The sequence below is a fragment of the Canis lupus genome, chromosome 1 (assembly GCF_048164855.1).
Source record: "Canis lupus baileyi chromosome 1, mCanLup2.hap1, whole genome shotgun sequence".
Taxonomy (NCBI): Eukaryota; Metazoa; Chordata; class Mammalia; order Carnivora; family Canidae; genus Canis; species Canis lupus.
The window spans coordinates 119,130,681-119,398,297 of record NC_132838.1 but is presented as its reverse complement, the minus strand read 5'-3'; the positions used below and the strand labels follow the sequence as shown (position 1 = coordinate 119,398,297).

Genomic DNA, 267,617 nt, shown 5'->3' with positions numbered 1-267,617 from the left:
AGTAGCTGGGCCCTCCAGACCCCTCAAATCCTGCCCCCCCCCCGCCCCCAGCGCGCGCCTGCGGGAGGAGCGGGGAGGAGGCTGGAGGCTGGAGGCTGGGTCCATTCTACAGGTGCAAGTTGAGGCCCAGAGGTACGTGAGGAGGATCCCAGAGCAAGTGGCGGGGTCCAGACGGAAACCCCAAGGATGCCTCCTTGGCTTCCGACGGTGGGGGTGGGGGTGGGGGTGGGGTGAGATACAGCCCCAGGAGGGGTGCGTCCCGGGAGCCCTCGGCGGAGCAGGGGACCGACGCGCCCATCACCAGAAGCCTGGCCTCTACCCCCCCCCACCCCCGCAGCCCTTAAGGGAGCCCCGGGTTCTGCGCCCTCTGCCCGCCCCGCCGCGCTCGCTCGGGGTCTGGCAGGCTCCACCTGCAGGTAGATGCCCGGTCACAGGTGAGGGGGCGCGCTCCGTGGACGAGAACCCGCGCGTTGCGCGAAGGCCCCGCGCGTCCGGGGCGGCCCGGAGGCCCGGAGAAGGGGCCTGTGGCCCCGGAGGTCGCGGAGGAGGCCGGGAGCTGGGGGAGGGGGGTCCCGGCGAAGCCGCCTCCTCCCGGAAGCCCTCCGGACTGGGCGGCCCCAGCCGGCGGAGCAGACGCAAGGGGGGCGGCGGGCGGGGCGAGCCTGGCACGGTGCGGCCGGCGGCGGAACAGCCTTTGTCCCTTCCTGGCGGCCGCCGCGCCGCGCCGTCCCCTGCATGTGGATGAGGCCCTCGGCCCGGCCCCGGGGCTGGGGGGGGGGGGGCGGGGGGCGGGGGGGCCGGGCCCGACGGCCACCGTGGGCTGCGGGCGGAGCATCCCGCTGCGAGCCGGGCGGTGCCGGGAGGTTGGCGGCCGAGGGGCCTTGGCAGCGGGGGGCGGGGACCCGGGGGTGCAGGGCGACCCCGGGAAGTGCTGGGGGGACGCGCGGGGGAGGCCACCCGCGAAGCCTCGTCGGAGTCCCGCATTCTTGGCGCCCTCTGCCTCCCGCCCCAGAGACGCGTTCAGCAGCCGCTTTCTTAAAGGAGCCCCGCGCGGGCCCGGGGTGGGGGCGGCGCTGGCTGCCGAGGCTCCCCGGGGACTTGGGGGTGGGGGTGGGGGGCTGGGGGGTCGACCTGCTGGCTGGCTTGACTCTGCCCGCTTAGTTGCCTTTGCAACAATGGGGTCCGCTGGGAGAGGGTCCAGTGCGCTCAGCAGGTGGCCGAGCCTCAAGCACCTGCCAGGAGCCTGTGGGTTTCGAGCAACGCTCCTTGTATGTGGAATATGCCTTTGAAGGGAAGGAGTGACTCCAGGGCACTGGTGGGATGGAATTTGCATGATACTGTCCAGATCTATAGCTCAAGAGGATATTTTAGTGGAGTGGAACTAGAATCTGCAAAGCCCAGTGGGAATCAAAAGTTGGCCAGACTGGTTTGCCATCCCAGAGTCCAGAAGTACAATTCCCCACATTTACAGAAAAAAAGCAAGGAAAACCGTAAGATCTTCTCAATAGATTCAGAAAACAGTCGTCTGTGATTTAAACCAACAAAAAAACTCCTTTGCAAATTAGAGACAGAAGAGAAGTTCTTCGGTCTAATAAAGGTTTCCGTCCAATCCCCAAGCCCGCCAAGAAACAGATATACGAACCCGGCGCACCCCCCCCCAAACCTTACGGCTAATATCACGTTTAATGCTGAAATGTTGAATGCTTTTCCACTGAGGCTGGAAACCAGGAGGAACGTCAGCACTCATCAACACTGTGCTGGAGGCCCCTGCCAGTGCAATAAGGCAAGAAAAAGAAGTAAAAGGGCTCACCTTTTAGTCACCCAAATTTAGGACAATGACCACACTAAATGCTTGCGAGGACGTGGAGCAACAGTAACACTTATTCATTGCTTGTGGGAAGGAAAATGGTATAGCCACCTCGGAGGACAGTTTGGCAGGTTTTTTTGTTTTTGTTTTTGTTTTTGTTTTGTTTTGTTTTTAGTTTGGCAGTTTTTTACAAAACATATTCGTAGCATTCAATCAGCAGCCCTACTTCTTGGTATTTACCCAAAGGAATTGAATACTTATGTCCACGCAAAAGCCTGTGCATGGATGTTTATAACAGCTATGTTCCTAAGTGCCAAAACTTGGAAGTAACCGAGATACCCTTTGGTAGATGAGCGGAGAAATTGTGGTACATCCACAGAGCAGAATAATATTCAGTGCTAGAAAGAAATGAGCTGTTCAGCTATGAAAAGACAGAGGAGAAAGCATAAATGCATGTTACTGAGTGAAAGAAGCTAATCTGAAAAGAAATAGAGAGGTGTGGAAATAGGAAAGAGACATAAAACTGTCTTGTGGCTCAGTTAATTGTCTGAGTCTTGATTTTGGCTCAGGTCATGATTTCAGGGTCGTGAGATCGAGCCCTGCATTGGTCCCCATGCTCAGTGGGGAGTCGGCTTTCCATTCTCTCTCTCCCTCTCCCCCTCTTCCCCATGCACTCTTTCTCTCTCAAAAATAAATAAATAAATCTTTAAGAAAAAGACATAAAATTGTCTTACATATGACACTATTGGGTAAAAACAATTAAAAAATATATACAAGTAAATTTAAGGTTAAGTAGTTAATTTAGCAAAGTCATTGGATACTAGTTCAATATACAAAAACTAACTGTATTTCTTTTTAAAATAAGATGTTATCTATTTATCTGAGAGAGGGAGACCGCACGAGAGAGAGAGCACAAGCAGGAGAGGGGCAGAGAGAGAGAGAGAGAGAGAGGAGGGAGAGAATCCCAAGCAGACTCCCTGCCAAGCATGGAGCTCAATGCAGGGCTTGAGGGAGGCTTGATCCCATCACCCATGAGGTGGAATCACGAGTTTGATGCTCAACTGACTGAGGCACCCAGGTGCCCCACTAATTGTACTTCTATGTACCAGAAACAATTAGAAAATAAAACTCATAACAGCATAAAAAAATCAAATACGTAAAAACAAATCTAGTGAATTATGTACACGATTTCTATACGGAAAACTATAAAACATCATTTTGAGAAATTGTAGAACATATAAATTTAGCTGAGGCGTATACTCTGTTCATGAATTAGAATGGAAGATGTTGGTTTTCGTCGAGCTGACCTGCAGAATTGATCTAGAGATCCAAAGCATTAACATTAGTCCCAAAGGGTTTCGTTGTTATTTGCCTGGATTTTGGGAAGGGGAGAAGGGATGGCGAAATCCGACAAGCTGATTCTAAAATACATGTGAAGAAGAGCAAAGTTGGAGGACTTGCTGCAGCTAACAGCAGTGCAGAAACAGTGCGATGGTAAACGGATCGACCAGTGGCACAAAGCAGACACGGTTGAAATAAACCCAACCGTCTACAGGCTCCCGGTGTCCCACCCCAAGCTGACATCGTGGGGCAGTAGAGAAAGCCCAGCCTTTTCGATAAAGGGTGCTGGGCCAATTAAGTATCCATATTGAAAAAAAAAATACCCTTCATCTCTACTTTATACCACATCCTAAAACCGAGTCCATGGCTGTGCGTGCGAAATGTGCATGTGAAAGGTAAAATAACAAAGCAGCCGGAAGAAGACTTAGGGGAGAGGATAGATTCATTTTCTTAAACAGAACACAGAAAGCACTATTGGTTTAAAAAAAAAAAAGAAAGAAAGAAAGAAAGAAAGAAAGAAAGATAAAGAAAAGTGATGAATCGGACTCCGGTAGAATTAGAAATTTCTCTCAATCAAAAGGCATGATTAAGAGAGGGAAAAGTAAGCCACATGTGAGAGGAGTTGCTTCAATACGTATTATCAGATAAAGAGCTTGTATCTAAAAAATGTGAGGGGGCCGCTACAAAGCAGTAGGAAGAGAACTTAAAATAGGTGCTTCACGAAACAGGCTGGTAAACTCCTCAACAGGTGTGCAACCTTATTAGTCATCAGGGAACTGCCACTTAAAACCAGAATGAGAGGCTTCTGCACGTTCCCCAGAACGTTGAGAATTGAGCCCCAGTGCTGGCGAGGGCGTGGAGCAGCATGGGACTCCTGCACAGTGCGCGACGGTGGACGCCGCCCGACGCCCACCGGCCACGTCTCCCAGCGCCCATGGCCTAGCACCTCCATTCTGTATCAGTTGCCTGTTGGGTACCACCTCAGATCCCCTAGCCTCACCTTGTTCCTTTTTTTTTTTTTTTTTTAAGATTTTTAAATTTGTTTATTCATGAGAGACAGAGAGAGAGAGAAGCAGAGACACAGGCAGAGGGAGAAGCAGGCCCCATGCAGGGAGCCGGACGAGGGACTCGATCCAGGGTCTCCAGGATCACGCCCTGGGCTGAAGGTGGCACTAAACTGCTGAGCCACCTAGGCTGCCCCCCCCTTTTTTTTCCGCATTTCAAGTCCAACCTCCAGGCTCCTCCCATTACGCCCTGGGGCTGCTCTGCTACCCTTGGCGTGGGAGATAGTGAAGGACCAACCTGGTGCGCACAAACCTGGAACCAAAGTGCAGGGGAGTGAACGCACTTGGGCTTATTCTTTGGTGATGACAGATGGGAGCCGGTGGATAAACTCTTCCCAGTCCTCGTCCCCGGGGGACGGTCCCAAATCACAGTCATTATAAAGTCGCTTGTGAGAGGGTCCCACAGGCCCAGCAGTCAGAGGTGCTTTTGGTGGCAAGTGGTGGCCGGCTCAGAACCTCATCTCTGTATATATTCGCTCCCTTGTCTTCCTCGCTTCCTTTCCCCTCCCTCTCCACTGCCTGCGATCGCACCCCCTAATTAAGGAGTATCTCCTAAGCTTGGGCATCACGCTCTGTTTCTGGAGGACCCAGGCTAAGATGCACTCCCAGGTATAAACCCAAGAGAAATAATGTATAAATGCACTAAAAGGCATCCACAGTATCACTTAGAGCCGTGCTCTTCATAGTAGCCCCAGGCTGGCAACCCGTAGAACCCCAACCATAGAACGGATAAATACACCAGAGTACATTCAAATTCTGGGGGAAACGAACACAGGAAATGGGCCCTGAGCAGATGAACAGATAAACAAATTACTGCCAGGGCACCACGTACATAAATCTCATAATGCTGAGCTAAAGAAGCTGAACGTGATATTAGATTTTGGGGTGATTCCGTGTCCACGAAGTTCTAAAACAGGCAAAAATCCATGTATGATGCTGGAAGCTAAGATAGAGGTTACTTTTGGAGGTAAGGACTGAGGAGGGGCATGAGGGGGCTGCTGGGGGTGCTGGCCGCCTTCTGTGTCTTTTTCTGGACCCTGGTTATAAAAGTGTGCTCAGTTAATGAAAACCCGTTGAGCAGACCACTTAGGATTTGTGCAATGTTTTTTTTGTTTTGTTTTGTTTTTGGTATGGAGGTTCCAGGCATTTTCACAAGAAAACATTAAATGTGTCCTAAGCATGGTGGTCCTGGGCCCTAGGTCCCTGGGTGGGCCCAGATCTGCTTGGCGGTGGTTGGGGTGGGGAGTGTCTCTGAGCCTGCTCTTTCTCCGCCAGCTCCTCGTGGGCACCGAAGCCACTCAGTGCTCCCACACCTGCCCTGGCCTCAGCCCCTCTCTCCTTACTCCTTCCAGCCCAGGATCCTCTCAGGCAGCCTCGGCTTCTCCTTGATTGCCACCCTGGTCCTGATCCAAGACTTATTTTAAAAAAGAGAGAGAGAGAGAGAGAGAATGAGCAGGAGGGGCAGAGGAAGAGAATCCCTAGTGGACTCCACACTGAACATGAAGGCCACAGTGGGGCTGGATCCCGGGACCCATGAGATCACACCCTGGGCCGAAACCAAGAGTCGAATGCTCAGTCTGAGCCACCCAGGCGCCCCTTCACATGGCTAAATGTTTACAAGTTATCGATGAAACTGCTGCGGCCCAGCCCTCATGCACACCCCTGGCCGGTCCCAAAGGCCACGATCAACCCAGGGAGGGGCAGGTTGGAGCTGGGACAGCACCCGAGACCGCTGCTGGGCGTGAGCACATACCTGCGATGGGGGTGAGCCTGGTCGCCCCCTCCCTCCCACCTCATTTTCCAACCTGGGATTTCTGGACCCCCCATTCCTGTTCCCTCTCCAGAGGTCACCAGGGGGCGGAGAGTGGGGGAAGCACAGTCATGGGGAGGTGGGCCCGCCTGGTTGCTCTTCTTACGGATCAGGGCAGCCGGCTTGGTGAAAGCATCATCTCTTTTTCCGGTTTCCCAGGGTGGAGGGGGTGCCTGCCCCCTACACACACGCCTGTGTACACACACGCCCACACACATGCCCACACTCACAACTCTTAGGCCAGCATCTCCCGGTCTCGGGGCCCTCGTATCACACCTTTTCGGCTCCCACAATTCACCTTTGTTCAGTTAGTTATCAAACTTTAAAATGTTCTTTGAGACTGAACTTAAAAACAACAAAAAACCCCACTTCATGTTTGGCACTGGTGACATTGTGGCCATGGTGGTGGGGAGGGTCTATGACGGGGACCCCCCCCCCCCAGGATTAAGGGGCCGACCTGCACATTTGGTGCTTCCAGAAAGAGCGAGTGAAGAGTGTGTTTGTTGCCGCATAGGGTCCTAAGCCACTCCCTCCTGTCTCCGCTCCCAGGGCTCAGACTGCCCTCAGCTTGGCCTGCGCCCCTCTGTGCACCACGCACCCCAGGCACCTGACACTCCCCGCCGCCCCCCCCACCCCAGGGCTGACGACAGCTTCTCTGCCACCCACGCCAGGACTGCCCCAGAGTGCAAACCTAATCGCCCTCCCCCATCCTCAAGGGTCCTGGCCCAGCCCCGGGGGTGAGGGCCAACCCTTCACCGCAACCATTTAACTTATGGTCCAAACTGGGATGCACTTGAACCATGAAAGGGGTTCTGTGAGGATACCCCGGAGTAACAGGTGTCGGCCCGGATGTCCGAGCAAACCAGAACGTGTGGTCACACCCTTGAAAGCCACTGACCCCAGTCCCGCATGCTGGGGTGTTGGTCCCGCTTGGCCTGCCGTGCGTCTCCTGCACCTGCTCCTCCCTCGCGCCTTTATGCTCACAGGTGTCCGAGTCAGCCCTGCTGCCGCCTTCTTCAGGAAGCCATCCCGGATGACATGCCCCTTCTGCGCCCGCCGGGCCACCTCCGCTTGCTGCTTCTCTTCCCGCTGGGCCCGATGCTCCTCAGATGCGGAGGCCTGGCCTTACTCCCAGCCCAGAGAGTAGGGCCTCGATGACGATTCCCGGGTGTCAGACCTGGGGACCGAGACATACAGATTCTGGTCCCTGCCCTGCCACACTGGCTTCTAAATCAAATGAGTCATTTAGCATCTGTGAGGTCGAGGGGTGGAGGTGGCACATGAACATTTAGGGCCCACAGCTCTCCTGGGGCGGGGTGGGGGGTATCACTGGTCCAGACCCTGGCGTTCCTGGGCCCACCATGGGTCAGCAGAGGGAAATGGAGGGGGAGTCTGGGACTCTGCTCTTCCTGATTGTTCTTCTTGGTGATCAGGGGCAGCCAAGTTGATGAAGGCATCATCTCTTCTTCTGGTTATGCCATCTGTGTCCTCCCCCGAGGCCCCTACAAGCGTGACCCTGGGCAGCTCCTTTGGGTGGTGAGGGGGCGCTGTGGGGACAGGGACCAGCTGGAAACATGAAAAGTTGGGGTTTGGGCCTCTGCGGGTGGAAGTGGGCTGAGCCCTCCCTCCTGGTTGACCCAGGCGGCACCTCCTGGCTGCCCCCCCTTCGCTCAGGGACACCTGCGGTTCCAAAAGGTGCCACCAGAGGGCAGCTTCCGTGCCCCCGGGATGAAGGCGGTGGCCTGCCTTTCTCTGATGTCGGGACAGTCCCGCCCGCGCTGGACCCTGTCCTAGGGGGCTGGGCAGGGCAGGACGGGCCTCCTGGGCCTGGGACCCAGCTCTTCCTGGGAGCGCTGCAGTCATCCGGGAGACCGGGAAGTCCTTCCCAAGTCTGCCCAGGCTCCCCCCTGCTGCTGCCTGAGGGGGGAAGCTTGCCTCCTGGCCCGAGGTGCAGGGGAGGCCCCCGGGACTGTGGGTGCTGGCCTGGGTCACGATACTCATAGCGAAACCAGAGAGATCTCGTAGTGAAATTCATTCCGCGCAGCACACCTGCCGGGGGCAGGGCTGGGGGGGCTGGAAGGCAGGAGAGCTGCCTGCGGTGGCGGTGGCGTGGGGAGGGCCCAGGGCCTTATCTGATGGGCCCCGGCCTTTCTCACAGCTCAGTGGAGCCGCCCCGACAGGCCGACCACGGCCCGGTGGGCAGGGGCTCCCAGGCCCCGACGGCCCGGCCTCCCCACCTGCCCAACACACAGGGAGGCCGCGAGCCTGGGAAAGGCGCGGGCGGTGGAGCGGGTGCCACCGGAGGGGAGCGGGTGCCCAGGCAGGCCCCTCCGAGGCTCCGGCGTCTCAAAACACCAAGAAATGTCAAAACCAGCTGCAGAAACATTGAGGCCACCTAAGCGTGTAGTTGGAACAAACTGACGCTCTGAATGCAAAGACGAGAGTGCGCATCACCAGATACGGGTCGCATCCGGGACCCACCAGGTCCCGGGACGCTGCGGGGGGTCGTGCCACGGGCGTGGACTGTCCGTAGTCCTGTGGTGGCTTGGGGACCGCGTGCGGAACGTCTGTCCCCGGGGAGCCACACAGAGGGTCTGAGCTTGATGCCCTGGACAGGACGGCCCTGTGGCTGCCCCCCACGCCCACCCTGCACACCTAGGTCCCCCTCCTGTGGGGAAGGCGGTGGGGGGTGTCTGGCTGCCTTGGGTGGCGGAGGTGAGCCACCCTGGAGAAATAGAATCCCTCTTCTCCAAGGGATCCTGTCTGGTTGGAGCCCGCAGGGTCCTGGGTGCTTCCAGAAGGGTCTGCAGAAGGGGGAGTCTCGATGTCAGGAGGGTCTCCCTACCCTGGGCCCCTGGCCGCTCTGCTAGGACCTCCTCTCCGGGCACAAGGCACCAGCCACTCTGGGTGCTGGGCTGAGATCTCTGCCCGAGGAGGGTCTGAATGTGTCCTGCTGTCACTGTCGTGACACGAGTCACCAGTGGGGCTGGGAGCCTCCGGCCCACCCAGCACCCTTTCCCAAACGGAGATGGCATGTTTTCCTGGGACTCCTCTTACAGGGAGAGAGGGGTGTGGAGTGAGGGTCCTCAGAGCCTCAGGTGGCTCCAGCCTGCCCCTGGGGGGGTTCCCGGGGAGCCTAGCGAGGCTGGGCCAGGCCAGGGCAGAGAAACAGGGCATTGTCTGGGCGAGATGGGGCAGGCCTGAGGGTACCCCCCGCCGGAGAACTTCCAAGCGTGGATCTTCCTTCAAGGCCGGGCCTCCCTTCCCTTCCCCCGTCCAGGGGACACCCTCTCTCCACGCTGCTCAGGCAAGACGCCAGGGCGCTCCTCGTCTCCTCGTCTCCCTGCCCCCCACCTGCCCCGAGTACCTAAATCCCGTCAACCCGATCAGACTCATTGCCCTTCTATAAAAACCCTTATAATGTCTTCTTGGAAAATAGAAGCCATAGCTAGTGTAACTTATCTTCATAATTAAAAATAAAAATCCATACAACGTCCCAACTCCAAAACAAGGGAGAGATAAAAGCCGCCGGGCTGTGGCCTCTGCGGACACGGACACCTACGCGTGCCCGCCGAGGCCACCGTGTCATCCTAGGGTCGTGACTCTTCCAAACGGCCAACAGCTCTCGGTAAATTTCCAGATGAAGCAAGGTTCCGTCTGCACGAGATGTTCATGTTTGTTGCGTCCCTAGGAAACTCTGTGTTGGGAAACGGAAGAAGCTTCCAGACTCTGATTGCTCCTAACAGGGCTTTCACCCACACCAGCATTCCTTGGCCACCGCATCCGGGACGTGCTGCTGCGCCCTGCGCGGGCCTTGGCAGAACCCGGGGCCTCCGCCCGCGATGCCAGGCACCCCTGCCCCAGGTCGCGATCCTCAGAAACGTCTCCAGGCATTGCCGGGGGTCCCCCAAAGTGGCAAAATCACCCCCAGTTGGGCACGTCTGACCTACCTGAGTGTCGTATGGAAATAAATATTCACTGTGTGGGACGCAGGAGATCTCGCTGCTCTCATCCCGGGCCCCACCCGCAATGCCGATAACACCCCGTTTCCATGGCAATGTGTCCCCCCAGCCTCCCCGGTTCTGAAATGCCTGTGGGGGCAGCAAGCCACTGCTGCAGGCTTCTTGCCTGCCGGCTTCTCCAATCCAGGGCTGGGGCGCCGTGTCCAGAGGCCCCTTCCTGGGGGACCAAGACCTGCTGTCCTGGTTTGTCCCCGGGGCCCTGTCACCGCCTCCTCAAGGGCTGATCCCCCCACAGCCCCCTCATCCCGCCTCGCAGCCTCCCGCTGCTGCTCCCTAAGTCGGGCCGCCCCCTCCAGCCGCGTGGGATCCTATCTTTTCGCAAGTGTCTTTTGCTCTGGGTTACCCCGCAATCCACCTTCCTCTTCCAGAAGGAGGGGTCCTTCTCCAGGGAACCCTCCCTGAGCCGCCCCCTCCCCTGCACGGCCTGGGTCAGCCCTTCCAGCCTTTCCCCCACCCCATCCCCCGCCCCCCACCTCATCATCAGAGTCTGTCTCCAAGAAGCTGGGGTGGCTCCGTTCACTGACGACCCCCTGCCCCCCACCCAGTGGGAAGGGGGGTCCTGCAATGGGCAGGTCTTAGGGGGCAGGGGGTTACTGCGCCAGAGCGGAGCAGCTCGGGAGGGACCTGGAATCTGGAACCTGGTCTCCTTCTCCTACGGAGATGACAAGGGGGCTTTAGGGGAACATTGGAATTTCTGCAGCTGGAAGCGCCCACCTGGGGACCTGCCCCAATCCAGGTGGAAAGCAAGGGGGAGGCAGAGGGGCACCCCGATTCCTACCCGGGACCCCTTAGGGCTGGGGGCTGCTTCCAGTCTGGTCTCTGGCATCCTCCCCTGCCCCTGCCCATGGAGGCTGAACTCCCAGCAATTCAGGTATCCCCGGGGCATAGAGCACTGGGCGCGGGCGGTGACCAGAGGCACCCGGGCTGACGTTCACCTCATTTGTCACCCACACACCACCCAGGCTCAGGACACTCCTCAGCCCTGGGCAGAGACTCCATCGTGTCCTGCGGGCTCCCTGGCTGCTGGGGCACCTCAGTGAGGTGCAGGGACTGGAGGCCGGGGTGGGGTGTGGGGGTGGTCAGGGAGGGGTGCACCTGTACACAAGGCCGTGTCCAAGCCGGCAGGGCCGGGTGCTCGGCGCTGAGGGACACCTGGACCCTGGCAGGACATCCGAGGTGGACACCCTGATGCCCTGCAGCCCGAGAAGTGATCCCGACTCTGAGGGTGTTTGCCGGGACCCAGTGCCCCGCAGCTGGGAGATGGGGAGAGTGACCTCTGTCCTCCCATCCGGAGAAGGCCCATGAGGTCTGGGGGCCCGGGTCCCTGGCGCCGCCCTGTGTGCCCCATGCCTCAGTTGGTTGGGTCCGGGCACCCCGCCTACCGTGCCTTTCTCCCAGTTCCTCAGGCTCCTCTTGGTGACGCAGGCGGCCCGGCCCTGGCTCAGCTGAGGTTGTTCTTGGCCCACGGGGACATGCCCGTTCCGGGGCCGGGCCTGGCTCCCGGACGTTTTCCCCCGCCCCACTGTCCTGGAGGGTCACCTCCCTCGTGCACGGGGACTGTGCCTGTGACCTGGTGGTCCCTAGGCTGCTGGTCGGGGCGCCAGGCTCCGGGGGCCCCGCTGGCTCTCGCCCTTGGTCCTGTGCCTCTGCCCCAGAGGAGGCCCAGCCGGGAGAGAGGCCAGGGGCCAGGGGTCCTCGCACCCCGCCCTGCAGGCCCCCCTCCAGGGTAGACACCTGGGCGGGGGGGGCTGGAGGCCCCTAGCTGGCCCTGGCGGGCACCGCGAATGCATCCTCTGCCGAGAGGTGCTCAGGGACACCCCTGTGGGCCCCACGTGGCTTTGTCACGCTGTGTGGGAGGGATGAGCCCTGAGAGAGGGTGTGAGAGTGAGCGTGTGGGTGGGAGCCCCGGAGAGGAGCCGGCACAGGAGACGGGGACCGTGAGAATGTGAGTAGGTGGAGGCCCCGGGCAGGGGTGTCCTTGCTTTGGGGGGGTCCTGGTGGAGGAGGGGGACAGATCCTGGGAAGGCGGTCGGGGATCAGGACACTGCACCGGGCACACTGGCCACTAGGTGTCACCAGGCGCTCACGGGATGGAAGAGGGGCTCCAGGTGAGTGGCCCAAGCCTCTGGTCCCCCAGGACGTCCCCTCCCAAGGCCGGGGGGGGGGCACCCCCTGGGCTGTCCGAGCACCTGCTGGGGAGTGGGGCTTGTGGGTGCGATGCCCCGCGGGGAAGGGACACTCCGTGGAGGCTGCCCTGCCTCTGACTCCTGCCCACATGACACAGGCCAAGGACCCAGCTGAGGGGGTGGGAAGTAGCTCTGGCTCCCTCGCCCGCCCCGACCTGGCCCTGCTGGATCCCCCAAACCCCGCTCAGCCTTCCTCGGCCTTCCGGAGCCCCCTCAGACCCAGGCCCCAGCCGATGATGCCTTCGCCCCTTGGCCCTTGCAGGGCGCAGCAAGGACCTCCTGTGTGCCGGGCACTGGGCATCCACCTGGGCTCCACCCCACGGAGCTTTGCAGCTACAGAATGTTCAAGTCACCAAATAACCTAACCAGAGAATTTGCGATGGAGACACTCACATAGGACATAAATCATGAAGTAACCGGGAGGGCTGTGGGATTGGCAATGAGCAGGTAAAGACGGGAACAGGCAAGGGAACACCAGACGGAAGAAGATTCAGAGCGGCTGGAACAGTATGTGCAAAGGCCCTGAGGCCGGAAGAAGCCAAACCTGTTATTAGTGAAACACGGAGGCCTGTGTGGATAGGGTGCAGGGCTAGAGGTTGGGGGTGGGAGGAAACAGACCGGAAGGGGCTCTAGGCCACGTCACCTTCCTCCCCCCAAGGACACTGGGTGGGAAGAGATGCTCAGGGGCCACCCCGAGGGCAGGGTGGTGAAGCCTTCCTGCTGTGATGTGACTCAAGGGCCTGTTCCATCTGGAGCCGCTCCCGGCTGGCGAAGAGCAGGTGCCACAGCCCGTGGGGGATCTGATAGGATCCTGCCTCACATCCCAGTGGGCTGAGGAGCACATAAAACCCCAAGAGGGCCTTTCCCCACTTGGCCGAGGGCTCCCCAGAGCAGATCAGGGCAGGGCTGGTCTGTCTCAGTTCCTGGGCTCCGGGATTGTCTTTTTGGCTGGGAGCAAAGGGGTGGGGTCGGGCAGAGGGAGGGGCGCCCGAGGTGTCGTCCTGAGTCGCCCCACTGCTCCACGCCCCGCCGTGTCTCTGCACCCTTCAGGGTAAATCCAAAGACCTTCCCATGGCCGTGACCTTATACGCAGCCCCCTAACCTTGCTCCCCTGTACACCGTTCTCCGCGCCACCTGCTTGGCTCCAGACACGCGGTTCCTCAAGCAGGCGCGGTCCTGCCTCAGGGCCCCCGTACCTGTCGTTCCCTCTGCTTCGAATGCTCTTCCCGGGCATCCTTGGGCTCATGTCCTCCCCTCCCTAGAGCTGCTCAGATACCCCCTTCCCGGGAAGTTCTCTCTGTCCCTTCCTTTGCAAACCACATCCCCTACCCCACTGTGTCCCGCTTTTCTCCCGACCACCACCTGCAAGTCTGTATATGGGATTTATTTAGTTTAACAGACCCTGCGCTCGACCAGAAGCCAGTCGATCTGTCTTGTTCACTGGGGCCACACCACCTGCCATTTGTTGCACGTAGCAACAAATCCTTGCCGAACGAGTGAATGAATGAACGAATGCACGGGCACGCGTGGGGACAAACCTATCCCCAGGCCTCCAGACCTTGTCTGGCCCCGTGGGACATCCTTGGGCCTTAGCATCCGCCCACCTGGAGCAGAGCCCCCGAGGTCCCCAGGCTTCGTGATGCTCTGTGTGTCCCTGGGGGTCCCGCCACAGTCCCTGGGGGGAATTACAGGGGAGGGGTGAGGTGACCCGCGTCAGGAGCTTCCTAGGACCCACCTATGCTGGACGTGGAGGGCCAGACCGGGGCCAGGGTGGCGGAGCTGAGGCCATGGCCCTGCTTTGTGCTCCTGTGAACTGCAAATTGCAGGTGGTGGTTTCAGGCGCCCCCGCAAGTTGGGGAACGTGGGCGCCGTGATGTGCTTGACGTGTTACAGGGGGGCACCGGGGGCACCGGGGAGGATGCAGGAGGTCGTGCAGACACACACAGGCCATAGCTGTCCTGCCGTCTCTGGGGCTGGGCTGTTGGGGGGACGAGCCCTGATATTGGGGTCTCTCTCCAGGTCAAGGCCCGAGTGGTGAGGCAGCAGCTCCCTGGGGGGGGGGTGTGAAGTCAGCGCCCCGTCCCCCTAGGACACCCCGAGGCTGCCCAGCGCTGAGGGGGACCCTGCCTCTCCTTATCGCCTCTTCTGGTTTCCAAGAGGTATTTAAACCAGAACCCCCCCCCCAGGTAATACTGACCACCTAGCAGGAGGTGATGGGTTAAAGCTCGATGAGTCGTGTAAGAGAAGATCCGACTCCAGAACCCGCATAGACAGACTCCTAGGGCGGAGAGGGCACATTCGGCCTAGGGATTTAAAAACGTTTTTGGAGAAATGTCTTCAAAAGCCCAATACTTAGAAACAATCCTCTTTTGAGGAGGAGGATGAGGCAGCAGCAACTTCCTGGAGTCCCTGGAGAGACCTGAAGGGATCCCGGCGGTTCCGTGGAGCGTGGTTTGAAAACCACAGATGTCGACCTACTGCTCATTTGCAGGGGGCAACGCACTGCCGCGAGGGGTGCTGTACCCGATATTCCCGGTGAGGGTTGCTGTGGGGGGTGGGGGTGTCTCGACGAGGGTCACCGTGGGAGGGGGTTCTGGTGAAGGTCACTGCTGCGGGAGGGGGTCCCGGTGAGGGTCACTGCAGGAGGGGGTCCCAGTTAGGGTTGGTGCCGTGGGAGGGGTCCCGGTGAGGGTCAGTGTCGTGGGATGGGGTCCCAGTGAGGGTCACTGTGGGAGGGGATCCGGTGAGGGTCACTGCAGGAGGGGGTCCCAGTTAGGGTTGGTGCCGTGGAAGGGGTCCCGGTGAGGGTCAGTGTCGTGGGATGGGGTCCCAGTGAGGGTCACTGTGGGAGGGGATCCCAGTGAGGGTCGCTGTCGCGGGAGGGGGGTCCCGGTGAGGGTCACTGCTGTGGGAGGGGGTCCTGGTGGGGGTCCCGGTGGGGGTCGCCGCGGGAGGGTGTCCTGGCCACCCGGTGGCAGCAAGGACAGCTCCAGACCCCAGTGGGCCGCGGGCCTCCGCCTCAGTGCCCGCGACCTCTGGCCTAGGTCTGCTGTGAGCCAGGGGCCACCGCGTGCCTTCCCAGTGGACAGAGCTGCCCTCTGGCCATGCAGCCAGCTCGGCCAGGGCTGATGAGGAGCCCTGAGCGCTAGGCCAGCTGCCAGGCCCGGGCCACGGGGACTGGTGAGGGTTTCTGGCTAAGCCCGGCTCAAGCCATTCCAGGGACAGCTGGAGCGTCTCTCAGTCAGCGCCTGGAAGGGGGCCAGCCCCGCCTCGGGCTCGGGCCAAGCACATGTGAGTGCACTCACACTCACATACACACACACGGAGTGTGCACACGTGCACGGTCGTACCGTTCACACTGCACGGCCACACGTGGACTTGACGCATGTGAACACACGCACACGTCACACGCAGCAGCACACGCAGGGGCGAGGGTGTGGGTGTAACCACTCCGCACGCGGCCTCCTGGGCTGGGTCGGAGGAACACACCTTTGGGTCCAGTCTGTGCAGGGTAAGTTCAGTGCGGGGAAGTGGCCTTTCCCCCTCTAAGTCGTGGTGGCTCCAGCCTTGTCCCAGCCTGGCCCCGTGGGAGGCTGTGTGTGGGAGGACTAAGGGGCTGCTGCAGTGTCCGGGCCCCTCGGGGGCATCTCTCTGGGGCAGAAGAGACCTGGAATTGTGCCTGCGTCCCGTGGAAGTGGGGCGGGCGTGGGGCCTGCCTGGCTCTGGAGGTGCCATGGTCACTGTGGTGTTGGAACCATCCAGGCCCAATCCCGAGGGCAGGTAGGACGGGGGAGGCTTCGAGGTTTCCTGCAGCTGTGACCCCCGCCCTCAGGAAGTCAGCCCGGCCCTCAGCCTGCCGTCCAAGGGGGACTGTCCTCTCAAACCTCGGAGGGCTAGAGACCTTCTGGTCCCTTCTGTCCCCTGGCCACACAGGCCCAGCCACGCTGGACCATCAGCCTAAGAGTGGTAACGGATGTCACTGTGGTATGACCACTGGCCCCTGCCTGTCGAGGGACCCAGAGCCACGAGTGGGGCTCTGGAGCCCCCAGCCCCTCGTCCCAAGGAGCCTGCTCCGGGGTGGGCTCTCCTGAGTCCGGCTCTGGTGCCCCCAGCCTGTGGCCACAGCCCATGGAAGGTTTCTATCACCTCCCCCACCAGATCAATACCCGGAGCCTGCTGTCAGCAAATCTCTGACCTCTGACCCGGCCACACACCGTGACCCCTGAACCCATCTGCCTTTCCACCAATCTTTGCCCTGGTCTCTGGGGTGGCTGAGGCGAGGTGACCCTCCGCTGCAGCCCGGGCTGTGACGGGAAGGGAGTGTGGCTGTCGGCCTCCACGGCCCAGCCTCTTCTCTTCACTCCACACTCAGGGCCGGAGTCAGCGGCGGCCCCTGGGGCCTCCCTGGCAGGACCTCCCTGGCAGGGGAACAGGCTGGGCCCTGGAGCTGAGTATGCCAAACAGCCAAGGGCTGTGCATGAAGGATTTGGAGTCCCTTCTGGGGCCCAGTGGCCTTGGGAGGTCAGGGAAGGGACTTGGGGGGTCCTAGTGGCTCTATCTGAGGCTGGCCGAGGTGTCCCTCCTTATGCTCCACAAGCTGCTCTGCACCAGGCCAGGGGCCTGAGGCTCAGAACCCCCGCCCTTAGCATGGTCCTGGCTGAGAAGAGCCCCCAGGACAGGGAGGGTGAGCTGGGGATGGTGTGTAGCCCCCACTGGCCCCACAGCCAGGGCACAAGCCCGTAAGCCTCTGGGGGGACGGGAGGGACCCTGTGCTCCTATCCAAGGGGCTCCCTCCCTGACCAGTCACAGTCTCAGCAGCCCTGACCCAAGAATGAGGAAGAGGCTGCTCAGAGGCCCCCAAAGTGCCCCCTAACCTCCCGGAGGGTCACTGCCCTGGCCTCCCGGGCCTGCCCTGCCAGCCTGCTCTAGCCCCTTGTCCTGCTGAAATCCCCTGAGCCACCCGGGAATGCAATCTGGGGAGTCCTGGGCTCCTGGGCAGACACCAGTGTCCTGAGACTCAGGCCCCAAAGGGTCTGGCCAGGACAATAGGACCTGCCGGTCATGCACCATGTCACCCTTACCTGGGTGCTTCTCTTTGTACCTGGAGTGTGTCCACACTGGCTCCTGCTTCTAAGAGGAGCCCCCTCCCCGACTCACGTGTTCTGAGACCACGGGGCCCAGCAGCCCTCTGTCCTGGGTCCATCCGGGTCTGTGGTAGGGGGACAGGCAATGGCCCAGAAGCTCCAGTGATGAGACCCACCCACACACGCACCAAGGTGAGGAAGAAGGTGGGTGAGGGGAGAAGAACAGAGAAGCAGGATGGACTGGAGGACTTGGAGGTGTGAGAACACAGTGCAGAGAGGAGCCCAAGGCCCCGAGAGGCAGGTGGGTGGGCTCAGGGGTGCCTGATGCCGGGTCCTGGAAGCCTCACTTCTCCCCTGGACCTCCAGCAGGTGCCTCCCCCACCTCAGGGACCCCTCGAGCCCTGCCCGTCGGCCTCCCTGGGCCATGCTCAGGAGCCCCGGACGGAAGGCTGGTCGCTCTGCCCAGGCCGGTGGGTGCGTGGGTGGCAAGCCCTGAGGTCAGCGGGCGGGGCGGGGACATCCAGAAGGCCCAGCACAGCATGCCGAGGCCCTAGGCCACCCGCCGCTGCCACCCGCAGGCCGCCCCCTGGGCCCCCTGGGGACCCGGCCGGGCAGGTGGGGAAGCCAGGGTGCTGGCGTCGGGCCGGGGAAACAGCAGCAGAGGTGCCGGGTGCTGAGCAGCGCCTCCCCGCCTGCCGTGGGCGAAGCCCGCTGCCCGGTGACCGCGGCCAGGCCCGGGGAACTAAGCCTCGAGGAGGGAGCGACGGTTCCCTCCCGGAGAGGACGTGAACCCGAGGCTGGGAGTTGGCGGCCCCCGAGGGGGAAGAGCAGGAGCGTCACGGCCGCGACGTGGGTCTGTGCCAGGCTCTTCTCTGCTGGGAGCCCGGGGCCCGGCCGGCAGAGAGGGGGCGCGTGTGGCTCGCCGGGCCCCTGGGGCTTTGGGCCGCGGGGGGAAGGACGAGGGCTGGCCCCCCACGTGTGCCCGTCCTGCCCTGCGCCCCCGTGAGGACGTAGGGACGGGGGACTCGGTGGCCGCACAGGGGGCCTCGGCCCCTCCTCCTACCGCCCACCCCGGGGGCCCCCGGAGGCGTCCCTGCGCTCTGGCAGGGGCACACAGACCCCCACACCTCACACTGACCCACACACCACTGACAGGCCCCCCACACCCTGACACACACGCCGCATTCCGCAGGCGCCCCACGGGGCCCACATCACACACACCACGTCGGCACAGACCACAGGCACATGTACCACATGTACGGACGCGTGCCACACATCAGAGCACACACACACCCACAGACGCACGCACGCGCCACAGTGACGTGGCCCCCAGACGCCACCGTGGACCATCACACACTCCCACACGCACACGGACGCGGCCCACGGACACACGCGGCCCGAGCTCTGGCTGCCCACGTGGGTCAGGCACACACAGCCTCGCCACTCGCACACGCTCAGAGCCAGCAAGTCGCCCCGGGAGCCCTGGCGCCACACGGGCCACCCCCATCCCAGAGGCAGAACCTGGATGGAGACCACGGAGGACAGGGCGTCCCGAGCTGAGCGCCTGACAGGAGGAACTCAGAGGGGAAGGGGGTGCTTCCGGGGTGGGGGGCACGTCACGGGCTCAGGGTGCCCTTGGGGGCGGACGGCTAGATGCCGAGGCCTGGGGCTCGAGGGGATCGCCGTGTCCCCTGCATTCCTCAGGGTGGGGGCCGTCACCTCCTTGGGACTATCTCCAGGGGCCTCTTGCCTCCTCCAGGGCCGAGGACTTCCCACCCCGCCGAGGGACCGGCGGGCACAGAAACGGTCCTGGTCTTTGATTCCCCACGTGGCGGACCGGAGGCGGTCTGTGGGCCCCCCACCCCGCTGACCTGGCCTGGAACATGGGGGTTCGGATGCAGGAGTCCCCGAGAGGAAGGGGCTGGGCCGAGACACGGGCCATCTGCTCCAGGACGGGAGGAGGGCCTTTCCCAGAGCCCGCGGCCAGGCGCGCTTGGGTCCCGGAGCCCCTCGGCCCCTCTTGGAGAGCAGGGCCCCGAGGCCTCCGACCCGCTGCCTCTGCCTGACGTGCCACCCCCGGAGCCAGACTCCTCTGCCGTAAGTGACCCGAGGCTCCGTTACAGTGCGGGGGGCCCTGGCGTGGGCAGGTTCCCAGGAGGAGCTGGGGTCTTCCCAGGGCTCAGGCACGCCGGGCAGTGGTGCTGAGGCATCAAGCCTGCCACCCGGTCCTTGCCTGGGGCCCAGAACGGCGGCGGCGGGTTTGCTGGGCTTCAGCTGATGCGGTGTTTCTGGGGCGGCCTCCCTGCCCCCCGCCTCCGGCAGAGCAGGGCGGTCACTGCCCACGGGCGTCCCTGCCGGCAGAGGCTCAGCGGTGGCAGGGGTGGCAGCTGCTAGGCCTCTGGAGCAAGGAGCTGGATGCACAAAGATGGATAGGCCTTCAGGGCTCCCGAGGGGGGCCCCCTGCCAGGTACAGGGTCGGCGGGGGACGCAGCCCCAAGGGGTGTGGAGGGTGAGGGTCCCTTCTCTTAGGAGGCCCCGGTGCCTGGGTCCGATGGGCCCCCCGCCCTCCTCCAGGTCAGCGGCGCACCCCGGGCTCTGGCCCTGCTGGAGGCCAGCCTGTCTGCACGGGAGCTGCGATCACAGCCAGGATGGGATGAAAATAGGAAGTGGTCTCCTGCGCCAGGCGGTGCCGCCTGCCGTTCTTCCCGGGCGTGGGGGTGGCCGCTCCTGAAGCGCCTGAGTCACCCGCCAACGGCTGCTGGGAACCCAGCATCCAGCCTCTGGGAAACACTGTGGCCTCTCTGGCTGGACGTCCAAGGCCCATGCACAGGTCCCGCTCCAGCCCGGGCTCCCAGCCGGGCTGCGGCAGCCTCCTGACCCTTCCCTCTGACCGGGGACCCGTCAGGGCCCTGACTCCGCTGAAGGGGTCTGCTCCTTGTTCCAATTCATCCCCGCAGGACCCCTGCCAGGCCGGCCTAGGTTACAGATGAGGAAGCCAAGGCCCGGAGAGCTGCTCAGGGCCCCACAGCCAATAACTGGCAGTGCCAGGGCTGGAGCTTAGGACGGTTTCAGCCAAGGATCCAACGCTGAGGAGGGTGAGGCCCGGCCCCGAGAGGCCATCCTGGAGCCAAGACTCAAATGACGGGAAGGAGCCTACCAAGGCAATATGGGGTGCGGGTGTGTGTGTGCCAGGAGGGGGAATAGCCAGTGCAGAGGCCCTGTGGCGGGGACAGGTTTGGAGCGTCTGAGGAACAGACCAGAGCCAGGGAACAGTGGTTCCAAGGTGTGGGCAGCAGCAACCAGATGATCTGAGTCATCCGAGTCCTCAGATCTACGTGGGGTGGGTGTCTGTCCTTAGGCCCATGTTGCCCCTCCCAGCTGCCGTCTGGGAGGATGTGCTGGACCTTAGCATGCCCTAGGCCTGGGACCTCCCCCCACGTCTTCCCAGAGGACAGGCTGGGGACAAGAGGAAGTGCTGACAGCTGGGCTAGGCCATCATGGGTGGCTGACCCATGACCTCTGTGCCCCAGGCCGACCCGTGGCTCAGGCACCGAGGTGGGAGCGCCCCAGGGCGGTCCTGGGGCAGTGGCGCTGGCGCTCTGGCTCCACGAGGCCTTTCTCCGCAGGGGCTGCCGCAGTGTGGGTGCTCCCCGCCCCGCCCGCGGTGCCGAGCCCTGCACACTTCCTGCCGGCCCACCGGGGAGAGCGAGCCGCAGCAGCTTGCGTGGGAAGCACAGGCAAGTTTCCACGGATCCCGGGTGGGTGTCTCATTGCCAAAGGGAACGTGGAAGTCCAGATAGAAATCATCCAAGACGGCCCGTCGGGGAGTTCACAGGGAGAGGAGTCATCTCTGGTGAGGGGTTGGGACAAACACCAAAGAGTGGAGTCTAAAGAATGCGTCACTCGAGAAGGGAGAAGGTGTGGCTCTCCCCAGAAGACAGCTCGGCTCCAGGGTTGAGAGGGGTCAGGGCTATCTGTTGACCCCATCCTCATGACCTCGTCAGATCCCAGACACACAGCTGCCTTCTCCCGGGGCTGCTCTGGCCGCTCGATGGTGTTCTCTGGACTGTCCCTCAGTCTCTGACCTTGGCTTTCACCACTTTCCTGTCTGAGGAAGTTGAAGCCGCCCTCCAAAAAAAAAAAAAAAAAAAAAAAAAACCAGACCCTCCTCCCCACTCTGCACCACCACCCGTGGCTTGGCATGAAGACCGTCGGTTCTACGCAACCTGATGGACGCAACCTTCTCACCCCGGATCCTGCGTCGAGCCCACTTCTTTCTACCCGATTCTTTATTGCTGCTCTAGTTTAGTGGAGTAGCGGGGTTCTTGGTGGAAAGTCATTTCCCCGAGCAACTGGAAGACGTAGTTCTCTAGGTTTCTGGCATCCATCGCTGCCGATGAGAAGTCTGTTGTCGGTCTACATGTCACTCCTTTGGCCTAATCCCGCATTTCTTCCTCATCCATAAGCATAGCTCATTTTATCGTGCATTTACTGCACTTTGAAGATAACCGTGGGTTTTTGTTTGTTTTGTTTTTTAGATTTATTTATTTATTTATTTATTTATTTATTTATTTATTTATATTTATTTTTTTTATTTTGTTTTTTAATACATCGAAGGTTTGTAGCAACCCTGCATGGAGCGAGTCTGTTGCTGCGTTTTTTTCCAACAACAGCATTTGCTCAACTTTTTTTTGTTTTGTTTTGTTTTTTAAATATTTTATTTATTTATTCATGAGAGACACAGAGAGAGGAGCAGAGACAGGCAGAGGGAGAAGCAGGCTCCATGCAGGGAGCCCAAGGCGGGACTCGATCCCGGATCCAGGGGTCACGCCCTGAGCCCAAAGCAGATGCTCACCCCCTGAGCCACCCAGGCCTCCCGCATTTGCTCACCGTGTATCTTCATGTCACATTCTGGTAATTGCTGCTATGTTTCAAGCTTTTTCATTATTATATTTGTTACGGTGATCAACGATTACGACTTGCTGAAAGTTCCGATGATGGTACCTGTTTTTTAGCAATAAAGTATTTTCATAATTAAGATATGTGCATTTGTAAAGACACAATATTATTGCACACTTAACAGGGCGTGCGATAGTATAAACATACATTTACATGCACTGGGAAACCCAAAAAATTTCATTTGACTCCCTTCATCACGATATTTGCTTTATTGCATTATACCGCAAGATCTCTGAGGTATGGCCTGTACTTTTAAGGTTGCTTTTTTTTGTTTTTAGCGTTCTGTAGTTTCACTCTGGTGTGAATTTATTTTTACTTCTCCTTCTTGGGGTCCAATGTGAAGGCTCATTCCTTTGTTCTGGAAATTTCTCAATCATTACATCTTGAATTTTCCCTGTTTTCACCCTCTAGAATCCCTATTATAAGCATGTTGAACCTTTTGGACCATTTGACTTTTTCCTCCCAGAGCCTTACAGTCTCACTTTTTTTTTTTGGCTTTTATGTCTGCGTGCTGCATTTCATGAAATTTCCTCAGATGTGTTGTCCAGTTTTCCAGTCCCCTTGCCCTCCACCACGAATTTGCAAGGAGTCCATCCACCAAGTTTTTATTTTACGCTTCGACGACTATTTAATTTCCTTGGAAATCTAGCTGTCCTTTATTTCTAGGAAATATTTCTTATTATGCTTCCTACTCCGTCTTCTCTCTCCTTGATAATTTAAGGTATATATGTATCATGCAGTCTTTTTCAAATTGTACAAAATAGCTCTAGATTGAAGATCTCCTGCAATTTGCCTTTTTTTGGGTCATGCGAGGCTTCTTTGTATTGTGAGCTCATCTTTATCAGGAATCATTTTTCACCTCCTGCTGTGGTAATTGTCCTGGGCTGTGGAAGTGCCCGTATAAGGTCAGTGGAGTAAGTTTCTTTTATAGCCCTATATCAGTTTTTATGCGCTTTTCTAGATTTGAAGTTCTAGAAGTCCTGGATTGCATAATTTGAATCCCACGTTTATTCTTGGCTCTGGTTAGGGTTTTGGTTTGTCAAAGGTGACTGTTTTTTTCCCACACCAGAGGATGGAAAGCTTCATCGCACTTTCTCGGGTCAGCTTTGCATGTCCCCTTTGTATGGGTCAGTCTTTTCAGCCCTGGGCCTTATGGAAGGGGGTCAGTTCCAGCTCACGACCTCAGGGAGCTCAGGACGCATATCCTATCCTCATCTCCTGCCCTAATTCTGAAGTCTTCCCCAGTCTTTCTGTCCTGTACCCTAACCGAGTGCCTCATGGCCCTCAGGTGACTCAGTTCATACCCTGAAGTAGTGCATCCTGACCTTCCCCTTCACTGAAACTACCCAGCTTCACCATCTCCCTTTCAGTCTCAGGGCCTCCCCCTCTCCGGCCCCCGTTTCTGTGGCACAGGTTTGCCCAGAACCCCCAGAGGAAGCCCTGCAGCACAGATTCCTCAGATATACCCTCCAACTTCCAAGAACCCCAGACTCTGACCAGTTACTGTCCCTTTGATCCATGACCTTCTAGAAGAAAACTGTAAAACAGGCCAATCGAGCCCTGACACTCTCTAGCCACGGCAGCCAGGGCCTTCTGTTGTACCTCGATCCGTGCTTCTTGACGGCAGACGGTTTTGTCCTCCTCCCAGGGAATATCTGGCAATATCTGAAGGCGATTTCGATGGTTGTGACTGGTGACGGTGGTGGAGATAGGGAAATGTCCCCGGCATTTAGGGAATAGAGAGCAAGGTTGCTGCTAAAGGGTCTACGATGCCCGGAACAGCCCTAACCACACCGGATCAGTTATCCAGCCTAGAATGTCAATAGTACTGCTGTTGAGGAAACTGGGAAGCTCCGCCTGCCCTTTGTCACAGTGGGTCCTGGATCCTCTGGGGACGAGCCCTATGTTCACTCTGGGATGAAGGGGCAGGGAGGCAGCCTGAGACCCGGGCCCCAAGGTATTCCCAGCTGGGCGGACAGAGGAGCCCTCAGGACCTGGCTCAGGCTGAGAGTGCATCTGTGGGGGGGTGACTCTGATGGGTCCCAAAGGACACAGGCAGCCTCCTGCGGGCCTGGAGCTGGGGTCGATCACCCTCTGCTCTACCTGCCCACCGGGCCTCCCGCCCGGCTCCCTCCCCAGTGCAGCCTGCACGCGCTGGCCACACTTCCCCGTGTGATGTGGGGAGCAGCATGCGGTCGTTGGAGCAGGCCAGGCCCTCCTGGGGTGGGTAAGGATATATCTCTGGTGCCATCTTTCCTGTTCTGATAAATAACTGATCTGTGGTTGAGGCAAGAAGGTCACCTCTGCCCAGGGAAGCTCAGGGACAAACCACTTGTGACTGGTGGGAAGAGCCCAGGGGTGGGGGCAGCGGGAAGTCTGTCTTCCCTGGCCACCGGGCTGCTGGGGGCAGATTTCAGAAAAGGGAAGTGCTGAGCTGGGGCAGCGCTTCCTGTGGTCGCGGCAGTCAGGGCATCGGGGCGGGCATGGCAAATCAGAGGGGCGGCTGCCCTGCCCCAGGAGGAGGCGAGGTGAGCCTGCCCTGGTCAGCAGGCCCTGGGCTGGGAGGACGCCGGCGGGGCACAGTCCGCTGCTGTCCTGCACCAGTCGGGGCTGGGGGTCCTGGAGGAAGGAGACACTCACTGGAACACAGTGGGGCCGCGGGTCCCCTGTCGGGGAGCCTCCCGGAGCTCCTTTCTCCCCCCAGGGCTTGGTGATTTGCCCCCTGCCTCTCGTTGCCTCTAGACGTCCTGTCCTGTTCACACACCTCTTCTTTGTGCCTGCCTGTAGACCCCGAGGGGAGGCCCGCTGCCCCTTCTGCTCTGGGGGACCCCCAGAGGGAAGGCTTGAGCCCAGGAACCTGCTCTGTGCCCCTCGTGCCCCTCAAGGGGGCAGCTAGCTGTCTGTTCCTTGTGTCCCGAGTCAGGGACGGGACGGGAGCAGGGGCCTAGTTGTGAGGACGTGGCCAGGCTCCGCGGTTCCTGGAGTCCACCTTCCTTCCTCTGAGCATCGCAGAGCATGAGCCCAGGTGCCGAGCCCGGAGGGGTGCCCGCTCTGGGAGGGGGGATACAGGGGACACTGGCTCCCCTCGGGGCTCAGCAAGGAGGGCTGCTGGCTCCCTGCTGGCTAGGCCCTGCCACCCTCCTCTGGGCTGAGTCCCACCCACCCCATCTTGACTTTCCAGCCTCATTCTGGCCCCACCGGACCCCATCAGGATACAAATAAACCCGGGGGTCCCTTTTGGCCTGGCCGAGCCCTGTGGACGGGAGCAGAGCTCCATCAAGCCCCTGGACTGTGCAGCCCACGGGGGACAGGGCTCCCTGCAAGGTGAGGATGGGGTGTGGTGGGTGCAGCCTCTGCTCCTGCCTCCCGGGGAGCCTGCGCCTGGAGGGTCAGGGGGGCAAGCCCAGCACCCTGCCCTGCCCCGCCGTCCTCATGCCGCACGGGCTGTGCTCTGGGAGGGCCAGGCCAGCCCAGCCCCCCTCACCCACATTCTCGCTCTACCTCTGCTCTCTCCTTTTACTTCCCCAGCTCTCTTGACCTTGGGTCACCTCGTCTCTCTTTCTCTGTCTCTCCCACTGTCTCTTCTGTTTTTCTTTCTCTTCGGTGAGTTCCCCCAGCCCCGGGACCCCCAGCCTCTCTCTGCCTATATTTGTCCATCTGTCCACCTGTTTGCTGCTGTCCGTGTTTCTCTCCCTCCTTATCTCTCTTCCCCATCACCCTGGCCTGACCCCGGCTCTAGTGCGTCTGCGTGTGTCTCCCTGTCTCCCTGTGTCTCTGGCTCTCCTGTCCCCGTGCCCTGTCTGCCCCCACGCTCACCCCGTCCCTGATCGTCCCACGGGCCACTCGGCTCCTCGCTTGGCAGGACCCGCTGGGGGCATTTCTTAGTAGGCCCACGGGCCCTCATCTCGTTATCAGTTGGAAATGAATCAGAGATTAGGAAACGGGGGAGTGGGGGTGTTATCGCCCCGCGCACACGGGGCTCTCGGCTAATCTCTGGCGGCCCTGGGTTCGAGAGGAAATGCAATTGCAACACTGGGCCCTTCTTACCGTCACTGTCATGTCCGCTGCAGGGCTGTGGGGACCCGGGCCGTGAGGTTGGAGAGGAGAGAGGGAAAGGGCTGAGGGCCCGGCCCAAGCCCTCTGCAGGCATGTGCACGTTCACAGTTGTGCACGTGTGCACACACCCGGGAGCCTGTTGGACGCTCACATACCTCACCCGTCACCAGGCCTTGTACCTCTTCCTCGACTTGCCTTTGCAGGCCTATCCCTGTGCCCTGGCCACTGTCACTCCTCTGGGGTGGCTGCTGGGCCTTGTGTCGGGCGCCCCGCAGCCCCGTGCTCTGAGCAGACCCAGTGGCCCCGTGAAACAGCCACAGGACTGGCCCGTTTCCTAACCAAGCCCGCCGTTGTCACTGTGGCCTCCGGGCCTGGTGTCTAGCTCTCTGTCCTAGACAGAGGACACTCTGTCCTCTGTCCTCCCCCTGCCACCGCCCCTTGGCGGTCATTGTCCTGCCCCCATGGTCTCCTTACCACCCTTTAGTGCCCTTACTTTTGCACATGCCGTTCCCTCTGTCTGAAAAACTTTCTTCCGCCACTACCTGGTGTGTCTCTCACACATACACACACACACACACACACACTTCGGCTGGCTCAGCTTTCATGTTACTTCATCAGTGCATCAAGGGTCCCCATCAGGTCCCTTGTCTCTGGGGCTCTGACCCCTCGTGCCCTGGACCCTCATGGAGACAGACTACGCTTTACGGGGAGGGATCCCTCGTTCACTGGCCAACTTGCTACAGACCCAATGAGGCAGAGACCACGGCCTCCAACACCTGTCCAGTATCAGGCCGGGACCTGGGCACACTGGATGGGAGTGTGGACAGGTGCATAAACACGCTCAGAGACATGGACACCCAGGTGCACACACAAACACACAAACCCATCCACAGGCAATGCCAGAAACTCCCACGTCGACGCTCAAGCCGACTCCAGACAGAAAGACAAACATGCATATGCACACACGCACTCACGCACACACTCAGAAGCCTGCTGTCTTCTGGGGGCTCAGTGCACCTCACTAGCTGGTGGGCCCCTGGGACATGGCTCGTGTGTGCCCCCACCCCTGCCCCTGTCAGTGCAGGCCTCCTGGACTCCGTAGCCCTGGCCTTGGCTTCCGAGAGCTGTTTCCAAGTCACAGCCTCCCCAGGCACGATTCCCTAGCACTGCACCTACTCACAGTAAGTGGCTTTCAGGCCCCACACCTGACTTCACGGCCCGCAGTAGCTCACACCTTGTTAGCACAGCAGCGCCACCCAAAACACTTCTTTTTTTCTTAAAAAAAAAAGATTTTATTGATTTATTCATGAGAGACAGAGAGAGAGAGAAAAAGAGAGACACAGGCAGAGGGAGAAGCAGGCTCCAGGCAGGGAGCCCGATGTGGGACTCGATCCCGGGACCCCAGGATCACGCCCTGGGCTGAAGGCAGGGGCTAAACCTCTGAGCCACCCAGGGATCCCCCCAAAGCACCTCTTGTGTGGCATTTTGGAGAAAAGTTATAGGGAAAGGACTGGGTGGGCTTGCATGAAGCGCAGGCCTCTGCTTCTCCCAGCCGCGTTTTGCTTGTGGAATCAGCGCCCAAGTTCCTGTGAGCCGGGGTTTTGGTCTCAGCCACGATGGGGTTCCAGCAGGAGACAGGCAGCCCTGGTGGCGGCCGAGGGTGAGGGACAGGCCCGGGACAGAGCAGCTGGGGAGGACAGAGGCCGGGGGAGCCCTGCGTTTCTCACGGCGGGAACGGGCCCTGAGGCTCCAGGGCAGCTTGTCACCCCAAGACCTAGGAACAGCTTCTCTTTTTCTAAGGTGGCTTTTACTGTCATCATCACCACCCAGCTGGGAAAGGCAGTGAGTCCCTCTTGGGGTTCTGCTCATCGCTGAGGGTCCCCTGACCAGTCCTCGCTCGGCGAGAGCCCGATGTTCCCGCGTTGTCGGCCCCCGAACAAGGAGTCGGGGGGCCAGGTGGGCTGCCCACCTGGTGGGGCCAGCTCCGGGGGGGCGCCTCTGTGAGGTCTTTTTTGAAACTGGAAGGCATTTGCCCAGTTACTTGGCTTCTGAACCCTCCACCAGCCACGTACCGTCTTCCCCTGGGAAGGGTGCTCTCGAATATTCCTTCTGGGGCAGCCCTAGCAGCCCCTAGGGCCCTCTGGGGCTTCTCCATCGGGCCCCCGCCTGGCCCGTTTCCCGCCCCCACGGTTGGGGGCGCATGGTGGGCGCCGTGTGCTGCGGGTGATCGCGGGAGGGGTGTCCACAGCACACAGCGTCCTTGCACCATTTCTTGGACCCCCGACCCGGGGTGGGGTGGGGAGGGCTGGCGGCGGGCCTGGCGTCTCGTGGATGGAAAGGCTGAAGAGTCCTCGGCTGATCTGAGAAACGTGAGAACAGGGCTGGGAAAATCGGCCGTTTTTGTGGTTTGGGGGTTTGAAGCAAGTTTCACAACTGATCTCCCAAGAACACGGTCCAGGGAGATGCGCTCCCCGCCCGGGGGCCCGTTCCCCTGCCGGCTCCGGTGCTGACCGCCCGCCGGGCCCGGGGCCGCGGCCAAGGGGCTTCCCCGCCTGCCCCACCTGCTCCCCGCTTTCCTCCTCGGGGGCATGAGCTCGAGGAGCTAGAAGAAGCCATTTTGGGGGGGTTCTTGTGGTTTCTGCCTCAAGCTTCGGCTTCCCACGAGGTATCCACTTGGCACCTCTCACTCCCATTCTGGAAATGTTCCTCAGATGCCCCGGGGGGCGGCTGTACCCTCAAGGCCTTCCTTTTTGGGGGCAAAAAGGCGGAGACATTCTTCTGTGGCCATGCCCGGGGCTGCAGCTGGCTAGCAGCGGCTCGGGAGGGACGGACTATGGGGGTTCAGGGAGAGGGGAGGGACCCGAGGGGGCGTTCCGGGCCCACCACGGACCCCCAGGACTTCCGATGCCTTCCCGGCAGAGAGCAGCACCCCGCTGGGGCCTGGAAGGGGTCCTCGGGCCCAGCCTGCCTCCGAGTGGCCTGGCCCCCCAGCATGTCCTTCCACCCTGGGAAGTCCCAAGCTCCCTCAGGCCAGCTGGGGCAGAACTGAAATTGGTGACATCTGCCTCTCCGGCCCCTGGGCTCCAGCACCCACCCACTCACCCCAGAGTCTTCCTGCGGGAGCCTCCAGACCCGGGAGGAACAACATGCCGGGTCCTCTGGGGGCGGGGGGTTGGGGACACACTGCTGTCTTGCCCCTGCGTGGGCAGGGCCCTCTGCACTCGTGGGGGTTGGCTGTGACTCTGCAGCCCGCCGTCCTGCTCAGGAGCACGGTGGGCTGGGGCCCCTGCACGTCGTGCAGACACTCCGTTTCCCGCCCTGCGGAGCAGAGGGGAGCCGAAGGCACCGGATGGGGACATTCCTGCTCCAGGATGCAGTGCGAGGCAGTGGTGTGCATGGGACGGAGCCCCAGCTTCCTGCCTCTGCGGAGGGGGGCTGGGACAGCCCTGCGTGCAGTTACCAAGTGAGGGTGGGGTTGGGGACAGGGCAGCTGGGAAAACAGAGCCGGGGCTGGGAGTCACCAGACTCACGGCCCAGGGGAGACAGGCAGTCGCGTGCTCGGTCAGGGGAGGGCTGGGGGGTCACAGGGTCGTGGTGGGTGCGGGAGGGTCAGGCCAGCCCTACAGGGAGTCCTACAGCCAACACTCGGGGCCCAGGGAGAGGGGCACGGCTGGATACCAATGCCGGGATGGATAAGGAAGGTTCCAGAGGGTGCGTGGAGCCCTCTCAACAGAACCAGATACGTGCAGACGAGTGAACACCCCCAGGTGGACAGTTGGCCAGCATCTGAGAAAGCCCCAGTGAGTCTGGCCCTGGGGTGGGCGTAGCTGTGGCAGGCCAGGACCACGGTGCCGGGGTTGGGCACAGGTGCCCAGACACGGCCGCGTGGGCCAGGGCCCAGGAAGGCAGGGGCGTTCTGGGTACATCTGCTGGGTGCCTGTGTCCCCCTTCCCGTTCCCTATCCATATACCCCCTCCCAGCTTCCTGTTTCTGTTTTGGGGCCACAGGAACTTCCTCTTCTCATCATGGTTCAAAATGGCTTGCTGGTCTCAGTTGGAGGCCCAGTGGGTGGGGGGGGCGGTCACCCCGGCCCAAGAGATAGCTGCAGAGGGAGGGAGGGAGGGGCCCTGCGCCCCTGGGTGTGGCGAGGCCCCTGCGGCGTGGACTGGCCCTTCCCACAGCTCTCCCCGAGCCTCTGGTGCGGGCGCTGCTCAAGGCCAAGGTGGGGTGGGCCTGCGGGCTGACCTTGAGCGGCCACGGTACCGCCTTCCTGCCTCAGACAGGGGACCAGGAGGGTCTCTTGCCCTCTCCTGCTTCCTGCTTCCTCCCGGGCTTACTGGAACTTGACACAGGCCCTTGTGGGCAGCACCACATTGGTCCGTGCCACACCTGCACACACGTACACACCCACGGCCCCACCAGGAGCAGAGCCACCGTGGGGGCCTGGCCTGGGGAGGGCCCGCGTGTGCACATACTTTGGCAAGTGTGTGTGGGATCCTGTGGAATGTGCACATGTGCACCATGTGCGTGTGTGTGCGCACGTGCGCGCTCGCATGCACCCATGGGTCTTCCTGGGTGAGTGTGCTTTTGTGCGTGTCTAGAAGGCACCATCTCTTTCCTCCCAACCAGTACCCTGAGCAGAGTTTGTCCCCTAAATGATGCTAAGCTGTGTCTTGCCAAGTCCCTGAGCCCACCCTTGGGGCGCCCAGGGTGAGGAAGTGAGCTGACCTGACCCTGGTGACTCCCTAAAGGGTGCCTGAGGTGAGTGTGGGGCCCAGTCTTGCACAGGGCCCGGGGCGAGGGAGGCGGCCTGGAGGTGAGCCATGGGCAGGATGTGCTGGGATGTGCCGGGGAGGGTACACAGGGCAGTCCTCAGACTGCCACCTTGGAACCACCTGGATCCCCCGGGGGCGTACGGCCTGGAAAAGGGGCAGCTCCTTGCAGGCCTGGGCACCTCCTGAAACACCCCTGGGTGGTCGGGGGATGGGCCGCGGTGGGGGTGGGGTGCAAATGTGGGGCAGGGCTGCTGAGAAGCCACACTCACACGCACCTCCCCGCTCATGCAGCTGGCCTGGGATGGACCTGAGGATCCAGATGCTTCCTCCCGGGGGCTGGGGCCAGGGTCAAGGTTGGGACAGTGCCACCTCCCCGGCCCTGCTGTCCAGCGTTTCCTGAGCACTTGCTACGTGCCAGACTTCTCCTTTAACGCCGGATGGCCACCATTGTCCCTGACAGGTGAGCGGCCTGCTGTCAGGAGCCTCTGCGCCGGGCTCCTGGGGCTGCACACCCACCTCTGGGCCGGGCTGCCTTCCTCCACAGGGAGACAGCTTAGGGAACCCGAGAATCCGGGGTCACCGAGTCCCCCGGCTCGGCACCTGGTTTGTGCTCCCCATTAGCACGGAGGGAAGACGGTAGAAGAAACACTCGCCGATTGTTTACATAGAGGGCTTGGGGCCATAATTAAGTCTCCACCAATCAGCCCTTTATCAGCCAGGTATCTCCAGCAGCCTCCAGAGGGGAAACATCCCCGAGCATCTAACAAAAGAAAGTTGGACGGGTTTTAAGACTTTTTTAAACTCCGAAGAATAGGCCTTTGTTGCCAGCGGCCCTCCTGTGGCAGCCTGCCTGGTCCCTGGACTCCCCTGGGCCGGGGGCAGCCCCCACCCCTCCTGGGCTGAGCCCCCAGACCTCACCCGCCAGCTGTTGCCTCCAATCGCAGCAGTCCCCCCCCACCCCCCAACCCGGCCGCTGCGGGCAGGGCGCCAGGACCGAGGCCCTAAGGATGTGCCCTCCTCTGCCTCAGTGCCCTCCCCACCCTGCCGGATCCTGACCTTCCCGAGGCGGGCACCCTTGCCGGCCTGGAGCCAAACCCAGGCTGCGGTGGGGCGGGGCTGCTGAGGAAGGCTGACCCCCGATGGCCCCAACCCCCGCATGACCGGGCTCCCCTCTAGCCCCACCGCGCCTGAGCCCGTCATTCTCACCTTTGCTCAAGTTGCTCCCTCCACCTACCGTGCGTCTCCCGGCTTGTCTCCTCTTGGAAAATTTCTACCGAACATTTAAGATGTTGCTGGGGCTTCGCTCCTCGCAGGGAGGCCTCGATGCGCCCCAGGCCAGGTGTCCTGTCCCTTGGCTATGCTCCCTTCACCCTCAAATGCTCTCCATGCCTCTGGATGTGTGTCCCTTGAGGGTCAGGGCAGCCCTTCGCCTGGCACAGAATAAGCGCTCGGTTCCTATTTATTGGAACAAAGGAGGACTGGGTGAGAAGGGGACAGCCACGTGGCCCAGTGACAGACTAACCCCCCAGCATCCTCACCACCGGCCTCTGAGCACAGGGCTCTTCACCCCATTTTACAGACAAAGAAACTGAGCTCTGGGAGCGGAGATGAACTGCCCGCGGCCGGTTGGGTGGTGGGTGCAGGGCCTAGGCAGTGAGCAGCAAACCTTTGGCCTGAACGCTTTCGGCTGCTCTTGTGACTGTCACCTGCCATGGCAGAGCACAAGCAGCCACGACGGGACATAAGCCACCAGGCATGGCTGTGCTCCGGTCAAACTTTATTGATGAATTTCACATCATTTTCACGTGTCATGACATAAGATCCTTCTTTTGATCTTTTCTAACAGTTAAACGAAATGATAAAAAATCAACCTGATGTCTCCAGCTGTATGAACGCAACCTGGCGGCAGGCCTGATTCCGTCCGGGACCTGTGGTTGGCTAATAACCTCTGGTGCAGGGTGGGCCTGGTCAGCCCTCTTTGGGGCCCCCCGGCTCAAACGAGGTGTGATCCCCACAAATGAAAGGAGCCAACTGAACGAGGGTGCTAACTCACCTGCTATCTATCTAACCAGCTAACCTGTTAACTAAGCCTTTATCTCTTGGGTTCAGAGTTACCCCTGCCCATCTCTGGGTTTCTTTGTTTTTTAGTTTTATTTTATTTATTTATTTATTAAAGATTTTATTTATTTATTCATTAAAGATTTTATTTATTTATTCATGAGAGACACAGAGAGAGAGAGGCAGAGACAGAGGCAGAGGGAGAAGCAGGCTCCATGCAGGGAGCCCGATGCCGGACTCGATCCCAGGTCTCCAGGATCACGCCCTGGGCCAAAGGGAGGCACTAAACTGCGGAGCCACCCAGGGATCTCCTATTTTTTTTATTTTAAAAGACTTTATTTACCTGTTTATTTGGCAGAGAGAGCACAAGTAGGCAGAGTGGCAGGCAGACGGAGAGGGAGAAGCAGGCTCTGAGCAGAGAGCCTAATGCAGGGCTTGATCCAGGATCCCAGGGTCATGACCCGAGCCCAAGGCAGGTGCTTAACTGACTGAGCCACCCAGGCGCCCCTCTGGGTTCCTTTAGACCCGCTTGACTCTTTGTCCCCTGACCTGTCTCGTTGACCTCTTGCCCGACCCTCACCGTGCCGACCTCTGGCCGGGCCCTCATCCACCCTCAAGCGGCCTGCGGTGGTGGACCCTCCAGAGAAGCTCGTGAAGTGCCTGGAGGCTGCTCGCGGTGTGGCTGGCAGCAGGGCCGGGTGGGGCCTCGGGGTTGTGGGTGCTGTGGGGGCTTTGAGGCTGCGGTGAGGGGGCCGGGCTGCACCGTAGGGCAGCGGAAAGATGGTCGGGGCGGCCAGAGGACACATTCCAGGGGCCAGAATGTTCTAGATAAAGGTGCAGAGGTAGGAGCTGCCAGGACAAGGGACCACAGTAAATCCAGTGGCAGAGAGGGTGAGTCCGCGTGCTAACCCACTCAGTGGGCCCCGGGAGGCCCCACAGGCCTCGTGTGGGCCTGTCCCCACCCCGTGTGCCACGTGGCCCTCCCGCTAAGTCTGACGCGTACCCAGAGCATCGCTGGGCCCCTCCGGGTGGCGGCCACAGACTCGGGTCTCGCGTCCTGGAACTAACAGGGGAGATGTGTGCAAGGCCAGGAGCGTGCAAGGGCGAGAGCACCGGCCGGTCACGCAGCGCAGGGCGGTGGCCGGGGGGGCCGCGGGCTGCTCCAGGAGAGCCCCCCGGGACGGCGCAGCAGAGCGCAAAGCTGAGTGAGGAGCAGAGATCCCGAGGGAAGCCGGTGCCGGGCCGGGCCGGAGCAGGTTCCTGGAGGCGGCCACCGTTCCGGGAGGGGCTGAGGATGGGGCGCGGGGCGAGGCTCCAGGCCCCCAAGGCCCAGGCGGCGGCTGCGGCCCGCGGGGGAGTCAGGGCGCAGGGGGCCGGGCGGCCGTGGGCGGCGGGCAGGCCCCGAGACTGCCGCCCTTGGCCTGACTCTGGCGCTGGCGCGGCGGCCGCGGGAGCCCTGTGTGGGCACGTCCTGGGGCCGCCCGTCGCGCCGCACACAGCAGCCACGGGCGGGCTCAGCCGGGCCGGCCCCTCGCGGCCAGAAGGGAGGCGGGCGGCGGGGTGGCAGGCCCCGAGGACAGAGCGCTCCTGCGCCCTCACCCGCTCCGTGTCGAGCCACCCCCCCCTTGCACACCTGGGACCCGGGCATCCGCATCGGGTGCAGGGCGCCCCGTCCCACCGCAGCGCCACGGGCACCTCCCACCCCAGCCCCCGGCCCGTTCTCCAGCATCGGCCCCAGGGACAGAGCCTGTGTGAGGTGTGAGTGCTCGGTCCTGGTCTCGGGCTCCTGGGCGTCGTGGGGGAGGGGGGCGCCAAGCCGCGTGAAGGCCACGGGGGCAGCGCAGAGTGGGCCCGTGGGGGCGGGTGTGGATCCTGCGGGACTGGGCTTCAGGGCGGTTCCTGGGGCAGGACGGCCTGTGTGTGCACCTGTCTGTGTGGACATGTGTGACTCGGAAAACCGACGTGTGTGTGTGAGCGTGCACCGTGACAGGGCGTGTGCATGTGTGTGCGCGTATCTGCGCCTGAATGTGAGTGGGGGGGGGCATGAGCATGCATGTGTGCCTGTGTCCACGTGTGCGTGCGTGGGGAGTGGGTGCACACCTGCGCACATCTGTGCGTGTGAGTGTGCGTGCGTGTGTGGCCTGCGCCGGAGCTGGGGTGGCCCCTGCGCTCCCGGAGCAGAGTCCCGGGGCCTGTTTTCCTGCTCGCCTCGCCTGCCCTCCTTCTCCGCAAGTGTTGACTCAGGGAGGGCCGGGCAGCCTTCTTTCAGGATTTCCTGGTTGTGTACAAGTGGTGCCCTGCAAAGGGAACAATTGTGTCCTGAAGTGGATGCTGAAGGGCCTGGGTTGGACGGGGCTCTGCGGGCTCGGGGACAACCGGGCCAAGTGCCCGCCTCGCCTGGGCTTCCAGAGGCACCGCAGAAAGGCTTTCGGGGAGCGGGGAGTGGGCCCACAGACCGTGTGCTGGAGCCCCCTCCCCGCTGCTCCCCTTTCAGGGCCCTGGAGCCCCCTTTACAGCTGTGAGGGGGAGGCCCGCAGGCCCGCGGGGCAGGAGGGGGAGGCAAAGGGGCTTCTGCAACCTCCCCGGGCACCGGCTGCCCCAGGGCGGCCCAGGTTATCAGGTCCTTCCTGCCCTTTCCCCCTCACTGGCCCCATCCCCCCAAAGCCTCAGAGATAACACGGAAATCTCCCAGGGGACTCGTCAATCTGAGGGGGTGGGATGGGAGGAGAGCTCTGCGGAGGCCAGCTCTGCCGGGGCCTGGCCAGGTGCCTGTGGGGGATGCAGGGTCCCCGGCGGCGTGGACCCGGGAGTCAGCACCTGGCCTTCAACACCGTCCCCTGGGGGAGCTGCGGAGCCCAACACCCCCAGCCTCTGCTCCCACCCCTTCCCCACGCCCAGGCTCCTGGGCTCGGGTCAGGCTGAGGGCGAGGCTGCCCGGGAGGGGGAGGCCCAGGGAGGCCGACGGGCGGGGCTCAGGAGGCTGAGGCCCTGGGGAGGCGCAGCCACCCGCCTGCGGTCAGGGCCTAATCTGCAGGACAAAGTGAGGATTTGCAGCCCAAAGGCTGCTAATGCGCTACAGCCGTCCGTCAGCACCTGCTCCGGGAGAGGGGGAGAGGGACGTTCCCGGGGGCTGGGGAGGCGGGCGCCCGTCCCACCCTTCAGGGAGGTGGTGGGAGCAAGGCACCCACGGGGGTCCCCAGGGGACCTCCAGTCCAGGCCCCCATGAGCTCAAGCCTGGGGTGCCCGTCCCCAACAGCACTGCCACCAAGTCTGTCCCCTGCCAGAGAAACGGGCTTCCCCCGGACCCCCCCCCCATTTCGATCCTCCTTCGGGAAGAAGTTTCCCCTGCCTTCTCCCACCCCCGCTGCTGTGTGCAGGAGCCGGGCTGTGGGAGGTGAACAGGAACCCCGGGGACAGGGGGCTCCCCTTTGCCCACCTCGGTACCCCAGGATTCGGGCTCAGGGTGCCAGAGTCCCCGGGGGCTGCAGAGAGTCAGTGCCTGGGAGTGCTCCGGGCTCCCTGGAGGAGGTGGTGTGGGGTGGGGAGGGTGAGGGGAGTGGGGGGGTGGGGTGCTGGCGCCGGGCCGCCACGAGTCTGGAGGCCGTTAATAATTAACCCTGGGCCTGAGCCTTGACCTCGTGGGCCTCTGAGTAAACAGGCCGCTCTGGCCAAGCGGCTGCAGCCTGCTGGAGCCCGCTGGGCCCCTCATGGCCTCTCTGCCCCTTGACCTTTCCTGGCCTTGTGGTCCAGGCCTCCTGCCCCCTCCTCTGTGGCGGAATTGGGGCAACGACCAGTGGTCTGGACGCTTGGGCCTCTCTGAGCCCTGCCCCGGGTCAGCCTGTGCCCCCTGCCCCCCACCGCCGGGTCCCACCCCCTGCACCCTTGGATGGGGGTTTACCGATGGCGCAGCCCCGTCAGCGTCAGCGCTGAACCTCCATGGCCTGAGTGGGACCTGACGTCACTCTGGTGGACTCTGACGTCCGGGATACGTGTGATGGGTCAGACTCTGGGGGGCAGGCCGGGTAAGTGGTTCCAGTGAGCAGCTCGGCCTCGTGGAGCACCCCGGGTGACAATCAGGATCACCTGTCAAAGCTCCGTGTCCTAGCTCCACCTCTGACCTAACTGGCCGTGTGACCCTGGGCCAGTGCCCTCTCTGGGCCTTAGTTTCCCCATTTGTACAATAAAAAACAAAGGGGGCACACTTACCCTATCCTTGCCAGCTCCAGGATTCTGGACCCCCCTGGGGCTTTGAGTGAGTAAGGACAGGAACAGCCCACGTCGCACCCCACCCCGGGGACTAATGGACCGTCCTCTGGTGGGCCCCTGCATTCCCGGCTGCCTGCGTCCACTTCCTTCCTCTAAGGCCACCCTGGTGTTCCTTTGGGGAACCAGCCCTCTCCCTCTCTCAGGTCACACGGTGTTTGCAGGCAGGGCTGCTGGGCCCGGGCCTCCAGAGGTGGGTCACGGGCCCGGCCATGGCCAATGGGTGTCAGCCCTGAGACTTTTGCTGGAAATACTGGGAAAAACGGTTTTCTTTTTCCTAAGCGGCACAGCAGGGGCATGTGAGCCTCGTGGCTACCTGGCTGGGAGGCTGCCGACAGGCGAAGGGTCAGAGGGAAAAGCAGATCTGATACATGAGCATGGGTTTGCACAGCTGGGACCCAGCAGGACATCTGCAGAGAAATGGTGAAGGGAGAGCAGGGCCGGGGGCCGCCGGCCTGGCTGCGGTGAGGAAGGAGCTCGAGGCGGGAATGAGTGAGCGTGAGGAAGGCCTGGGCAGGCCAGGTGGCGTCAGGCAGAGAGCTCGGGCCCTTGGGAGCCACGGAGGGTCTTGGAGGAGGAGATGGTGGGTAAGCGGGTGAAGCTGACAGGTCAGAGCTCACCAGCAAGGGGGTGAATGTGGATGTTTGGGCTTGCACGCACGCGCACGCACACACACTGTTTTGCAAGCAAGAAACACTCTGTGGTCCACTGTGGGAGCCCTTTGAGTGGCTGCCCCTGGAGAGGGAGGGGTGGGAGTCAGGAGTCTCTGGTCCGTTGGGCCCTCCGTCTACCTGGGGCTGCCTTGGGATGACCCGAGAAGGGGTCGCCTCCTCTGCTCCACCGTAGGGAAGCCAGGACATCCGGGCCTCTGGACGAGCCTCGGAGCCTCAGCCCCCTGGAGCTCCCCAGGGCCCCCTCATGGGCCTCATGGGGCCGGGCTCAGGGAGGGGCCTGTCATGGTGTCCAGGCTGCCTCTCCAGCTGTCTGGTTGCAAGTCCCCGAGACAGAGAGCCTGAGACACGCGTACATACCATGCTTACACGAGGACACACACGCACGTGTGCACACACGCGGCACAAGCATGACACACTCTCAGATCTCTGTCTGCTGTGAGCTCTGGGGCCGGGAAGGGGGGGGCCTTCTGTGTGGGCAGGGAGTAGGGGATAAGTAGGGAACCCCCACTTCCAAGGGCCCGCCCGACCCCGGGGGCCTGGCTTGGGGGAGGCTTCCCACCCGCAGGGAGGACGCGGGCTCTGGCCCGGCTGCTCTCCGGCGCTGCCTTTCTCTGTTCCTCTTCCTTTCCCTGCCTTGGCCCTGGACCATTTCGGCCCCTTCCCCATTCTGCCTCCCGGCCCCTCCTCTCCCCGACGCTTTCATTTTGTCTCCTGGAAGGAGCACCCGAGAGGCGGGCCGGGCCCAGAGCTGAGCCCCGCGGTCGTCCACCCAGCCCTCATCCAGAGCAGCTCCCTGCCCTGCTTCCCCACTCTGGCCACAGCCCTCTCGCCCTTTGCCCTGGAACCGCCAGCAACCCAGAGGGGCTGCAGGCCCTGCCTCCTCCCCTGGAGGCTGGCCGGAGGCCTGGGCCGCGGGGAGGCCGCGGAGCCAGGGCGCGTGTCCTGGCCCCAGGGAGAACCCTTGCCCCGGCCGCAGAGCCACACTCGTCAGGCCCAACTGTGTCCCCCGAAACCCCTGGAGACCTGGGCCAGGCTCCTCCCCTTGGGCAGCTGTGGAACTCCTCCCCCCCAACCCCCAGGTTGGGAACCTGAGCTCAGCTCAGGACAGGAGTCGGGGTGAAGTGGGCTGTGGAGGCGACCCCAGGACCACCGCTGAGGTCCAGCCAGCGGTGAAGTGGGAAGAAGAACCCCACGCCCTGTCATCCCCTCGGCGAGACCTCAGGGGAGAGCCTGCCCCATAAGGGGGAGCCAGAAACGGGCACCATTTCGTAGCTGCGGATCTTGCCAGAGTGGAGGCAGACCCAAGGGCCTCCATCAGGTGGGATGGGAGGAGCGCCTTGCAGCCCGGGCGGTCAGGGGTGCCCTCACGGGTGCCCACTGAGGCCATCTTGGCCACGGCCTGCTGGCGCCTGCCTCCAGGAAGCTCTCCTGGGCTGGACCAGGAGCAAGGAGAGACCAGAGCAGTTGGCCTTCAGCCTCCTTAGGTTGGAAATGGTAGGGACAGGGCTGGGCCCTCTACCACCCAACCAGCCTTGGCCAGTCCACATGGTAGAAGCCAGGGCTGCAGTGCAGACGCCCCCACTTCACTTCTCAGAATCCAGAGCCAGGCCCAAGTTTTTCTTTTTTTATTTTTAAGATTTTATTTATTTATTCACAAGAGACACACAGAGGCAGAGACACAGGCAGAGGGAGAAGCAGGCTCCCTGCAGGGGGAGCGGGACTCGATCCCAGGACCCCAGGATCATGACCTGAGCCAAAGGCAGACACTCAACCATGGAGCCACCCAGGCGCCCAGGCCCAGGCCCAGCTTCTGATTGCCGAATGGCTGGCGTTTGAGCAAGGCCCCTAGAGAGAAGCCTGTGGCCCTCGCTGAGTCCAGGGGTGCCAGCTGCTACAGCAGGGGACTCTGGGTAGTGTTAGGAGGTGGGAGCAGCTGGAGAAAGGGCAAGTGGGGGCAGCGATTGGTGTGCAGCGGTGTCAGCCTGCCTGGGTTCACATCTGGCCGTGTGTCCGATGGGTGCTTTTCCCTCTCGGAGTCCCAGCTGGTATCTGGAGTGGGACTCACCTCCCGAAGCTGTGGGGTGATGTGGGTGAGCGCCCAGCCTCCCGCCTGGCACATACTCAGCCTCAACCAGTGAAGCCCCAGCCCCGTTCGGGCCAACAGGCTCAGAGGGCTGGAGAATCCAGGACATTTCTGCAGACCTGGGCAGGGCTTGCCAACAGGCCAAGGAAAATGCTCCTGTCAATCTCCCTGTTCCTGGGCCCCAGCGTCCTCAAAGCACAAATATGCACTTGCTTGCACACATGCACACGCACACACTCACACTGGCTTGGCTCCCCAGGACCCAGCCACCTGCTGGAAAACCAAGAGCTGCCTTTTCAAAATAATGATTAAGAATCAGCATTGACTATTCAAATCGAAACTCCCCAAACCCTTCTCTGGGGTACCCAGCTCCTCTGGAGCTTGTGGGTAAAAGCTCTTACCGTAGTGGAAAAAGTACTCTGCCGAAACGGAAATCTTCCTCAATTTAGCTGAGTCATGTTTCTCGTGGTTAAGGAAGTCCAGATCACCTCTGGCGGTTCCCCTGATGCCCATGGCCCAGCCACGGAGACCCCAATCCGCACCGGCCCCCAGTGTTTGTCCCAGCAACCCCCCTGGGGTCCTCCTGGCAGAGGCCCCGACGGTAAGATACCCCAGCCCACCTGCTGCTTCCTGCAGCTACTTCCTGCTTCTAGGGGGGAGTCAGGAGCCCCGGGGGAGCCGGGAACCAGGGGTGCACCCCAGAGCAGACTGTGGGCAGACCTCTGGCCTGGGGAGCTCTCAGAGGCCCAAGCTCTGGGTGCCCACAGGCCTGTCGTCTTCGGCCTCAGTGGGACTCACTACAGGACACTCCTCTGTGTCATCCCGGATCTGAGGAGCCTGAGTCGATGGGTGGGGGTGCCTGGCGCATGAGTGACAGGTCCCTGCCCAGCTGGGGTTCCCAGTTCAGTGGAGGCTGGCGTGGTCCCTGCCTGGCTGCAGGCCGTCGGTCCTCCTTTGACGCCCCTTAGGAAGCTTCCAGAGCCTGTCCTCTGGGAAGATGGGGGGTGATATGTGGGCCACCCGGGTGCAGTGTGGAGGGCCTCGAAGGCACCCAGCTGCAGCAGTGTGGGAGCGGGAGGCCGGCTCTGTGGGCAGCGTGTCCTCCAGGTGGGTCTAGGACCCACCGGACCTCCTGGGACGGCCCTGCCACCCAGCCGCGGGCTTCCGACCTGGGCCCTCATCCCGGGCTGGGGAGTCAGCAGGAAGCGTGAGGCTGCCCACTAGCCCACGCTCAGGCTTCCCTCAGCTGACACGGGTCATGTGCTGTCCGGTGCTCTGCTTCCCGCCTGAGAAATGGGGATGCCACTACCCGTGGCCCGGGACTGCTGGGAAATTAAAGGAATGGAAGAGTTGGGGGGAGCTAGGAGGGCAAGCCCCAGAATGTGGCAGGCAATCGAAAATCCCGATGTGTCGGGGGGCCCGGGGACCCCTATGCTTCACTGTGGGGCTCCAGGGGTAGTGGGACTCGGTGCTACTCCTCACCAACCTGGGGAGACCACTGTAGCAGCAGGCCTGGGGGTGCAGCCCAGCTGGGTGTCCGAGGTCACCGGTGGAGCTCCCCTTGGCCTAGAGCATCCGGTGGCGACCCCCGCAGGCATTACCTGCGTCCTGGAAGCCATGACAGGGGACCCAGGCCTGGAGAGGCTACAAGGCTAGGAGTGGGTCCCACAGGGGACCCCAGAACCGAAGAGTCAGGGGCCCTGCAGCAGATGCCTGGAGGCCCACCTCCCCGGAGGGCCCCTCGGCCACCTCGGTGTCCAGCGTCCATCTGCTGGCCTGGCCCCCGGGGGGCTGTGTTGCCCAGAGTCATCTCACACCCACTTGGACCGGGTCCCCCTCAAGGCTCCGGCAGCCAGTGTTTGGGAAATTAGGTGAGGGGGGCCTGGGACTAGGGTGAGGAAGGGAACTATTTATGGCTAAAAGTCATCTTGAAATTTTCAACATATTTTTTATTTTTCAAAACAAAAGCTCTACACGTGGGGTGGGGTGGGGGGGTGAACCTAGCTTTGTGGGAAATGAGTCAGACAGCCATAAAATGGTGTTTTTCTGAGCCGAGGGGATTATTTTACATCTCGTGGCATGAAGACACTGAGAGAGAGCCCCCCTCCTGGTCCCTGGCGGGGCTCCCTGCCTGCCGGCCCGGGGCCGCCACAGCCCCCTCCTTCCCTGAGCTGGGGGCTGTCACCCTCCCACCAGAGGTGACTGCTGTGCCTGCTTCCGAGGCCTTGCTTCTCACCTCCGGGGCCTCTCCCTTCTCTCTGCCTAACCCCACCTCCCAACCTTTGGGGCAGGAGTGAGGCTGTGAAGGGTGGTGGCCGCATGGTGGGCCCTCCCCTCACCGTTCACAGTCTGAAAATCTGGGTAAGGTCCAGAGGTCCTCGGGGAGCCTCCCACCCCACATTCGATGGGACCGGCTGGTGCAGGACCCCCCCTGGAGCCGCTGACGGGAGGCAAGGAGAGACTTAGGAGAGCACCTGTGTGCCATTGGTGCCCAGTGGCACCTACCATCAAGCAGCATCCTTGGGTACAGGCGCTGAGGGCCACAGGGGGCAACCGGTTCCCTTGGAAGCCTTCCCCAAGGCCAGAAGGGCAGGGGGCCCTCCCCTAAGCTCCCCGTGGCCAGCGAGCCCCCCCACCCAGACTCACTCCCCTCCACCATCTCTGAAGGGCTAGGGCCATGGAGCTCCAGGGGCTCACGGGGGACAGGACGCTGGCTTCCGAGGCCTCAGGTTACAGCTCTCGCCCCTCCTCTCCTCCCAGGCAGGTGTTCGGTGGGACCAATAGGGGAGAGGCTGTGCCTAGAGCCCCTCTGGAGTCTTTTCCTGGTCCCCTGCAACCCGGCCTCGGTGGGCTGGGGTCACAGATCCAGGGACAGCCTGGGGCCCAGGGGACGGATGCCACCCGCGGGGAGAGACCGCTGGCAGCCCGAGGCAGGGCAGACGTCCGAACCAATGTGGGATCTGAAGCACATTGGCCCATCCCAGAAACCGAGCACGTTCCTCCACCGGCATCGGGAACTTGCTTTCTCCTTTGGGAGCGACGGTAAAGAAGGCTCACCCTGCACAGGTTCCGCTTCTCCCCAGGGCCGGTGGCCGGTACATTGGACACAGCTCTGCCGCCTGCCTCGTTCTCTCTCATTCCAGCCACAGCACCCCGATTTCCCTCGGAGAACCTCCCCTCCCCGGCTCCCATTCCATGCAGTGCGGGTGGGGTCCACCCTCTTCCAAACTGTGTGCTGGGAGTGGGGGGCAGGAAGGACATGACTCAGGATTGGCCGTTTGGCCTCCTCCATCCTCCTGGGTCCAGTGGCTGGTCCAGGGATGAGCCTATGGTCCAACAGAACCCAATTCTAGGACTTCAGATGAAACGGCTCAGAAGCTGGAGCTCTGTTCTGGGTTGCTGGGTGTCAGCTGGGAGGCCTTGTGTTACTGGAAACTTCCAAAAGGAGACCGAGCTGGCACAAAGGATGGCAAAACCAGGAGCCAGAGTGACAGAGGACTCTCGATGACATTGTCTGGCTGATGGATCCAGCCATGCCTGAAGCCACACCCCTCACGGTTTGTTTTCCTGGTTGCACTCAGCTCTATGCCTGGGCCCCGGCCACAGAGGCAGGAATTTTGATGAGATGTGCCAGGATCACGTGCTCCTGGCTGCTTAGGCCATGCGGGCTGGGACTCTACAAGCGTGGGTGACCGGTTACCTAGAGCTGAGGCCTGGCCCGGCAGGAGGGCCCAGGACACAGCTGGGCTCACTGACCACAGAAGCCTGGATGTGTGGGTGAGAGGGGGTCAGGGGAGACCCACCCTGGGTGTGGCTCCCTGAGGAGACCACCCTCAAGGGTGAATTTGGGAGCAGACTTCATGGGAAGCAGCTTATGGTTTTCCAATGATTAAATTTAGAAAAAGAACCCGCCTGGCCGTCCTTCGCCTTCTTCTTTCTGTCTGTCTAACGGGCACCTGGACCTGTCCAGGGCGCTAAGAATGGTGGGGAATCGGCTGATTTTGTCTGGTGTTCGTCAGCATTCCTAGCACTGGAATGTAAGCTCCAGGAGGGCAGAAGTTGTGCGGGGGGCGGCTCGTCGCTGTGGCCCTGAGCGAAGGAGGCCCCAGCACTCAGTCACTATCTGGTGATTGAAGGAAAAGTCTGGTATTCTCATTCCCCTGCTTGGAACCCTCCTATGGCCTCCCATTGCAGTTAAGACACATGAAACCTAGATTTCTCCTTCAGTGCCCTAGAAGTAGGGTAACTGTGTCATTTATTAAACCATCAGGGACACTTTCTGTGAGTCAAAAGGGATGCTGTAGACGATTATGCTGGAACAGTGGGAGCAAAGGAGGACAGTCTCCAAGCAACCCAGGCAGGGGGCCCGCCCCACTCCAAGGCCCCCAGGAGCTGGTCTCTGGCCTTCCCCTGGGACTTTGCTCTGTTCCTTTACCTAGAGAGAAGCCCTTTGAGTGCCTGGATCTTTCTCATCACCTTGGTCTCTACTGAGCACTGGCTCCTCGGGGACCTTCCCTGACCACCCACCTACCCAGGCAACCTCTGCCATCGGGTCAAGTTTCATTTTCCTCCTGGAGCTCAGCTCGGTGCCTGAGGTCCCAGCCTGGAGGCAGGCGGGGAGTGAGAGGGAACGAGCCCACAGGCCTTGGGAACACGGATCTCTGGCGTCTGTCAACCCCCGAGTAGACGCTTGTGCTCTCAGCTCCCATCTCCAAAGTGAAAGTGAAGGGAAGCACACTTCCCCTCAGGAGGTGGGGACGCAAAAGGCAGCAAAAGGCGGAGGGGAGGGAAAGAATGGAGCTTGGCAGGCAAGCGAGTCGGGGTCCTTCCCGGAACCACGCACAGCACCGGGCACCCCAGAAATCAGATGCCCTTGACCTGAATCGCTCGGACATGTCTTTTAAGATGTGTTTGGAACCAGAACTCAAATGCAGATGCCAAACAGCACCCCAGCAGACGCACACCCGGATTGTGTGGCCAGATAGAAGACACCAGCTATGTTTATAATTTGCCTAATTACCTCTGTCCTCTCTGATACTGGGGCTCTATAAAATTGTCACAGCCGTGTTTGTCATTTGGCTCTGGCTCACTGTGCACACACGCGGGTGTTTGTTTACGGAACACAGACAGCAGCGGGCCTTCATGTGGGCTCTGACACCACCCCTTTGGCTGCCACAAGGGACTGGCCCCCCTCCAGGGTTCCCAGACAGATTGGCCTCCCAGATTCTTTAAAGTAAAAAAAAAAAAAAAATCCCTCCTGAGTTTGGTGATCATTCAGGGTCCTGGCAGAAAACCAAGCTCACTCCTGACGGTTCCAGTGAAGGGGTGTTAACAAAGGAGCCATTTGTAGGGGTGTGATGAGGGTTGAGGGAATCAGGAAGGGATGTCGAGGTCCCCAGAGATGAGCCACAGCAGCAGCTGTCACCATCATGGGGCTCAAGGGGCAGAGCAAGGCACCAGGGCTGCCAGAGCCCTGTGAGAACTGGGCCCATGGAGGGCAGAGGACAAGCTGCCCAACAGGGACCATAGCCTTGGGGGTGTGCAGGTGGGGCTCTGGAGTAAGCAGAGAGCAGTGAAGAAATGCCCAGCCTCTCTCTTCTCCTCCCCCCGATCTACTGGTGCCTACCACTGGCCAAACCCAATAGGGAGCCAGAGGCACAGAGGCCCTTGGTGTGGCCTACACAAGCCAGACTCCCAGGGCAGAGAATAGGTATGGTGTTGATCCAGGAGTAATAATCCACATGGGTGGGTAAGGTACTCTGGGACAATTCTGTGGTCAAGCTTGGTGGAAAGTCTTCTCATCCTATAAGCAATCTCTTGAATCCATTCATCTCTGTGCCACTAAGTTCCCTCACTGGCCTCACAAGTACCCGTCACCCACTATAACCCACCTGCCACACTTTAGTGCAGTGATCCTGTTGCTCTTGGGATGTTGACCAAAGTTTGAAACCTTGCTCGTGAGAGCCTGCTAGTCAAACCCAACTGACCTCCAGCCTCACCTCTACTCCTCCACCTCCTACCCTGTGCCACGCACTGTGGCCACACTGGACACTTTCCAATACCTAGAATGCCATGTTCCTTCCCACTTCTGAGGTTTGTGTTTGCCACTCCCTCTGACTGGATTTCTCTCTCTTTTTTTTTTTTTTTTTAAAGATTTTATTTATTTATTCATGATAGTCACACAGAGAGAGAGAGAGAGGCAGAGACATAGGCAGAGGGAGAAGCAGGCTCCATGCAGGGAGCCCGATGTGGGATTCGATCCCAGGTCTCCAGGATCGCGCCCTGGGCCAAAGGCAGGCGCCAAACCACTGCGCCACCCAAGGATCCCATGGATTTCTCTTGATCCAACACCCAATGCCTTGCAAATCCCTTCAAGTCCTTCAGATCTCAGCTTAAAAGTCACGTTCCCAAGAACAACTTTCTCGAGCCCACAAAGCAGGCAAAGTCTCCTTCTCATCACTCCTGAACTTCCTTACTCCACAATATGTGTCACAACTGGAATTAACTAATCAATTGAGTAACTGTATGTTTATTGTCTGTCTCCCTAGAGAGTCTGTGAGCGCCCCAAGAGCCTGCTTTGTCTATCTGGTTTCCTTCTTTGCCTCAACACAGTGCCTGGCACATAGTAGGCACTCCAAAATACTCACTGAGTGACTAAAGGGAGAACATCTAGCTCCCAGTATGGCAGGCTAGGTTATTTAGGTCTACTTTGCAGTAAAATCAGCTAAAGATGCAACACTATTAAAAAAAAAAAAAGTATTCTAAGCACTGAAGGCTTGGCAGTATAATTGCCAGGCCAAAATAGAAGAGGAAGAGGAATCCAGACAGGTAGGTGAGAGGAAGAGCCACTTTTTTTTTTTTTTTTTATTGAGGTGTTTTCTGATACCAGTGAAACTGAGTTCTATTTTGACAGCCTCGTGGAATGAAAGAGATAGCTATCAAACCCCAGGGCACACACAGGTGGGGCATATAATAAGATACCATCTCCCATGAATGTGGGACTCCAAAGGGCTACACCCTCAGGATAAGGGTGAACCAGAAGTAGACCAGCCCTCATGCGATCTTGCAATCTTTTTTTTTTAATGCAATTTTTAAAAATTTTTATTTATTTATGATAGTCACAGAGAGAGAGAGAGGCAAAGACACAGGCAGAGAGAGAAGCAGGCTCCATGCACCGGGAGCCTGACATGGGACTCGATCCCGGGTCTCCAGGATCACGCCCTGGGCCAAAGGCAGGCACCAAACCGCTGCACCACCCAGGGATCCCACGATCTTGCAATCTAAGTTCTCACCTGGATGGGCTGGGGAAACTCAAGCCTTAAGGTTGATTAAAGTGGTCCTGGATTAGCAGTATTCCTCAATGTGCTCTCTGGTGGAAGGTGCTTTTGTCCTAAATCTCACATTTTTCTTTCCAAAATTTTTTCTTTCTAAACGATGACCAGCACACAGTCAAAGATGACCAGACACACAAGAAAAAGAACACACTGTGAGATAAAACCAGAAGAATCAACAGGAAACAGAAACAGACCCTTCAGACTGCAAATTACTGACTATAGAGGAACGATGCAAGTCACGTTTCCAGAAATAAGACACGCTTAAAAATAACTTCAGGGAATGGGAATCTGTTAGAAAGTGACATTGCAGGTCTGAAAAAAGATTCATTCATCTTCATTTCATTTCATCTCTAGAAATGAAAACAACAATAACCAAAATAAAAACCCGATAGGTGGATTTAACAGCAGAGTTAACACAGCTGAGAAGGGAATTAGAGAAGTCAGAAAAATGATCACAAATGTAGCAGGTAGAGACAAAAGGAGCATGTGAAAGAGACGACATGAGATAAGGAGGAAGAGAGGGTCTAACATAGGTTTAATGTTATCCCTGAGGGAGGAGAGAGGAAGTGGAGTAGAGGCAGTGTTTTAAGCAAAAACAGGTAAGAATTTTCTGGCACTGATGAACGAATGAATACATGAAGGGGTGCACGGAACCATTTAATGGTCTGTTATGCTAGAACTCCATATTTCAGACAACCTAGAGTTCAAAAGATCCAGATGGGAGATTCTGAACCCAGTCCGTTCTTGGCAGAGGGCCACGAAGTCATATAATACCAAGTTCAATGTAACAAAGGACACAAGAAAAGGTGAAAAACCAACTCTTGCCTGTCTCTGCCTCTGCGGCTCATCCCCAGGCACATCCTCTTGTTCCTTCTTTCTCCCACAGCCCTTACTGCCCAGTTACTGGGAGAGAGCAGAATGCCATTCCCCAGGGTCCCTCCACAGTCAACTGGGAGAGCAGTGGCATGGCTGGGTGCGGTGAGGAAGGCCTCTGTCCCGCCCTGATTCAGTGGATGTGGACATCCTCCTCCTCGATATTGTCTCTCTTCTCTCCTCTGATCCCAGTCTCCTTGTTCTGCGGCTGGTCTCCAGCCTGGGCCCTCAGGACTACTTGGGGGAGTCTTACTGACCAGCTGGCTGAAACAGTCTAGTCCTGGCTGGGCTGGAAGGATTAGAGAGGAGGGGATGCGAGAATGTCCCTTTGCCATAACTGAAGAAGGCTCGATGATGCCGGCACCACCTTAGGGGCCTCCAACATGGGCCAAGGAACACTAATAGCCCTCGTTGTCCAGCCCACCAGCACCACCTGTGACCTGGATGGCAAACATCTAAAACGCAAGATAGGAGAAGAATCACCCAAGCCTGGGTCCTACATCCTGCCTCCCACCCCTGAGCATCTCTCGGGCAGGAGAGTGACTTGGCTGGCAGGCAGGTAGTTTGTTTCTGACTCATGCTCCCCTCCTGGCTTCCAGGAGGCCTGGTCCTGGTCCTCCTCAGTGTGACTCGTCCTGGGATCAGGTTCTTGTGGTTGCTCTGTTCTGGAGGGACACACATTCATCATCTCGCCTCTGGGAATCCCGACACACCTCTCAAACATGCTCAAACAGAGAGGTTGCCAAACCTGCGCCGGGTCACACAGCAGGTGTGCGGTGAGGCCAGGACACACGCGGTCTCACGCCCCCGGTGGGTGGGAATGCAGACCGAGCCCTTGTGTAACTAGCATCGGGACCTGACTTCTGTGAGCAGCTCCACAGCGGAGCCTCACTGAGGCCCTGGTCCCACCCTGGCCCTCTGGCATGTGCCAGATTCCAACCCCTCCCCCCGCAGCAGCAGGTGCCTCCAAACCACTGTGCTGCAGGGGTACTGGTCACAAAGGCTTGTCCCCCCCAGGGAAAGCAAAAAGAGCATGGCAACTGCAGCCACCTCCCAGCCCATGATGAGTGAAGATGGAGTCAGGGGGGGTCATGTGGGCCCCCAAACCTGGCTCTGCAATGTTTCTGACATGCCATTCCAATTTTTGAAAATCTCTAAGATGTTCCAAACAATATGCAGTTGATTTTATTTAAAAAATTAAAAACTAAAGTAAATTAAGTTGAGGAATGTTGGGTGGAGGCGGGTGGGGGGGGGCACGGAGGGTGTCGTGGAATAAAGCCAGAGAAGAGAGTCTGAGGAAAGCATGAGCATTTCACTCCCCTGGGTGGATTGGTGGGTGGAGAGGGTCAGGCTGTCCCCGCTGGTCCTCACGTGTAGGAGCCCAGGTGCCGACGGCGGCCCCGCCCTGGTCTGGTCACGGGTCCTGAGAGATGGGACTCCTCTGCGAGCCTGGGGTGCAGCCAGGGAGCTAGAAGACCCGAGCACGCTGCTCCCCTTTCCAGTTTGGCTCGCACACACCCCGGGCAGCCCTGTCCCGCATAATTACATAAACTGTGCATCACTCAAGATGCTCATCGCGCTTCTGACACATCTCGGGCCGGGAGCCACCATCGCCACCTCCCCTGGGCTCGGGGGCCTGGCCCATGACTCACACGCCGCCACCGCTCCCAGGTGAGACCGCTCCTCAAATAGAGGTCCAGCCTTGGCGAGCTTGGGGGTTGCTCTCGGGGGGCCCCTTCGCCCCTCCTGGGCCTGAACGCGCCTCCAGCCCGAGGCTCGGCGTCCGCTCCAAGTTCAGATGCACCCACGCCGGCACCCACAAGGCCCCACTCTCCCCCGGGAGCCGTTGGCGGCCCGGAGCTGCCCTCTCTCCCGCTGCTGCCCTGTGCCAGCCCCGGCGGCCGATGGCCCAAGGCCTCCTGGCCTCTCAACACCCGCCGCCCTCCTCGTTGGGCAAGTGGCATCCGACTGCTTCCTCCCCCGAGGAGTTTGCTCATTAACTTGAGTTACCCCAAGGCTGGTGCTCCTGGCAGCGCCCGGGCGTCCAGGGCTCTTTCCTGGGTGGCCAGCTCGGAGGAAGCGGCCGGGGCCAGGCCGGCCTCCCACCTGCGTCTGTGGCCCCGTCTCCCCTCCAGGGTCTCACTTCCCGGGCCCAGTAGGTCGGGAGATGGGGACCAGCTGTTCGGCCAAGTGCTGAGTCACCCTGCGGGGGATGGCGTTGTCTCCCCAACGTGCACAGTCCCCACTCTCTGGCCACTGGCAAGGGGAAGGCAGGGCCACCTCCCTCGCCGAGGTCCCAGCTTCCCAAATAGAAGGGGGTTAATGGGAGGCCTGGGGGGTTGGCGGGGGAGGGGGTGCCCCAGTGAGAATGTTCTCATTGACCAGAAGTCAACCCTGCGGATTCTGCACTTGTATCAGGAGCCCCTTCCGGTGACAAGCACACGGGCACCCTTGCTGGCTCCAGTGCTTTCCGTGGACGCGAGTGTGAACACCGGGCCCCACCTTCAGGGTCACGGGCACGTGACTCGTGACTCGGGGAGATGGGCTCTCCCCCCATGAGAATCTCATTAAATGCTTTCTAAGCAAATAAAAGGCATCCCTGAAAAAAAAAAAAAACATTGAAGCAACATCAAAATGACTTAGTAACTTGGTTGCTCCGGGTGCAAGGATTTTGCCCTAATTATTCTGACCTCTGTCTCCTTTCCCGGGACTTTTCAGGGACGGAGGTGTGCCCCCCACCCCCACCCCCCGCCCTCACACAGAGTAATCTCCTTACCTGGAGCCCAGTGTTGCACCAGCTTTGCCTGTTTACCTTTCACAACCAGTGGGTGATGACGGGGGTCGGTTTTGCATACGTTTTGCATAAAAGGAGACGGAAGCTCAGAGAAAGCAAGAGCCAGCAGCATGGCCCGTCACGGGATGGGGGAAAGAGCAAACCTCTGTTCATCCCCGGTGAGCCCGACTCTGCCTCCGCGGGCAGGGACGGCGCCAGGGCCCGTGCTAGGCGAGGACTGTCGGCCTGCTGTGTGCGGGGTCCTGCAGGAGCCCCCCGAGGCCCACCACTCGCGGTTAGCCGCCCCAGGCCAGTGGCACCTGCGAGGCTGAATTAGACGCACGTTTGAGCATCACGGACACCAGTGTCTTCAAATTCTGGGTTAAGGCCAATGAAACGGCTGCCAGGTAGGGCTTATTCCCTATAAATCAGTGGGAATGTGGTCACACGAATTTTAAATATCAGATTAAAATCAAATTAGTGGGAAAATTTGGAACAAATTGCCTTCAAGTACAGTGAATGAGTCTATTTTTAAAATGTTGCCGCACCAGGCAAAAGAGTGAAGCAAACACATTTCCTAACAGCGAGGAGACACCGTGATGGGAGTGATTTGTCATGCTTAGTCACTGTAATTGCTCTAGCAAAACTGAGGAATCAAATAAAACGTGTTTGCAAATTGTAAATCACTCCGGGAGGCTACTCCAGACGGGTCCGAACCTGATGCTCAAGGTCACAGCACCTCCCTCTGGGGCAGGCGGACACCCTGACACCACCTTGCCCCGACTCTCCGGCCAGGGGTCGTGCCCCACGTCCAGCGGAGACCACTGCCCAACGGCCTGGAGAGAAGGGATTCCATAATCAGCCTGGTTTCCTCCCCAGCACGGATTCCGGGGAGGGGGCTGCCCAGAGAGCGCTCGGGTTGGCTGGGGGGTAGGGAGAGGTGGGGGGCTCCCTGCGGCCTCCATGGCTGGGTGGGGAAGGGGCAAGGCTGCTCGGGGAGGAGAGGCTTTCTTTCTGGTGAGAGGTTGGCAGCTACTTGCCAAGAAGCAGAAAGATCATCAGATCTAGAAGGCTTGGGACAGGCTGTGATGGCTCCCTTGAGGCCCTGTCTGGGTCACTGGGTGACACGCCTTGGCCCGGGCCCACCGTGTTTGGCCACTGGTGTTCCCGTCCTCAGGCTGTGGCCCCTCAGTATTGACTCTGCCAGTGGGGACAAGAGGAGAGATGGAAAGAGACCGTCCTTGAGACCAGAAACGTCCAGAAACGCTGTGATCCCAGGTGCCCGTGCGTCTGAGCAGTTCTGGCAAGCTTGGGGCATGTTGCACTGCCCGTCCCCAACCCGTCCTCTCTACCGGGCAGCCCGCCTCCTCCTGCGCGCCCTCCCTATAGAGCTGGCCGTCTCTGGGGGCCTGGCTAGCCCCTGCTTCCCAGAGGTGCTGAGAATTATCTAGAACCAGATAGGTTACCTTTCTTAGACCTTTCATCGCCTCCCATAATGGTGAACCCCGGTCCCTTGAGCTCCTCGGGTGGACCTCAGGCCAACCCAGTGGACCCTTGAGTGGCAGGGAGAGGATGAGGATGTTTAAGGAAGGAGAGAGAGGAGTGGCAGAGAGATCCACGCATTCAGACACACGTGTTGAGGACCTGCCGCAGGCCAGACGCAGGCCAGACTCAGCAGGAAGCCAAGAAAGGCAGGATCCCAGGCAAGTTCACGTAATTTGGCTCCAGGAGTTCATGGTGACCTTAGAGAGAACAGTTTCCCAGGTGCAGGGTGGCGACAGGGAAGATGAAGGTCAGAAAGTGGCTCTCTGGGAACATAAAACCCACAGGGGATTTTTTTTTTAACGAACAAACAAACAAACAAACAAACCACTTTCTATCCCGACTTGATGGATCTAAGAAAACTGTAACTTTCAGCGGGCCTCAGGTGCGCCTCCAACCTTGGTCTGGAGAATAGGGTCAAGGAAAGGTCCTACTTCTCGGCTTCACAGCAGCAGATCCTTTTCCTGTGGGCCCCTCAAGGCACCCAGGAAGCATGAACCCCTGTGCCCCGCTCCCCTGGCCATCATGCCTGCTTTTGAGAGCCCAGCTGGCCTTCTTGCCCTAAGTGCCCACCCACTGTGCAATCAACGGGGAACCTCTGGGGTTCAGGCCCCACGGGGTGCCCGACACCATCTTCTGTGGCTGCCGGGCATGGGCAGTGGGCTTGGGCAGAGCGGATGAACAGAAAGGGGATCTTTGGGAGCTGTCGCACGGGGTGTCCTGTTCCTCATGGGTGGGGCCAGAAGGCTAGAAAAATAATAAATAAAAACAAAAGTGAAGGGAAGCAAGGCTCTTGGGTGCCAGAATGGGGCTGGCTGAGGCTGTGGCTGCCTGAGTAATGGGTTCCACATTTGTCTGGCTCAGTCTGCAGCGACCGGGAGTCAGGACGCACAGTGGGCCTTGCAGGGGGCTGGAGGGGAGAGCCCAGCTGTGGCCAGATCCTGGAGTACCCCTGCGATGGCCCCATCCCCGGCTGGCCACAACGGGGCTGGAGCCCTGCTGCAAGCTCGCGCTCGGCACCCCAGCTCCCCCCTGCCCCCGCCCACAGCTCCTGGGTCCCTGCCGGCCTGCACAGATTGTTCGCGTTATTAATGCCGTTTTCCCAGAGATTCCATCTGGCTTTTTAATTGCTCTGGGATGGGGCTAGGATGCTTTGATAGTGAATTGGTATCTTTCCTATGTCTCTGCTTACGTCAAATGATCCACGCACAGGGAGGGGGTGGGGGAGGGGAGAAGCGGGGGAGGGGGGCGTCAGGGGAAGGGAGATAGTATAATCTTTCACAGAGACAAGAGAGATCTTCCAAAGGTGCTGGTGGTTTAGTTCTATTTAAGGAAAAGAAGAGAAAGGCCTCCCCCTCCCCCCCCAGCATAGGAGATAAACAGATGGGATAGAGCCACGTTCCATGCAAGGACCCTACCCCATGTCTGCAGAAGGCCTCCTGGATGAGCAAGGTCAGGGGTTCTGCTCTCCCTCCAACGGCCTCCCTTTCTCTCCCCGCTGCCCCCTCTCCTCCCATGAAATCAGCAGCTGCTGGAGGAGGCCTGGCAGGTTCCTGCCTGGGAAGGAGGGGGCGGGAGACCTGGGAGGGGCAGGCACTCCTCACCAGTCCCAGTGGCTCATCACAGGTGTCAGGGCCAAACCCCACGTTCACAAATTCCCAGGAGATCCAGGAGATAAGGGTGACATCCATGACAGTGCTAAGCCATCGGGAGGCTTCTGGCAGCAAAGGAGCACCTCCCTCGTTACCTTTGCTTCTTCCCTGGAGACTGGTTCCTCTGAGCAGCGCTCTCGGGGCGGTGGTGGTGGGGAGGCTCAGGTGGCCCACTGAGGGGTGAGGTCCCCCCCGCTACCTCTCCAGAGAGAGGACAAGGGAGACGCATCCAGGTGGGCTGGACGGGGTCCATGACCAGGGTCTTGGATCAGACCCCTGCCTCCGGGAAGCCTTCCCTGGTGGCGTCTATTCACACTTTGAGCTTCCCTTTATTGCACTTGTCACCCTTAAAACCCATCTTGGGACCGCAAGACTGTAAGCTCCAGGTCTGCTGTTTGTTTGCTGCTGAGTGACCCATCCTTGGCACAGTCCCTGCACACAGTAGGCATCCAATAAATTTTTGGGGTGTGTTCAGTGCCAGGCTCTTGGAGCAGTTCTTCACAAAAGCTGCAGTCAGGAGGGGAACCATGGGGGCCCTGCAGGAAGCAGTGGGTGGCAAAGAACAGCTCTACCCCAGGGGCCCCTCTGGCCGGGCACAGAGCACATGCCGGGCAGGTTCGCCCCACACTGCCCCCTCTCCTTGGCAGGCTGCTCTGTCTCCCGGGGGGCCCACCGGCCCCATTCCTTCCCTGGGGTTGGCTTTGGTTGGCTGTGTCTTGTCCCCAGCAAAGTCTGCCCTGGACCTCAGGACCTACAGTAGGAGGGGTGCCCCTTAGTAGGCCGACAGCTCTGCAAGAGGAAACCCCAGGAGAGGAGGCAGTGGGAGGGGAGAGGGAGGAGGGCGGGCAGGAAGGGTGTCCCTCCCCCTGCTCATCCTGGGATCTGTTCTGGGGGCAAAGGGGGAGGCTGAGGTTTGGCCCCCTCAAACAAGAAAAACTGGAATTAGCACTGAACTCAGAGAGGGTTTGCTGGGGCCTAGCAAGCCGTGGCCTGCCCTGGGCCTCTAGGCAGACGGTGGGGCTCTGCCTCCTTGGTTCCCAGGGCGGTGGGGCAGGCAGCCGCCTCCACACTGGGCCCGTGGCCTTTCCTCTGCCAAGGGCGGCCCTGGGCGAGGAGGCGGCCAGACACAGGACGGAGAGGGCGGGGGCCGGGGCGGGAAGGGGGCAAGTCACCCCTGTTAACCACACGGGGCAGGTAAAGCTAAAGCTTTCAGAATTGAAAAAGAGTGTGTAATTTCTTGAAACTGTCCCAGCCCACATGGGCATACACGGTAAGCTGCTCAAGTGAGTCCTCTGGGGGTGACAATGGAAGGTAAGGAGTGTCTGCCTTTTACCCTCAGCGAGAGTCAACTCTGAAAGCCCAGCCAGCTTCCTGCGCTATTTCCTGCCAGGCCTCCTTCTATCAGGCGTGAGGGTGGCCCCCCCCCACTTTGGTTGGCTCTCACTGCCGCCAAGGGGGTGCCAGGGTGCCTGAGTGGGGGGACTCGGTCCAGGGTGGGCGAAGTGCGGGATGGGGTGGGGGGGGTGGATGCTGGCGGTGGCTCCTTGCCAGGCGGAATGCGTGGAAGACCACGTACCCACTGCAGGCGTGCCGAGGGTCCCCTTCCCTGGCTTGGCTGGGGCAGGGCAGCTACGGAAGGTGGGGCACAGGGGTGCTCGGCTTTCAGGCTGCCCTTCCGGGCCCTGCTGGGTAGGTTACAGCCCCACAGCGTAGAGCAAGTGGGGGAAAGGCAGAAGGTCCTCCCGCTTGAGGCCTCTCCCCGCCCTCCCAGGGTCCTGCGGGTGGGTAAGGCACGACCCGTATGAGCAAGGCGGCCACACAGCTAGAGCCGTGAGCGATCTAGAAGCAAATGTGGCCAAAGGGCCTCTGGAGCCTGGAGCCTGGAGCCACTGGGCCGGGCCTGTTCAAGCCCCAGACAGCCCGTGACAACTTCAGGCCAAGGGATCCTTCTCTCTGAGCCCCTCTGCTCCTCCCAGGGGCTCCGGAGAGGCCACACCAAGGCCCTGTGACCTCCCTCCCCTCCAACTCTCGCCCATCCAGGAGACTCTCTCTTCAGGATTTGGGCTTTCTCAGCTTGGAGCATGCCTTCCTTCTGCCATTTGTTTGCCTCGGTTGGGAGAAGTCGCCCCCTTCATGTAAAGAGGGGCTTGGGATGGGAGAGCTAATGAAAGTCAGGATCTCGGCCAGAAAATACGCTGTGATTATTTACAAATGTGACCTGGCCCACAGAAAACTTTGGAAGTAGCTTTTCTGGTTTTAAAAAGACACCAAAATTTACTTTGATATGTTTATATTATAGATATAATACATAAAACATCTAGCATGAAACTCTACGTTCTCCCCAAAGAAGAGAACCAAGCTGTCCTTCCCTGCTCCCAGCCCCAGCGATCTGCGCTTGCTGGCTGGAGGCCACCTCCCTTCCAGACCAGGAGCCAGGGCCTCTGGGGGGGCGGGCAGGACAAGCCTGTGGGCGGCCCAGGCCGGAGGGCACCGAGGCCCACGGCCCCCCAACCCCCCAGGGAAAGAGGAAGCCCACCTCACCTCTTTGGTTCCCCTGGGAGCAAAAGCGATCCCCCAAAACCAAAAGGAAAGAGAGCCGCAGACCCTCCCTGCAGCTGCTGACAAAGAGTCTCATTTTGGCAAGTATCTGAGCAAAACCAAAACAAAACAAAAACCAAATAAAATGGTGGTTTAGCATAGACGTGCACATTCACATTGCACAAGGCACCGCTGGGACACAGAGAGGCCAGATACAAGTGTTGATATCGGCTGATAAAGCAAAATATTTGGAAAGCTTCTCATAACTTCGGTCCCTCTGGGATGGACAGATTGTGCTTCATGTTTGTATGGCAATGCTGGCAACATACAGTACAAGGCTGATGGTCCCAGTGTCCCTTCACCCCACCTCCCCGCCCCACTCCCACCCCCACCCCGGGGCCAGATCTCTAGGTTTCCCTCTGCCACCAGGCTACCACTCCCACGAACACGTGTCCAGATAGCTTTGGCCTGCCCTGGCCTGACCGGGGGTGGGGGTGGAGGGGCTCCCGCCGGTCACCCGGTGACCCCCATCTCAGTGAGTTCTGCCCAGGGAAGCCCAGCCCGTGACAGGCTGGGAGACTGGAGGGCAGGGAGCTAGGGACCCGCCACCTTCATGTAGAACTAGGGTAACGACCTTCCAAGTCCCTGTATGTCCTCCCTTCCGAGGACGGGCGCCGAGAGATCCTGACCCTTGGAGCAGCCGCGGGCCTGCACGCTGCCCTCTCTCCCCGGGGGTGGGGGTGGGGGTGGGGGGCCTGCACCTCGGGGTGCGGCAGGAACCCTCCGAATAAAATGACAAGGCACCTATCGGCTCCCCCTACTCGGTAGGAATCGGAGCGGCGAGTTTGCGTTTCCAAGGCACGAGGGTATCCTTAATACTAGAGTTGCCAGGCTCGGGCTCGGGCTCGGGCTCGGCTCGGCCCCACGGCGCTTCCCTCCTTCGGGGAGAAGGCCCGGCCTGACCCCCGTCCTGGGCGCACCGAATCGGCGGGCCGGGGCCTCCCAGGCCGGGCCTGCGCCGCGGGGGGCAGCCTGGAGATCCCGAGCCGAGCCCGACTCCACGAATCCACGCCCGGGGTCCCAGCGGGCGGCCGCCCCGCGCCTCACGGGCAGTTGCCCATGGCCTTGACCAGGGAGCTCTCGGGCAGCTGGCGGAAGATGCCCCGCAGCGTGTCCAGCTCGCGGCTCAGCTGTTCCACCCGCTTGCGCAGGCGGTCATTGTCACTGGTGAGCTCCAGCACCTTCTGCTGCGTCTCCACGTTGCGCTGCTTGGCCTTGTCCCGGCTCTTGCGCACGGCGATGTTGTTGCGCTCGCGCCGCACCCGGTACTCGTTGCTGTTCTTGTCCACCGACTTCTTGACTTTGCCCGCGCCGCCGCCTCCGCCTCCTCCGCCTCCGCCGCCTCCTCCGCCGCCTCCTCCGCCTCCGCCGCCGCCCGCCGCGCGGAGGTCGGGGTGCGCGGCGGCCAGCGCCTTGAGCGCGCCGCCGGGGCCCGGCAAGCCCGCGGGGCCGAGGGCGGGCGCCGGGTGAGGGCTGGGCACGGGCGTGGGCGGCGGCGTGGGGTGGCCGGGCTGCAGGTGCATGGTGGTCTGGCCGCAGTGCGCGATCTGGAACTGCAGGTGCGGGGCGGCCAGGTGCGCGGGCGGCGCGTGCGCGTGCGGGTGCGGGTGCGGGTGCGGGTGCGGCGGCGGCGGCGGCGGCGGCTGGTAGGGGAAGAGGCCGGCCAGCGCCAGCTGCTTCGCCTCGTCGTCCTCGCGCGGCTCCTGCTTGATCACCAGCGGCCGCAGCGCCGGCGCCCCGACGCGCTCGTACAGCGGCTCCAGCCTGCCGTCCAGGTAGCCGGCCGCCGCGCAGCCGTAGCCGGGAGCCGGGCCGTGCGCGCCGCCGGGCATCGCCGCGCCGCCGGGGCCCCCGGGGGCGCCCGCGTAGTCGAAGTCGCCGCCGCCGCCGCCGCCGCCGCCGCCGCCGCCGCCCGCGGGGGCCGCGGCCGCCTTGGCCTTCTCCTGCTGCCGGCTGTGCTGGAACAGGTCGGCCAGGAACTCGTCGTTGAAGGCGGCCGGGTCGATGTAGGCGCTGATGTCGATGGACGTCTCGTGTTCGCAGATGCCGCCCAGCGGCTCCGGGGCGGCAGGTGGGGCGGGGGCCTGCGCGGAGCCCGCGCCCCGGGGGAAGCCGAAGGCGGCGCTGCTGGGCGCGTGCGGGGGGCTCTGGAGGTGGCTGCTCATCGGGGGCCGCGGCTCCGCCTCGTAGAAGTCGGCCGACTCCATGGGGGAGCTACAGCCCTCCCGGCATGGCGCGCCTCGGCGGCCTCCAGCCCGCGCGGGGCGCCAACGCCGCCGCCGCCCCCGAGCCCCGGGCCCCGCCGCCTCGCGCCCGCGCAGCTCCGGTCGCGAATGGCCAGGCCCGCGCGGGGCCCGCGTTTATACCGGGGGCGGCGCCCTGCGGAGCCCGACGGAGCGGCGGCGCCTCCTGGGTCCTAGCGCCGGGCCGCCGGCGGGGGAGGCGAGCGGGGCCGCAGCGCGGCGCGGGCGGGAGGGGCCCCGGCGCGGCGCCCCCTGCCCCGGCCCCGCCGGCCCGACCCGGACGCGCGCGCGCCCCGCCCTGGGCCGAGCCGTCGCCCCCGCACGCACGTGGCCGGGGACCGGGCCCCCTCCTCGGGCTGCCCCGGGGCTCCACTTCCAGCCGGCGGCCGGGGAGTCCGGGAGCGCCCAGGCGCGGCGCGCGGTGGGGGCGGGGGGGCGGGGGGGCCGGGGGCCGGGCTTGCGGCCTGAGCCACCGCCGCGGGACTCGCTCTCAGAGCTCCCAGTGGCCCCGCCGGGGCCCCGGTGTCGGCTGGGCGGCGGCGCGGGGAGGGGGCCGGAGCCGGCCGGGAGGCCGAGGGGAGCGCCCGGCGCGCGGCGGCTCCGCGTCCCCCTCCCTGACCTCGGGCCGCCCCGCCGAGGCCGCGCAGGAGCCGGTCCCCGCCCGCCGCGTCCTGCGGGGTCCCCGGGCTGGCGGCGCCGGGCGCTAGGACCGCGCGGGGCGCGGAGGCGAGGCAGGCGGCGGCCGCGGGGAGCGGGAGGACGCGGCCGGCGGGTCCGCGGGGCAGGACAACTTTTTCTTTTCCAGGACTTGCCCCGGCCCGAGGCGCGGGAGGCTGGGCGCGCGGGGCTGGCGCCGTGCCTGGAGCTGGAGCCCAGGGCCGGGGTTCCGCGGCCAGGCGGGGCGCGCAGACGGAGGACGCCGAGCTGAGCCGGGACGGGGACCCCGGGCTCGGGAGCCTCTGCCCCCGCGCCCCGCACCTCCGCCCCAGTTCCGGTGGGCTCCGGGGCGGGAGCCGGGGCTCGGGGACCTCGGGGACCTCGGGGACCTCGGGAGGGCCCTGCCCGCGGCTCGCAGGGCGCTGGGTCCCGGGATCCTGGGGAACGAGGTGGCCAGGCCGGGTCCCCTTGGCCGCCGCCTCCGCATTCGCTGCTGGAGCTGGGGGTTAAGGCAGCGCGTCTCCCCAGCCACGTGGCGCCTCGCGGCTCTATCCCGGGACCGCGGGCGGCGGCGGGGGGGCGGGGGCGCACCCCGGGGCCCGCAGGTCGCCGCTGCCTCTACCTCCCCCGCAGCGCCCCTTAAGACTTAGTGCGCCGAAGCCCGACACCGCCCGGGCGCCGGTTGGAGGTGTGCCCGTTTGGGGAGAGCCGGGCTGCGCAGGCCAGGACCCCCCCCCCCCCAAGGTGGCCTTCCAGAGCCTGGCAAGGCGCCAGAGCCCGCCCGGGAGCCCCGGAGGAGGCGCCCCGCAAAAGCACAGCCGGCCGGGGAGGCCGAGCTTCCACTGCGGTCACTGTGAAGCAGCAGCTCCGTCTGCGGAACACATACTGTGCTTTAATCAAGTTCCTATTCAACATATTCCCAATGATTAATGGCCCAACTGCTTCAATTTTTTTTTTTTTTTGGTCCAAAGCTCATACACGAGATATTTTAAGCTTTTGGCCTGAGCGTAAAAGCAAATATATTAAATAAATAACCTTTGTGAGCCCGGAGCCACTCTCTGGGCCAGAGGCAGCACCCATTTCTGCACCTTGCCCGTGTGGACATCTGGTCGGGAACCCGAAAACGCTCAGTGGGATTTTCAGGGTTTTTTTCTGCGGTGCTAAAAATCACAGCCTGCTAAAATCGCAGGGTAGTAAGAAAGCACAGGCTCTTGAAGGCGTCCTGCGCTGAGAATGCACACCAGGTGTGCTGCCCGGGGTTGCTGTTGCCAGTACAGGCAGCAGGACCCTCTCCTCTCAGGATGGGAAGACACCCGGGCTGGGGAGGAATAAGAGGATGGGGCAGGGTGACAGAGACACCAAGTGGGGACCTCACCCAGCATGGCACCAGTGGAACCACAGTGGAACCAGAATTCTCCTCATGAGGCCTGCTGGGTGCCTAGAGATGAGTGAGAGGCAGGCCCCTGCCGCCTCAGAGCCCTGGGCACAGTTGGGAAGACAGGTCAGCACCCAAGGTCTGCTGGGAGACAGTGTCCTTCCACAGAGGGGGTGGCCCCAAAAGAGCAGGGGATGGGATTGGGCAGGAGCACTTGGTCCGTTAAACCAGGAAACACAAATGGGGATGAGGGATGGTGGTGCTCCAAGAAAGGGACACCCTCCCCTGGTGAATATGGGGCTCCTAGGGAGGCAGCAACCCCCTTTGTCTGGGGAAGTACGTTGGGGTAAATTGTACCCCCACCTCCGCCAAATTCATAGTTTGAAGCCCTAACCCCCAGTATGACTGTATTCTGAGATGCGGTTTTTAGAAGGTCATAAGGTTAAACAAAGTCCTAAGGTCGGGGTTCTAATCTGATAGGAGTAGTGGCCTTATAAGAAGAAGAAAGGAGATATTTCTCTCTCTCTCTTTCTGTCCCTCTCTGCCTCCCTTCCTCCCTCTACCACGTGAGGACACGGGGAGAAGGCAGCGTGCAAGCCAGGAAGAGAGCTCTCACCAGAACCTGACCGTGCTGGCACCCTGATCCCAGGCTTCCAGCCTCCAGAACTGTGAGAAAGTTAGTGTGTGTTGTGTAAGCCCCCCCTGCCCTCCCTGTGGTATTTGGTGATGGCAGCCCAAGCTAAGATAGGTGGTTAGAGAGGGCTTCAGGCAGGAGTAGACCTTTGAGCTGCACCTTTAAAGATGAGCAGGAATTTGCTGGAAGGATGGGCAGACGGAACGGCAGGTGCAAAGGTGGAGAGCCTGCCAGTGCATGGCATGTTCTGGTAACAAAGGACAAGATGAGTGGCGGGCTGGAGCGCACAGATTGCTGGGGAGGGGCCTAGATAAGGCTGGATCCACAGACTGGGCTGGGTGCACGGCCAAGGCCGCTCCTGGTAAAGAGAGAGCCTATCCCAAAGGCTTCCGCTGTCCAGCTCTTAGCAGGTGGGCACTGTAATCCAGTCCGGGTCGCTGAAAGGTCACTGTGGTAGCGGCTAGAGAGGGGAGGGCGGACCACGAAAAACAGTGGAGCCCCGAGACCCCCAGTGATGGGAGGGGACAGGGATGGATTTGAATGTCAGGACTTAGAGTCTAGGTGGGGGCTGAATGCATTCCTTCTGGCTGGGGGTATCATCCTCCAACATATGTCACGCAGGTAAAATAGAGGGTCCCCTCCAAGCCCCTCGGGGTCACAAGATCTCACCACCTGCAGGACCCCTGCATGTTTTGTGGCTCTGGAGAGAGGACAGTTGCCCAGGAACAGCCTCCAGGATCTACCTGCCGTATTCTAGTTTTTCCCTTTGAGGTCGAAGAGAACACCTGGGGATAGGAGGAAGCCATCTGAGGGCAAATAGTGGTCTGTGGGTGGGTGTGTGGGTTTGAGGTGAAGGAGCACCCAGGCATCTGGAGCAGGAGTCTTGGAGCTCTCCAAGCCCTGACGCAAGAATTGGCTGCGGGTCCTCGGTGAGACCCCAGGGTTGGTGGTTCCACCACTTTCCATGGGAGGTGCCCACGGCTGGCAGGGGCCTGTGTCCTGACGGGACTCCTAGGCAGTCAGCGTTTGGCTGGAACCACGTGGGAGGGAGATGGCTGCGTGGCTCTGCTGAATGGAGACAGAGCCAGTACGAAGAGCGGCGAATATATCGCCTGACCACCTTTACTATCCTTTTTTGCCTTTTTTTTGGTGATGACACTTGGCAGTTGCTGAGGACAGAACTCTCCAGGGTGCTTTGGCAGGCCAGGGCTGTGGGACAGGGGCCCATCCCAAATCTGACAGGCTGCAGGCTCACCAGGCCTGATTTCTGGCTCTGGATCTACTTTTTACAAAAGAGAAAATGAGCAACAGAGGTGAAAATGCATTTCGTAGGTGTCAACTGTGCTCCAGCCAGCTCGGAAGAGGAGGCTGCTTCTGAGCTGGGGGAGGTAGGGGCCAGATGGGGAGAGGGGAGCCCTCCCCTGCATGCGTTGTGGGTGCTGAGTTTTGGGTGCTCTCGGATGGAGCCTGAGTCCAGGGTCGTTCACAACACTAACCACTCTGAGAAGACAAACGGAAGCCTGGGAAGTTTTTTACTCGAAGTCAACCTTCCTTAACGCAGCGCACACAAAAGAATTCACGTATAAGTTTGAAACTTAATCAGATTCTGAAGAGTGAGACTGGCACCAACCCCGCTGACTACTTTTATCGAAAGCTTAATGGATATAAGATTGGCCACTCCAAAGCAGGACTAATTAAGATAATAAATGAGGACTGGCTAAGATAACACCCAAGACAAGAACTGCACTTTCCAGGCACAGTTTGTGCTCTGACTAGGGGACGTGAATATATCTAACAACAGTGACTCAGGAAAATACTCTCAGAGAGCTTCCCAGAACATAGACACACAAAACAAAACGCAAGTCACTCCTTATGCTAAATGCAGTGCTTACTGAGGTTTATACTCATTCGTTTGATGTTTTAAATATTGGGAGGTTCAGTGTATGGACTCAGTGGACAGTCGACCAAGAGCCCTAGAGTTTCTTACCAACCGCCTCTGGGCATTTGGAGAAACCATTTTTATACCTCATTAGATCATACATCCTGTCCCCCCAGGAGGCCTGGTGATACGGGGGATCCTTCAGACCTGTTCAAACGCCTCCTTCATCCTTTCCCAGCTGGGTGACCTTGGGCCAGTTGAATATGCTGCGCCTCTGTCTTCTTTCCTGGAAACCGGTGACAATAATTCATCGTAGCACATTCTCACTTGTTCTAGGGGAAGGTACGCAGGAGTCACACGAAGCATAATTAAGTGCATCATCATGAGCTAGAAATGATTGAAACTGTTAGGAAATGCAGCTATGTTAAATGTATATACCACATGAAATCACGACCACGAGGATTCAGATGCGTGAAAGAGCCACACTGTCAGGTTCATGAGAGTCAACATGTTTCAAGTTTTCTCTTGATTTTCATCGACCACGATGTGTGTATGGGTTTTCTTCATCTGCTTGTTGGTTTATCTCATTTGCTTGCCACTGCTGGCAGATAAGCAATAACAGGCACCAAAAAATTTTAGAAAAAGAACACTGAGTTGAAATTTAAAATTCCGAGAATTCTATCCATTATCTCAATTTTGTTTGGCAAATCGGGGGGAAAGAAAGCCTCCTATTCTGTTCTGTTAGAGAACTCTCTTGGTAGATGATGGACCCCAGGACTCCCCACCCAGCATTTGGAGAACACTGCAGAAAGCAAGCAGTGGATGATGTGGGCAGCCCCACCCCATTTTTGTGGGATCCGGGACAAGACTACGAATGGTAGCCCACATACCATCTGTTTAAACACTGAAAGTTACCGGCCAGATGAACAAACTGTTAGATCAAATGCTTCTACCTTTCTGCCTTGACAAGTATATCCTTGTCATGTCCTAGAAGGCCAAGTTAAATTTAGCATCTGACTCTGGAACATGGTGGTGCCTGGAGAGCCAACCACCCCCTTCTGTTCCCCGCCCCCTTGAGGGACCCCTGGAAGGGTCCTGAGTTGGGTGGGAGTAGTTTCCCAGCACAGGGTTCCAGCACTGCCCGGACCCCCCCTGAAGATTGCTGCCCCCGGTCACCCCTTGGATGCCCAAGTGGGCCCGGGCAGCTGGCTCTCGGCTGTGTGGGCAGGCCATTTCTTGGCCTAGGAGGCTTCTCACCCTGAGGGAAGGGAGCAGCAAGAGGAGGGCATGAGTGGGGCCTTCTCTCCTGGGGGTCTGCTGGGCAGGGTCTCAGCACGTTGGTGGGGCATCACTCATTCCACGTGAGCAGGAAGGCAGTGACCCCAGTGCTTCTGGCCTCGTCTGGGGGCTCCTGGCCCTGCTTCTGCTGGAAGACCCGTCCGTTGGCAATAGTGCCAAACCCGTGGCCCCAGGTCACCCCTTCTCTCCACCTTCCCTTGGATTCTCCTGGTTTCCAGCCTCTATACTCCTCCATCGCGGCAGCCTCCAACTGGTCTCCCTGCTGCTCTCCCTGCCTCCTTGACCCTCAACTCTTTCCCACAAAGCAGCCCGAGTTACCCATGAGACAGGCACTCAATTCACGTCACTCACCTTGGTCAACCCCTGGGCCTGCCCATTGCATGTGGGAGAAGAGGGCACAATGAATGCCTCAACCTGGCGAGGCCCTGCAGAAATTGGCTCTCCGCTCTCCTCATGCCTCCGACTCCTGGCTCCCCGCTCCGCTGTTGGCCCAGCCGAGCATCTCCCAGCCTGCAGGCATTGCACTTTGCTCTGCTGGCTCCCTGGAAGCTTCTTCCCGATGAGAGAGCAACTCCTTTCCCGTCATCTGCGGCTCACCTTCTCCAAGAGATTCCTATGAGGTCCGAGTGGAGCGCCAGCCAACCCTCCACCCCCCATCACTCCTAAGGCCCCTGTGCATTTTTGCTTCCTCCTAGCACTCTCTGGAAAACGGTCTTGTTTACTTATTTTGCTTGTTCCCTGTCTGGCTTCCCCCCACTAGAATGCCAGCTCCACAAAGACAGGACCTTGTCTGTCCTGTTCTGCCTATTTCCAGAGCTAGAACAGGCCTTGGCATATGGGAGAGCCTCAAATATTTGTCGAATGAACACAGAATGGATTCTATTCAAGAAAACTGCTACCCGGCCACCCTCCCAGAGCTCAATTCATTCCCAAGCCTTGCAGGGCAGCTCAAGGGTGGCCCCAAAAGATGCTTGGGAAGCCCCGACCCCCTATGTCAGGGCTCCCCCTGGGTAGAACCATCCAGAGCCTTCTGAAGCTGTGCCAGGTGAGACTGCCAGGGCCTGGAGAGTCTGCACAGTGCCTCTGGGCTAACTCAAAAGAAGCCCCCTCGGGGAAGATGTGGCCTCCAGGGGCTTGGCTGAGCAGAGAGTACCTTTGCCAGGAGGAAAAAGGGCCCCTTTCTCTGGAGAGATACAGCCCAGCCAGGACACAAGGCTTGGTGCGTGGGGGCCTCCTGAATTGGGCTCTTTGGTGTAGCACAGACCCTCAGCCCTGCAAGACAGCCCTGAAGCACCCCTCCACCTCGGCTCCAGAGCACCCTCTGCCTGTAGGGCACCGCTGGGAGGGTGCCCCAGGAGAGCAAGACTCCGTCCTCGGGCATGACTGGACATCAGATCCACCTGGGGAAACGTGGGATCAGCTGCCTTCCTCACATGGAAGGCGGGAGACCTGGCCAAACCCTACCGCTCAAGAGATGGGGTGCACTTCCCGTGCACATCCGCACACCCCCTTCTTTGGCCCCACTCCTTCTGCTGGCCCATTCCAAGGATTGATGCCTTGAGGCGCATCTTTAAACACAAACAAGCCAACACTTAAACGAGGTGAGAAACCAAATCTTTTGAAAATCAAAACCAGAGCTTTTGAGGTGCTGGCTCATGAAGGATTCAACTCTAGTCCTCTTTCCTTGTGGTTATGACCCTGCTTCCCCCAAGTCTAAGCCTCTCTGTGCTCTGTGTAAAGCTGACACCGAATTAACAGGAAAAGCGAGCTGCCTACCCGAGGTGTCCAAAAGCCCCATCACCCTCGCCCAATAGATTGTTCCCCAAGGAAGCCATTAGCAGGTCCTGCTTGGTCTACTGCAATGTACTGTCAGCTACTGGAGTTAAAAACATTTTTTTTTGCAAAAGTTACCTTTTTCGACACCCAGGGTTAATCCTTACCTAAAACAGCAAGATGGAAAAAAAAAAAAAAAAGGAAAAAAAAAAAAGCAAGATGGAGAACAGTGTGTAGCTTCCACTTCTCAGGGGAAAAATTATTTAAACATATATATATGCATATACATAGTCAGTGTATAGAAAGAGGACAGAAGTTAGGAGAAATACACACCGAGCTGTTAACAGTGGTGCTGCCTTTGTGGGACAGGAGAGGACTTGTTCTTTTTTGTTTATACCCTTGTGTATATGGGGCTTTTGAAACAGAGGAGTATGTATTTATTACTTTTATAGTTTTATAAACTATAAAAATATTTTAAGTCTCCTTAATTTTACAGTTTTATAATTTTTATAGTTTTATAAACTATAAAATGCTTTAAAGTCACCTTAATTTAGTCCGCAAATGTATAATGCCACAATGGATTGCACAGTTTTATAAATAACTTCAAAATGCTATTTAATGGCCCTATTTTCGAAAATGAAAAATCAGGAGATGTACTCTAGGAATAAACGGTGGCGTGATCTGTGAATTTGCTCATACGGAGACCCATACCTAGTCACAGACACCGAATCACATTTAGTTCTATGTTTCACAAGCCAGCCTTATTTTAAATGAGAAGAGCACATCCATTTGTACATAAAGAACTTCTACAAATTCGTGTGACAAAGAATCCCAATCCAAAAGGAAATGGGTATATAAAGAGAGTCTATTAATAAAAAACAATAAATGCAAATGCATTTTAAGTGTGTTTGGAAATACTAATTCTCTGAATAAAAGATAAACAAAGTAAAGCTCCATGAGTCAAGGGGGTAAAGAGAAAAACGTTTGATAATGTGCTGTGCAGACTAATGGATAGAGCAAACAGGTAGGATTATATATTGATCCAACCTCTTTGGAAGACAATTTAAAAATGCCTGTCTAACTTGAAAGTGTCATTTCCTTTCACTTAACAATTCCTCTTAAAGAAATTTAATCCCATAAACTCTCATATGTACATACATGCTGCAAACACAGATATTGACCCAAACACGGTTTATAACTGCAAAAGCTGGAAACAGAGGCATGTCTATTAATAAGAGACTGGTTGGGGGCCTGGTTATTGAGCTTGGGTGGCTCAATCCGCTAAACGTCTGACTCTTGATTTTAGCTCAGGTTATGACCTCAGGGTCTTGGGATTGAGCCCCAGGACAGGCCCTGCACTCAGTGGGGAGTCTGCGTGAGGATTTCTCTCCCTCTGCCCCTCCCCCTGCTTGTGCTTGTGCTCTCTCCCTTCCAGTCTCTAAAATAAATAAATACATCTTAAAAAAAATAATAGGAGACTGGTTAAGTAACCAAGACAGTTGGTTAATTATCCTCTGTGTCTCTGTTAAAAAAGACAAAACTCTATATGAACATATACAGGAAAAGCTCTGATACATTCATGTATACATACATATAATAATATATGCATATACACAATACATCTATATAATATACAAATGCACATATAGGGATATGAATATATATATATATTTATATATACAGTGCGGAAAATGTGTATACTACATCCCCATGCATGTGAAAAGAAGGGGGAGGGTCTACATATATGCTTATCTTGCCCTAGAACATCTTAGGAACGACATGTAAGCCGGGAAACCAGAGAAGGACTTGCAAGTGGGTGAGAGATTTTTATTATACATTAAGATATATAAAATAGTTAAATAATAATTACACAATAAGGAATTGGGATGACTCCCAAAATTGCAAACACGATTGCTGAATAGTCCCCGAAAACACTTTTGGGATAATAAGAAAAGGAGTTCAATTTAGCTTTTACATAATTGCACAGAACTAAATGACCATAAAAGCTCAAAAAGTCCTTTATTTTCATTGCTGCCCCCAAGAAAATCTATAAAACAATCAGTTACAGTAAGGTTCTTTCATACAACATGAATTCATTTACCCCGAATATGGAATCAAGCTTCCCGTCCATATTGATTTAAGCAGTTCAGGGACTGCAGGCGGGGTAGGGTTATCCCTTCCCATCTCTCCAATTGGTTCTGTCTCTGCCATTTTTCAGTCAAAATTCCAAAGGTCACTTGGAAAGCACATAACCCACTAAGCTGTCCAGACACTCCCTTTTGGCTAGATAACCCCCCACGGTCCAGATCCCAGAGCAGAGTCTTGGGAACCGGGGAAATGCTATTACAAAGCCTTGTCTGCTTGGTCAGTATTTGGGGGTGACCCTGAACACATTGAAAGTTTCAGCAACTATATCTTTAGAATCTGATTTTTCTTATAATTGATTAGAAAAAATCCAGCTTACATTCCAAATGCGGTCATTTTATCATAGACAAGGTGCAATAACAGTTAAACAAAAACCAGCATGAGTCATGCTCCTATAAAACTGTCTACTTACAGAGTTTGGCTTTTCTCTAAACGAGGGAAACTCAAAGTCAGGCAGCACAGAAAAAGGGGTTGTTCTGGCCTCGTACTGGGAGAAATTATTATAAGAAAAGCAGGTCACACGGGATCTGCCCAATGGCTCACTGACATGGAATGTGCACATTGATTGAATTCTTTGGTTGCCCAGCACCACTTGAACATCCTTCCAACATCCGGGGATGTCCCACCTCCCCACGCAGAAGCCAGAACCGCCCTCTCATGGCTGGGATGAGGTGCTTGAAGAAGAGCTGACGACGTACACACTGATGTGAGCCATGGGCTCCACTGACAGATGTAAAGGAACAGGTGCTGGTGGACTTCACTCCGGGAGGGAGACCAAGAGTGTCTGGGGGGCCATGGGCATTGAAGCTGGCCACACAGCCTCTATTCTGGATCCTCTGGTCCTAGAGATGTGGCCAACTTCCTAACATTTTCTTGAATTGTTCTTTAACTTCATTCTCTAGCGAGTTAGCATGGATTCTGTTGGTTATGCCCAGCTGGGAAAAGTCTCGGCCTTGAATGATTAATGAGAACTGGGCCAAGATCAAAGTCACAGATGGTGCTTTCCAACCTTCTCTCTCCAACCATGGCTTGGTCCTGGTACCTTAGTCTTTTTCCAAGCCACGTCTCAGAGCCAGATGAAGAAAGACAACGTGGAATGAGTGACTGGTTTAAATGTCACTCATGCACAGTGACTTTGACAAGCAGCCTAACCTTTCTTGCTCAGTTTTACCATCTCTACAATGGGACAATGAAGCCTTCTGTGCCCAGCAGGAGAGTTGTGAGGATTAAATACAACAAGCAATTAAAGCCACTTAAATTTGAGGGTTAGTCTTCCCAGTAAGGGTACAAAATTAGACTAATGTGGGGTGTTAGAAAATTCCTTATTATAAGGACTAAAAATCAAAATCCCTTTTACAATGAGATCAGGGATTCCTAGCTCTTTTTTTTCTTTTCTTTTTTTCTTTTCTTTTTTCTTTTTTCTGGCCATAGACTTCTTTAGAATTGGTCAAGAAAAATAAAATGATATATCCAAAATCTAAAAAAATAAACTACCTGAAGATTCTGGAGGATGAAAAAAGCAAGCAGATGCTGGAGGAAAGTTGACACTTAAAAGAACATCACAGAGTTTCTTTCTTTTAAAGAAACATTTAGCCTGAAGGCAGGCCCCAGTCTGTGCATGCAGGGCAGCTAAAATTCTGGTAGGAAACCTGCAAAATTATTGGCTTGATGAACCTGAAGACACAGTTTAGAGTGACAGTCACTGGAAAGTGGGGAAAGGGATCCAAGAAAGGAGAGGTTGTGCCCAAATTCTGTGCATAAACTCTACCCGAATCCCTGGTTGGCTCCTAAGCTGCACATGCATGGGACAAACACCACAGCCAGCTACGGCCACTTACCACAGTGGAGACAAAATTTATAGTGTGAATTTAGTCAAATTTACCACAAGTTACAATATAAATCAAAAAAATTTTTTTCAGAGAAACATAAGAATCTGGAGATTCTACAATATATCATTCACAATGTCTAGGATATAATCAAAATTCTCTTAACATACCATAAAACAAGAAAACATCACTCATTCAAAAAAAAAAAAAAAAAGACAACCAAAGGAGACCAACTCTGACATGATTCAGATACTAGAATAGCAGACAAGGATTTTGTTTACTTATTATTTATATATTTACTTTTTAAAAGTAGGCTCTACTCCCAGTATGAGGCTTAAACTCATGACCCTGAGATCAGGACCTGAGCTGAGATCAAGATTGGACACTTAACTGTCTGAACCACCCAGTCACCCCTAGAATAGCAGAAAAGGATGTTAAAGTAGCTATTATGACTATGCCCAAGAATATATAGGAAACATGTTTGCCCATAGAGAGAATAATAGAAAATCTCAATAGAATATAAATTGTAAAGAAGAACCAAATAGAAATTTTGGAAATAAAAAAGTCAGTATTAGAAATTTTAAAATTCACTTGATGGCTTTAGAGAAGAAAAGAAACAACAAAAGAAAGAATCAATGAAATTAAAGAAAAAATCAAGACGTTATCCATCCTGAAGATAACATTTTTTAAAAAGACTGGAAAAAAAATGAGCAGGGCCTCAAAAACTTGTGGGACACCAGAAGAATTAACTTACATATTGTAATGGAGTCCTAGTAGGAGAGGAGAGAAAAAATGAGACAGAAAATGTTTGAAGAAACAGTTTAAAGAAATGGCTGGAGTTGATAAAGGCATAAGTTAACAGGTTCAAAAAGCTCAGGAAACTACAAAGCAGGATCTTGAAAACAACAACATACCTAGGACATTGTAGTCAAATTGTTGAGAACGGAATGAAAACAAAATCTTGAAAGTAATCAGATAAGATGACATATTTCGTACAGAGGAACAAACATTCAAATAGTGTGGGACTTCTGTCAGAAACAAAGGAGGCTGGAAGGCAGAGGAACGGTATCTTTAAAGTACTGGTAGGCAAAAAAAAAAAAAAAAGAAAGAAAGAAAGAAAGAAAAGAAAAGTACTGGTAGGCAAAAAAAAAAAAAAAAAAAAAAAAAGTCAACCCAGAAATCTGTATCTAGTGAATATATCCTTTGAGAATAAAGGTGAAATAAAGATATTTTTAGATTAAAGAAAAGCTAAGAGAACTTGTCAGCAGCAGACCCACACTACAAGAAATGCTAAAGAAAGTTTTCACACTAAAGTAAAGTGAAATCAGATGGAAACCCAGGTCTGTAACATGAAATGAACATCACTGGAAATGGTAAATATGTGGATAATTATAAAGTATAGTTTTTGCCCTCAGTTTCTTTAAAATATAAATAATTGTTTAAAGCAAAAAAATATAACATGGTATTATGGGGTTTATAATGTATGTGGATGTAATAATTATAACAATTACAGCATAAAGTTTAGAGGCTACAAATGGACCTATATGATTGCAAGCTTTTTACATTTTATGTGAAGTGGTGCAATATAACTCTTAGCAGACTATGAAAAATTAAGGATGTATATTGTAATCCTACAGCAATAACTAAAAAACAAAGAGATATAGCTACAAAACAAGTTGAAATGGAATTCTAAAACAATATGCAGTTACTCAAAAGGAAAGAACAGAAACAGAAGAAGAAACAGAAGGGGTGAACAGAAAACAAATAGTAAAATTACAAGCTTAATAATAACTACATAAATAATTATATTAAATAAAAAGGACTAGTATTCTAATTAAAAGGCAGAGACTGTCAGAATGAATAAAAGTGCAAGGCCCAATTATATGCTGTCTAGAAGCAATGCACTTTAAATATAAAGACTCAAACAGGTTGAAAAACCAGTGGATGGGAAAAGATATATCATGTAAACCTTAACCATAAGAAAGTTAGAGTGATTATAAAAGCAACAATAAAATAGTATTAAAGGCAAAGAATATTATCAGAACAGGGAATGTTCCATAATGATATAAGGGTCAATACACTAAGAAGATTAACATAAATGTGTACGCACCTGAAAACAGAGTCTGAGAATACATAGAGTAAAAATTGCTAGAACAAAAGGATGTGACTGGAGGTTGAGAGTAGATTTTTAAATTTCAATTTTATATGCTTCTTATTATTTATGCTTTAATACCAAATACATGCTTGTTCTACCATCATCATCATCTTCTTCATCTTCATCATCATCATCACCATCATCATCGATTTCCAGAGAGATGAGAAGGAAAGGCATTCCGGACAAAGGTCACATGTGTGCCAGGGTAGGGAGGCATAAAAGGACCCGGTGTACTCCGCGACCATAGATTTTTGGCATGCCTGGAATATAGAGTGGGTTGGTACTACTGAGAAGGAGGGATAAAAGATAAGCAGCAGATGATTAGAGGCCAGACTTAGAAGAGCCTCATGTCAAGGAATTTGAGCTTTATCTTGATGGCCGTGGATAGTCACTAAAGTGTTTTTCAAAAGGAAGAGAGAGGGGGGAAAAAAGGAGGTGAGAGCATCATGTTTGAGTTTCAGACAGATGATCCTGACTTCAAGTTGGAAGATGGGTTAGAGAGAGGAGACCAGAGTAAAGGCAGAGTGACTTCTGGAAGATGCTTCAGTGATGCAAACTAGAAATGCTAGAGGCCTAAACTGGGAGAGGAAAACATAGATGGAGAAGGAAGTATTGTTTTGAAAGGTTCCTTCAGAAGCAATATAGTGAGAGTTTGGCAATTCTGGATCCGGATGATGACACACGCTGACATCTATTAACTCCTGTAGTCGTGTTATAAAGCCACTTGGTGAATGTTAGTTTATTCCCACTTCCCATAAAACAATAATAACAACAACACAGTAATTAATATACCATTTAAAAGTTTGTTTTATTCACGAGAACCCCCATCAGAATCTCAGCTGGGCTTCTTTGTAGAAGTTGATGCACTGGTCCTAAAATTTATATGCGACTCAAGGAACCTAGAGTAGCCAAAACAATCTTGAAAAGAAGAGTGATATTTGAAGGACTTACACTGTGATTTCAAAACTTAATAAAGCAAAAGTAATTGAGACAGTGTGGTCCTGGCATGAGGGTAAATAGATCAATAGAATAAAATTGAGAGCCCAGAAATAAACCCATGTATCTATGGTGAATTGATTTTTTGACAAGGGTGGCAAGACTATTCAGTGGGGGAAAGAATAGTCTTTTCAACAAATGCTGGTGGGACAGCTGGATATCTATATTCAAAAGAATGAGGTTGTACCCCTACCTCATACCATATGCAAATATTAACTCAGAACAGATCAAATACCTAAATGAAAGAGCAAAAACTGTAAAAAAGGAAAACAAAGCACAGGGGTAAATCTTCATGACCTTGGATTAGGCAATGATTTCTCAGATATAACACTAAAAGCACAAGCAACAGAAGATAAAATTGATAAATTTGGCTTCATCAAAATTCTTAAAGTTGTGCTTCAAATGACACTGTTAAGAAAGTGAAAAGACAGCTTACACGATGGAGAAAACAGGTGCAAACCATCTATCTGATAAGGGACTTGTGTCTAGAACACATAAAAAACCCTTAGAACTCAGCAATAAAATTAATTCATTAAAAATGGGCCAGCGATCTGAACCAATGTTTCTCTAAAGAAGGTATACAAATGGCCAAAGTGTACCTGAAAAGATGTTCAACATTATTAATCACCAGAGAAATGCAAATAAAAACCTCGATGAGAAACCAGATGGCAAAAACATTAGGATTGCCATCATCAAAAAAGGGGGGGGGTGAAGCAGATAATAAGTGTTAGTGAGAATGTTGAGGAGTTGGAACACTCATACGCTGCTGGGGGGTGACATAAAATGATGCAGCCACGTGAGAAAAGCCTGGCAGTTCCTCATCAAGGTAAACGTTGGTCTGCCATTTGGCCCAGCAGGCCCACACTTTGGTGTACACTTGCGAGAAATAGAAACCTGTGTCCACGCAAGAGCTTGTACACGGATGCTTACAGTAGTGTTATCTGCAATGGCCTGAAGATGGAACCAACCGAGATGCCCACCACCTGCCTAATAGATGAGCAAAATGGGGTCTATCCATCGGATGGAATATTATTTGGCCATAAGAAGGAATGAGGCATCACTACAGGCTACAACACAGATGAGCTTTGAAAATCTTATGCTAAGGGCAAGAAGCCAGTTAGTTACGAGAGGCCACGTATTATCAGATTCCGTTTATAGGAAGTGTGTGTAGTAGGCAAACCTATGGAGACGCAGAACAGATTAGTGGGTACCTAGGACTGGGAAGCAGGGAGGCTGGGGGTGGGGGTGAGGGTGGGGTAGCTAAAGGGCCCATCGCTTTTTCTGAGGCTGAAGAAAATGTTCTTTTTTTTTTTTTTTTGAAGAAAATGTTCTATAATCGCGAGGATAGTTGTACAACTCTGACTCTACTAAGTTGTCAAATTATACATTTTAAATGGGTGCATCGTGTGATGGGGGAATTACATATCAATAGAGCCAACAGGATTACAAAACAAGGAGGGAGCTTGTGTCATTCTCCATTTTTATTTATTATTTATTTATTTATTTATTTATTTATTTTATTTTTTTCATTCTCCATTTTTAAAATTACCACAGCGAACAGATGTATATTTCGCCCTAAACAGAGTGGGACCTGAAGGCACAAAATACTAAATTGCCATCTATCCCCAAATTCTAATCCTACTGCAGTCCTCAGGGGAAGTCACTGTCCTTCACATTTTTCTTTGTGTTTGCGTATGTATGGACTTAAACAAGATGTAGATTCATAATTTAGTCCTGGAATTTAGAAAATAAGAGTATTAAAAAAAATAAGAGGATTCATGCTAGTGTGGATTGTTCTGCTGCTTGCTTTTTTTTTCACGTGACACTGTGTTTTGGAAATTCTTCTGTGTCATTAGGTAGAGATCTTCCTTTCTAGAATTACTGCATAGTGTTTGCAAGTAGTCCATCAGTAAAGATGCAGGCAGGTGGCATACTTAATAGGGGAATTGTTGGGTTGAGGGCTATGGGGTCTAATATTTGACAGATACTGCAAATTGTCCTCTAAAAAAAGTTGTAAAGGCTCTCCCCGGGGAGCCTGCTTCTCCCTCTGCCTATGTCTCTGCCTCTCTCTGTGTCTCTCATCTCTCATGCATAAATAAATAAAATCTTAAAAAAAAAAAAAGACTATTTAAAAAAATAAAAAAATAAAAAAAGTTGTAAAATTTCACCTTCCCATCGGTAGTGAATATACGTACCCTTCTCTACGCAAACCATGGACATTGTTAGTAGTAGTTTTATTTATTTATTTATTTATTTATTTATTTATTTATTTATTTATTGTTAGTAGTTTTAAATCTTATTTCTTTGATATCTTGTTGTTTTAACTTCTATTTTCCTGATTACTTGTAAGGTTAATGAATTCCCGGAATATTTTCACCCTGAGGTCGTTTTGTTGAGATATCTGCTATACTTTTTTTTTACGACCCTTAAAAGTTTTGTTACCCTTTTTATTTATCTTGGGATCTCATTTCGTCTCTATCTCTTGTAAATAGCAAAGAGCTAGACTTTCTCGATTGCAGTTCTTACCAGATTTGCCTGATCTGAGAGCCCGGGAAAAGGAAGCTGGCAAAATTTCACAATGAGTGTATTAATGACAAATCACCAAGACTAATGTTTAAATGTCTGTCTGCAGGGCTAGCTGTGTGTTATCTTTATTTTTCTGCGACATTAAAGTTTGTTTATACAGAGCCCCTAAAATGTTACCACAGAGGACTCCACTTCTAAAGACACGTCCCCAAATTCTTTGACCCATGTTTCACAAAAGGTGGAGTCTAATTTTTCTCCCCTGGAATATGAGCTGGCCTCAGGGCCTCACCTGTCACAGACGGATCGAAGTGATGCTTTGTCACTTCCAGCTTCCACTTGGCTGTTTTTTGTTTTTCTGTTGGGATGCTGCTCCTGGAACTCAGCCCCCCAGTGTCGTGGGGAAGCCCAGGCCACACGGAGAGGCCCACCTGGGGGGGGATGAGGGCCCCAGAACACAGCCAGCACCAACCCCCACCCAGCTTTTTGAGTCTTCAAACCAAGGCCCAAACATTAGTAGCAAAGACGGGCCATCTCTGCTATATCCTGTCCTAGGGCCTGCTTCACAGGATCTATGAGCAAAATAAAGGGTTGTTTCATGCCACTAAGTTTTGGGGTAACTTATTATGCAGCCATAGTGACTATATTAATATAGTTTTAGAGGTATTCCTCAACATCACCCAATTGGGATGGAAAAGAGAAGACAACCTGGCTCAGAAATTTTGTTTTTCTAGTAACTCGCTCATCCTCTTTCCTCAATGAGCTACGTTTAGAACTGTTCATACCATCTTCTCCTGGGTTTTTTCTTTCTCTTTCTGAATAGAAATATATTTTTATATATATATATTTTTTAAAGATTGTATTTATTTATTCATGAGAGACACAGAGAGAGAGAGAGAGGCAGAGACATAGGCAGAGGGAGAAGCAGGCTCCCTACAGGGAGCCCGATGTGGGATTCGATCCCAGGACCCCAGGTCACCACCTGAGCCAAAGGCAGAGGCTCAACTGCTGAGCCACCCAGGTGCCCCCTCCCCCCCACCGTCTTTTTTTTTTTTTTTTCCACTTAAAAAAGTCTTTTACTTGCTTTGACTTAATAGAATTTTCTTTGTCTCATTCTTTTTCCTCTGGAAATTAGAAATAGAATGTATACATCATTTCTTCTTCTAGGATTAGGATTACATTTTTTAAAACTCACATTCTCTACATCCTCTCCTGAACAAGATGAAGAACTTACTGGGCTTTCACTTCCTTCCTTTCTCTCTTCCTCACCGTCTGTCATGTTTACAGGATCTGAGCCTGAGTTTCAGACTGTCTTAAAAAAAATAGCCAGCAATTATTTATATTTAATTATAAGCACACCCTCTACTCCCGATTCTTTGTCAGTGGTTTTAGTGCTGCGTATTTTCCTTGTGGACTCATTTTCTGGCTTGCTGGAACTCACCTTCCAACAAATTTCAGGACCGTATGGGTGTATGAACTTTATGAATCTTTGGATGACTGAAAGGTGTCTTTATATTGTGTCTTTCATTTGAGTGCTACTCAGATTTGGTATAGAATTCTGGGTTTGAAAAGCCAATTTTTTTTTTCTAGAACTATCTATGTGGTTGGTGTTCCGTTGTTTCCTAGCGACCAGTGTTGCCAATAAGACACAAGGCTGACACGATGGTCACTCCTCTGCGGGGACTCTGGTAATCCCTCTCCCCCCATCTCTGTTTGGAGGATTTTCTCTTTATTTTTGGTGTCCTGAATTTTATGAGATGGGCTCTTTCTTCACTCTTCTCAGCGACGTAAGGACCGTGTCCTTTCTTCCACTCTGTAAATGCTTCTCTCTGAAGCCCCCCTCCATTCCTTTCCTGCTTCCCTTCCTGGGTCTTAATTGTCCCAGCACCCCACTCTAGTCCCACTGACCAGGACCCCCTCCTCCCCTCCATTGCCACCAGGCAGGGGGCCTCCTCCTGCCCAGGTCAAGGCCTTTCCTCTTGCTCTGTACTCACTGCTCTCTCCACCTTAGGAGCCGGTCCATGAGCATGCAGCCACGTGCTCCTGCCCCCACTTAAGGAAGCCAAGCACCTCTCTCTGTCTTTCTCTCTCTCTCTTTCTCCTCCACACCCTCTCCACCCACCTCCCTATTTCTCAACTCTTTATCCACAACTGTGTTTCTTGACAGAGCTGTCTGCACGCGCCAACTCTACTCCCTCACCTTCCATCAATTTGCCCACGCAGTCCAGCATCCTCCCCACAGCGCAGGTGTGATCCTGACACTGCTCTGGGCAGGTGCCTTCCGGCCCGGACTCTGCCGCCAGCCCTCCTCTCACCTGCTTTCCCTTCCAGGAGGCATCTCCACCCTCTCTTGTTGAACACTTTCTTCTTTCCACTTCAGTCTGCTGTTTTTCCATCTCCTTTATTGGCTCCTCCTCCTGAGATTCAGGCCTCAGCCACCCCCTCTTCTCCCTCTGCTCTCTTTTCCTGGGGAGGGGGGGGCTCATCCTCTCCCCTGGTGTTGAATACCATCTACGTGTTTAGTTGCAGATCTGTGTCTCCAGCCGGATATCAAGTCCCAGCTCCGTCTTCTAACATCTCACTTGTCCATTGGTTGTTTCGCAGGATCTCAGAGTTGACAGGTGCAAGACTGGACCTTGTTTTCTCTCTGAACGCCCCTCCCAATCTGCTCCTTCTCTCCACTTATTTCAGCCCAAATCCCAGGGGTCAATCCCTACGTCTCCTTTTCTCTTACTGCTCCATGTCTGATCTCTTAGCATAATCTATTGACCATATTACCCTTCATTATGACTCAACATGTGTGTATCAAGCTCTCCTTATGCCCAGGGCCACTACCCTAGTCCAAACCACTGACTCTAGCCCGGACCACAACATCCCCCCAGCTGGGCTCCTTGCTTCCGGTCCTGCTTCCTTACAATGCATCTTCCATCCAGCAGCTACCGACATCCTCCCCAAAACACAATCCAGCTCATAGCTTCCCCTTACACCTAAAATAAATCCTACAAGTTCCTGCCTGATCCGGCTCCTCTCCAACCCTCTAATGACATGCTATGCCATTCTGCAGCCCCACCTCCACCCTTTCATTCATTCAGGGACTCTGGCTTTTTCCCCTCCAGTCTTTCACACCAGCACAGGTACTTTACGCATCACTCCCATTTTGCAGGGAATTTACGGGTTGAGGTGGAGATGGGGCCAGGTGCCCAAGGATGCAGCAAATTGGATGCGTTCTCCCATGAGATGGAAGGGCATTTAGCTTCCTGACTTAGGTCTAAAAGGAGTCTGAGAGATCTATGCTGGAAAAACCCTTGCAATACACATGGCGGATGAAAGGTTAAGATCCACTGCCTGCAAAGATGGTCAACGTGGGAGGAAAAACACGAACAATCCAAGAGAAAAAGCAGGCAAGGGATTTAAAGGTTTTCATAGGAAGAGAAATTCAAAGAGCCAATAAGCACGTGAAGAAACTGAGGTACCCTCTTTTCTCTAAGCTCATGAGGTTGGCACAAATAAAAGAGTGGCTGGTGAGAATGTATGAAACCAGACACTCTTGCGCATTGTTGGTAGAAACATGAAGTGCAGCAATGCTCCAGGGAAAAAATCTGGCAATGTCTATTAAAATTAACATGCATGTCCCTCTTGACCCAGAAATGACACTATTTAAGAATCTTATAGGTACAAAATTACCAGCCTGGAAGTATATTTACCCCAAGATGGCATTTTAGCAACTGTTTCTAATGTCAGATATCAAAGAGGAGATTAGAAAGAGATTGTCACAAAATGGAAAATTGTTCACAATGTCATGTCAAGTAAAATAAGAAGATATAAAATTCTATCGACATTACAACAAATCTGCCAACATGGATTGAGCATATGGGCGAGAATGTGCAGAAATATTGATTTAGATAGCTGATGGGATTGTGGGAGATATTTGCCTTCAGTGTCTTTTGCTATTAGAATGTTGTTTTGCCAATAATGTAACTTTTTAAAAACAGGCATGTTGGGTCCTGGAATTGGGGTTGGTTGAGAGGGTAAAGGTTAATTTGCCTTGAAGGCCATTTTAAGCTTTTTGAGTTATTCTTTGGGAAGCCCTGAGTGGTGGATGGGTTTGGGGCTTGGGAGTGCTGGAGGTGGGCTCAGAGGTGGAGGGGTGAGGGTGGAGACTAGAGGGTAGTTCTCGTGGGAGGGGAAGTCACTGCCACTCTATATAGATCAGGCTGGATGAGGATTAGATCGGAGGCAGCAGGGAAGGAAGTCAGGAGGCAGATTCAGAAAGTCAGTCATTGGGAAGAAACCACCCAACTGTGTAAGCAAAGAGGAGGAGCAGCGGGAAGATTCCACTGGCCTCACCTGGGCAGGGAAGGCCAGGCCCCCGGAGGAAGTTTTTAAAGAGGTAGGGTGGGAGGGGAGCAAACGTAAGAGTTCGATTTCAGACATGCTGAATCTGAAATTTGAGAGTTTTCTGAACTCAATTTGGAACAGGGAAATATTTGCTTTGAATGACAAAGTTAAAAAAATACGTATCCAAGAAGCCAGAGACTGAACAGTCTTCAGTGATTTGACTGACCTGTAGGAAGACTGAACTTTCCCTCCAATAAGACAAACTACTTTGAGCAGAGGGATTTCCAAAAATAGCACTTCCTCACTTTCTGGTATAGCTTTATCTTAGTATTTTTGCCTAATATTGAACCCAGATTCTTCTTTTTAAGTCTTTGTGATCCTCCTAGTCTACTTTCCCTACTTAATGCGATTCTTTTCTTCGAAGAAGAATTCCCTTGCTGCTTTTGCCCATTGTGTATTTGTAAACAGTGGACACCAATGACCCAAACTACCCCTTGGAGCTTTTGTCATTGCGATGGACCAAGTCCTCCATTCTTTTAATAACTTTGGTTCCTCTTTACGCTCTGTCAGGCTTTTCCCTACATACTTGTGGTAGAAAGCAGCCCTAGCTAAGCAGAGTTTTCAGGGTGTGGCTCTACTGCACTTCCCTCATCTGGGCAGCCATGGTCTTGCCGGCTCTTTCGGGTTCTCTGGCACTAGCTGGTCTGTGACCTTCTCCTGCAGGGACCTGTCCCATTCTGACCACCAACTGTGGCTAATTTCAGGACCCTGTGCCACAGGTTGTAGATTTACACCTTCCAAATCAGATGCGAGTGTTAAAACATCCCAGCTTGCCTACTAGGATGGCTGCGGTGATTTTAAAAAGGAAAACAGCAAGTGTCATCAAGGATGTAGTGAAATTGGGACGCTAACACATCGCTGGTGGGAATACAAGGTGGTGCAGCTGCTGTGAAAAACAATACGATGGTTCCTCAAAAAATTAAAAATAGAATTACCACATGATCCAGCAATTCTACTTCCGGGTAGAGCATCGAAAGACTTGAAAGCAAGCCTCAAAGAGATATTTCGCCATCTGTATTCACAGCAACATTATTCACAATAAGCCAACAGGTAGGGGCAACCCATGCAACTGTTGATGGATAAATGGGTGTACAGAGTGTGGTCTAACCACGCAATGGAATATCACTCAGCCTTAAAAGGAAGGAAATTCTGACACAGGTCACCTGAATGAGCCTTGAGGCCATCGTGATAAGTGAAATAAGCCAGTCACAAAGAGACAAACCATCTATGAGGGACCTAGAATAGTCAAATTTAGAGAGAGAGAAAGTAGAACGGTGGTTGTCAGGGGCTACAGGGAGGCAGGAGTGGAGAGTTGTTGTTTAATGGGTACTGAGTTTCCGTCTTGCAAGATGAAAAGACTTCTGGAGATTGGTTGCACAACGATGTGAATGTGCTTCACACTACTGAATAACACGCCTACAAATGGCAAAAAAAAAAAAAAAGGTAAATTTTATGTCTATGTTACCACAATCAAAATTTTTTTGCAAAATTAAAAAAAAAAAAAAAAAAAAAAAGAAGAGTGGAGCCAGGATCCAAATTCATGTCATCCAATGACAATGCCTATTCTTAACACTAGGCTATGCTAGCCCTACAGGTAATAGGGCCTATGCACCTCAGAAGGCAGATTATCTGTCACCCACTCTTGCCACAGCGTGTCCTTGGGTATGTCATTCCCCAACCCAAGCTGCTTATTGATGGATGCCTTATGTGTACACTCAGAGTGCCTTCCCCTGCACCACCCCTGCCCAGAGAGGTTTTGGTAAATCATATCTGTAACTCCCTTTGTCCACTCAAGATCAGAGCCCCAGCTGGCTGGGCCACTGCTGTCAATTGTTTAACATCAGTAGCACATCCTCTAACATTAAAGTTGAAGTTTGGGGGTGCCTGGGTGGCCCAGTTGGTTGAGTGTCAGACTCTTGATTTTGGCTCAGGTCATGATCTCAGAGCCCTGCGTTGGGTTCTGCACTCAGCGCAGAGTCTCCTTGAGATTCTCTCTCCCTTTGCCCCAGCCCTGCTCTCAAGCACTCTTTTTCTTTTCCTCTTTCTCTCTCAAAAAATAAAAATAAATAAAAATAGAGTCACAGCCCTGATACCCACCTCACGGAATTCACTGATCTTTGTTATTTGTGCGCCTGCTTGGCTCCCTCATGCCAGTGTAAGTTCCTCCACGATATTCATCTGTATCGGAGGGACCCTTAGTCCAGGCCTTGTGTTCATGAATACTTTTCTGTATGGGCCACGAATGTTCAGTTTATTCTTTTTTTTTTTTTTAATTTGTATTTATTTATGATAGTCACACAGAGAGAGAGAGAGGCAGAGACATAGGCAGAGGGAGAAGCAGGCTCCATGCACCGGGAGCCTGATGTGGGATTCGATTCCGGGTCTCCAGGATCGCGCCCTGGGCCAAAGGCAGGCGCTAAACCGCTGCGCCACCCAGGGATCCCTGTTCAGTTTATTCTTTTACCTTATGCATTCTTTGAAGATAGGACCTTGTCTTGGACTTCCCACAATATTACTGCTATGTTTACACACATAATAGGCATTTTAAAAAGAACAACTTCTAGAGATTTTCAAACTTGACAAAAGTAGAGAGAATAGTATAATGAACACTCGTGTGCTCACCACTCTGTGTCAATATTTTACCATTCTTGCTATCTAACAAGTATTTAATATGTCATGAGATGATAGCACTGAATGAATTTAGTTCAAAAATTAAGAATTTAAATTAGATGCAAGAACTTCTTGGTAGGTGTATTCAGTTTTTTTTTTTTTTTTTTTTTTAGCAGGTTCCAATGTGAGATCTTGATCTCACAACCCTGAGATCAAGACCTGAGCTGAGATCAAGATTCAGATGCTCAACTGAGCCACCCAGGCACCCCTAACATTCAGTTTCTTAGTAGATGACAGTGTGGAATACACTATTTCTACATAGGTAGGTCCGATTCCACCTGTCTGAGATCATTTATATCTAATTCCACCTAATGATAATCTGGAGATGGGCTAAGTTACCTCTTAATGTATTTTCCCATCGTGTAAGTTCAGAATGCCACAGGCTCTTTGCTTACAAGTGACAGAAATGCAGTCTGGGTGACTTAAGCCAAACAATCTATTGAATAGATTGGGAGATGCTCATAGAATCCAAGGAAAAAATTAATTTATCTTGTGTGGCTTCAGATGTGGCTTTCATTTTTAAAATGTTAAGTAGTTTTTAACTAATCCCTAAGATACCACCATCTTCTATGATGTTGCCTTCCTGTCCTCTCTGAACTTTTGGAGAATAGATAGCCTCCAGCAGAAAAAAATCCACACCATCCATTTTAATCCCAATTTCAGTTTATTTTATGTCATCAATAAATGCTTGGACTCTACATACAAGTAAAGTAACTTTCTTTTGGCAAATTGAGTTATACTTTCCTATTAATTTATTTTTAATCTCTAACTTGTCTTCCTTACGTTCGACTCTTCTTCCGTAAGTGGTGGTCATGACATGAGTTAAGTGATGCTCTGTCCAAAGACTACTTCATGTGAGGTCCTGATTTGAATACTTAGTGAGGGGATCCCTGGGTGGCGCAGCGGTTTAGCGCCTGCCTTTGGCCCAGGGCGCGATCCCGGAGACCCGGGATCGAATCCCACGTCGGGCTCCTGGTGTATGGAGCCTGCTTCTCCCTCTGCCTATGTCTCTGCCTCTCTCTCTCTCTGTGTGTGACTATCATAAAAAAAAAAAGAATACTTAGTGAGGAAAAGTTCTATGAAGTGAAGCATTTTTCTCATTCTTCTTTTCAAAAGGATTTATTTGCACTCCATGCACTTTTAAAAGGAATACATAAATAGACATTTTAGAGAAAGGAGGGGAAAGGAACTGAATCAGTAGAAAAACTATAAAAAAATTCTGTTTCCTTTCTCTGCATCATTGCTACATTTTATTCTAGTCCTTCGGGTTTCAGGACTTAGCTGGTCTTTGAGTCAAACACTTGTGGAATCAGTTGAATACACACCTTCAATTACGATAAGCATGTGTTTACCCCATCAGTTGAAATTAAGATCGTCCCAAAGAAGATTCCAGGTTGCTGGTAGGATCTGTCCTTCAGAATCCCTTCCTGTTGTTTTGATTCTTTTCTATCCCTTTTCTCTTTGCTTATAGATATTGACTTCCAATGTTTTTTCAAATCTTCTGGTTATAGAAATTCGTAGGACACATTTGCTGTATTTTCCTGGCTTTGAGCAAGGCACCTAAACTCACTCCGATCTTTCATTGCACCTGCTATGCTCACTATTTTCAGGATGATCTAGAGTTCATCCATCGTTCAAAGGAGAATACACGGAAATGCACAGCATTCAAGTGTCGGTTCCACGAGTATACCATGCCATCGGAGAGAAAGATGGATTCTTTCAGAGTTCCTTTTTTACCTGAGAATCTCTAGACAAACGGATAATTTTCATCTACAAATTATTTTTTTCTGTACATTTTCCATGAGCTACCTTCTCCCATTAGGCCACCCCCCTTGGGTGATAGAACCCTGTTCTTTGGCTGATGGGTGCATTTGGGAACACAGACCTGGGCCACTTTAGACCAGTGCTGTCTTATAGAGATAGACAATGAGCCATATATGGAATTTAAAATTTTCTGATAGCTATATTTAAAAACGAAAAGGAAATAATTGAAATTAATTTTACCTAGACAAATACATAAAAAATATTTCAACATGAAATCAGTGTAACAATTATTATGGAGAGAGTTTACAGTCTCCTCCACCCTCGTCAGTCTTTTTGGGATATGATTGCCATATGATATTCTCTAAGGTGTACAAGATAGTGATTTGATATATAATTATGCATATGAATATATTGAAATTTCAGGCTTTTTGGTACAAAGTATTCAAAATCTTGGTTGCATTTTATATTTAGAACACATTTCAATTTGGACACTAAACTTTTATTGTGAGTAATTGATCTGTATTTAAAGTTCATAAAATTGACAGTTGAAAAATTGTTTTACATACCAACATTTTAAAAATGTTTCCAATCACTGAATCATGTATTGGTTCTAAATTTTAAATACAAATTAATTAAAATGAAATAAAATTAAAAATGTAGTTCCTTAGTTGCAGTAGCCACATTCCAGGTGCTAGCTTTTTGGACATTATAGCTCTAGACTCTTATGACTCAAAGTATGGTCCGGGGACCAGAAGAAGTGATATCACACCCAGGACCTTGTTAGAGATGTAGTGTCTACTCTATCTCAGAAGCTGGTTTTCTAGCATTCAAAAGCACATTATAACTCAAAAAGGATACTCTGGACCAGTGGTCAATAAACTTTTCCTATAATGGGCCATATATTTGGGCTTCGTGTGCCACAGACAGTCTCTGTTGCATATTATTCTTATTTATTTTTTTACTAAAATTTAAAATGTAAAAACTATGCTGAGCTCGTTGGCCTGTAAAATAGGCTACAGGACACCCTGGCAAAAACAGGCTGTAGGCCACATTTGACCCACAGGCCATAGTTTGCTAATCCTTGTCTAGACCAAAACTGATAAAAGAACAAAACTGCAGTCCTTTCTGGTGACCCAGTTACCTGGTATATTCTCATTATAACAAATGTGATTAAAAAGGTGTCTTGAATTTCGTAGGGCAAATTTGCCATTACCTCTCCAAATATAACTATGTACCCCTTGACCCATACATACCACTTCTAATCCTCTATTCTGCAGAAAAAATACAATTACACACACACACACACGTGCTTGCACACACAATGTAGCAATTATAAACATTCAAGGATATTCATTGCAGCATTGTTGCTAGAAGCAAGATATCAGAAATATTGTAAATATCCATCAATAAATGTTCTAATAAGTTATGATACCTTCATTACCACAGAACACTGAATAGTTGTCAAAAGAAATGAAGTAGATCTATATACAAGACCATGAAAGTATGTCCAGGTCATATTGAAAATAAAGTTACAGGGGCACCTGGGTGGCTCAGTGACTGAGCATCTGCCTTTGGCTCAAGTCGTGATCCTGGGGTCCTGGGATCGAGTCCCACATTAGGCTCCTTGCACGGAGCTTACTTCTCTCTCTGCCTGTGTCTCTGCCTCTCTGTGTGTGTCTCTCATGAATAGATTTTTTTAAAATTTAAAAAAGAAAATAAAGTTACAGAATGGTATATTCTCATTTTAAAGATTGAGAACACACATGGGCAAACATGCACTCACACAACCCAGATTAGTTCAGTGATCACCCCTCTGAAGTAAGAGCTGGGGGTAAAGGGGCAGAAGGGACAGTGAACTTAACACTCTTTGCTTTATTCATTTCTGTATTACGTTAATATCTTAATAGGGGTGCATCATTTCTGTAATAAAAGTAATTTAAAAGGTGATTTTGATTTTTGGGTGTAGGACCACCATCTTACTCTATATTCTTTGCTGCTCTCCCTATAGAAATGTGGTAAGCATACTGAGCATACATCTAAAAAATTAATCACATCAGTCATTTTCCATTTCTGATAATGTGAGTCAGAGTCCTAGAGAGGAGGAAGGAAGTTGAGATGAGCCCAACATTCTGCAGTTCTTTTCTCCTAATTCAAAAGTATTTCCTAATTATTTCCTAATTCAAAATGGTATGAAGGTGGGATAACCAACAGAAATCAGTGACTAGGAATCTGGGCAACCAAAAATTTAAACTTTCACTTAAAATCCAGGAGGGGCTACACTTAAAAAGGGTAAACTGGAAACAAACACTCCTCTAAAAAAACTGAACACAAATTTATACATCTTTCAATACCAAGTGGATTAAGGTGATTACCTCTTCTCTACTTGCCTGCCAGGAGGAAAAGTTAAGTCCTCTTTGTTTTGTTTGCTTATTTCTAAAGATTTTATTTATTTATTTGAAAGAGGGAGAGAGAGCTAGAGAGAGAGCACAAGCAGGGGGAGCAGCAGAGGGAGAGGGAGAAGCAGGCTCCCTAGCCCTGGGATCACGACCTGAGCCGAAGGCAGATGCTTTAATCGACTGAGTCATCCAGATGCCCCAAATTAAGTCCTCTTGGGAGGATGGTAACATTCACCAGGGTGCCAAATTATTTACATAATTTGTCATACATGATAACTTGTGTTCAATCTAATATTACCAGGATGTCAGGAGACAGTATGAAATAACCAAAACCAAGAGAAAATAGATAGCATATAGAGATATAGACAACGATAAATAAAATTTAAAAACGAAAGAAAAAAAATAAAAATAAAAATAAAAAATAAAAACGAAAGAAAAAATAGATAGGAAGTAGTGTAAGCAGATCCTCAAGTGATCCATATATTATGGATTATCAGAAATGGACTTTAAAAAAAACTGATTGAGGTCCTAGCTAGAATAGTAAAGGAAGAAAAGGAAATTAAACTTATAACTATAGGGGAAAAAACCCCATAAAACTCTTATTACTTATAGACAACATGATGGTGTATGTAGGAAATTCAAAAGAATCTATAAACAAATTATTACAATTCATACGCGACTTTAAGGAAAGTTATAAAGTTGAGTTCAATATAAAACATTTTTGTATGTGTATATTACCAACAAATAAAAAGTCACATGCAATAGCATAAAAACATCAAACTACCTAGAAACAAATCTAATGAAAGATTCCAAGTGTTATAATTTTACCCTCACAACTACAAAACAGTATTGAGAAAAAAATTTAAAAGATCTAAATATATGAGAAGCTATGAGACACTCATGGGTTAGAAAACATAGGGGCACCTGGATGGCCAAACTCTTGGTTTCGTCTCCGAGCATGATCTCAGGGTCGTGAGATTGAGCCCCATGTCAGGCTCTGCACTCAGCATGAAGTCTGCTTGAGTTTCTCTCCCTCGCCCGCTGCCCCTCCCTCATGCTCTCTCTGTCTTTCTAAAATAAGTACATCTTTAAAAAAGAAAACTCAGGGGATCCCTGGGTGGCGCAGTGGTTTGGCGCCTGCCTTTGGCCCAGGGCGCGATCCTGGAGACCCGGGATCGAATCCCACGTCGGGCTCCCGGTGCATGGAGCCTGCTTCTCCCTCTGCCTGTGTCTCTGCCTCTCTCTCTCTCTCTCTCTCTCTCCCTCCCTCTCTGTCGATCATAAATAAATAAAACAAAAAAAACAAACAAACAAACAAAAAAATAAATAAATAAAAAATAAAAAAGAAAACTCAGTATAATAAATATTTAATTCTATCCTGTAGTAATCTGTAAGTTCAGTGTCATCCCAGTTAAAATTCCAGATTTGTATGTGTGAGTGTGTTTACTAAAATTGGTAGGCGTGTTCTAAAATTATGTGGAAATGTAAAGGGCCACAAATAGTCAAGGTAATTTTAAGAATGAACAAAGCTAAGGACTTACATTATTAAATATCAAAACCTATTTAAAGCTATAGTAATTAAGGCAGTATGGTATTGGCACAAGGACAAATGAACCAATGGAAAAGCATGTAGAATCCAGAGACAGCCACACATACCATCAACTGTTTTATGACAAAGGCTGTGGAGTATTGCAGTGGGGAAAGAAGGATTATATTTTCTTTCTTTTTTTTTATTTTAAAGATTTTATTTATCTATTTGAGACAGAGATAGAACAAACAAGAGAGAACACAAGTGGTGGAGAAAGGCAGCGGGAGAGGGAGAAGCAGACTTCTCGCGGAGCAGGGGCCTGATACAGGGCTCGATCCCAGGACCTTAGGATCATGACCTGAGCCGAAGGCAGACACTTAACTGACTGAGCCACCCGGGCTCCTCAGGAAGAATTATCTTTTCAACAAGTGATATTGGTCCAATCAGCTATCTATACAGAAAAAAAAACCCCACAATTTTATTTCTATCTCACCAACATGAAAGTCAAGTTCAGATGAATTGGAGATCTAAATGCAAATGTAAAACAATGAAGCTCTTAAAGGAAAATATAAGAGAATATCTTTATGACTTCAAAGTAGGCATGGATATAAAAAGGACTAACCATAAGAGAAAATAATTGAGAAATTTGACTATATTAAAATTTGAAATAAAGACAGTATTATAAGAGTGGCAACACAGAAAAATGGAGAAAGACATATGCTATATATCTCTGTAGTGAACAAACTCATATCCAGACTATGTGAAGATCTCAAAACCAGTAAGAAAAACCCAAACAATTTAACAGAAAAGTGGGTAAAAATACTTGAAAAGAGAATCATGAAAGATGAAATCCAACTGGTCAATAAAGATATGAAAAGATGCCCAAGATCATTCAATATCAGATATGCAAGGACTTTGGGAGAATGGTCTAGCAATATCTGCTATAGCCAAACGTGTGTATACCTATGGCCCAGCAATTCTCCTCCTAGGTACATATGCATCAGAAATGCATGCAAATGTTCGCCTGAAGGTATGTACTAAAATATTTCCTAACAGCCTTATTTATAATAGTGCCAAGCTGCAAACTACTAAATGCCCCTCAACCAATGAGTGGATAAATCAGTGAAATAATATACAGCGATAAGAATGAATTATCCATAACCAGACAAACATTATGAACAAACTTCGCAAAAGAAGCCATACACAAAAGAGGACACACATAGTACGGAGAAACAAAGATGGTCCTCAATCATGTTTGCTCTCTGGTATTCATGCCCTTGGTTAGTCACCTCCCCACTTCTGAAGTATGGACTGGACCTTGTGACTCACTTCTAATGAATAAAATGTGACAAAAATGATAATGTCAGGGGTGCCTGGGTTGGTGCTTAGTTGGTCAAGTGTCTGCTTTCAGCTCAGGTCATGATTCCAGGGTCCTGGGATGGAGCCTCTCGTTGGGCTCCCTGCTCAGCTGAGTCTGCCTTTCCCTTTCCATCTGCCTCTCCCCCCACTCAAGCTCTCTCTCGTGGTCTCTTTCTCTTTCTCTCTCTCCCTTAAATAAGTAAAATCTTTAAAAAAAAAACAAAAGAGGGATCCCTGGGTGGCGCAGCAGTTTAGCGTCTGCCTTTGGCCCAGGGTGCGATCCTGGAGACCCAGGATCGAATCCCACATCGGGCTCCTGCATGGAGCCTGCTTCTCCCTCTGCCTGTGTCTCTGCCTCTCTCTCTCTCTCTCTGTGACTATCATGAATAAATAAATAAAATCTTAAAAAAAAAAGAAATTTAAACAATGACAAAAATGTCATTTCTGATATTAGGTTGCAAAAGACTGGCTTTCATCTCAAGTTCTCTCTCTCTCTCTCTCATTTTCTCACCATGAGGGAGGATATTGCCATATTGTGAGCTGCCCAGTGCGGCAAAGAACTGAGAGAGGATTTAGTCCAACAACAACTCAAAGATCTGAATTCTGTTAACAATTTGCCCCTGGACTTTGATCTTCCCCCAGTTGAGCCTCCAGATGAGACCACAGCCATAGCTGACAGTCTGAATTCAGGAGATAACCCAGATAAGCCATGTGTGGATTCCTGACCCACAGAAACTGGGAAATCATAAGTGTTTCTTGTTTTAAGCTGCAGAACTTTGGGTTAATTTGTTATTCATGGACTCAGAAACATGGGTTCCCACTCACCAAGGCCAAACTGGCTATGGGCATCACTGAGTGGCCAATCTGCCAGCAGCAGAGACAAACATGCTATAACACTATCCTCCAGGGTCGTCAGCCAGCTACCTGATGGCAGGTTGATTTCATTGAACTACTTCCAAAGTGGAAGAGGCAGTGTTTTGTTCTTACTGGAGGAGGGGTGCCTGGGTGGCTCAGTCAGTTAAGTGCCAGACTCTTGATTTCAGCTCAGGTCATGATCTCAGCATCATGAGATCAAGCCCACATGGAGCCCTGCATTGGCATCCAGGCTCAGCATGGAGTCTGATTGTCCCTTTTCCTCTTTTCCTCCTCTTGTTCATGTTATTTATAAATTAATTAATTAATTGATTAATTAATTAATTAAAATCTTACTAGAGTAGACATTTTCTCTGGGAATATGGCTTTCCTTTCCCAGCACACAATGCTCCCACCAAACCTACCATCTGTGGACTAACAGACTGCCTTCTTCACCATCATGGTATTCCACATAGCATTGCTTCTGATCTAGGAACTCACTTCATAGCAACATAAGTGCAGTAATGGGCCTATGCTCATGGGTTTCACTGGTCTTGCCATGCTTCCCACCATCTTGAAGTAGCTGGTTTGATAGAATGGTGGAATGGTCTTTTGAAGACTCAATCACAACACCAGCTAGGTGGCAAATCTTGCAGGGTGAGGCAGGGTTCTCAAGAAGGGCGTAAATACTCTGAATCAGTAACCTATATATGGTGCTGTTTCTTCCACAGCTCAGATTCACAGGTCCAAGGAATCAATTCCTTGCTTTCTTTGTGGGAGCAAGGAAATGGGAGTGACATCACTTACTATTACCCCCGGTGACCCACTAGCAAAATGTTTGTTTCCTTGCTCCCACAAAGGTATGCGCTGCTGGCCCAGAGGCCTTAGTTCCAAAAGGAGGAAGGCTTCCACCAAGACACACAATGATTCCATTGAGCTGGATGTTAAGACTGCCACCTGGCCGCTTTGGCCTCCTTGTTCCTCTGAATCAACAGGCAAAGGAGTTACTATGTTGGTTGGGGTGATTGATCCTGGTCACCAAGGGGAAGTTGGACTGTATTCCACCAGGGAGGTAAGGAAGAGTATGTCTGGAATAAAGGAGATCCTTTAGGGCGTCTCTTAGTATTACCATGCCCTGTGATTAAGGTCAATGGAAAACTACAACCCAATCCAGGGCTACTGATGGCCCAGACCCTCCAGAAGGGCCCAGAAGTGAAGGTTTGGGTCACTGTACCAGGTGAAGAACCATGACCAGTTGACATGCTTGCTGAAAGCAAAGTCAACACAGAAAGAGTAGCAGAAGAAGGTAGTTCTAAACACCAGCCATGACCATCGAGCTGATTACAGAAATGACTGTCATCGTCATGAGAATTTCCGCCTTATTTGGTTATGAATAGGTGTGTGCATGCGTGTGTGTATGTGCATGTAGCAAAGATCTTTGTTTTCCTATTATTCTTTTTTTAAATATTTATTTATTGAGAGAGTGACAGAGCAAGCATGAACAAGGTGTTGGGGGGATGGTCAGAGGGAGAGGGAGAAGCAGACTCCTCTCTGAGCAGGGAGCTGATGCGGGGCTTGATCCCAGGACCCTGGGATCATGACTTCAGCCAAAGGCAGATGCTTAACCACCTGAGCCACCCAGCTGCCCCTATTATTCTCTTTAATGTAACGTCAGGTGTATTAACTTTGTACCATTTAAATACTGTTCATTTTAAGTCATAGTTTTTAAGTTATAGGATATCAAGGAGAAGAGTAAACATCACTTTACCTCCCCTTCTGGGAAGGGGATTCACATGTTTCTGTTGTATGTAGAATAGTTGTATCGTGTTAGATGGAATTATGATTGTCTTATGTTGAAGATTCACTATGGTTTTAGAGATGCCGTGGGTGCCAAGTTGACAAGGGGTGGACCTGTGATGGTTAATTTTATGGAGAGAGAGGGAAAACATAGAAAGCAACAAAAAAGACATGTTGAAAAACGTTTAACATCATATAGTTGGGGTCCCAGAACAAATGGAAAGAGAGAATGGATTTCAAGCCGGCTATACGCAAAAATAATAATGATAATAATAATAATAATAATTACATAAAATAAAAAAGCCACACCTAGGCACATCATAGTGAAGATGCTAAAATTTAAGATGATGAGAAATCTGAAAAAGTAGCTAGAGAAAAAAAGACCTATTATCCTCAACCAGAACCATTAAGTTGATGGCTTATTTTGTTTTGTTTTTCCTTTTGGTTGGGGGCAGTGGGAAAGAGAGAATCATAAACAGGCTCCATCCCCAGGACAGAGCCCAACACAGGGGTTGATCTCACCACTCTGAGATCACGATCTCAGCTGAAGTGTCAGACCCTTAACCACCTGTGCCACTCAGGCGCCCCAACAACTTAGTTTTTGATAGAATAAAAGTCAGGGGGGAAAACCCAAAATAATATCTTTAATGTGCTGAAAGAAAATAATTGCCTACTTAGAATTCCACATCTCATGAACATATGCTTCTGAAATAAAGGTAAAGTGAAGAAATGTTTAGACAAACAACAATAAAAACTGTTTAGACAAATGTTTAGAGAGAATTAGTCACCTGTCTACTCACTGTAGTAGAAATGGTAAAGGGCGAATTCAAGCATGAGAAAAATAGTCCCAAAGTTAAGGGTGGAAATTCAGGAAGGATTAAAGGGTGGCAAAGAGAGAAAGTGTGCGTGTACGTCTAAGTGAATGCTGGCTGCGTGAAACAAAATAATAATGATCGATGGGTTTCATATACACATAGAATAAAAACATATGGCCATAATACCGTGAAAAGTGGGAGGGGAATTCATCAGAGCACATGGGAAACACAGATCTGAGTTCAAATATTGATTTGAAAAGTTTACCCAGATAATATCATTGCGGGACGGAGGAAGTGATGTGGGGAAGGGAAAGAAAAAATGAAGTGTGCATAATCCAGCCATTTATCACTATGTGTAATTGGAGCTTAATCCTGCCTGGAAACTCCAGGACCAGAGGGGAACAGGTACCTCCGAGTTAATCCCACCTGAGGGGCAAAGATACAGGATATTTGCCTATTACCTCTGGTCAGTAATCGGTTGAGGATTACTTCGGAGAGTTTTAAATTTCCTGGCACTTTTAGCCTACTCTGTACCCAGCATCCAAAAAAGCCTCAGGCCAGGTTAAGTCGCAGATGCTGGAAGTTGTACATTGAGCCAATAGGCTTGGAACTGGTAAATGCCAAGGGGGGTTAGGTGGGACAAAAAAGTACTACAGAGAAAAGGTGAGTTCAAAAATTCAAAATTTATTTTTAATCATCCAGGAAAAAAACCCCAAATGAACCAATTTATATTAGACTCTAATCAACAGAAGGTGCATAATATTATCTTCAGATGTTAAAGAGTAAAAATTATATGCATTTTACAGGTTAGTAGTAGAAAGGAAAAAGGATTGGTAAAAATGTCTGGATTAATCAAAAGGAAGATTTAAAAAAAAAAGTTGAAAAGATGAGCGAAGAAGAATGGAATGAATGCAGGACAATACCAAGATGGTAGATTTTAACCTTGATGTATCATTAATTTCAAACAATGTAAAAGATTTAAGTATTCCAGTTGAAAGAGGAAGATGATCAGATTGAACAATAGAGCACAATACAACTAAATGCTGCTTAAAAGAGACACACTTTCAGTATAGGATCCAGAAAAACTGAAAATAAAAAGACGGGAAATATAGACACTGTAAACAACAACCAGAACAAATTGGGTGTGGTTCTATTAATATCTGACAAAATATATGTTAAGATAGAATGCATAACTAGGGCAAAAGAGGATTAATGAGAAAAGGGTCAGTCACCAAGGAGATAGGACAATTTCAATTTGTAGGTATCGTAATCACATCGCCTCAGCATGCATAAAGCAAATGAATGGAACTAAAAGGTGATTAACATTCATAGTGAGAGATTTTTAGCACATGTCTCATTAACTGAGAGGACATACAGAACCAATAAGGATATAAAACATGTAAACAAGATTAACAAACTTAATCTAATTAACATATATAAAATATTGCTCCTGACATCTGAAGAATACATATTCTTTTCAAGAATGCTGTAACATTTACCAAAATTGGCCATTTCTTGGGCCAAATTTTAAAGGACTGAAATCATACAGGATATGTTTTCTTGCTATAATGGAATTAAACTAGAAATCAATAATAATAATAAAAAAAGCCAAATCCCCCAAATATCGGAAATGTGAAACACTCTTAGAAACCTAATGAGTCAAAGAAGAAGTTGCAACAAAAATTGAAAAATATTTTGAATCGAATGATAAAAATATGAGATGATAATAATATGACTGGATGGTGATAAAACTGTGCCTTCTATATATAGCCTTACATGTTAATATTAGAAAAGAAGGCTGAAAATCAATGAAATAAGTATTCATTTCAAATCCTAGAAAACGAACAAGTAAACCCAAAAAGAGAAGGAAGGAAATAATAAAGATTAGACTAGAAACAATGAAATTAAAAACAAATGTATATTAAAGAAAGATAAAAATAAATTCTTTGAGGGATCCCTGGGTGGTGCAGCGGTTTGGCGCCTGCCTTTGGCCCAGGGCGCGATCCTGGAGACCCGGGATCGAATCCCACGTCAGGCTCCTGGTGCATGGAGCCTGCTTCTCCCTCTGCCTGTGTCTCTGCCTCTCTCTCTCTCTCTCTCTCTCTCTGTGACTATCATAAATAAATAAAAATTTAAAAAAATATACAAATCTTTAAAAAAAAATAAATAAATTCTTTGAAAAGAATTTTAAAATCTATAAACTCTTGGCACAATTGATCGAGAAGAAAGAAAAATCACAAATTACCATTGTGAGACTGACCAAGAGGATATCACACCCAATCTTCAGACATTAAAAGATAAGACAATTAATTTTTTGTAACAATGAATTTGGAAATTTAGATGAAATTTAGAAAAAAAAAACAGAAAACAAAAAACAACCTACCAAGAGTGACAAAGAGGGAAATAGAAAAAATTTGAATAACCTTGTATCTGTTTTATATCAAATTCATGATTAAAAACCTTCCTACAAAGAAAACTCCCAAGTCCAGGAGGCTTTACTAGTGAATTCTATTAAACATTCAAGGAGAATAAATATTTATTTTCCAGAGACTCTTTAGAGAGAAAGCACTTCCCAGCTTGTTTTATGAGGACAGAATAACCTTGATTCTAAAACTCACAAGGATAGTACAAGAAAAGTATAATCCAATCTCTCCTATAAATTTAGATGTAAAAATCCTGAAGAAAATAATATTAGACTAAATCCAGCAATATAGAAAAAGATAATATATGATGACCAAGATCTAAATAAGTGTAGGGATATACCATGTTTATGAACTGGAAAATTCAATTTTGTAAATGTCAATTCTCCAATTCAATACAATCCAAATAAAAATCCCAATAGGTGTTTAGGGAAGTTGGTAAGCTGATTCTAAATTTATATAATACAAAGTGGTACAAATTGCCGAGACAGCCTTGAAGAAGAGTGAATTTGGAGGATTTATATTGCCAGGTATGAAGACTTATTATAATGATACCGGCACAAAGATAGACCGATGAACAGGATATTGGCACAAAGATAGACTAATGAACAGGATAGATAGTCTGGAAATCCAACACACATGGGTATCTAATTTATGATAAACATGACAAATGCAGAGCTGTAAGCAAAGAATGGCTTTTTCAACACATGGTACTAGATCAATTGGACATCTTCATAGGAAAAACAATGAATCTTGACCTCGGATCATATATGAAAATGAATTCTTGTCATATCGGTGATCTAAATGTACAAGTTAGAACAATGCTTTCTGGAAGAAAATGTAGGAGAAGGCCTACATTACCACGAGGTAGGCAAAGCTTTCCCAAACAGAGCACAAACCATAAAGAAGAAGGTCGATAAATTGGATTATATTAAAATTAGGAATTTCTGCTCATCAAAAGACGCTCTTGTAAGACTATTAAGGCAAGCCACAGAATGGGAGAAGATATTTGCTGACTTATGTCTGACAAAGGACTTATAAGTAGAACATAAAAAGAACTCTTACAGAAAAGAAAGAAAGAAAGAAAAAAAGACATCCTAATGGAAAACGATTTGAACTGGCGGTTGACCAGAGGGTCTCCAAATGGTCGGTAAACATGGAAAAGGTTGCTCTGTTTCATCAGGTATCAGGGAAATGCAAACCAACAGGATAACGAATTCTCACTGTACTTTCCCCCACTGCCACTGAACGGCTAAAATAAAAATGACTGCAATACCACGTGTTAGTGAAGATGTAGAGCGGAGTACATTCTTCTAGTAGGGCTGCGGTAACCAGGCACCTCACACTGGGTGGTTTCAACAACAGACATTTATTTCCTCACGATTCCAGAGGCTGGAAGTCCAAGTGTGAGCTGCGTTGGCTTCTCATGAAGTCCTCTCTGCTTGGCGTATAGAGGCCCTGCGTCTTCACGTGCCCTTCCTCTGTGTACATCTGTGTCCTAATTCCTCTTCTTATAAGGACAGTCCTATCGGACCCCAGGCAACTCTGATGACAATTTAATTATCTCTTTAAGGACTGTTTCTAGGGGACACCTGGGTGGCTCAGTGGTTGAGCATCTGCCTTTGGCTCAGGGTGTGACCCCGGGGTCCTGGGATCGAGTCCCAGGAGAGCCTGCTTCTCCTTCTGCCTATGTCTCTGCCTCTTTCTGTGTTTCTCATGAATAAATAAATAAAATCTTAAAAAAAAAAAAAAAGACTCTGTCTCCAAATCTGGTCACATTCGAGGTACTGGGGGTTATGACCTGGAGCAGCTGAACCTCTCACATACTGGGAGTGTGAACTGATGTAGCTCCTTTGGAAAATGGCTGGGCACCATCTGCTAAATTTGAACGGACACACATCCTGTGGCCCAGGGACGTTTCCATTTCTAGGTGTACACACGACAGAAATGCAGACACGGGCACTTCAAAAGACATATTCGAGAATGGTCATGGAGGTATTCCTAATTGCCCCCAACTGGAGACAAACCAAATACCCAGTGGATAAGTGGATCGATACATTTGGGGGTATTCATATGATAGACTTCTATCTATTCTGCCAGGAATACTAAAAATGAGCTATCTGTTGGCACTCCCACTGTAGGGGAATCTCACGAGCGTAATGCTGAGTTGAAGGAGCCAGATACAAAAGCGTCCATTCAGCACACTGCATTTACCCTACATTCAAAAATAAGCAAAACTACTCCACGGTGTTCCAGGAGGAAGAAGGACAGCAACTGGGCATCAGGAAAGACGAGGGGGTCTTGGTTCCCCCCCCCCCAGATCCCTTGATCTGGGTGCCCACCTGGTGCAATTTCATCGAGTCGGCACTTAGGTTTGTACAATTGTCCTCGGTGTATCAGTTCATTAACAAAGATAAAGCCCCTAACGCAACCCGATTCTGATCAGCCACAGGTTTTATTTATTTTTATTTATTTTAAACAATTTTATTTATTTATTCATGAGACACACACAGAGAGAGAGAGGCAGAGACACAGGTAGAGGGAGAAGCAGGCTTCCTTCAGGGAGCCCCATGTGGCACTCGATCCAGGGTCCCCAGGATCACGACCTGAGCCGAAGGCAGATGCTCAACCACTGAGCCACCAGGTGTCCCTACAATGGATTTTAAAAAGCCACCTTAAAAAAAAAAAAAAAAAAAAAAGCCACCTTTTGTCAGGCCAAGGACAAGGTCCCTGTTCTGTCCATGTCAGGTGGGAGCCCGCGAGGACAAATCGGCCTTATTCTCTCCTAGCTGCTGACGACACTTGTAGTTCAGTTCCCCAGCAAGTTTGGGAAATTTCTCCCCCAAGACTGCACCTCTCAGGGACAAAGGAACATTACGTTGACTATTCTTGGAACGAGGAGCTTAGAGAAGGGGACTACTTTTCACCATGGCCTTGAGAAGGGATTCGGGAGAGAAAAGAGCTGGGGTAAACAAGACAAGAATAGAGTCCAACAAATTTACCCAGGCTGCGTCTTCGTCCCCGGAGGATCTCAAACTAATTTTCGGCACAGATCCCTCTAAGGACTTGGATTCTTTGTTCCCAACTGATTATTCAGCCGAATCTGGGCCTTAGCTCCCAGTCCCCTTCCCAAAGCCCTCCCCTCCGCGCCTCTTCCTGACCCTGCAGGGCCCAGCCCAGCGCTGGGAGCTGCGGCTTTGGACATCTACGGTTTTGATGTAACAGGAAAAAAAGATTGAGCTAACTGGAGAGTTCCTCAGGCGACTCCGGGAGAATTCTGTACCAAAACTAGGATTATTTTCATGTCAATCTCGGTTTTACGAGAACCCTAGGAATTGCAGGTGGAGATTTCCACCTACACAGGTGCCTCTTTGGCCCAAGGCCACAACTTTTCTGCTTTTCCAGGTTCAGGAGAGCGAAATCCTGGCAGGGATCGGGGGCATTTTGGGAAATAGATACGGTGGTTCCTAAACCCATAGGAGGGAACACACTCCATTCCCAGGTGTATCCCCCTCACTCTTGCTTGGACACATTTTGGAACCATGGGCCCCTTTTAAAATGTAATTCACTGAGTACATAATTTGGGTGGGTTTTACTTACATTTCAAATTTTTAGAAAATCTCCCCGAAGGGACACATTTCGGGATTTAGCTTTTTCCCTTAGTACACGTGGGACTGGGTCTCTGAGCACGGAGCCGGTATAATCCGCACAAAGCAGGGCTGCGAGGAAGGGAGAAGCCACCTCCCCCAAGACGGCTGCGATCACACGGCGGGGGGGGGGGGGGGGGGGGGGGGGGGGGCATGGCCTGAGGGGAGAAAGGAGGCTGGCAGCTCGCAGAGTAGGGCGACACCTGCAGAAAGCCGTTCTGGGCAGTTGTCTTGTCCTGGCACATTTGGGGGGGAGGGTGGGGTTGATTTTCTTGATTACAGATCTGCTCCCACACAGCCGAGTCACCGAGGCGTCCCCTGACCATCCTACTTAAATGCGCTCGGTGCCACAGCCTGTCTTCTACTTACCCTTCCACTGCGCTCCCCCCTCCACTGACCACCTTTATTTACGGCGACGAATGTGACCCCAGGGAGGCAAGGAGCTGCTTCTGCCTTGTTCCCTGGTACATGCCAGGGACATGCCAGGAGCCCGGGACGCGATGCCTGCTACATGCCAGGTGCCCGGTACATGTTTCCTGCTCTATGCCAGGTGCCCGGTACGCATCCTTGCTACATGCCAGGTGCCCGGTACGTGTTTCCTGCTACATGCCAGGTGCCCGGTACATGTTCCCTGCTACATGCCAGGTGCCCGGTATCTGTTTCCTGGTATATGCCAGGTGCTCAGTACGCATCCCTGCTACATGCCAGGTGCCCGGTACACATTCCCTGGTACATGCCAGGTGCCCGGTACACATTCCCTGCTACATGCCAGGCACCCGGTACATGATCCCTGGTACATGCCAGGTGCCTGGGACGTGCTCCCTGCTACATGCCAGGTGCCCGGTATGTGTTTCCTGCTACATGCCAGGTGCCCAGTACGCGATCCCTGGTATATGCCAGGTGCCCGGTATGTGTTTCCTGGTATATGCCAGGTGCCCAGTACACGTCCCTACTACATGCCAGGTGCCTGATACGTGTTTCCTGCTACATGCCAGATGCCCAGTACATGTTCCCTGGTACATGCCAGGTGCCCAGTACATGTTCCCTGGACATGCCAGGTGCCTAGTACGTGTCCCTGCTACATGCCAAATGCCTAGGATTGAGCCTTGCCCATAATGAACACTCAATAAAAGTTGCAGACAATTTGAAAATCCAATACCTTCATTAATGAAATGCCAAGCCTCCTAATCTTGCCTCATCTCCAACTGAAAACTTTGACTAAAAAGTCTCTGCCGAGAAGCAGAAATTGGCGCCCAGGTGCAGAGACCAGGCCGATGGAGGCCAGAGGGAAGCAGGTGGGGGATGGGCCAGGGGGGCCAAGGGGCAGGTACGGGCCTCCTGTTAGGGGACGCATCAGTCACAGGGACAAAGGTAGAGCGTGTTGTGGTGGGGTTGTGCGGTGACAGAGGGTAGCTGCACTTGGGGCGAGCAAAGTGTGAGGTCGAGACTCGCCCAATCGCTGTGTTGCACCCCTGAACCGAGCGTGTGTGTCAACTACTTCAAGGAAAAAATATCCATCTTTGCCGTTGCCCAGAGGCTATGATAACATAGTTTCCAGAGGCAGGATCGGGCCGCACTACCCCCCCTCAACCTCCCAACACCGCCCCCCCCACCGCCGTCTATATTGCCACTTGAAATAAATCATTAACAAATGTTAATCCAACAGGAAGGCACAACAATTCTGGAAATCAAAACGACTTATGTGTGTAAACACACATCCTCAGTGATGTAAAGCAAATTTGGGGTTAAAGATCCTCCAAAGACAAACTCAAAGACGCAACACATTTGTCTTTAATCACGGCGTGAAGTGTCTGAGAAACACCATGTGAAAAAGTCCGTGTCCAAGTATAATTGGTAAAACCGTGTACCGGACGCCTGCGACGTGCCAGGCCTCTCATTTCCCCCCAACAACCCCAAGGCAGGTATCATCATCCACACTGGACATGCGGAGACTGAGGGCCCAGAGGGAGAGCTACCCGGGCCAGGGTCACACGGATTTCGGGCGGCCTTGGGGGTTCGCTCAGCAGCGGGGCTCGCCCCCGGACGCTGGCTGGCTCTCCAGAACAGCGCTCCACGCCGTTGCACACGATACTCACATATGTCATTGGTTTCATATTCTTAGTCAACACATATGTTTTGAGTAATTGTTATGTTCTTCGTCCTGTGCCGGCGTCCTCGGAGATCGCTGCGAGAAGCCTGCCATCTCACTGGGAGGCACTCGGGAACCCCAGGGACACCATGTGCACGGACGAGTGGGACCCACATGGATGCTCTGGGAGTTCTGAAGAGGGAGGGGCCCTCATGGGCCGGGCTCCTGGCCCTAATCATGGGGTGGCCCTTCGCCTTCTCGGCCACGCGGGGCCAGTGGTTGAGTCTGGAGCTCAGTGTCCATCTCCACTCACGGTGGCACCTGTCTTCATGGGAAGTGACCTTTCCCTGCTGTGTGGTCTCAGCACAGGGGTGACTGTAGGTAGCCGCCTCCTGCTGCTCCCCAGCCTTTGTGCAAGCTGAAGAGACAAACCCTTCCTCTCTGGGATGCTGGTGGGGTGTGAGGAGACACGGGACAGCCAAGTGTGGGGCCTGTGGCCCGCAACTTGGGTCTTGTGTGAGTGACACAAGGATGGCAGGCCACCTGCAGGCAGCCGCGGATAGAGGTCAGACCGAAGAAGCAGCAGCCACATCTCGACTGGCTGTTCCTGGGGTGAGGCAGTGACATGGGCCCCTGCGAACCGGTTCATCTCCTACCAAACCTGGGAGCCGATGAGATCTTCCCAGAAACCCCTTTGCAGTTGACACGGTCCTGAATTTATTGTCCGGTCTTTCCTGGAAAGGTGTGTTCTTTACCTTTTATCCTGAGCTACACATGGACGGTATAGCTCCTGAGAAGAAACATTGTAGGGATGCCCATCGCTGAATCAGAGGCGGAAGGCTGCTTCTAGGAAATGGTTGTGCACTTACTCAGTTGCTTTCTCCATCAGCTGAAGTGGTCTGATTCTCACTCGATAATTCTTTATTCCTCTGAAGTTCCCTGAAGCTTGGTAACCACACAAGAAGCCACCAGGAGTCACGGAGTCATGAGAGACCTCAGGCTGTGCAGGCTGAGCAGGGCTGTGGCCAGGGTGGCAAGGAGGGCAAGGCCAGGGCCCTGGGTGCCCTGCCGGTCTCGCTCTGTGGGATGATGCAGGGAGAGGCTTTCCTATATTTTGGCCCAGAGCACAGATCTTATCTACAAAAACCACATCACTCTGCCCGGTCCTGAAACCAGCAAAGAATTAAGCCTGGGATGACCCATTTATTGGGTGAACGAAGGCCGCGCACCCCAGCACTGTTCATTACACTGTTCTACAGTGTTATGTGTTAATTCAGAGTATATTTTCAGGGCACATCTGCCCCTTTAAACCCTCTGCACCCATAACTACACTGTGCAACTGTAATTTGAATTCATCAAAGCCAATTATTCCAGTTCCTTTTTTTTTTCAACTCAGAGTTTTTTATTTTAAGTTGTCATGGGAAAATAATTCTTAATAAATCCCTTTAAGCACAGGGAACTAGAGCAATTACTGACATTTTAAGAATTATTGAAACATTTTAAAGTTTTTTGATTTATGTTCCAAAGGACATAAGTAATCCTTTCTTCTTCTTCTTCTTCTTCTTCTTCTTTCTTCTTTTTGGAAGAGCTTCAGTTAATTTCAAGGACAGACACTGGGCACACAGACTGTTCAAATCTAATTAATTATCTGGCTTTGCCCACAACAGTCACACCTTCAAAACATTGAGGTTGTAGCTAATCATCTGAAATTCTCCCACACTGAAATAATTGCACACACCCTTTTGGGTCATGACAGATATATGTACTGGGTGAATTACAAGAAGGGAAGCCACACCCCCAGAGGGAAATCAAGTTTTGTTTGTTGGTGACTCATCAATGTAGTCATGTATTAAATATTCAATATCTGATGTAAAACATTTAAAATTCTGAGGTAGTACCTTGAAGCAAAAATATACACGTCGGGTTATCCAATTGCATTTGTGCTTTTTTGTACCCCAAATTAGATTAGAGAATCCCACAGCTGGGAAAAGTTGTGCTGGAAAGGTCCCAGGGACGGTGTGGCTCAGAAATCCATGGGTGACTAAACCTGATGAGGCTGGACGGTGGGTTCCTTTCCAGTTTATGAAGGCCGGTGACCGTTGGCCATTGGTAGAGATCTACCCATGCCCAGTGGCGTTCACTTGGATTTAATTTACTGCATGAGAGTGTGTATTGAGAAATGAACACAGAGTTTATGACTCCTCCTTGCAGTTCACCTAAAAAAATTAAAAAAAAAAACCTTGATTTTTCCAGGCATCGATAAGCTTTAAAAAAATAGAATAAAAGAAAAAAAATCGACCTTGAAATCGAAAAGCTAGAACGTGGCAGCCACGCGTCAATCCCCGTTGAGAACCAAACCCTTCCGCTCTGCCCCATAAAAAGACATAGGACACCCGGTTAAAAAATAAAACCAACTCTCTCAGAGCCACAGTGGAGTAGTGGAATGTAGGTCTGGAGTACAGATACCGAAAGAAGTGTTAGCACAGGCCGTGACACGCCACGTGCACTATCAGATGCATCTTTTCTTTGGCACAGAAGTTTGGAATTCACCGCTCCGAGGAGAAAAACTGCTTGTCAATCCAAACCGTGGATACCGAGACTGGCAGCCAGCAAAGCGAGATCCTCGTGTGTGAATCAAGTGGCCTCCGAAAGGCCAGAGAGCTGCCCTCTGGGGCTCAGGCACTGTTGCCAACCACGCATCTGCCCGCCGCGGTTCCTACCATCAGCTGGAATCAAGAGAAGCCCGGGGGGCTGGAGGACGGTGCCCCGTGCAAGGTGGGAGAGAAGCATGAGCAGCTGAAGTAAGGCATGTGAGACCAAAGCTGGCAGAGCAGGCCAAAAGGTGGCCTTCCCCGTGGCCACCACTGATGATTCGAGAGACATCGATGTTTGGACCTGCATGGCTGAGAATAAGCGCGGTACTGCCAGCAGCGCCTGGCACATTCCAGGGCTGATCTTCTGTTTTCCAGCGCACCGTGGGCCACGAGGCCCACCCTGCACCCCCACCCCAGCACCAGGCCCTTCTGATGCGGGGGCCAGGGCGGCAGCCGGCTCCACCCCTGAATTGCCTCGCCAGTCTCAAAGCACCCCCAGCCTCTTGCTTTCGCCTTCCTAGCAATCTGAAAAAGGAATTCACACTGAGCGACCAACTGCTAACAAAAGGTTCATTGGCGGGGGGGTCCTCATTATCCCAGGGTAAAGGGGATCGCCCACACGCACAGTCACACACACAGAAGGTTGGAGTGAGTCTACTTAAAACAGGAACCAGAATTTCATAATATAGTGGAAAAAAGATAGGATCGGGGCTTTGCCTCGAATATTAAACAAGCGTTTTTTTTTTTTTATAGTTTGTTTTATATTTCAGGAAAGTCCATTTTGTTTTAAATTTCAGAAAACTTGGGGTGGAATGCGATCACACACAGTTCTTCAAACGAACAAAGGATGCGTCAGGTGCTGATGGGCGAGGTTCTGTTTATGGCGCCTGACGATACTCTATGGATTTCCCCTTGGACTGTGGCAGTGTGATGACACAGAGGGTCACTTGATTCATTTTCTCAAGAGTTTCCCCTTTGCTTTCAACTCATCCTGTTCCAGGCCAGCATCCTATATTCCTCGATTTCTCGTCCTTGGTTGGTAACCTGTCTGAATCTTGTGCCATCCACCTCTTCCAAGGACTTAGCTTGTGATACAAGCAATCAATATGACTTTCACAGGCTCTTTTTTTTTTTCTTCTTTTTTTTGCAATCTCACATCAGGTTAGATTTTTTTCTTTTTTTAGGTTAGATTTATTGTATGTGTAGGGCTAGTTTGTTGCCACAAAGAGACTGACCCCTCGGAAGGGTCACACGAAAGGCAAAATCGCTCCCCTGTTGGGTCAGGAGATATGTCAGGGAGAATTAGTTTTGACCATGGCAAATTCGTCATCCGTGGCCATTCACATTTTCATGTTATGATTATCTTGGATTCTCTGAGCAACTTTGTAAATATCAGGCTTTGGATAAAGAAATCCCCTTCCTACTTCCCAGAACTGAATGATGGTCCATTTTTTCTTTTCCAATAATACAAGCCTAATCTTGAACTGAAGCCTAAAACTATAAATTTTCTTGAGTAACTAAAGCTTTGGCTATATCCTCAAAATTTATTGTATGTTGTTCTCATAATTATTTTCTGAGCATAACTGAAATTGCCATTTTTATTATATCTAACAGATTTATTATACCCAAAAGATTTTTTAAAGACAATTTTTCTTTTGATTTGTAAGTTATTCAATTATTTTGTTGATCCTTTTAGTTAACATCTAGCTTTACTGCATTGTAGACAATAGAAGTCCTACTTTTTTGGAATATATTCACATTTCCTTTATTGCCTAATGTACATTTTTGTGGGTATGAATGCTTCATGGATATTTGAAAAGAATGCATGTTCTTTGACTAACACAGCACTGATCTATTTTATGTATTAAATCACAATTATATGTTATTCAAATCTTCCATGTCTTTTTAAAATAAAAGGCATAAATAAATAAATTAATTAATTAATTAAAAGGCACAATTTTCATACCATACAATTCACTGATCTGGGGTATGCAAGTCCAAGTTTTCTGGTATATTCACAAGGTTGTACAGCAACCACCATAGTCTAATTTTAACCCAACATTGAAATCTACTTCAGATTTATAATGACTGAGTCCCAGGTTTATAATGACTTAGACTTAGTTTTAATCCTAAAAGTCTCCATTCCTCCCCCTCTTTATGCTATTATTGTTATAAATATTACACCCCATGTGTAAAAAACTCAATTATACGTCACTATGATTAATGCATTACGTAGTCTCATGTATTTTGAAGAAAGAGAGAAGAAAGGAAGGCAAGTGCAGTTGACCCTTGAACAACACAGGTTTCAATTGCACGGTCCCCTTATATGTTGAGTTTTTATGGTACGGTCCTGCAAATGGATTTTTCTCTTCCTTCTGATTTTCTGAATCACATTTTCTTTTCTCCAGCTTACTTTATTACAAGAATATAGTATATAATACATACGACATACAAAATATGTGTTAATCGATGGTTTATGTTATCAGTGAAGCTTCCGGTCAACAGTAGACTATTAGTAGTTAAGTTTGGGGGAGCCAATAGTTATATGCAGATTGTCAACTGCATGGGGGGTTGGTGCCCCCTAACCCCTGCATTGTCCAAAGATCAACTGTGTATTTTTCTGGAGTTGTTATGGGACATTCCTAGTGACCCTTTCTGGTTCTCTTCATTTATTGCTGTAGAGTCAGATCTTGTGTCCTTGTGTCCTTTCCTTGTGTCCTTGTGTCCTTGTGTCCTTTCCTTACCCCCAAATAGCTTTGCTCCCACATTCCTTCTATGTAAAGTTGTCAAATATATTATATTTCTACATATTATAGACCCAGCCATACAATTATATACACACTGTTTTATAAATCAGTTTAGAGAAAACAGAAGAAATATGTAATTATGTGCTGTCTTTTGCAATTACTACCTAATTACCTTTACCAAAGCTCAACTCTGTGTGTGTGTGTACACGCGCATGTGTGCACACTCAAATTACTATCTGAGGTCACTTACTTTCTGCCTGAATGGTTTTTGTTAGGCAGGTGGGCTTATCAACAACTTGTCTCAGGTTTTGTTTATCTCAGAACGTCTTTATTTTGCTTCCAGTTTTAAAAGATAATTTTACAGGATATGAGATTCTTGGTTTGACAATATTTCACTTTCAGTACGTGGAATATATCATCCCATGTATCTCTGGCTTCCATTCTTTCTGATTAAAAGTCAGCTGTTAATCTTCCTGGGGAATCCTTGGATGTGATGAGTCGTTTTCTTTTGCTGCTTTAATGATTTTATCTTTGTCTTGCAACATTTTACCATGATGTGTCTGGGTGTGGATCTCTTTGTTTATCGTACTTGAAGTTTTGTTGAGCTTCTTGGATACATGGATTAATGTTTCTCCTCAAATTTGGGAAGCTTTACCATTGTTTTTTCAAGTACTCTTACTGTTCCTTTCTTCTATTTCAGCTAATTCCTTTATGTGTATTTGGGTGCATAGAGTGGCATCTCACATTTTCCCAAGGCCCTGTTAATTTTTTGTTTTCTTCTTTATTATTATTAATTTTTTACTCTCGGTAGATAGATATTAATCTATAATTTCACTATTTTGCTTCTGCCAACTTAATCTTCTGTTGAGCCTGCCTTTCTAGTGAAGGTTTTATTTTGATTATTGTATTTTTTCCACTCCAGAATTCTCCAGAATTGCTGTTTAAGTAATTTTGTCTCTTTATTGCTGTTCTCTATGTGATGAGATATTACTGTCATCCTCTCCTTTAATTCTTTAAGTATGATTTCCTTTAGTTCTTTGAACATATTTGTAATAGTTACTTCGAAGTTTTTCATTTCACCACCTTGATCCCTTCAATTCCATGCCTTTAAAATATTTATCTGCTTGACCTGTCAAAAAAAAATAAAGGTATGTTAAAAATATCCCGCTAAAAATGTGGTTTTGTGCTTTCTTCCCCTTATATTTCTAATATTTAGCTTTCCAAATTTCAATGCTGTTACTAGGCACGTAAAAGCTTTTTCTATTCTGGTGGTTTTTTTTAAAACACTGAGCAGCTACAAATTAATATTTGTAGCTACAATTAATATTTGGCATAACACATCTCAGAATACGTACCCAACAAATTTATGCAAAAGAACATTCTCATTAGTTTTTTCACTTTTTATTTTGAAGGATGAATTTGGAGGATTTGTAGTACCAGATATAAACTATGTTACTGTCATATGTCGTTTTGCTATTAGCACAAGGGAAGACAAACAGACCAATGGCACAGAACAGAGAGTCTGGGAATAAATCCACACCTATCTGAACCTTTAATTTATAACAAAGATGACAAATGCAGAGTAGTAAATTTGGTTTGTAGAAGCTCATATATTAAGTCTCCCAGGTGAGTTATATATGTTATAAATATTTTGTCCCAGTTTGCAGCTTATTCTTTAGCCCTTTAGCTTAACCTTTTTCTTTTCTTTTTTTAAATTTATTTTATTATTTTATTTTTTTTAAGATTTTATTTATTTATTCATGACAGACTCAGAGAGAGAGAAAGAGAGAGAGGCAGAGGGAGAAGCAGGCTCCATGCAGGGAGCCTGACGTGGGACTCTATCCCGGGTCTCCAGGATCACACCCCGGGCTGAAGGGGAAGGCGGCACTAAACTGCTGGGCCACCCAGGCTGCCCACCTTTTTCTTTTCTTGGTTATGTGTATATATATATATATATATACACATAACCAAGAAAAGGTATATATTTAATATATTAAATATATGTATATATATTAATTTGTACATGGTCAAATCTGTCACTGTTTTCTTTTTGGAATTCTAGGTCTCATGAATTCTTTAGGAGAAACTTCCCTGATGCATGTATATAGAAAAATGTTTTACTCTAATGATTTAGCAAGTTTTTTTTTCTACTACTTAGATCTTTAACTTACCCCGAGCTTCTTCCATGAGTAGCGTGTGAGGAGCGTGTGGTTGGCATCTAATAAACAGCCTCTCCTCCCTTTCCCGTCTGTTGACTGATCCTTTCTTTCCCCCAGCAACTTAAAGGGTGAGATTTTTTATCTTCTAAATTCCCACCTATAACTGCTGCTTTGGGATTTTCTATTCTGTTCCACTGGTCTACTTGTCTAATCTTGGGCCAGCATCACGCTGTTTTAATAGCTGTGACATAAGGGTGTATTTTGATTTTTTGGTAGGATAAGTATCTCTTCAGTATTTTTTCCTAAGCCTGTAGTGAATTCAGAGGGTGCCTTCTAAGGTCTTCTGCATCTAGGAATGCTGAGGCCAGGAAGAGCATGTAGATTAGACTCTAGAGAAATATCTTTGGTGCTTGCCTGCATAGCGATGACCCTAAAAATACACTGGACAGAATGATAGCCTCCAGCCCCCTCTAGGCCCCATGATGCTCACTTTTCCAGAGCCGGTTCTCTCCTATTCTTACTAGCTCCAATTTCACACTTAGACCTCTCTGCAAACCACAGTCTCTCCATTTACTCCTCCGGGATGAACTTTCCTTCCAACTTACAGAGTAAAAGCAAACCGTAATATGAGAACTTCTCAACTTTCTAGTGGCAAACTTACAGACTTGCACCTAAATTTATTCTTTCCTCGTCTCCTCTTGTTTGAATGGAAAGACAGCCTTGCCCTCTCCCTCCTGGGCTCTATTAAGCGAGATGCGGTCCCATGCCCGCCCTCCCACCCCTTTCGGGAATAGGTCCTGTCCGTCCTCCCTACCTGTGTTCAAACATGCCCGTCCCTCTCACCCTTACACACATACACCCCCCCTTTCTCACTAGACTTCCCTGCGGCTGTCCTGCTATCTCCTCTCGCTCACAGCCACACTTGTAGGAAAAGTTGTCTAAACTCATCATTTCTTCTCCTCCCACTCATTTCTCAGTCTACTGCAAAGGTCACCTGTCACCTGCTAAATCTTTACTAATAGTCTTGCCTCTGATCCTGCCCTCCTTCAATCTGTTTCTCACTGCAGCAGCCAGAATAATCCTTTCAAGATGCAAATTTGGACACATTCTTCCTCTCCTTTAAAAGCTTTCATGACTTCTTATTGATCCCCAGATAAGATCCAAACTCCTTGGCAAGGCCTCTACTGTCAACCTCCTTAATCTCGTCAGTCCTGTCCAACCCCAGGCTCTGGTCACACCTTGCTTCTCACTGTCCCTAACTTGTTCTCTCTGCCTCACCTGGGCTGCATTCTGCGCCTTCCCAGCCTAACTCATACTTCCCTCCTGCGCTCCAGCAAGAAGATGGGAAGCCTTTCCGGGCCTCCACCACTCCAAGACCAGAGGAGGCACCCTTCTTTGTGCTTTCCTGGCACCTGGTGCTTTATCCCCACTACGTGGTACTTACCATATCACACTGTCCGTTTCCCTCTGTCTCCAACTAGACCCAAGACTCTTGAGAGCAGGGATCATTTCCCAATCACCATCTAACAGCCCAGTATTTAGTGAAGTGCCTAGCAAACAGCAGAGGGCCTATAGATTTTAAAATAAATGAATAGTTCCTGTAATAGCCTAGAAGGTCAGAACCATCTGTACTTTTTTTTTTTAACTAAACAAGGCTGTTTATTATTTTTGTGTGTGTGATGTAAAAACACAAACCATAAAACGTACCATCTTGACCATTTTTAAATGTGCAGTTTAGTTGAGTTGAAGTGTATTTACATTGTTGTGAAACAGATCTCCAGAACGTTTTCTCTTGTAGAGCCGGAACCCGTACCCATTACACAATAATTACTCTTTCTCCTCTTTCCCCATCCTGTGTCCTAACAATGAGTTCGGCTCCTTTAGATACCTCATGTAGTGGAATTGTTTCAGTATTCGTCATTTTGTGACTGGCTTGTCTCACTTAGCGTCATAACTCCGAGTTTCATCCATGTAGCATGTTTATAGAATTTCCTTTCTTTTTATTTCTTTAATTTAAATTTAATTAATTAACATATAATGTATTATTAGTTTCAGAGGTAGAGGTCAGTGATTCATCAGTCTTCTATAACACTGGGTGCTCATTATATCCGGTGCCCTCCTTAATGCCCATCACCCAGTTACCTACCCGCCCCCCCAGCAACTTTCGTTTGTTTCCTTTTATTTTTTTTTAGATTTTTTTTTTTTTTTTTTTTTTTTATTCATAGAGACAGAGAGGGGCAGAGATACAGGCAGAGGGAGAAGCAGACTCCATACAGGAAGCCTGACGTGGGACTCGATCCCGGGTCTCCAGGATCACGCCCCAGGCTGCAGGCGGCGCTAAACTGCTGCACCACAGGGGCTGCCCCTTTCGTTTGTTTCCTATGATTAAAGGTCTCTTATGGTTTATCTCCCTGATTTCATCTTGTTTTATTTTTCCCTCTCTTCTCCTATGATCCTCTGTTTTGTTAAATTCCACATATGAGTGAAATCATATGATAATTGTCTTTCTCTGATTGACTGCATAGTACTCTGTTGTATAGTTATCACACATTTTAGATTAGATATAGCCCATTTGTCTCCTGATGGACATTCTGGTTGTTTCCACCCATTGGTGACTTTTTTCATTCTCCATAGCATTTATAATTATTTTTTTTATAAAGATCTGATCTTACAACATTTAAATACAGTACTTCAGATAATATAAGCAAAACATATGCTTTCCAGAAATACAAAAAGGCTTTATTAAATACAATGTTTTATTATTATAAAGTGATTCAATTCTTTCTAATAAAACATTTTATCATTAGAATGCATATATTTTCACATATATATCCTTGTTAAAACCAAAAGCACTTATATAAGACTAGGTATCAATCAGTTTACTACAGAAGAATGAATCTAATAAGATTTATCTTATAAGGTCAAACTAAAAGTATAAACTTCTTAATTGAGAGTCCGCAACTATATATATAACTGTATTATAAACTATATATAACATATGTGTATAAAAACCAGTCAATAAATAGGAACATAGTATTATGTATTTTACAACATATGTATCTCTTCCAAAGCTAAGTGTGTATCTCTTTTTGAAAGAAGGAACACAAGTAATTAATTTTGATTTTGTTCAAACAACAGACAGCCCAGAGGAGAACATTTTTAATCCACACCTGAGATCAGGTGGGGATGGATAGAGTTCTGTGCACTAATGGTCAAATTACATACAAATAGGCATTCAGTTCCTCAAGGGATAAAAAGACAAAAGAAAGAAAGGCAACTAAAGAAAACATCAATCCAGTAATAGTCCGAGTCGTCATCCTGTTCCTTTAAGCAATTACCCATGTTAGGCATATCTTTTCTTGCAAGCATAACCTTCATTTCTTCTTGTTGAGTTTTGAGAATTTGGTCACCACCAGTTGGGGCCAATTCAGATGGACATTTAGATCAATTCTTTATCTGCTATTTTTAACACTGATATAATGTGCTTCCTTGTATCTTTGCCTGCGTACGTGACAGTTTTCTTAGAATAAATGACTGAATTGAAATGATCTGGTCAAAGGGTATGCACGCTTCTAGGGTTTTTATTGCAAATTGCCGAATGGCCTTCCAGAAAGATTTTTCAAAAATTACTTTCTCACTGACCATATTTGAAATGCCAACTTACCTTCTCCTTAATGCCATTTATTAACATATTTTTGATTATTTATCATCATGAATAGAACATGGTATCTCATTGATTTAATTTGCATTTAATACAAGATATTTTTTCATGTCTCAGGCCATCATTATTTCTTCTGAAATGCTTGCTCATGTCCCCTACCTTTGTTAATGTAGCATTCATCTTCTGATTATGGATTTTCTTTTTTTAAAAGTAGGCTCCATGCCCGGCATGGAGCCCAATGTGAGGCTTGAACTGAAGACCCTGAGGTCAAGACCTGAGCTGAGATCAAGAGTCAGATGCCTAGCCACCTGAGCCACCCAGACACTCCTGATTATTGATTTTTAAGAGTTTCTTGTATGGTAAGGAAATTTATACCTTGTTATATGTTTTGTGAATATTTCTCCAGTTTCTCGTTTGTTACTAATTTTATTTATAGTATATTTTTACATCCAGAAGCTTTAAATATTTATGTGATCAATTTTGTCAATTGTCTCCTTTGTCTTTTTTTGACCTGGGAGTCAGAGTTAAGTAACTTCCACGTGGCAGGTTCCTATCCCATAGGGAAGCAACTTGCTAACTTCTACGAGAGCCATGGGGCAGGAGTTGGGTGCTAATCAGGGAAATTTCTCTCGCTTTCTTTTGTGCTTGGGAAATCTTACTTCTTGTTGGCTCCTCTCTGGCCATGATAACCAGTGATATCTGCCTAGCAATGCAGTGGGTGGTACAGAGGGTGAGGGAGGGGTGCCTATCTCTTTAGCACAACAGCTGCTTCTATTCCCAAAACCCCAGCAAAAGCTGATCTGACCATGGAACAGTGATCAAAATTAGAAAATTAACATTGACACGGTGCTCATAACAAATCTATAGACTCAATTTGATTTTCAGTGACCCCACTAATATCCTTTTTCTGGTCTAGAATTTAATCTAGCATTCCATGTTGCCTTTAGCAGTCATGCTCCTCACTCAGCTTCTTCTAACCTGGGCCTTTTTTTTTGGTTTTTCTTTGTCTTTTGTGACCTTAACATTTTTTTTTTTTTAAGTTGGCTCCTCGCCTAGCACAGAGCCCAAAGCAGAGCAACACCAGGTTTGAACTCATGACTGAAATCAAGACCTGAGCTGAGGTCCAGAGTCAGCTACTTAACCAACTAAGCCACCCAGACGCCCCTGACTTTAACATTTTTTAAGAGTACCAGGCAGTTGGGGCACCTGGGTGGCTCAGTAGTTGAGTGGCTACCTTTGGCTCCGGGCATGATCCCGGGGTCCTGGGATCAAGTCCCCCTTGGGCTCCCTGCATGGAGCCTGCTTCTCCCTCTGTCTGTGTCTCTGCCTCTCTCTGTGTCTCTCATGGATAAATAAATAAAATCTAAAAAAAAAAAAAAAAAGAGTACTGGGCAGTTATGTTATAGAATGTCACTCAATTTGAGTTTTTCTGACATTTTCTCATGATCAGATCAAAATCACGCATTTTGGAGAGAATGCCACAGAGTCATGTGCCTTCCTCAGTGAGTGCATTGTACCAGGGGCTGTGTGATGTCAACACATCTCAGTACCGCTGACCGTAACTGAGCCCTGGCTTAAGTCAGCATCAGCCAGGTTTCTCCAATGCAAGCTCATTATTTTTCCCATAGTAATTCGTAACTATCTTGGGGGGAGATACTTTAAGAATATGCAAACAGCCTGTTTCTTGTTATACTTTCACCCATTGATTTTAACATTCATTGATGATTTATTTCCGCCGCAGTTACTACCGTGGTGTTTGTCTAAAGGTGATTTGCTGCTTCAATAATCCTTCCCACGTTTAGTAACTGGAATTTACTATAAGGAAGAGCTGCTTCTTTTCTGTGATTTATGCAGTTATTCAATTATTTATTTATGCCAGTACGAATTCAGAGCTATTTATTTTCTTCTGCAACTTTTAATTCATTACTATTATTGATTGGGTTACGCAGTGGTCTCTAATTTAGCCTTTGGGAACTCCTTCAGATGAACTCCTAAGTTCTTGCAATACGTCTCCATCAGTTTTTTGAGACTTTCTCTGCCCCTGGCACCACGAGATGTGCCAGATTCATTCTGTGTTTTCCCTGCCCAGTTCTGGAATCAACCGCTTAACCAGTGAACCCTAGCTCCTCTCACTGAAGGAAGGTGCTTAGAAGCCACGATTCGGTCTCCAGGTGGGATCATCACTACTGGGGTGTTTCTGCTTTTAGGTCCCCTCAGTGGGCAGGGCTAGCGAACATGCATAACTGCATCCTCACACACACCGACACACATCGTGTTTATTTCTGCATGGATCAACCTGTGAACATACTACAAATCATGAGTTCGGCCCGATAACCTCAGATTCCAAGCCAGCATCTCAGGATTCATTCCAGCCTTCCTTTCCCCTTATTTGTAACTCCTTTCTCCAGCAGTGAGAAACTCCAGCTTATCACCCGAAAGCACTTACTCGTTGGCTCAGTCCCAGCGTGTACGTAAAATAGTTTCACAAATTGCTACCGTAGCCCTTTGAAAAATGTAGTAAAACTAGTGCGTGTTATCTGCGTACGGCTATTTTTGTAGTTAGTCTCGTCCAACCAAGATACGATTTTCTCAAGTTGTTCGGGTTCCTTCCCTTCTTCGCCACACTGTGGTCCTGTTGTTCACTTGTAGGGCCGTTAGGTTCATTGGTTACTATTTGTATGCTGCTTTGGGTTCCTCCCACATCCTGGTTGGTGTTAACTCTATTTATTTCTGGGGTGTGCGGAACTTTACCGCGGTTCTCAGAGTCAGAGCTAAACAAAAAGGCACGCTTACTCCCCCCTCCTCTGTTCCACCCTCTTTCCAATTCCCATCCGCCCTTGTAGATAGCCAATCTCTGTAGTTTCTGGATTACCGTGTCCTATATTTCTTTTGCATTAGTGATCTCTGATAAATCTTGATACAAATGGACAAATACAGTAGCCAAGGCTGAAAGGGACATGGTGATGAAGAGTACAGATTTCTTAAGGTGGAAGGTGTGGGTCAGTTCAACAGGTGAGCTGCTTAGACCAGAAGAGGTGCTAGCCAGGGGTGAGGAAACCCTAGAATGGGGAGTAGGGGGGGGCGGGTGATGAATATCCATGTAGCCTTGAGGTCAGCTGCAGCCGTAGGCACTGTGGCTCATCTATTAACTATCTTCTGGCAAATCTTTCCAGGGAATGAGGCCTTCCAAAATCCTAGAGAAGCTCTCTTCACAGGTGGCGTTAATTCATTTTAAGTAATAAGTAGATTCAAGCCGTGGAAGAGGTGGACTGTAGTAGATATCACGGTGCACCCAACTTCCTGGTTCCACATTCAGGACACAGGCATTAATTCCCCTCCTCTCCCCTGTTGTGTTTTCTAAAGCCTCTTAAGTAACTGTTGCAGCATTATGTGCATATAACAGACCCTTATTTTTCTATAAGAACAGAGTATAACAGGGACACCTTGGTGGCTCAGTGGTTGGACGCCTGCCTTTGGCCCAGGACATGACCCGGGTTCCCGGGATCGAGTCCCGCATTGGGCTCCCTGCAGGGAGCCTGCTTCTCCCTCTGCCTGTGTCCCTGCCTCTCTCTCTCTGTGTCTCTCATGAATAAATAAATAAAATCTTAAAAAAAAAAGAGAACAGAGTATAATGGAACAATAGCAAAAAGCACAACAGGGTGCATTTTAATGTTAAATCATATGCCACCGAGAAAGAGGAGGGCCAGCAGGAACTGGAACAGTCAGCCCAGTTGAGATGTGGCCTGGGGCTTGAGGGGTGGGGAGAACTGGACGGGAGTGGCCTTCGGAGCCACAAGCAGGATTAGTGGGCATTTCTAGCTTTTCTCCATCATTTTCCACTTCCTTTCCCCATTCCTCTCTGCCCTAGGCACACTCTGACCTCACAAGCTGTTCTGGCTGTTGCACCTTTCGTTTCACCGATAGTTAGTCAAGACAAAGTTAGACTTTTTTAAAAAAGATTTTATTTATTTATTCATGAGAGACACAGGCAGAGGGAGAAGCAGGCTCCCCGCAGGAAGCCCGATGTGGGACTCGATCCCAGGCCCCCGGGGTCATCCCCTGAGCCAAAGGCAGATTTAATCACTGAGCCACCCAGGCACCCGAAGCTAGAATTTTTTGGAAGGAAATGTACTATTTTGGCTCTCCAGTTTCCCCAAGCCTTGCCCCCTGTAGGTTCATTTGGGTCTCTTTAACAGTAAGAGCGTCTCCAGCCTCCGTCACCAAGTGTTTCTTAGCTCCCGGAGCCCCACCGTGATGTACTGTACCATTAACATGTCCTATCGTCAAAGGCCCGTGAGGACAGGCCTTTCAGCACAACCCCTACTTTGGCTGCTTCTTTGCTCAGTTGATCCCAGAGGCCAACGGGGCTGATTCCTGATGTTTACAAAGCACAAATCCTAGAAGCATCAAAGCAGCTCCAGTGGGCTGAAGAAATGGGGTCATTCACAGACCTGGGGGGGGGGGGGAGGAATGTCTCTGTCTTCAGAAAGAAAGACTCCTAAAAAGTGCTTGCCTCTTCAAATCCCAGATGTTTCCCCAGAAACCTTTGCAAAGAGAAAGAAAACAACAGGGCTCCCAGGTGGCTCAGTCGATTAAATGTCTGGCTCTTGATTTCGGCTCAGGTCCTGATCTCAGGGTCGTGGGATCAGTCCTGCATGGGGCTCAGCGCTGAGCATGGAGCCGGCTTGGGATTCTCTTTCTCTCTCTCCTCTTGCCCAGCATGTGCATGCACATGTTCTCTCTTAAACACACACGCACACACACACACACACACACACACAACACACACGAATTGGGTCCTAGATACCCAATGCTTTTGGGATGGACAAATTCTTTTTGTGCTCCCATGTGCCAAGCACTATGCGCGCTTCTTTTCACGTCCGTTTACTTGATCCTCATAACAGCTCTGTGAGGTATGGACTCTCCGCCTTCACTACAGATGAGGAACAGAGCTTTAGCGACGTTCAGTACTAGCCAGCATCACTCTTCTGTCTCCAAAGCCCATCACACTGCCGTGATGTAGACGGCTGTCATATACATCACACAAGCCAAAAACAAAAGACTAAAAGCAAATACCCGTTTATCTTCAGTTTTGTGGTTCCCAGCCACTGGAATCATTTGCATTACAATTATTACATAGCGGGTAATTGGTGCTTATTCGGTGAAGATATAAGAATAAGACTGTGATTACCTCTCCCGATATGCATGACATCACAGCCTTCTCTTCTGCCCATAGATGGCACATGCCTATCTTTACATGCATGGATGGCGGGTCCCTAGCCTCATGCACGCAGCTGCACGCAGCTCTCCTCACCTGTGTGTGGATGATCTGGATCTCCCTTCATGTGCTCACATGGTACACGCCTACCCTTGTGCACACCGAGGACATGTACTATTCTTAAGTGCACAAGTGACATGTCCTAACTCACGGGAAAATGACATCTGACGTGTGATAAAGTGCTTTATAAGGGACATTCACAGTACCCTCCAACTGTTCAAGTTTGAACCACGTCAGACTTTTCTGTTTCATGCATCAGACCCGCTTGCAAAAGTCGGGGTGCCCTAAGACAACCGCTCAGCATCTTCTTAGCTGTGGTGATTCCAAACAGTGCTTCCAAAGGTAAAATCAGAGGTGTAAATTTTGCCTTCGGGGATAGGGAGCACGTCACATGGGAAGGCACAGACCCGTCAGCCGACGCGACGCCTCCATCAGAGTGACCACGGTGTGATCTGCTGTGTGCAGTGGATATTCACGGATTTGTCTGCTCAGGACTCCTTTTCCCTTTGGCACAGTACCTCTGTCACTCTCTCCAGACCTGCCCTGTCAGTGCCTTGTGACCTGTTCCCGGCCACTTGATTATTCCAGGGATGAGCACTTGACCCACCTGGGCCAATCTGAGTCCTTGCCTAAGACTTTGGTAACAGGGACTTATAAAGACAGTTGACTTTTCTTTAGTGACCAAAACTGAACATTGAGGCTGTCAGTGACCAAGCAAAAAAAGTCGGTGTGCAAGCAAACGATCAATGAAACCAATAGGCACACACACACACACACACACACACACACACAGAGAGAAAGGCAGAGGTAGACGTGAAGACATTTGAGCATTTGAGTTCTTGGTTCTGATGTGGCACAGGTATTTCATGAAGAGGGCCCTGAGATCTTTGACCAAGTCCTTCTTTATGCAGAGGCTAGTCAGGGGCGGTTTTCAGTTACTTCCAATCAAAAGAGCCCTTACCAATACGGAATGATTGACAATCCCTGTCACGTTAGTGCTAATATACCACAGCAAGTATCTACAGAGAGGCAGACCCGTGGCATTGTCTCAACACTCAAAACACAGATCTGGCCCAGAGCTCCTGCCACAGATGGTTCATATGGTGTATTAACTTTTCAGAAACTTTCCAAATATAAATTTATGATAAGTACTTAAATAGTATCACAAGTACTTCAGATATATTTAAGATACCCGCCTAAGTTTGCGTAGTAAACTTCTATGGATCCGGCTTTCTAAACAATAAGAGGTTCAAAATTATCAAATTTTTCCTTATTCTATGGAAACACATGATATAAGGGAACCTAAGGGAACCATGGGTAGCTAAGGGAACCATTCTATAAAAACACCTTTTGGGGCACGCCAGGGTGGCTCAGTGGTTGAGTGTCTGCCTTCAGCTCGGGCCTGGATCCTGGAGTATCAGGATCGAGTCCCGTGTCGGGCTCCCTGCATGGAGCCTGCTTCTCTCTCTGCCTGTGTCTCTGCCCCCCTCTCTCTGTGTGTCTCTCGTGAATAAATAAAATCTTCAAACAAACAAACAAAAACATCTTTTGGGATATACTATGAGGTCAACATGAACACCTTCAATATTCTGTTGTATTTCAGTGCCTGAATCATCAAAGCTATATGAAGCCCAGCTTGACCTTGTTTGGAAGTGTATTTTGGTCTCCTATAATTCTATGACGTAACTTGCTTATAATTGGTGCATGAGCCTCATGGTAATAACAGTTACTACGTTGGACTTCCTACCACGTAGCAGGCAGCCACTGTTCTGGGAGCCAAACATACACTCCTTTAACCCCCACAGCAATCCTCTTGGGTAGATACTGTTCCCTCCATTCACAGATGACGGAGAGGTTACATGATTTGCCCAATGTCACACAACCACGAAGAGGTTAAGCCGTGGAGAGAACAGCCTGACACTACAGTCCACACCTGTTAGGTAACTAGGAGAGTTCACCATAGTAGCTCTCAGGTTAAGCGGCATCATCAAGTAACAAGACATCCTACTTCCCCATAGAGGGGATTTTAATGTACTATTTGTTTACAAACTCTTTGGATTTGTAGAATATGGGTTGGGTATCAGTGAGGCGGAGGCCTATCAGGAAATCTTTTATGATGAGGGCTTATGAGGTGACTTGGAAGAAAGCCACGTGGTGGATCCCCTCAACCCAGAGGCAGCCTCCATCCACCAGGCTCTCCTCATTTCTTTATGGTGACAGCAAATCTTTCCAAGTCTTCCCATCTCCCTTCCAGTAAAAATCAGAAGCCTTCCTGGGCCACGGGCCTTGTAAATCTTCCCAGTCTCCTCTGGGACACTGAGCTTCAGCCACTCTGGCTTTACATTTCTCCCATCATAAAACCTTTAGATAAGCCATTCCCTCTGACCGGTACACCATCTGTGCCACCTAGGCAAATCCTCCTCATCTGTTAGGCCTTCCCTGAACCACAGACCACATCTGTGGTCCCTTCTTATAATCTCACAGCATCTTGTACTTCTTTCTTGTCATATGTATGAAAGTGGTCACAGAAAGATTGTGTAATTACCGAATGTATCTCTTCCTGGCTCTAATTGTGGGCAGGGGCTGTGTTTGCCTTGTTTGCTGCTGAATCCCCAGCACTTAGCTCACAGTTTAGCAGGTAGTTGGCACCAAATAAATACTTGGAAACTAAGTAGAAGGATTACCAGCCACCAGCTGAAGAGGAAATAAATACTCGAGACTCCTTGGCATTGACAGACCTGCTGAGTGTGGAAGGAGACCTGCCCAGACACGGGCCATGCTAGAGCAGCCTGGCAGAGTGGTTAGCAAGCCAGAGGATAATAACTGAGTCGACCTCGAATTTTTTTTCCCCCTTTACAACTTTTAAGTGATTAGCAAGCGGTGAGGGCAAAACCATGATTTTGTGAGCAATAAAATACAATCCAATTTTAATAGTGCTAACGTCTCGATGGAAAAAATTTCAGATCAGAACGCTGAGGCCCAAAGTCAAAGACACATAGTGTTTTTCTTGATGCTATTACGTCTTGCCACCAACAATGTTCTATGATTACCACTGTTCGCTTTTAGCTGGCAGCTCCTTTTATGCTTTATTATTATTTAATTTTGCAAAGTTTTTTTTTTTTTTTTTTTTTTTGATCTCTTTACTGATTCCTCGAAACAATCTTATGCGGAGAGCTGGTGCCATGGCCTGGGCGATGAAGAAATGTTTCCTCTTTCAAAGACTCTTTATTTTTTTGGACGATAAGCATTACTAAAGAGGAAGCAATCAAACCTATCTTGCTGGCTGCGCCCTCCACCCAGCGCGCGGCTTCCCGGTTGCAGACGCTTTCGGATCCTCCTGTGCAAGGGTCTTGGATTCAAAACACAGGACTGGCACGCGTGGGTTTTTTTTTTTTTTTTTTTTTTTTTGTATTCTTGAGATCCCATCTCTCAAGTCTGATGGCCTGGAAGGCATCGCCCGGGAACCGACCGCGCCAACCCGGTGGGGCACCCTTTGCAGCCTCCACCCACGTGACATCAGCCCCGCGGCCGGGAAGCCGCTCGGGGGGGGGGGGGGAGGGGGCGCCCGGGGGCGAACCCCAGAGGGACGGACGGCGGGATGCAGAAAAAAAAAAAGCGGAGAAAAGCAGCGCAGGAAGCTGTGCCTCCCGAGGCAGGTGCTGCCCCGCGGGGAGGCCGCTCCGCAGCGCCCCGGCCCCACGCGCGTCTGGCCCCGGGGCCCCCACGGCCCGGCCCCGCGCGGAGGATGCGCGATGCGCGCGGCGCCGGGAGCGGCCAACGCCTCCGCCACGTGCCCGCCTCCCGCGGCCAGGCCGCTCGCGATTGGCTGGCGGCGCCGTCCGTCACGGGGGGCGGGCGCGGCGCCCGCAGGCGGGCGCTCCTATTGGTCGCGGCGGCGGCGGCGGCGGCGGCGGCGGCGGCGCGCGCGCGGCCCGGGCGAGCAGGGGAAGCCGGCGGCGGCGGCGGCGGCGGCGGCGCGGGCGGAGGCTGCGGGTTTCGTAACCGTCGCTCCTCGTCGCTGAGTCGCGGGGCTGCGAGGCCTGGGTGCGTCGGGCCGCGGCGCGCGGGGCCGCTCGGAGCGGAGGCCGCCTGGGGGCGGGCGGGCCGGAGGCGCAGGTGAGGAGGCCGCGGGCGGCGGGGGGGGGGGGAGGCCGCGGCGGAGCCGGCCGCTCGCGTGGGTGCGACGCCCAGCCCGGCCCGGCCCGTCCCGGGGCGCCGGCTCTCCGCGAGGGCCCCGCGCGGCGTCTGATGCAACCTGCCGGCAACACCCGGCGCGGCGGCTGAGCTCATCCCTGGCGGCGGCCCAGCGCCCCCCGCGCCGCGGGCGCCTCCCTCCGGAACCGGGCCGGGCGCGCGGGCCGCGGGGTCGGGGCCGCCTCGGGGCGCGGGCGGGGGCTCGGCGGTTGGCGCCCGGGCCTGCCCCCAGCCGCGGGGGAGCGGCCCCGCCCGCCTTGCTGCAGGGCGTGCGCGGAGCAGGCCCCTCGGCCCGCCGGCCGGCCAGGTGTGGGGGAGGCCGGTGCGCGTGCGCGCTGCGGGGGGCGGGGGGGCCCGGGGGGCCCGGGGAGCGCGGGTCGGGCCTCCGGGAGTGGGTTCCGCCCCCAGCCTGCGCGCTCGGGACCCTGCGGGAACGGATTGCGCTCACACGGCCTGTGCGACGCCCAAGGACAGCTTGGAGGGAAGGTGCTGCTCTAACCGAGGAGTCGTGCATCTTGGAGCCAAGCCTCTGGCCGGCCCCCAGCACCTGGCGTGTGCGTGCCGCGGGTGAGCCGGACGCCAGTGGGCTCTCTCCCCGCCTGTGCGAGAACGTCCTAGGAGCAAGGCCAAGTCGTCACAGGAGGCCGGCGAGCTGGAGGACCTTGCCATTCCTTGATCGCTCTTCTGGTGGGTGGGTGCGCGTGGCCGATTCATTTTTAAGAATTTTTGTCTTTTAAGATTTTATTTTATTTATTCGTGAGACACACACACACAGAGGCAGAGACAGAGACACAGGCAGAGGGAGGAGCAGGCTCCATGCAGGGAGCAACCCCCCCGCCCCCCCATGCAGGACTCGATCCCGCAGCCTGGGATGACGCCCTGGGCCGGGGGAAGATGCTCAACCGCTGAGCCACCCAGGCGCCCCGATTCGGTCATCTTTAATACCTGCCTGGAAAACAGGAGGAAACAAAATTTCACGTTTTTTAAATACCCAAGAGCGCGCCATGACTGTCAGCGGTGTGTGTGATCTTGGAGAGATGGTTTCATCCGTAGGGATTCCGACAGCCCATGGGGAGTCCCTGGTGAAGACAGGACCTCATGGGGCTGAATCTGGCCTTCTAGTCTAGATTGCCTCACCTGATCACAGTGATGGTAAATGTGAGTAGCCACGATGTCAGGTGTATTGTGTGTTCTTGGGGACGAGTGCCTCCGTGGATTCTTGGAGGTGCGTTGGTCTCCTACCTTTTAGGTTTTCCAGCTCTGTTGGGTAAAAAAAAGTTTTTTTGAGTATGATTTCCTGCTAGAGATGTATTTATAAACAATGCATGTAGTATTTTGTATGTGGTAAGTCATACCAAAAGTAGAGTAGAAAGATGGTGTTTAAAAAAAAAAAATGAAAATATATTTTCTCCGTACTCCTGGATCACTTAAGTACTCCCTGAAGGGATGTATGCTCCTTCATGGACCCCCACGCTGGGTCATGAAGCAGGCCGTGGCAGCTAAAGGGAAATCCTGCTCTTCTGGGTATGTACCGACTTTGCTTACCTGGACACCACTTAAGAGTACAGACTTGTCACACCCCGGCAACACACACCTAAGACCTTGAAGTTATTCACTGGAACACATAGCTGGGCTACATCTTTATTTTCTAATAAAGATTCTCAACTGAAATCAAGCAAAGAGCAGACAAGAAATGTTGATTGTATAGACTGGGCACTCGAAGTAGCAAGTGGAATTGTATTTTTATTTTCCTGGACACCTTTAAGAAGGACTAAGAAATTGGGGTAGGAAGACCATAGTATCTTAAGAATGCTCTTGATTTAATTATGGTTGTTCTAAGAGATTTCAATGCTAGAGGCTCTCATTTTTATAGAAGACATTTATAAAAATACATTTTTTTTTCTCTTAGCCCCTGAGCCAGTATGGGACAAATACTTCTCGAGCACCACTGTATGGCCAGCCCTGCGCTAGATGCTGGGCACACGGATATGAAGGCAGTCCTGCCTCTAGCTTAGTCTGCAGGGAGCCACCGTACAGAGCTGGCATTGACAGAAACTGGGGGAACAAACTGAACAGCCACACAAGGAAAAGAAAAAGTGTGACCATTTAGGTCATCGGTAGTGGTTTGGTGTTGCTGAGCTGTGAGGTGTGAGGGAGCAAGGGCTGGAGACAGAGTAATACCTTCAGTTTAATCCTGGACACTGGAGCAGGTTGGTGTGCTAGGTTGCTCCGGAGACAGCGTTTGGAGGGTGCCCCTGGGAGATGATGTCAGCCTGACGTAATCCTGTGGTGTTAGGATGGACAGGGATGGTGGTTGTAAAGTTCTTTTGGGAGGGGGGTGAGTGGGACTGTCAGATACTGATGATGGTACAGACTGGGAGTAAGGGAGAAACATCTACAGATATTTTGTGGTCACTCACTGAGGAAATTTGAGTTACGAATATTTGGGGGAGCGTGGGAAGGAATATCTGGTTGTACATAAGGTGGAAAAAAGATGACAGGAGGGTTAGGAAAATTCTTGACAAGTTTACTTTCCAAATGAAACTTGAGAGAAATTTGTTGTACTCATTCTAACTTTTCTGAGTTTTCAGTGTGTTACTGATTTGAATGAATGTTATTTGAATTAAGAAATTCGATTTTATTTTATTTTTAAGAAACTCGATTTAAAAAAAAAAAACAACAAACTGGCCCACTCAGATCCATTGTTAATCTGCAGCAGTGGGTCTCAAACCTCAGTGTCAGCAGAATCACTTGGAGGTTCCTTTGAAAGAAGATTGCTCAGCCTTCTTCCTAGAACTCGTGATTCTTGTGTCGGGAGCAGCCTGAGAATTTGCATTTCTGACAAGTTCCCGAATGATGCTGCTGGTCCAGGGACGAGCTCTGAGAACTACTGCTCTTCGGTTTCCTGAGCTCTGAGAACTACTGCTCTTCAGTTTCCGTCCTGCTCCCTGCTTGAATGATTCACAGGCAAGGAAACAAGGCGTCACCCTGTTTCCTGTAGAATGAACTTTGGAATAGTATTTGTCCACGTAGGAGCCAGACTTTCATTTAGGATTGAATATGCAGATTTGAAATAAACTAGTTTTTTTTTTTTCTCCATTGTAGGTGCTCAGTAAATATTTGTGGAAGGAACAAAAGCATAGATGACAGTGCAAACTGAAATGTGTCACTTTGGAGGCAGCTATTTTGTTTATGTAAAAAAGAACTGATAATCTGGAATTAACTCTTCTGGACCACTTGGCCCTTTGACCTCTTACTTGGTTCACTTTCCTTAATGGGTAATTATTTACATAAAACTTACTTCCTTGGTTTTAGTCGAGGAACTTAAAAAAAAGCAACAGTTTTGAATTTTTTATTATTTCTGAGTTTCCTTGCTTATATTTTTACCAATTTGATAATTACTCTTTGTTTTTCAAGCCAGAGGGCACATTTTCAGAGCCCCCCATCCCCTCCCCCATTCAGCCTATTACCTTAGCAGGATGAGTCACACTGAGGTAAAAGCTCTTCCTCATTCCTGTATCTTTGGGTACAAAAACGAGCATGCTCATCACTGAATTTGGAGCCTGTATTCGAAGTTTTTAGTGACTTGGGAATAAAAAGAGCATAAGGGGGAAGAAAAGAGTTTTTAGTGACTGATGTTTGTGGTATATTTTCAGAGTCAGAAGGCATCTTACCATTGTGCATCCCTCATTTGCAAAACTGGCGGAACCAGAGTTGCCCTGGTTCCTGCTCTGTGCTTTCTAGATCATGGTTATCTTTGAGCTGTCTATATAAATTGGCTCTAAAGATTAAAAACATAATTGCTGTATGAAAAGTAAAAAAGTTATATGACCATGATCATGATAGTTAAGACAATTCTAGGAGAAGAATACAACAAGTCTTTTTTTTTTTTTTTTTAAAGATTTTATTTATTTATTTATGAGCGAGAGCGAGAGAGAGAGACACACACACACAGGCAGAGGGAGAAGCAGGCTCCATGCAGGGAGCCTGACGTGGGACTCGATCCTGGGTCTCCGGGATCATGGCCTGAGCCAAAGGCAGGCGCTCAACCACTGAGCCACCCAGGAATCCCAGAATACAACAAGTCTTAAAAAATCGACTAAAATTCTTATGGTCACTTTACACCAAATAAGCAATAATGCAGATGGCCACTAACACTAATTAGTGGTAAGGTGGCCCCAATTAATGCTGAGCTGCCACTGTTTTAACTGGAAGAAAAATAGGAAACATAATAAATTATCCCGGCAAATTATGAAATGTCCATTACTGAAGATAGACTTGGGAGTAGATATCCATCCATGGTTTGGAAGGAATCTTTCTCTTTTGCCTTCGTTTTGGAGTGAGAATAGATGACCCACAGACTCAGGGCTGCGTGCATGGCTTTGAAAACAATTGAAAGTAATGATATATGGAGTTTTTAAAAGGAAAGATATTTTTTAAAGAATTTATTCATGAGAGATACAGAGAGAGAGGCAGAGGGAGAAGCAGGCTCCATGCAGGGAGCCTGACGTGGGACTCGATCCCGAGACTCCAGGATCACGCCTTGGGCAGAAGGCAGGCACCAAACCACAGAGCCACCCAGGCGCCCCCCCCCCCCTTTTTTTAAGATTATATTTATTTATTCATGAGATAGAAGCAGAGACGCAGGTAGAGACAGAGGGGCGGAGAAAAGGAAAGATTTTTTAAAAAGCAGGCCAGTGAACAGTGTTTACACAAGAAATGCCCGGCTAAAGGTTTGGGTGAAGCTACTGGTGTCTACTAACAGAGTTTTTCCTAAGAACTGAGATGATGTACCCATTTGACGCATTTCATAATTTTGGCTCCAGGTTTTTTCCACTCATGTTGGTTTAGCAGTTTTGTGAGAAGAGGATAGTTGTGTGGTTTGTAACACTGCTTTCTGAATTTTCAGGAGTGTTGTGATTTCTTGGGCGACATCGCTCATCCACTGAGTCAGTTTGTCTCGAAGTGGCCTCATGATCGGATAGGTATGCTTTTGACACATCTTGAGGCAATTGTAGTGACCTAGTTGGATTGATAGTAATCCAAGGATGACTGGTTTCTGAAACTGTGGCTTCGTTTCTGTGGGCAGCAGTGCAGGACACTTGAGAGTTGGCATGCCCTCTGAGTTGCTTGGGCCGTGTAGAGCGGGTGCCGACTCCGTCTCTGGCCTCAATTCCATACTTGGTCTTCCTTGGGTGCATCATTAGGGCTTTTGTTTCTTTCTTTGTGGTTTCAGGTTGCCTGTGTTGAGATGTGTTTATAAATTATGTCAAGAGGGAAAAAAAACCCTGTTAGAAGCAGCCTGCTGGGATGGGCCAGCACGCTGAAGGTCCCAGGGCTCCTGAATCTCTGATCCAAGAAGCTGGCTTCAGAAATCTGTGTAAAGCACTCTCTGTGAGGTCATTAAAAACAAAACAAAAAACGAGCCTCCCCTCCAAAAAAAAAAAAAAAAAAAGGGCTTTTCAGAATATCGCGGAAAGACGTACTCTGGGAGAAAAGTCAAGTTCTCAGTGACTCAGTCTCTGCATATCGGCCTAAGGAGCGAGCAGTGATCCTCGAGTTGTCGTGGAGAGCGGGCACTCTGGCACACTGTTCTGTTTTGAAGTGAGCCAACAATTGAAACTTTGTCCCCCTTTCTTTGCAGGTGTCTTCTTCTATCATAATTGAACTCAAGTTTTCCGCGTTTAACCCAAACATCTCAGGTTTCTCCCTGGCAGATTGCCAAGTGCTATTAGTACCTGTGTGCTACCTAATTAGCAGTATTCTTTTGTTTTTCCTTCCATTTTTGATAACAATCACGGACAGGCCGTACCCCCCAGGGATTCAGGTGGGCTGGATTTGGCCTTACGGTGCTCCTGTACGAACTTATCTTTCTAAATTAAGTGATTTAGACTTCTGAAACATTGGAACGGTTGGCAGCTGCTGTAGACTGTTCCCAGCATAATCAATTAATGTTGGCCTGCTGTGCGGTACACGCACGTTTAATCTCATTTGATCTTGTCATTTCAAACATTTTAATGCAATTTATTTTTTAACTAGGTACATGCGAAGATTTCTTGCCAGCTTAGTGTGGAAACCATTGATCACCTTGCCCTCGTTTCTGCCTGTTTTGTGTCAGCGTGAGAGAGTGCCCAAATGAGCAAGATAGCACAGCAGAGCAGTACTCCGGGGATACGCGTTATTCATACTCAGGCTCATGCCAGCGGCTTACAGCAGGTTCCTCAGCTGGTGCCTGCTGGCCCGGGGGGAGGAGGCAAAGCCGTGCCCCCAAGCAAGCAGAGCAAAAAGAGTTCGCCCATGGATCGCAACAGTGATGAGTATCGTCAGCGCAGAGAGAGGAACAACATGGCTGTGAAAAAGAGCCGCTTGAAAAGCAAGCAGAAAGCACAGGATACGCTGCAGAGAGTGAATCAGCTCAAAGAAGAGAATGAACGGTTGGAGGCAAAAATTAAATTGCTGACTAAGGAGTTAAGCGTACTGAAAGATTTGTTTCTTGAGCATGCACACAACCTTGCAGACAACGTGCAACCCACTAGCACTGAAAATACAACAGCAACTTCTGATAGTGTGGGACAGTAGACCTCACTCACCCCTTCCCGACTTCACGACTTGTGGCTTGAACGCTAAAGGTGTGACTACCTGCACCGCTCGCATCAGTGGCCGAACATTGTCTTGTTCATCATTCAGAGATCCACTGAAGGTTGTTTTCTAGGATCAGCACTGAAGAGTTGATTAGCTAAAAATGTTAGCCATGTAATTTGGATATCTAGTTTTAAATGATACGATTTTTTTTGTGGGGATAAAGCAAATTTTTAAGGTATATGGTAAAAAGAAAACCAAAAAACCAAGAGCCCTAGACCTTGATGTTCTTAATAAACCCTCACTTCCCAAGAAATGCTTCTTTTTTAGGTTGATAAAAGGAATGGGGAACTAGCAGGTCCTGCAGGAGGGTCTTGGTTTTATTGGAGATGATTAATTAGGCTAAGAAAAGTTGAATGCCATCTATGTTAATGTATTTGTGATTTTTTTTCTAAATTATGTATTAAAAATCCTTAGGGCTCTAGAAATCAATCACTTTGTAATTTGGAGTGATTTTATGTATGACGTGAACCTTGTTTTAGCCTAATTTGTTTTCCCCCAACAAGTGTAGTTTTTGAGTAGCAGTGCCAGGTTAAGTAAATTCCATTGTGTTTTAAGGCAGTATATATCCAGTTGGCTTAAAAATACAAATAATTAGGAGGCAAATAGGTTTCCTAAAAATAAAGGTAAAGCATATTAGAATTATGCTTTCAGGATACCTTTGGGTTATTAGATTCGCATTATTTTGTTTTATAACAACAAAAAACCCCCAAGAGTTTAGAGATAAACTTGTGTACCAAAATTTTTGTTTCCAGTAAGTGAATATTTTTAAAATACCATTTTGACAGCTAAGTTAGTAGACAGATGCCTTAACAGTTTAGTAATTGGGATTTAGGTAGTTTCTCCTGTGTCTAAATATCTGCAATGGGGCCATGATTTTTAAAGGCAAAAATTTCTTTGAAGGATCATTTGGCATTTGATCTTAACCAAGTGATTATTAGAACAATATATCATCGACTGTATGCCGTCTCCCAAGATAATAGTCTAAGAAAACTTGAAAGCGTAAGGTCTAACCTTTAATTTATTTCATTTAAATACATCTTTTTATATTGTTCTTGTGACGCTTCTTTTTCTAGTTAGTGGGCTCTTCTAGACTTTTTGTACCACTGCTTCTGTTTGTTCATTTTTATGCTTTTGTGTCCCATAAATTATTTTAGAAAGAAAATACTGATAAAACTCAGGATAATGACATTTTTGTTGAGACTAAAAAAATGGCAATCACAAGTCGGGGATCGCTAGGGTCTGGTTCATAGCAGTGTTGGTGGTTTTGATTGTTCTTGTAGATTTCTTTTTTTCTTTTTTTTTTTTAAAGCACAATTCTAGCTCAGATTTGTTGGCATTTGTGTGTGTGTGTGTGTGTGTGTGTGTGTGGCTGGGCTGGTGACAAGAGGCTGAGTCCCATCTGAGTAAAAAAGTGTGTGTTACCAGGTATCTAATTTGAACATGGCCACTTATTTTTTGACCATATGGTTTCATACTAGGGCCTGGAACAGTGTAACCAGGATGTAACCCGAGTTGCACGTTGGGCTGGTGCAAGAGTGCTGTCTGTACCCCTGGGGCAGGCGAAAATACCACCGTGACCTGCAACTCAGCAAAGCCATTATTGCGGCCATGAGCCTCTGCCGCATGTGACTGGAACCCAGTGTTGTTCCGTGAGAGCTACTGTCCCAGGAGGGGTGACTCCCTGGAGTGCCAGGAGGCAGGATGGAGGTTTCTGTTAGGGTCCAACACCAGTTTACTTCGGCTGGAGTATCAGTCTACTTCTGGGTTGACAGATATTTTGACTAGGAGGTAACCCACAGAATCCTACTGAATCTTTAATAGCTGATTGATGTTATATAATTAACCTAATTAGAGGTGCAGTTAGGTCCCCCGAATTTTTAGGCTCCACATTGTAGTCCCTTGTTCACTAAAAAAATGTCTTTCAGAAATTGTCCCTATGGAATTTATGGTCACCAGTTAGGTGAACTGACTTAACTGTCTTGGAAAAGCAGCTTCAGGGAAATCGTCAGGGGTGTGCACTTGAGATTTCAAATCAGAACATTGAATTGAAACTTCTGGAACAAATGGTTCACGCTTTCCGGTTACCGTGCACATCAGAACTTGAGCACAAGCGGTCACGTGTGCATCGGACAGAAGGGTTAACCGTCGTCTTGATTCTCACTGAAGTGTCTGGGAATGAAAGTTTTCAGTTTGATAGATGTAGGAGTATCACTGAGGGAAACCAGGTGTGGGGGATGGGAAGTCTAGAGCTTTGGGATTTGTAAAATGGCTTTTGTAAGTCCTGTAGGTCACACATATGACCCATTAGGCTTTGATCTGCCTTTGCCGGCAGGTCCAGTGGTTTAGGAATTAGGCTTTTAGGGTCAATGTCTGGCTGCATCTGAGTCCGCGATGGAGGCGGGTGCTTTCCGGCTGGTGTTGGCAGCAGGTGGTGAGGTGGGAGCGGCTCCTCTGCTGTCTGGCCCCTTTCGGTGGCTGGAATGGGAGCTCAGAGACTTTGGACAGTCTTACTAAGTAGTAGTAAGATCCTAATAAAATATGACCGGATTTTTGAAATTTAGGGCCACAAGTGTGACACTCTGCAGTTCACGATGAAAAGTAGTATGTGCAGTTTAATATTTGGTATTAAATCAGCCTCCGAGGTTTCTCAGTCCCCATGACAGGGCCTGACACTTTGTACCTGAACAACCCAGTTAGCACTCAGCGTGCTTTTTTCGATGCCTTAGAGATAGGAAGCAACTTTTCTGTTTGACAAAAGCTCGGGAGGGGAAAGTCCATTCTATAGCTGTTAGACCTCCTCTCAGGAAAAAGTCCTCAACTTGTTCCTTTTTTTTTTTTTTGTTCCTGGCTTTCCTCGGTTTGTGAGATTACTCTATTTTTTTAAATATAATTTTATTTCTTTCAATGAATTTGAAATAAAAAAAACTTTGGAATAATGACTATCTCACTGTGGGTTTCTTCGTGTTGGCATCCCCTGCAAGCAGTCCAGGGGTCCCGTAGCTCGGAAAGGCGGGCGGTGCTCGGCCGTCTCCTGGCCCCGGCCCGGGGCAGGGCGGCAAGAGGTGCGTTTGAGCCTAGATTTCCCCGTACGTTCAGGGACATCATCTCTGAGGAGAGAGTGAGAGTGCCTCTTCGGCCCGACCTTCGTCACGTGGCCTCGCCCAGCAGGGCCGGGCAGGCGGGGAGGGCGGTAGCGGCCCGGCTCCGGCTCCGGCGCACGCACGCACGCGGTGGGCGGCTGTCTCGAGGCCTCGGGGTGGGCCTTGCCCCTCGCAGGGTGTGTCCCGGTGAAGCGGGGGCTGATCCGTGCTGCTTGGAGGGTTTCGAGGGCAGAGGTCGTCGGGAGACTCCTGCGGTCCCTGCGCGCTTGTCCCGGCGGGGGAGCAGGTTTCCGAGCCGTCGCCGTTCTGGGGGTAGCGCGTCCCGTTCGTTTTTACAAAGTAGCTGCAACCTGGAGCCCGGCCGGAGCCCGCGGGCGGCTGTGACGGTGCCGGCCTCGCCCCGAGAGCACCTGTGGGCCCGCGGCCGTGAGCGTGGCCGGGGGGCGCCGGGGCTCGGAAGCCAGCGGGCCTGCTGCACCTCCCGGCCACCCCGTTAGGAGCAGCTGTCGGAGCCCGGGCCTTCCCGCCAACCCCCCCACCCCCCCGGGCTCTAGTCTCCTGGGACCACCGCCTGCTCTCCGGAACCTTCTGTCCTTCCCCACTGCGTGCAGAGTGACACCCACTTGTGGGCTCGCCTTCCCCCCATGCTCTGCTGTGGCCGCAGGGCTCCCGTGGGCTCCTGGGCCCCGGCTGCTCTCCTCGCGCCTGTCATCTGCCACCCTCGCGCCACCGCACGTTGGGGCCGAGACGACGTCTGTGCACCTGCCACGGCCAAGCCTCGGAACCGGCCTCAGGGCCCGTGCATGGCTCCCTCGGCCTGTAGCAGATGTTCAGTCGTTTGTTGAATGAGACTCTTCCAGAGCTTCCGAAGGGCTTTGCGGTGCTGCTCAGCTTTCTGGAAGGGTCTCCGAGGAACTTCTGAAGCTGTGAATTTGCGCAGAGGCTTGGAGGCAGGAGGAGGTGGTGCATCCCCCGGGACGTGGGCCACCGTGTGTCCCGCCGGCTGCCGGAGCCCGCGCTGTGCTCGCCGGGCAGGACCAGCCGCACTCGCGCTGCCGCGTCCCTCGGGGACAAAGACGTTCAGTTCCTGGGATTCCCCGTAGTCTTGCTTGGTGACCAGAAAATGTGTGAAACGGGCAGTTTTGGTGTGAGGCGTCCGCAGCGCACAAGGGAGACACATGCATGACACACCCAGCTGCGTGTGGCACACACGACACCGTCCGCCTCCAGGGTCGGCCTGACCCGGGCCAGTTCTACCTGGGGGCGGGGGCAGCGGAATCCCGGTGGCCCGGGACGGCTCAGGCAGAGACATTTGATGACCTCGGGGTCACAAACGACAGGGACAGCCTGTGCACACGCAGGAAGCCTGCACGCGCGTGTGACAAATCTGAGCAGCACACCGGGTAGGGGGTGACGTGGAACCCTGGGATGGAGGGTGTGGTCGAGGGGCAGACCTGGAGCGTTGGTGCAGGGATGGGGCCCGGGCCGCAGAGGTGACCATAGGGTCCCGCCCCTGTCGCGCAGCTGCGCCAGGTGGCAGGGTCTCTGGCGGTCGCGGCTCCACTAGCTCGTACCCAGGACAAGGAGAGCACAGACGAGACCTCGGGTGTGCGACAGCTGCCCCCACGTGCCACGTGGAAATGCCGCGGCCTTCGGAGATGTAGCTTTGAGGCCGGAGCCACTCAGATCAGGCTTCTTCCTCTGCTGGTTCACCTGCTAACATGCCCAGGTGCCGCGTGGGGGGCCCCACCCCTGGGCCCCAGCACCCCAGCACCCGCCTGGCCACGTCTAGGTCCTTGGGAGCTGCGCGCACCTGCAGGGCGGAGGGCGTGGGGGTGAAGAACAGAGAAAGTTGCACACCAAGGACCGTTTCTGGAAACTTTTTATTGCAAATGCTACTGTGTGTATTGATTTGAGAGAAAACGCTGGAAATGGATCTTTCTTCCCTGAGCAGAAGGATACAGATGACAGCAAGACGCATTTTAGTTGCTGCTAAAGAGCAGAATTATTTTCCATTAGCATTTTTGAAAGCCACCGTTTGTCATTCAAGCAAAGTAGCATCAGTATCAGATTAAGGTGTGATCCCGCAGAAGGTTAAGAGCGAGCCCGCCACCCCACACGCGCCCCAGGAACAGCGTGATCAATCGGGGACACGGCCGTGTGATCTCTGAGCACCCGTCTCTGGCCGCTGGAGGGCCGTCAGGAGGCTGCCCGTCGTGAGGACAGGTGCCGGGCTGGGTCCCCCGTCCCACTGGGCACCCCCAGCTGGCTCTACTTTGGGCCGGAGAAGGGGGTAAAGGCCTTGTCGCGGCCTGCCATGCACGCCTCAATCTCCTCCACCGTGCGGGGCACACAGGTCAGCAGTTCCATGCCACTGTCTGTCACCACGACGTCCTCCTCGATGCGGACCTGGGTCAGAACGACAGGCACTCGTGGGGCGTCCGGGGGGCTCGCTCGGTTGAGCGTCTGTTGGTTTCGGCTCAGGTCATGGTCTCAGGGTCCCGGGACAGAGCCCCAGTGGGGGGTCCACTGGCCTTCGCTCTCCCTCTGCACCCCCCGCCCCTCCCACCACTCACTCTCTACAATAAATCCAAAAAAGAACGAGCCACTCTATTCCTGAGCTGGCCTCATGCACGAGATTAGAGGGGCAGACCAGCTGCGGGGCAGGAGCCCCGGCTAAGAGCCGTCTGTCCGCCCCCCAGGAAGGGGCAGGCCTCCAGGCCTCCGGGCCTCCAGGCCTCCGTGGGAGGCTGCGGCCAAGGTGGCTCCTCCACAGGGAGCGGTGGGGGCCTGGGTGGGCAGGGGTCTTGTAGAATCTGCATCTCCCAGTTGCGGAGTGAGGCACCTGACGGACCCCGAGAAAGCAGGGGGGGTCCCCCTCAAGTGGGGAAGTGAGGACCAGCCCCTCCCGCAGGGCTCCTGTCCGGGGACCCGTGGCACGCGGCTGTGTGTGAGCGCGGGGGTCTGGGCGCCGGGACGCAGGGCCCGTCGGCACTCACCCCCCCAAACCCACGGAAGCGCTGCAGGACCTCGCGGTTGAAGAAGCAGGCGCGGGCCGGGTCGGCCAAGGCCTCGTCCAGCAGGTGGTCGATGAAGTAAAGGCCCGGCTCCACCGTGAGCACCATGCGCGGCTCCAGGTGTCGCGCCGTGCGCAGGCTCCGCAGGCCGGGCTCGTCGATGCGCTCCACGCCCTGCGAGGAGGGGACGGGCACGGAGGACCCCGCCGCCCCGCACGCCGCTGCCCCGCACCCCACCGTCCTGCGCCCCGCCGCCCCCCGCCCCGCAGCCCCTGCTCCCGCCCGAGCTGCCGGAGCCCTCGGGGCCCCCCTGCGGGAAGGCCACCCCCCAGGCCCCCCCAGGAGCCCCGTGGACGCCAGGCCGGCTGCTGGGCCGCACAGGCCGCGCTCGGAGGCCTAGAAAGCTCTGCAGAGGCCCGGGGCGTCCCGTGCCCCGTCCTCGGGCAGCTCAGCGCTCCCGCGGCCCGACCAGCCTTCCCGAGGGGCCCCCAGGAGGGGCAGGTGCCCCCCGCTGCGCGTGTGGGGGAGCGCCCAGGGCACCCGGCGGGTGGGAGCTCCCAGGCGGCCCCGCGGAGGCACCCTCCCCAACAAATGCAGGGGTCTGGGCCCACCCCGTCCCCCCGCGGGCCCCCCCAAGCCTGTCGGTTGCGCTCGGCCCCGGGAGCCCCGCTGCGGAGCCGGAGCTGTCACCTCTGGGGCCCGCGAACATGAGACTTCAATTAGCGGTTCCCGTCAGGGAAGGGGACGCAGGCTGTCGGGCCTGCACAGCTGGGCACCGCAGGGAAGCCTGAGGCCCGGATTCCACGGGGGCGGGGACAGCAGGGCACAGCCACCCGGGAGGAGAGGGGAGGGGACACCGAGGCACGGGCACAGAGGCCCGGGGGGGGGGCGGGGGTGTGTGTGGCCCCTGACCCTGCTGGGGCCGCATCCCCGGCTCCACGGGGAGTGCGTGTGGGACAGGCAGGCCCTTCTGCCCTGTGAGGCCTGTGCCCGCCCCGGGCACCCCGTCCCTGTCCCTCACCTCCCTGCCACCCCTTAGGAGCCTGTCCCTTTCCCTCAGCCCCAAGGCGGGGAAAGCCGGGTGCCTGGCAGATGCAGTAAACCAGAAAGGTCATCTCTGCTGGTCCCCCCGAGTCCCTGTGGCCACGCCGAGCTGCTCGCTGGGTGTGCCCGGGGGACAGTGGACGCTTCAGGCCCTCACCCCGAGGTGTGGGTGAGGGGAGAGAGGGAGGGGTGCAGGGGGGAGGACCGCACGCCTGCCCCCGCCCACTGACCCTCAGCTCCCAGACGTCTCCCACCAAGACGACCCGCCCGGGCGGGGCTGGGTGAGGCCGGGCCCCCGCGGGGCGTGGGAGGGGGCCCTGCCCGTGCCGGGTCCACCCCGGCTTCCGCCGGCGCAGCGGGCCGGATGGGGCCTCAACTCCTCCTGGGCTCTGAGCAGAGGACACCCAGATGTGTCTGTAGGCCTCAACTAAAACAAATGACTTTTATAGGAAAAGCCATATTTTTTCTACAATGTTTATCTGTCAAAAGAATAGACTCTGTGAGCACAAAGGGCTGCTTACTGGAAAAGATAAAACAGTTTGCTGCCAATTTTCTCTGGTGGAAAAAAAGCGCTCTGGCGACTAATGAATAACGAACCTCAGTTAACAATGTCTGGAAGGCCCTGCTCTTGGCTCCCTGCACACAATGTGATGGATAGAAATTAGGAAATTAAAACTGATTTTGTTTCTCCAAATTTAACTGTTTACACTTGAGGAAAAAAATAATTGAATAATAATGCTTCTCTTGAGCAACTTTTTCCCCCCCAAAAATCATTCTTAGTGCTTTCAAAATACCCTGCAGCCAGCGGGCCAAGCCTAGTCTTGGCTAACTGGCTGGTGGGCCCCAGGGCGTGCACCGATTGCATAATCAGCCCCCTGCACCTTGGGCGCCAGGCCAGGCGGCAGGGCCGGGCTCACCCCCACCCACCCGGGCCCGGAAAGGCTGCGGCCACCTGCCGGGCAGGGCCTCCCCCAGGCGGGCTGCAAGCACCCTCTGGGTGGTCCTTTCAGGAGTCCGTGGGGAGGAAGGGGAGGGGAACCTTGTCTGGAAATGCCCACAGGGGCCTCCCTCCCCTGTCAAGGGCGCCTGCAGGGCCTCGGAGGAGGCCACGGAGGGGGCGGGAGGGAGGAGGGAGCGGCCTGGGGCTGCGGCCTTACGGCAGTGCCTCAGTGTCCCCGCCTGAATGGGGCGGGGCCAGGAGGACACGGTGGTGGCCAGGCCAGCCCCGTCACTAAGACCCGGTTTCGGGGTTCCCACTGCTCTGTGGGACCTGCACACTGACCCCCGGCAGGGCAGGTGCTCCCCCAGGCAGAGCACAGCCGTCTGGCACCAGAGGTGGCGGTGCCCTCTAGGAACCCCCGCCCCCGTGGCCGGGAAGCAGGACCAACCTAGGGGTGCAGGGAGAGGAGCCCGGCGTCCACACTGACCTCGGGGTAGCCTCCCACGTCGTGCACGTCGATGCCCAGGAAGTGGCCGAGCCCGTGAGGCATGAACACGGCCCCCAGGTGGGCCTGGACCATGGCGTCGATGCTCCCGTTCAGGATGCCGATGCGGACCAGCTCCTCCAGGTGGACGCGGTCGGCCAGCCGGTGCATGTCCGGCCACCAGACCCCTGTGGCTCCAAAGGAGGCTGCGATGAGCGTGGGGCCCGGCAGTCTGGCCGGGACTCCCGAGGGAAGGTTTGGGGGACACGGGAAGCCCTGGCAGCGGCTGAGGTGGGAGGCCCCGGAGGTGGGTGGTGAGGGTGCTGGGCCGGGGCCGGCTCTCCAGGGGGCTCTCGCCGCTGTAACCCGGGGCCTCGAGCCCCTTCCTCTCTGCCCGGCGGGGCCTCGGGGGCGGGCTCCTGTCACCCGTGGCCCGGTGCCCAGCCTAGGTCTCCGCGCCCGCCCAGGCGCGTCTGTCCCCCGCCAGTGCGTGCTTCTGGGCCCAGGGGAGCCCACGAAGGTCCCCCAAGCATCAGGAGGAGGAAGGTGTTCCGTCCCCAGCAGACGTGGGGCGGCCTCGGGGGGCCCCAGACAACGCTCAGAGCCTCAGGCTGTGGGGTGCGGGCGTCGCTGCACACCCCGAAGTGGGGCTGAATCACCCTTGGGGCCAGTGTGGGGAGCAAAGGTTTCCGGGGTGAAGGAGCACTGGCGCGGCCTCAGGGCCTGGCTGGCAGGGTCCGTGGCCCCGCCCGCTAAGCCGCGCTTGACCATCTCCACGGCAGCCCAGACGTCCAGGCCCAGACTGCTGATCAAGCTCGTCTTTGCCCCGTGTTTCTGAGGCAAAGGTCACCACGAAGAGCAGGTCCCCAGGCACGGAGTTTCGGGTGAGCAAGCTCTGCCCCCGCCCAGGGCTCGCAGGCCGCCACCCGCTCAGAGCCTCAGCCGTTGCCGGGGGACACGGGCCCTGCCCACGGGGCCGTGGGGTCCCCGCCTTCAGCCCCACTGCCCTGCACCGGGCACCCAAGCACCGGACAGGGATGAGGGCGGTGAGGCTCCTGCCCCGCAGGGCTGGCTTTGGGGCAGGCCACGTGCTGGCGGAGGCCGGCGGGCCGGGACCCTGGGGCCAGGCAGACCGGGTGGGGGTGCGCTCCCCCGAGCAGAGCTCCGCCGGACGGCTGCCCAGCGCTGGCCCTTGTGGCTCTCTCTGCGGGGGGGCAACCCTGGCTCCCAAGAGGCATCCCCACGACACCCTGCCCACCACAGCCACCACGACTGGTGATGGCTGCTGCAGAGGAGCACCCTGGCGTCCCAGGTCGTGGGGGGACCTACACAGACCCCACCCTGGCGTCCCAGGTCATGGGAGGCCCTGCACCGACCCTACTCTGGCATCCCGGGCTGTGGGGGTCCTGCATGGACCCCATCCTGGTGTCCTGGGCCGTTGGGGGGGCATGCATGGATCCCACCGTGGCGTCCTGGGCCGTTGGGGGCCTGCATGGACCCCACCCTGGCGTCCAGGGCTGTCGGGGGCCTGCACGGACCCCATCCTGGCCACTGTTGGGCCAGCAGGTCTGGGGATTCCAGCCTCTGAAGCTCTGTGGCTGACGGGAGAGGGAAATGAGAGCCCCTGTGGGACACAGCCTTGCTGGGCACCGGTCCTCACATGGGCACCGTCCCCAGCAGGGCAGGGGCCCCACAGTCGGGGCCCTGGGCTGACCCAGCCTCCTAGATCTGCAGGGTCCAGGCCCCGAGCAGGTGGCGAGGGCCGCACCCCGGCCCATCACAGGGCAGTGGCCAGCCCGGCCCGGGCGTGGGGAGGCCGAGGGGCCGAGGCCTGTCTCTCCCGTCCCTCCTCCTCCTCGGAGTCCAGCTCCTGAGGCCAGCCCTGTTCCACCCGCCAAGGCCACAGGCGCCAAGGTGAGGGGCATCCCGGGGCCGGGCTTTGCCCGCAGGGGCCCGAGGGGGAGCCGGGTGGCAGCCCTGACGCGGGGCCAGGCGGCGGCTTTCCTCCGATGGTCGGACACCCCCCACGGCTCACCCGCCTCTCTGCGCCCCCCACGCCTTTGTCCACCAGGCCTGTGCCCGAGGGAGCCGGCCGTAGAGGCCTGGCATGTACCGGGGGCCCGGGCAGTACCCCCAAAGCTCTCGCCAGCCAGACCCCGGTTCAACACCCGCTGTTTGCTGTGCTCCAGCCCGAGCCCGTGTCCCCGCTCCTCCCAGGGGCCGGCCCCGCAGGGACTCCCCGCACCCTGTCCCCGGGCCTGGGGCCCTGGGCCTCCACGCACCCCCGGGGCGGAGGAGGGCGCTCTGCGTGGCCGAGGGGGCCCGGGGAGCAGCCTGACGTCGGGCCGGGCCGGCTTCCAAGCGGGCTGCGGGGAGTCAGGTATAAATCATGCTCGTGCCGGCAGCTCGGCTCCTCCGTCGTCCTCCTGGGGCGGACGCGAGGGCCCGGGCGGTCCCCACGGCGCCTCCAGTCCTCCTCGCCTGCGCTCCGCGGGGCCGGCCTTGCACACGCTCCCGTGGCTGGCAGCGCGCGGCTGCCTGTGTGTGGTTAGGGTTGTGACAGTGATTCAACCTCCAGCAACTTGGCCCCAGCGTCTGGCCCGGATGGTGGTTACGACACCCTGGGCCAGGGCAGGGGCCCCGAAGCGTGTGAAGGTTGCTGTCCCGGGGCGAGGCCCGGGGCGCGGAGGCGGACCGGGGGGCTCCCGTGGGCCAGGCCGGAGCCCGGGCGCCCCCCAACCTCAGCGGCCTGCCGGCACCTCGGGGCGGGTGCATCCGGGGCACACGTCGGGGACCAGGCGCTGACCGGCTGGCACGGCCCGCCGCCCTCCCACCTCCAGCAGGCCGCAGAGCTGGGCCCGTTCTCCGGGACCTCTCGGGGACTCCCACCGCTTCCCTGCATGGCCCCGTCCCCCCACATCCCGCACGAGGCTGGGATGCCAGGCCTCTCTCCGCAGCAGGGGTCAGAGGTCAGAGCCCCCCGTTCCGCAGCCTGGCCTCCCTCTCCTGCCTCCTCTCCTCCGCCCCTGGGCCCGAGGCCCTGGTGCTGCCGGGACCGGCTCTTCAAGGCCCTCCCCGTCCCGCGCTCGCTGCCATCCTTCCTGAGGGCCTCTGCTAAGGCTTCCTCCGGGAAGCCCTCCGTGTGCGCTCGGCGCTCTTCGCACCAGACGACAGCACGCTGCGCCTCCGGGGCCTGCCGAGGCCTGCGGGCCCTGAGAGCAGGACCTGGGCTCTGCTCCAGCCTGACAAGCAGATGCCTCCCAAGGCTCCCCTGCAGCCGGTGCAGCGACCTCACAGGCCCGGGCCCCGGGCCCCCCGACCTTGCTCCTCTGTGCACTTAGACTCCCGCGTGCCAGGGGAGCATCTGGGTCTGCGCCCCACTATCTGGCTGTTGGCCCTGGTGCCCGGGGCCCCAGCACGTGTCCAGAGCAGCCCCCAGGTCACAGGCCAGTCTCCTGTGCCCGCCTGGCACCCTCAGGACCCCCCCGCGGGCCTGGGCCCAGGTTGGCCCCTCGGAGCCTCAGCACCATCCCTCACAGCCCGAGGCCTCCTGCCCGGAGCGCGGCAGCCCCAGCGGCCCGGCGAGCTGGGCCAGGAGGCCGGGAGCAGAATCCTCCCAGCCGCTTGCAGACAAAGAGCTCACTTCATCCAAAGACAATGGGCCTCAGGAGACCCTGTGCGCGCCAGGCCCTGGGGGTGCCGCGAGGAAGGCACAGGCCCCGTGGGCCGCGGGAGCCGTCCGGTAGGCCAAGCTGGCGCAGGGCTGACGGCCTGCAGCCCCCCCCCCCCACAGCGCTGTCCGCTGCCAGGACCTCTGGGGACCCATTCACCCCGCGGAAGGGCAGGGGGCAGCGTGCGCCCCGGGCTGCAGGCGCCTCCGTGCTGAGCGGAGCGGGCGTCCCGGAGCCTGTGCACGCAACACCCCCACCCCTCCCGCCCGCAAACAGCAGGAGGGAGTCAAGGCGGCCAGGGAGGGTGGGAACGTGGCCGCTCAGGACAGAGGGGCCACATGGGGCTGCAGTGCAGCCCCCTCCCCGGCTCCTGCCACCAAGGAGGCCTGGAGGCTGCGCGGCGCGGGGTCCCGGCCCCCCATGTGCCACACCCTCGCACCCCTCACCAGCTCCAAGGGGAGGCCTGCCCCAACCCCTCCCTGCCCCAGCCCCTGCCCCTACTCCAGCCCCTGCCCTCCCTGCCCCTACTCCTGCCCCAGCCCCTGCCCCTGCTCCCACCCTAGTCCTTGCCCCTACTCCACCCCTGCCCTCCCTGCCCCAGCCCCTGCCCCTCCCTGCCCCTGCTCCTGCCCCAGCCCTTGCCCCTACTCCAGCCCCTGCCCTCCCTGCCCCAGCCCCTGCCCCTGCTCCTGCCCCAGCCCCTGCCCCTGCTCCAGCCCCTGCCCTCCCTGCTCCTCCCTGCCCCTCTCTGCCCGGCAGGGAGGCAGAGCTGGCAGGGGCACCCCAACACAGGCCACGGGGGACGCATGCAGGCCGTGCGGGCCCAGCTCCCGAGGCCCTTCTCCTGCTGCCCGGCCTGCTCTGGGGCAGTCTGCTTCTCGAGTCGGCTTCCCACCTCATTGGCTGCTCCCCCCAGGGGCCAGGACCCTGACACAGCAGAGCCAGGAGCTGCAGAGCCAGGAGCGAGGAGCGACGGTGGGGCTGTTTGCGCAGACTCGATGGCTTGGAGGCCCAAGAGCCGTGGGGCCCTGAGCGTGTGGCCCCCACCACCTGCGTGGGGCCCTGGTGGGTGTGGGCTCAGGAGCGTGGGGCCCCGCAGCCTGGCGGGGGGAGGCCAGGGCGGCAGCCGAGCACAGAGGGGACGGAGCCGGGCTGCTGGGAGGTGGGAGGCCAGGCCTCTGCGGTGGCTGGAGGGACAGCACAGAACGGCCCGGGGCAGCAGCCCACTGACACCCCGAGGTGCTCCTGCTGGCTTCACCCCAAGGCTCCGTCACGGGACCCCTTGGGCCGCACGCTCCCTGGTAGCCGGGGAGACCCCTGCCCCGCTGCGGACGCCAGGGAGGCCCCTCCGTGCAGCTGCCACCCCAGCGTGGCTGTCCCCTGAGCTCAGACGCCCTTCCCCGGCTGCCTGGGTGATGACGGGAGGGCGCCCCCGCTCTGACCCCGGTTCTGCGCCTGCTCTGGTCACTCCTCCGTGCTGCTCCTCTGGGCATCGTGCTGCGCCCCCGGTGTCCCTTTACCCTTCCCCGGAACCGCGGGAAGCAGCCGAGCAGTCTCAGCGGGTGTGTGTCTTGGCCCAGCAGCGGAACCCACAAACCAGGGGCATTTCCGCTAGGACGGGACATGGGGCTGACCTGGCCCCGGCCGCCTCCTCACAGCCACGGGGAGGTGACCTGCCCCGCTGCACGTGCCCAGGCCAAGAGTCCACCCCAGGAAGAGGACACGGCTTGCTCGGCCTGCGAGGTGACTGCCCGGCAGGGGGCAGGAGCAGACTGGCACAGGGTGGGGAGCACGGGGCGGAGAGGCAGAGGGAGAGCGCCTGGGTCCCGCAGGCGTGTGGGGAGGGAGGGTCCCCCTGCAGACGGCAGGACACGCGCCACAGCCCCTGGCCGGTGGTGGCCAAAGCTGACCAAACCCGGGGCGCCTGGGTGGCTCAGGCAGGTAAGCGTCTGCCTTCCCGGGGTCCTGGGATCAAGCCCTGCGTCGGGCTCCCTGCTCACTGGGGAGCCTGCTCCTCTCTTCCGCTTGTGGCCTCTCTCACTCCCTGCGTCTCCCAAATATATAATAAAAACCTTTTAAGAAAACCACCCCCGCCCCCCGCCAGCAAATCCTTCTCACCTGACGTACAGAGAGGGAGTGAAGAGAGCAGGATGGGTGGTGGCCCTCGGGGGGCTGGTGACTGTCCCGCAGTTTAAAGGTCAGACCCCGCTCCCCTCGCAGCCCCCAGCGCCCCTCCCGCACCGCACCCCGTGGATTCACAGGTGCTTTTACGCCCCCTTCTTTCACACAAAAGGGGGACTGGTCACCCCTTCCCACACTTTTCCCACTTTTCCGTCTCCATGCGTCAAGCGTCCCGAAGGAAGGTCCCCGTGTTAGCTCGAGATGCTGTTTCCTTCTGCAGCCACCAAACCATGTAAGTCCTGTCACCTTGTCGCCCCAGCAGGGGCTTCACCTGTAGGTTTTCCTGTCTCGTCCTCCTCTGGGGGCCGAGTTCCCCGTCGTGGGAATCACCGGACCACCAGGGTCCTGTTCCCGCTGGACATGTGAGGGTGCAGGGCTGGGGCCCGGGGCCTCCAGGACCCCTCAACAGCTCCCTCGCCTCCGCTGGGGGCCCACTGGCTCAGCGTGCCTCAGAGAGTGGCAGTCGCGGAGCGTCCCTCACCTGCAACTCATCCCCACATCTGGCCGTGTGGCCCTGGGGCCGGTCAGCCAACACAGAGCCCCCAGCCCCAGGGGCCGCATCCTGGGGCTTTCACAGCTGGGGGGTCTTCTTTTACCTAAACAAAGGCTCCGTGGAGGGAAGCCGATCTGACTGCCGTGGTCCCTCTGGTTTCAGAATGAGCCGAGGGTCCAGCCTTGGAGGGGGGGCGGCCAGGCCCCCAGAGGGCCCTGCGGCAGCCGCTCACCGTTCCCGAACGCCGCGAGCACCCGGCCCCCACCAAAGCCAGCCGCGGCCTGAACACAAGGGCACCCCACGCACGACCAAACGCCGCTGTTGGTCTGGTGCTCAAGCTCCCTCTGGAGTGGACCCTGCTCTGGGACAGGACGGGGGACGTGCTGACACCCCAGCGGCCACCGCGAGCAGGGCTTCCTGCCGGTGGAGAATGCCAGATGGGATGTGGGGTGACTCTGGGCCGAGCTCCCCGGTTCCCAGCCCTGTCCCCCCCCGGGGGTCAGCCCCCTCTCCTGGGGCTGCTCCTGGGGACCTGACACCGGTTGAGCGTGTGGAGGGGGGACAGAATCAGGTTGTGGCACGCACGACCCGCCCCAGGGCCGCCAGTGTCCTCACCCGGCTTCATGGCGCTCATGACAGCACGGCAGCTCCGCAGCACCGCCTCATAGATGGCCTTCTGGTCCGCGGTGAACTTGCCGTTGGCCGGGAACGAGCACGTGATGTCAGAAGAGAAGCAGTAATACTCGCCACCCATGTCGAACAGGCTGCAGGGAGAGGAGCCTGTGAGGTTGGGATGCCCCCAGCCCTGCTCCCCCCGCCCCACCCCGGGACTCAGGGCAGCCTGCTGGGCCCCGGGGGTGTCCGGGTGCCGGGCCCGAGCCATCCGGGTCGCCAGCGCAGGCAGCAGTACGGGGCCTCCCACCCTCTGACCCCAGAGCTGGCAGCCTGGAGGGAGCAGGGCCCATCCTGCACACACGCCCCCGGCCCCGAGGCCTCTGCTGGCCAGGCCTCTGGATGCCGGGCTGTGGGCCTCGCCTGGATGGGGGGGAGGGACGGAGACGTGCCCAGGCCCTGCCTCGCCACCTCCACGCAAGCACTCCCACAGACCCCCAGGGCTCCCCTGCCCGGCGCTGCTGGTGGCAGCCGGGGGGTGGGGGGGGGCTTGGGATGGAGGCCCTCACGGATGCACGAGGTGGGCTAAGCTACACACCCAGCTCCCCCGGGCCCGGTGTCTGAGTGAGACCCAGCGGGTGGCTCTGTTCCAGCGCCACCCCCCCCCTCCCCCCGCCCAGAGGGAAGTGTGGCTCTCCCCGCTGGGACAGATCCGCCAGGGCCTGAGGGAAGGACAGGGCGGCCCAGCAGGCAGGGGCAGAGGGGGCGGAAGGGGGGCTACAGGGCCCGAGCTGGGCTCTGAGAGCCAGCGGGGTGGGGTGGGGTGGGGGTGGGGGCGGTGCTGAACACTCGGGCAGGCTGGGGGCTCAGGAGGACGGACACCCCGTGGTAGGGCCCGGGGGCAGGGCAAGGAGGGAGCCGCGTGGGCCTCTCCCACGCCTCCACGGCCTCGGGGTCCCCACTGGTCAAGCGCAGGAAGTATCCCACCCTGCACCCTCTGTGGTGGAATGCGACACGGTGTGTGAGGCTGCTGGGCCCCGCACTCCCCGGCGGGGAGCAGTGGGGCCCACAGACTGAGCACCCCCCATCCCGTCCCACCCCGGCACCTCAGCAGGCTTACAGAGGGGCCCCAGCAGCACCCGGCACTTGGTCGGCCAAGCCGGGCCCCGGGTGGAGACAAAACCAACGGAGGCCGTCGGTCTAGCCCCGGGCCCAGGATTCTGGGAGCCCGGAGTCGGGTGGAGCCGACGGGCGGGGCTGGCTTCCTCCTGGGGGGGGGGTCGGTCTGCAGCGTGAGTCCTGGCAAATCTGAGCCGCAGGGCAGAGCCGGGCCTTCCCCCAGGGCCTCCCCTACACCCGAGGCAGTCCTCGTGGTGGGCACAGCCGCTCAACAGGCATGGCAGGGGCTGCTGGCGCACCTGCCCTGGGGCCCCGACCCTCAGGGACAACAGAGCAGGGGGTCCCTGCCCTGCTGGGCGGGGGGGCGGGAGTCGGGCCCTGTGGCCTGACAGCACCAGCTACTCCAAAGAAACAGCGTTTTGGAGGCAAAAACCCAAATGCTCAGGATCCCCGGATGCTTTGCTGGAATCCAAAGTCCCCAGCCGAGCACTTTTTAATCTCCTGTCTTTTTCCGATTGCAAAAGACCATAAACAGTGTCAACAGTGCAAAAAGCACCAGATAACACCTCAGGTGATTCTCAGGGGGGTGGGGGGAGAGCCCCAAGCAGGACGGCGCAGAGCTCCAGGCCGGGTCAAAGTCACAGACTGTAAGGGACCCTGCCGGGGAGGGGGGTACGGGGGGGCAGCACCTGGGCCTCCCGGGAGGTGACCCGACACAAGACAGAGAGGCCTTGAGCAGACGTGCCCAGGCAGCTGCGCCCCAGGAGGCCCCAGATGCAACAGGGGGTTTGGGCCAACAGCTGCTTGCGGGGGCACGCGGGCCCCCTGGAGCCGGCTGGGAGGGCGGGACACATCTCGGCCCTCACCTGCGGGGAAAGTGAGGTTCTGAACGCTGGCCCAGCAGCTCAGAGCCCGGCGACGGGCCCTCCTGTCCTGGCTCCAGCCCCGGGCCCCGGGGGCCTCTGCGCTTCTACTTTTAAGACGCAGGGACGCTGCCCCTTGTGCCCTCCCGGGGAGCGGGTCTGTGTGGGGCCGTGGCCCAGTTTCACCCTGGGAGCGGAGCGTTCTCACTGGGGCCCCTCAGAGACAACAAAGGAAAATGGTTTGTGGTTTGTTGATTCACAACGTCCAAGAACGGCCTGCGCAGAGAGGACGGAGCCGGGGCTCGGGCGACACAGGCTCCTGGGGGCCGACAGCTCCGCAGGACCGGGCCCATCTCAAAAGGAAAACAGAAATTGGACAATGTCAGAAACGAGGAAGCCCGCAAGAGCACGCTGGGGGCCGGAGTCACCTAGAGCGGCGACAGCAAGACGCTCCTCCGGGGCAGGTGAGACCCCTGAACTTGCTCAGGAGTCCCGTGTCCTCAGGAGCACAGCCAGGACGCCGGGTGGACGTGCCGGGAGCTCCTCGGCCCGCCTGGCGTTCCCGTGCGGATTCTAGAAGACTTCGCTTGAGCTTTTTGTGTGAGAATCGTCGGTCGCTGCAGAAGGAAGTGTACGCCCCGGCGGCCGGCTCCATCCTGCCCAGCGCCGCCCGGGCACGGGGCTGCAGTCTATTTTTGTGTTCTCAGTTCCTTATCTTTCTCTGCTTTAAAAAAAAAAAAAATCCCCCTCAGAGTTCCTACACACATAAGTCATTCAGATTCAAGCCGCTCCGGGATCCGGGGACGAAAGCCGCCTCCATAAATCATCTCCCTCCAGGTCCTCGGTGTCCCCTCCAGCCGTCCTCTGAGCGCAGAGCGACAGTGGGGAGCGTGGTCACAGTTTCTGGCTCCGCCGGGCGCTCGGGATCCTCCTCCTCCCCGGCGGCCTGGGGACACCCACCGGGCCGCTACCATCCTTGGCCCAGCAAACGCGTGTCATAATCTAAGACATCTGGGGAGAAGTCCCACATCTCCAAGCAATACGCTGGCGTCTCTTCGCTCACACGTGTTTATCTGGTTCTATTTCTGGCCGGGACGAGAGGGTGCCTGCCTTTGGCTCCTCCCGGGCAGCTTCGTGCCCGGGCTACCCGCCACCGCTGGCTCAGCCGGGCGCCCCCGAGCCCCCTCGGCTCCCCGGGCCCCGCAGCGGGGACCGGCCGGCCCTCGGGCAGACGACGGCCTCCGAGATGGTTGGGCCGGGGACCGAGGCCTGGGGAGCATTCTGGGGAAACGCTGCGGTGCGTGTACTGGGCTCCCTGCGCCCGGCGTCCAGCCTGCCACCAACGCCCCGAGCGTCGGCCTGGCCCCGGGCCACCTCTCACCCAAGCCTGGGCGCACGGGCCTGGGCACGGCGGCGGCACTGCACACCTCACTGTGCGCCCGGCCCAGCGCTGCCAGCGAGGCCAGGGGATTTCTGAGAAGCAGGAAACTCCTGCTTCCCTCCAGACCTCAGCACGAGAGGGGAAGACGTGCCACTGGCCTTCCCGCTCATGTACTGCAGCGGGCAGCCCCTCAGACGAGGCCCGTGGCCTGCCCCCGCCCGTGCAGTGCCAAGTCCCCCCGAGGCGACTGGCGGGGCGAAGGTCATCACCTGGAGGCCGCAGGCTGACGCTTGGAGCAGACCTCTCCCTGTACCTTCTAGGCCTCCCTGCTCCCCACCCCAGCCATGGGCTGCTCCTGCGGCGACCGGGCCCCAGAGACCCTGGCGTACACGGTCACAGGAACAGACGCGGGCCGGGGGCGTCCTGCGTATCTAGGAAGAACTGCTGTTGCCACTCTACAGATGGCGTGGCGAGACGCAGGGCACCGCTGCGGGGCCACGTCCCCAGCAAGGGCACTACAGGGCACGTGGCCCAACGTGTGGGTGGGACCCAGTGACCGTCCACCCAAGCAGCCGCTGCCACCCGGCACAGTGGACGAGCGCTGGCGTCAGCGCAGTGGCCCCCGCCGGGGAGGGACTGAGTCGGCATCATGAGCACAGCACGTGCTTCATTTCACTTTTTTGGTAGGCAGCGTCTGTCCCGTGATGTCTGGGAGCACCCAGGCTGTCTGGACCAGTGCTTTCCAGACCGTGGGTGGTGACGCTGGCCGAGTGGGGTACAGGCAAGAATGTAAAGTACACAGAACCCACAGAGGCCGTGTAGGAGGGGGGCCTGGTCATAGTCGGGGTAGGTGCACACGTGGGACTGGGCCGGAACGTAAAGGGTGCTTCTCGCAGGGACAGAAGGCCGACGGCAACGGCCACTGGGTTGGCTGTCCGGGCTGCCAGTGTTCTCTTGCCCTGAGGCCTGGGCACACCCTTGAGGCCATCGAATCCTCAGGAGGGGGCTGCTGGGTGAAAACCAAGTGTTCTTCCCAGGAAACAGCAAGGGGGTAGGGGTCTGGGCTGGGCCTGGCACCAGGGAGCAGGCCCTGGAGGGGACGCTCGTTCTCAGAAGTCGGCCAGGGCACCAGGCACCAGGGCGAGTGGGGCCTGGAGGCTCCCTCCCTCCAGCTCTGCACCAGCTGGGGTGGGGGGAGCCGCGAGACACAGGTTTGCCCCCCCACCGCCCCGTATCCCGTATGTGGGATACCACGGGCGCTGCTGGGGCCCTGGCTGAGTGACGGGGACCCCTGAGGCCTGCAGGGTGGGGGCAGGGTGTCCCACTGCGATGCAGGCTGCTGCCCGGGGCACGGTGGCCTGGGACGGAGGGGTGAGGTAGGGTGACCTCCCCCAAGGAGTCTAACATCTAGTCAAACCTGCGGAACGAACCGGGAATGAGACACAGACAGAAAGGGGTGGGCGGGGGTGGGGTGGGGTAGGGGCACTGGTGGCGGGAAGGGGACCAGCCAGGGAAGAGCCTGCCTTGGCCACCAGCCCTCACAGGCCTGTCCCTTCATCCATGGGAGGAAAGGGCGGGGTGGCATGGGGCTGTGACACGGGCAGCAGGGCAGCGGTATGTGCCAATGACACACCAGCAGCGGGTCAGGGGGCTCCAGGGGCTTCCCTGGGAGGAAAACCCTTATTTCTCCGGGCAAAGAGAAGTGGGGCTTTGGTCATCGTGAGCTGTGTCCTCACCTCTGCTGGTCAGCAGGGCAGTGATCGGGACAGGGAGAAATACAGGCCCGTGCCCTGACAGCAGAGGGGAGGAGGCTGGGACAGGCGCCCCCCGCCCCCGTTCCCGTTCCCACGCCCCAGGGGCAACCGGGGAGCCCCCGGCAGGGAGGAGGCCCGCCCACACATCCTGAGACAACGCTGCCCTCTTCTGGCCAGCGCTGGGATGTCCGGCTCGCCACCGTCGGGCCACATCCTGCCTGCAGCGAGGCCACCCAGGCGCGGGCGTCCTTAGACAGGTGCTCTAGAAGGTTCTGCGGAGGAACACGGCGTCCGACCTCAGGAACCCCTCCCCTGCTCCTTGATCAGATGGTGGAAACCAGAGGAGCAGGAGCGGAGAAGGGGTGTCCGAGCTGTTTTCCAAATCCAAACCCACGGTTGGGTTCCCACAGCCTGGACCCCTCCCGCCTCTGCCCCGGGGCGATCCTGCCAAGGGGCACAGGGCAGGCCAGAGGGCTGCGAAGGCCAGCCCCAGCCCCGTGCGTCCAGCACAAGGAGGGCCCGGCTCCTGGGCACTGCCTTCCCGTGGATTTGAAGGCAGACGGTGGGGCTCGCTGCTGGCCCGTGGGTGGGCACCTGGCTGGGGCTGGTCTGGTGGGGAGGGGCCTCCTGGGGCTCCCACCACAGAGGATGTCCACGCACAGAACCGGCATCCTTGGTGTGAGCACGCGAAGGACGTGAATTAGCAAGTGTACCACCCTCTTGCCACTGTTCTACAAGGTCTGCATTTGCCTTAAACACCCCCCAAAAGCAACTACTGGCTTCTCTAGGACAGTGACCGGGGGGTGGGCCCCTGGAGAACTCGTGAAAGGCTCTGAGGGCCAAGGGCAAAGCCCCAGCAGGCCCGACGAGAGGCCTCGTGGCTCTGAGGGCGCTGCGTGCCGGGCCCGCAGGATCGGAAGCCACATCAAAGTCTGCTTCCCCATCCGTGGGTCACGCGGAGCAGGTGGGGCAGCATCGCGCAGAGGGAAATGAGCAGCGGCCCCAGAATGGGTGACGAGGCTCCAGGTGACGAGGCTCACACGGAGGGAGACCAGCGTGCGGACTTACAAGCCCCCGATCACGGGGCAGCGACTGACGCCACGGCAGCTGTGGCCTCGCTCCCGGGCAGGGGCCGGTGGTGGAGGGACAGAGGCCCAGGTGGGGGGTTGCTGGCCAGCCTCACACCCCACCTGGCACTCACCTGGGGGACAGCGCGGGGCCCGAAAACACAGAATGGGGCTCAGCGCTCCAGAGCGATCTGCCTCAGGCTCTGTGGGGGCCCCAGACAGCCCCCTCCTGAAGGTCCAACTATCTCTGGGGCATCTTCACCTGACTTCAAGGGAAGTCTGGTCTCCACCCAGAACGTAGCAGCAGGAGGGCACCTGGGAGGCACTCGGCTTCAGGGAAAGCTCTGCGCTGTGCTCCTGTTTGGGTTTCGTACCTTATGATGAAGCATCGTGGCTTTTATGTTGGGGTAACAGAGTGATTTATTATTTACCGAACACGGTAGGCGCGCGGCGGATCAATTTCAATAAAACAATGGATTCTAAACGCCACCAGCAGTCTGGCAATGGCAGTAATCAACAAAGCATGTTGCTCTAAATGCTGCATAATAAATTGACTATAATAAACTCATAATTATTCTACTGGCTACATTTCAAAGTTAGCACCAGAAAAATAAAATCACCAATTTGGACTTGGCATTAACATCCACGGGACTTCTGGATCGCTCCTGCCTCAGCTGCAAGCAGGAGATGCAGGAGACGCAGGTGCCGCGCACTCCTGGGGGCGAGGACGGGGGCCGGGGTCACACCTGCGCCACGGGGAGACCTGATACATGTCGCGCCCTGGTCAGCCGAGCCCGACCCCAGCAGCGGCCACCCCAGGAACACAGCTGCGACCAGCCTGTCACGGGGCGAGCACCGTACTGGGGGCAGAGGAGGAGGAGAGTGGAGAAGCAGCCGCCTCCCGGGCGTGCCAAGCTCAAGAGCAGAACACCCCACGGCCACACGGCACTGCCGCGGGGCCCTCCAGGAGCCCAGAGCTGGCCTCGGGACAGCTCGTGTGGCCCGGTCTCTGCTTCTGCCCCGGGACCGGGTTCCCACCTCCTGGCCCTGCAGGCAGGACGGGCTGCAAAAGGGCACTCGGAAAGGTTTCAGGAAGTGAAAGTCCCGGAGACGCCAGGTGGTCGGTCTCTCTTTGGGGCCAGCGTGGCTCGGCCATGGCCGAGGGCAGGGCCCGCCCCTCTCTTTCCTTAGTCTCCAGCTGAGCCAAGTCTGAGGCAGCCACTCCCCACTCTCTAAATCCCTCGGGCTCTGCACCTAGACCCCCCCCCCCTTTTATCTCAGTGACCCTGCCTACCTGGGGTCAGGGCGAGACAATCCACCTGAAGAGATCTCCCTGGTGCCAGGCACAGGGGAAGGTCCTGCCAGGGTTTCTGTACCCCCTCGGCCACTGTGAGACACTCTGGAAGGTTGCAGCCACTTTGGGTGTCCTCCCCTGTATGCTCCGGGCCCCACTCTGCTGGTTCAGGCCCCCGGGAAAGGGCACATGAGCTTCGCACCTGCGTTTCTGACACGTTTCTCCTGCCCCTCCGTGCAGCTCCTCTCGGAGAGGACTATCTCCACTAACAGAAAAGTAGACTGAGGCTTCAAGAGGGGACTGAATGGCTGTTTCCTCCTAGAAGTTTGAGCTGGGCTCTGACCAGCAGCGGCCCGAGCCAGAACACCCTGTCCAGCTACTGACCCCGGCTGAGGGGCGAGCCTGCAGCCAGTTGCAGAGCCTGCCGTGCCTCGTGGCAGGGACCCCCTGGGACTGGGTAGATTTCTGAAAACACCTAGCAGTGACAGCTCAGAACTCCGCTCATGCCTCCCAGTGGATGGGGGCCAGGGCCTCTGTTTGCAGGCTCCCCTCCTCACTGCCTTAGGGCCGGGCTCCATGCACAGGCGGCGGGGCTCTGACCGCTGGCCAGGCGTTACCCAGAACACTCGCTCGGGAACTGAGCCTAGCAGGGTGACACACCCACCACCCGAGAGGAAGCAGGCTGGCAGGTGCCCCGGCAACCAGGAGATGCAGGCACCAAAGAACCGGGCGGGACAGCGCATGACCCCCACCCTGCCTGTGTGTTGATGACCACGGTAAGGTCTGAAGGCCAAGACGGGCAGGCCTGGGGGGCCTGAGGCCTCTGGGTGGCCCTCAGTGGCCCCGTGGCAGCCGGGGCTGGCCCTGCCCGATGGTGGAGAGAAGCAGGGAGTGCCCAGTGCCCGTGAGCCAAAGAGAGAGCTGGTCTGGGTCTGACCAGCAGCTGCCCAGAGAGGTGCGGCGTATGCCCAGGGTGAGCCCTGCACCCCGGGGTCATGAGTAGGCTGTGCAGTTCTGCCAACAGGGGACAGTCCGTCGGAGGGTTGGGGGCTGCAGATCCTGTGTGCACCTGCTGAGTTGGGGCCCCATGAGGTGCTCTGAGCACCTTAAGCTGTGCTCAGAAAAGCCCAGCAAACAGTCTTGAAGGTCAAGCACCCCCTGTGACTTCCTGAACTAATGGTCATTTATGGGTGGCTGAGGCTGGCAGGACGCAGAGGGTGGGAGGCTCCCCAGGGGTCTTCCTGCTCCAGACTAGGTGCCCGCCCTCCTGGTACCCAGACAGAGGTGTGAGTGCAGTGAGTGTGGGGCGGGGTCTGGGGGCCGGCTCATGCTCCCTCTGAGGCTGGGCCTCAGCGTCCCGGCACAGGGGCCACCCCCTCTCTCCACCCCCACCCCCTCTCTCCGTGCTTCCCTGGCCTTGGAGACCAGACGTCATGCAGGTGGGCGGCCCTGGCAAGGCAGTCTGGGCCCAGAGCAGACCTGAGGGCCCCATAGTGCTCAGGCCTCTCAGCGCAGGACCAAGAGGCCCCAGGCACGCGGGACACACGCAGAGCACGGGCAGGGGCAGCGCAGGGCTGGCCTCACTCACCACATGTCTCCATCCTGGATGGTCCGGTCGTTGGGGGCCCCGGCGTGTCCGTAGTGCAGCACAGCTGAATTCTCACCACTGTAGAGCGAGGGGCAGGGGGGCAGTGTCAGGAGCGCAACCTCACCCAGCAGGCCCTGGGCTTGCACCCCAAACCCCTGCCCGAAGGCAATACCATCCACCCGCCAGTAGAGACCCTGGGGGTGGCTAGACCAGGCCTACGGCCTGAGGTGGGGGCGGGGAGCAGGGTGGCCCTGGCACCTGCAGCCCTACAGCTGGTGGCCAGCCTCCTGGCTCTGGGCTCACAGTACGGCCACGTGCAGGGCTTCCCCAGGTGAGTGCTGTGCGGCCCGGTGCCCTTGGGGCTGGGGATGTGGGACTGCTGGGGGAGACGGGGTCTGAGGCCCGGGGAAGGGACCCCCAGGAAGCCTCCTTTTCCTGGTGGAGGGAGTGGGGAGGCCGGGGAAGGGCCCGGACCGCAACAGGGGCCACCATCTGCAAGCCTCGCTCTTCTAACTCAAGCTTGCTTCCCTAAAGAGCGATGCCTTTAAGAAAAAAAGGACTTTTAAGTCCATCCAAAGGAGGAAAAAAAAAAAAACAAAAAAAACACCCCACCTGGGTGTAATATTTATGGCCCTGTTCGGGAGTCTCAGGAATCATAAAAGTAGAAATAATGATTTTTCTCTCTATCCACCAGAGAAGAACATTTCCAAAGACTGAGATGTTCACATGTATTATTCATGCGCCGAGGACGCACACATCAGCAGAGCTGCGGGCTCCGGCCTGGCTGCGCAGAGGCCAGACCCTCTGACCCAGGGGCAGAGCATGGGGAGACCAGCCGGGGTGTGCCTGGGGGGCTGAGGGGGCCACCCACAGCCAGGCCGTGCCCCTCAAAGACACACCTAAGGAACACACGCGGACATGCACACGGCGGTGCACGCTCGCGGCCACGAGCTGCCCCATTCTCAAGGTCACGCGTGCCCCAAGCCTCCAAGCACACTCAGCCACATGCAGGTGACACACAGACAGGGAGCCCTCGGCCCCAGCCACAATGGGACACCCCCCACCCGGACACCCAGCCCCGCCACAGTCGTGACGTTCCCTACACGGCCACCCTGACGGCTACACACAGGCACGGAACCACGGCCTCACGTGCTCACATAGCTCCTTCCCTCACTGCCACACACAGAAGCCATCACTGTCGCGTGCCACATCCTGGTCCTCACAGGCTGGGTGTGCGCCTGTGTGGAGGGGGCTGGGAAGGCCAGCCAGCAGCCCAGGGCGGCAGCCACCCTGGAGGGGGCAAGGGAGGCCGTGGCCGTGAGTGGGCTGGCTCCCTCCTTTGCCCCACGCGGGCCGGGAGCCTTAGGAGGGAGCATGACTTCTCTGCTTACGTGGGCGCCAGCGTGGGCTCGGTGGCTACTGGTGTGCCTGAGCTCACCCTCCCCACCCCACAACCTCCTCCCCCCACCGTTTCCACTTACCTGCCACAGATGCAGGTGTAGGAGCTGTGGCGCATGCCCCCCCGGGAGTAGCAGTAGTGCTCGAAGAGGCTGTGGGGGAAGAAAGGAGGTCAGGAGGAGTTGCCGGGGCATGCACGCCCACTGCCCCACGCAAGCCCTCAGCTCGGGCCTTGCTTGGCTGCACCTGCAGCAAAGACCCGCGCTCCCCTGCGTGGGTCCGCGAGGCTGGGAGCCGGGAGCCCAGGGTGGGCCAGAGGCCACCGAAGCAGGGAGGAGAGGAGAAGCTCACCACCTCCAACACCACGGAGCCACCCAGCCTCCTGGGCCCATCGAGGGGTGAGCCCTGGCCCTGTGGGAGACAGGCTGGGGCGGGGCCCGTGGGTGCTTCTGCAGGGCTGCACGGAGTGTCTCCCTGTGGCTCCCACGTCCACCGGCCACAACCCACCCCACCAGGACGGGCTGGACAAAGGAGGGACCTGCGCTCTCCGGGCCCCAAGCTAGACTCGGATGGCCCCGGGCCTGGCCCCGGGGAGGGGCACAGGAAAGGAGAGCAAGAGCTGCCGCGCGCTGGCCCAGAGGACAGGCTTGAGGGGCAGGCTGTCGTGCAGACAGTGCAGGGCAGAGCGGTCCCTGGGGTGGGCAGAGGGGGCGGGGGTGGAGAGGGGCCCTGCTTCCTTCCTCGGGCCAAGCAGCGAATGGCCCCCTGGACAAGCTCCCACCCTGGGCAGGGGAGGCCAGCAGCAAGGTCTGGAGGCAAAGATGGGCTCCTAGAGCCGGTCGCCAGCCCCCGGGTTGAGCCCAGAACCAGAGCCTGGGGAGGCCCCCAGGTGCACCAGACATCAGCAGACCCCTGAGAGCCCAGCAGTATAACCAGGGTCAGAGGGCGAGGCCCCTGCCCTCCCGGGGCAGATCCCGGAGGTGACCACACAGGCCGATGGGCCAGACCAGCCGCAGCAACACCACATCAGGAGCTGAATCCTCGGGGGCGAGGGGGGCAGTGGGCATGCTACCACGAGCTCCGGGGAGGCTGTGACCCTGCCCATCCCCATCATAAACCCTAGGACCCGGGGGTGGGGGCTCTGTGCTCAAGCAGCTCAGCCTCTCCAGGCCCCGCCCCCCAGGAGCCCTGGCTGAGAAACAGGTGCCGGGGACCCCACCCACACATTAACCTCAGGCCCGTGCCGCTGTCCCCATCCCCAGCACACCAAGGCCGCCCGTGGGCACGCTGAGTGGCAATCCTACCCTGCACGCTCTAGGCCTGCTCTGGGGAACGTCCGTCTGGAGGAGTCTAATCTTCCAGGTGCTGTAAACACCAATTATGTATAATTGTTATGATTGGGTATTTAAGTAGTTGTCATGCAGGAACGGCTGTGCTACATTCAACTGGCTTTCAGCCTTGCTTCACCAACCTCCCAGGATAATTGGGTACCTACGAGCAAACTATTTCTCCAACATAAAGGATTTCAGGAACTGCCAGGGGGGTGAGGAAGGGCACACACTCCCCCTTGTCAGCGTGCCCTATGCTTGCAGCAGGAGCACTCTGGTGGCCGCCACCAACTTCCACCTGTGTCCCAGCGACCATGGGGGCGGAGAGGCCACATCACAGCCCCTGAAAGTGGCTATGGCCCAGCACGTTCCCTCATGGGGCAAGCCTTCCTGCACCAGGCCCCGGCAGGTGGCTCTGGACACCAGCTCTGCACCGCCTGGGCCCCCAGCCTAGATTCCAGGGCCTCGGACACCAGGACTCCCTCCACACAGCGAGCCCACGGTGAGGGGAGGACATGCCACAGATCATGTCGCAACTGTGCCTGGGCAGAAGCAGATCTTGGGGCTACATGGACGCCGGGCGAGGGGGCCTCTCCTGGGACGGGGGACAGGCTGACACCTGCAGGCTGTGGGAAGTGCGGGCGTTAGGAAGGAGAGGCAGGGGGACGACTAACTGGAACGTTCTACAGCGGCCTGAGGACACGGGGTGGGTGGGAGGCTTCCCTCCCCTGCACCGTTCTCAGCGGCTGGCATTTCCCTGCCGCGTCACCCACTCGGGAGAAACAGCCTTCACTGCACGCCCTGGCTTCCATTTAAGAAAAAAGCACTTTCGGGTAAGAGGCACAGCTTCGAGAAGCACCAGACTGAGCAAAGGCTGACCCAGTTTTCACCTGCAGACTGCAGCCCGGCACCGGGGTAGCTCCTGCCACAGGAGGAGGAGACACGCCATAAGCCGAAAAGTCACTCGAGCTGAAAATGACTTGAAGTTCTTCAAATTGGACTTCGGCATCTAATCTTGGTTTAAATTAACTTTTCTGACATGACATGAGGACCAACGGGAGCTTTGGTGGCAGTAATAGGTAACACCCAGGCCCACGTTTTCTGCTCCCATGCCTCGGCGGTCCCCGTGTCTGGGCCCTCGGGCCAGGGCTGTGGACAAATGCAACGGTCAGGGGGCCCAGGCAGAGATGTGAGTCCCACACATTTCTGATTTTCAAGGGTCGGGAGGTTGCTGAGCAGTGCATGCTGCAAACTGGGGCCACACGGGTGACATGCAGCTCCCGTGGAGCTCGGTCAGCGCTCAGCGAACAGGGGACAGACGGTTCCCACCAGGGCAGTTAACGAGGGCCCTCTCGAACTTTATGGAAAATACGGCAGGCACACTGTGGCCCGGATGAGGGGGACTCCTAACCAGGGTCTAACCTGCTGGCTGACTCAAGTCCCAGCTCAACTCGGCTGTAAGCCACCCATCGGTCCCTCCGGAGCTGCAGGGAGTCAACGGCAGAGTACGTGGCCAGGAACCGTCCCACCTCCTGCACTCAGAGGTGCTACGGAAAAGGTAACACGCGGAGCCACGTTCGTGGGGCAAGAAGGAAGACGGGAGCTGCCAGGCTGGGGGAGCTGGAGGCCTCGGCTGATGCTGACACATGGGGACAGTGACAAGGCCTCCAGGACGCAGGCAGCAGCAGAAGAGAGCCGAGACCCCACCCCTACTTCCAGGGATGCACCCTCAGCACGGGGCCGACTTGGAGCCACTTCGCCAGCGTCGAAACAGGCCCTCCGGAAGCCTGCCCGGGCTCTGGGGAAAAATAAAGTCCCGGCCCTCCCTCAGAGCTCAGGGTGTAGGTCCGTCCTCCGTGGGGGTTCAGGTTGCAGGGTGAACTGCCTGCAAGGTCTGGAAAACTCCCACGCCAAGAAATGAGCAGATAGCTGGGTGCTGACTGGTGGTACCGGAGCCCCCGGGAGGAGCGATGCAAAGCCAACCGGGCAGCCTCTGCCTCTGCCCAGGCCAGGCAAGGTCCATATGTGTGCGTGCGTGTGTACACACACCCTCACGCTGAAGACGAACTCACAGTTCAAAATCAGTCCACAGGAGTCATCTGCCACAGCAAGCAGCAGGGGGGGCCCCCCACCACCACAAGGACTTCTGCTAACATGACTGCCAGGTAGAAACCACATGCACCTATGAGATAATTGACACGGAACCACAGAGCATCAAAACACAACAGGCAGATGTTGTGAAGAACCACAACGGAACTTCTGGAAGCGACCAGTCTATTCATATGCAGGTGGGGACAAGAAGCCAGGCAGCAGGGCTTGTAGCCAGAGATCTGGGGCCCCGGCCTGTGAACCCGTGTCCTGCTGGTCCTAACCGCCCTGCTCCCTCCCTCCTACCCACCTGCATGGAGCATGGGGTGGGGGGCACCCGACCAGGCACCAGGCACAGGGCCCGGCACCAGGAGGGGCCTCCTGATGTGCAGAGCCAAGCAGGGCTCCCACACACGCCGGCCGCTCTATGGTCCCTGAAGCTCCCCCAGCGTGGCCATTCTTCTAACTACAAATTTATACTCCTTGCCTATGAATTTCTCCCAAGCGAGACACGAGTGGAGAATGCTTTGTATCCAGGCATCAGTGACAACCTGTCGGTAACCTGGGAGAGTCTGTGCTGTGAATAACGAGGTGGATGGGGCTACTGCAGCGACGGAGGGGCAGGCCCATTTGTCAGCGCCCAGAGATGACGAATGGGGCAGGGAGAGCAGATGCTGAGGCCCGGATCTGCAGGAACAGGGTCTCCAGGGACAGCACTGTGGGCCTCCCCCGGGGCCCGCAAATCCAGGCCACGGAGCCGAGCTGGGCACACGGCCCAGCTCCTGCCCTCCGAGGTTTATCACCCGATGAGGAGATAGCCACAGCCCCATAAAAATGCATTAGCTGCCCACGGTAACGGCCGAAGGGCTGCCCTGGGCGGCCAGTGTCCGCGAGCTCTCAGCACAAGCGTGAGCACCGGCAGACGGGCCGGCCAGGGAGGGGAGCAGGGGCCCAATCGGCCCCTCCTGGCAGGGCCCTGATGCACAGAGGCTCCCCGGAGGCCGAGCCAGGAATGGGGATGTGGAAGGGAAGGTGGGCAGGCCACTCGGCTGAGCTGCAGGTCCAGGAGAGGGAGCGTTAGGAGGCAGGGTTCGCGTGTGCGGGGTCCTCCCGGGCCCAGGAGGGTGCCCTGAGTTCTCTCCTTGCAGAGGCAGGCTCCTGAGGCTGCCCTCATGCACTCCGGCCTGTGGCTTCTCCAGCCTCTGCGTGTCCTGTAGTCCTTGCCTGGGCCACACACCGAGCCTCCGGGGGCACCACTCAGCACTGACACCGAAGCCAAACCCTAGCTCTGCCACTTGCCAGCTGTGTGGCCTGTCCGTGCCTCAGTTTCCTTGCCTGTAACATGGGATAACGGGACTTCTCACAGAGCTGCTTTGTCACTTACGTGATATAAGACACATGAAGTACATGTGACAGTGTCTGGCATGCTCTGAGCATTATGTACAGGCCACGTGAGGCGTCACCACTGTCGTCATTCAGGGGCCTCCGAGGGAGTGCACACAGCCAGGACCCCGCGCCAAAGGCAGGAAAGGAGGCCGGGCTTCCACCAACAATCCCTTGGCCATTCCCGTGAAGCCAACAATCCCTTGGCCATTCCCGTGAAGAATCCCTCCGTGGCCAGGACCCCGGCGTCCGCACGCTCCAGCACGGCCAGGCTCTCCATGGGCGCCCTCCAGCCCCACGCGCGGGGGGGACATGTGCGCCCTCCTCAGGGCGGACGCACACGGGGTTCCCGACACGGGGCATCTCAGTTGCCTCCTCCCACCCATGCATCCGGAAGTGTCGCCTCCCAAGGGAAGTGCCAGGGCCTCCAGTGAGGAGAAAGGAGGGAGTGGAGGTGAATCACGAGGTGTCAGGGCCAGCACGGCACTGGGTTACTTCTGATTCACATTTATCCTGTTTATTTACTCTTATATTTGGGGGCACAAATGACCACAAGTACATATCGGACGTCTGAAGGCCTATGTACTTACTAAAAGAAGAGCCTTGATAGCAAGAAAACCACGGTCGCCCAGAGAGGAGCCCTGAGATACACCTGGGGGTGAGTAGAGTGTTTTCCTGGATGTGGAGGCAGCAGCCAGAGAGGAGTGGGATCCCACCCACAGGAGGGGTTTCTGCGGGGAGTCAGCAGGAGGAGAGCAGCTTTCCCAGGGAACCGGAAGCACATACCACATTATTTTTGTTCTTCTAGGGAAGGGTGGATGCTTGCTCCATTCATTTCTTCTCGGGTGATCAGATGGCATCAGAAAGCACCTGAAGGGCCCCCATCCCTCCCTGGTCATCGCTGCCATGCACCCCGGGAGAGCCTGGGCTCTGTCACGGAGCTCCCCGTGGGCCTTTGGACCTTGCGGTGGTGAACCAAGCCCTTCTCCTCCCGCAGGCCTCCCAGTGAGGAAGGACACAGAACAGGCTAGGGGACCCCCACTGAGGCTCGAGGGTGTTTGATTTTATTTTATTTTATTTTATTTTATTTATTTATTTATTTATTTATTTATTTATTTATTTATTTATTTATTTATTTTTAAAAGATTTTATCTATCTATTCATGAGAGACACAGAGAAAGAGAGAGGCAGAGACACAGGCAGAGGGAGAAGCAGCCTCCCTGCAGGGAGCCCGACACGGGACTCGATCCCAGGACTCCAGGATCACGCCCTGGGCCGAAGGTGGCACTAAACTGCTGAGCCACCCGGGCTGCCCTCGAGGGTGTTTTAAATGAGCAAGTAGCCTTCACACAGTTTGTTGCCAAGAAGGGACTGTTTTGGACCAAACGCAGACATGCATTATTAATAAGATCGGAGCTCACGGCACAGCCTGCAAGACCTGGCACCTCCAGGGACACAGACCCTGTGTAGTGGCCGCAGTGCCCGTCTCCACCACCAGCAGCCCCTTCTGCCCGAATGCTCCCCGGGTGGGGACAAAGACACCTTCCCACCCAGGACCTCCCACAAAAACCAGCCCATAAGGGAAACCCAACAGCCTCCAGCGGCCTCCAGCATTTTCAACAATCCTTGGGTGGGGTGGGCGGAGGGGCGGGGGGCGGAGGAACCTGCAGCTCGGAGCTGTGGGCAGGGAGCCCGCTGAATCTGTGCTTGAGCTCGGCGTCCCTGCACGGTTTCTGACACTGATGCGCCCCAAGCCTCAGGCCCGTCGGGGGTGGGCGCACCAGGACAGCACCTGCCTCGCAGGGCAAGGTGTCGTGTTCTGTGAACGCTAGTGGTGGATGGAGCGTGTTACACACCTGCCAGTGCCAGGGCCTCACAGCTGTGCACGGCAACCGTGCCCCATCCCAGGCCACGCGGGCCATGCCGGGATGGGGCCCCGGGCGGGCCCGTGGAACGCAGAGGCCCCGCAGGGTTGGGGGGAGAACCCGCCAACCAGAGGCAAGGGCAGCAGCAGAGACAGGGTCACGGCAGGAGGGCGGGGAGCACCAGAGAGAAGCCACTCACTCTCTCCCCAAGAGCAGCATTATCGAGGTACGAGATAATTAGCATTTTAATTGGATAATTGGGAATTCTAAATTGCCTATCTTGTATTAAGCATAACTGAGGACATAACGTGACATTCAATTAACAAATATTCCTCTTTATTCTTGACATGCTTGATTACGTTGAATTTCTGAGTTCTTCAGTATCAGTTACCGGATAAAGCCCTGGCCGCGCCAGACTGCTAATAAGCACAGAGCATATATACGTGGAAAAGATTTCAGAAATTCTCTACACAAAGGGGGGAAAAAAACCCAAAAACCTCACCCATAATCTTATTCCCCCGAGATAACCTCTATCAAGTATGTTGCTGAACATCTTTCCAGGCACGTTTTTAAAATGCATAAACACAGGTTTTTAAAAGCAGTAATTAGCTGTCTATTAAAATAACAAGACCTTTTTCTAAGCCGCTTTCTGACCGAGATCTGACTACAGTCGCAGGGCCCCAGCACAGTGGCCTGTCCCGGTGAGCACGCCCCACGCCCGGCACCCCGCGCCCGGCACCCTGCACCCGGCACCCAGCACCCGGGGTCCCTCCCAGGCAGCCTCCCGCCTGCGGGCGGCCTGGCTTCCAACACCCCATGGTACTTCTGCCTCCTTGTGACCTCTACGTAAACGGAACCAAACCACACGCCCTCCCTGTCCGGCTTCCTCTGCCGCTGGCGCCCACGAGGCCCACCCGGGGGGCGGGGAGCTGTCCTTGCTCGTTCTCTTGGTTGGCAGCGTCCCCCTGGCTCGCTCTCCTGCTGCTGAGCGTCCCGGCCGTTTCCGGACGGCAGCTGTCGCCCACAGAGCTGCCGCGGACCCTGCCGTCGGGGCTTCGGGGGCGGCGTGCACGCACCTCCGCTGAGCACGCTCCGGGGGCTGAAGTGCTGTGTCACTGGATTTTGCATCGGTTTGGCTGCAGCAGGTAAGGCCAGTCTTCCCAGGCAGCTTATCAGCTTATTCCCTGGCCTGTAACTCCTCCCACTTCGCACCTGTGCAGGGGTCCCAAGTGAGCTGAGAAGTGCCCTCCCCCCCACCCCCGCCCAGTCCTGGACCGGGGCTGGCACATTTTAGGGAAGGTTCTCGCTAAAGCAACAGCATTTCTATAGACACACGTCTACACGTCTAGACTATGGTTATTCTTCCAGCTGCCACTCTGTCCAGAATCTACTTTCCCCTCACCCTGGTGCAGGCCACCTTCTTCTCTTGCAGGTCGATGGGGACATCGCTTCGGCCCTCATCCCCTACAGAGGGCTCCTTTTATGATCTAAGAAGGATCACAGAGTCCTGGCTTCCTGGGAGTAGCGTGTGCCAACCTCCCCCCCCCACCCCATTTCCCTGCCTCCTCTCGTCTTCTCCAACTGCCTCCCTGCTGCTCCGGGGAACGCTGGGCGAGCTCCCACCACAGGGCCACCAGAGGAGCCCCATTCTCTCCGCCTGGAATGTCTGTCCCAGAGATCCGTAGCTTGCTCTCTCCCTCAGGACTCTCCTCCAACACCCCCTTCTCAGGGACCCTGTCCCGAGCTCCCTGGATAGAGCCCTCCCTATATGACTTTCATCCATCTATCCACCCACCCTATCTCATCTCCATTAGGCTGGGGGTTTGTCTATTTTGCTCACTCCAGTGTCCCCAGGGCCCAGAATAGTGCCTGGCCCACCGACGCCTCTCAGTACATTTCTGTTGAGTGACTGAATAGTAAATGGTTGTGTGGGCAGGACCACAGCCTATAATTTACTTCACCAATTTCGCGCTGTTGGATATCTAGGTTGCTTCCACCTCCATGTTACGATGGACACCCGTGGCCATATGCCTTTCCCTGTCTTTGGACTAAATTCCTAGAAGGAGAATTACATGTGCACGTTTTGAGTCTCAGGGCCTGTTCTGCCAAACAGACCCCAAAAAAGGTTCATAAGGATTCTCAGAGTCCTGAGCAGTGCATCATGGGGCCTGTCTGGTAGGCAAATCACAGCAGTATTTTCTTGTTTCACGGATTAACTGGCAAGTTTACATGTTTATGTCCTCATGTTTCTTCCTTTCTGAGTGGCTTGTTCCTTTTTTAGAAAAATGAGTGTTCATCTTTCTCTTATTGATCTTTCTGGGATTTATATATGATGGACACCAGCTAGTGGTTCCGACCACCATCGAGGCAGCAAGCAGCTGGCCCATTCTGACCCTCCGCAGGACCTCCTTTGCGGATTCCCTGGAAGAAGGGCAGGGCAGCAGGGGCAGGAGCCACGGACTAGGACGGGACTGCCTGGTGCCCAGAATGATGACAATATGCAGGAAGACAAACCCCGGAGCCTGCAGCACGCGGCTCAAGTGGAAAATTCTAGGTCTGTGAATCCAGACCCCTTGGGGGCTGACACTCTTGAAGGAGTGACAGGGCCCCAGCTTTGGGAGGCTCTGGAGGAGCTGTGCAAACACAGGTGCCGCTGCCAACAACGTGCCTTAATCCAGGATCAACATCTGCTCACATCTGACCCAATCTCACCAGCCCCAAATGGGCTGATGTCAGTGGTCATAGCCTTCTTGGCCCCAAACTGAACTGCGTCCCCCACTCACCTTTTAAAAATGCACCAGGTCACCCTAGGAATCACCCATGGAGGATCAACGTATGACCAGGGAGGAGCGGAGGGAGATGATTCTTGTTCGACACAATCCAGAGGCTACTTTCCCTCCCAGGGAGGCCTGCACCCCTTCTTCCCCTTCCCAGGAAAGTGCAGGAGAAGTAAATCGTCATGTGGGGAGCCTTCTGGAAGAGCTACAGGAGTGGGGGCTCTCCTTCAGCTAGTTCCCAAGGCATGATGGAAGTCCACGAGATGACATTATGGGGTACACTGATAAACATCTTTTATGCATTAGGTATTTATTTTAAAGTGTTCCATTCCATTTGCAGCAAATTATACTGAGTTTCATTCACGACAGGGATCTCAAGCTTTCTTTTAAAGGATGTTTAAGGGGGGAAAAAAGTAAAGAAACTATTAAGCAAATGATACTACAAGTGGGACGAGGGTTTGGCAGAGGGTGTGAGGGTGTCACGTGACTGGTGCTAGCTGATTCTGCTCTGAGGCTTCGCCGGAGGAAAACCTGTTTTCAGCTCTAGGTGGAGTACACTGGTCCAGAAGCTCCCTGCCTCCAGAGAGCACCTGCCTGTCTATGGAAAGCAGCTGGTGGGAGGGGCTTAAACAGAACCCAGACTCCGTCCTGTACGTGCGACCCTCCCGCCGCTGTTCCTGGCCCTGGCTCAGCGGCCTTGGACGCCGGGCCAGTGTGGACGGACCCTCAGGGCACAGGCCAAAGGGGCCCCTCCGTCCTTGGCAGCTGGAGTGCCGAGGGGTCTCGGGGGAACAATGCCACCTCCAGCAAATCTGGCCGCTAAGGGCCTCGGACAAGCAGGTGCCAAGTTCTTGCCACGCCGCTCTGGCTCTGCCACCGAGTGGAGACGAGGAAGGGCTTCCCTTTGGCCTGAATCCTGGCTGGAGCCTTACTTGGCAACGTTTCCATCTTCCTTTGTTTAATAGCGCATCGTAGAGCCAGGTCACTTAGACGGAGCTTGTTGAGGGCAAGGATTCTCTCACATGCCCACACGGGACCATGGGTGTAGAGCACCTCGGGTGCCTATGGCCACCCCACCCCGCCTGGGGTGTCCTCCGAGGCCCCACTCCTCAAATTTTCCCCACAAGCAAAGCTTGGAACCTTCCACCACAAGGGTGCTTCCTGAACACCAACCTGCAGAGGATGAGGGTCCTGGATTCCAGTCGGTGCAGTCGGGGCAGGGTCCCCCGTCACCCCTTCTAGAGGAAGAGAGGGCTACGCTTTTTGAACTCCTCTAGGGTGTCTGTCTTGTTTCTACAGAGCCCAGTGCTACTCTGTTTCCAAACAACAAATTTCTTTCTCGGCCTCCTAACCTTAAAGTATTTCACAAATTGGCTGTTTCAGATATAACTTTCTCTGGAAAGCACCGTTTTATGTCAATGCCTCTCTCAAGTGGCGGTCTGAAGTACTGGCTGGCTCTCCCCATCCCGGCTCCAGCTCTGGCCAGCCCAATGGGGCTCCCCTCTTCTGACCGAGTCACCTTCCAGGTCTCACGTCCACATCTTCCCTCCCAACTGCCCTCTGCTCAAGGCTCTGACACCAGTCGGGCCCAGATGCATACATGCAAACCATTCTAGGTATTTTAAGCAGAGGACATGGAATATAGGGAACCAGTCACCAGGGGTGTGTGTCTGGGGGGTGGTCAGTGTGCAGCCAGAGGCCGGGGCCACCGCCAGGCTGGAGGACCCAGGGGAGCTGTGTCACTGCAGCCCAGGATCCCAGCCACCGACAAGAAGCAAGAACCACGGCTGCCTCACCAGGTGAGCACCACCCCAGGTACCTAAGACACAATGTGTCCTCTTGGCTCCCCGGGAGCCACAAAGCCCACTCGAAGGACAACCAGTAACAGAAGGGAGGCCCAGACCCCGTTCAGCAGGCCTGGGCGGGCCCTTGATGGAAACAGCCCTTTCCACCCTGCACGTCCTTGCATTTTATGGCAGCATATTGGCTACTTAACGTGGGCTGCCAAAGACCTCTCCTAACGAGCCTTCGCGTCCCCGCTCACAACTCCAAACGTTATTTTAGACACACTTGGCTGAAGGACAACAGCAATGCTATTCATCACTTTGAAAGTCTTCATCCACTTAAGATGATAAATGGGGAAAGCACCCACGCTGCCCCTGTAGCAAGATCAGCCCTGAAAAGAGGAGGCGCTGCCAGTAGGGGGGCTCTCCAGGTATGGGGCAGGGGTGGGGTGACCACGGGGCAGTGGGCTCCACTTTCCAGGGTCCCTGGGGCCTCGGCGCTGGCTCGGGCCACCCAGGTAGGAGGTGGCTGGGGGACAGTCACAGGCGCTCCTTAACCCGTTGCAGGATGTCCGTCCTGGGTTCGCAGGGACCACATGAGGCGATTTAAGAACTCACTCTCCTACTCTGAGCCTTTCCCCTGCTGACTTCCTACAGATACAGGGCAGTTCCTAAAAGTACTCCTCCCACCCCCATGAATTACAATTTTTGGTAACTTAAACCTATTTAGCAATAGCTAATTAATAAGGTCTAAGTCCTGTGATGACAGGGTGATTAAACGGTTTTTGGAATAATCCATTTTTAATTAAAGTGCTACCCTCTCTTGGTTTCTGGATAGATTCAAAAGAAAGCTTTAACAGATGCCTTGTTTTTAAATACACATTATATGAGGCCAATAATTAGAAGAATTCATGCTTTTAATTACATTTTAATTATTCTTCGCCTACTGATGCAAAGTTAAATATTCTTTCTTTATGGTACTAATACTGCTAACCAAAGCCAGCAGACAACTAGCAGGAATTTTTCCGTGTGTGAAGTCCTGTTGCAAAGAGCTGTGGAACAAAGGTAGTCTTTGCCCTCTTCCTGGCAGACGGCGATCTATTTCTGGTGAACTGCCTGGCCTGGAAGTGCTCTCCTGGCTCCCGGCTGTAAGAGTCACGCTCCCAGGCAGAAGCACCGGCTGGGTGGTAAGGGTCTGGGTGTCCCCTTCTCCTGTCCAGCCCCGAGGCAGAAAAGTCCCGTGGCTTCTCCATCCCCTCCCTGTGCATGCTGCGAAGCACCTCACCCGGGTGACCCACGCAAACAACCAAACCACCCATCAAAATTCAGAAAGCTTACAGGGGCGATGAGAACCTGCAGGTGGGGGGCAGAGGGGGTCACCTGTGAAGGTGCGCTTCCCCGTCTGCCATGCTGGGTGCCCCCGGCGCTGTTTCAGGCCCTGCCCTCACTGCCAGCACCCGTGGGCTCCCCTTGCACCAGGGCTGCTGCAGACCCTCCTCGGTGCTCCCTCGAGTCCACCTGGCTGCTCTGCTGGCCTTGAACCAGGTCCCCTCATGGCCTACCTGCCCACCCCGGAGGTGGTGGCTACAGGAGGCTCTCAGTGGCCTCCCCTCTCTCTCACCATCAAAAGTCCTTCCTAGGTGAGCCCTTTCCTCTCTCCTCCCTCTTGCCCCCCTAACACACACACCCTTCATGGCTATTACTCTTGCACATGGCTGTGCCCTTTTTCCCTACTGGACTCGAAGGGAAGTCGTAGACACAGGCCCAAGGCACCCTGTACCCAAAGCTGGGTACAGTGATGAGCACACAGTAGGTCCTCAGTAAACATCTGAGGAAAGGATAACAGGTGGCAGGGACGGTTGGCCTGAACACGCCCAATGTTCCAAACAGAACACACACAAATACACGTGGCCTTACCTCCAGCTGCCCTGGAGGCGCCCTGGGTGGAGACCTGGCTGTGTGCTCACCTGTCTCCCTGTAGTCAGTGGGACCGTGGGACTGGCTCTCGACAAAGGGAGTATTAGCAGAAGTGACGTGTGCCGCTTCCAGGCAATGCTTTTAAGAGTGAATGTGAGCTCTCCCCGCTTTCTCCCTCCCCTCTCAACGGGGACAGAGGCGTCAGGCGGCAGAAGCAGCCCCGACACTGGAGGAGGAGGACAGCCATGGGGCCAGCCTCAGACCACAACCTGGGCCAGAAATGAACATCCACTGTGCTCAGCCACTGATATTTTGGTTTTTGTTGTTAGTGCAGCAATGGCTATCCTATGCTGACACACAGAGGAGTTTAGAATGTGGTAAAAGTAGAAATTTTAAGTCAGGGAGGTAAAGATGTGATTCTAAAGACGGTGGGTCAATGCGTCATTCCATGGGAGGCAAAGAGGCCAGTGTCTGTGCTTACTCATCACTCATAAATGCATTTTAGGGAAACCAAAATGCTAAACGTAAAAAACAAAACCATATGGATATGTGGATTTGTCACACTATATATACCGATGGGGAAATATTTCATAACTGTACAGAACATTTTTTAAAGAAAATCATAAAGATAAAAGAAGACAGAGCAAGCAGTTGAACTGTCTTGAAGCAGCAGAAGTGCCCTAGGTGAGTATGCAAAAGGCATCAGCTGTACAGGGAAGGATGAACTTGACACTTTAAAGTGTGCATCAAACTGAGAAGAATGTTTTGACAAACAGAACAGTAACATGGAGAGCCCTAGTACGAAATGCTCTCGGAGATCAGCAGATTGACCACGGATGTCCCAGCCAAGGACAGACAAGCCACAAAGGCAAATGCCAGAGAAGCACCGGCAAGAGAACTTCAACCTCACCAGTAATCAAAGTAGTGCAAATAAAGGTTATTACTTTTCCCTTATCAGTTGGTAAAGATCAAAAATGATAAAGGCAACATAGTCAACTCTGGGGCCCGGGTGGGGACAGGCACTCATGGGTGTGTGCACCTGTGTGTGCGCGCCCAGCTCAGTGGCAGACAGCACGGGTTCTCGAGGCTGCCTGGCTCCTCCAAGGCCCATCTGTCTGCTGTGGGATCACAGGCCAGTTTCTGAAAGCCTTTATGGGTCCTATGAAGTGCAAAGGGTGCCACCCTTCACCTCATAGGTATTAAATGAGAAAATTCCTAGGAAGCACGTAGTGTGTCCTCAGTGGACGCAAACATCATGGACAGCTATGAGGGAGAGAGCGTTCTAGAGGGCAGGTCAGCTTTGTGCATCACAATATCCTCCAGCAATTCCATTTGCAGGAATTTACCCCAAAGAGATTACCAGTTACACACTCAAGGGATGGAAGGGTAAGGTGGGTCACTGCGATGCTGCTCATGATGGGACGGGCGTGAGCGGATTATGGGGGGGCCCCACAGCCGCAGTGTGTAGCCCTAGCTCAGAGACAGAAGACCTGTCCACTTGACACCGGAGGAGGAACAAAGTCAGCCTAGTGTGATCCCAGCAGATCAAAGTCCGTCTGTCTGCGCCCCTGGAGAGACCGGAGCACGTCTGCCACAGCAATGGGGGTTAGTGAACCTCTGTATCACCGGGGGTTTTTTATACCTGGTTTATAATGTTCTGTGCTGCCCGAATTTCCTGTTGGAACACGTAGTATCTTTTTATCAGAAAAAGCTGTTTCATTTTGAAAATGTTTTTTGGAAGAGAGGAAAGACCAGCTGCCCTGCACCAGTCTTGCCCCCCACTGCACTCACTCCCCCTCCCCCGCCCCCAAAGGCCTTTTAGGACGCTGGGTCCAGGGGACACAACCCACACCACGGTGATCCGGGACGACTCCACGAAGCTGCCACAAGGGGTCGCCCGTGCACCCCGCCTGCAGCAGCCTTGAGTCTGGTTGGCGGGACCGCAGCTGGGTAGGCAAGGCTCCTTGGTGCGGGGTGTGGATCCAAGACACCCCAACGCCAGCTCAGCCCTGCTTCAAAGGCCCACTTGACTTCCTTCTCTGGAGTCAGATTGCGAGGAGACCCCCCTGTCTGCCGAAAGAGATACGCGTCCTGCAGGGGCACCGGGGATGCCAGGGCCTGGGTGAACAGCCCCCCTCCCCGCACCGCACCACGGCCGGCCGCTGCCCTCAGCAGACCGCCCGCCCCTCGGGGAAACACCACCGGCCTGGGCTTCCACTGGAGTGTAGGGAGCAAGAGACAGGATGGGGCCAAACAGCCTGCAAGGAGGGAACGAAGGCGACCAGCCTCTGGTGCTCTCTATGCCCCCCCAGGAACAGAAGGAAGCTTCTCTGCCCAGGGGCCCGGTCTGCTCGGCAGAAGCAAGCCTGCCACCGGAAACGGATGCAGCAAATCTGCACAGGGCACATCACCTAGACCGTAGACGACACGAGGTTCGCCAGATGCCAGGAAAGAACTCCGATTCAGCACACAGCTCGGATCTGAGGGGACTTCGGTTTGCAGCTTCTGGGCCCCCCAGCGAGATGCACTGCTGCACGGCAGGGGCAGGGGCAGGGGCGGGAAGCCGGGGCTCCCAGCACAAGCAGCCTGGAGACAGCGGCCCTGACGCTGCCCGAGGCCCAGGCCCTCACCTTCGGGGGCACCTGGGTGCCCACCGCCCACCGCACTGGCCTGCAGCGGCGCTGGTGCACGGTGTCAGCCCCCCAGGCCCTGCAGCACGGTGTCGCGGGGGCCGACGGTTCAAGGGAGTTCTTTCCGCCCACCTAGTTCTGGGACGACCGGGGGTCCCCAGGGCGCCAGGAGCTACACAAACACTTGTAGCCCAGGACAGTCCGCTGCCTTTCCTGGCCTTCCTCGCCTTGGGCAGAGAACAAGCTCGGCGATGCCTCAAAGCGCCAGCCTGCCCAGAAACTTCAGTAACTAGGGAAGGAGAGTTCTTTATGGAATTTCTATAGTCTGGTTGCTAGTTGTCACTTCTTTCAGTGTGAGCAGGTGTTTTATCCTTAAACTACAGAGCCAGCGCTCTCCCCTCCCTACTCGGGGGGGCATTCCCACGGAGCAAACACAGGATGCACCAAGGCCCTTGAGACTGCCTTAGAATAATGATGCCCGTTCTGCACCTCCCGGGGACTTAACTAATTTATAAGGCAATTTTAATAATAACTATATATTAATTCCACATTCCCTTTTTACCTATTTCAGTGACTACGAACTGTTAGGAATTAGGTAATATATTACAATAGGCTTCTAGGGACTTTTTATTAACTAATGCCCCATATTTAAAAAACCTTCCCGTCAAATGAGAAACATTAAGAGACGCGGTCCCTTTTATAATTGCTTCTAATAGACTTGATATTCAGGTCCCGGCCTTAACAGACAGCCCGGGTAGTGCTTCCCTAAATTGCATTTAACTTTTCATTTTCTTTCTGTCACTGGCCAACAGAATAATTCTGAAAGCACACAAATGGTCATTTTACCGTGTCAGCCTGTAGCTCTCAAGAGGCCTATAAATTTGGAAAATTCGAGGATCACTCGTGCTAAGAGACAGCAGCCGTCCTGCCCAGGCTGTCACTGCAGTAGCCCTGCTTTGTAGGTCTGCTTTTTTGCTTGCCGGGTAAACCTATTTGCTGAAATATTAACATACACGGTAAAGTACACACGTGTTCGGTGTCCAGACTGATGAAGTTTCAAGAATGGATCCCTTTGATCAAGATCCAGAACCTTTCCAGTCTGGCAGGTGCCACCCTCGTCTCTCCCCCTGGCCTCTGCTCCCCCATCGCTACAGGCTTGCCTGTCGGAGAGCTTCATGAAACGTGGGAGGATAATACCCGTGGGAGGATAATACCGCACAGGCCCTTGAGTCTAGTCGTCCGCCTGTGTTCTCACGTGCAGCAACAACCCATTTGTCCACACCACTCAACGGCACTCAGTCTAGTCGTCGGTTTACCCATCTCTACGGGGGGCTTTGGGTTCCCCAGTTTTAGAGCACCCCAGTCCATGCACAGAACGTTCTTGTGCACGTCTTCCGCTGGGTGCCAAGTGGAACTGTTGGTCGCCGGGTATGGAGGGCTCAGCAAGCCGTCTTCCAGCGATTGTTCCAGTGTCTGTTTTTTATGTTTGCTGTTTTTTTGCCTGACAGGGAAGAAAGCTTCAAGCCCATGCCTGCAGGAAGCAGAGGCGTGAACCTGAGTGTGAGGCATCAGGGCGCCTCGCCAGGCCTGGGAGCTGCTGGGACCCTCCTGCCTCCCTCGGCCACGTCGGGCAAAGGAGGCAGAAACAGCCTTCTCTTGAAGTCAGACCTTTCCTGTGGGGCAACAGTGCCCACGGCCCTCCCTTGGCCTCAGGGCAGGATCACACATCTCTGAGAGTGGCAGGCAGGTGGCTTCTGATGCCCCCTCTGAGCTGGAGCCGAGCTGGTCTCTCTGCAAGTAGACCTCTCAGCAGGAGCAAAAACTCGGTCAGGAACGGGGAAGGGGGAGTGAAAAACACAAACCAGTTCAGCTAGGGAAGGAAGCTGCCCAGGCCAGCATGGGGGGCAGGGGGGGCACCCAGAAGTGGCTGGGAAAGGTCATGCCCTTTGGGAGTTCCTGAGCTGAGCTGGGCCACAGGGCCAGGGCCAGAAAGGGGCCAAGAAGGGCAGGGCGACGTCCAGCCAGTGATGAGTGAGGCCCAGTTGTCCTCGGGCCTGTCCTCCCTGCTTCCAGTGGAGGACTGGAATCTAAGGACCACGGAGAGAAGGGGCGGATGGGGGCCCCCACGGGATGGGGGCCCCACGGCACCAGGAGGGACAGGGATGCTCAGGGATGGGCTGGGACAAAGGGGGTGGCAGACAGCCCCCGGCACTGGGGGAAGCCAAGCGGGCAGTTGAGGTGACGGCTCCCTTGTCCACCCGGCACTTCCAGGCAGAAGAGAGAAGAGGCCCAGCCTCCCAGGACTGTCCCAGTAAAGCCACCAAGCTGAGGATCCTTTGTTTTCATTTCCAAATTCAAAGGGCCCTCGGCTAAGCCAGCGTCTGATCCGCACTCAAAGCCATAGGGGACCCCTGGTGAGCCCGACACAGAGGAGCCTCAGCTGTGACAGCCCAGGGGGCTCGGAAAATTGAGGCCCCAGAAGCCAGTTTTAGAAGTTTATGAATAATAAATGCAATTAATGTGATGGAAAACAGAATCTGGAAGCTAAGCTGAGGCCCTGGGGCGGGTGACTCACCAGGTCACCCTCCCCTGTCACTTCCTGCTGCCCAAGCCTCTCAGAACAGACAGGTGGTCTGGAGGCAGGGCACCGCAGCCCAGAACAAAGAACAGCTGGGGCCTGGGTCTGGCTAGAGGACAAAGGCCCCCCAGAACCCACCCCCTTCTTTAGCTCCGGGCACAGGGCGCCCTGGTGGGAGGGCTCCTCTCTGGCCTCAGCTCCCACCCCTGTGAAATGGGGAACGCCGACCGTGCTTTGCCTGGATGTTGTCACCTAAGTGTCCTGGGGGTCAGAGTCTCCAAGGGCTGCAAGCAGAGGACTGCCGTGGTCCCCCCCACCACACTCCCATGGCGTCCCCCACTTGGGCTCTGGCTCCAGCCCCACACTGAGGTGCTCGTGCTCCTCTGAGGCCAGGTGGCACAGAGGCGTCCCTTCCAGGCTCTCCGCGTTCCGAGGCCTGCCTGGTGCCTGGCACTGACGGTTCCTTCAACAAACGTCGGGGGAGGCAGGTGTGGAGGGGAAGCAGTGAGGAAGAAGAAAGGCGGGGGGATCTGGGGGAGGAGAGGAAGAGCCTGCGGTCCAAGCGGCCCAGAGCTCCCCCTGACTTGCTGGCCCCAGCCTGGTTTCAGGGGGCTGCTCTGGCCTAGGGGAGGTGGGGGAGAAAGCGCAGGGCACAATCTGGGCTCCAGTGGGGGTGGGTAGGGAAGGGATCCCCGTGCCTGGCTTTGAGGGCTGGCCCAGGACAGGATGCTCCTGCTCCACACGATCAAGAGCTCCGGCGGGTGGAGGGCTGAGGAGACCCCCGCCCCTGCTGTGGCCGCGGGCCCAGTGTCCCTGGGAGGCCTCTGGGCTGCCGCAGACTCCCCTCATTCCCCCCGGGGCCGCCCGTGAAGATGCCTGAGGTGTTCCCAGGAAGGCTCTCTCACTCACTACAAATTGCGTCTTTATGGAAAAATCAATGGCATTGCCTCCTTGGTCTTCCACACTTGTTGCTGGTCTAAAGTAATTACTCCACATGGCGGCGGGCCGGAACTGGGCCTGGGTCCCCGGGAGCGCCTGCCTGTCGCCCCAGCCCTGCGTCTCGGTGGGCACAGGTGGGGAGGGGGCAGGAAGGGACGCCGCCTGGAGAGATCCACCTGTCACGCCCGGCTCTCGGGCTTATTCCTCAGGTCTGCCGGCGATGCCATCACACACCTGCTATGCACCTGCCATGAGGCGCTCGGACGGCGGGGTGAGCGGGGGCAGCCCGAGGCCCTCAATCCACACAGAGACAGACATTCCCCGAATGAAGCTGAACACAGCAGAAGCCACGTGCCGAGCCAGGAGAGCACAGCCACAGGGACGGAGCTCACCGGAAGACTCCCTGGAGGAGGGGGCCTGCGGCCGAGGGCGAGTGGGAAATCTGGACGTAGGCCCGGAGGGGCAGGGCATGTGAGCAGAACAGCAGCAGGGTCTGAGGAGGCAGCCGGGGCTTGGCAGGGGGAGAGAGGGGGGCTGCAGAGGGAGCCAAGGGAGTGGGGATCCCCAGGGTGTGGCCCGGGAGTCGAGGGCAAGAAAACACCCTCCTGCCGCCCACTCGTGGCCCAGCCACTCTGAACATTAACTTCTCAGCACAGGCTACCTCTTTCTTCCACGATTCCTTTCAGTGATAGCTTGTTTAAGTACCAGCATCAATTGGCCAGCAATTTCAGGAACAAATGCTTCTCTGCTTGTCTCCAAGTGCAGCCACTTTTATTTGTCCCCAAGTATTTGGCAGGAACCAGTTAACATCAATAAAGAAACATCAATTTTTAACAGCCACGTGAGATGCAAAACCTTCAGATGGATTTTTTTTTTTTTTTTTTTTGTCAGCAAACCGGGCGCCTGGAGGAGCACTTATTAATAGCCACTGGAGACGCACGGCAGGCCTGGGAGACAGGGCTCCAGATTTAGCCTGGATTAAGGAGACACTGCAGGCACCGGACCTCTCGGTGTCATAAATAACGCTGAAATTTTACACTGTGGTTGAACTCTTCGTTGTCACAGTCGTTTAGGTCACGGCGTGTGTGATGCCGTATAGCAAAATGACAAATCTCTTTCTCAACTGCTAAGTGCATAGAGCCCATCGGAATAAATCCAACCAAACTGCCCGCTACAGGTGAGCAAGCAGAGACACGGGCGGTGGGGGCGGGGGGATGTCAAGGGGGTCGTGGACGGTGGTTTCTGGAGGCACGAGGACAATGCAGAGAGCAGGCCTGTCTCCTGGGTGTCCCTCGCCATTTCCTGCCACGTCGCCTCATCATGGTTCCAAACCCTCGGTAAGACAGGAGTCTGGTACCCAGGCTCTCCCCCAGACAACCAAGTCCCACCTCAGCTAATGAAAGGGGCAGAGAAATGCAGGAGGAAGAACGCAGTGATGCCTCTTGGCGTGAAATATGAGGATGGAAGTGCACTGACGTAGTGGGTGATCCTCCAAGTCCTGCTGGCTGGACCACTCACTGCCCAGATGTTAGCCCCAAGCACATCACGGACCAGCGAGACTCCAGGAGGCACTGAGGAACTGGGTGGGACCTCAGAGGGTGGCCCCCGGGCACCGGGTTTCTGGCACAGACACTCAGCTGAGCACCGGGTACGCAGACCCATGTGCTCCCTGGCCCTGGAGAATCGTCCCAGCGGCAGGGACGCTGCACCCCAACGCTGTGCCTGTTGGGCAGGAGAAACAGTGCCCGTCTTACAATCGTGCCCTGGCTCAGAGCCCCAACCAACAGAGCCGGCTGCTTCCTGTCTTGGGCCAGACTGGTCTGACTTTGTGGGTTGTCAGAAAAATGGAACCTGCAGGGCACTTTAGCCTCTAACGTGCAAGGGCACGACCACCCTGACAGCCCGGCCCCAGCAGGGCAGCCGTCCTGGAGGAGAATGTTCTTCCCGGACTGGTTGCTCTCCTCGGAGCAGAACTGTGGAGCCTCAGCTAACGGCAGCTCCTGGGGACTGAAGGGTGGCCTCTCCCCGTCCTTTAACAGTAAACAGGCGGAATGCTTCCCAGGAGAAGGGGATCTGTCCTCCTGGACAAGCCAGTGGCATGGTTTTCCTCGCAGGAATACAGACGTGTGTGCCCTTGGGCCCTGGAGTGGAGGTTTGAGGGGCTGCTCCAGTCTGGTCATGGCCTCGGCGGGGGGAGTATGCGATGGCCGGGGCCCCCATAACTGGCATGTCTCACATGCACCCAGAGCCCACAGAGGCCACACCTGGGGCCTGCACTTCCTGGCCCCGCACCTCCCTGGGCTGGGCGACCTTTGCCAGGACGGGGAGCAGCACCAGACCCCCAAATCCTCTCCCCGAGGGGCCAAACCCAGGCAAAGCGGGGCCCGCACAAAGGCCTGGGGGCCAGGCACGGGCAGGCTGGGGCGCCTACTGGGCCTCCCTGAGCAGCTGGGTCGGCTGCAGGACCCCAGCCAACGGTTTTAGCTTCCTGGGAGCCTCCTCTGCGAAGAACATGCCCCAGGTCAAAGGGACCTGGGCCGGACATGGCCACTCCAGAGAGCTGGTTCCCCAGCTGTCTGCTGTCCCAGAGCCCACCAGCAGCCTCGGGCAGGGTGGCTGGCGCCCCCGACCGGCAGCCGGCCCTGGGCCTAAATCATAAATCACATCGCGTCCTCTGAGGTGCGGCCACTCTCCGGCTTTGATGAATCCGTCCCTCAACTCCCCGGAGCAAATGCCAAATTTTACAAGATGAGGTTCCAAGAAATGTCCTTAATGATTTTATGTTGGCTTTTCGTCAGGCATAGCGATGGTCCCTTTATAACGACTCTAAACGACATCCACTGGGCCCTGTCCCCGGCCGGGTGACCCTGGCTGGAAATGGACCTTGCCCCCCACCCCGCCCCTCTGTCCTTCCCTCTGCTGCCTCACCTTCCCCAGGCGCAGGTGGTCGGACCCTTCGGTCTTCCCCACCTTGCTGAGTAGCAACTCCAGCCTTCCAGGTGCTCAAGTCAAAAACCCTGGAGTCACCCTTGATCTGCCAGCAAACGCTGCTGGCTCCACCGGGTCTGGAGCGGATTCCCTGATAACTGTGGGGCCTCCGGTTCACCAGGCCTGGCCTAAGATATGCCCAGAGCTCACCTGTTCTCACCTCCCACATTCTGACACCCTGGCACCAGTTGGCCCCCCCTTTACCCCTCTCCCCGACTCAGGGCCTCCTCATCGGCCCCCCTGCAGCCAGGTCTCACCGCCTACCAGGCCAAGTCCCTCCTCTGCTCCACACCCAGCCCCGGCCCCTCTTCTCTGCCCCTCGGGCCTCTCCTGCAGTTCCTCTCCTGACACCCCAGGGCTCAGCCCCCCAGAACCTCTGGGGCTCATTCAACCTCTTTGCAAGGCCTTCAAAGCCACCCTCTTCAAAACTGCAGATCATGCCCAGGACTCCCTCTGTTATCTCTCCTGGTTTTACTTTCTCCCCCTAGTATTTGCTACCACCGGAGATGCCGCACAGTTTACTTATTTAAGTACATCTCCCCTCTAGCTCCACAGACAAGGACTCCTCTGTTCCTTCTCCCTGCTCCTAGAACAGTGCCTGGCACCTGTAGTTACCCCATAAATGTGTATCATCCAAAGAACTGGCACAGCAGGCTGGGAATAAGCCAACACTGCCAGCCCACAGGCGGCCTGCTTGCCAAGGACCGGCAGTGAGGGGGGCGGCGTGGCGCACGTGGCAGCCTGCCAGGCCAAGGGCTGTGACAGGGTCAAGAGAGCTTCTGCTGTACTGTGGGCAAGCCCTCTGAACGGTCAACTCAGAGCTCCCTGCAACGGACAACCCCACGTGTGCTTCCTAGCAAGTCCCGGCCACCCCTACTACATCTGGCAATGACTCTGGAGACTCCTGGTCCCGTAGGCACAGTGAGCCTAGTTTATGCCGGCTCCATCAAGCCCAGAGAGATCTGCTCTGGCTTTCTCAGGCCTCCTGAGACGGCATCTCAGTCTGCCTACAAGACCGCCCTGCCCTTTACCACCTCTCTGGTGAGGCTGGCCTTGGTCTGGCCCTGGGACCACCTGGGAGCGATTGCCACACAGCACGTTGCAACACCAACACGCGCTCCTTATCTGCCAGTGCAGGGGCGCCGAGCCGATTCCTTGATAACCACTGGGCCGTCGGGCTCACCAGGGCCGGTGACCACATCCACAGGAAGGGAGGCCGCCTGGAAGGGCGCACAGCCCAGGGTGAGGTTTGGGGGGGCTGCGACCTTGCTCTGATGCGCATGACTTCGGCCCCCATCAGGTGGATGCTGAATCCTCCAGGGGTTGAGCGAGGAGTCGTCCTTCCCCACCACCAGAGGAGGAACCAGCCCCGCTCCTTCTCTTCCTCGGGAACACCTGCTCTGGGCCAGGCCGCCCTAGGCCCTGGGGCACAGCTTGTTCTCCCAACACCCTGACTCCAGCCTGCAACCTGCTGGGCCCGGGCTCCTGCGACACTGTCCGTCCCTGCTGGTGACCTCCATCCACCCCTCCATGCCCGGTCCCCTCTCTACCCCACCTCTCCCCGTGCCCAGTCCCTGTTATCTCTGAAGGGCCACACAGTTCTAGAGGCTGCAGCAACCTCCAGAGGCCATCCCCTGGCTCTCAGGTGATGGCTCCTGGGCTTTCTGGCTGAGGCTGACCCTGAACCAGGAGGCGGTGGTCCTGCCCCTGCTTAGGCATGCTCCTTCCACTCCAGGAGGCAGAAACTTCTTCCCTACCTAGAGTTGGCCAGATACTGCCCGATTCTGACAAATTAGCTTATACATCATCAGAATTCATAACATCAACGCTATTTGTCCTCTGTAACTTATATAGAGCACTCCCCACAAGACAACTGGGCCTTTGCGGTACAGTGATAACTGTCAAGTCACTTAGCCTCCTGGTTCTTCACTTTCCCGGCCTAGAGAAGGGACCAACCATCGTCCCTACACTCAGAAGGTGACCGTGAGGACGAAATGGGCCGTACCCTCATCTGATCACAGAGGGGCAAGGGCCCAGCCTGGGCTGGTGTGCGGGCAGTCCTCAGGAAATGCCCATGGCGCTGTGGCTACCACCACCGCTGGGCTCCCCTAGAACCACGCTCCACGGGAGCAGGGCCACCCGGTGGGCTCAGGACATCTGGCCAAAGGCTGGCTGCAAGAGAAGGGGTCTGACTCGGGGGGCTTGCCCTGGCCTCACAGGTTTCACGTCTTACATGCTGGCTCAAGAATTTCTCAGGCCTCCGCATATCCTTTCTGGAAACCACTGTCCGCCCGTGTCATTTCTAAGACCCCAGGGTTGTACCCTGTCCCTGGGAGACCTGTCCCAGTGTTGTCATAAGACCTGCTCACCTCCTGCCCTGGTTCCTCTGCTTCTTGCCCAGGGCCTAAGGGGACCTATAAGGGCCAGGCCTGTGTGTACACACACACACACACACACACACACACACACACACACGCAGCTGTGACCCCAGCAAGCAGAGTGGGGTGCGTGCTCAGCTGGGTGTGCTCACCACACACAAACACACACACTCACTGGAGGCTGGGGCATGAAACACAGCCTGGCCCCAGCTGAAAGTGCAGCGCCAGGCCCTGGGGATCTCTCCGTCCAAATTCCCAAACCTCATGAAAGCACAGCCCGAGGGCAGGGCCTCTCCCACTTCAGGCAGGAAATGCACTGACGGGAGGCAGGACAGGGACCAGACAACGCAGCTCAGTGGGAGGAAAACTTGGCCTGCGCGGTGTGACCCAACACCACCAGGCGGCCAAGCGAGAAGTGGGGGACTCACCCCCAGGATCCTTCCTCGCCCCTCACCGCAATGTCTGATCCACTACTGAGTCCTCTGCTCCAGCTCCAAACCCACCTTCCACCCGCCCTCTCCTCCCAAAGCCTCCGGCCCAGCCTGGCCCTTCTGCAGCCACCACTGTCTACTCACCACCCAAAGGCACAGCCTCAACTCCCAGCTCCCTCCCCACTCACAGAAACCTCTGAGGGGCATCTTGGAGGCCCGGTCCTGCCACTAGCTCTCCTCTTACCTGCTGGGCCCCACCCACTGTGCCCTGTCACCATGTGGCAAGTGCCAGCTGGCTCCTTGCCCCCCTCAGCCTCAGCCTGAGGGTCATGCTGGGCCATGGCAGCTCCTCGCTCTTCCCAGGACTCCAACTTATCACCACCTGTAATTCTCCTGCTTGTCTGTCTCCCCCCCCCCCGCCCCGGAATGTTGGCTGGGACCTTGGCCAGCCCCCCAGCGCCAGCCCCCCTGGGCCAGCCCCCCTGGGCCAGCCTGAGCCCTTCTGAACGTGGGCACTGCTGAGTCACCTAGTGAAGCAGCAGACAGGAAACCAGGCCTGATTTCTCCAGAGCAAAGGCGGTTACAGGCTGAGCGATGTCCCCCCAGTCCTCACAGGCTGACGTCCTAACCCCGCAATGTCAGAGTGACCATACTGGGAGATGGGCCTTTAAAGGGCTAAGTTAAACTGAGGTCTTTAGTGGGGCCTAATCCAATCTGACTGGCGTCCTGGTAAGAAGAGGAACGAACATAAGACACTTGCACGGGGGCAAGGCCACGCCAGGACACAGGAAGCAGCCTTCTGCTGGCCAAGGAGAGAGGCCTCAGAAGAAATCAAACCTGCCAACACCTTGACCTTGGACTTCTAGCCTCTAGGACTCGGAGAAAATAAATCTCTGATGCTTGAGCCCCCCATCCACGGTACTTCGTTATGGCAGCCCTAGTAAACCAGGCACCTCGGGGCCAGAGGGATGAGAAGGGTCCCCAGACGGCGGGAGGCTGTGGACACAAACCACCAGGGCTTGAATCACCCAGGACCTGAAGGCTGAACCAGGGTACCACCAGGGTCAAAGCCAAGAGCTCGGAGGAGGAGGCCAGACAGAGGATGGACGTGAGGACACCACCCTCAAGCCAGCTCCAGCCATAGCGCCACGGCCTGCTTGCCACGAGGGGCCAGGATTTGGGGGGCAGAAAAGTGAAGTGGACCCCCAACCGGCCCACCCCGGGCTGGGGTCCCGGCTCCCCACCCCCACGAAGAAGGACTGCCAGTCCGAAGCATACAGACGGCAGCCTCTCGGAGATTCATTTCTTGCCTCTTCAAAGCATTATGGATTGATTGCCAAGTCTTGCCGTAAATCAAAAGAAAGTCACTACTCATTACCTACTTAGAATTCCCTGAGTTCTTCCTGGGAAACCATTTCTCAGCTGTTTGATCTCTGAGCCACCAGCACTATCTCTAGGCATGCCACCCATCACGGCAGCCACCAGACGCTTTTTTCTTCCAGGCTCCTTCCTCAGCACCTAGATGAATTTGCACCTTTCTCCAGTTTCAAGAAGAGCTGCCAAGATAAATGATTCAAAGACTCCAGCTCAAGCTGAAAATATATGGACTGTGTACAGCTGGTTCTGAATAAGCCCGCGCTGGAGGGGAAGGCGCCAACCACACTCATGTTGCACGGGTCACGCTGGCAGCCAGGCCCCAGACTCGCCAGGATGCTCTCCGGTGTCTTTTCACCCAGGGAGAGGGACACTCGTCCAGCTTCTGCCAGCACCAGCTGCCCTTTCCTCAGCCGAGCCCCTGAGCAGAATGTCACCAAGGGCCCCAGGGATTCGCCAGCTGGCTGGGGCTAGTGGGAGCAAGGAGGCGCCCCATTTCCAAACTGTGCATCTAGGAACCTCTTTCCCAAGGAACCGCTGTCCCTCAAAGGGCTCCCAAGATGGAAAGGCCCTGCCGATACCTGCCTCCCCCACCCAGGGTTGCCCAGCTCCACAGCCACCACCTGGGCTCCAGGAAGAGCCGGGGTGCAGCAAAGACAAAGTGAAGCCAGGCTCTGACCCTCACACCACCGGGCACCTGCGGTGCAAGGGGGCTGGATGGGCAGGGCCCTCCACCGACAAGCCCCAGGCACCCCTGGCTGGAGGGCTGGGTACGGCGCACTTGGCCCTTGCCGGGACGCCTGCGAGGCCTGCCTAAGCAGCCCACGGTGCTGTTCCTGCAGGTCAGGAAGACACAGACGGTCGGCAACCGCCACTCACAAACGAGAGGAGCCCATGGGCTGTCACCAGTGTAATCCATTGGGCTGGTGGGTGTGCGTGGCACAAGCATGGAGGGTGGCCCCAGGGGAAAGCACGAGGCAGAAGTAGAGGGGACAGGGTGGTGTGGGCACATGTGCTGCGCTGCTGTGGCACCGGCTTCTCTAATGAAACCGTGGAATAAACGTGACCGCGCCGGCTGGGTCTGTGAGCAGCGGTGCCGGAGCCCGGAGAAGCCAGCCTTCGCGGCCAGGGTCTCGCCCAAGGGCAGCGGCCGTCATCTCATTCTGCTCAGGGAAGCAGAGCACAGGAGGAGACCGTGGAGCACGGCAGCGCCAGAGGCCCACGAGGAACCCGGGGTGCTCCACAGTGACAACACGCTTGCCCAGACCCCTGGCCTCGGCCTGTCACCACCACCAGCCATCAACAGGCTGCCTCGCAGACACCCTCACCTCTCCTGACCCCCCAGCACCGTGTGCGGAGAGTCCGCGTCGGGGAGAGCTGCAGGTGCGCAGCAGCTGAGCGGGGCAGGGCTGGCCCAGGCCCTCTGACCGGCCACCCCGACCCCATGCTTTTCCTTGTCCTGCTCTGGGGGGCGTGTGGGGGACATGAGCCTGGCTCCACAGAGGACCTGGTGCCCAGAGCCTGTTGTTGGGGGCCTCGAAGCGGAGAGCCCCGCTCTGTGGTTTCATCGAAAACTACCTCCGGGTTTCACGAGCAGACGTGCCTGCTGGCAGGTAGGGAAGCGGGCGTTCTGAGTTCCTGGATTAAACCCTTTGTGACATCTACAGAATTCTGAGTTAGGAGGGGGAAACTCCCAGCCCAGAATAATTGCTCCCACAGGGAGCCTCTTTCTGCACCAGAATGTAATAGGTGGATGAGAATTTTCTAAAGACCAGTACCAAACCTCGCTGCAAAATCATAACTGTCTGCCTGCCCTGGGTGCTGAAGCCTGACAATGGCTCCTACAGGACAGCTGTGCGCTGGGTGCTCCTGGGACTCGGGGTGGTGCTCTGGGTCAGAACTGGTTCCCCTCCTGGATGGATACTGGCCACAGGCTATACCCCCACCCCTCCCTCCTGTTGGCTGCGGGGGGCGGGGGGGGGGGTTCAGGTAAAGGGAAAGGCTCTTCCGGGGTGGGGGTGTGGCCGGGGGGGGGGGGGCACCTGGCAGGTGAATTGTTAACCAGTGAGGCCGACCAGAAATTTACACATGAAACCTGAGAAGCAGCCTTTCTTTTTCCCCCATAGCTCTCCCATTTTTCTTAAAATACATGACCCTTTGACTATCTTATTTTTCCTTCGTTTGATAGAGACGTTGGTATGAGAAACCCTTCTCGACTGTGAAAGCAGCTGCGGCCTGAAAGCAACGTAAAGGGGTGATGGAAAGGGTCGGCCTGGTGCTGGGGAGGTGACGGGGAGGGGTGGGGCCTGTGGCGTGTGCCTGCAGCCGCTGAGCTCCAACTGGGTTGCTGCTCCCTAGGAATTCCAGCCCAAGCTTACCATGTATTTCAATTTCTAGGAAAAGCCAGAAAAGTCTCTTGATTTTCCATTATTGACTCAAAACAAACCAAGAAAACCCGACTCTGAGCCAAACGAAAGCTGCCTGTGTACTAGGCGTCTAGCCCAGAGACTACTAGATTACAGACTCTAGCCTTTGTCTTGCTAGAAAATTCCTCCTGGGGCGTGAGAAGGTGGGACACTGGGGGTCCCCCCATCAAGACTCTAACCTGACAGAAGCTTCTAGAAGCCCATAGGAGCAGCAGGCAGGGGTCCCGGGGGGAGGCAGGCCATCTAATAGCTAATGGGGTATGGCCAAAGCCAATGCAGGCAATGGCCCACTGCAGGGAAGGTGTTTCTTACTGCCATCAAGAGAAGGCTCAGCGCTGCCACACCCCACGACGTGGCTCAACCCTCTGCTCAGTTCCTGGTGGCTCACCTTGCACAGCAAATCCACAGGCAACCCAAACTTTCCTCCCCCTTCCTTCAATAGCGCCCCATATCTGGGGTCAGACAGCTCGCAGGCAGCTGTGTAGGAGCCAGAGCAGGTCTCCCTGCGGGAAACGGGAGGAACGGAGGTCTGCAGCCTGTGTTTTCATGGGATCCATGAGGCAGCACATCTGAAGAGCAAGAGCCGGCAGGCATGGATAGAGAACGGGCGCAAGCGGGAAGGGGCCGTCCAGACCAAAGTCGCGGTGGCCAAGTTATAAACCCAGTGTAATGAGTGAGCAGAGCCAGTGTACACGGGTTACCATAAGTGAATGGGAAGAGAAGCCTGAGAACTTCCCACTGGTGCAGAAGTAGGAATTAATGAGAGAGAAAAAAAAAAAAATGAGAGAAAAGATAGGGCCAGAGGAGGTGTCCAGGGACCTGATACATGCACAACAGGAATTTAAAAGCAAGGTCCTGAAGTAAAGAAAGTTTTCACTGTTCAGGTTAAAGAACATCCTGGGCCATCTTGGGAGCTCATAGGGACAACTCCAGGCCTGTCTGCATAGCTTCTGGCCCCCAGTGGGTCACCCCTTTAGCCTCTGTAATTGAGGAGAAAGTCACGGAGAGACCGGGGAGTGAATAATATAAATGATATCATAGGTCTCAGATAACATGACGCTGGGGGATAAATGCTTGCCCCTGGGGAGTAACCAGTGAGATAATAGGAGACACAGAGGTGTGGCACTCCCACTTGGGTGTGCAAATGGCCACAGCTGCTGGCCCGTCCTCCACAGACAGACCAGCCTCGCTGGTGGCCAAGCTGTTCCTGACTCCACAGTGCTGTTGCTGACATCACGGACCTGTCACCTGGATCAAAGTCGACAGGTGATGTCCTCCTTCCCCTCCTCTGGACTGTGTGAAAGGCAGGACAGCTTCTTTGCTCTACTCTTCACTGGCCTAAGTCACAGGACATCTGGTCTAAGTCTCACCACTTGAATTGTGCAGTCCTCTGTTCCCCCCAACCTCTGCACTACTGGCTGAAGAACCGCACGCCAACACAGGGGGCTCACAGCTCTTCTCAAAGGGCTGCCTTCACCGGGGCCTCCAACCCAGCTGGCAAGGCTGGTGGGATCCTGACTCCCTCAGGTCGGCTGAAGCCCAGGTCAGCGCCAAGAAGACGGCACCCATCCTCAGGCAGTACTGTCACTCTCAAAAATAAAGACAGACTCCTATAAAGCATCAAGGTGAGAAAATATAAAAGTTCCCTAGAAAGGAGAAAGAGGATGATCTGCCAAAGATCTCTGGCAACCGTGGAGGGAATGGGTTTCATGGAACAAAGATCCAATACCCAGTGAAACCCTCCTTCACAGAGGAGGCCACAGGAAAACGTCCCCGTGCACAAGGCCAAAGTAAAAGCACTCAAGGAAAGGGCACACGTGGCACAAAACAGGGGCCGCGCTGGACTCAGTAGGACAGCGCTTATTCTGAACCGTTAGGAAAAAGATTATACAGTAACACAAACGTTGGAAATAACTGACCGAAAAGAGAAGTTCGACGGTAAGAAACTGGAGGAGGGGGCAGGGGGGAGGTAAAAAGTAAAAACCATGCTGAGTTTCTCATTTTTCAAAGTGAGGAATCCATGTTGTTTAACTTTCTCACAGAGGTAGAGACCACAAGAGAAATACAGACCTTTTCTTCTTAGTTTAAAAGTAATTCTACACCAAAAGTACCCTCGAACATAGGAAACTAACCCTTGAACATAGGAAACTTCACCAACTTTCCAGAATGACAGAAAAAAAAATTTAAGAGCCAGGAAGGTGGTACCGAAGCCAGGAAGCACCAGATGAGGCAGCGCATCAGAGGGCGAAGGTTCTGGTCATCACGACAGGTGCAATGGCTCTCCTAACGCTCAGGGGCCCTGCCTTTGGAACAGGTAAACTACAGCTAAAGAACAAAGTCAGAAGCCAGGAGTAAGCAAAGATACACCAGGAAGATGAGAAGTAAGAAAACATTTAATAGCAAAATCAGTAGCAGAGCAAGTTGGATTCAAGACCGAAAGCATTAATTAGGTCAAAAGGGGTTCCTGTAAGCTGTAAAAAGGTAAAATACTCAATAAAAAAAAAAATGTAACAATCATCAACCTACAACCCTCAAGCAACCTGGTATGAAAATGAGTAAAACAAAAATCTGAGAACTGCAAAGCAGAATTCATAAAACTGCCTCTTTTCATCCTAGAGAAAATGTACAAAAAATAGCCAAGGAGGCAGAAGACTGGAATGAGACAAGAAACCTGATCTAAGGTACAGCAAAGTATGTACCCTAAAAATAAAAATTTAAAAAAATACAAATAAAAATTTTAAATTTTCCAATAAATGTTTAATGTTTCACTTTATTCCATGAAATCCTGACAAAAATGTTTCTCAATAGGCCACAAAGAAACATCTCCAAACTAAGAAAAATGAAATTTATACAGACATTGTCTAACTACTCTAAGTCTCACCACTTGAATCGTGTGGTCCTCTGTGGAAACTAAAGGCCAAAGATTAACCAAGGAAATTAACTAACCACATCTATCTGGAAATTAGAAGAATTGTTCTTAGTTTATTACTTAGGTCAAAGAGCAAATAACCACAACTTCTTAGGACATGGGAAAGGCAGCATTCAAAAATACATGAGCCAAAATTCATTATTACTCCATGAGAAAGGAAGGCGGAGAAAAAAAAAAAAGCTAACTAAGTTGCAATTGACCAAGTTAAAAGATGGCTGTCCAAAGCAGGTCAGGAAGGGAAGAGAAAGGAATGAGTCATAAAACTGGGGCTCTGGGAGTTAGACCAGCAGTGGAGCTGACAATTACACGCTGAGTGTATGAAAAGATCAAAATGGCTAAGATTCTGGCAAAGCTCCTCCATATGGAAAGAGCAGACATAGAGGCAAGAATGGGAAAGGAAGCACAACTACAGACACGGAGGACAGGTTTTTTTTTTTTTTTTTTTTTCAGATTTAAAAGAAGAAAGTAACTGGGTTCTAGTAAGTTCAAAATTCTTCCAAGGACGAATTTAACATTATATGTTGGCGATACTTCAATTTTTAAAAAGAAAGAAAATGATAAAAAAAAAAACCCTTCCAGGAAAATGTAGTATATTGACTTTAAGAGGGATAAAGGATAAAGTCAGGCTGAAACAATCCCTTAGGAAAACCTGAAAAATTATCTGAGAAATTCTCCGCCAAAGAAATGGTAAGTTCTGACAGGATTATAGGACTTCTTTCAATGTTCAAGGAACAGACAAGCCTCTCTGCTCTTTCTTTTTTTTTTTTTTTAACTAGGTTTTTAATTATAATTCCAGTATAGATAATATCCGGTGTTATATTAATTTCAGGTGCACGGTATAGTGACTCGACAATCCTATACATGAGCCAGTGCTCGTCACAACAAATGTCCTCCTTAACCCTCATTCCCTAAATCCCCCAGCCCCCCGCCCTCTCCCCTCTGGTCACCATCAGCTTGTTCTCTATAGTTAAGAGTCTGTTCCTTGGTTTGACTTTTTTTTTTCCTCCTTTGCTCGTTCGTTTTGTTTCTTAAATTCCACATATGAATGAGATCATATGGCATTTGTCTTTCTCAGACTGACTTGTTTTGCTTAGCATAATACCCTCTAGCTCCATCAGCTGCAAAATTCCTCTGCTTTCTAAACTGTTCTAGAAAACAGAAAAATGTGGAGAACTTCCCAAATCACAATCTCAAAAACGCTGATCTCAAAACATGGCAAAAGGAGTTTAAAAAAACATACCGCTCAATCCCCTATTTTGAATCTTTACAAAATGCTAGTAAAAAAGTAACAACATGCTGCTGCCAGTCTGTATACTGTCCATATGCTGGTTCGCTGAAACCTCCTAACCACCCTATGAGGTGCTACGATTGTCCTTTTCCCAGTGAGTGGCAGCACTGGTACTCAGACCCAGGACACACCAGTGTCCTAGGGACCACGCTCTCACCACTTCTGTAAACTGCCTCCCCGTTTCAGTCCCGCAGCTTATTACGGCAGGAATCCACCCTGATGACGTGGGGTATGTGCCAGGGATGCCACACTAGCTCCACACCAGGAAGTCTCTGCGTAAAATTCATCTAAGGTACGCCTTGGGCCCGATCTTGGTATCTAATGTCATGTTCTGATAAGAGGAACCTGGGCTCCTTGGAGAAATGGCTCATTCTGGGGCTGGAGTGGGGTACATAACAAAATGAGCCCAAGGCATCTTGCAGTGCCATAGAGCAAGGCAGTGCTCAAGAAGCAAGATGACCGGGGGCAGATGATGTCAGAGGGACACAGGAGCCAAAAGAAAGAGCCCCCAGTGCCCAAAGCTAGAATGACGTAAGCAAGAAAATAAATAATAGTGGATTATAACTCAAAGTATAAAGTAAGCATCTACTACTCCATATAAGTATATAAGTGATTGAAGAAAGAGATGAATGGGGGGCGCCTGGGTGACTCAGTGGTTGAGCACCTGCCTTCGGCTCAGGTCATGATCACAGGGTCCTGGGATCGAGTCCCACACCGGGCTCCCTGCAGGGAGCCTGCTTCTCCCTCTGCCTCTCTCTCATGAATAAATAAATAACTAAAATCTTTTTTAAAAAAGGAAAGAAAAACATGAATGGGGAAGAAGAGATGAATCCCCTATACAGAAGAATCACGAAGAGTGTATACACATACTCCTCACCAAGCAGAAAGCACATAAGTCCCCACTCCGTAAGTGTGGGCTAGCCAGTGACCCCCTTCAGAGTCAAGTATGGGAAGGAGTGAGGGAAGAGCAACTTTTTGGTGGAGAAACTAGACAAACGCTGCCTCAGGGAAGTGATCAAGGTCAACACCAGCCATGTGCAAGGTTCACAGCCTTACCCCTGACACGATGTGTTGCAGGCGGCACTCGACCTCTGCGGTCTTCCTCCCGATGACCTGTGACCCCAATCTAACTCTGAGAAGAACATTAGAAAAACTAAAACTGAAGGACTTTGTATAAAATACCTGACCGGTCTGCCTCAAAATTGTTAAGGTCATTGAAAAGTAAGGAAGTCTGAGAAACTGTCATAGCCAAGAGGAGCCTAAGGAGACAGGACGACTAAAGGCAATGGTGTATCCTGGGTGGGATCCTGGGATGGAAAGAGAATATCGGGTAAAAGGTAAGGAAACTGGAATAAAGCGTGGACTTCAGACGGTAATAACGTGTCAACATCGCTCGTGAGCTGTGACAAACATCAAACATGCCACAGTCGTGTTAATGATGAGGGTAGCGGGCTGGGTGTGGGGTGTGTGGCAGCTAGCTAATATTCCTCTAACTTTCCTGTGATCCAAAACTATCACAAAATTAAAAATTTATCAATTGCCTCAAACACATACGCACAAAAGGCCAAGGGAGATGCCAAAAAGGCAGCTGACAAAATTCAACATCCTTTCCTGATAAAACCTAGTAGGCCTCCTGCAGCGTTAAACTGAGGATACCTATTTATCAGAGGTCAACAGTCAGAATCGGGTTCAAGGGTGAAATACTACAAGAAAATCCATAAAGATGCCTGCTGGCACCGCTGCTACTTACTGGGATTCTCAGGGGGACAGTTCCCTGGGCATTTGAAAAGGAAATGCCTCCTTCCTTTGCTTTGTCCCCAGGAGCTCTAATCACGGCTGTGTGACCAGCCTGCATATTTCCTCCTGGTTCTCTGTCCATCCTTCTGGCTCAGTGCCCGCTGCTCTGTGCCCTAAATGTACCCGTTTTCTAGTTAGTTACTCTTACAGGCAAAAGGAGCCCTCCTTGCTGTAAGCTATACCACCAGGGCCCCGGGGACACTTTCAGACACAGGCTCCGCTGAGTCCCCAGGAGCTACTCCCCTCGGTCACGTCAGGGCGTGTGGACAGAGCAGGCTGGTGGGCACACGGAATCCTGCCTGCCTGGGATGGGACGGTCCAGGAGCTAAAGGCTGTTCTGAACACCGAGGCCTTGTCCTTCCACGGTGGCCCCGGCTCTTGGGAAGGGCTCAGCTCACTGAGTGTGGCCAGCTGGGTGCAGTGTTCGTGGGCTGCCTTCCTGAGGGGGTTACCTAACAGACGGGGGTTTCCTGACCCCTCTCGTGGCAGCCATGTGTGGCCCGTCTCCAACAGCCGAGGAAGTGCTGGCAGGAAACCTGTATCAACCTCACAACACAGGACGAAGGGCAGGTTCCGCCGCACGCACACCCACGGTCCCCGCGGGCCCTCTCTGAACGAGCCGTGCCGTGGCCTCATCCCTCAAGGTGGCCAGTGGGGAGAGGAGGTCTGCTACGGAGGGGACAGGACACTGCCCGGGACGGTGACCAGGCCCACTGCATCTGCTCTTACCGTGCGGGCTTGGAGTCCGAGGCCATCTGCACCCACACATGCCCTAGAGGAACCCTTGCACCTTCACGGGGAAAGGTAACCTGAGGGTGGCCTCACTGATGCCCAGGCTTGCCTAGGCCAAGGCCACATTAGGTCAGACCACTCCCAGGTAACCGAAAGTGACACATCTCCAGAACTTCCCGGAAGGAGGAAACTACGGGCCTTTTGGTGACATCCGTTGCCAATGAAACGTGGAGCCTCTGCATGACCCGTGAGGGGCACGGCCAGAGCCATCCAGGGCCATGTCTGACCACCATGCCCGCCCACCAGGCAGGGAGAGCCCCCTTGGGGGGGGGGGGCACGTGGGTCCACGCAGGTCCACACACCTGGGGGATGGCCTGGTAGTGATTACAGGAGGGATGGACAAAGAGGAGGGAGCTAATCTGAGAAGAGTCGGTGGTCTCTGGAGACCTGAGAGTGCAGCCCGTGCAGATGTAACGGAGAAGCCAGTGTCATCACCGGGGGGAAGGGTGTCTGACATCTGCGGGGAGCTGGGAGGGATGAGCTCAGAGGTCAACTGTGCCAGGTGAGGCCTAGGCTTGGGGGCGGGGGCAGGAAGAGCACCTTCTCTGTGTCAGCTGCCTGTGCTTCCTACAGCCATAATCACGAGTTAGCAGGCTTGTGGTCGTGGGGTTTCCTATAGACTCTCCCATCTTCCAATTATCCTCATGGGAGTTTAATTTTTTAATCCTCAAAAAAGGAAAAAAAAATGGCTTGAACAACATATCAAGGGTCCTGCAACCTGCTCCGGGGGGTGGGTAAAGTAAAAAAGATCAACTACTTGACCCGGGACCCAACAGCTTACATGGAGTGTGTGTGTGTAGGCGTGGGTGTGTGTGGTGCAGTGTGTATGTGTGTGGTATATACGTGCACAGTATGTGAGTGTGGTATGTGCTGGGGGGTCTCTGTGTGATGTGTGTGTCTGTGGTGCATGTACAGTACATGCGGGGTATACGTGTGGTGTGTATGATGCGTGTGGTGTGTGGGGGGCTGTGCAGCTGTGTGTGATACATGTGTCCACAGTGTGTGAGTGTGCTGGGGTAGCAGTATGTGTACAGAGACGGCATGTGGAGGTGTGTGGGGGTGTGTGTGTATCAGCAGGTGGTGTCGGTAAGTCCGTGTGTGGGTGAGTGGAGGGGTGTGTACGGGTGAGTGGGTGGTGTCTGTGTGTGTGTCTGGCGGGTGCTACATGTGTATGGGTGGGTGTGTGGTGTCTGGTGTCTGCGTGTGTAGCTCTGTGGTGCGTGGGGGGGTGAGGGTCTGGTATCAATGGGTGGTGTCTATACGTGTGTGTACATCTACGGTGTGCGCACGAGGCAGTGAGTGACTGTGTGGTGTCGGAGCAGTGGCTGTGTGTGTGCGTGCCTGTGATGTGTGTGTCCTGCCAGTGGGTGCTGTGTCTGTGTGTATGTGGTGACGGTGGGAGATGTGTGTGTACATTTGTGGTGTGTGTGTGGGGGTGTGCGTGTGTGTATGTGTATATGTGGTGTCGGCGGGTGGTGTTAGTGTATGTCTGGGGTGAGTGTGTGCGGTGTCAGTGGTGTGTGTGTGTACGTGCGTGCCTGGGCGTGCAGGGTCAGAGCAGGAGACCCCTTCCCCTCAGCCCTCGGCCCTCGGCCCGGGCCCCCCTCTCGCAGCCCAGCCCGGACTCCGCGGGCACACTGAACACCCAGGAGGTGCCCTGCTCCATCCGGCCAGAGGGCAGGGAAAGGCCACAGACCTCAGCGCGGGGGGCAAGCGCTGCATTAATAAAGGCCTGGAAGAAAGCAGGAGGCGTGAGCAGAGAAAACCCAGGCCCTGTCGACGGTCTCCAGGCAGGGCCGGGGTCCTCCTCGACCTGGGGAGCAGGACGGCCGTGCTCACCCCCCCACACGCACCTCACAGACCCTCTGGCCTCATAAAGCCCTCACACAACCCGCACGGAGGCTGTCCTGGAAGGCCCGGACGCCCCCCTGTACAGCCTGGAGAGGAAGACCACATAATTTCAATTAAGGTCCAGGCTGTCAAAAAACATCGTTATTAATCTCCTCGTGGCAAATGTGAGCCGGGACCTGCTTACACAGCCAATTGAGCATGCTCTAAATTAGTGTTTGCAGGTAACCGCTCCAGCTGCCGGCCCCACGCCAGCCGGCCACAAGCTGGTTCCGCCACTAACACGAGATAACAGGACGCGGCGACGCACCGCCTGACTGGGCCCTGCTGTTAGCGCCCCATTTACCCGCACGGTAACGTCGTATTGGCCTAACACAATTTACCACACCTCGATTGCGGAAGATGATCGTTTCCTCTGAAAACCCTATTCACAGGCACAGCACAAAGGAGGACGGGTCTTCATAAACGCCATCAGCTCGCTTTCTTTTCGTTTTTGTGTGTGTGTGTGTGTGTGTGTGTGTGTGTTGCATGCCCTCAAGATTTTATGACAAGCCTCTGATAATAAAACAACAAAAAGGGATGAGGCTTAGGACTCGGTTTCCCGGCCAGCGTCTCTTCAGCCCTAGTCTGAGCACCCACTGCCTTGATGGTGCGCCCTCTTTTGAGAAAATCAGCCCCATCTCAGCGCCCCCCGGCCCCTGTCCCCTACTGCCCCCTGCCTCCAGTCCGGCTGCACACCAGTCCCTGCTCTTCTTGACCCTGTGTCCCTCTGTGGGGCTGGGGCTGGCCACGCTCCCGGCAGAAGGTCCCGCAGGGTCTACGGATGCTCTTTGGACCCCTGTGGGTCGGTGGCCTGCACAGGAGTCTGGCCACCCTGGGCCTCCCCGGGAATCAGTGTGGCCTGCACTAAAACGGTCACACCCTACGGCGAAGCAACACCTGCGCTAGGGGAGATTTTATAGCCCCACCTAGTTAAGGAAGGAGTCTAAAAGCTCACGTTGGGACAGAGGACAGCAAAGCACAGCTCAGGCCACTTCCTTCTGTCTCCCATCCACGCCCCCCACACAGACTTGACACCACCTGTGGGGCAGACCCTGCGCATGAAGGAGACGGGACTTCAAGAAGCCTCCAGCCTCCCAAGGACGCAGACCACAAACTGTGTCGCAGCCCACCCCCACCCCCCCACCCACCCTGGGCAGTGACAGAGAAATGTGCCAGTGGGGAGGAGGCTCGGGGCAGAGGGAAGCCAGCAGCCCGCATGCTCACCACTGCAAGTGTCCCCACGGGCTTTGGGCGGCACCGGCGGTAGGGAGCGCCCTCCTCGAGCCTGGCCAGGGACACCCCAAGACGTGACAATGTCCCAGGACAACCAACCTCCCACCGCCTTTGGGGGTGACACCCTCTGCCCCCACAGGTCACCCTGCCCACCTGTCCCTCAGAAACAGACTCCGTCTCTTGTTCACATCTTCTCTGCCTCAGCTATTCCTGGGCGCAGTCCCCAACCCCCCAACCCTGCACCCCAGGAAGGTTCCCGCTCTCTGCTCCCAGGGCAGGCACCGCTTCCATGGCATACCTCCTACAGTCAGCCCCGCGGGCGGCAAGGTATACAGTAGGTACACAACAGTGCACACACCTCGCATGTCCAGTGGAGTGGAAGTAATGCCCCTGGGCTCCCTCAGGGAGGCTCCGGCGTGAGCTTCAGGCTCATTCCTCTGAGAGTGTCCCCTGATACAGAGGACACAGCTGTGGGGCCAGGGGACAGAATGGAGGGCGGGGGGGGGGGGGACCGAGTAGTCTGAAGGCAAAGGTACGATGTCCCCAGAGCTCAGCTGAACAGAGGCCCCTTCACACAGCAGCCAAACTCAACGTGCAGCCTCTGGATCCCAACGCAAACGCAAACGGACCGACGTGGGCCAGGTAGTGACAAGATTAAGGAATTAGTAATCTGGTTAGCTGTGGTGGTCCCTGTAAAGGGCAAAGGTCCCCAACCCCTGAGATACCTCCGGCTGCACTGACACCTGAACTGACATGACGTCAGTTCGGTTTTAAATACCACAGCCAAACAAGAGGAGACAAAAACCCTGGTGGGGACTTCGAGGTTCACTGTCCTACTCTTTTTTTCTTTTTTGCAGAGGGTGATAGGTATTTGAAATTTCTCATTAGAAGAGAAAACAGACGTCCACGGCTTTGGGAGGGGATAGGGAGCTGGGGGAATATTCCGAGGGCCCCTGGCCAGAGCTGCACAGGCCAGCCTGAGCTGCAGAGGCTCAGGCTCTGGACCCCGGTGGGAGGGCAGCTCAGGTGCCTCCCAGGGGCCAGCTTTGGAGCAGGACTGCCAGCAGCTGAGGACACGAGGCCGCCGGCGCGCAGGAGACCGCAGGGCTCCACTCGGGGGCAAGCTAGTCCTGCTCTAATTTCTGGGTTATTTTTATTCGAGGCACCAGCCACAGGCCAATTCAGCTGGGAACGGATTTGTGGGGCAGTGCCCGTCTGGGGGACCGCTGCCCGGCCCACCTCCCAGGCAGCCCCGCAGAACTCCTGTCCCAGATCCTGGTCGGGGGCGAGGACTCTGGGACTACCAGAGCAGACACCACGCGGCAGCAGACCACGTGAAGGCAAAAGCTGGGACAGCTCTGTGTGCCCGTCCCCATCCTCCTCCAGTGCGACAGAGCTGGGTCCTCGATGAAGCTCGTGCTCCGTGTCCCTTCCTGGACGCCACAGCAACGGGGACCCTCAAAGCCACATTAACCTCTTTCTACCCGGGGTAAGAGGACAGAAATACAGACGCCCTCTGTACTGGACTCCCTTCAGGGTTAGACTCGGAAAAAGATGCCTGTCCCCGAGCCACATGACGGTGAACACCCCCCCCCCCCCCCGCCCGCTGCGCAGACAACTTGCGGGCAGACCAGAAAGGCTGTGAGGGGCACGTGGACACAGAGCGGGCCCTGACGGCACCCAGGTGGGCTCTGCAAAGTGGGGAAGGGGAGGCAGCACCACGGTCCTGCAAGGCCAGGTAGGAAGGGGCAGCCCAGAATGCGGGTGGCCGTAAAGGTGCAACTCTTTTTTTCTGTCCTCACAACACTCTGACACCAAGCGTGTGGGTTTCTCACTCCAAGCAATTTTCCACTTCTCCGTGGTCACCAACTCAACGTCCTACACTTTAATTCTGACACCAACTGCCAGAGTTAGCACAGACCTCCCAGGTTAAGGGCCACGTCCCACAAGCCTGTCCCCGCTTCAGACACAAGTCACAAGTCCAGGTCTCTGGCCCTTATGACAGCCTGGCTATAAACCGGTGGTTGCCATGACCCCCTCCTGGGTCTGATAACGGCTAGAACGGCTCACAGAACTCAGGAAAGTGCTTTACGCGCTATTACCACTGTATTGGGAAGGATACAGCTCAGGAAGGGCGAACAGGAGACAGGTGCCCAGGGCAAGGTAGGGGGGAAGGGGCGAGGAGCTTCCATGCCTGCCCTGCACCCCTCCGCCCCAGCCTGTTTAAGCTTTCTCTGGAGGTTCCTCTAGCAACCAGCCCCCACCTTCGAAGAGTCGCTCAGGTGTGCCTGAAAGGGGCTTATTGTGAATAGGGACGCTCTCCCTGAAGGAATTCTAGAAGGGTTCTAGAAGCTCTGTGCCAGGAACTGGGGGACGGAAGCCAAATACGCAGTTCTCATTATGTCCTCTCCCCAGCAGAGCTTCCAGACGGTACTGTCACTGGTGGGGAGATGCTGGATGGGGGGCTTCCTGCCCCAGGACCTAGGCGGGAGGAGAGCCACCGGGGCAGTGTGGGTGTGACCCCAGGGCTTCCTCCAGCCAGGAGCAGCATGTGCTGAGCCCTGGGTCCCAGAGCCGGGCTGAGGAGCTCATCACGGCCGGGCCGCCCCAGGAAGGGCTGGGTGGGCGGGAGGCAGGGGCTCGCTGGAGGCCGCTGGAGTGCCCCTTTACGAGCCACTTAACCGTTCCTTGACCCAGTCGTCCCAGCACAGCAGACGTAATGGCACTGTTTACACAGGACAACGGCAAGCTGCTTTACCAGTGGCTTTCAGAGTCACCATGGCAGCTATTTGGTAAAGTTCCCTGCAAACTGCAGAAACCGAGTCCGAGAGTGGATTGATGGGGCACTAAGCCATCCTGAAAAGTCATCAAAGACCATCAGCATCAGACACTGCCCAGAGCCAGGGAGGTGGCCACAGTCGGAAGACAAACGCCCTGCACCCGGCACTGAAGCCCTGCTCATGGTCTCCACTCAATCCGCGCAGGGCTGCGGCGCCTCATCTGGTACTTACTTGCTCAGAGAACATAAATTGTTGTGTTTTTTTGTGTTTTTTTTTTTTTTTTTTTTTTTTTTTACTTTTAATCTTTACCCAGAGAAACACCGCGGCTTACCTTTCCATCTCATATTCTTTCATTCCCACTTTTACGGCCTTCATTACCTGGAGGATGGATATTAAGCAAAGACATTTGTATTAAGCAGATAAGTAACACTGCCTTATAAATAATGTATAGCTCTTTTTCAAAAGAAATCTCTTCTTAAAAAAAAAAAAGAAAAAATGATATGTGCACACAGTGGTGCAGACATGTGACGAATTAGAACTTTTTTAAAGCTCCAAGAGCCATACCGTTTATTTAAACCACTGTGGGGCGCTTCCATTTGGGAGCCCGTGAGCACCCGGCACCAAGCTACACGGCTCAGGTGGCGGCAGACGGATGGCGGCCAAGATTTAACCAAGATGTCTGGTGAATACTTAATGCTCAGACAGTGATCCTATCCTCAAAGGTTTCCTTTGTTCAGCTGTCATTAAACACACACAAAACGAACTCATGCAAGAGACTGTGGCCCACCAATGACCCTTATCTGTCTCGTGATGCAAAGCTGTGGCCGTCACTAAGCAGGCGCCAGGCTCTCCCAGTCACCCTGAACGTCCTATGAGAAATACGCTTCCTTATTTGCTCTTGCTCCTCAGGTGAAGTGGGAAGGTTTGGGAAAGAGCCACGCAAGGGAGGCTGTTTTTGGAAAACAGAGGACGGTAATCAATGTCTTTGAATCACGGGTAAGGGTGGGAGATCCTTTAAAAGGAGCAGGAACTGCAGGAGTGCCAGGACGGAGAGCCCTACCCGCCTGGAAGTGAGGACTTCTTGCTGGGAAATATTCAGAGGGTGGGGTGGGTGTCTTAAGGTGAGGAACTGGGGCAGAGGTCCTGCTGTCCCTGTCCTGCGCCCATCGGGGAAGAGAAAAGAGCCACCACTGGGTCTCTGCCAGAAGCGACACCTGCTACCCATTCACATGGCACAGGGGACAGGGCCACCCCGGGACCATCCATCTCAGTAAGGCCCTCTCGCCCCACTCAGAGCCATGCTGCTTGCCCACCCGCGCTACAAGGGCGCTCCGAGGAGCCTGTGCCCCGCTTACCTCCCGGTGCGCCTCACTGGAGATTCTGTTGGTGTAACGCAAAACCTCCAGCTCCATGTCCGTCTTAAAGACCCGGCTTCAGAGAGAACAAAGTGGCAAAGTCAGTGATGCCCAGCAGGGACTGGCTGGACCGCCCCACCCCCACCCCTGGCCGACCTCCGGGAGACTTTGGGATGCACCACACCTTGCACAGCCTGGGGAGGAGCACAGAGCCAGCCTGTGCCCAGCCAGGCTGCAGAAGGGCCACTGGGGTGTGGGGGTGGCAGCAGGACGGGCCACCGCGCCCCAGCAGTGACACACTGCACTCAGCACTGCCCATCCTGATCTAACGCCAGACTTGGGTGTGCAGGCTGGTTCTAGTTATAAGATCTGGAAACCACTGTGCGTGGTCGAAGAAACCCAGATTCTGCAGCCAGACATCTTGCCTCACTGAGACTCCATTTCCCCATCCACAACATGGGGATAGAATCTACCTGGCAAGGCTGCCGGACCTGAATCACATGTGCAGACTCCCAGGGCTCTGCCCAGGTAGCTGAAGAGGTCACCTGGTCTACCGGCAGGTCTACCCACCCACCTGCCCTTGGGGCAGCCCAGGAATATATCTCCCGGCCCCGTCAGGCCCCCTACGGACCCAGGGGTTGGAGGTGGGGTGGGAACAGCCACTTCCAGCCAGGAGTACAGCTAAGAATGTGGAAACGGCAGGTGTACAGAGAGGAGGAGACAAGAGAGGGGAGCTGTGCGGGGCAGGCAGGTGCAACCAAGAGGCCCTGCTGTCCTTCCCAGACTCAGCTCTGCCTCTAGCAACTAGATTCCCAGGGGTCCTGGGGCCCGCTCAATAAATTCATGTTAAATTGTCCAAATTTGGTTAGGTCCCTGGTCTTTGCAATCAACCTCATTGCCAAGTAAGACTCAGCTAGAGAAGCCACGTAAATATTTGTTTTCAGCCTCCGCTTCAGATAAGCAACTCCAGGCCATGGGCATTTCAGCGGCAGCCCAGCGTCCCCAGTGCATGCCCCCTGGCCAGCTCCACCTCCTTTACACAGGGTGACGCACCTCCACTACCTCTCCCTCTCACGCAGAAAACACACTCCAGCACCCCGCAGACGAGCAGGGCCAGAGTGTCTGACGATGGTAGACCAGTGCCCGCCCCTCCGTTCAGTCGCTGTCAGCAGGGCCCTGAAGCCTGACCAAGGCCAAGGATGGCAGCGGAGGTGCTCCCACCTCCATCAGAGGCAGCGAACCTCTGGGGACGTCACAGAAGCAGCCCAAGCCAGCCAGTGACTCACACTGTCTCCATGGTGCCATCCAGCTGGGACAGCCAGCCATCTGTCACGGGGAAGTGACGAAGGCATCTTGCAGCACCGTGACGCCCTCCTAAGACCGTAAAACCTTCTGGGGAATGTGGAAAAGATAAGCCCCTCAGCCCGGTGAGACTTTTTTCCAAACAAATATCCTTCCTTTCTTGAGGAAGCAGGCCCTGAAGCCTGACGCCTGGCTCTTGATAGTCATAAGGTGTCTCTCTCCACCAGGGGGGCTGGGCGCAGTGCCACCTGGGAAACAGAAAGCTGCTTCCTGTGCCCTGGAGGTGAGGGTCCAAAGCCTGGGCAGCTCAGCTCCCGAGGTCCAAATCCACTCACAGGGTAGCCTAGCAGCCCCTGGTGCTTCGCTCCTCACTGCCGCCTGCCGAGTCCTGCTAAGTGGGGAGTGGGCCTCTGTTCTCCACCGCAGGGATGACCAGAGCAACAACACAGGTGGGAACCGGGCGCAGGCTGTGCCCACCTCCAGCCCTCTGCCCCTCTATTCGGCTGAGATCGCTGGTGCATCCTGCCAGCCACCACCCTTGCCAACATTTCAGACCCCTAGGTGCTGTGCCCACACACCCACATGGGCTTGGCCAAACCCCCACGAGGGCTGAGCCGGGGCCTGTGCCTGCTGCAGGCATGAGCCCGGGCCACCAGGCCTGCAGGAAAGTCTGCGACAGCGCGCATGAGATGGCAAGCTCCCCGTCGTCAGCCCCACCAGCCTCGGCACCGTCCCAGTTGTGCTAGGAGTTGCATGGGGGCACGAGGGCAGGAGGGCTCCTTTCAACTTTATCTCCCTAAGATCCCCCCACCCCCTCTTCGGGCCTCCTCCCCTTCTCAGTGCACGAATGAACTCCTCTCTATCCCCTTAACTCCAAGCCTTCCCCTCCACCCACCCACTTACAAGGGAAGGGGTGGTTCCGGCTCAGCACCCCAACACACGCCTGGGCTTGGAGCCCACCTGGCCCCCGTGACCACACCCACCTCCTCGCCTTCCTCCTCCGGGCAAGCTCTATCCCCAGCTACTCCACCACATTTCTGGACGGGAGACCATAGCCGTCGCTGCTTTGGGAGGGGAGTGGGAGCAGCTTCGTGTTCTATCTCAGACCTCTCCTCCATCTCCTCCCACACCCCACTCTTCTCCTTCAGCCTCCCACCCCACCCCGCCAGCCCCTCTCTCACCAATGTGTGGGAGAAGGACCCCAGGCTGCCAAATCCACAGGCATTCCGTGACCGCTGAGAGGAAGCAGCACAGTGAGCCCTGCCTCCTCTGGCACCACTGGGCTGCCACCCCCCCTCCATCTCCCTCTCCTGCTCCCAAACCACCCCACCCCCCACCCCCATCTCTGGCACAGGCCTCTCAGTTGTGCTTCCACCTGTAGGTCCTCCAGGTGCCTCCAGCTCAGCCCACAGCTCCACCCCAACCCTGCTGCTTTAAACAGACACCTGCAGGGCATCCCATACACCTTCCTGGCATCTGCCCATTGCTCTCACATCCAAGTGATGACCAAGGGCTGCAGTTCTACCTCTACAACCTCTCTCACACCCTCCGTTTCCCTCCATCCAGACCCCACTGCCTTCAGCCTGGACAACTCTCCAGTCTCTTCTTGCCTCCAGGCCTCTTTGCTCACGGACAGTGGCTGAGGATCTTTAAGAAACACAAATGTAACCATGCTTTTCCTTGCTTAAAAGCTTTGGGGGCCTCTAAATGTCCTTGGGATGGATTTCGACTGCTCCTGAGGCTTCCCATGCCTGTCTCCAACACCTGCCTGCACTCACCCCCGCAGTGATTCTTCCGCGCAGGCCTTTTCACCTCCAGCTCCCACCTGACCCACACCTCGTACCCCTTCCCTACAGTTCCAGGGCAATCTACAGGAATCCTCAGAGAGCCACCATGCGTTGACTTCTCTTATATTTAAGTCTCCTCCCCAGAAGGCCGTGGTCCTGGAAGGCAGAGTTGCAGCACCCCAAGGGCTTGGCCCAAAACAGACACGCAGGAATCAGGGTTAGAAATAGTACCTGGGCGTTGCACCAAACCTGGAAAACACCTTACTGCCCAAATTGAGAGCTCATGGCTCTTTTCAAAAAGAAAAAGAGGCTTCCTCCACTCCACCCTGGGGAGTTTGGCAGCCAGGGTGGGATGTCGCTTAGCTAGGCCTGCCCTGCACAGGCTCCAGCAGCCCAAACTGCCACAGCCACGGCCTTGCCCTGAGCCATGCGGCTAGGAAGAGGCAGCCCCAGGATTTGAACCCCAGGAGCCAACTGCATGATGGGCTCTCCCCTCAGCCCCTCCCTGCAGCAAGAGCACCCGGATCTGCAGAGGGGCTGGGAAAAACAGGCCGCCGACCTCTCCTCCAAGGAGACGTGGTGCCCAAACCACACTCTCTTCCCATCAGAGATGCAAGAACCTCCAACCACTGATGCTGAGGCCTGCTTTCTTTCCCAATTTGAATTGGAGGAAGATGAAAAACGAGGCCTCTACCTGATTTACTCAGAACTTATTTTTAAGTCACGTTAAAAAACACACACACACACATACACACAACCCGTCAAACAAACCAGGACAAATTATGCCACAAAGGCAGTTGGTTCTCCAACAAAATCAGCCTGGCCCAACTGAATCCGAGCTTTAAAAGGCCCTGAGAACAGGCATCTGCTGCGTGCTGGCTCACCTGATTACCCACAGGGCACTCTGGGCCTAAGTCCTGTCCAGGTGCCAGGTGTCCAGCCTGGCCCAGTATCTCCAGGACACAAGCACCAGAAATGGTTTTTAAGATTACTGTAAAAAATAAGACTTTCCAGTATTCAGTTTCCCTCTATCTTCAGGAAGGACTGACTGTGCTGAGTTTGACGAGGCTACTTCTATTATTCCTGGACATGAAAAGATGAGGAAACAGGGATTTTGCCATGGTCCAACTTCTGTTGTCCCAGGGGCCTGCAGAGGGAGGGCCGCCTGGTGTCAGGCTCAGCCCTGGCCTTGCTTGGCTCCAGGATGTGTGGGATGGCGGTAAGAAATAGGATCTGCAAGTCCTCTATTTCCAGGAAAGGATCAAGGCCACCTCCTCCACGAGGATCAGAGGACCCAGGCTTGGGACAGGACGACATGTATGCAGTTAAGAAGTCTGGGCCGAAAATGGCTCAGGCTCTTGGACTGGAAAGAGGAGGTGGCAGACGTGCAGGTGATGCGGGGACTCCTGCAGAGTCCCCAGGCCTGTGGCCATGCCCCTGACCATCATCATACCCAGACAGTGCCACAGGCAGGGGAGGAGGAGGAGGGGAGGCCAGGCCCAGCATCCCCTACAACAGGCTAGAAATGTCAAAAACTGGACAAGGCTGAGATTTATTTGTGCAATCTGGGTTTTTTTTCCCCCTTAAATATGCATAGGTCACAAAACAGCCTCTGGGCATTAAACTCAGGATTAAGACATTAATTAGCTGAGGTCTGAATGACTCTGCTGCTGATTAAAATAGTAGCAAGACAGGATGAAGTATATCCAAAATCAGTCTCTAAGCATCCAAGTGCCGCCGTGGTGAACAAAAGCCACTGGAAGGGACGAGATTCCTTCTCTCCTGGAGATGAATGTGCAGGGGGGATGGGCCTGTGGCAGGCGGGCAGGGCCTCAAGGCCAGGGGAGCCCATGTCCTTTCCTTCCACACCCCATGACCTGGTGCTGCAAAGGATAAAATCCCAGAACAACAGGAGGGGACAGAAACGAGAGAGCTCCTTGGAATTATATATCCTCGGGAGGCTCAACCAATAAGTCCTCTCGAAGAAATGAGAGCCATGAAGAAAACGGTGGTTTCGCTCAGCAGTGAGCTAAGTGTGCTTGAGACTGGACGTGGGCCAAGCAGACGTGGGCTGCACTCAGCGGAGGCCTGGGAGGGTCCACCTCGCTGTGCCCTGTCTTCCTCTCTGTCTGAGGTGCCCACATCCCACCTCCTACCTCCTGGCGCACGGTCATTCAAGGCCTCACCGTGCCCTCAGACACCCCCTGTCTACCTGGCTTTCTTGTTAACGTGGCGTTAAACATCTATTCCTCAGGAGACAAAGACAGCAACCCAACTGGAATACTTTTCTCACACACACACATACACACCCACCAAGAATCTAGGTCATCATCCACGTATCTTTTCTAATTTGGGACACATTAACCCAGGACGCAGGATCCTGCCGCGCTCCTGCCCCGGAACCATCCACACCTCACCGTCTCCCGTGCACACAAAGGCAGGGAAGTAGAAACAGATGTGTTATTCCACTGCGTGATTAATACACGCAGGACACCTTCGCTCTGTGTAATTAACAGTTCTAAAATCGGCGTGTGACTCAATTTAACACAGACTCACTTGAAAACCCAAGAAGGCACACGGCGGTTGCTGACATGCTTGCTCTTCTGTGACGCTTCCAGAGGTACTTAACCAGAATCCAAGGTGCTGAGCTATTAAGACTCTACAAAAGTATCTCCCTTTACTTCCTAACCTAACTTCAGATCAATTTAATCAGCTGTGGAACAGGAGAGTGGAAGCACAGCCTAAATTATGGAAGTGAGACGCCTGCTCTTAAGGTTCAACTTTTGACCTCCCCATTCGAACTGCAATACCCAGCACGAGAAAAGAAATTATCGGTTATGATCTCCTGTTTCTGGGGGAGAGTGCGATTATAGAGGAATTTACCGGAAATCAAAAAGCACTGCTTGAGAGGATGGGAAACAATAAAGCAGTCGCAGAAAGGAAATGAGTGATATCGAAAACAGCAATGAGGACGGAAGCATCCTCTGTGCCGAGGGGGCTGCTCCTTGCCTCCATCAGGCCAGAAGGAATCCCAGGCCCCCAGCCCCCAGCCCCCCAGCCCAGCGCTGACTGGGAGCTGGGGCACATGAGTGGCAGGGGGTATGGAGCTGGAGCCGGCTCAGCTGTTCGGCCCCCGGCCCCCACCTCACCACACGCTGGCCTCACACAAGAGCCACGCCAGGCCCTCTGAGTATGCCTCGTCTCCGTGGCCAAGAGGCCGGAGGGCACGGCTGAAACTCAGCCAAAACCCCCTCCCACCGCTCCAGGGTGCCCGTCAGATACACAAGGAGCAACACAAGACCCTGGAACCATCCTCCTGCCTTTTTCTTGGGCAAATCCCCTCCCTGTGCCTCAGCTTCCTCATCTGCAGAATGGGGATAATCAGAGCACCTAGCTTAGGGCAGAAACAGCATACCTCTCTGAATAAGGGGACGGATGTCAAGTGTTTAGCACCGTATCTTACAGATGTCTCAAAAGGCGACAGACACTGTACTAAGCTGAGTTAACACTTGATTGACTTCTGCTTTCATTCAAGCCTTGAGCCATCATTCATTAAGGGAGAGCACTTCTGCTTTGCACGTGAGGAATCCAAGGCTCAGTGCTATAGGCTGAGTATGTGTCACCCTCCAAAACTGATATGTTGAAACCTAACCTCCAATGTGTTGGCATTCACAGGAGGGGCCTTGGGGAGGCGAACAGGTCATGTGGGCAGAGCTCTCGTGATGGGATTGGTGCCCTTATAAAAGAGACCCCAGAGAGCTCCCCGTCTCTTTTGCCTTTGGGAGGAGGCTGTGAGAACACAGCCATCTAAGGACCAGAAAGTGGGTTTTCACCAGACACTGAGACGGCCAGCTCCTCAATCTTGGATTTCCCAGGTTCTAGAATGGTGAGAAATACATTTCTGTTATTTATGGGCCACTCTCTATGGTAAGTTGTTATGGCAGCCTGAATGGTCCAAGATACTTGGTGACTCTTCGCAAGTTAGGTATTACTGCATCGCCACTAGCAGATGAAACTGAGGCTCAGAACAATCAAGTGAGGATGGCGGGCTGGGGTTAGAGTTTGGATTTGCCTGTGGAGGATTTTTCTATCACCCCAGGCAGCCACTCTAATGGGGTCTAGACAGAGGGGGTAATGAAAGCGTTGAGGACACAGGTGCCAAAAATGTGTCAGTGAATCATAATTTCATGACAGGGAAAACCTGCTCTCCGTAAACGAGGGGCCAGCCTGCCATTCCACCCAGAACCCATCCTTCACTTAGAGCAGTGATCGTGACCACCATGGATCTCACTCGAGAACGACTGCAGTCACTACAGAGGCGAGCACCCACGCTATTAAAACACACCCTTGAGGCAGTAAGGACAATGTGACATTTCTAAAATAGTTCTACTGCCATCAAATGCCAAATAAGTCCTTTCTGCTGCTGGCTTTGATAAAGTTGGGGGGTATTCTTTTGAATGTGGAATCCACCTCAGAGCCTTGGAAATGTCACTAGAATTAAAGCATGCTTGTTCCAAAGTAACAAACTAATGACTTATTCCTTGGGAGATGCTGAAGCGTACCACCCAGTATGGTCTCCAGAACACCCAACTGTAAGTGGCCAGGAGGGAATGTCACAGGCGGGGGCGTAAGTGGGTGTGGGACCATTCCTGAGTATCTGGGATTTATTCTTCTGTCAACAGGGAGCTACAGATGGGCCTGGCATCTGTTACTTTATAAAAACAAGAAAAGGCGGCTGTGTGCTGAAAGGACACCGGCGCCATCCTCAGACCCTATGCGGCTGCCCTCCAGCGCTCCCACGGTCAGCACTGATGCCTATGACGGCACTCAGATTTCCACCTCTGGCCTACCTCAATCTCAGCATGCCCCAAATAAGTCCCTGATCTGCCACAGCACCTTTTCTTGCCAGCCCTCCCCATCCCAGTGGCATGCTACCCAGCTGTTGGAAGACAAAAAACTGGAGTCACCTTCAACTCCACCCTTTACTCAGGTCACAGTCAGCTCCGCCCAGGGTGTTCCCCTTAATCACCACTCTACTCTCAACTGTCACATCACCCTTCACTGCCACCTGGACCCTGCAGCAGCCCCCTAACTGGCAACCTGTTACCTCTCTTGCCCTACAACTGAGTCTCCAGTCTGAGGCTAAAATGACTGCTTAAAATGCAAACATGACCTTATCATTCTCCTCAAATCCTTCAAAGGTTTCCCATGGTTCCCATTTCTCTTAAGACAAAGTTCAAGCTGACACCACAGCCAACCCAGCCGTTGCCTGTCAGACTGCCTATGAACAAGTAGGCCTGAGGCCTGGATCGTCCTCTCCTCCTTCCTGACTGTGCTTCCCCTCACAGGGTTCCCAAACTCCAAGGCTAGAGGAGCGAGATCTCCCTACTAGATGGGGAAACATGACCACATGGTCTTAGCGTCAGACATGAAAAGTCCACACACCTCCCCATTTCAAGTGAGGACGTGCCAAAGGCCCTGCTTCATTTCTCTCTATATTCAGAGTAAGTGCAGATATAGAACAAACAAGAGATATTTCATTGCTATCAAAGAGCAACTTGACAGCTTAGGAAGAAAACTGGTGGCACATCAGAATTGGAGGGCCACTCCCAGGGCCCATAGAGATAATGCCCAAGCTGAGAAGGTGATGCCTTGCTGTGACCTAACAGAAACCAATTATGCTGCAGGTATGCACAGGCTGCCAGTATCAGCAAGGGAGGGAAGCAGGCAACCTAAGAACACATACAACAGGATGCCAACTTGTCAGGACACAGACCCAACATGAGGAAAATATGTTTACCTTTCTGGTAATAGGATTATGTATGATGTTTATTTTTACTCTTTTCATTATCTACTCTGAGCTATATAAGTGTGGCTCATTTATAGTAGAAGATTTTTTAAAGACTCCTAAATAAAGGAAAAGATAAGAGAAATTTAATTGACATTCAAGTGACTCATGCCTTTTCTGAAAAACAGACCAACTGACACATTAAAAAAAAAAGAGATGAGCATTGTTTGGGGGACCATCTTGTCTGAGGGGCTTTCTGAGATGGAGCAGGTGGCAACAGCAGGGTCTCTCAGCTTCCTAAGTGGAGCACAATAAACAGCCAAAGTAGCCACAGGCAATACTCACCACTCCACAATTTCCGGATGAAGAATGGTGTTGTTGACATTAAACCTGTAGAGAAAAAAAAAAAATCAAGCCTATTAGTTCAATGGTCTATCATCTCCCAGCCAGAAATACCTCTTTCAAGACATACCAAGAGAGGGCCCCAAGCCCTCCTCATGACCCTCTGGCCCATAGAAGGCCTGCTGTTCACTTCCTCCAGCAGCCTTGCAGCCAGGCCAAGTTGTCTAAGCACGGTTAGTTGGAGAACAAGCTGCTTGGCTGCAAAACACCATCCTCTACTCTTGCTAAGCAGACCTAGCAGCCATAGTCTCCTTTGTCAAGTATACCAACATATACACAATAGGAGTCCCAGAAAAAAAGGAGAAAGATAAAGAAGAATCTGGTGGGGAAAGCCCCCAAACTTCACCAATTTAATGAAAAACATTAATCTACACATCCACAAAGCCCAATAAACTCCAAAAGGATAAATTTCAAAAGACCCACATTCAGACATATCATAATCTGTCAAAAGACAAAGCCAAAATCCTGAAAACAGTAAGAGAAAAAAAAAAAGAAAAAAAGCATGGCATACAAGGAATTCTCAATAAGATAAATAGTTGATTTCTTATCAGAAACCATAAAGGCCAAAAGGCAGTAGGATGAAAAAAAAAAAAAAAAAGATGTGTCAACCAAGATTCTATATCCAGCAAAGCTATGATTAGAAAGAAATATTCTATAATGAAAGAAAAATTAAAAAGGTCCCAGATAAACAAAAACAAAGAGTTCATTGTTAGAACACTTATCCTACCACAAGTCCTAAAAGGAATCTCTCAGACTTCAGTGAAAGAACACGAGAGTAACTTGAAACCACATGAAAAAAAAGGGGGGGGGGGGCATTGAGAAAAGTAATTACACAGGCAAGTACAGAGACAGGACTAATGTATTTTTTTTGTCCTCCTCTCTGACCTAAGAGGAAACTGCATAAAGCAATAATTGTAAATTTGTACTGACCCACAGAACATGTGAAGATGCCATCTGTATGCAGCAACAGCACAAAGGAGGGGACAACATGCAACCATACAGAAACAAGGTTGTTGTATGCTACTGAAATTAAGGTGACATTAATGCCAAGTAGGCAGTCATAAGTTTAAGAGGTCATTCATAATCCCCCAGGTAACAACTAAGAAAATAATTAAAAACATATAGAAAAGGAGATAAGAAAGGAATAAAAACCACAAAAAGTCAATTAAATACAAAAGAAAGTCATAATGGAGAGGCTGAGGAACAAATTTGACATATGACATAGAGAAGCTAATAACAAAATGTCAGAAGGAAGTGATTCCTTATCTGTAATCACTTTAGATGTAAATTCATTTGATTCTCCAATTAAAAAGCAAGGATTCACAGAAGGAATTAAAAGAAATATGATCCGAGGAAATGCTCTAAAAATACACACTTTAGAGTCAAAGACACAAAGAGGTTGCAAGTGAAAGGAAGAGAAAAGATGTATTACACAAACAGAAACCGAAAGTGAGCTGGGACAGCTCTACTAACATCAGACAAAACAAAGCTTAAGACAAAAAATTTTGCTAAAGATAAAGAAGGACATTCTATACAAATAAAAGGATCAATTCATGAAGAAGACATAATAATTATAAACGTATATGCACCTAACAAGACACAACATATATAAATCAAAAACTGACAGAACTGAAGGGGACATAAATAATTCAATATCTGGAGACTTCAATACTCTGCTTCCAGTAATGGATGGAAAGACTAGATGGAAGATGACAAGGAAATAAGAGACTTGAGCAACACTGTAAACCAACTAGACCTAATAGACATCTCTAGACTATTCCACCCTACAGGAGAATACCCATTTTCTCAAATGTGCATGGAACATTCTCCAGAATAGATCATATATTAGGCCATATAACTACTCCCAATAAACTTAAAAGGATGACATCATATTGAGTATGTCCTCCAAGCACACTGGAATGAAATTAGAAATCAGTAACAGAAGAAAAATTCATCTGTGGAAATTAAATTTTATATTCTTACATAACCAATAGGTCAATGAACCACAAGGGAGAGTGAAAATACCCTGAGACAAATGGAAACAAAAATACAACATACCAAAACTTACAGCATGTAGCTAAAGTAGTGCTTACAAGGAAATTACTAGCTAAAAATACCTATGTTAAAAAGGAAGAAAGTTATCTCAAACCAATGACCTACTCTTCCATCTTAAGAAACTAGAAAAAGAAGGAGCACCTGGGTGGCTCATTCAGTTGAGCAACAGCCTCTTGATTTCGGCTCATGATCTCAGGGTTGATATCGAGCCCCATACGTCAGGCTCCGCACTGAGTGTGGAGCCTGCCAGGATTCTCTCTCTCTCTCTCTCTCTCTCCCTCTGCCCCTCTCCCCCCACATATGTGTATACTCTAACTCTCTCACAAATAGAATAAAAATCTTTTTTAAAAAAAACTAGAAAAAGAAGAGGAAACTAAACCCAAAGCAAGCAGAAGGAACAGAACAAAGATTTGAGCAGAAATAAGTGAAATAGAGAACAGAAAAACAATAGAGAAAAATCAATGAAATAAAAATTGGTTCTTTGAAAAGACTGAAAAATTGATAGTTTTAGACTAACCAAGAAACAGAGAGAAGGCTCAAGTTACTGACCAGAGGTGATATATTATTACTGATTTAAAAAAAATTAAAAGTATGATAAGAGAATATAATGACCTATATGGCAATAACTAGATAACCAAGATGAAAAAGACAAATTCCTAAAGACACAAACTACCAAAACTGATACAAGAAAAAAATCCAAATAGACCTATGACAAGTAAAGAGACTGAATTAGTAATCAAAACCCTCTCACAAAGAAAAGCCCTGGATCAAATGCCTTCATCATGAATACCAAATGTTTTAAAACGAGTTAACACCAATCCTTCACTAACTCTTACTAAAAACTAGAAGAGGAAGGAACACTTCTCAGCTCATTCTACAAACTCAGGATTACCCTGATTCCAAAACCAAGACATCACAAGAAGCTATACATGGAAATCTCTTATGAACATTGGCGCACACACACAAAGAAAAAATCTTCAACAAAATACTAACAAAATCCATCAACATATAATGATCCAGTTGGATTATCTCAGGAATGTAAGGTTACTTCAATAGACAAAAGTAATCAATATAATACACCATAATAACAGAATATAGAACAAAACCACAAAGATGTAGAAAAAGTATCTTACAAAATCCAACAACCTTTCATGATAAAAACACTCAATGAACTGGGGAAAGGAACTTCCTTAACCTGATAAAGGTATCTACAAAAAACACACAGCCTACATCATAGTTAATGGTCAAAGATGAAAAGCTTTCCCCTAAGATGGGGAACAAAGTCCTTCCTCTCCACTTTCGTTCAATGCTGCACACAAGAAACATTTATCATAGTCATCGTACACTGCAAGTTTCAACAATTTTCAAAGCACTGAGATACAGAAAATGCTCACTGATTACAGTAGAATTAAACTAGAAATCAGTAACAGAAGGAAAATTGTAAAATACCAATTCATTTGGAAATTAAGCAATACACTTCCAAAGACCCGTTCAAAAAACAAATAACAAAATTAGAAAATAAAAGCATGAACTATCAGAACTGGTGAAATGCAGGTAAACAATGCCCAGAGGAAAACTGATAGCTCTAAATGTATCTATTTAGTGGAAAAGAACACTGAAAACAAATGATCTAAGCTCCCATCGCAAAAATGTTCCTTTCTTCTCTCTCAAGAAGCTAGAGAAAGAACAAACCTAAAGAAATTAAAAGGGAATTAAAAAGCACAGAAATCAATGAAACAAAAGGCAAACATAAAATAAAGAAAAATCTATAAAGCCAAAAGTTGTTCTTTAACAAGATAACCATAATTGAAAAGGGGGCCCCAGGAGACAAAAAGATCAGATTGGGGGCACATCATGTATGACCCTGAGCTCAAGCTGGTGTTGAGAGAGCTGGGGAAGCACAGCATGGCCCGACACAAACAAAATATAGGCCTTGGCAGAGAAGCTGGGGCAAGCCTTCAATCCTCTGGATTCTGAACCCTGCTCCATCTCAGGTCAGGATATTAAATGCAGGGCATGGTGACTCGTGACCAAGCAGGGACTCTCCATGGCCCTGTTGCCAGTGTTTGAAAATACTTCTCTAACGCCGTGGTTGTGCAGTTGGCACCCCCACTGCTGGCTGAGCCCACTGACGAAGGAAGGACAGAGGAGAGAAGTGGGAAGGGGGCATTAACAGGCTGGGAGGATTCCAGACCTCCAAAGCTTTCAGAACTCCTAACTACACAAATAAGACTAACTCAAAGTCACCTGAAATGTTGTAGAATCAAAGCCCTACCTGTGAAATATGAAAGAGACCACAGGCAGCCAGCATGGTTCAGAGTCAAGAACAGAGCAGCAGATGACATATATCAAGACGACAATGCAGACTCTGCCTCCCATTTCCCCAAATGTCACTTTGACGTTAGGAAAAGCAATGGCCTATCTACTCGGCAGGCAAACACAGCAGTAAAATTTCACTTTACAAAATGTACGTACACATACACACATGCACCTACTGGACACGTGAGCGGCAAAGTGACCCAGCACACAGACACAGGTGCAAACACCACAGGTAAGATGAACACACGCACAGGCAGGCACGCCCGTAGGAAGAGACACAGACACACACACACAGATGTACACGCAACACACAGACATGTCGACACACCCACACAGCCATACACTTAGACTAATACAGAAAGATCCACCCTTAAAACACAAAGACTCGCACGAAAGGGCACTCAGATACAGAAATACTCAGAGAAACATTCCAGACACACACAGAGAAGAGTCCAAAAGACACTCCCCACGGTGTTGATGGGGTTTAACTTGGGGTGATGAAATCTGGATATTCCTTGCTTTTGCCTCTGCACTGGTTAGCATTTTCTACGACGAGCGTGTATCAATTGGGTAAAAACAACAACAAACCCACCCTGCCTATGAGGGTGGGAAGCAGGTGTCCTGGAAGCTTAGGGTAATCCCCTGGTGGGCTCGGCCTGGCGGCCAGGTGACAAAAATTAAATAGGATGGGCCCCAACGCTCCTGCCCTAGTCCCTGGCCTTCTCCCTGCAGTTTCTTTTTTTTTTTTTTTTTTTTTAATTTTTGTTTATTTATGATAGTCACACACAGAGAGAGAGAGAGAGAGAGAGGCAGAGACATAGGCAGAGGGAGAAGCAGGCTCCATGCACCGGGAGCCTGATGTGGGATTCGATCCCGGGTCTCCAGGATCGCGCCCTGGGCCAAAGGCAGGCGCCAAACCGCTGCGCCACCCAGGGATCCCCCTCCCTGCAGTTTCTAAGCCCAGGAAGGAGGTGAGGTCTGCTGGAGAACAGGCCCTGCGAGGGGCCCCCACTGCCCACCCCTCCTAAGGGCTGGGGTGGGTTCCTATCTCCTCATGGAGATTCCACGGACCATAATACGAAGCCCAAGTTAACCAATATTAACTCGATAAGCAAGTTAACAGGAGCCACAAGGCCAAGTCCCCACCCACACCACAGACTGGCGTTTGGTTGTGATCATCAGCTTTTAACAAAGTCCCTCCATTTCCTGGGTTGAAAAATTCACATCTTTGAATATTAATATTCCTACATTAGCAACCCTCAAATTCAGCAATTTCATATTTAACTGCTTATTTAAATGGAATTAATTTGTAACCAATTGTCTTCAAATATGCAAGGCAATTTAAGTAAATGCCAGGAGATAAGAAATACGCTTATCCTGAATAACCAGCTGATGAAGAGTATCGGCCACACTTCTCTCTGACAACAGCACGAAGCTGAGCCCTCCGTAACTCAGTGCCCTGGCCCAGGGCTCCTGGGCAGTCTGCCTGCTTTGGAGGGAACGGTCTCATGCCAGGAAGGCACCCCCACGGGCCACCTGGCCCCCACAGATCATCTTTTCCTTCATGGTCAGCCTCTCTCTCTCTCTCTCTCTCTCTCTCTCTCTTTCTCTGTCTCAGGAAAATCTGCTCTCAAGCCTACCTCCTCAGATGCTAGCAAGGATCCATCATGTCTGCCTCTCTCCCAGGCTACAGGAACCAGGGGCTCCAGGCAGCCGTGGGGGGCACCCACAGGGAGAAGCCCCACACCCTCCTCACTGCACCACGACCCTCTTCACCTCAGCTCCCGCTAGCCTCGGCCACAGAACAGCCCTGGCCGTGCCCTCCGCAGGACCGGGGGAGGAGCACCTGACCCCACTCTCCAGCCAGAGCCCATGGGGTGTATGATCCTTCCATACCTTCTGTGGGAGCTAGCCCTGGCCCAGTGTGGCCACACACGGAGCTGTGGCCTGGGCCAGAGCCCAAACTCAGCACAAAGCCCAGCAGACTGTCCCTGCCTGCTTCCCTCATCCCAGGGAGGACAGAGACACCCTTCCTGGTGACCCTGGGGGCTCCTGGCCGTAGGGAGATCCCAGTGCATGTCCACCACCCCCACAACGCTCCTGTCTTCCTGTGCCCTCTGCTCCTGGTTCTCCACCGTCCCCAACACTGTGAGACCGGACACACTCCCTGCTGTGGGCACCAAGCGGCCTGCCCCTGACCTGAGAAGGCTGAGAGAGGTCTAAGGTCTCCCAGAACCAAACCCACAACCCCACCAGGGTCACAGGCCCAGAGGCGGCCAACCCCGAGGAGCCACATTTGGAGAGAGGGTCACAGGCTGACTGTCCCCCGCTGGACCAGTGCCCAGGGGTCTGGACTGGGTGGACAGGTGAGGCCCCTGTTCTACCATAAGCTCTTTCCTCCCCCAGGCCAACAGATAAAGGTGGGCTGGGAGGCCCATCAACATCAACCTAGAGGCCAAACCTGAACTTCTGCAACAGCAAGTGAGGAAGAAATCCAACCTGTGTGGTATTTCAGAGAAGTTCAAAAGGGTCAAAACCAAAATTTCCAGGAATAAGATGTTTTATTAGGGCAGTGAGAAGCAACCGGTGATAGAAACTGATGGAAAGTAGGACAAGAGCAAGACTCACCTTGCTTAGGAAACAGGCTATTGTTATCCCCAGTGAACAGCTGGGGACGCGGCAGGCAGGGGAATGTAGTGGCGGAGCTGCAGCTGCCCTCAAGGACGATGGCAGAAGCCACGAGGGGACAGAGTCAAGGTGCCTGCAGCCAGGGGGAGTGGGAGGCAGGGCACCGAGCTGCACCCAGAGCCCGGGGAACACAGCGTCCACTGGGAAGACGCTGGCGGACTGCTGGAGGTGGACGCTGGGGCCCCAAGTCCTACCCCCGGCATGCAGGGTAGGGGCACCCAGCACAGACTCCTACCCAACAGAGCAACCCCGGAGGGCCGAGCTGCTCGACAGGGGCCCCAGTGGGAAGGGGGGGAGGAGCCCAGGCAGGCCAGAGGACTGTAAAGCCGAGAGGCGCGTCGGGGGGCTCTCACCAGCAGTCTATCAGCCAAGACACAGGGATATGGAAACATGCGGGGGGGGCTCCCTCAAGGCTGGGGAGTACCCCACCTGGTCAGCCCCATCCGGACTGGACTACAGACTGGGGAGGGCCCAGCCCGTGCCTAGGGAAAACGAGCAAAGTTCAGGCAGTCCCTGGCTCTCCAAGAAAGCTGCCGAACGCCGACCGGGTGGGGTGGGGGTTGGTTTGGCAGAGCGCAGGCTCATCTGGGCTCTTGGCAGGGGCTGGGGGGTCCCACGGAGCAACAGGGGATGAAGCCTGAGGTCCGCATACTGAAGGGAGGCCAGACCTGCTCCTGGGGTGCTGGGGAGGCACTCTTGGCACCAGAAACCTCTACAGGGGGGCAGGCAAAGAACCCACAACTCACTGGCACTGAGAGCCTTAGAATCAGTGATCCCGAAGCCCACCTGGCCCACTGCACAGATGGGGAGACTGAGGCTGAGGGGCCAACAGGGCTTGACAGGGATGTGCTTGTGAACAACTGCTCACTGGGCACCAGCTCCCTGCCGGCTCCGGGAGAGAGCAGGAGCCCTTTGTGCCCCCGGGGCAAGCCCGAGCAACAGCACGCTATGCCTGGGTGAGCTGAGGCTCCGATGGCAAGCTCCGTTAAGGTTAAAGCACCGGTCAGTGAGGCGGCCACGAGGGCTCCGTCCTCCCACGCAGGGCCGGCCCCCAAGGCAGAGAGAGACCCGGCCTCGGAGGGGCCAGCCCATGGGAACGCGGATGCTGGTGCTGGTCAAGGCAGATGAGCAAGGGAGCACCTGGCGGTGCTGGGAGAGCAGGGAGGCCGGGCCCAGGACAGGCTACAGCGCGCCGGGCCCTGCGGGGGGGGGGGGGTGGACAGCAGCCATGGCCAGCACTCCAAAAAGCAAGCACGTGGCCACTGCGGGGAAATTCCCAAGAGGATGCAGGGATTTGAGCAATGAGAAGCAAACCTGATACTCGCCCCCACCCCTCCGCTCTTACCGTTGGGGGAGTGATACATATTTATGAGCTCATAATCCTTCCTAATCACCCCTACATCACACAGACGCACAAACTCCCTGTGGCTCCAGCTCATACATAATTATAAGGCGCTTCCTGTCACCGCCCAGGTCCAGCAAAGGATGACAGGACACAGTGGAGCGGTGCGAAGTGCAGTGGGGGACGGGGGGAGCTGGGGAGAGAGGCCCAGGAGGAGGGCTGGGGGCCATCCACGCTCAGCGGCCTGGAGGAGCAGATGCCTCCTCTCAAGGGCTCCTCTGCTGCAGCCTGGGGCCCCACAGATCACCCCCACCACCACACATGCCAGTCACCAGCCATCCCAGGGACACAGCACGGCTGTAGGGAGCACACTCTAGGGGCCTCGGTGTGAGGGGGGATACGGGGGGCACGGTGCCCCACCTTGGCCCCACATCTGCCTTTCTGCCCAGGGAGGCCCAGAAAGGGGGAGAAGGGTTTGGGGGATCGGCCTGGAGCTCAACGAGGGGAGCAAGGGCAGGGCAGGGGGGTCCCTCTCTGAGACTGGGACAACAGAGGACTCAGGCGGGGGGAGACGTTAGCAGCCAGGACTGAGGGGAGGGGCTGAGAAGAGCAAAGACCACAGTGCTGAGCACAGGGCTCTGGAGGGAGGGCTGGCCCCCCCGCATGTGCTCCCCGAGCCTGGGCAGGTCTGCACTTGCATTATGGAGCTCAACAGAGAAGTGGAATTTTTGGCAAATTATTTTTCTAAACATTTTCTCAAAATTCCCAATCCAACTCCTTAGCAGTCTCCTGCCCACATGTTTTGTGTCCGGCTTGTAGATAGGGCAAGGCCTGCTGGTGAAGAGGTGACCGGGGGGAGGATGGAGACCATTCTGGGGGCCCCGGGACTCACCTGCTAATGCCTTCGAAGGAGGCCTCCCTACAGACACTGCCGCTGTCCGTGTTGACGCCACGCTGCAGAGACAGAGGGAGTGTGAGGGGCCGCCCTGCGGGGTCCCTGCCACCTGTTGGGGGGTGGGCCCGCCTCCTACATCCAGCCTCAGACTGGGGAAGAACCTGGAGCCCTCACCCCTGCCCATCAACAGCATCCCTTCCTGCCTTTCAGGCAACCCCCAGCCAACCCTGCCCTCCCCCCTGCACAAAGGCAAACTGTCCTTCCTCTGCCCCAGCTTGAACGGGGAGGATGGGGGCCACACATAGTATCCCAGGTGCCTGAGATCCCCCTCCATCAGACCGCCCTGCTGAAACCAGCTCAGGCCATGCAGGCACAGACCAATCTCTCTCCTAGGCTGGCCCCACCTCCCTCAGGCACACAAGTGTGCACACCCTACCCCCTGACAAGATCCAAAAATGCACGGTCAAATCCAGCGCCCCCAGAGATGTGGGTAGAACCCAACTCAGGCATGATGGGTGCTTCCAGTGACACCAGGGAGCTGTGGTACATTGTTCTCCTTCCCCCAACTGGGAGGAGACGCCAAGTCCTCTCCAAGGAGAGGAGACAAAACAAGGGACTCAGAGAAGAGCGTGCCATCCCCGGAGAGCCAAGGTGTTTTAAACAGCCCTTCTTCCTCAAGAATGGCAAGCCAATGTTTAAGACTGGCCCTCAAAGAAAACACACTGGGCCATCTCTGCCCACAATCATCTCACCTAATCTTCCTGCTCAGCCATCAGAACAGCAGAGCGGAAAAAAGAGACCATGTGAAGTGCTTAAAAAAACAAAACAAACAAACAAACAACAAAAAAAACCCAACCACCAAGAACGATCTCTGAAAAAGAATCGATGAATGAGGGAGACAAAGGTCACTGTGGGAGGGAAGAAGGGTTGTACACTCTCCATATCTGAAACTCCCCAAGGTCAAGAGAAAGCAGGAAAGCAGGCTGCTTCTCTGAGCTATTTCGCAGCAGCCCGAGTGCCCCCACGGCCCTATGTGAGGGGTCCACCGTGCACCCCACCCCGCCCCCAGGCTGTGGCAGGCCCCCCATTCAGTGCACCCAATTCTAAATCTGATGCAAAGCAGCCAGGTGACCTCACAGGCAGAAACCACGGGTGTGCTTTTAAAACTCTATTAACGATGGAGGAGACACAGGGTGGAAGCTCATTGATCTTCTACATCCACAAAGTCCATGAGCTCGGCCTGACACAAATGCATCCCCCAGCCGGGTTTTAACCCTTGGAGTAGGCGTGGTATCTTGTCCATGGAGGCCTTCTGGCAGGACACAGCAGATCTTGGGGACACTGGGGATGGAAGATGTGGTCCTGGATGTACCCAGCCATCCCGAGTGAGGTGTCGCTACGTGTTACTGACCATCATTCCTCCTCTGGTTTCCAAATCTGCGGGGGCAGATGGTTCCCTAAAACCCTTCCCCGTGGTGCTTGGTCCCCGGACACCAGCTACTTACCAAAGTGAGGAGGACAGAGGGGCTCTGTGATGTCAGGACACTGGCGATCTAAAAGGTCAGAAAGAAAAATCCACTTTAGAGCAACCGCAAAGACATCTGATGGGGATGATTCGCCACTTCCGAAGCCCGCTCACATTTATGGAGCCAACTGTTAAGACAGTGATGTTGTCTCCATCCTGCAGATGAGGAGACTGAGGCTCACGGACGCCAAAGGACTTCTGAAAGCCACATGGCTATCAAGCGGCAGACAGGGACTCACACCTAAATCTGGCACACCTTCCCACATGCCCACATGCCCACCTCTTACCAAGGACTGTCCACCCGCCAGTCCCTCCTGAAAGACCTGTTCCTACTACCTCTTAGGCACTGACCCCAACAGCTTCCTATCCCAGGGCAGACACCTTCCTCCCTGCCCCCACTCATCTCCTAGACTGTGGGGAGGAAGCTTGTCCCAATCCCACCCTCTGTCCCCCACCCCATCCCTCCTCCAGTTCGACCCACTCAGGCCTCGTGTGCCTGCATCCCAACCCCATGAATGAGCGTGCCATGCCACCTCATCTCTCCACACCTCTGCTCGGGGTCTTGCCCCTGCCTCATCAACGGGACTCAGAAGTGAGGCTCTCCGCCCTCCCTCCCCCGACAGGTTCGTTCACTCCCTCGTCTCGTCCCCTGCCCCATTCCCCTGGCCAAGTGCCCACCACGCTGCATTAGCCGGGATATCTGTACCCAGGAGTGCCAAGCACCGTGGTGGGAGCACCCTCTGCCTCTCCGGGCCCCCACTCCTCAGTCAGCCCTGCGTCTTGGTTCCCAAAGCCCTCCTGTCTGAGCCCCCCCACCCCCACCTGACAGTCCTCCACGCCCTGACACAGGGCGAGCATGAGAAGGATCTGTTGTTTGTTGTTTTAACAGCTTTACTGAGCTCTCACTGACACACTCTACAATGCACATGTTTAAAGTGCACATTTGGTAAGTTTTGACATATGTATATACATGTTTTTTAATACTGAGAGGCTCCCCGAGAAAACCCGGAATATACTGAAACCTGTAAGAAGATAAAATACACCGGGATCCCTGGGTGGCGCAGCGGTTTGGCGCCTGCCTTTGGCCCAGGGCGCGATCCTGGAGACCTAGGATCGAATCCCACATCGGGCTTCCGGTGCATGGAGCCTGCTTCTCCCTCTGCCTGTGTCTCTGCCTCTCTCTCTCTCTCTCTCACTGTGTGCCTATCATAAATAAATAAAAAATTTAAAAAAAAAAAATACACCTACAATCCCGTCCCCAGAGACTTTTTATCTCTGCACGTGAGAACAGAGATCTGTAACGACATTTGGATCATGGGAAGTTACCCACTTCACTCATTTCCTGAGATGAACTGTTCTCCGACCATGTGATTTTTACCAGTCACTACTGCCGGGGAGGGTAAACGCTCCACAGCCCCTGACTATGGCCCGTGCTGGTCACTCCAGGCGTCGTCTCATTTAACCACCCATGAGGTTGAGGCTACACGTGTCCAGATTTCAGAAATGAGAAAGCTTATGGGTTCGATCGTTTGTCCAGGTTCACAGTTAAAAAAAGAGCAGAGGCCAGAGTTGAACATCTGGCTGCATGACAGCCTCGTAATGGAAATGGCACAGTTCATTCATTCATTCCTCCACTGGCTATTTAGATCGTTTCTCGTGATTAACTACTGTAAGTGATGCCCTGATGAACACTTTTACGTACAAGGTTATTTCCTTAACATAAATTCCTTTAAAAAATTATCTCCTTTAAAAAAAAAATTATCTCCTTTAAAAAGAGAGAGAGAGAGCCAGAGACACTGCTAGGTGAAGAGCCACGTTTCTTTGAGGTTTTTGATGCTTGTGGCCAGATGACTCTCCAGACGTGTGCCAACCGCCGTGCCCTCATGGCACACGAGGCTCCACCTCCCTGGACCCTCTGCTCTGACTCGGGAACTGCTCTGAGGATGACTGAAGCCCGCCCCCCAACCCCCTCTGTGCTGCACACACTGATGGCTCAGCTGAATCCCTGCCACTCCTGCAGGCCCTCCCAGAGCGGGGGGGCAGGGCACTCATTAAAAGGAACAAGAGCCGTGCGTGGCAGGCCCCTGGGTGTGCTGTCCCCTCGATGAGGCAGGTCTACACTCATCAGCACAGAACGACTCCGTCAATTACGGTGGCGGGACCAGAGAGCGGGGAGGCACTCGGGGATTGTATGCCCTACTGTCCTTGGCAGAGGGAAGCCAGATAACAAACGTGTGGTCTGATGGGTTTTCTCTCGGCAGCGGCTCAGGACTCGCTGGTTAGGAATCGTGGAGAAAGCAGGCCTCTCCTTGCCGCCTAATGTACAGACGGATCGAGACCCGACACAGAGCGGGCTGGGCAGCGTCTCTGATTGATCACGATGGCCTGAGTGGGCCCTGGTTACCTCTGCAGTTGCAAAACCTCCCCCAGCCTGGCAGCTCCATCCGCCCTTCCACAGAGAGACCAACCAGCACTACCTCCTCATTAGCACACCCTCATTCCACGCCTCAGAAATAAAGGAGACGGGATGCGCCTGTGTGTCACCAGCTCAACATGCAGCTCCAGCACACAGGACGGCACGGCTCTGTCAACATGGGGCCTCGCTGCCACAGAGCGGTGGCCACTGGGGACCCCTCAGCTTTCACAAACCAGTGCTGTTAAATGCCCCTGACGTGCTGCATCCCAGAGCCTGCATCAATTTCCCGGGCAGCCGGGCCTCTCTGGCAGGTTGGGGCGGATGGCACACATGGAATTTGTCAGAGCCTGGTGCACAAGCCCCCTCCCTTGGGGACAATCAGAGGCTTCCTGTGGACCCCTCGTGCAGCCTCATGCCCAGGGCCCCAACCAGGCCTGCAGGTGGGTGATGGGCCTGAGAAAGGGGCAGGGTGGTCTTTAATCAGTGCTGTAAGAAAGCCTGCACTGCCCTAGGGAGCTGGGCTTCACCCTGCAAACACCCAAGCTTTTATAAAGGAACTATTCTGGGGTGCCTCAGTTGGTTAAGCATCTGACTCTTGGTTTCAGCTCAGGTCACCATCTCAGGGTCATGAGACTGAGCCCCATATCAGGCTGCACCCTCAGCGTGGATTTTGCTTAAGATCCTCTCTCCTTCACACGTGCTCTCTCTCTCTCTCCAAAGTGAATAAGTAAATCTTTAAAAATGAGCTGTTTTTCATGGCAGTCTGAAACAAGGGTGCAACCTGGTAGCTGCTAATGTGGCTGAAAACCTGAACTTATTTCAAAAGTTTAAACATCAGGAAAGATCACAAACATGGATTTGCAGCTGCTCCTGAACAACTGGAGTTTCCAGCAACTCTGGACCAGCAGTCCCACGTAGCAGCTGTCTCCTCAGACGTCCCGCCACACCCCACACACCTCCCTACGCCGAGGCTGAGAGGCCGGCGGCATCCATCAACGTGCTGCCACAATAGTTCTCTTACACTCATCAAGCCACTGAGCCCGGCACTGAGCCACTGACCCCGGCACCTCCCTGCATCTGCCCGGTGTGTAAAGGAGAGCAAATGCACAAAATGTGCCCTCCACCCTGCCAGCACCCACCCCCCCCAACCCGCTTTATGAAGACCAGCCTTGGCACTGTACTGGAGTGCGATGCCTTGAAGCACGTCTCAAGATTCTCCTGAGCACCCCTTTCTCGGGGGAACCACCATTTGCTCTACCTTATAAATAATTAAAATCTGGGTCATCTCTGGGGATGAGAGGAACTGGACAGCCATGTTCACTATATCAGACACCTGCATTTTATACACGACAGCAAGTGACCAGCCATGACCTGGGGTGCGCGGCTTCCTGCCTTCTTTCAGAAAAGAGAAGTGTGAGCTGCCTCCCATCTGTGATTTGTCACGGATGGCCAAGGCTGCCCGAAGTCCAGAAAAGTGGCCTGGGGAGCCTTTTCCCGAAGTAAAGGGCTTCCTGTCACCGCCCCTGATGGAACAGGCCCCAGGCACCTCAAAGGCCTCCCAGCACAGGTATCTCGATGCAGCAGTTTATAGTGTCGGGCTCCATTTCGAACCACAGAAAACCAAAGACAACTTGGGAGTCTGTGTCAGCCCTTACGTCTGACAGGGCAACTGCAGAAGTGGAGGGCCTCTGGGGTCCCAAGGTCCTAGGGCTGCCCCCTACCGTCTGGGGGGCTGCCGGTGAGGCCGTTCACCTCGGCCCTGGCCTCCTCTGCAGTGGGACGGGAGCTGTGGCCCACCATGGGTCAGGGCACAAGGGATGAGGGGATCGTAGCAATGGTTCTGGAACCCACAGATGCCAACCCAGGGTGAGGCCCCTGACCAGCTGTCAACGAGCCCTCGTCTCCAGTAAGGACCAGAGCAGTACAGTCATGACAAAATTGATTAATGATGACAGTGATGATGATGGAACACAGCAGACAGCCCGGACCCAAGATCCTGTCCTCTGAACTCCTCTGAACACTTCATTTAAGGTTCTGCTTCGTAAACACAAGCTGAGAGTGTGCAGCTCTATGGGGCTGTGATTCTACGCTATCGCTACAGGCTTTCCTGGCCCGACACTCCAGACCTGCTTCTCCATATCCGGAGGCCAGTTCTCCTCCTTCTCCCCAGAAATCACAGGATGAATGGAGTTGAGGTTCCTCTAGACATGAAAGCAACAATGTCAGGCTGTGGCTAAGGAGGCTGTAGCACAGAGGCGCCCTGACTCGGTGGGCTGAGCCCCAGGCTGCCCCCTCCCCCTCCAAGTTTCTGAGAAGGCCCAGGTCCAGAGGGCAATAATGTTAAAATGCAGCTTAGGGAGGCAGGAGGGATACACTTGCCAAAGGAGAGGGTCAGGAAACAGAATCAGAACTAAGGATGGGGCAGGCCCCTCACTCACTGATACTCAGAGATACAAGGTAAGCGACAGATGACCTCATCGGAGGCACACAAATGAATGTTCCGGCTGAGATCCTATCCCCAGAGCACTATGACAGGTCACGTGTATATTAACAGACTCTTTAGATGCTATGAGTCACCCCCCGGAAACTTGGTATCGAAATCCCAGGACAAAAAGAAAGATCCATCCAAAGCCCCCTCCCTCCACAACCCAGCCTGGAAGAAGGTGCTCCGCACCCAGGCGCCCACGGCCTTGTGGATGCAAGCCGCTCTCCTCCACCGAGGCCCTCCTGACGAGGCGCCGCCCTGCCACAGTCACCTCCTGCAGCAGACCGTGTCCCGGCTGCCAAGCTCAGCCCTGGGCCTCAACCAGCTCTGATGCCCACACTCCCCTGGAGCCAGGCAGGCAGAATGGGGCAGTAACGTCGGGGGAAAAGAACTGGGCCTTGGGGACAAATACAAAGCAGCAGAAGGCAAGACACAGAGCACCCAGCACATCTGCTGCAGCTCCCGAGAGCCGGGGTGGGAGGGGCGCCAGTGTGGCCCAGCGTCGGCAGGGATGCAGTGGGCTGGCACAGGCCTTGGGGCACGGGTAGGATATAGACAGAGGCGTGGGTGCAGCATTCTAGGGCAGCAGAACTGGAGCAGGGCTGGGCCTGTGTATGGGACAGTACCAACGCTGGCCTGCCCTGGGGCTGGGCATCCCCGAGCAGCTGGGGCCAGGCCCCTGTCCCAGGGCTGAGACTCTCGGCTTCCTCACTGTGCCGTGGGCCTGGCCAGGATCCCTGCGAACCTGCCTCCTACCCGGTGTTGTCATTCCTCAACACAGCCTGTGTCCTACCCAGGGGAAGGGGTAGCTGCTTGGTCTCCAGCTCCTCAGCTGCTTCCACGCCGATCCCCAGCGCTTAAGTAGTACATCCATGTGCGCTCTCGGGCCCCATCCAGCTGGTCCTGCCAGGCTGGGGGTGGACCTCGAGCAGCAGGCACTGACTGACCTCTCGGTGTCAATGTTCTACGCAGCCCTGGCCTGGTCGCAGCGTGGCTGCCGTAACAGCGCCCGGGGACGGAGCAGAGAGGCCTCCCTGTGTGCCTGGCAGTGGCTGCAGTACAGGTCCAAGCAGAGCATGGGACTGCACGGCTGTGTTCTCACCTCTGCCCTAACCCTGTCCCATCAGCAGTGGAAGTCAGAGGCAGCCCCTGTGACTGCCTGGATTCGAATGCCAAGCCCCAGAAGGACAGCCATTCACCTACCCAGGACACATGGCACTGCTGGGCAACCAGGCTGGCAAGTAGATTAAAGCCAGGGACCTGCAACTGTACCCCACCGCACAGGCCTCTCCAAGTCTGGGGCTCTTCTGGCAGCGGCATCTGCGGCCAGCAGTGGCTGTGGGGAGGACCTCCCAACCTGTGAAGGCCCGGGCTGAGCCTGGGGGGCATGTAGATGAGATCTCCCGGAGACGTCCTCCCTCCAGGAAGCTCAGCAGCCACAACCCAGGTACCAGAGGCCTCCAGCCACTGAGACGGGGGGCGCAGCCAGGCTATGGCAGTGAGAGGAAGGGGGTGCGAGCGCAGAGGCGTGATGGAAGCCCTCAACTGCTCAGAGAGGAGTCGGCCGCTACTGACCTCGTCTGTATACTGGACGTCATCCACGGCATACTTCTCCTTGAAGTACTCCTTGGAGTGGATCCTCAAAGGGAAGCACAAGGAATGCCAGGGTCAGGGTTTGGCCACACTTGGCACAGGCTGCCTTCCCGCCCCCGAGCCCAGACCATAAAGCCCCAGGCCCATCCCTGCCCCGGCACAGAGCAGGTGTACACAGCACAGACTCGGGCAGCAAAGCGTGCCGGGCCACAGAGCGAACGCTGAGCCGCACCTGCCTCCCCTGACCTCCCCCTGCTGACCTCTGCTCGTCCTTGGAGCCCGGTGACCCTGGCCACCCGCAGCAAGCATCTGCAGACCAAACCTCCCCTCCACCACCCGTGAGAGCCCACCAGGCAGCCAGCCAGCGTACCCTCTGGGGCATGAAATAAGCTGCCTCCCGGGAGCTCCCCCATGGAGCCTCTTTAGAGGAAAGTTTTAAAATTAACATTTTGAAGAAGTCAATATCACTATTACTCACCATGATGAGAAACATTCAAGCTTACTCATCATCCCTGAAAAATCAGCCAGGAGAAGAAGACAGAGACAAAGAGAGGAGGAGGCTGGGCCACCTCCCGAAGGGCTCCCAGTCATGGGTGCAGTCCAGCAAGCACCACCCCAGCCCCAGCCTCCTGGTCAGTGAAGGGGCTGATGTCACTGCTGGTGTCACCGCTGGTGACCTCACATGAGGCGGAGCACTAGCCACAGTGGGGGAAGGTGTCACAAGCCAAGTCTAATGACGCACACACGCCATCCTGCGCCATCCCACGCCTGGGCACCACATCAGCACGGGGTGGGGGGGACATACCCCCAGCCTGCCTGTGATCGCACGGTATTCTAGTCACCGAGTGTTAGATCTGAAAGAGGCCTCAGGAGAAAACAGCAGATGGTTTTCAGACTGTGCTTCCTGGACTCTCAAGGGCGAGCAGATGACGGCGGGGGGGCGGGGGGAGGTGACAGTGCCAAGGACAGTGTGCCTGGGGAGGCCCACCAGGGACAGGGGAGGGAGCACACTTCCAGATGCGGAGATGACTACCTCAAGGAGCCAACTTCACGTCTCTGAGATGCCAGTGACCAGCGTCACCCTGGGAACCAGAACCACCCACTCCCACCCCCAAGGACTGCACCACTTCCCTCTCCACTCAAGCATGCACCAGAGAGATAGTGGCTGGGCAGCAGGGAGCGTGGACCGGGGGGCAGATGGGTGGGCCTTGGGGGATCAGCAGGGAGCTCACAGCCACACGCAGTGAGCACCCCTCTCTCTTCTCTGAAGTGGGCACGGGGCGTCCAGCCCTGGCCGTTAGGAAGTTGCACGATGCAGTCACATCGGTTCCACACCTGAGACAGGACTCAAAAGTTAAATGGCCAAAGTCTGGCACCACCATCAGCAGCACCTGAAGCAGCGCAGGGCAGACCGGATGATAAGCCCTCTCCTGGACACGGGAGGCCCAGCTCTCTGTTGACCGCGGGACAGTTCGCTGACCCTTTGCTACCAAGTGGTGACACTCTCAGCCACGTACAAAAGTGCAGGCCGGAGGGGTGAGGCGGGGCCATCGGCGTCCTCACCACATCCATCCTCGACTGCACCGGCCGCAGTCCCAGCTCCAAGACAGATGCCCCGCACCCTCGGCAGGTCCCCTGCCCACCTCTGGTCCTGGTCACTTCATCTCTCGCAGCTGGGACAGGCATCCAAAGCAAACTCCCAGAAGATTTGGGAAGTGCCAAGGACCTGCTTCGAGGGACGCTCCCTACAGGGGGCTGTCTCAGCCATTACCCCGGGGCACTTGTACCTGCCTGCCTGGGGGTCTTCTCTCTGCAGACCTAGACCTGACGCTCGCGAACGTCCCTGTGTACTCAGCCTGAGGTTTAGGTCTTCACAACGTGGAATGAGAGGAGAGGGGTAGAGGCGGGGCGAACACCAAGGTCGCTGTGGCCCGTGGGTGGCTCCAGGGCTGTGTGCTCAGCTGTCCACCCCTGGTCTACCAGCCACAGGCCAGCCACTTGCCACCGGGGCCCAGGGGCAGCCAGGGCCGAAGCCCCCCGGAAGCCTGCTGCCGCCACCCTGATTGTCTGAAAGTGAGGGCAGGTGCCTCCCAGAGAGGCTGACTGACAGTCTAGAGCACCCACTGGGTCTCGAGCGCCAAGACCAGGAGCCACCAGAGGCCTGGTTCTCCACAGGAACGACCACTCTGACAGACACAGTCTGAAAAGCTGCTGGTGTCTTTTCTGGCACTCTGCATGCATTCTTCCCTAAAGGGCAGAGATAATTAAGTGTGAATACTACTTATTTTCTATGTTTTGGGGCTAATTATAGCAAAAATAATTTAAATGTCACCTCAAGGGACAAGTGGGCCAGGCTGCCAGCCACCGGAGGCTCGGCCACCATGACTTGGCGGGGTTGACCAGAGAAGGAGCAGCACGTCCACGAGAGTCCACAGAACGGGCAGGACAGGTCGCGGGGCTACAGACCCCCCCCACCGTGGGCTGGCGGCAGGCAGGTGGAGGGCCTGCATCCTGCCCTGTCTGGAGTCCGGGGCCGGCAGGGCTGCTCAGGCCAGATCCCACCACAGGGCCAGGAAAAGGGGGGTCGGAGGGGAAGCCGACGCCACCCTAGAAACTCTCACTTCAAAGGGAAGGGACAGCTCTGGCAGGAGGGAGGAGAGCACGCCCCACCCAGGGGGCTAGTGCTTTGCCCCCGGCAGCCGGCCCGGCTCGACCTAGAGGCGGCCCTTCCAGAACCCGGGGTCAGGGTGGACACGAGGAGCGGCAGCTCTCCGTGCGCGGCCTCCCGAGGTGCGCGGACGTTAAAGGAAAGCCCGCGGGGCACACACAGTGGGGCCCTCCAGAACACGAGATCGCCAAGCACAGGTGCCGCCCGCGAGCGGGTAACGGGGCAGAGCTCTACCTCCGGCATCCCCGGCCACGGCCCGTGGCCACGCCGCTGCCGCCTCTCGGCTCATGGCTCGATGCCGGCGTGCCTCCCCACCGGAGCTCAGGCCTTCCAGCGGCTTCTCCGAGAAATGGACACCCCTCCGGAGCGCCGCGGGGGCCCGACCCCCAGGATCACGGGGCCCGCGTGGGGGAGCGCTGTGCCCCGGGCTGCGCGGAGCCGGGAGAGGCCCGGACGGTGGCACGTGGGCCAGGCCCTCCTGGGGACGGGAACGCGCCACGCCCTGGCCGCAAGGGTGGCCTTGGTCCACGTGTGCGTACGGGTGGGCGAGGGCGGCCGTGAGAGCCTGCTCCACGTTACACACACACACACACCACACACACCCAGGCTGCATGCACGCCCCACCCCAACACACACGCACACATGTACCTCACACATACACCACACTGCACCACGCTACACACATAACCGTAGTATACGATGTGCGCACTCTCACACACACACACACACACACTCCACGTGCACACACAACCACACACACCCAGGCTGCATGCACACCCCACCCCCGACACACATACCACCCATCATCACACATAAGCACACCACACACATGTACACACCACACTGCACTCCACTCCACATGAACCACGGTACACACCACATGTGCACTCACACACACATCCCACCCCACATATGCACACACAGCCCAACTACTGCACACACCCAAACCATATACACCATATATATGCCACACTGCACGGCACACCCCTGCCACCCTCCCCACAACCACACCCCTGCCACCACACACACGCCACAGCACACACATCAGCTCAGGGCCTAGGGGCCTCAGCCCTGGAGAAACTCACTTCACTCACGGCACTCCTGGGCAGCGCCCTCAGGAGGGCAGGGACCCTCCTCCCGGCAAACCCCACGTCCGGCATCCTGTCTCACACTCCGAGCCCACGGTCTCAGCCAGGGACAGGAGAACACAGTCAAGCTGCGAAGGCTCTAGGAAGGTCCCCCAACTCGGCCCCGAGTCACTCATGCTCTGTGGGCACTGCAGCTGCCCCGTACGGCTCACAGAGACAATTTCCCGCCTGCTCAGAGGACCCCAGACAAAATGATGGGAAACACCCTCATATCCAAAGGCACTGGGCTCTTGTAAGCAAAGCTTCCAAATGAAAACAAATTACAAGCTACCCCATTCCCTGTCCCGGAAAAAGGCCTGGGGTGAGGAACAGGCTGGGAGCAGGCCCCTCAGCGCCTGCTGCCCTGACAACAGGACCCTGCCCTACACGCAGGAAGTGGCGGATCTGCAGATGGGAGTGCTGCTTCCCTGGACGACTCTGGACTGCGGTATCCGCCAGATGGATTTTCAAAAGCCATCAGATAGAGACTCAAAAGGAAACCAAGGAGCTGAAGGTCAAATGTTCAGTCTGGTGGGTTTTGATTGCAAAGGCCAGGTAATCCCGACAGCCTCGCTCCCAAGCCCTATTGATGATGAGAGTGTCTGGAAACAGCCGCACGTCATCAGAGCTGGCCCCTCCCCAGCTCCAGCGCCACACAACCAAGCCCTTCGCCACTGCCCTGCTGTGACCGAGCCTCCTCTCCCAAAGGCTGGGGACGTGGCGCCCAGGAGGGGGACGCGCCAAGAGCAGAGGAAGGGCAAGGCCTGCCAGGGTGGCCACGGTGGGGAGTCAGGGCTGCAGGAGACCAGGGTCTGGCTCTCCGCTGTGGAGCCAGGAGACCCCTGGGACCCACCTCCTCATTCCACCTGTTGGACATGGAGCCTTTCCATCAGGGAGACCCACACCACAGACCCATTTCTCCGCTCGAAGGTCACGCAAGCCTCTATGTCTGTACCAGACAATCAGCTGGCTCAGCAAAGCAGGGAAAGACGAAAGGAAAACTTTTTTTTTTAAGGACTCATTTATCTATTTTAGAAAGAGAAAGAGAGAATGTGCGTGCACGAGCAGGGTGGAGGGGGAGCGGGAGGAAGAGCATCTCCAGCAGACTCCCGGCTGAGCGCAGAGCCAACCGCAGGACTGGATCTCACCACCCTGAGATCCCGACCTGGGCTGAAACCAGGAGTCAGACACTCAACCGAATGAGCCACCCAGGTGCCCCTCGAGGAGAACTTCCAACAGCAGCCTTGCAACCAGCAGCCAAAGCGCAGGCGTTATTCCCGTATTACTGAGGATTACATGCTGAGTAGCCAACTGCTGACAGCTGCTCCCTGACCAATCAGGTCCTGGGTTTTAAACCCTCTAGCCAAGTGCCATTTGGCTCCCCAGATGGTGGCTGTGGGGAAACATGGTGAGATCTGCTCAGACTTTCACAGTAGATGGTGGAGTCCCCAGAGCAGGGACAGGCCTCTCCTCCCACAGTCCTGGAGGATGTCCACCCTCCAGGACAGGCACTCCCTGACTTGACACAAGAGTCAGCTCGACATGCAAAGCAGCAGACAAAAGAGGAGATGTGCTCGGTGCCTCCCCCCCACCATCTGCAGACAGAAGTCCGGGGAGGCCCTACAGAGACCCTCCCCCAACCCCCCGTCCGCACCCACATCCCACAGCGGAGCACCTCCGACCGCAGGACCGGCGCTCCCAGAGCCAGCAGGCCGGGCCACAGGGAGGCTCAGAGGACAGCCCGCTCAAAACCACAGGCGCAGCCCGGGCACCGGGGCCCCAGCTATCTGTGGGATGTGCCACTAGCAGGAAGGGATGAGGCGACAGTTCTGTGATCACCTCACAGGCAGGGAGGGTTCTAGGAGAATCCTGTTACCGAAACCAGACCTACACTCTCACCAGGAAACTCCTCACCATAGCTGTACCAGTTACCAGGGCTTCGCAGTGAACCATACTGACATTCTGCACGTTCATGGACTCTGAAGGTCCAGGCACGGGACAGAGCCCAGGAGTGACAGCTTATCTCTGCTCCACGATGTCTGGGACCTGAGGAGGAAGACTCGAGGGCTGGGGCTTGGGGTCACCCACTCTGGTGGGTGGTCTGGCTGTCAGCCGGTGTCCCATGAGCAAGAACCAGGTGCAAACTAGTCCAGCCATATGATGACCCTGCCGCATTCAGGCAGCAAGGCAGCCACCAGGTCCTGACCGGGGTCAGGCTGGGGGGGTGGGGGGTGGGGAGACTCCACCTCTCCACAGGGGTTGGCCACAAATATCGCTGGGGCCATTTCTGGACATCACAACCTGTCTGTCCCTGGTGGCATCTTTACCAACTCATTTCAGGGTCACAAAGGCAACCATCCCCACAGTGACGAGCACTATGATGACAGCCCCGGCAATGCTTCACAAGCAGCCCTGTCACTGTCCCACAGATAAGGAATCAGAGGCCCCAGCAGTGACAAGACCTGCTCTGTGAAGAGGCCATGCCCCGCCACCAGGAAGCTTCCAGCAAGATTGACCTACAGGACCTGCACAGGACACACCATCACCCAGAACCTGATCCTCTTTATAGCAGGGCAGTCGTCAGGATTCAACCAGGAATATGATAAAGGCTGACCATCCAGGCTACGGCAGGACGGGGAGGCAAGAACCCACCTTCCAAGAGCACCCGCGTCTTCAGGCCTGGACCTGCTGATCTAGCGGGAGGGGTCCCGGAAGAAAGGACTGAGGAGGGCCTGCCCTGGGCCAGACCTGAGGCCAGTTTCTCTACAGGTAAAGAGCACTGTGGCAAAGCAGGCAGGGAGGTCCAGAGGACAGACGGACATCTGCGTGGGCTGGCCTCCCCTTCTGCACCTCCCTTCTTTGATTCCCCAGCCAGGGCTGGGCGGCGTGGAGCCTCTGGGGGCTCTCGCTGGGCCTGGCTCACCTTCTCAACGCGCTGCCCCCTCCCGGGGAAGAAGGCAGCACCACCGTCCAGCGTCCACCCTAATGCAAGCATGGAGGCCAGTGGGGGCCTGCGCACTACAGCAGGGCCATCTGTCCCAGGGCCCCCGAGAGGGCCAGAGCCTAAGTGCCCAGCCATGCACTCCAAGGGCCCCCTGGATCAGACATGCTCACTTCCCACCCTCCTTCCCCAGAGCCAAGAAGGAAACCATGCCACCAGGGACACACAGCCCACTTCTCTGCTGTCAGTCCTGCTTAAAGATGACTTCACGGCAAAACCGAAGGCCCCAGAGGGCCTCAAAGTGGAACTGTTCCCAACTTGTGGGCCTGAAGCCCTTGCCCCAAGACGACAGAAGAGGTACCTGTCGGGCCAACAACGTGGCTGTGGAGTCGCACCAAAGGGCCAGTGGGGAGGGGGGTGAACAAAGCAGAGGAAGCCGGGGGGCCCTATCCCGGCCCTCTGCACGCAGCAGCTCCCCGTAGCAGCCATGGGCCTGCCAGCCCACCTGGTAACAAGCGTTCAGGGACACCAGGCAGCAAGGGCCGCAGGTTAGACGTTAGCCCAGAATTATCACTCTCTGGGCAGAAATGACGTGCTGACGTGGTGATGGGCATTTAGCGGGATCCCCTGCGGGGCTCAAGCACCCATGCGTAAGTACAGCTTCTACCTCTCAGCACCTCTGAGCCAGCAGGATGGCTCCCAAAGAGGCAGACACGGCCAAGGGCCCTGGAGCCGGTAGGTGCCATGGACGGTGCAGAGGAGGCCTCCGAGCACAGCCCAGGCCCCCGTCCCACACTCCTCACTCAGCACCAGCTTGGAGCACGGAGCCACGGCCCATCTCACAGGTGCCCACTGAGGCAGGGCCTCCATCTGAGCCAGAGACAGGCACACAGCAGGCATCCAGGACCGGCCTGTAAGGGATGGGGCGGGGAGAAGGGTCCCAGGCTGCCCTCTCTGACCTGAGCCAACTCCCATGACACCCAAGGTGGGGGCCACCTCCTGCTGACGCCACGCAGGAGTGACGGTCCACTGGGGCCAAAGCCTCCGGCATTTTAGCAAAGCTGGGAATCCAGAATTTCCAGATGAATACGTAGTACCTCCACACAAACACGACTACAGTCTGCGGCTGTGGCTCTGACGCCCCTTCCCCACCAAGGATACCAGGCTCCGGCCCTGAGCAGGCTGTCAATGGGCCCCGCCGCCGACACCTCCCCCGCCCCCCACTACTCCTTCCCTCCTTGCACCCGACCCCACGCTGGTCAGCAGGCAGTCACACGGCCCGGGCTGTTCCTTACTTTCCCATCCAGGTGGCGTAGCTGGCAGGAAGCCTGGGCACAAACAGGGTCGACGTCCCGGTGCCGACATCGATGGTGCCGTAGCAGCCTGGATCGGTGACGCCGAACGCCCAGTGAAAGAAAGACTCCTGTGGTGGGAACAAGGACCTTGGTTACCCGGCCAGCAGTACCAAAACATGCGGTGTAAGGAGAGAGGTTGGGTGTCAGACCGAGCACCCCAGAGAGTCAGCCTCAGGCTCCCCAGCTCTGGGAGACCGCCCCCCAAGCCTCACATAGTTCCCACCTACCCACTCTGTCCCCCCACCCCTGTGAGTGGTGGGCTGCCCATCACCCCCTCCTGGGATTGGGCATGGGGCAGCCTGGCTGGCTACTCCTGCTCTGCTCTGAGCCTTCTCTGAGGATGCGCAGTGCATGCATGTGCCCGAGCCCTAACCACACCCCCCCTCTCTGGCCACACCCTGGGGCACACTAGGACACGGGTGCCCACGCGCACCGTGGGCCCAGCACAGCCCTACCCGCGCCTCTCTGCTGCCCGCAAGCCCAAAGGTGGGCAAGATGCCACCCTGACTTAGACACCCAGGCCAGACCCCTGCACGGAAATGGGTTCCTCCACGTGGGACTTCTTACTTCCTTCTCCCACCCCCGGGGCAGGTGATGACTTCAGTGTTTAGCAATAAACACTGCGCTCAGATAATGTTATAAAGGTATGAAGTGGAGGAGGATCTCTTCTAAAATTAACCTTGCATAACGGCAGTAAGGGAGCCAAAGGCTGAATTTAGGAGATCGGTTTTTAAACCCCAGAATACGTAAACCTCAGGAAGCATCAAGACTAGTCAGAAAAAACTTATGGAGACTCCACGTCTCTAGCAGCCAGGACTACAGGCTGGCAGCCGCAAGAACGTGGCACAAGGCAACTTTCCAGCGGGAGCCACTTTCAGCAAAAACACTGCCGTTGCTCTGAGCAGCTGACAGCCCGGCTGTGTCCTGCGGGGCGGATGCAGGCCAGTGGCGAGGCCACATCATGCCGCCCTTCCACACTCACGTCCCCTTCATATTTCCCTGCCTCTTCCTGGCCTGGATGTCGGACGGCCATGTCCCCTAAGCTCTGCCTGCCCCCAGGGAGGTTCTGGGGTTCCCGGGGTGTCAGGCCCCAGCTCCAGGTATGGCAGGGAGGACAAGAGAGCCCTATCCCTAGAGTCCAGAGATGGGATTCCAATTAGTCCCATCTCCCCCGCAGGCAAGTCATTTCCTCTGTGAGGCTCGGTTTCATCATCTGTAAAGTGGGTACAATGCTGGGATCAGTGAGAGTGGGGCCAGCTCAGGGCCTCTCCAGCTCTCTGGGTGAGCCCCTTTGTTGAGTGTCTTTGCTCCTGTTCCTGGAAACTGAGTGATGTCAGCCATTCTCAGCCAAGGCCACCATATCTGGGCTGGCTTCCTGCAGCGAGGCCACCCTCCACCACACAGGGTTCCAGAACCTCAAGGTGTCCCTAATCTACTTCCTAGGCCAGGACACCAAAACCCAGAGAGGGTCGCAGAGTCAGCAGTGGGCAAGCCACTCCTACGCAGCACCCTGTCCCCGTGCCCCTTCCAGGCCCTCTGCAGCCCGCGTCTTCCCTGCTGTAGATGGAATCTGGCCCCAGAAGTCTCTCCCCATCTGCACCTGTGCCCAGCCCACCCTCTTCCCACTCCCTCCTGCGGACACCACTCTCCCCCTTCCAGCCTGGAACACCCACCCCCAACTGCACTTGTCAGAATTTGCCCTGGCCTTCAGGGCCCACATCAAATACTGCCTCTCCCAGGAAGCCTTCTTGCCTGCTTGCCCCCCAGGAATGTCATTTTTCTGTATTCTGAACTAAGAGCGGAGACCGGCTGACACCAGCTCTGCCCCCACCCCCAGCTAGGAGAGCTCTAGCCCTCCAGAGTCTGGGCTCCCTGGGTGCACAGGCCTTGGTCTGCCCTCATAGAGCCTCTTCGGGGTCCCCTTGGGGGTAAAGCTACCCAAGGCCCACCAGGCCCGATGCTGGAGGGGGGCGGACAGCCCACAGGAGGCCTGGGGCATACGGGACGGTGCACGAAGTCTCCGGGGTGGGCTCACCTGGCGGAAGAGGACCCCAGTGTCGGTGCAGTAGCGCTGCGTGTCCTCCCCGCCCTGCAGCAGCACCACAGAGCCGGCCTGCACAGCTGGGTTCTTCCGCAGCCGCTCACAGAGCCGCTGCCTGTTCAGGCCAAAGAGCACCAGGGGCACCTTCAGGGTTTCGTTCCCCAGCCAAAATGAAGGTCTGCAAAGACATGAGCACACGTGGCCACGCAGGCTTCTGTTAGTGCCCCCGAGGACATCCACCTCCCATGGTCCGAGGTGACCCCCGCCCAGCAGCACGGGGCAAGCTGGCCCAGACTCAACCTGCTTGACCCAGAACAGTCCCTCACTAGGCTGCTGAGGACCACGAGGCCTCCTCGACCACACTCCCCGCCGCTGCCCCTGAGCGCTGGACCGGAGCAGGGATGAGGGAAAGCTGTGTGTGTTTAACCCCTGCCCCCGGGGAGAGCAGGCCTGCACAAGTTTGCAGATGGACCCATCCCTGCCCTCAAGGAGCTTACCGATCAAGCGAGAAGGATCTGTGATCGGGCCCAGACAACCCTGGATCCCTGCCCCCGTGCCTGCATGGTGCCGTCTTCTCTGCAAGTCACAGACCCAGCAGCCCGGGGCCGGGACACCCAACCGATCCCGACACGCATACACAGGACACCCAGTACCAGGCCCAAAGTGAGTCTGTGTCGAGGGGACCATGGTGAGATGGACTGGGCAGTGGCAGCCCCAGGGGTGCTGTCCTGGAGGACAGGCGTCACCCCACTCACTCCCCGGAGCCCACCTGCCTCTGGACCTGCATCCCATGTCTAGTCCCACATTGCTCCGGCATCCAACCTCCCTCCCGGGATCACTCTTTGTATCCAACATACAGGAACCTCACCCTCATGATAAATAAAACACCTCCTTTGACTGGCACATGCCTCCAGCGTGATTTTTCTCTTCCTTTTGCAGGAAATATCCTCTGCAGAGTTGCTCAAGAACCACCACCCCCCCCACGCCCTCTCTGGTGTCCCAGCTGCCCAAGCTCCCCTCAATCCCGGCCTCGGGCCTCGGCCCACCCCTCCCCACACTGCAGCCCCTGCCAGGCCACAGTGACACCCCCCTCCCAATCCACACAGGGCTTCTCAGTCCTCACCCAGGCTCTGGGCACCCAGGACCCTGGGGGCCACTCTTCCACAGCCCCAACCATGCTCAGGCTCCCTCCCTATCTCCACCTCCAGCTGAGGGACCCGTATCTCCTGCCTGGACCTAGACACAACCACAGGGAACTCGTCAGGCTCTCTGGGTCCCAGCTTCCCCCACAGCCTCTTCTGCACCCACCCAGAAGGACCCGCTGCGATGCAAATCTGAGCAGACCCCCTCCCCTGCCACCCCCCTCAGCTATCGAGAGCACTTGGAACAGAGCTACCAGGCACTGAGGGGCTCCAACCCCCACTTTGCCTGCACGGGCATCCCAGCTCTTCCCCAAACACCAAGAGCACCCCGGTCGGTGCCCGCATGGCTGCTGTTCTCACTTTATCTAGGCCTCTGCAGAAATGGCTGCTCTTCCCAGAAGCTTCCCGATACTCCGTCCAAACCTTATCCCCTGCTCTCGTCGCCCCTCTCCAGAGCGCGCAGCACTGTGTAGCATCATTTACCTGCTCACGGTCCCTGGGGTAAGGTACAAGCTCCGGAGGGCAGGGACCTGCCTTCCTGAATCAGCAGCTAGATTAAACGGACAGAGGGAAGGTCCCTGCAAGTGCACGGGGTGCTAGGGAGGCTGAGGGGCCAGGCCCAGGGTGGGAGGAGGAGGCAGGCCGGCCCGGGCCGTGTGCTGGGGGGGGGGGGGGGGCAGGTTGGCACGCAGGCCCAGGAGGGCAGGCACAGCCCAGGCAGGGCTGGTTCAAGAGAGAAGGCTCCGCCGGGGACCGCACCCGCCCAGCCATGGGCTCCTCAGAGGCGGGGACCCTCAAGCAGGTGACATCGCCTGCACATCCTGGCTCCCAATGCCACCTTCTCAAGATGGTCTTCCCTGGCCTTCCTCCTTAAACTTGCAGCTCTCTCCCCTCCCTGTCCCCCAACTTAGCACTTGTGCCTTCCCGATCCACCCCCTGCTCTCTCCAGCACCGCCCCCCCCAGGACTCCACTACGCTCCAGATGGAGTTAGCCACTGCGAGGCAGGCAGGAAGAGGGGCGAGGGAGGGCCAGGAATCCATCCCCTGCTCCCTCCGTGGTGGAACCTGGAACCCGATGGCTGGTGGCCGCTCCCCTCAGGGGCCACAGCTCCCTGGCCCCCCTTCTCACAGCACTGCCTTGGCTGGCTTCTGGCCAGCTGCCGTCCTCTTCTCTCCCGGGCCCCCTTAACCTGCCCACGGCGCTGTAAACTGACTGCACTAAACATTAAGCTGTCTCCATCACCTTTTTTTTTTTTTTAAAGATTTTATTTATTTATTCATGAGAGACACAGAGAGAGAGGCAGAGACACAGACATGAAGCAGGCTCCATGCAGGGAGCCCGATGCGGGACCCGATCCCGGGACTCCAGGATCACACCCTGGGCCAAAGACAGACACTTGACCGCTGACCCACCAGGTGCCCCTCTTCATCACCTCTTCCAGGGAGGCTGCCAGGTGTTCACTGGTGCTCACTGGGGAGGCCTGCGTCCACACACAAGAATGTAAATCCCACAGGCACCACTCTGGGTCTGCTCTGGTCGCTACTGCCCCAGTGCCTAGCACTCTGCTTGTCAAACAGCAAACGCTCAAGAAATATCTGCTGAGGCCACAACTGTCAATGGTGGGCGGGGGGTCATCTACACAGCTGTGCAGGTCAGAAATTGCCACATCAGCTCCAGAGTGGCAGGAAGCAAAACCCCTGGGCCCAGCCTGACCAGAGGGGTGGAGGGGTCATGCACACCCCACACAGGGTGACAGGACTAGAACTCCCCCGCCCCGTCCCTGGACATCGGCTGCCACTCACCCTCCCAGAGCAGTTGTACAGGGGCCAGGACTTCCTCTAAGCTGGGCTGCTTCTCTGCTATGCTTGGCCGCAGGGACCAAAGGGCAGAGGTGCCAGCTCGTAAACATGCCTGCATCCCAGCTGGCCATGCAATCAGGAACTGAAAGTGCAGCCACCAGCAGCCCACCGCCTCCCCCCACACTTTCCCCTCGCTCAGCAAAGCCTGAGGGGAGGGAGCCCCAACAAAGCACTAATGCAGGTGCAGATGCATGCTGACTCCACAGCACGACTGGCTGCAAATGCCCAGTTTCAGCCAGCACCCATCCCCCTCCCTGACCACTCCTCATCCCCCTCCCCAGCCCTCTCTCCTTAAACACACCAGGTACCAGCTCCACCGGGCCTGCTACCATGCTCCCACCAGGAAGGCTCTCAGAGGGCTGGGCTTCCTCTTATCCAGAACTTTCTGAGAGACCTGCATTCTTCAGGGCACCTGCACTGGGACCTTCTGGCCCAAGGGCCAGGCAGCCCAGCTCAAGGCAGGAAAGTTGCTGAGAACCCCTAAAGTGAGTGTCAGCTGCTACGGTGAAGATAATCTGCAGGACTATGACCCAGGCCCCCGTGGGGCTCAGCCACAACAGAGAAGGGCCCGCCAGTCTGAGACACCAGGCAAGACGATGAGCTGCAGTCACACATTACAGCCGGGCACCCCAAGACACCCATGGAGGTTTACAGAGATGTGCCCTTTGATTTCTCCTGGCATAAACCAAACCCCCTGCGGGAAGATCGGGCCCAGAGCCAGGGCAGGTGACTTCCCACAAGCTCAGCAAAAGCAGCACCAATAAAACCCCTCCACCCGCTTTCCACTGACGCTCTCACCTGACACCCAGAATTCAAAAGGCAAAAGCCAGGTCACGCCCAAGTGCTGGTGCAAATAGGGCGATGGCCGAGGGAGATAGCAGGGGCTGGTGGGCCAGCAGACCGGCTCTGGGGACCCACAGAGACCCAGAAGACAGGTTCCAGCCCCCACAGGGCCAGCCCAGGCCTGCCGACCGGCAGGGCCCAGGAAGCAGCCAGTGACCAGGGGTGGGGCGGGGCGGGCTCAGGGGAAGGGGGATGCTGCTGCCCCTACAACCCATGCCTGTCACCTCAGAGCACGGAGCACCCCCCACTTGCCTTGTGGCCACCTGCAGGGCTCGCACCCGAGGCCCGTGGGGATCCACACATGGAATCGAGGGACTCCATCTACTCGCATGGGAAAAATGATACCTTTACTGCCTTTAACCTGTCATCCAAACTCGCATTTTCTTCAATTAATGTAAGCAACTAACCACAGCCCCATCAGCGATGTATGAATCTGTCACCACCAACAATCACAGGTGTTTTCCTCTCACATTACTGATGTCACGGTATCTCAAAATGTCACTCTTGTTCATCACTGCTTCAAACTTAAGGTGGCGACTAGGCCCGCTGCTTTTATTAGTTCCTGTGTTAACAAAGAAGCATCTATTACTGTGCCATAAATTTATTAACATTTTGATAACTGTATTTTAACACAACTGGTTTTCCTCGTAGTCCTGTGTGTTTGATCTTAAGCATTTAAAAACACAGAGTTGAGAAGGGGGCACAGGCCTCACCCTGTGTGCGGCACAGGCAAGGATGAGGTCCCTGCACTAGAACGTGATGCTGCGTCTAGATGGGGCCATGCTGCTAACCTCCGGGCAAGAGGGGCCAGCCAGGGACCTCCTGCTTTCCTCACCATCGGCCTCCAGCTTGGGCTGGGCACCGAGCCCACGTGCTGGCTGTCAGCAAGGGCAACCCGCTCACCTGGCTGGAAGGGTCGGGGTGGGGGTTGCTAAGCCCACGTGAAGACCCAGGGAGAGAGAGCTGTGTGGAGTCAGGACCAGGCCAGGGAGGGCAAAGGGGCACTCAGCAGCCAGCCCCCTCCCACAGACCCACCCTTACCCACCCGCCAGGGTCAGCCTGACACCTCTTCCCCAGGAGCACAAGGTTCATATCAGGGTGGGGACAGGCTTGGATCCAGAACGCGACTCTTCAGGGTACTTTCTCTCCCAAAGAATGCTGACTTGGGTGTGACCTATGACCCAACAGGCTCACACCCAGGGCAGCTCACCTGCTTTCCCTTGCTGGCAAAGGCCCCCTGGGCGGCGGCACCCCAGGAGCCACTCAGTTAAAAAAATCAAAGTTGTTTCTTCATCCTACTCAGAATTCTGTCCCCCTCCCACCCACATCTCCTCTCCTCAATCACTGAGAGCCTCCTTGCAAAGCAGGACAGCACACTGGACCAATTTAGAGTAAAATCCCCCGTTTTATTAAGCACCAGGTCACCCAGCACCAATCACACAGTGGCCATATGGCCCCTGGCTCCAAGGAGGCCAGCAGAGGCAGGAAGGGAAGCAACATCTTAACCACAAGTGGCAGGTGTGCGGACATGGAAAAGCATCCTGACAGTGCAAAAAAAACAAAAACAAAAATGGATTCTCTGGAGTTCTCGGCGGGAAGCTATCAGAGGTCAGGGGGGCGCGTGGGCGGCCAGGAAAGGTTTCTAGGAGGAGGGATCATCATCTAAGCTGGGCCCGCAAGTATGTGAAAAGCTACATCAGAGGCCAAGGGCCCTCCAGGGCCGGCAGGTGAAGTGGGCACAGCAAGGAAGAGAAAGGGAAAAGCCATGTGCGGGAGCAGACCATGGCTCAAGAGAAGGTAGGGGTCCCTCCCACCGAGTGCCATGGGATGAGGGGTGGAAGGGTGGTGGAGGACTTTGGAGCAGGCCCTCTGGGGACTATGGGACCCTCCATCTCATACTTGAAGTTCCTGCCCAAGCTGGCAGGACAGAGCAGGATCAACCCTGACACACTCCCCAGGGGAGCGTCTCGTTGCATCTGGAGTTTCTCGCTGAATCTGAGATGCTGGTTTAGGATTTCTTCCACTGCTTCCCAAATCACATGGAGCAACTCCAGTCACCTGAGACTCTCACAGCCTCCCCTGGCCCAGGCTCTGGAAGGACGCTACAGGCAACCAAATCTGACTCCCAGGGGAGCCCATGGCCATGATCTGATGGCAGAGTGCCTCACTGTGCCTGTGATCTGTCCCCCTGCGTGCAGATGGCACAGAGCTTTGCTGGAAACACACTCAAAAACTCCTCCCCTTCAAGAAGCTGCTAGGGTTTGCCCCCAGATTCAAAGTGTCCAGCAGGGCAGTTTGGGATGGCTCTTGCCAAAGAGGCCTTGTCAAGCTCTGGAAGCTACCTGCACTTCCGATAGTGCCCCCTCCAAGAACTCTGTCATTCTGTCATCCCTTTGCCCCTGCCCGCCCCCCCCCCCACCTTGGCCCAGAAGATCAGCTTTGCTGTAAGAGCGCTCCTTCCAGGATTTGGCCAGTTCCAGGCTCACCCTCATCCAAACAAGGAGCCTGTTCCTCTGTGCCTTCAGGAGAGCAGCAGGCCTCAGGCCAGCAGAGTCCGGAACCCAAATGCAGCCCCTGGAACTGCCTGTGATGACCTGGCCGGCCCAGACATAAAGACAACAGACCCACATCTGGGCAGTGACCTACACTATTGTTCACTCCGCTCTTTCAGACAGGATCATAGGCGGGCTTCAGGGATCCGACCCCAGGTTCCTTTACATGCATCTGGGACCTTGCATGCACAGTTCTCTGTCTGAGGGGCCCCCAAGGGATTGAAGCCTACCCACACCCTCCCCTGAGCCCAGAACCCAGGCCCCTCCACAGCACACACCAAGACCAGAGGTAGACAGGTGGATGACAGGGTGCCGCGTGTCCATCTGCCCCAGTGGCCTGTGAATACCTAAGGGTAAGCCCAGTACTGTCCCTGGGACACAGCCGGTGTTCACTACGTGTTTGATCTGTAGGTCTTAAGCTCTCCCAACGCTGGGGCCCACTTGAGGGGCCATTTTCTGTTGCCATTCTCCCCCATCTCCCAAAAAAAAAAAGAGATGCAGTCAGTCCCCTAGCTCCACCGTTCTGATCTCAGTGCCCAGCCTGGCACCTGGGGCAGTGTCCCCTCTCTACCACTTCCTCTCCTAGCCCCCAGCACCAGCAGGCCCATATGGCATACCCATTACTGGGCCTCCCCTTGAACTCACACCCAACCCAGGGGAGCAACTGTCTAAAGAGCACATCTGATTAGATTAAAACCCCTGGATGGCTCCAACCCCTCAGGACAAAGTCTGAGGAAGCCAACGGAGACACCACACCCTCCAGCACAAGGACGGATGCACCCTACTCTCCCCTGGCCTCAACCTTTGTCACTCACCCTTCGCTCAGGTATTCCCTCCTCTGGGACACTCTCCCCAAAGCTTCCATGAGCCCATCTGTCCACGCTTCCTCCCACCAGGCCCACTCACCCACCCATCCTTTCAAGCAGCAGAATTCAGGAAGCACCTACTGTGTGCAAGGCACCTAATCAGTGAGGCCCCGGAGAGAACCAGAGAAAGGCCCTGACCTGACAGTCCGGATGAGATGATGAGAAACAAGATAAATGTACTACATAGTTCATCAGGAGGTGAGAAGGGCTGCAAATCCTCCTGTAGGTGCTGCGGGAAGGCTTCTCGGAGACGTCTGGGCCCTGAAAGGAGCAGGGAAGTGCCCGGCGGGGGTGGGGATTCCGAGTGCTTCTCAGACGCCACCGCCACCGCCACCGCCACCCAGTGCTTGGCCAAGGCACCCGGCCTGAGCACCCGGGCCACTCCAGCCCGGGCACCCTGCGCACCTGACCTGCGCACCCCAGGTACCCGACCCGGGTACCCGCGCACCCCGCCCCGGGCACCCCGACCGGGCACCCTGCGCACCCCGGCCCGGGCACCTCGATCGGGCACCCCGCGCACCCGCCCCAGGGCACCCCGCGCACCTGACCCGGGCACCCCAGGTACCCAGCCCGGGCACCCCGCGCACCCCGGCCCGGGCACCCCGCGCACCCCGCCCCGGGGACCCCGCGCACCCCGGGCACCCTGCGCACCCCGGCCCGGGCACCCCGCGCACCCCGCCCCGGGCACCCTGCGCACCCCGGCCCGGGCACCCCGCGCACCCCGCCCCGGGGACCCCGCGCACCCCGGGCACCCTGCGCACCCCGGCCCGGGCACCCCGCGCACCCCGCCCCGGGGACCCCGCGCACCCCGGGCACCCCGCGCACCCCGGCAACGCCGCCTTCCCATCTGACGGTCGTGGCCGCCAACGCGCCGGCGGCCCCGAGCCCGCACCTCGGCCACACGGCGGGGCCGCTCCGCGCGCGGGTGGGGCCTGAGCGCCGGCGGGGCCCCGAGGACCACTGGGCAGCGGAGACGGGAGCTCAGCGGCCCCAGGCTCGGAGCCCGCCGCCCGCCGCCCTGCGCTCCGACGCCCGCGGCCACACAGCGCGAGCAACCGGGCCGCGGCGGCGGCGGCGGCGGCGGCGGCGGGGACCGTCACCGGGAAGCCCGGGCCCCCTGTCCGCGCCGCCCGCCGACGGCCGGGCACAGCAGCCGCACTCACCCGGTGGCGGCCGCCATGTTCGCCCCGCGCCGGCGTCACGTGAAGTGCGGCGTCAGCTGAGCCGCGCCGGGTCCTGCTGCGGGGGGCGGGGCCTGGGCGGGGCCTGGGCGGGGCCTGGGCGGGGCCTGGGCGGGGCCTGGGCGGGGCCTGGGCGGGGCCTGGGCGGGCCGGTGTCTTGCCCCGCCCCCTCCCCTGTCCAGCTCCGCGAGAGCCGGAGGACCCCCTACCTTGCGGGCGAGGGGCGGGGCTGGAGCGGGGGGAGCAGAGGCCTTTCCCGGGGAGGAGGGAGTGTCCTCGGGCGCCGGATACCTCGTCTCAGCGCAGCCCCCCCAACCTGGGGGGAGGGGACCACCCGGGGCAGAGAGCCTTTGACCCAATCTAGGGGCGGGGCAGAGGTGACAGCTGTAGCTGGAAAAGGGAAAGGACTTGAGCAAAGGCCAGGGCTGTTGGAGTAACCAAAAAAAGTTCGGTGTCCACCAAAGGACACGGTGTGGGAGTGAGAGGTAAGGCCTCAGAGGTAAGCAAGGGTCAGATCCCGCAGGCCCTGCCGTATGTGGCTGGGAAGTTAGGTCCGGTAGGACCTTTCCGAGCTCCCTCAACTGCATGATGGAGAAGGACCCATGCGGAGGGTGGGGTGGCCAGGGAGGAGGGCTGGAGAGAAGTGTCACATGGAGGGCACAGTTCAGGAGGGAGACGCTACCGGAGCGCATCCCGGTCTGCTCTGCTGGGCACTGCCGTTGGGTGCAAGGTCCCCCAAAGAGATGGAGGAAGGGGTGTCCGGGAGGGACATGGGAAGCAGATGTTCCAAGGGAGCAACCTAGGCTGTTGTAGAATAATAGTAACCCTCACAACTACTGCCCGCAGGTACAGAGCACTTACTGTGACCCTACCCCTTGCGAATGTTAGTGCAGCAAATCTTCAGGACAGCTCTGTGCTGTAGGCTCTGTCCTTAATGCCATTTTACAGATGGGAAAACTGAGCCCTCGAGAGGTAAGTCACCTGGGCCCACACAGGAGCCAAGCTTGTGCAGTTGCACCCCTGACTAGCTACCCACTCTGGCTCTGTGAAGGAAAGGGGCCCAGGACTGGGGTGGGGGTGCCCCTGGGGTCCTGGGCCACATGAGGGTGTGCATATGTATGAGGACAGGAGGTAAAGCCTAGCTCATGCCCGTGGGAGTCCTGACCCCAGGCCCCAGCTGTCTCAAAGCTGGAAGTAACTTCTGGTTGAAGGGCCTAGGTTTGGGGGTACCTCTTTGTTTCTTGGTCAAAGACAAGGGTGTGGGTGACCATGGCCAGGCTAGGGGGGCACCAGAGGCTATGAGATGGAGAAACAGCTACGATGTGTTCCCACAAAGCTGGGAAGACAGCCAGCGCCTTAAGCAGGGGGAGGAAACAAGCCAGACCATAAGCAGAGTGGGTGACACAGCATGGCCGCTTTGGATCCCAGCACCGTGCCTGGTCTCTCATCTGTCAGGTGAGATCTGAGGGTCCCACCTCATAGGGCTGCTGTAGGGTTTCGTGAGCAAACATCGAGGCGCCTTCAGCCCGGGGCACAGCCAAAAGAGGTCAAAGCCATGAGGAGGACAGTGGCACCTCCACACAGCCCTTTGCCCGCCCCCCCCAGACCCAGTTAAGGCAGAGGAGAGTTGATGGAAGAGAGGGTCCCCATCTGTGATCCCCCTTCCCACTACACATACAGCAGCTCTCAGGGGTCTCTGTCCTCCAGGTAGGACTCGGGGGGGGGGGTATAGACCTCCTGTCAGGCCCCTTGCTGGTTTCCAAAGAGAAGGGCAGAGGTACAAGGCTCTATACTTCACCACCTGGGATTGGGGCCACTGAAAACTGGGGTCCCCCCATTGAGCAGTTGCTCTACCTTCGGCTAAAGAAATTCAATTCCCTAAAAAGAGACGCTCTTTAAAAATAACCAAGGGTGAGCAGAATGAGCATTTCATGTTCCTTTGTGGAAGGAAAACCTGCCCCTGAGCTAATTAAAGCCCCTCCACCGTTTCTTTTGACGTCAAATATGTCAAAATTAAGCCGACTGGCAGCTCAGAGTGTTTATTAATGTGAAAAAGGAGTAATTATCCTAAACATCCACAAAGTAATACAGGGGAGCTCCCTGGGGTGGGAGCAGTAATAGGGAGGCCCTGCCCCCGACTCGTGTGCACGCAGGCCCGTCTGGACCCTGCCAGCGTTGCAGGAGCCTGGCACAGAGGGCTGCCCGCCACCACTCGCCCCTCCCCATCGGAGGCCCCCGCAGGGCTCTCCCCCACTCCCACGTCCACCCCTCACCGTCTTGAGCTCTGGCAGAGCTGGTCCGCACCCCCACCCTTCCTCATCGGGAGCTGGGGCTCCAGGAGATGCCGCCCTGGGAGTGGGAGAAGATTGCATAGTTACTCATGCAGGGCAGATCCGGACGCTGCTGGGAGCCAGGAGGCAATTGGAGAAAGATTGATTTTAGAGAGTTGGAGCAGGAGTGTGTAAATCAGCGAGAGAGAGCACCAGGCACCGCACTCAGGCCTTACGCGATGTCACCTCCGAGGTCACAGGCCTTTGACTGAAACAGCCTCCCGTCATCGTGACCTACAAGGGGAGGTGTTTGTGCTCAGCCAGCCCAGGAGCCAGAGCATCATAACTCTTCCCAAGTGCCCTGCCCCCGCCAGACACCCAAGAAACTTGGTCCTGGGAAGGCTCCTCCCTGGAGCTCCTGTGGCTCCTTTTGTCCCTAAGACACTGTGTCCTGCCAGGTGTCCCCACGCTGTCCGCCCCCCTCAATCTGGCCACATGTTCTTGCAGTCCCATAGGACACCGCGGACAGCCGACTGCCTGGAGATGGCAGCCCCAGAAGTGGTGACCAGCCCCCCTGGCCCGCCAGCCACCCTTGGGGCCTTACAGGGGTGTCCCCTGGAAAAGCCGTGACATCTTCAGCTGCATACTCGGGACACTGGTCTGCTGGAAGCCTCTGTGGGATGGGACCACACTGGAGGTCCCTGTGGGTGCCACTCTGTGACTGACCAGGCTGGGAGGGGTCGGGGCCCGCATCCTGCCCTAGAGGTCAGAAGAGCCCACCATCAGGGAGGGCCAAGAACGGGGCTACGGGCTGCTGTCCCCGCCGGTGAGCAGAGAGGAGCTGCTGATTCTGGGCAGGAGAGCAGTGGGTGCTGGAGCTCAGGAGGGTCACTGGATAGAAACTCTGCGCCCGCCTCGTGGGGACACCAGCTTCAGGGGGTGTGACATGACACAGGCCGTCATTTGGGGGGGGGGGTTGTGATTGTTTTTGCTTTGGCTGAGAACAGAAGATCGGGCTCAGAAAACCAGCACCAAGCAGACTGAACAGAAGGCACAGGGGGGTGGGGGCGTGTGGGTGGGAGCGGGGCGGGAGTGGCACGTTCCTACCCAGCCTCTCCAGGAGGAGCGGGATGGAGAGGGAAAGCCCAAGAGGCTGCCTCTCCATCACGGCTCTGGCAGGTCCCAGCCTTCAGCCTCTGCGACATCAGCAGACTCCTGGGGCCGGCGCCCGTCCCTTCCTCCAGGACCACGCCGCAGCTGCCACCCCCATCGTCCACCCCAGGAGCCCCCACCTCCCTCCCCACCTGCCGCCTTGAGGACCCAGCTTCCTGCAGGAAAGAGGCAGCGGCCACGGCGGAGGGGCCCTCCCTGGGAAGCCCGTCACCGCCTCAGATGAAGCGGTCCCCGCTGAGTGCTTTGCCAGGGTCTACGAGGCAATTCAAGATGAGAAATGGCACGGTGGCTTCGGGAAGGCAAATCATTCCAACAGCACCTTAAAAACATCGACAGCATCAAGCTCTTTGTGTGTGTGTGAAAATGGGGAATATATTGTTTTTCACTGTTTGGAAGACTGTTTTCTCATCTTGAAATCACAAGCTGTTTTCTTCCAGAGAGACTTATAAATACATCCAATTATCGACATTCAATATAGGAAATAAAGTTCTGAAATGGTTTTCTTCCGCACATGCGGAGTGGGCCGGCCGGGTTGCGCAGGTGATAATGACTTTTATTTCTTGCAAGTCGAAGCCGTGCCGAGTGGCTGGTCCCGCCACCTTTTATTGCTTTCACCTTTATTGCATTTCCCGTGTTGTGCTGGGCTATTCATTGGTGTAACTTGATTACCACTTTCAAGATCTTGATAAAAATGAATGAGAGTCCTGATTCCGAAAGTGTGAGTGCCCAGTCCCAGAGCAGGGGGGTTTGGTTGTGTGGCCTGTGTCCTGGGGGCGTCTGGAGTCTCCCTGGCGGGGTGGCTCTCCCTCTGCCAGTTCCAAGTTCCTGGACATCGGCCATTCCTGGGGACACTCACAACTGCCCCTCTCCCCGGTTCCAGTCAGGGTGTCCTTTTTTTTTTTTTTTCAAGATTTTATTTATTTATCCGAGAGGGAGCAGGGGGAGGGGCATAGGGAGAAGCAGACTCTCCACGGAACAGGGAGCCCGACGTGGGGCTCGATCCCAGCACTCTGGGATCACGACCTGAGCGGTAGGCAGACGCTTCACCCACTGAGCCACCCACTCGGTGGCCCGCGTCACCCACAGACCCACTGAGCCACCCAGGCACCTGTCAAGGGTGGCATTTTAAGGAGGACACTTTGGCCCTTCATGAAATCACCCACAGACTGTGTCCCCAGTGGCCACGTAACCTATCCATGCCACCATTAAGACTGGGGTCACCTGTGACTCTGTCTTCCATTGACCTCACACCTGCCAACCCTTCCTCTTTGGGGTCCTGTCCCTTTCCTGCCTCTTCCTCCCAAAGGGCCTTTGTCACCACTCCCCCCTTCCAAGCCTCTCTGGCTGCCTGCCTGCCTTCAGTCTGTCCCCATTCAAAGTCCCCGTGCTCATCAGGATTCTTTGCAGCAAACAGCCCCAAGTCTATCTCAAACAGAAGAGAGAAGTGTTGGAAGGATGTCAGCACATTTAAAGGAGAGGCAGTTCCAGAAAACAGGCGGATTGGTGGCCCGAAGCACAACCGGGCCACACCACACCATGCTGCCCACAACCCTCGCCGCTACCTCTGCCCTTGGACGTAACCTTGGACTGACACAGCATCCTGGCCTCACATCCCCCATGGCCGAAGCCCCTGGTGGGCAGTGCAGCCCATTGCAAAGTCCAGGCCTCATGCCCACCCTCTGGCTATCTCACCCCTCTGGGCTGTGGGGCAAGGGCAGGAGAGGAGGGTTGGCTACCCGGCATGGCATGGAGTCCCATTCTCCAAACAGGCAAGGGTTAAGATGCTGGTGCATATACACAAAGCCCCATGACACGCGGTGATGGATCAGCTTGGGGTGCCAGCGACTCCCCCCTCCCGTAAATCCTTGAAACACCCAACTTGGACCAACTCGTCCTGAATATTGCGAGCAAAAAGTCTAGAACGCAGTTGTTTCCATTTCAACACAAGTGTGAGTTTCTTGCTTCGTGGTTTTTATTTTCAGTTTACATGGGAAGCTATATAATTTCCATTTCCTCGGCTCTAAAGATCTTGCCTGGCCCTGCCTGCATTTCACTGACAAATAAATATCCCCAAACACAAAGTGGCCCATTAGAAATCATGTCATGGGGAAAGAAGCGCGTGGCCGTCCGAGTCACAAGCCCGGTCCTCTGACTTCTCTGGTCCTCACTTCGCCCATTTGGAGAGGGAGACGAGATGCCTCTAACCTCTCTACGGGGCAGCTCCGAGGGTGAAAATGAGGTCTTGGGAGACAGTTTACACGGACGTGGCAATAGTCCGTTTTGTTCTTATCATACTTCTCATTAGAGAACATTTACATGGTGGTGAGGGATGTGGATGTAAGAAACTAGGTCCCATTCCTGGCTTTGCTATTTATTCACTGTGTGGCCCTGGAAAGCTCCTCAACCCCTCCAGGCCTCAGCCTCCTTGTTGGTAAAGTGGGGGTGATGGGTCTGAGTTTGGAGGATTGTTGTGGAGATGACATAGGGCGGTCCTATGAGGCTCAGCACAGCTCCTGGCTCACGATGGCCACCATCCTCATTTCAAGGGTCAGGCGAGAAGTAGGGGCATCAGAAAAGGACCAGGACCCTTGCCCCATGCCCTGTGAAGTCACTCTCAGCCCTGTCTACCTGCAGAGCAATTATGACACGAAGAAGTGAGTCCATAACCCCAAGGCCAGGTAGCCCGTGCTCATACCGTTTGAGAGGACTGGCTGGGTCCTAGGGCTGCCTGGCCACCCTGAACCAGCCCTGGGCTCCCTACATGTGGGCTGGCCGTGCAGCCAGACACAGGGACATGACAGGGCACCCTGCTGAGTGAGTGGGGATAGCTGCAGGGAGGGTGTTCCTGCTGCACACAGGGCCCTGGGCCAGCCTGGAGCTTTCAGGCTGCAGGGCTCCACAAGTAGGCCTGGATTTGCATGGAGAGAAGAGGGTGGGCCAGGAGGTTCATGAGAGGGGCCAAGGACGTATAATTGAATGCAAAATTGGCCTCCTATTCTTCTTGCTGCCTCCACACTCTTGCTTAGGGACGCTGCAGCCCACCCAGTCAGTTTCTGCAGCCCTGGGATCCAGGGGTGACCATGCAACTTACCCCGGATAATAGGACATTAGCAAAAGCAGAGGCCTTGGAAGGTGCTCACCGGCTGGGGCCTACCCTCTCGCCACTCTTGGGAGCCCTGCCACCGTGTGAAGATGCCCTGGCCAGTCCGCCGGAGTGTTAGATGCCTGTTGGACAGGCCGCCAACCAAACCAGCAGACACAGAGGCTCCGCTGGCCTGATTATCAGCCTCCAGCCAACCTGATAGCTGAGTGCAAACCCGCGAATGCATCGTCCAGCAGAGACCAGCTGAGCTGGCCCCCGGAATCTGGAGCTCTCTAAATGATTGCTTGGAACCATTACATCGAGTGACTCGTTATCTCAGTCTATCAGAACTGGAGGAGAGCCTGGGGCTCTGCCCCAGAGCTGAGGCCCAGGGCAGGTGCTGTAGGGGCTGTTTTCATTAGGAACTCCGGGAGATGCAGGGTCCGAGGGACGCTGCCGTGGGGCCCTGGGGAAAAGTGTGACCTTCACCTCACTCCACCCTGGAGCACAGCTTCAGCCCAGAGAAGGTTGCAGGGACACTGGTTCTGACCCAGCACCGTGAGGTTGCACTACTGGGGGGGTGCCCAAGAGGCAGCACCACCCCACAGCTAGGAGGCTGCATGAGCTGGGCAGCGGTGGTGCAGAGAACTGGTACCATCAGTGGGGCTCCCTGGGAAGCAGCCTTGAGACATAGGAGGTGGGGGGATTCTGTGAGCCTCTGTAAACATCCTTCTGGGGACCCCCCCGGGGATACCTGGAAGAGATTTTCAAGGAGACCGGAGGGCCCATGAAATAGAGACAGGCTGGAGCCAAGTTAATGGAAATGATCCTGTCGCTGGGACAATGCATGCACCAAAAGCTGGTGACCTTGGCCTGGGGCCTGGCCCACACTGTCACATCCCAAAGCAAGGCTGGCATGGGGTGCACACAACACGGGACTGTACCCAGGTGGCCTGGATGGGTAACCGAGACGGTCAGCGGGGAGTTCACCCCGGGTTAGCCTTGCTCGCTCAGACTCAGACCTCACGGGAAGCCAAACATGGCAAGAGGAAAGAACTGCTCTCCTCAAACCAAAACACTCTCTCACCTACTCAAAGACTGGGGTTCTGCTGCAGAGACACCTGCCCAAATCCAAGGTTGGGACTGTCCAAGCTGAGCGCTGGCCGTTATCCTCGGAGCATCTTTTACAAAGATCAGTAGACATTCCAGAAGTCGCCACTGCTGTGCTCATGCTCCAGACGGTAGCGTGGTCTCTGCGTCGGATGTCAGGCTCACCAGTGGTGTGAGGAGCCAGCTGGGGTCTCACTCCTCTCCCCATGTTTTCTGAACGTTCCGTTCAAACCATCTTCAGGAAAATCACAGTTTTATTTCCTAATCTCAGAGATCAATATTGAGGGCTTGAGGGAGAATTTACTAGAAATATCATCTCGCAGTGGAAAGAGACCACAAATTCACCTGCAGGACCAGCTGTCGGCCGAGCACTAGGTGTCTCTGGGCCTCTCTGTGGGGTCCAAGTCCTCTGGGGACGGTCCACTCAGCTTGGACAAGCTCTAAGCTCCTTCTGTGTGGTTTTTTTTTTTTTTGGGGGGGGGTGCGTTGCAGAGAGAAGGTAACATGCAGACCAGTCCTCAGAGATCCTGATTTGCTGGGCTGAGGTGGGGCCCTGCCAGCTGCCTCTCCAGGGAGGAGGTGTAGACACTCAGCCATCAATCCTGAGCTCATCGACCTCCACCACCCGCTGTTCCCTTCCTTCCCCACGGGGAGGACCCTCCATGCCCAAGGCTCTCTGGTCTCTCAACTCTGGCTTCCCTGTGAGGCCCACTCCCACCCTTCCTGCGGCCTAGTGAAGAAAGCTCCCTGGGTGGCCAGGGCACCCATGGTTCCTGTGGGGCCCCGGCCTCCTGGCCAGAGAGCCCACTCGCCCATCAGTCCCACTCCAAGCCTGAAATAGAGTCAAGCTTGCTCAGACAAATGTTAGGAGGCTCTGGGGAAATAAATGGGAACGGCTACTTTGGAGAGCCCTTTAGAAATATCTATTAAAACCAAAAAAATTAAAACTAAGCCTTCTGACCCATAATTGCAACTCTTCATGATCTACCCTGAGGCTCCCCCTCTGCACGAACACAAGGAGATAGAAACCAGCGCTCTCACGGCAGGATTATTTGTGATAGTGAAAAATTGAAAGCAATCCATGAGTTCATAACTCTCATCTGCTGGCGTGCTGCGAGAGCAGTTAGGAGGAATGTCCTAGATCTACAGGTATCCGCGCGGCGAAGTCTCAACAGCACTTTGCTGAGTGAAAAGTAGAAGCACGGCACATACCGCGTCATGTCATTAATGTTTACAAACCCATAAAACCATAGACTGTACTATGAATTCTCTGTGGGCACATGTTCCTGTTGTAAAAGCACTTACAAGGTCTGGAAAAAGATAAACCGAAGGTTGTCTTCAGGGAGTGGGGGGAGGGTGCTGCGGGAGGAATCAAGAAGGAATGGAACCTTCTTTGGTGGTCTAATTCCTTGGAAAGGAGGAACGTGAACAGCCATCCATCCGTGTCACCAAAAATAAATAAAACCGCTTTAAAAAAAGCAAATCTCTATCTCAGGAACGCGCCGCAGCCCATTGGGGGTCCCTTGCCAACAGGGGTGGGGGGGCTGGTTTTAATCCAGAATCTGTTGGAGCCTCCTCTCAGGTGTCCCCTGCACCCTCACCGCCCCCTCCGCCCCCCACTCTGGCCTGTCTCCACCACTGTGCTTTCCCCATTCCCGGCTCCAGAGTCATAGTCACACCCGGTCAGGGTTGGTTGGTTTGTGTTTGGAAGGAAAAGGCCTGGTTATGAGTTACAAGGATCTGGGGCAGAGCGTTCCAGGGCTGTGCCAGGATATGAATAGATGTGATGCGGGCAGGCTGGGCCTGAGAACCCAGGGGAGGGTCCCATGAGACCAGCCACAGGACCTTGGCTTCACGCAGAATAGAAATCAAACATGAGCCAGAGAAAGTCAAAGCAGAGTTTATGGCCTAAGTGTCAGTGACAGGTGGAGAAAGGCAGACGGAGCGTCCGGGAGACCCAGAAAGCAAAGGGAAGGAGAATGATTCTCATCCTTGCTCTTGGGGCTGGGGGTTTATTTTAGAAAAGGGTCTAGGGTGGGGCGCCTGGGTGGCTCAGTCAGTTGAGCGACCAACTCTTAGTCTCCGCTCAGGACATGGTCTCAGGGTCATGAGATGGAGCCTGGCATCCGGCCCCGGGTCCGTGTCCACGCTCCGTGCTTGGTGGGGAGTCTGCTTGAGACTCTCTGCCCCTCCCCCTGTTCATGCACCAGGTGCATGTGCTCTCTCTTTCTCTCTCTCTCAAGTAAATAAATAAAATCATTAAGAAAATAAAATAAATAAAATAAAATAAATAAAATAATAAATAAAATAAAATAATAAAATAAAATTAATAAAATAAAATAATAAAATAATAAAATAAAATAAAATAAAATAATAAATAAAATAAAATAAAATAAATAAAATAAATAAAAGGGTCTAGGGTACCTGTTCCTCCAGGGTAGGGTCTGATCGAAGGCAAGTGTCAGGTGAACAGCAGGTGTTAGTGCGTAAAGCGGCGAAGGTAGGGGTGTTGATGCCAGCAGCCGATGAGGTTTGTTTGAAACCAACGTCCTGGAACGTGTTCAGGATCTGACTCTTCTTAGGTGTTATCAGGTGCGTGGGGCTGAGGACAAAACTCAGAATATGACTGCTTGCTTCCCCCCCCCATCCCCTCCCAAAGTGGGAACAGAGCTTCTCTGGCTTATTCAGAGGCAAAATATGGAATGTGAGTAAATGGGGCCTAACAGAGAAAGAGCAGAGACGGAGCCCTCCTAAAATGGAAAGCTCCAGCTTCCCTACTCGGGTTGGGTAGTTGGGGCTGCTGGGGGGTGGGGACTACCCTGGCTCTCAGGAGGCCAGGCCCCAGTGGCCAACCCCACCTTGCCACCCCTGCCCCACGGTGACAGCCCGCCTCACTTGCCAAAGTCTGCTCTTCCTAGGGCCGCCATCCCCCAGCCTCCACCTCCACCCAGAGCCTTCCCACCTCCACCACACCGACCACTACCGGAGCCTCAGTCCCCCAACTCCTGTTCCCCATCTCCTCTCCCCGCCCCAGGGCCTGCTAGCTCCTCCCGAGGAAAGAATCCTTCTGCTCCTGCTCCTCCAGCCCCTCAGGGGAACAGGGGGTCCATCCGATGGTGGACTTGCTGCCAGTGAAAGAGGCACTGCGGAGCCTTCGGCATTTACCCATCAGCGAAGTGACTCTCCCTCCTCCCCTCCCCAAGATGTGCAAGAGGAGCTCAGCCCCCTCCACCCTTCAGATTTCCAGCTTCCTCTGTGGTTTCCATGGATTCCGAGATGGCTCCCAGCACCTGAGCCCAGAGAGAGGGGGAGGGGAGTGAGGGAGTGGCCCAGGCGCTGGCCCAGGGCTGGGGAAGCTGCTCCACTGCGGTCCCCACCAGGCCCACCTGCCTCACCCCTCCTTCCAGAGATGGGGGGGCACCTGGGCTCCTGGAGTGGGGGGCCTTGACATGTCTCATCCTCCTTCTGGAAAGCCCAGGGGGCTCCAGGGAACGTGCTCTACCTTGAACGATGACATCAAAGTCGGCTCCCTGAGGGGCTGTGACCCCCACCCAGAAAATGCCGACTGTGACCACAGCCAGAGGGGACAGTGTCCAAAGTAGGCAGGTAAGGATCGCACTATTGGTGAGAAGAGCAAGGCAGCTTAGGGAAGTGGCCAAGGACACCGATGGGTCAGTCTCTGTTCTGTGGGACCCAGGGGGCCCAGCCAGGGGCTCACTTGGGCTCCATGTGTCTGGGGGCTCTAAGCACTAGTCGCCGCGTCCGGACCGCCAGAGAGAAGGCAAGAAAGGTCTGTGATGGGTGGGCACTGACCATCACCCCCTTGGGAGTGTCCATCCTGCCCGGTGTAGCCCCCCCAGAACAGGCTCAGGACATTCTCCATGCTACTTCCACTCTCCTGGGTCCACTGTCGCTGCGGCTGCCCAGCACCCCAACACCCTTTCTCTCTTGAGGGCTGCTGGGTGTGCAGGCCCAAGGCATGGCCAGGCCACTGTCCTGCCCGGCGTCTGGGGCTTAGCTTCAGCGGGCTACAGGAGCACCGCAGTCCGAGTCAGGGCAGGCAGCCGAGCAGGCTACGGAAGGAGCCAGTACCCGCGGGACCCCCTAGGCAGAGGCTGTCCTCCCTGGGTCCTTCCCTGGCCTGGTCTCAGCAAATCCTGAGAGCGGCCTCCCACTCTTCCAGCAAGGTCATCTTCACACTCCTTTGCTCAAGTCCACTTTGGGGAGCCTGCCTGACACGTTTGCCCCTGGGCGGGTGGTCTTCCCCGGGCAGTTAGACTCTAGGGAATCAGTTGTGATCTCAGGGACCGCCCACTACGAGAGGCCTCCTGGTGCTCTGCCTCGACTTCCAGTAGGATCCCCTTCCCCGTGGTGAGTTTTTAAAAGCTAGTGCCTAGCTTCACCCCAGACCAACTGAATCAGAATTCCCAAGAATGGGGACTCCCTGGGTGGCTCAGGGGTTGAGCATCTGCCTTTGGCCCAGGGCGTGATCCTGGAGACCCGGGATCGAGTTCCACGTCGGGGTCCCTGCCTGGAGCCTGCTTCTCCCTCTATGTCTCTGCCTTTGTCTCTCTGTGTCTCATGATTAAATAAATAAAATCTTAAAAAAAAAAAAAAAAAAAAAAAAAAGGAATTCCCAGGAATGGAGCCAGGGCACTGGGATTTTTGAAAACTCCCTGATTGATGCCTACTGAAAGTCAGGACCCAAAGCGCTTTGAGACAGAGTCCTCCCCACATCTGTTGGTGGGGACTGTGGGGTAAGGGTCCCACAGGAGGGATGGCAGGGGTGGTAACCCAGCAGGGTCCCCTCTCTTTTGTCGAGCTAGCTCCCCCCTGGGCCCACATCCCTCCACTCGGCTCCCACCTCCTGAAAGCCACCCACGGGCCCTGCTCCCTCACTACCACCCCAGCCCTTTCCCCCTTACCCCAAATCCTGCCTCCATCTTCACGTTCAGCCTGACCCACGCAACCTGCAAAGGAAGCCATCTCTCTGCGACCTTAAAGCACACGGCTGGCCTGCGCCCCCGGGGGTAATAAGTGTGAGCGTGTGTGCACCAGCAGACGCAGGCCAGGCTGCTCACCGCCGCGCTGCTCAGGGGAGCAGCCGCAGCCTGGAACTACCCAGATGCCTGCCAACGATGGATCGGATAAATAAAGCCGTGTTCTCATACGGTGGAGTCCATGCCAGCAAGAGGAAGAGTCTCAGAAGCACAGTGAGGAGTGAGACTTCAGCCAGACCCAGAAGAGCACACCCTGGATGGTTCCACGGCTGCCTTCACGCTCGGAAGAACTGAGCAGTTGCAACAGAGACAGCCGGGCCCGCAGGCCTAAAATATTCACTCCTTGGCCCTTTATTAGAAACATTTGCCAACTCCTGACCTATAGGGTGCAGGGGGGGACGGAAAGGGCTGGGGGCAGAAAGCAAGATTGTTTGATGTGCACCCTCTTTTGTATCACTTTGGCTTTTTGGACTCATGAATGAATGGATGCTCTGTTTATTATAAAAAAATTGAATAAAATCCAAATCAATGAAAAAAAATTTTTTTTAAACCCCATCGAAACTGTTGGAAGTGAGAATAATGGCTCCCCATGGCTGGGAGGGCCTAGAAGGGGGTGCAGGAGGGTTTTTGAGCCCAGGGTTTAGTGAAAGCACAGGGGCTGCATACTCGGGTGTAATCACCTTTCAACGTGCGTGCTAAACTTCAGTGAGAGGTCGCGGTGATGGATGGGGCTGCCCTCCAGGAGAAGGATGAGGAAGAGGAGGGAGCATCTGCAGGGCCTCTTACTAAAGCAGGAAAGAAGAAGAAACCTAAAGTGTCGGGTTCATTTTAAAGTCAATTGGAAAAAACATAAAGTCAGCTGAATACTTGCATCCTGCTGGGGACCTGTCCGTCTGCGCCTCCCAAGGCACCTTGTACTCCAACACCCAGGTGTTGAGAGGTGCGGGCAAGAGGCCAGCCCAGCCCAGCCCAGGCACCTCGTCCCCCCCCCTCGCCCCCTACCCCAGACCTGCCAGGTGCCTTCCAACCTTGTCCTATGTGGCCTGGGCTGGGCTGGACTGAGTCCTGGGGCCCTGGGGCTCTGGGGCCCCCCTCCCTCCTTCCAGAAACTCTCCCTTGCTTTGTCTCCCACTGCCCCTCCCCACACCGGGGCCCCCCAGGGCTCTGCGGAGGGCCTCCCCGTCCTACCTGGTCACGCAGCAGCTTAATCTCCAGGCTCGAGTCTTCCCTTGGCTGCACTCCCTTCGCCCAAAGGAATCGTCAAGCCTCCCAGGAACCAGCGGGCAAGACAAACAGCCTCAAACAGTCCCTCCTCGACCCTGGTCTCACCCTCCATCTCCGTGACCCCGCGGCCAGCCGCGCACTCGGAAATCTGGCGTCACCTCACCTGCTTGGACACGTCCCATCTGTCACTAAACACTGCCAGCTTTCGCCCTAAATATTTCTGGAATCCCTGCCCCTCCCACACGCACTGGCTTGGACCCAGCTCCGTCTCTCTCCCAGGGTTATCGCCAGCAAGGCTCTCCCAGCTTCTGCCCAGTGACCCCCTAAATCAAAGAGGGTCTCATCTTGGCCGTCGCGGCCCGCAGCGCCCCGGGGATGGCGTGTTACCCTTAGGCTGGGCAGGAGGTGCAGGCAGGGCTGCATTTTAGAATCGCCTGGAGAGCTGTTAACAAGGTCCCATGGACTGAGCGGGGCCTCTGGGCCACGGGGCCCCAAACATCGGTACAAGGCCCCCTGCCTCCTGTTGCCAGCTCCAGCCCCACCCTTCTCTGTGCCCCCCACCCCGGGCCCCCCTTCCCGGTTCCACCACATCCCTGGCACCCTGGCTCTTCGGCTTGCAACCCTCCCACACCGAGTAGTGAGCACACAGTTCCTCCGGCCTCGACACTTGTCCTCCCTGCCTCCGCCACCCTCAGGGACAAGCTGGGCTCTTTCTCTACCCTGCCTCCTGTGGGCTGGGGTGTCCTGCACCCCCCGTGGCCCCTGCCCCTGCCTTTTCCTCCTCCTCCCACGCTGGCCATGTCCCTGGTAGAACCACACCAGGAGGGCACAGCACGCGTCTGCCTCTGTCCCCTTGACACCCCAGCCCCCGCCTGTAGGGACGGCAGGCTCAGCACAGACAAGGTCACGGACGCCCCGCCCTTAGAGACTGGAGTGACTCTGGTGGGGGTTTCTTTCTTCCTTTCTTTCTTTCTTTCTTTCTTTCTTTCTTTCTTTCTTTCTTTCTTTCTTTCTTTCTTCCTTTCTTTACATTTTTTAAATTTAAATTCAATTTGCCAACATACAGTATAACACCCAGTGGTCATCCCATCACGTTGCCCTCTTCAGTGCCTGTCCCCTAGTCCCCCCTCACCCTCTTCCCCTTCCGCAGCCCTTTATTTCCCAGAGTTAGGGGGCTCTCATGGTCTGTCTCCTTCTCTAATTTTTCCCCACTCAGTTTCCCTTCCTTTCCCTTATAACCCCCTTCACTATTTCTTTTATCTGGTGGGGGTTTCTAACAGCTCGAGGCCTATCCCCACCAGGCCAGCCTCTCTCTGCCTCCCGCCTGGGAAAGCTGGGGGCTGCTCTAGAGCTGTGCCCTTTGTTCCTGCTGATACCTGAGGGTAGGACTCCCACCACCCCGCTGCCCCCCCGCCAAAATCCCAGTTTCTGGAGGAGGATGTGGCCTATTTCCATAAGCTCCAGTTAGCACCCCCCACCTGCTTTTTGGCAATTTTCACTTTCCTGACTGCCCCAGCCCTGCTTGGGGGCCCTCCCATGCCCTCCCCGCCCCCCAAACACACCCAGTTACCTCCACATGGAGGAGTCGACCCCCATCATACTCCGACTTCAGCGGCTACTAAGCTGTCTTTACTGCCTCTACCTAGCCTCTGGCTCCTCTGCTCTGGAGCAGCCTCTGCTACTTGTTCTTGAGGGAAAGGCAGGCAGGATGATCCCACCTGTCCAATGAGGATCTGAGGCCTTGGCCCAGGCCACTCGGGGGGAGTGCCCCTGCCCCCAATGGGTGCCCTGGTGCATTGACTTCCTAGGGCTGCTGTAACACATGGCTGCACGCTGGGGGGCTTGCAACAACAGTTTATTCTTTTGTGGGTTTTGGAGGCCAGAAGCACCAAATCCAGCTGTCTGGAGGGTTGGTTCCTTCCGGAGGCTGCACTGGAGAATTGTCCTGTGCCTCTTCTCTAGCTTCTTCTGGTGGCTACCGGAAGACCTCGGCCTCCTTGATTTGTGGGGGCGTGACTCCAGCCTCCTCCCCTGGGCTGTGTCCTCTCCCTTTCTGCCCCTTGCTAAGGACACTCCTCATTGGATTTAGGGCTCACCTGAATCCAGGACGATCTCATTCTGAGACCCTCAATAACAGGGACCCTTATTCCAAATCTGGTCACATTCTGAGCTTCCAGGTGGACCATTCCACTTATTCTACCTAGGCTTCGGTGGGCACCCACCCTTCTTGCTGGTACCCACACTGGCATCGCCAGGATGATAAGACAGGTCCGTGGGGAAGAGGCCCAGGCACGGAAGATCTCAGGAGTATGGAATGGCCTGGGATGGAGACTCTGAGGACCCCCCAACCCCCCAACATTCCAGTAGACACAGCCTGTGTCAAATCTTCTCCACAGATGAGCACTTGGCTCAGAGTCAGGAGATCCGGAGGCTGGCTCTGCCCCTCTGCTCACCGAGTAATCTCTGGTGAGCAGGTCTCCTCTCTAGGCAAAGAGAAGTCCCCATGCTCCTTGCAGCCCTCGCTCGAGGACTGAGTGTGAACTACACTACCTTCTGCTCCCGTCTCAGAGAGCCTGGCATCCCCAGCACATCCCAGCCTATGACAGGGGAGAAAGAGTGGCTGGGTGTGCCCAGGATAGGATATGCTTGAACTGGGCATGTGGTGTGATTTGGGAGGCCCCTGAACTTCCCAGATGGTCATGTCCCCACCTGGCTTATGCAGCGTCAGTTGAGTCCCCTGCAGCCAGTGGAGGATGACACGTGGTGACCAGGCACAGAGCAGGATGTTCTAAGCCAGACACCACAGGGAGTCCTTGAGTAGCAAGGATGGGGCTGTGAGCCCACTCGGCAAGGCCTCCCTGAAAGCCACACATGGAGCGTGATGTCCACACCAGGACATCAGGGGACTCGCCTGCAGAGGAGCCCAGGGGGGCAGGGAAGACCCAGAGGGAGACAAGACATTCATTCCTAAGACACTTGCAGGGACCCCAGACCCATCCTGAGGTGTACAGAGAGAGAGAGAGAGAGCGTGCACCTGTCCACCCTCCTCCCAACACTGAGACACGTGACCTTTCTTGTGTGGGGCGATGCCCCTCCTAATACTCAGGACTGGGCTCAGACTTGGGCCATCCACATTCTCCTGCTGGAAGACGCACGTCATGGACTGCAGCCAGGACCAGGGCTGTGTGGCCGCGCGGTGGCTAAGGGAGGGCGACGAGGGGAGGACCAATACTCGCTCGCTTCCATTTCATTTCGGTCTCACAACGCACTGATGAAATAGGTTCCGTTAGGACTCCCATTTTATAGACGGAGCCACCGAGGCTCAGAGAGGCTAAACAACTAGCCCAGATCACACAGCTCTTCCCCGAGTAGGGTAGGCCTCCAACCTGGTTGGCCTGACTTCAAACTTGCTCTTTACCACCTGAGCCAAGGCCCAGGGCGAGCCAGGGACGCAATAATGAACACATCACTTGGGCTTGTCAACCAGCACCAAAGACTCCGGCAGGATGGTCCCCAAATAATATTTTCAACAATGATTATACTAGGGTTGTGGGATCATTAGGGATATTCTCCGTTTTCCAAACGTTTGTTAACGTGCCGATATTATCTTTATCATTAAAAAGCTCAACAGTGAAAAATCATCTCCCAGGTTCCTTTCGTCAGGAGTGCAGCCAGGATAATTAGCATTGCCAGGAGGCTGCCCAGGAGGACAAGCCAAGAATTCACAGACGGGGACCTGCAAGCCCTGTTCACCCCGGGGCAGTTCAGATCGCCGGAAGGTCACACGCCAGCAGGGCACTTCTGCACCTTCAGACCGGCCGCTTATCACCGTGCCCTCAGTTCCGCGGAGGATCAATAGACACGAGGCAAACGGTGTAGATGGCCTCAGCATCTTCCATAAAACTGCTCTCACAGACCCCATCTGCTGTGTTGCTCACATCCCTTGCAAAGATCCGATTGGCAAACTCCCGTGAGCGTCCTGGCGGGGAGACACACTCTCTTGATCAACCCCGCGGGCTCCTGAAGAGCTCAACCACATCTGCGGCGCTCACGTTGTTGCCACACGGCCCGCTGCTGTGCTGGGCACTTACTAACTGCTCAAGTGTCAGTTTGAGAATGAAAGAAAAAAAGAACTTCATTGACTCCCACAGCTGAGAAGTCCAAAGGTGTGTCTTGCACCAGGTGCAGCTGGATCCGGGAGTCTAAATGATACCGGCAGGAGTCTGGCCTCCCACCCTTGGCTCTGCTCTCTTGTGCTATGTTGCCTTCCTTCTCAGGCAGGCTGATGCCCTGGGACAGCCAAGGCAGCCACGGAAATGTCCAAAGTTACTTCCACATGCCAGCCTGTGATCCCTATAGAGAGTAGCATTTCATTCTGCAAAGTCCTAGGGAGGACTCTGGCCAGCTGGCACGGGCCGCGTGCCCATCCTGGAACCAACCCGGGTGGCTAAAGCAATGAGGTCCTCTCATTGGCCAGCTCTGGGTCACGTCCCACCCCTGGAGCAAGGGGGAGAAGCCGGCGGCAGCCAGCTCCCGGGACGTGGAGCCTCTTCTGCCCAGGAGGACAAGGCCTGGTACTAGAAGAGGATGTGGAGGGAAACACGTGGAACCAAGGCAGTCCCGGTGTCTACAATGCCCCAACCCGAAATCCAGATTTTTCTCCTTCTGTCCTGCACTTTCCCATCCTGAAAAATGGTACAACCACCAACTATTCTGTTCCTGGAGCCAGAAAGTTGCAGATTATTCTTTGTTCTTTCTTTCCCTTCCCTTTGGGCTCATGGCACGGGAGCCACGTAGGCCCAGCCACCCGGCAGTCCAGGCTTAGCCTAACAGTTGCTTGATGCCCAGGCCCTTCACAGGCCTCACTGTATCTCTGAAAACCCAGGAGCCGGGGCCCCTGGGTGGCTCAGTCGGTTAAGTGTCTGCCTTCGGTTCAGGTCATGGTCCTGAAATCCTAGGATCAAGCCCCACATCAGTCTCCCTGCACAGTGGAAAGTCTGCTTCTCCCTCTCCCTCTGCTCCTCCCCCCTGCTTGTGCGCTCTCTCTCAAATAAATAAAATCTTAAGAAAGAAAGAAAAAATAATGATGAAAGAAAGAAAGAAGAAGAAAGAAAGGAAGGAAGGGAGGAAGGAAAGAAGGAAGGAAGGAAGGAAGGAAGGAAGGAAGGAAGGAAGGACGGAAGGAAAAAAGAAAAGAAAAGAAGAAAAGAAAAAAGAAAAGAAAAGAAAAGAAAAGAAAAGAAAAGAAAAGAAAAGAAAAGAAAAGAAAAGAAAAAAGAAAACCCAGGAGCAGAGAAGGCATTATGCCCATTTTATGAATAAGTACACCAAGGTCAGGCCCGGCTAATGATGCCCCTCCTAAGGCTATGCAGGAAGCTGGTGGCAGAACGAGGGCACAGTCCAGGCCTCCTGAGACTTAGTTGAGAAATACACCCTCTGCTGCACCACACCTTGGCCCGTGACCCCGTCCATAACTGACCACCAGCGCCAACAAGCCTGACGCCTTCATCCAACGGGCCTCTCCAGCCAGCTAGGGCACAAGGAGTCTGGCTTGGGAGCCCTGGGGTCCCTCAGTGTGGGACAGGACGAGGCAAGGCTCCCATGTGGACAGGGACCGGTGGCCAGGGCTGGGGAGCACTGAGAACATCTTTCCTTGGGAGCTCCTGGGCTTGGGTTCCGAGGCTAGCCGTCCCCGTGACCGGCTGCTGCACACCCAGCAGCTTCCAGATGCGTCTGCACGCGGGCTGTGCTCCCAGTAAGGCAGGACCCTTCATTGTTGAGGCTCAGGAGGCCTCCAGACAGGGCCAGCTGCTACTGGGGACAAACACGCCTTTGCTCATGGGCTCCTCGGCTTTGGGACATTTTAGTCTCCGATACAGAAGAAAGGATGTGCTTCGATTCAGAGAATCCAACTCAGCTCGCATCACCCGAGCCCCACGGGGTGTCTGGCAGGTGCAAGGTGCAGCTCTGGGCAGCACCGTCCACTCCATTCCTGTGCACGGTGCCCCCACTAGCTGTGCATCCCAGCCCGACATTCTCCTTTACGTTACCCCATTCCTCCCGCCTGGAGGCTCTGGTTAGCCTTGCCATCTGGGCCACTTGGGTCCCCCAGGAAGTGGACGCTGCGATGCAGTTAGGGCGCAACAGGTTTCCTGGGGGCAATGTCTGCAAGGGAAGATAGGGGAGGGAGTGATTGGGGGAGAAGCACCTCAGATCCCAGTGGAGATGTGACAAGATCTCAGCCATCCTAGCAGGGAGCTCCACGCGAAACCTGCCCACTACAGGAGGCCCGCGTGGCCCCAAACAGCCGGGTCCTAGTGCCCCTGCCAAGGGATGCCCGGAGGAGCCTGGCTGTGGCTTGCAAGCTCTTTGCAGCTCGATGGCGATTCCCAGAGGGACCGGGGGGACCTTCGTGGCAGCCATGTGACCATTTCACAGATGCAGACGCCAGTGCCAAGAGGGGTCAGACTCCCAGAGGCACGCGGCTGGCATGTGGCAGGCATGTGGCAGAGACAGGCCAGGGAGGGGCAGCCTAGCTCAGACCCCGTGCTCGTCAAGGGTGGGCAGTGCCTGGCCCTTGGCTGCTGAGATGCCATCTCCCACTGCAGACGACCAGGACAATGGCCTGCCAGAGGACCCAGTCCCTGCTGGACCTCGGCCAGAGCTCCTGTCCTCGGGAAATGTGAGTGGGGACAACGGGCAGCGATTCGGTCCTCATGAACATCACGAAAGTCTTGCTGTGTAGTGAGAAGCCCCTTGGACGTGGTGGCTCCGGTTCTAATGGGATTCATCAGAAAGCGGGGCGCTCCCCTACTCCTCCCAGGGCCACTCGGGGCCATCTACCTGTCGGCGCAGAGGTGCCTTCCCGTTGCCACCTGCCTGGGACCCCGTGACACAACACGACAGGCGATTCGATGGCTGCTTCTCCTCCCTTCCTCATTGTCAGCTCCCTGATTGTCCAGAAACGCCTCCAGTCTGGGTTTTAAGAACTGGGGAAGGCAAGCTTTCGGCCCCAATGTGTCCCTCAAATGGAAAACTGACCCCTCTAGAGAGAAGCTCAGACTCCAGGTGACTTCATTCCCCAGCCCCAGAATTTCTTCCCCCCACACACCCCCTCTCGTCCCTTGCCCTGTTCAGCAAATGGCTCCACCCTCGGCCCCACGGCTCCATCCGAAACCTCAGAAGTCGGGGCACCTGGGTGGCCCAGTGGTTGAACATCTGCCTTCCTGACCCTGGGATTGGGGATCGAGTCCAGCATCAGGGTCCCCGCAGGGAGCCTGCTTCTCCCTCTGCCTGTGTCTCTGCCTCTCTCTGTGTGTCTCTCATGAATAAGTGAATAAAATCTTTAAAAGGAAAAAAAAAAAAAACTTCAGAAGTCAGTGCTGCTCCCTCTCTTCAGCTTTCCCTCCCCTGATCCGCAGGAACAAGCCAGCAGTCCCTACGGTCCTGGGTACCCCGGGCACCCCTCTCTCAGTGCCCCCCCCGCCCCCGCTGGTCTGCCTGCTTCTGCTTCAACACCTGTCGGGCTGCTCTCTACCCCGAAACCGGCGGGGCCTAATCACACCTCTCATCAGAGCGGCCTCCCCCGGTGGCTTTCCCAGCACTCACGGGGACAACAGACTGGCACCACGGTCCTCAACCCCGGCCGCACATTTAAAAATTGCGATGCCAGGGTCTCACCCATGAGGTTGGTCTGGAGTAGGGCCTAGACCTTGAAATCTGTGATGCCAGCTCTCCAGGAAGGGATTGGGGGGTAAGCTCTGAGGCCGATTGTCTTGAAATTCTTAATAGCTTTTTTTTTTTGGAAGATTTTATTTATTTATTCGTGAGAGACACAGAGAGAGAAAGAGAGAGAGAGAGAGGCAGAGACACAGGCAGAGGGAGAAGCAGGCTCCATGCAGGGAGCCCGATGTGGGACTCGATCCCGGGTCTCCAGGATCACGCCCTGGGCCGAAGGCACATGCTCGCCCTCTGAGCCACGCAGGCTGCCCAAATTCTTAACAGCTTTTATCCTTGAACCTGTGCTTTGCAAGTGAAGTCCAAAGTGGCCATGGAATGTGTACTGAGGGCTTGCAGTCACCGACCCTATCACGTCCCCACACCCCAGGATGGGTTCCCAGATGCCTATTCCCCACCCTAACCCCGCAATTGCTGTCACCGGGGCTGACTCCCTGGGGGCCTGAGCAAAGGCAAGGGGGCAGGGGGCAGGGTTGGGCACTGAGCTGCAGGATGGGGGCCTGGGGGCCCATGGGGATCTGCATTCGCCCCACAAGTATCCCTACACCCAAGGGAGGGAGGCATTAAATAGCAAAACCAAACCAAACCAAACCAAACCAAACAAAAAAACCCCACAGAGACAGGCAAAGACTGGAAGAAAGGAGGAAGGAAGGAGGAAGCTTTTCCTGCTCTTTGAGCCAGAGGCCCTGTGTTTCCTTCCGTGTTTCCTTTTTCTTTTTTCTTTTTTCTTTTCTTTTCTTTTCTTTTCTTTTCTTTTCTTTTCTTTTCTTTTCTTTTCTTTCTTTTCTTTTTTCCCTCCTTCCTTCCTTCCTTCCTTCCTTCCTTCCTTCCTTCCTTCCTTCCTTCCTTCCTTCCTTCCTTCCTTCCTTCCTTTCTCCTTTCCTGTTTGCTTGCTTGCTTACTTGCTTGCTGGGACTGCTCCTTCCAGCCTCTTCCCTGGCTGGCTCCCGGGGCTTCCACTCCCACTGCCATCACCCCCCCTCCCCCCCCGCCCCATTGCATCTCCTCCACAGCTCATCACTACCTCTAAACTTCAATCTGGCTACGTGTCTGTGGGGTCACTGCCTGTCTGCTTCCCCTCCTTACTTCCCGAGGGCAGGACTCTTTCTGTTTCGTTCACCCACATGTCCCCAAAACACCGCCAGACACACGGCCAGAGCCCAGTAAACGCTTGGTGAGGGTGCAAGCGAGCAGAGGGCTCACTTGCCATTGCGGGTCTCAGTCTCAGGAATGACTTCGGGGTGTGGGGCCACGACCCAGCTGGACAGACCCTGCTCGGCTGGTCCCCGCAGGCTGCTGTGTGGGGCGGGCTGGACTCACTGCAAAATGCTCATCCCGTGCCAAAACCCACTGTCGGCAAGGTGGCGGGAACACCAGTGGCCCGGAGGAAATGAATGACGAGGGAGGAGGTGAGGTGTTGGATACACTCAATTATTACCCCAAACTCTATCATCGGTCATAATCTGCCGGAGATAAATCACAGGCAGGTAATTATTATGTCAGGCCAGGTAGCAGAGAGAAGTTTTAAAATAGCAATCAAAGAACTTCCTGGTTAATTCAAATCTAGCCTGACTCCCTCCGGGGGATAAAAGTGCTTTGGCTGTAGAACTGGCCAGGCGTAGAGAAATGCAATTGCTCAATGCAAAATGGAGACTCCTGGACTTAATGTTTCTCTCTGTCAGGTTTTAGAATAGCACACCCGTCAGGAGTCCTAAATCAATGACCACCCATCCAGAGTAAATCATATTGCAGTGACGTTCTATTTTTTGGGTGGCAAACCCAGACTCCCCAGCCTGCTTGCCAGGCGGCACCTACCTCAGCTCCAGCCAGGCCTCAGACCCCAGGCTTCTCCCCTTAGTCCTGCCTTGGGCCTTTGGCCCCCAGGTTTCCCAAACCAGCATCCCTACCCCCATCCAAACCCCTCCAAGGCTCAGTTCAAGCCACCGTGTCCCTGGGCATCCTGTGTCCCAAGCCCTCCTGAGGCCTGTCCTTGGGATCCATCTCAGGAGCTCCCCACTGCTGTCCCTCCCCTCAAAGCACAAGTGCCAGGTTATCTGTGGTTATCGTAGTCAGAGCCCTGGGCTTTCCTAGAGCTGGGTCTTCCCATTCTCGTGCAGTTGGACAACGTGGCCCTCCAGGCCCAGCTCCACCCAACAGCAGAAACCACTCTGGGTTAACTCAAGCCAGAGACGTGGGGTGGGTTTGCTGGAAGGACGCTGGGCAAGGGGAGGTCTCTTGGGGTGGCAGGACAGGGTCCAAGCGGGCTCTGTCCAGGGCAGGCTGACCTCAGGGCTCTGGTCGACTTTGTTGGTGACATTCCTGGGTTCCGCAGGATGGCACCAGCGGGAGGTGGGGCCACGTTTCTACAGCTGGGCCCCAGAGCCTGCTGGTCCTTGTTAGGAAATGTCCAGAAAGGTCTTTA

At 54.9% G+C, this 267,617-nt stretch overlaps 3 protein-coding genes and 9 long non-coding RNA genes across 27 annotated transcripts; 6 read left to right on the top strand and 6 right to left on the bottom strand.

The window, feature by feature from the left end:
* Nucleotides 1–5,304: 5,304 nt before the first annotated feature.
* On the bottom strand, nt 5,305–11,813 carry LOC140607794 (uncharacterized). Of its 2 annotated transcripts, XR_012009697.1 has the most exons (4): nt 11,427–11,813; nt 9,585–9,719; nt 6,921–7,199; nt 5,305–5,626 (listed from the first exon to the last, which is right to left on the bottom strand). It is a non-coding gene; the product is annotated as an uncharacterized lncRNA (long non-coding RNA). The 2 variants fall into 2 exon arrangements; XR_012009696.1 differs by lacking the exon at nt 5,305–5,626 and having other exon boundaries at nt 6,331–7,199.
* Nucleotides 11,814–56,629: 44,816 nt separating this feature from the next.
* CEBPA (CCAAT enhancer binding protein alpha) lies at nt 56,630–59,251 on the bottom strand. Of its 2 annotated transcripts, none has more exons than XM_072782310.1 (2): nt 58,327–59,251; nt 56,630–58,272 (listed from the first exon to the last, which is right to left on the bottom strand). In XM_072782310.1, the coding sequence occupies exons 1-2, from the start codon at nt 59,159–59,161 to the stop codon at nt 57,998–58,000; spliced, it is 1,110 nt and encodes a 369-aa protein (XP_072638411.1). In that variant the 5' UTR covers nt 59,162–59,251; the 3' UTR covers nt 56,630–57,997. The 2 variants fall into 2 exon arrangements, with proteins under 2 accessions (XP_072638411.1, XP_072638405.1); XM_072782304.1 differs by having other exon boundaries at nt 56,630–58,299; nt 58,339–59,250.
* A 4,130-nt stretch (nt 59,252–63,381) lies between these two features.
* LOC140625519 (uncharacterized) lies at nt 63,382–69,509 on the bottom strand. Its single transcript, XR_012024879.1, has 2 exons — nt 69,372–69,509; nt 63,382–64,074 (listed from the first exon to the last, which is right to left on the bottom strand). It is a non-coding gene; the product is annotated as an uncharacterized lncRNA (long non-coding RNA).
* Nucleotides 69,510–72,966: 3,457 nt separating this feature from the next.
* On the bottom strand, nt 72,967–78,061 carry LOC140607780 (uncharacterized). Of its 2 annotated transcripts, none has more exons than XR_012009692.1 (3): nt 77,901–78,061; nt 77,694–77,771; nt 72,967–73,200 (listed from the first exon to the last, which is right to left on the bottom strand). It is a non-coding gene; the product is annotated as an uncharacterized lncRNA (long non-coding RNA). The 2 variants fall into 2 exon arrangements; XR_012009691.1 differs by having other exon boundaries at nt 77,694–77,767; nt 77,901–78,055.
* Nucleotides 78,062–78,093: 32 nt separating this feature from the next.
* LOC140607771 (uncharacterized) lies at nt 78,094–84,534 on the top strand. 3 transcript variants are annotated; one of them, XR_012009675.1, is made up of 4 exons: nt 78,094–78,246; nt 78,983–79,080; nt 79,623–81,907; nt 83,644–84,534. It is a non-coding gene; the product is annotated as an uncharacterized lncRNA (long non-coding RNA). The 3 variants fall into 3 exon arrangements; XR_012009680.1 differs by lacking the exon at nt 79,623–81,907 and having other exon boundaries at nt 83,644–84,410; XR_012009676.1 differs by lacking the exon at nt 83,644–84,534 and having other exon boundaries at nt 79,623–82,374.
* A 38,075-nt stretch (nt 84,535–122,609) lies between these two features.
* CEBPG (CCAAT enhancer binding protein gamma) lies at nt 122,610–132,405 on the top strand. Of its 5 annotated transcripts, none has more exons than XM_072782253.1 (2): nt 122,610–122,749; nt 128,867–132,405. In XM_072782253.1, the coding sequence occupies exon 2, from the start codon at nt 128,963–128,965 to the stop codon at nt 129,404–129,406; it is 444 nt and encodes a 147-aa protein (XP_072638354.1). In that variant the 5' UTR covers nt 122,610–122,749; nt 128,867–128,962; the 3' UTR covers nt 129,407–132,405. The 5 variants fall into 5 exon arrangements, with proteins under 5 accessions (XP_072638354.1, XP_072638372.1, XP_072638355.1 ...); XM_072782271.1 differs by having other exon boundaries at nt 122,658–122,677; XM_072782254.1 differs by lacking the exon at nt 122,610–122,749 and adding an exon at nt 123,198–123,514.
* Nucleotides 132,406–134,434: 2,029 nt separating this feature from the next.
* Nucleotides 134,435–243,672, bottom strand: PEPD (peptidase D). Of its 2 annotated transcripts, XM_072782251.1 has the most exons (15): nt 243,582–243,672; nt 235,150–235,333; nt 233,055–233,182; nt 225,006–225,069; nt 218,510–218,557; nt 217,002–217,063; nt 207,649–207,693; nt 198,427–198,502; nt 197,403–197,449; nt 155,560–155,628; nt 154,079–154,156; nt 145,016–145,164; nt 138,059–138,243; nt 135,570–135,761; nt 134,435–134,979 (listed from the first exon to the last, which is right to left on the bottom strand). In XM_072782251.1, exons 1-15 carry the CDS (start codon nt 243,596–243,598, stop codon nt 134,842–134,844), a joined length of 1,482 nt encoding a protein of 493 aa, XP_072638352.1. In that variant the 5' UTR covers nt 243,599–243,672; the 3' UTR covers nt 134,435–134,841. The 2 variants fall into 2 exon arrangements, with proteins under 2 accessions (XP_072638352.1, XP_072638353.1); XM_072782252.1 differs by lacking the exons at nt 233,055–233,182; nt 235,150–235,333; nt 243,582–243,672 and adding an exon at nt 225,502–225,672.
* LOC140607692 (uncharacterized) lies at nt 183,586–190,002 on the top strand. Of its 3 annotated transcripts, XR_012009647.1 has the most exons (6): nt 183,586–183,790; nt 184,125–184,190; nt 184,334–184,505; nt 184,805–187,978; nt 188,766–188,871; nt 189,376–190,002. It is a non-coding gene; the product is annotated as an uncharacterized lncRNA (long non-coding RNA). The 3 variants fall into 3 exon arrangements; XR_012009646.1 differs by having other exon boundaries at nt 184,334–187,978; XR_012009650.1 differs by lacking the exon at nt 184,334–184,505 and having other exon boundaries at nt 183,587–183,790; nt 189,376–190,001.
* LOC140607745 (uncharacterized) lies at nt 196,651–206,000 on the top strand. Its single transcript, XR_012009652.1, has 3 exons — nt 196,651–196,721; nt 197,029–199,853; nt 205,710–206,000. It is a non-coding gene; the product is annotated as an uncharacterized lncRNA (long non-coding RNA).
* Nucleotides 231,237–236,058, top strand: LOC140607737 (uncharacterized). The gene is made up of 3 exons (XR_012009651.1): nt 231,237–231,587; nt 231,953–232,116; nt 233,067–236,058. It is a non-coding gene; the product is annotated as an uncharacterized lncRNA (long non-coding RNA).
* A 110-nt stretch (nt 243,673–243,782) lies between the features above and the next one.
* Nucleotides 243,783–247,883, top strand: LOC140607655 (uncharacterized). Of its 3 annotated transcripts, XR_012009630.1 has the most exons (4): nt 243,783–244,084; nt 244,446–244,571; nt 244,936–245,054; nt 246,377–247,871. It is a non-coding gene; the product is annotated as an uncharacterized lncRNA (long non-coding RNA). The 3 variants fall into 3 exon arrangements; XR_012009624.1 differs by having other exon boundaries at nt 244,936–247,883; XR_012009618.1 differs by lacking the exon at nt 244,936–245,054 and having other exon boundaries at nt 246,377–247,865.
* Nucleotides 245,630–257,630, bottom strand: LOC140607676 (uncharacterized). Of its 2 annotated transcripts, none has more exons than XR_012009640.1 (5): nt 257,423–257,630; nt 256,915–257,019; nt 256,160–256,204; nt 253,659–253,836; nt 245,630–246,163 (listed from the first exon to the last, which is right to left on the bottom strand). It is a non-coding gene; the product is annotated as an uncharacterized lncRNA (long non-coding RNA). The 2 variants fall into 2 exon arrangements; XR_012009638.1 differs by lacking the exon at nt 245,630–246,163 and adding an exon at nt 248,737–251,469.
* Between the last annotated feature and the right edge of the window lie 9,987 nt (nt 257,631–267,617).

Excerpts from the sequence above, each read along its gene's own strand:
- CEBPA (XM_072782304.1), bottom strand. The coding sequence starts at position 59,161 with ATGGAGTCGGCCGACTTCTACGAGGCGGAGCCGCGGCCCCCGATGAGC. Across the intron at positions 58,300-58,338 it reads CGCCGCGCACCCCGACCTCC|GAGGCGGCGGAGGCGGAGGA; the intron begins GCGCGGCGGGCG and ends GAGGCGGCGGAG.
- CEBPG (XM_072782253.1), top strand. The coding sequence starts at position 128,963 with ATGAGCAAGATAGCACAGCAGAGCAGTACTCCGGGGATACGCGTTATT.
- PEPD (XM_072782251.1), bottom strand. Across the intron at positions 154,157-155,559 it reads TACACCTGCATCTGTGGCAG|TGGTGAGAATTCAGCTGTGC; the intron begins GTAAGTGGAAAC and ends CTCGCTCTACAG. Across the intron at positions 135,762-138,058 it reads ACGTGGGAGGCTACCCCGAG|GGCGTGGAGCGCATCGACGA; the intron begins GTCAGTGTGGAC and ends CCCTCCTCGCAG.